Here is a 208,201-nt window from a genome sequence, read left to right on the forward strand (position 1 = left end):
GTTTTGAGAGTTCTCCGGCGAATGACATTCGCTTTTGTGCGGTGGGTTTATAAGATCATATCTTTAACCTTTCCTTTTCCGAGGAGCCGCAGTTTGTTGCTCTTGGTCGAATTTAATCGTCTTGTACAAGTTTCATGATTGTTCTTCATGACTCTTCATGATTTTTCTCATGATCGAATTAAATCGACTTGTACATTTTTCTCCCACTTGTTCTTGTAATAATTAGTGCTAATTATTAGAAGAATACTATCATGAGCAACAAACACTTTGTTCTCTTGATTGGTTATGGAAGAAGTCCAAATTTCTTTCAAAGAAATTACGTCAGATATTAGCTAGTTTTTGTAACGCTGTTACAAGTTTTAGCCTTTAAACGGACTTTGGTAAGTATGAAAACGATCGTTTCTAGAATATGTCCAAAAATATTTGGAAGACTGGCTTAAACCCATCTTTGATCGAATTATGCATAGCAATGTTCGATTTCTCCCACTGAATCCACCATCCCTCAGATGTGTTCCATGGAGCGAGTTGGGAAACGGTTTCTCAACTCCTTTGATGGTTATCAAGTATTTGACTCAAGTTTTTACCACTCCAATCTAATCGGATGACTTAAACTCTCTTGTCAAAATGATTCTTTTACTTCGGTTTGTACTTTGTTTGAACCTTACAAACATTCCGACTTATACTTTATGATTTGTACGTTTCCATACTTCATGAAGTTGTCAGAGTACGTATTTGAAGTTTCTCTCGTTAGCTTCTGCAAGTAAACTTATAGGTCTGCATAACACTGTATGAGTCCTAATAGATTACTAGTCTCTATGCCTTTTGAAAAGGGTGACTTTGTCAATTAGTCCTTAAGACCCAATTGACAATGCTGAAGTTTAATGAGTTTGAATCTCTTGATTTTAGCCATTATCAATGTTAACCTTCAGTTAATTTTACCACTGGTTTAAAACATCATATGTTTCTAGAAGAACAAAATAATCACTATTAAGTTCTAAGCTAGATCAGTGTCTAAAAGAAGACTTTGATCCCTTTCAGCATCCCTAGCATTACTGCTTCTGCTCCCTCTTGGATCTTTACTTCTTTTAGTCAAGTATGTAATTCCCTTAAGCTCCACGGAGCCGCACATCCGGTTTAAAATACCTGATGAAGGAATTTTACGATACTTGTTTTTAACTTTGTTAACAAGGATACGGAACCGGAATTCATAATTCCATTCCATTTGTCCTCCAGGTGCTAAAGGTAGTTTCCTTTTAAATGGTCTAGCCATTGTTTGGAAACATTCACAGTAATGAGGAATACTCTTGATCATGTACTCGGCAACTGCTTTTCTTTGATCAAATGTTTGCCTCACTTGACTGACCCTTTGCCCTTTTGAATCCCAAGAGCTCTTTCTTAGATTCTTTGTACCAAATCTCAAGAACCTTTCTTAGATTGGATATTCCCGTATGTTCTGCTCAGTTTGACCGTAACAACCTGAGTGACTCATCTAAGGTCTTATCTATCTTTGTTCAATCGATATTGAATTGGGTGATAGATGTATTCTGTTGTCTTCCCTTAGGATGACTTTCAGATTGCCTTGGAGGTCTCGTACCTCCCCATTTATGACTTCTGTAGGAATTTCTTCCTTAGTTTGTCTTAATGGTTATGCTAGCATCCATTACTCTTCCAAAGAGAATGTTATACGATTGCTTGCAAAAGGCTTTTGACCTTCTCTTGTATGAGTCAACATTAGGATTGGGTATTCTAGTGACCTTCCTTTTGAATCTGAGAACTATTCTCGGATTCATTCTTCCATTCTAGGAAGTGGATCAACACCTCCCATAGGTGTGATTCAATTGTTGAAACCGTTTCTATGTGTCATCTTAAAAACTACATAAAGAAATGACAAAGTTTTAAAACTCGTTATCGTTTTTGAAAAACTTAGTTTTCCCACATTATTCAATAAAAATCGTCCCCGATTGAATAAGTGATTCCAAGACCCCAGTTCTTCGGAGTAAAGCGGACGAAGGCCCTACCCTTTGACTCCGTCGTTCCGGGTGAGTGAACTACTTCACTGATCATACCTTATGACTCTTGGTTGATAGATTTCATTAATGAATGACTAATCTATCCTTTTGCCTCGAGTATCCAAGACTCTCTTGCTGATCTCGTTGAGTAGAACCATTTAGACGTGTAGGCCTCTTCTATAGACCTACCCGCATTGTCCCAAGGTAGAGGAGGTACTCTGCGAAGGCCGACCCACCTTCCTCGAACAAGGGCGCAACGAGTGTCTTAATCTGGATAGGCGATTACTCAAGATTACTTTTGGGGACTTTTACGCTAGTCTGGCGTTTGTTATAGTGAACTATTTAGCCTAACTAACATCCACGACATAAAGCGTAAATAAGTAAGTAAATGCGCGCGAGAAAGTAAATCAAGCAGACATGGATCCTAGTATGGCCCCTAACCTAGAAGATCTAATCTCCTTTGGTTTTCTTCTTGTTTCGCCTTTTGGTTCGTCTAGATCTCCATCCTTGAACCTCCATTGATTTCTCCCACTCGCCTTTGGATTCCATCCTTGAGTTTTCTTCAATGGACTCATTGACCCTAAACTCTAATTACAAGACTCTAACGATTCGCAGATCGTATAAACTTGAAATTAAAATTAATTACAAAGCATGCACCCATCCGTGCTTAAAACAAGAATAAAGATATAAATCTATGGCCATACTAGTTTCCCGCATTCACATCACATGCAATCATATAATATATCAAGGCTAAGAATTATATATGCATGATTATCTTGGGAGATACTTTTGTTGACATCACATGTCACATTACGGACCTTAAGTCTAAATTCGAAGAATTCAACTAGTGGTGCGTTCCGGTTTTATCTTTTATGATTTCTAAAATCATCTTTAAGAAAAACTCCGTTTCGGGTTTTGAAAGCCCGGGTCAATTTCGGAAAAACATTGGTTCGATTCTTAATGATTTCATAAATCAATTTAAAGAGAAATCCGTTTTGGCCTTCTGGATGGCCCGGATTGATTTTGGAATTATTTGGTTGGAATCGGAAGAAATTTTGGCAAAAACTCCCACTCGAATGATGGTTCCTTTTTGTGGTCCGAAAAGCCTCGAAAAAGCCCGGGACAAGTCCTAGACAAGTCCCGGCCCAAGCCCAGAAAAGGGCTCGGACAAGGTCCGGACATAGCACGGCCCATAGGCCGGCATGTCCTGGCCGAAGCCTATCAAGGCCTGGTCTCGTCCTGGCCGGAGCCAGGACGCTAGTCCATGTACCAGACGCGTCCTAGACGTGTCTGGTGCTGGACCGGACCAGCACTAGGTGTCTCGGACTAGTCCGAGACACCCAGAACCTCCCAGACGCGTCTCCAAGACGCGTCTGGTCGAGTGCTCTGGACGCGTCCTAGACGCGTCCAGGAAGCTCCCTCCGCAGCTGCTGGTCGCGTCTCCAAGACGCGTCCCAACAGCTGCTCTGGACGCGTCTTCAAGACGCGTCCAGAAGCTTCTGTCGCAGCTGCTGGTCGCGTCCTAGACGCGTCTCAGCAGCTGCTCTGGATGCGTCCAGAGGACGCATCCAGGAGCTCCCGGTCCGGCCAGGAAGCTTCCTGGCCGGACACTAGGGTTTTTCAAAACCCTAGTTTCCAAAAATTTTTTTTTTTTTTTTTTTTCTTTTGCAACTCTAAGTTGCTATTTTCCAAATTTAAAACTTTTCTTAAAATTTTGAAATCTTTTAGAACACTTCTAAAATTTTTACAAAACTTGTAGAAACTTTTAAAATTTCCAAATTTTGTTTTGAGAGTTTCCCAAAACTCAAAACACTTCTTTTTAGAACACTTCTAAAATTCCAAAAATCTTTGTTTTTCAAAAGTTTCCAAAACTTGAAAACAACTCTTAATCAAACCAATTTTGGATCAAAGTCTAGGTTTTTGAAAACTTTTTCAAAGAACAATTTTGAAATCTATTTGAAAAATTCTTGAATCCCATTCAAAATCAATCAATTTCTTATGTTTAAAACTCTTTTAAACATAACTATCAACTTAATCAAGCATGGATTAGTCCGAAATTCAATCTAATTGAGTTTTAAAACACTTTTAATCATCAATTTGATTCTTAATTTGAAATTCATTGAATCCCATTCAATATTATCAAATTGTGAGTTTAAATAGTTTTAAAACACTTTTAAAATATTTTTATAAACTCAATTTATCAAACTATCAATTATATCTAATATGAACTAGTTCGATTCTTAGCAAAAACTAGTTAATAGCAAGAGGCTCTGACGCCACTGTAGGGTTTTATACCCTTCTACTAGTGTTTATAGCGGAAATATGACATCTAATGTCTACACTAGTATTCCCAGGATCACATGCAAAACTAGTAATTAATCTAATGGAGATAGTGGATTACCTTAATCGCTTTTCCCTCAAACTAGTTGAATTGATTGAAGAAGACCAAGAGCTTCAAGTGTAGCTCCTCTACTTGGGACACGAGCAATCAATTTGATCTCCCACCTTGTTGTATAGCTAGCACACCAATGGTGGTTGGATAATAAGAAGACCTTCTTCTTGCTTGACTAGATAGATAGTTAATGGGAATTAGCTCACTTTCTCCTCTCTACTTGATGTGGTAGAGTAAGAAAGCTTAGAGAGAAATTCCACACCTTATTCTCTGCCCTAAGAGTGTTTATATAGAACCCTAATAAGAATCCACCTCCTTTTAGGTTTCCCAAAACACCCTTTAGAATAAGATTTAGGGAAATAGTCGAAAATAGCAACTATTGGTATTTTCTCAATTCCCTAAGGAGATGACGTCCAAACCCAGCCAAAATTGGCAGATTTAATGTTCATAACATAAGGAAACGTCCCTCCAAAAATCAGCCCAATCCGAGCCCTAAAAGTGCCCGAATCGGCCTAGGCCCAAAAACCCTGCTTTTGGCCTTTTTGTACTATCTTTGCCTAATTCCTTTTTAGGCCTATGAGATATGTTTATGGGACACTCCCATGATTATATCTCACTCCCACTAGTCATATCCTAGATCAATTTGTCACTCTTATGTGTAACCCGTTGTAGGATCCGATCGAAGTTAGCCGCGAATTACTTCGTAATTCGACGATCGTAGTTGGTCTCTAGCTACAACTCTACGATCCCTAAATCAATCGGACTTGATGATCTTCCACATCAATTGTCCTATCCGACAAATTGTTCGCATTGTCACCTTGGTCGAAGGACATCTCCTTCAACTCCTTCAATGGGATCCAGTCGATAAGAAGATTATTAGAAGTAGAGATGTGGTCTTTCTTGAAAATCAAACTATTGAGGACTTCGAGAAAGTTGAGAAGCATGAGAATCATAGTAATGATCTCATTGATCTAGTTCCACATATCTCTTCTAAGGTTATGCATGATAATTCAGGTGAAGAACAAAATCATGAAGATGAATCTCATGAAGATGTTCCTATGGGTGATGATGTTGAGCAAGGAATGGAAGTTCAACATGAACCACCAGCTGAATTGAGAAGATCGACTAGAGAGAAAGCACCATCTACCAAGTATCCTCCACACGAGTATGTGATGGTTAAAGATAGTGGAGAACCACAGTTTTATGAAGAAGCCCTAGATGATGAACACAAGAAGGAGTGGTTGAAAGCTATGCAAGATGAGATTGAATCATTGCATAAGAACAACACTTTTAAGTTGGTTGAAAAACCTAAGAATAAGAAAATTCTTAAAAATAAGTGGGTGTTCAAAATCAAGACCGAAGAAAGAAATTCACAACCACGGTATAAGGCACGCCTAGTGGTGCAAGGATTTGGGCAAAAGAAGGGTATTGATTTGATGAGATTTTCTCCCCGGTGGTGAAGATGTCCTCTATACGGTTAGTATTGGGATTGGCTGCAAGTATGAACCGAGAAATTGAACAACTAGATGTCAAGACCGCTTTCCTTCATGGTGACTTGGAGGAAGATGTGTATATGGAACAACCGACAGGGTTTGAAGTTAAAGGTAAGGAACACTTGGTTTGTAAGTTAGAGAAGAGTTTATATGGGCTGAAACAAGCACCAAGACAGTGGTACAAAAAGTTTGAATCATTCATGAAAGATCAAGGGTATCACAGGACGGCTTCAGATCATTGTGTTTTCGTTCATAAATTTCCAGATGAAGATTTGATTATACTTCTACTTTATGTTCATGATATGTTGATTGTTGGTCAGGATGCTAATAAAATTAGCAGGTTAAAGAAGGAACTAAACAAGTATTTCGATATGAAAGACTTGGGTCCAGCAAAACAAATTCTTGGCATGCATATCTCTCGTGATAGGAAAGCTGGAAAACTTTGGCTATCACAAGAAAGATACATTGAGAAGGTTCTTGAAAGGTTCAATATGGACAAGACAAAACCAGTGAGTTGTCCATTAGCCAGTCACTTCAAGTTGACTCGTGATCAGTGTCCATCAACTAGAAGTGAGCAAGAAGAAATGGAGAAAATTCCTTATGCTTCAGCTGTAGGAAGCTTGATGTATGCAATAGTGTGTACGAGACCGAACATTGCATTTGCAGTTGGAGTAGTAAGCAGATTCTGAAGTATCTTAGAGGTACGTCTAAAGCTCGTATATGTTTTGGTAATGATAAGCCAGTATTAGTCGGTTACACAGATGCAGACATGGCAGGAGATGTAGACTCTAAAAGGTCCACATCAGGCTACTTATTTACATTTTCAGGGGGAGCAGTGTCATGGCAATCTAAATTACAAAAGTGTGTAGCTTTATCTACTACAGAGGCAGAATATATTGCCATTACAGAATGTTGCAAGGAGATGTTATGGATGAAGAGACTGTTAGAAGAACTTGGTATGAAACAGGATAATTATGTTATTCATTGCGACAGTCAGAGTGCCATCCACCTCAGTAAGAATTCTAGTTTCCATTCCAAGTCCAAGCATATAAATGTGAGATACCAGTGGATCCAAGATGTTCTTGAAGAAAAGGTGTTGAAGATCGAGAAAATCCATAATGACGACAATGGTTCAGATATGATGACAAAACCATTACCCAAAGGCAAACATGAGCTATATAGCAGTGTTGCAGGTTTGGGGATGGTAGGTCTCTCTTCATAAGTCGGGAGGGGGAGTTTGTTGGGGTCCCTCCTTATAATAAAAGGACTCCTAGTTGGAATAGGATTTCCCTTATTCCTTGTTTGGGGAAAAAATAGAAGTTTCTATTTTTTTCAAACCTAAAAAGGAATTCCTATTTCTATTGGTAAACCTCTCTATCTATCATTATAAAAGGGAATGAAAGTGAAGAGATTATACACAACAACTTCCAAAACAAAGAGAAGTCAGAGAAAGAGAGATTTCTGAAGTGGTTCTTTCAGGAGAGATTGAAAGAGAAGAATATTGGTTTGAAGAAAAGAAGATTATTAATCTTGTGAAGCAATTTAGTTTGTGGTTATCTTCTTCAACCTTTAGGAATCTAGGATTTGTTCAAATCCTAAAGAGTAAGAGATTTCTATTTCTTTGTTTCTTTGTTCAGTTTATCCACCATAGTTTTGGTGAAGAGTTGTTATTCAAGAGTGTTTCCACACATCTTGAAGAGTTGGTTAATCCTCTATTTGTTTAGGGAAGAATTGTTGTCCAAGAGTGTTTCTACACATCTTGAACAATTGGTTTATCCACCATAGGTTTGGTGAAGAATTGTGTAACCCATTATTTAATTATAGTGGAAGATTTCTGGACTAGGTCCCGTGGTTTTTTACCTTCTATCTTGGAGGGGTTTTTTTGCCACGTTAAATAATCTTGGTGTCTCTACTTTTACTTTCGCATCGTTTATCTTCGTATTCCCGGACAAGTTCATTAGGTTATTTTTCCTAACAATACGTTCATCTCATTGCATATGCCAATTTTATTTTTAAAGAATGGTAACTATTTTAAAGCACACATATTTGATTTCTTATTGTGCTTGCTGCTATGTAGAATCTGCCCTCAATAATCCCAAGCATATTAGAAACAAAAACATATGATCAACTAAATATATCACAAACACTATCATTTATTTGATTAGAAATTACGAGATCTGTTACTACAACTCTTCAACTTCCTTCTTCTCTCTCTAGTCTCTCTCTCTTCAACTTCCTTCTTCTTCGTTTTCGTCGCAGTGTAGTGTAACCCTCGCCAGATCCGGCGAGGGTTACATCTCTCTGATAAGAACCTTCAAGTTCTTCTCTAGGCCAGCCAAAGATAAACGTAATACTAATATAAAACTTTATTAATAACTTCAATATTCATATTCATATCTAACTACTATGAACTCAACCATATATATAGGCTACAACTAGACAAATTAGACTCTAACTAGGACTCAATATTTAGAAATATAGAAACTCCTAAATTACTTGGAAACTTTAAAATATAGAAACTCCTAAATTACTTAGAAACTTTAAAATATGGAAACTCCTAATATTAGATAACTATAGAATATCTTCTAAAATATAGAAACTCCTAATATTAAATAGCTATAGAATATCTTCTAAAATATATCCTAATATTAAATATAGAGAATATCTTTCTCTATCATTCCTCTTCCCTTGACAGCATCCTTGCCCTCAAGGATGTTTTCGGTCATAGTTAACACCGGGTCTCCCTCATCTTCGACAATTGGTATTTCATCATCAATCACAATATAGAGGATAAGTGCCTTCTTCAAAACAGAAACATGAAAAACAAGATGAATTTTAGTTCCCTCTGGTAATTCCAAACGATACACTATTGGACCGATTTTTTCCAGTATTTTGTATGGACCATAGTACTTTGGAGATAACTTTAGAGACACCCTTCTTACTGTAGAACTTCTCTTCTCAGAGCAGTTACTCTTATTAGATGATACTTGTTTGGAATATCCTCCATATATGATCAGTTTTGTTTCCTTCAGTAGATTGATATTCATCGAACAGTTTGATCGAGGAGAAGGTCTAAGAACATTTTCTTCAATGTGAATTTCCTTCTTTTTGGATTCTTCTTTTTGTATATTCATGAGGATGGCATCAATGTCGTCTTCCTCTGAGATTTTTGTGTTCTCTCTGTGAGCTTCCTTCTCCTCTACTTTGGTTGTTTTTCTCTCTGTCTTCTCCTTATCTTTTTCGGGCTCCTTAACCATATTTGAAAGACAATCAAATTTTTCTTGATATTCATAGTAAAGGTTTGTTTGTCGTAATTTTGCTAGTGCATCCCCTGCATCTTCATACGTCAATCTCCCGAAGCGATCGACAACCGCTTCGACAAACTCTTCCCATGAACGAATACCTCTTTTAGCCCAACGACACCATTGCAATGCTTTTCCATCCAAGTAATTGATTGCAAACTGAATCTTTTGGTCTTGTGCAGTGTCATAGATCTCAAAATATTGTTCAGCTTGAAAAATCCATCCTTCCACATCTGATCCGTTAAACCGTTTAAAATATAACCTTTCACCTTTAAAACGATCACGTCTTTGAGACACAATCTCTCTATTGTCGACCAATCGATCAATCTTCTCAATCAATAATGATTGATTTACCGTCATCTCAGTCATCTTCTCCGCCAATTTACCTAATTGCTTCTCCATTTTTTTTTTTTTGAGTTTATACCAAAAACGAGATTCTCTAACGAAGAAAAAAAATAGTGCGAAAGCGAATGATAGGAGCGTCCGCTCTGATACCAATTGATAAGAACTTTCAAGTTCTTCTCTAGGCCAGCCAAAGATAAACATAATACTAATATAAAACTTTATTAATAACTTCAATAGTCATATTCATATCTAACTACTATGAACTCAGCCATATATATAGACTACAACTAGACAAATTAGACTCTGACTAGGACTCAATATTTAGAAATATAGAAATATAGAAACTCCTAAATTACTTGGAAATTTTAAAATATAGAAACTCCTAAATTACTTAGAAACTCTAAAATATGGAAACTCCTAATATAAGATAACTATGAATTATCTTCTAAAATATAGAAACTCCTAATTAAATAGCTATAGAAATAGAATATCTTCTAAAATATATCCTAATATTAAATATAGAGAATATCTTTCTCTATCACTCTCTTCCCCTCTATTCCTCTCTCTCTTTTACAGTTTTATGTCCGTTCGTAATGGTGATTTTTGCCCTAGGAAAGATCTGGATGTGGTAGTGTAGTAATGGTGGCATCGAACTCAGATTTGGTGGTGATTGGGGTGCGATTGAATGCTGCGTATAGATCTGGTGGTCTGGTGGAGGGTTCCGTGGTAATGTTTAGTGTTGGTGGTGGTGGAGTGGTGGTTGTGGTGACGGTGGTCTCTGGGATTCAGGGGTGGTACGATGATGTTGTGTTATGTAACAAATGGTTGTACTCTGATGATGGTGGTGGTGATGTGGTGACGGTCGGTACTGGGTTCAGTGATGGCGGCTTTTTTCTATCGTGATGGCGGTTTTCCGATGATGAAGGCAGTTTTCCGGCGAAGGTTTTCCGGCGAATGTGACGGGGCTGTAAATTAGTATATTCTTAATTTGTATTTTCAGTTATTTTGGTGACCTTTAGGGTCTTTTCATCCGTGATATTTTCGACCTTTAGGGTCATTTTCTTGAGTCGTGTCTAGTCCAATTTCTTTCTCATTATGAGGCACTTTGCATTTAAAGGTATGCAACTCTCATGATGTTTGAAGAGATAAATAATTATGATCTTCCATGTAACAATTGTGATTCAATCACGTATGAATGAATATGGTTCGCTTGGTTGTAAGAAAAAAACTAAATAAATCACAAGTTTCAACTAAAAAAAAAGAAACTAAATAAATCACATAAATAAACCAAAGCAGTTAAAACCTTATAATAAACAAAATTGACTTTCAACTAAAAAAAATTGAGCACAAAAAACTATAACTATATTAAAAACAAATTTATATTCTTCATTATCTTTCTGAGATGAGATAGAAAACCAGAAACTAAAAGACAGCAATATTGGTTGCACGTAAACTATTGGGTCATGTTTGGTTTGATCAGGAATGGGAATTTGATTCCTGACATATTTCTAATAAGGTGTTTGGTTCGCGTAGGAATAGGAATGTAATTATTTGTAAAAGTTCACTTTTACTTTTACTTAAACTACATAAAATACACAAACTTTATTATATATTAAAATCAGTATTATTTATTCAAATTCGTAGATATAAAATAATAACATGATACACTAAAGGGTTAGAATTTGAAGACAATAAATAAATGTCTTAATAATAATTTCTCTAAAATAAATTTTGTTCGTAAACTTAAATAGAATTTTATCTAAAACTAAATTAACATAAATAGTACTTATTAATATCAAATCCCACAAAAAAGTAAAATTGGTAATTCAATATTTTGTTAAGGATATATTTGTCAATAAATATTAATATATGTGATTCCGGGTAAATGGCAATCACAAATCCATCTCCTTCCTGGGTTTGCTATTGGGAGATTTGTTGTTTGGACCCCCTTTCGCATAATTGACTTGCTGTTTGGACTCCCTTTTTCCAGAGTTGCACTTTGGACTCCCTTTTTCAAAAAAATAGTTAAATATAACAGTTTAAAAATACTTTAGAGATGAAAATACTATATTACCCTCAGCAATACGAAAATACTATTTTACCCTCTCCGTAACCTAACTGAACCTATTTTTTAACCCATGAGTTAACTAAACCTAAACATACGACCCGCGAGCTGACCCTGGGAGAAAGAACCCGCTATCCATGATCCATCTACGGTCAGAATCCAATCTTCATCTTCTCCGTCGATGATCAACAATATCTCATTAGCAACAACCTCATGGAAGCAATCAACTCACTCCACTCCAATGCTCACTTGAAACATTCTACCTACGTCCAACTCGTCTCTTTCTATCTTAATTTGATTCAATTAATTTCAACTACCCATCCTTCATTTCTCTTTTGTTTTAGAGATTTAAGTATCATATTTGGGTTTTATGGTTTTCAGACAACAATTGGATCTAATGGCAGACCTGCTAATAGTACAGTTGTTTTCAGGTCTCTCTCTACTTTCTCTCTCTAAAAGGGTTTTCTAAATTACCCATCATATAGTTGATTCTTAATTGAGAAACATGCTCCAATTTTAGAGGTTTTGAAGAGGGTTCTAACAGAATACAGATCAACACAGGTTGTGATTTGATGATGAATTGATAAAGCTCTGGCTATCTTCCTTTTTGAAAAATTTCAGGTTGAAAAAATAAAGAGGTATCCATGTGCAGATGCAATATACCTACTTAGTTTCTGTGAATTTGCAATATGTTATCAATTCAGAACCTCTTCAGTCAAAGCTTTTATATTTGGGCATTTTGGATTTGTTTGATTAAGGTGGTGTTTGTTTTTTTTATAGGTCTGAATCTGAAATCTGAATTGGCTGAATTTGAAGTGGCTGAACTGAATTGGCTGAATTATTTTGTAAATCTAATGTTTGTTTTTTAAATCTGAAATTTTAAGTCTGAATTAGCAATTTTATATCTCTACCCCTATTTAATTATACCTGTATTTAATGAGTAGTTTTCAATAAAAACCTAATTTGAGAAAACCCAATGCTTTCTCTCTCTAATAAAAAGAAAGTAAAACCCTAATCCCAACAATCTCTCTTTCTCCATCTCGTATCTTTCTCCCCCTGTCTCTCTCTCTCTTTCCCGACGAACTTTCTCTCCTTCCCGGCGAACTCTCTCTCTCCAGGTGAGATCTATGTGTCTCCGAGGTAAAGTCAATATCTCATCCTCTTTGAGGAAGCTTGGATTTCAATTAACGAAAATTCAGACAATTTCAAAAAATTCTCCAGATCTATTGTTAGAGGGTTTCTTCACATCTATTATTGGAGGGTTTAGAGGAAGCTTGGATTTCAATTAAGATTTCAGAAATAGTTTTTTTATATCTCCATTACCATTATTAATTACAGAAGAAGTTGGGGTTTTGATGATAAAAGAAGACGGAGGGAGAGAGTGGTTGGTGGTTAGGTCGGCGGTGATTCGGTGATGGTACAGTCAGTGGTGGTGATCTGGTGGTGATGGTTTGGTGAAGAGGGTGGAGATGGAAGTAATTTTCTAGATTTTACAGGGTTAAAGAAGTCATTTTGCATATTTTAGTTTCCTCCCTCATTTTCAGACTTGTTTTAAAGTCTGAAAAAAATGGTCTTTATTCAGCCAGTTTCAGACCTCAACCCCATTCAGCAAAATTTTCAGATTTTGGTAAAGAAAAAAAACAAACATCTGAAATCTGAATTGGACCCCAATTCAGATTTCAGATCTGAAATTTAAAAAAACAAACATCACCCAAGTTTGAATACTTTTGCATCTGAAATTTAATGGGTTTGTACATACGTAGGGGTGGGAATCGGGCCGGGCTCGGGCGCCCATGGGCACCTCTAGCTCGGGTTCGGGCGTTCCGGGTAACCTATGTGAAAGCCCATCTAGCTTGGCGGGCGGACTCGGGCCGGGCAAAAGTAGAATTCTTATGTCCAAACCCCGCCATGGGTACTAGCCCGCGACGGGCTGAATGGGTTCCGGGCATGCCGGGCTTCGGGCCATTCATTAAAAAATATGGAAGGTAAAGTTGATACCAAAATAGAGAGAAACCCAGTCAAAATCTAAAACAATCATCATACCATTAATCATAGATACAGAGATATGAATCTCAAAGGGTCACCATCTTCATCTTATATGAATTTTTTGTTTTTTTTACAGATCTAAAAAACCGGATTAAAAATTTTAAAACGTTATAAATCTAGGAGTATCGTCATCATCATTGTTTTTTTTTTTGTTGAACGTCATCATCATCGCTTGTTGAAAGAAATAAAAGTTTTAGATCTTGTATCACCATCATCATAAACATCGAATGCACAATCGATTTCTAGAAAAGATAAACGCCATTAGTTTTGTTAATGTTGTGAGTCATGAACGGATCTATAACCCTTTCTTTTGAGACAAATTTAAAGAACGATAGGGAGGGATAGAGTTGAGTTGCAAAACCTAAGATGAACCCTAAAATGAAGAGTGAAGAAGGTTAGAAAATGTGAAAAATCTAGCTCTTATTTTTGCCTCTTGATCTATGTTTATCCTTTTGTCCTTCCCTCTCTCTGTAACCAAGGAGACAATGTGCATCTCTTCCTTTCCATCTCTAACCAGGCGGCAAGTGAAAAGAGAATAAAGAGGTTAGAATTAGATTAGGGTTTTGGGTGAAAGGAAATGTTTATTTTTATATGTTAGACTTAGCCTAACTTTATGAAACGGGCTTACTAGACGGGCTTAGTACACGGGTAAGAGTTTTTAAGATAGAGCCCAAGCCCGCCCACTATCTATAGGCGGGCCGGGCGGGCACTACCCGTGTCGGGTTCCGGGCTAAACGTTTTCTCGCCGGGTTCGGGCGGTCCGGGCCGGGTTTCGGGTTCTCGGGCAAAATTCCCACCCCTATACATACGTTTGTACTTCACTGAGTCTTGGGAGCAATTCAGAATAAATGGAACAAATGATTTGATCTACAATCTTCAGCAATGTATGGTGAAAATGGAGAAGAAGAAGGGGAACTCACGGTGGAAGAAGTAAATAAAGTCTTCAATTTTAACTAGGCTCAGAGTCGGGTTTTGACGGGTCACCCCTTTCATATGGACTGAATTTTTTTACCCCCATCTCCTTACACGTGGCAGACATTAGCTTGCCTAGTTAAAGCAACTAGGGGGTCATAAGTGCAATATTAATTATATAAGAGTATAACTTCATAGACAGAATATTCCCTTTTGATTCCGTCAAAAGGGAGTCCAAAGTGCAACTCTGGAAAAAGGGAGTCCAAACAGCAAGTCAATTATACGAAAGGGGGTCCAAATAGCAAATCTCCCGTTTGCTATTACCCTTTTTTTTTTAGGGAATCACATTCCCGGACCCACACTATTCCTACAAGGCAAACAATGATATGAAATGTGATTCCCGAAAATTACATTCCATAAATGCAACTCTGGAAAAAAGGAGTCCAAACAGCAAGTCAATTATACGAAAGGGGGTCCAAATAGCAAATCTCTCGTTTGCTATTACCCTTTTTTTTAGGGAATCACATTCCCGGACCCACGCTATTCCTACAAGGCAAACAATGATATGAAATGTGATTCTCGAAAATTACATTCCATTCTCACGCGATTCCCGCACGCCAAACATGGCCTTGGTGTGTTTTGAAGACGGATTCATGAATCCCTACATTAACAAGTGTAAGTAATTTTTTTAACTAATAAGAATTCTAGGATTTTTTATTATTTGAGTTTTATAAACGCTTCTTAAACTTCTTTTTTTAAGAAACCCTTTTGTCGAAACTGTTTTTTTTTTCGAAATACCGTTTTCTTTGAAAACTTTTCGTTTTCTTCATAAACTTTTTTTTTTCGAAAACTATTTTTTCCTAGGAATTGTTCTTTTCTCAAAAACCATTTTACCCGAAAACCGTTTTCTAATAACCGAAATTTACAAAACTTTTTTTCTTCGCGAAAATCATTATTCCTCGCAAACGTTTTTTCCTTAGAAAACGGTTTTCGGGGAAAAAAGGTTTGCGAGAAAAACATTCTCAGGTAAAATAGGCTTTTAGTAAAAAGACGATTTTAGGGGAAAACGGTTTTTGAAAAAAAAACAACTTTCAGGAAAAACGGTTTTGGCGGAAAATTCGGCTTTCAGAAAAAAGAAAAAGAAAAGATTAATATTTGGGGAAAACATGGGTTTCGAGAAAAAAACAGTTGTCGGGAAAATCGGGTTTCCGGGGGAAAAAAAATAATTTTCGGGAAAATAAGATTTCTGGAAAAAAACTATATTCGAAAATCAGTTCTCTTAGGATTTTTTTTGGAAAAAAAACAAGTTTTTGGAAAAAATATGTTTAAAGGGAAATACTTTTTTGTTGATTTTAAGTTTGAAATTTGGTTTTATTATTCTAAAATATTAGCAAATATTAGGGGGTAAGATGAGATTTTGTTCTAATACAAATTTTGTGTTTAGGAATTCTTAGGATTCAAGAGTCCTATGATTTTTTGTAGCAAAACAGACCTAAGAATCTTGATTCATACCAAATTCTATTTTTTATACGTATCCTACTTACGAATCCTGCAACCAAACGTATCATATATTCATTCTATATCTCCGCTGTGATAAGATGACAATAAAAGACAATGTCAAATGACAAATTTTAAATTAACGAAGGGGCTTCATCCGATCCCGTCGCTACAAGAGCCTCCATCATTTAGAAAGAAGAACGTCAAATAGATGAAGGGGAAAATGTGTTAGTTTTGATTTTAACTTTGAAGAGTTCTATATACCAATGTTTAGATTTTGACGATAGCTAGGGGTGAGATTTTAGCCCGAAGGGTCCGTGACCGTCCGGTGTCCGAATCTGTTCGTACCCGCCCGACCAAAAGAGTTTAAGCGGACGGACGCGGACATAGGTCCTTACTTGGTGGTCCGACTGAGTCTACCCCTTATATAGTCCGCCTGTCAGAATCTTATCTTCGCCTCTCTACTTCTTTAGTCTCTCTCTTCCAAGATCTCAATACCTCATTAGCAACCCTAGAAACAACAATACACCGATCATAATCCATGAGAAGAAGAATATAACCGATCATAATCCATGATAAATCTCAATGCTTATTTTTAATTTTTTATTCATTTACTTTTTAGAATTGTAACGTGAGAGTTTAGAAAGTTGTATCTAGCTACTAAACAGTTTTGATTTCGAATAAACATTTCTCTATTTGTTCAGTAATGACCGGTGCCCGCCCGACCAATACCCGGTTTGTCCGACTATCAAAACGGTCACGGACGGACACTTTGTTGGAAAAATCTGAAATGGCCGCCCGTTTTGTCCGGATGTCCGAGTGGACACGTAGGATTTGTGCCCGTTCCGCCCAGACCGATTGAGTTAGTAACAATTTCCCGCCCGTCGGGATGTTTCCCACCCCTACCATAGACCCCTCCATCTTTCGGAGAGAGTATCATCAAAGAGATGAAGGGGGGAAGTTTTTCATTTTAATTTTAGAGGGTTTTATATATCAATTTTTTGGTTGGGACCATGGATCGCCTTCATATTTTGGAGAGAGGAAAGGGAAAAGTGTTCCCGCTACCATTTTGATTTTAGAGAATATGAACTTTTAGAGCGACTCCAACGTGCATGGGGCTGGGGCTCCCAATTTGAATTTGGGAGCCCCAGCCCCCAGCCTGGGAGCTCCAACCCGGGAGCCCAGGGGCTGGGCTCCCGGTGGGGCTGGGAGCCCCAAGCTCCCAGGCTCCCAAATGGGAGCCCGGGCTGGGGGCTCCCAGCCCCAATAATCTTCCCGTTGGGAACTCCCAACGGCTAGTTGGGAGCTCCCAACGGGAATATTGGGGTGGATCCCCTTTAAAAGGGGATCCACCCCAATTTTTTTTCATATTCTCCTTCTCTCTCTATATTTTATCTCTCTCTCTATCTATTTCATATTTTCATCTCCTCTCTCTCTATCAATTTCTCCTCCATTAATTTTTTTTTTCAATGGATCCAAATGCCAATTTACATAATTTAGGCTATGTGGAAATGTTGAACTCCGATTTCAATTATGTCGATGAAGTTAATTTATCCAATGATGGGTTCGAAGAAAGGGTCGAAGAAAGTCTTGATTGTAATGAAACACCAATGTCGTCGGTTTCTAGTAAGCGTTATACTAATGATGATGATATTTTGCTCGTTCATGCTTATTTGCATATTGCCACCGATGCGATTATTGGTAATGATCAAAGAGGGGGTACTTTTTGGAGCAAAATTACCGAACACTTCAACGAACGTACAAATCAAAATCGTGTACCAAAAGGTCTTAAATGTCGTTGGGGCGAAATTAACAAGCAATGCGCGAAGTTTTGTGGGTATTTGGCATTGTTGCAAAGGAACCCAAAAAGCGGAGAAAATGATAATGATCGGGTAATTACTCTTATTTTACATTTTGACAACATTATGATTTATTTTTGACACATATTTGAAATTTTAAAATTTTATTTTTGTAGATAAATTCCGCAAAGGCGATGTTTAAACAAAACGGCAACAAAGATTTTAGGTTCGAACATTGTTATAAAATTTTGAAAGACCATCCCAAATGGTCATTAAATATATCTCAATCTTCGTCACACAAAAGAAAAAATTCTTTTGACCAAGACGAAGGATCTCCCTCAATAACCCAACAAAGACCACTTGGAAGAAAAGCAAGCAAGGAGGCTAGAGATAAATCCAAAGGTAGTGAAATTTCCGCGGTGCTTGAATTGTGGAAAGAGAAAATGGAGAAACAAGATAGTAGAGATATACTTATCAATGAAGCCATTATTTCGCAAAAAGAAAATCGACTACTTCAAAACAAACAATTAGAAATGAAAGAAAAAGAATTAGCCATTGAAGAAAAAAAAGTAGACGCTAAAGTGTGGCAAATGGGGATAGACTTGGCGGGCAAAGATACTTCGAACATGACTCCCGAACAACTTGCTCTTCATAGGATGTTGATCTCAAATTGGCAAAAGAAAAATCTATGAATTTTAGTTGATTTGATTATGTATGACTTTGTTTTTTGTTTTGATTATGTTTGAATTTTAGTTGTTTTGGTTATGTATGAATTTTAGTTGTTTTTTATTAAACCCGGAATTTATGTATTTTTTTTAAATAGCACTTCATTGATTGAAAACCAAATACATAATCGAAATACATAATAACTCCCTACAAACACATAATCGAAATACATAATAACTCCCTACAAACACATAATCGAAATACATAATAACTCCCTACAAACACATAATCGAAATACATAATAACGGAAATAGTTCCGTTTAGTCGTTGCGATCTTTAGTATTCCACACGTGTTGTACAAGATCTGCCCTTAATCGTGTATGCAAATCTTTGCTTGTCACTCGACCAAGACGATTAAACATTTCTTCATTTCCCCCAACAACCACTTCTTCTGGAATACTTCCGTCAAAATCATTAGTCGCATTAGGTCCTTCATCTTCGATTATCATGTTATGCAATATAATACATGCCTTCATGATATCACCTAGTGTTTCTACATCCCAAACACGTGCCGGTTCTCGGATGATAGCAAATCGAGCTTGCAATACACCTAAGGCTCGTTCAACATCTTTTCTTACCGATTCTTGACGTCTCGTAAAATATTGTTCTTGTGGAGTAAACGGATTTTGTATGCTTTTAACAAAACAACCCCATTGTGGATATATCCCATCAGCGAGATAATAACCCGTATCATAATGTTTACCATTAATCTCAAAATTAACAGTTGGAGCCTTACCTGTGGCAATTGCATCGAACACCGGAGAACGCTCCAACACATTGATGTCATTCAATGATCCAGGCAACCCAAAAAATGCATGCCAAATCCAAAGATCCGACGATGCAACAGCTTCTAGTATGACTGTTGGATTATGGCAATGGCCAGTATACTGTCCGTGCCATGAGGTCGGACAATTTTTCCATCGCCAATGCATACAATCTATACTACCGAGCATTCCAGGAAATCCTTGTTTTTCACCAAGTGTTAAAAGCCTACAAATATCAGATTCATTAGGAGACCTTAAGTAACGAGGACCAAACACATTGACGATCGTTGATACAAATTGTCGTAGTGAATCGATTGTAGTCGTCTTTCCAAGTCGAAGGTATTCGTCAATTGCATCTGCTGGTGTCGCATAAGCAAGCATTCTCATAGCCGCAGTTATCTTTTGATGTGGCGATAAACCCATTTTGCCGAAGGCGTCTGCCTCTTGTGCAAAATAGTGATTATGAGCAACCAACGTATTGAGGATGTGAAGAAATAAATCACGACTCATGCAATATCGATTTCGGAATGTAGCAGCATCATAAATTGGATTCTCAACAAAATAGTCACGCATCAGTCGTTCATGACCATCTTTCCTGTTACGATTTATCGTACGATGACCCGGAACAGAACCAACATGACGGGAACGTGGTCGTTGATCCCTTTCCCTTTCCTGTAACTCTGATAGATACAATCCAAATAAAAATTCATCTTCTTCCCTATCTTCTAACTCTTGTTGAATGATCATATTTGTTAACTCAAAATTATCATCCATTGAAGGGAGAGAGAAGATGGAAAGAATGTAGAAGGAAAATGTAGAGAATATAGAAACAAGATGTAGAAAACTTAATGGATAAGTGATTGTATTTATAGGTGAACAAAAAGTAAAAAAAATCGAAATTCAAATTCCCCCCAAATTTTTTGGAAAATTCGAAATTCAAATTCCCCCCAAAATTTTAAAATTTGAAATTCAAATTCCCCCCATTTTTTTAAAAATTTGAAATTTAATATATTAGAGCCAAAATTTAAAACAAAACCCTCACACACATACACCACACATGTGCATATTTTGGATTTGAGAGCCCCTCTTGGGAGCCCAACGTTGGAGTTGCTCTAAGCCCCGGGGCTCCCAAAATTCAGGGGCTCCCAAAATTGGGAGCCCGAGCCCCACGTTGGAGTTGCTCTTAGGCTGGGTGGCTGGGACCAAGGTCACATTTTAGTGCCCTCAAATCAATCTTAAAAGCTCAGCCCCTCATTTTGGATAGGTCGCGGCTTTGGGGAATCAAGAAAATTCTCCGGGGAATAAATTCTCGAGGGAATCCGGATTTTTTTGAAAGTTCTCCGGGGAATAAATTTTTATGGGGAATACTAAATACATTTTTTTGAAAGTTCTCCTCCGTCTAATCTGTTCTCTCTGCCACTTCATCTTCTCGCCACCTCATCATCTTCTCCGACGAAGGTCGCCGGCCGACCAATTTTCCGGCCGGCGACCTTCAAACATAAAAAAAAAATTAAAATAAAATTCTTTTTTCCTCTCTCCTATCTCTCTCTCTCTCTCTCCAATTTTTTCTTTTCTTTCCTCTGTCTCTAGAACAGATCAAGAGAGAGAGGTTTCACGAACAGAGAAGATCTAAAGAAAACAGAGGAAATTAAAATCAAACTAACAAACCCAAGAAGAAAATTTAAGAATTCAATTGAAACCTCAATTGAGAAAACTTGAACCCATCAAAATTATTGATCAAATTAAGAAACCATGAAACAGAACTCAAGATTTGAAATTTCTGAATAAAATCTAAGAATTCAATGAAGAAAATTCAAAAAACACTTGAACCCATCAAAATTAAAGATCAATTAAAGAAACCCAGAAACAGAATATAAGATTTGAACTCAAAATTCAATCATGAAATTGAATTAGTTGTTTTTTTTGTGTACTTACATGTCATCCATGAATTTAGCAGCAACCATGACACTAGTGATAAGTAATCGATGAACATTGAAGGTATTGATTGGCAACGAGGGTTGCTTCTGAGCAAATCGATCAAGATAAACATAAGCAATTACAAAACAACAAGGACTACAATTTGCATACTTGAAGATCCTTTCAAGATAACTTTGAATTGTAATTGTTGGTTTTGTTAATCCATGAAAAACTGAAATCTTCTGTGATTCAAATGAACGATTTAGATCGTTTGATTCAGCTACTCTTTCTAATAAAGATGATAAAAAATTTATCACCTTTGGCATCACTTCTGGGTTTTCAAGCTCAGCCATTTTACTGATCTGAAATTTCTTCTTTTCTATTCTTGTGTGTTGTTTTGTAGGTGAGAGAAGTAGTAAATCAAGTAAAGTTGGGAGGTATTATTGTTTCTACTTTCTCTCTCTAGATCTGTTCTAGAGAGAGAGGAAAAAAGAATTTGGAGAGAGAGAGGAGAGAGAAAAAAATTTTAATTTTAATTTTTTTTTTTTATGTTTGAAGGTCGCCGGCCGGAAAATTGGCCGGCCGGCGACCTTCGCCGGAGAAGATGATGAGATGGCGTGAAGATGAGGTGGTAGAGAGAGGTGATGAGATGGAGGAGCCTTTTTTTTATAGCATCTTTTAAAATTAGAAGCCCCTTAGCAATAAAAAGAAACATAAAAGTCAATCTTATTTGACTAGTTTTAGGAAAAGTTTTTATTCCCCGGAGAATTTTCTTTATTCCCCAAAGCCGCGACCTTTTGGATATGATATGTATTAATGGTCAAAGAAGTCAAAGAATTTTGGGACATGAATGAGACCAACCGAACAAGGATATTTAGAGTTTAGACCCGCGGGTGAACTACGGAGACAAACCGATTTTAACCCTAATTTAAATTGGGGCGAAGAAGCTAGAAGAACACCCGAAATAACGGGCTATCCGTTTTTAAGGGTTACCGTAACGTTTTCCAAGTCATATAAAAGATTTGTTCGTAACCCAAATCGCCTCTTCATCTCCGTCATTAGTATTCGAGTGAACCCTTCGAATCCCCTATCACTTCTCTCTCTCTCTCTCCACCACCACCACAATCGAAGCAAAACCCTAATTTATAATCGGAGAGAAGGGTGAAACCAGTCGACAATCGGAGCACAACAATGGCGGGATCGACAGTTTCAGAAGCCACAGACGGACCCGTTCTTAGCTTAATGAGCAAGCGTCTTCGTGCTCTTAGAAAAAAGCACACTCGGATCCTTCAAATGGAAGAAAGTATCGCTCAGGGTAAAACCCTAAACAAAGAACAAGAAGAAGTTCTTCGTTCAAAACCTGGCGTTATCGCTTTAATCGATGAATACGAAAAGCTTCGTCAACCTCTCTCTGTTGCTGTTCAAGAAGAAATCAACCTCGCTCATCAACAACTTCAAACTACTGTTACTGAAATCAGTAGCAAGGAAGAAGAAGAAACAAAGAAAGATGATGACTCTCCCAAAATTGAAGATGATGATTCGAGGAATGGGGGTGATTTTGTTGTTGAAGATCTTCTTAATCTGATTTACTTTGGTAGTTTGTTTGATGTTAAGCCTCAAAGTGATTTTACTTCAATGATGCTTACTAAAACTCATGAGAGAGGTTGTTGTTTAACTTATGATTATGTTACTGATGATGCTACTGATCTTCTTGGAGAAAGAGATTTAGATATGATTTCAATGTTGGGTAGTCTTTTAATTTCAAGACCAGTTCATTCTGGTTTATCTCATAAGAATGCTTTACAGAGTTGTGTTAATCATGCTAAGCTTTGGCTTGCTAACGCCGATCAGCCCATCGACTCTGGGTCAACCTTAACTTGTAATTTTCTAACTTGCTTGTGTGTTTTTTTTGTGGTTTGATGGAAAATTTAGGTTTTTGTTTTAATTATATAAGTGGGTTTTTTCTTTTACCAGATGCTGGATTGAGGGAGAGGTTGAACAAGATTTTGGGGTCTGATTACTTAACTACTACCCCAGAAATGAAAGCTCCAGTCGAAGTGGTTGCCGCTGCCGGAAAATACAATGTGCCTCTACAGCATTCGTCTGCGCCAGTGGAAGTTCCTGTTCAGAATGAAGTAGCATTTGCTAATGATGATCAGAAGGTATTATTACTTCACTACTTATCCTAAATAGATTAGACCAACCTAATTTTTTCTATTTGTTTGTTACCTAAGGGTAAATCTTAATATTGTGATTTGGAAAGCTAGTAATTAGAATGTGAAGAAAGGGGTTATTTATTTTTCTTGTTTCAGTATTCCTCACTAATCATGTAGCTTCTAGCTTATTAATGTCACGCCTTTGATAGTTACTTCAATGATAAGGTGCAATATCAAGTACTAAACCAAGCCTTAGAAATATTTGGCCTCCATTGTTTCAAAAAGCATCTGTCCTGAATAAAGCAAAACCTTTCTGCAATGTGGTGTTGGTGTTCACCTATAAATATTAAGTGAATGGTTGCTAGTTTAGTCGTAGATGGGCACAATTATGAATTTATTCTGTATCAATGTGCATCGTCTCAAAGTTTCTTGAACAATAACTCTCTTCGTCCATTGCATAATTTTTCTTTCATTTTCATTTGCTTGAAAATTAAGTACACCACCAATCTATCACATGTTGTAGGGCAACCCTGTTTTTCTTGTAAAGTTTTGCTTCAGTTACAGCATAGCATCCTGTTATTATGAGAAATCTTAATGCTTGGTAGGAATTCTAGAAATCGTATATTTCTTGGAAAGCAACACTGAAATAGGTACAATATGATTTATAATAATATAAGATTTTGCCCAAAGTTAACAATGTAAGAACTTGATTGAGAATTTGAGATGATATGGGAGTGCCAAAATGATAGCATATTGGTAACAAACCTGAGAAGTTATCTGCTGGTACATGGATAGAACAGAATCAAGGAGAAAGTTGGAAGACACTGGTTGAGGTCATCCTAAAAGAAATAGAGCCTAGCCCCCAAGTTCACTCTTTAAGTAAATGAACAGAAAATTGAAGTGAACTTGTATTGCGAAACAACTTTAATGTTGCGATTCTTAGATACACGATGATTTATGAATGTCTGGCACATCCTTTTTGTGAATGGAGTTTCATTTTTTCTTTTCTTATAAGATCTCACCTACTATTTTTGGTTCAAAAAGTTGTGTTCCATGTAAATAGGTCGGCACTTGTTTGATTTTATTGGGGTCTCGTTTCAAGTGGAAGTATGATCTATGTTTATTGTCAGTTGCAAGTTCTTTATTTACTAATCTCAGGTGAATAAAAGCAATCCGAGAGCTATCCAAATAGCTTGGATTGATTTTGAATTATTTGATGTCTTAGCTGTCCCTCTTGACTGCATATCTGCTTCTATTGTGCGAATCAAACTTCTTTGCATATAACTAGCACACATAGACAAAGTACAGTTTTCAATTTTTCATATTATTCTGCGTAACCAGTATGTGTCCAGCAGAATGTGTTCAATTCATGTTACTTCCGTTTTATCTTGTTTAATTTGTTACTATATGCAGTCTTCCAATTTGGTTTTGAAGGGCGGATTCTGTTTTATATCCATATTTCAGAGACCTGTAGATCTCATACATTAGGAATATCTAGTTAATCTTCAATTCAAATATTTATTATTTGTTCGGAAACCTATCATTTATAAATACTTTATGTGGTAAATTTCAATTGAGTTGTGAAGTTTCTGAGATGTTGATGGTAAGGATCGAAAAGCATGACCGGAAAGTTCTTGGTAGAAGTGGATAAAGTTTCACGTGTCTACTAAAGGAAATATTTTCGTAGTGCACAACCTTGCAGAGTTATAATAAGTTCCATGTGAGTTTTTCTATGGACAAGGTATTATCTATTGAAGGAAATAATCCATCAGTATTCTTGATAAATAAGTGGTTAACTTACGGCATAAGTTTGCTTCCTAGATGTAGTTTACCTTGTCCTGGTCTTAATATAGTGTTAGTATTGTGTTAGTATTGCATCTTTTTCAAATTGTGGATTAGGGTCATAATACTTGTTCTTTCGAAGGAATTAGCTGTTAACTGCAACTACCAGCTGTACTAAATTCTTAATGATTTGCAAATGTTAACCCTAGCCACCTCTTGTACCTTTTAATATGGATAATGCTGTCAAGAGGAACATTATGGTGTTTAGGGCATCTTAGCTGTCATATCTAAGCTTGAAAGTTTGGGTAACTCCTACTTTGCGAGTTATCGTAGTAGCCTGTTAATTCTCAAAGCCTGAGTTTATCTAGTCTTTGTGTGGTTAACGTTGTCTCAACTTGTTCCAATAGGATGAAGAAATTGCATTTCAAGAGCAGGAAACTGGTGCTGATCAATCTAGTCATCTCGAAGAACCTGCTCAGGTGATTGGTTATTAGGTTAAGCATAGCAGTGATTTGTGCTCTCTCTCTCTCTCTCTACCTATATACGATGAATTGAAGATGTTAACTGTGACTTTTCAGGATGGATCTCAGTTAACCAATCAAGTGGATGTAACTCTAGCTCATCCCGACCAAAACAAATCGCAAGTTGTGGATGATCAGAATCAGGGAGAAATCGATTACAGGGAGCAACAGTACGCTCCAAGGAGAAACTATCAGAACCAGAGAGGTGGTGGTCGTGGCTACGGTGGTGGTCGAAGGGGCTCAGGTGGTCGTGGCGGTCGAAACAACAGAGGTGGTGGTGGTGGTGGAAGCTACTATCAAAATGGACGAAGCCAATATTACGACCAATCGGGAGATTACTATCCCAAAACCTACTATAACCCAAGAGGAAGAGGTGATCGAGGTGCAGGCAGGCATGGTTACGGAAATCATGGATCAGCAGGTCATAGCGGCTACGCAACCAATGAAGCTGAGATGGGTTCGTAAACTATAATTTCTCGAATTCCTTTATCACCTAATTTATATATAATTCTGAAACTCTGCAGTTAGAAAGGTTTGAATCGAAAACAAAACTTAGGTACTTAGATTGTTGTTGAAAAGAAAACAGCCCTTGTTGATGCTTTTGTAGCTTAATCAATCAAAGACTAGGGCTGGCAAAAGGAGTAGCTGAAACTTTTAAATTAAGTACTAGGTCAAAACTTATGATTAAATTTTGTTTTTGCAGAGTTCTTCTGCATTAATGGTAAACTAGACTGGTTTTGGTGACAATTTTATGTGCACATATCTTAGCTACTATTATGCCATTGTTGTTTAGATAATAGATCAATTCTCATACAACTTTGATACTCTGCTTGTTCTTGGGCCTGGTTTTACGCCAACAGACGGCTGGATCTCCAGCCAGGATTTAGAGAAATAATTGAATTTCTCTCTCTAGTTTATTGTGTTGCACATCGGCCGACAGTGGGTTCGGCAAAGTATTATTTTTCATTCTGAAAGGATCTTTGACTGGTTATATTTGGTAGACATATGCCTCAAGGTGGGAATGGTATTAGGTCTAGTGGGATGCTATGTACTCAAACACCTAGCACAAGATGGTGGGGTTTGATAAGATGGTGGGGTTTGAGAGATGTACATGTACAGTCAGATCAATCGTTTTCGTATGATTACTTTTTTCTAGCGGGGTTTCAAAATGACTAGTCAGTTGACTACCTTGTGAGGGTTGTAGATAGGGTTTGGGAAAAGTCTGTCAACTCCAAACGTGTAGTTCTGTCAACTATAAACCATGGAAAACTAAAACCCGAAGGCCCATCCAACCTGTCTGGCTTGCTTAGGTAAGTTCAAACTCGCTCAATTAGGTTAGTGGGTCAAGCTCGGTTTTTGAAGTGCTATCCGACCCCTTGCCTGGGTTTTATTTGTTAGTATTTGTCCAACGTCCCTAGTACACGTTCAAGAGCGCAGAGAATAAAAGTGGTTTGACGAACTTCATTAATTGTGGGAGTTGAGTTTCACAAAATATTATAAACTCAAGTGGTCTACTTAGAGTCTTAGAGCATCTCCAATGCAACACTTAACTTACAAAACTCAATTTGACCCAGAGGACTACTTGAGTTTTTAACAAAAAACACTCTTCAATGCAACACTCAACTAGAGTCTCAATATGATTTGGTAACAATAAATATTGAGATACTCAAAAGAAAACTCAATAGAATTATGTCGTAACGTTCAGTGGGACAAGATCGAATTAACATCTCCAAAATTACGCACTTACCTCGCCCTTCCAATCCTATAGGCTACTACATAATTCTCCCATTTCTTGAGAAGGCTTTGGTAAGTTGTGTTTCTTGGGATATAGTCGATAGGACCTAGTGGCACCTTCTTAAATGTACCCACTGCTATATAACCCCTGTTTTCATTAGTTGGGGCGGGGGGGTCATGTTTATGCTCAAAAGTAAAGAAAAAAAAATGAAAAAATCACATAATTACCTATGGCTGATAAGGCAAAACTGATTTTTTGTATTCTTGACCAATACACCCGTGTCAGAAACAGTTAAGGAATTTGACATAAGCGCAGTGATTAGGACTCCAATAACCTCACTTAGTTTTTGGAGTTCAAATCGGTGACCTCATATCGGAATCCCCACTAACTTCGAAACGAGGTCACCGCTTTGAACTCCAATAACTAAATGAGGTTAAGGGAATTAGAATTGGTGGTCTTATGTCGAATTCCATAATCATTGTTGACACGAGCCCACGGTGTAGAACTCTAATAACCTGGCGAGGTTATTGGATTTAGATTTGATGGCTCATGTTAAATGCCTTAAATATTTTCGACACGTTACAACCTACTTGAGCTCGAACGAACTCATTAACTTACTGGAGCTCAAATCGGTGTGGAAATGTTGGGATTTCTTAGAAATACCGGCTTGGTTTGACCTAATGGAACATTTAAAAATTAAACCTGAAATCACTCAAAATTAACCCAAACAACCTATTCAAGGCTACAAGACATGCATAAAACTAATACAAACGTCAAATTGACTCTTCTTCCTCTTTGTTCTAAAGAGCTCCTCACCGAATTAAAATGACTAATAAGTTTTTTCAAATGAAATTTTAAACGTCCTTAAGCAGTAGATCTGTGTGTTTGAAACAAATGAAATTTGACTTTTGAAAATCTAAGGTGCTCTATTTTTATCTTCTCAATCCGAGTCATGAAATTAAGGAGAAAGACGAAAAGAAAAAGACGAAGGAGAAGGAAGATTTTGGTCAAGTCATTAACTATAGACCCAAGGGCGTCAACTTTGTCCTTAAGTCAAATTAACAAAGGAGGCGGGACTTTTTAACAAAACAGCCCCTATAAAACTCCCCAACAGGAAATTGGCCCTCTCATCTTTGATCTTTCACTATCTCTCTCTTACCCGACCTGCCCGTATTTTGTGATTGTAAACTGGTTTCCCTGCCCGAAGTGCCTATTGTCTACCCCCTTTTTTCTCTATTTTCTTCCAAGTTCATCTCTTTTTCTGTTTCTATCAACCTCTCTCTATCTCTCACTACTTTTCAATTTTTCCATTATTGTAATGCTTAAGAATTACTTGGTAGATCGTTTTCTTTATGGGTTTTCGGGCAGGTAAAACTATCTACTTTGTTCTCTGGGTAGCTTTGATTCTCATTTTTCTATGTTTCTAATTTTTCATGTGTAGACAAAAACATATAATTTCATTTTTCAGTTCTGAACTGTTCAAACCCTTGAACTAATTATGGGTTTTCTTAGAAGAATTTGGATGAAGTTCCTTCTTTTGATTCTTTTGCTATAACAAGCTATTTTAGAACATGGGTTTGTTCTTTTTTTGTTTTTTCAGAAAGTGTTGGGGGAGTTTGGGTTTTTTCTGTCTGATTTCTGATAATTGATTTGAGTGATTTTGTTCTTATTCAGGGGATTTTTTTTGGTGTGAAAGAGGAACTTGATGGGTAGAATTTGGCTCTTGAATTTTGATTGTATGGTTGTTTGTTTTTTAGTTCAGTAATTTAAGATGATTAATCACATCAGAAAGAGGGATTTTGTTGGTTGATTTGTAGAGTTTTTGGAGATATGGGTATATAATGTTAGGGTTTTAGAGATGGGACTAGGTCCTGATGCTGTTCATGTGGAAGCATGGGATTTAAGAAAATCAAATGGGGGGAAAAAGAAGAAAAAAGATGAAGAAGAGGAGACTGGTTGTTGGATCAATTTTAGGTTTATGGGTAGCTGTCTTTCCTCAAGATCAAAGGTTAATAGCTCCATAAGTGGAGTTAGTACTCATTATGGTAATTTCTTGTTTCCCTAAACCTCATAACTTTACTTCATTTTGCTTTATCTTCTTAGATTGTATTTGCATTATTTTATATGTTTGTTTAAGTGGCCAGTTCATCACTTAATATTAATGGAGTTTGGAACGTTTTTTTGATGATCGATATTTGGTCCAATTGAACTTTTGCATTACTATAGTTTCCTTGTAAATTTCAATCTTTTAGTTAGTTTTGTTTAGGGATCCCTTTGAAAGATCAAAATGATTTTATCAAATGTTTCCTATTTTGCCATCTTGAAACAGAGTAGTGATTAATACAGTTTCTCGCAACAATTAGACTCTAGTGATTACCTAATTGAGTATTGATGTAGATTTCATAATATAATGATGAAAAACAGCACGTGTTGATTTTTTTTCGTGAATCAGCGGAAAGCAAATCTACAAGTGATACCAGCAAAGGCCAACGAGTTCTTCCAATGATTGGATCTTCGTCTTCGACTAGTAATGCAGAAAGTTACCCGTCTACTCCTAAATTGTGCGAGGAACTAAAAATTGCTTCACAACTTAGAAAGTTCTCCTTTGTTGAGCTTAAGTCAGCAACGAGAAATTTTAGACCCGAGACTCTTCTTGGAGAGGGTGGATTTGGTTGTGTTTTTAAAGGATGGATCGAGGAGAATGGAACTGCTCCAGTGAAACCTGGCACAGGACTTACAGTCGCCGTTAAAACCCTAAACCATGACGGACTTCAAGGTCATAAAGAGTGGCTGGTATGAGACTTTTCTAGTTCACTTTTGCTTCTTAAACTTAGACACTTGTTGTTCGGTTCACATTTCATATTCGTGATATTAACATTTTGTTGGCAGGCTGAAGTTAAGTTTCTTGGTGATCTCCACCATCCGAATTTGGTTAAACTGATTGGTTACTGCATAGAAGATAATCAAAGACTGCTCGTATATGAGTTTATGCCTCGAGGAAGCTTGGAAAACCACCTCTTTAGGAGTATGTATTCATCTCCATGTTGCACTTGGCAATTATTTTTTTGTAGCTTAGATACTAAATGATTAGTTTCCGAAGTTTCTATATTTGAAAACTGAGGTAATTGAATGTGAAGGAGTCGAGACCAGATTATTTTCTGTAATAGACCTGCAAGCATCTTCTGCCTGTGCAATTTATGCATGAAAGCGAAATCGGAGAATGTAGATCACAGTAATGAACTTGCCTTCTACGTGGCGACTGTTAATGTTTTCTGCTCAAATTCGTATTTATACAGAAGGGTCTGTTCCTCTCCCATGGGCCATCAGAATGAAGATAGCTCTTGGTGCTGCTAAAGGCCTTGCTTTTCTTCACGAGGAAGCTGAAAGGGCAGTTATATATCGTGATTTTAAAACATCTAACATACTGTTAGAGGCAGTGAGGCTCTAAACCTACAGTTCGCTTACTCATTCACTCTCTCTCCCTCCCTCATTCTCTCTACTATTTTTGTTTTCTGAAAACCGGTTTTCCAGGATTACAATTCAAAGCTCTCTGATTTTGGGCTTGCCAAAGATGGTCCTGAAGGGGACAAGACTCATGTATCGACTAGAGTGATGGGAACTTACGGTTATGCTGCGCCAGAATATGTGATGACAGGTGTTGTACTATAAAACCTTAAACCTTTAACATTTGAAGAACAAACCGCATATCTTTACCAATTTCAAAACTTCAAAGTGAAACTTCACTTCACCGCCGAGTCGTTGACATTTTATTATTCCTTTTAAATGATAATATGGAAACCTTGCTCACATATCGTTATGATTCTTTCTTGCCTAATCACAGTCGGTTTTAACCCTTTTAAGTTCTTTCAGGACATCTAACATCAAAAAGTGATGTTTATAGTTTCGGGGTTGTCTTACTGGAGATGATGACTGGTAGAAGATCCATGGATAAAAATCGGCCAAACGGAGAGCAAAACCTAGTCGAATGGGCAAAGCCGCATCTGGCAGAGAGGCGACAGTTTTATCGTCTATTAGATCCTCGTCTTGAAGGTCAATTTTCCATTAGCGGTGCACAAAAGGCAGCCCAATTAGCCCAAAGCTGTCTCAGCCGAGACCCAAAATCCCGTCCCCTCATGAGCGAAGTAGTCGAAGCTTTGAACCCTCTCTTGAATCTCAAGGACATGGCTAGCTCTTCCTATTACTTCCAAAACGTTCAACCAGAGCGAACAGCAGCAAACATATTGAATAAATCAGGTACTAGATATGGCATAGGAACACATGGAGGAGGATTTATAACAAGAAATGGGCAACCAGCTAGAAGTTTCTCGAGTTCAAATGGTTCTCGCGCCTCTCCGTATCACCAACATCAACTTTCATCACCGAAGCCTAGCGGGAAAAAGACATGACTCTGGTTTGTCGTTCATCATCAGTTTCTTCCTCCCATTATTTCCAGTGATCAATTTTTCTTCTTTCTCTGTTTGGTTCTCATATATGAAACTATATTGATCTTTTGGGGGAGGGGGGGGATTTAGAGCCTTGAGGAAACTGCTGTGGGATGATGTGGTTTAATAACCTTTAGGGGCTGCTGAAAGTGTAGAATAGAATTGTAATGCCACCTTTATACCGTTCTGTATGTAATTTATATGGTAATATGAAATGGTGTCTTTCGGGGGAAACAAATATATTTTTCAGGGAACAAAGTTTTTGGGTGGAAATATATGATTTTCCCCAAGTCTTCACCACCCTTCTTTCTCTTCACACTGGTAAAGGTAACTTCCTCCCACCACCACAATCACCCTACTACTGAGAAAGAGGGGGCGAGGAAGGAGAGAGAGAGAGGGGCAAAGAAAAGGAGAGGTGGTTGCCTTAATGGTGATGGGTAGGGACGAGGAAGAAGAAGAATATAAAAAATTGAAGGGTTGCCGACAATGATAGTTTGTTGGTGGAAAACAGGGGAGAAACAAAAAAATTTACACCCGAAGTTTTTGTGCTCGAGCTCTTTTCCTTCGAATCTTCGGATAAAACATTAGGTTAATCATGATATTTTCTTTTCAAGCACTCTTATTCCTATTTGGCTTGTAATTTGAGACAAATTGGAAACTTTAGTCGTCGTCATACTTGTCCAGTGCTCCAAAATAGCCTGCAAATCCATACTCTATTAGGCTATTATACGATGAATTTCATTTTCTTCACCTTATCTTTCTCAAGTATTTTCCGTTATTATTATTTTTTTGAACAAGGAGTCAGCCAATTCCTGACGTCGACGACTCTTTACGAAAAAAAAAAGAAAGAAAAAAAATAGTCATTTCTCAATCTCCCCCTCTCTTGACCCCATCATCACATCATCCTCACCAACCATGAGCCCATAAAACTAAAAAACTTCAGGGTACAATTCTGTAAGCTAGTTTTAAAGGAGTTTTGCTGAAATAACCACACTGATATTATCATCGAAAAAAACAGTATTATCTGCTCATGCTTGGAGTAAGAAACTGAATTTTATTTTACCAAGTTGGTTAGCATCATCCGATTTCATGACACATACATTATACATTACTTTTCTAAAAAAAAAACTCGATCGTTACCCAAAAGGGCCAAAAAATAAAAGCTACCCGGTTACCCCCATTATATAAGGAATACAAGACAAATAGTCTCAGAAGAAGAAGAAAAAGAAATTGAAATTTTCGGAGAACCAATACCATCCTCTTACAGGTAGGTGATTCTCTTCTGAATTAAGAAATGAGTTTTTGTTTGATATATCTTGAATTTTCTTGATTTTAGAATACTTGATGAGGAAGGAATTCAAAAGAGATATTGATTAATCACCATGGAAATTTTTTTCTGCTCATGGAGTGATTTTAAATTCTTGCTAAAACCCATTTTAAGTTTTAGAACAAACTTCTCTAAAAACCCTCAATGATGCATTTAATGGGGTGGATAATAATTAACATAAATAGTAGTACATTATTAATGACATTGTTCAAAAATAGAATTTGTCCTGACATTTGAAGTTTGAACATGGAAAACCATGCAATTTTAGTAAGTTGTCAGTAATTATTATACCTGCAATTTGCAAAAGCTTCAAATGTGGTTTAGACCTGCAGTATACTTCAAATAGCACCTTGATTTTTGCCCTAAACCACAACTACACCATGTGATGCACTTATATAATTGCTTGAGTTATTGGTTTTTCCTTTCATCCTCACTCTTCCATTTTCTTGTTTGTTATTCACTCTGAAGTTTCAGGTTCTTTTTCTTGCTTTTGGTTATGAGTTTAGATTTCTCATGTTGGTTGATATTTGTTTTGATGTCCAAACTCTTATAATACATGTTTGATTTTCTTTCGTTACGATTTTTGCAAAACTAACTCTTGTTTCCTTTATAAATCATGGGTAATCTTCTATTGTTTTTTTTCCTGTTTGATTCAATGCTTATATGGTTTATTTTATTGTTCTTGTTTTTAAGGATATAACAAGTTAGTAGAATGGGTAATCTTGTGTGCTGTGTTCAAGTTGATCAATCGAAAGTAGCTATTAGAGAACAATTCGGCAAATTTGATGAAGTACTAGAACCAGGATGCCATTGTCTGCCATGGTTTATTGGTAGCCGAGTAGCCGGTCATCTCTCACTTCGTCTGCAGCAACTCGATGTCAAATGTGAAACCAAAACTAAGGTATGTAAATCGGTTTCTTGATGACTTCTCCAGTTCTTTCTTGTTAATTTCCTATCGGTTTAGAGTTCTTTAACCGACAAAAGATCGATCTAGAGTTGATTTTTGTGTTTTTCTTCATTTTATCTTGCAGGATAATGTGTTTGTCAACGTTGTTGCATCAATTCAATATCGTGCTCTATCTGAGAAGGCGTACGCTGCTTTTTATAAGCTGACCAACACAAGGGATCAAATCAAGGCTTATGTTTTTGATGGTACGAACACGAAGTTTAAAACTAACATTTATTACTACTTCCCTTTCAAAATTGCATATAAATCTTTAAACTAATCAGTTCAACTTGATATTCAAATCTTTCAGTGATTCGAGCTAGTGTTCCTATGCTTAATCTTGACGATGCTTTTGTGCAAAAGAATGAAATTGCAAAAGCTGTTGAGGAAGAACTTGAGAAAGCTATGTCTGCTTATGGATATGAGATTGTACAAACACTCATTGTCGATATAGAACCCGATGAACATGTAAAAAAGGCTATGAATGAAATCAATGCTGGTAAGATATTCTTCTATTTCCAAGTCAAAAACCTACATTCATGGTAATTTCATCCATTTCATGCCTCATGGTTTGATGGTAACCCTGGTGTGGGAATAAAGCTCGATACGTGTAATTATCACTCGAGTCCGTTATAGACAAGGAAGGCTGATTCCCACCTTCACCTATATCAGGTTCATCTACATAGGTTTCATATTGTAAATATCTGAAATTTGATTTTTCAGCTGCAAGAATGAGAGTGGCAGCGAACGAGAAGGCAGAAGCGGACAAGATAATTCAGATAAAGAGAGCTGAAGGAGAAGCGGAATCGAAGTACCTCTCTGGTTTAGGTATCGCTCGCCAGCGTCAAGCTATTGTTGATGGGTTAAGAGACAGTGTCCTTGGTTTCTCTGTCAATGTGCCAGGGACTACAGCAAAGGATGTTATGGATATGGTTTTAGTTACTCAATACTTCGACACCATGAAAGAGATCGGAGCTTCCTCGAAATCCTCTGCTGTGTTCATTCCTCACGGGCCTGGCGCTGTTCGTGATGTCGCTACTCAGATTCGTGATGGGCTTCTTCAAGGATCCATTACCAGTCAGCAGTAAATGTGTTTCTAGGTAGGCAGGGCTTTCTTATGAATAATAGGTTTATGTTTGTGTTTGGATATTAGTGTGTTTTTTTTTCCTGTTTTGGTTTCGATTAGGTTGGACTCTGGGTGTGCTTCCTGGGTCATCTGCAAACATCATATGAAATATTAAGTTGTAGAGCTTATTTGACAAGGATGAGCTTTGTTATTTGACATATTCGATTTTAGGTGTTTGCTTTTGCTCTAAGTGAGATTTACACAATATCTATTTATGTACACCTCATGTGAGGAGTGACAACCGCGTGTTGAACCAAAACTAGATGACCGGATGGACCAAACCCAGTCATCTTAACCCCCACCTATACTTGTTAGGAGTGAATATAGCGCCACTGGACCAAACAAGATGGGCAAAAACTGGTAGCCGTAACCCCAACCTACACTTCCATGTGATGTAGGTGCAAGTGAACAGATGCGTTCATGTTTGTTTGCCCTTCACGACCCGCTATCTACACCTCAAATGGGTCACACTGTCACACTTGGCTTGAACCCCATCCAACCTAAAAAGATAGGTGAAATGCAACAAATTTTAGCCTTACTAGTTTGTTGAGAGGTCTAACAAAATTCCAAGCCTAGCTACAAATGTGGAAAAGAGTCATGGTGGGAGTCACATCAGTAGTACTATAATAGCATTTCTAGTAGTTCAACAAAAAAAAAAAATAACAGCATTCCTAGGTATTCATTTCTGTATACATAAACTGTTTATAAAACTATCTAAAATTAGGGGGTCTAACAAGTTTTACCACCTAAAACATGAGAAAGTCTTTTTCACATCATTTATTTTCACGCGTATCAAAACGGACCCTAGAAGTGTTCCTGGGATATGAAAAACGACAGAAACCCAAATACCCCACATCACTTTGAGGGTCACCTGAAGACTTGGCTCTAAGGCTAAAAGATAAGCTCAAGCTTAATTCCTAAGTGCATAGGCCTCTTGAGTGGGCTCATGGAGCATTTGCCAAGAACAAACACCTATACTCGTGGGGCTTGGACGTGAGGGGTGAAAGTTTGTAACATCGGTCACTATTGGGGCTTAGGCCGTTACGTACTGAAAGGAATAAATGGAACAAGACTAGTCAAGAAGGTGTTTATACTTCATACCTGAATTGATTTGTATAGGGAGGCTTGGAGTTGATGGAATTGTTTGTAAATAGCCGGTTGGATTAATCGTCTTTTTCTTGTTGCAGCAACAATAACTTGAATTATGCTTGTAACGGGACTCCCCTCTGGTTTTACTTTTACATATATTTTAGAACCCAAACGATCGCAAATTATATCAACGCACACATAGGAAAAGCTCATTTTGCTGCAGCGGGCTGAATACATAATTCAGTGCTTCTCATAATGAGCATAATTAGATACTGGCTTGGCATTCTAAAATATTAAGGTTATTCGCGACGTATATTTTGCATAACTTTCAATTTCATTACTAGATAAAGAAAAAAATAATCTCTAAATGGTTTTAGAACGAAGCTTAATGCGGACCTAAACATGACACCAGTCAAGCTCTTCTTCAACTGTTGTTGTGGTCCTTGTGCAGTTAGGTACAATCCAGGTACAGTTTAATAGCGCCTTTGAGTCGGGAAAACCCTTAGTAGACCTTCGACCCCCAACAGAGTGACAATTACCCGTCTCAAGAGAATAACATAAAATGCGTTCACCATCTAATCTAGGTAAGTAGATTTTGTTCTCCATGCTACTATTAGGAGCAACTGCTGACATACAAGAAGCATTGCTGACGAACAACATATGCTTTCCCAAATTTTCAACTATAACCCAACTCTCACTAGAAAAATCGAATCTAAATACCCGGATCGACATCCCAAGATACCTTATATCTACTAATAAAAGCTTCCCTTCATGCTCAACCAAGAACTTTTGGTAGTCAGAATTAAAGCACTGTTTGTTACCGGGAACAATTTCCTTGAACGAGTGACCATCAGTCTCAAAAACACCTAAACTTCCGTTATGATCCAGGGAAAAGAAGGCTCCATTGCAGAAAACTGGACTGAATAAACTCGGCGTAAACACATCTGACTTCGGGTAGATTCCCAGCCACCATTGCTTCTTTCCCCTAGTAATGAACCAGACGAGAATTTTTTCTTTCCAATCATCAGGGTCAAAAAATTCGGTGATGGCGAAAACTACACAGTCTGAAGAAGTAGGTGAAGACACAAATGAGAGACGCAAGTACATATAATTTTGTTCTAGTGGTAAGCCAGGAAGTTGGATTACTGCTTTTGTAAATGGGTTGTAAAAGAACATTTCTTGCCATCCTTTTGACATTAGTAACCACTCCTTATTCGAGTAACAGATAGTTGCGTCTGATAGAATTGTATGACTATCTGCGAAGTACTTCTCATTATTATGCACCGGGTCAACAAAATTGTAGATGGCACCATTACTTTCAGAGAAAGCCAGCAATGGAAATAAAGATGTGATCTCCTTACCAGTTTTTCTGAACAAAAATCTCCAGTTTGCTGAAGGTAGTAGTGATTGACTCCCTTTACTCATGGCACGGAAATGTAAATAATCTGATGGAGGAAGATAGCTTGCTATGAGCTCGAAGATGTCCTCGTTAAGACTACCCCATTGAGTTGCTTCTTCAAGTTGTACTTCACTTTTAGTTTGTCCCTCAACCTCCTTCAAACCATTATTTGTATTGGTATTCTTTTCTTGTGCATCTGGAGTGTTATCTTCCTCTTCACCGTTCTCAAATATATTTTTTGTTCTTCCATCGCAAGCCCTAAAATGTAAGCACGGTAAATATTAGTTTAGCAAAACAAACAAACAAAAACAAGAATTATACATATACCACAGAGTATGTGTAGTTATTTGAAGTTACCTGACAGGTGGAGGCATCATCACCCAACCCGAAGACAAATGCGGCGTTATTGGCTTTAGAAACGGCAATGAAACTGAAACACTTTGGCCTTCTAGGTCATACTTATACAAACTTTGGTCTCCTCTCAATGTGTAATACACACAACCTCTTGTAAGACTCAGCTTGGCCGCTGAGCAATAAGCTGTGGTGTTTTGTCCTACAAAGAGCACATGATCGCCCAAGCTTTGTAATTTCTCCCACGCCATTAAAGAGGAATTCAATCTGAACACTTCTATTGAGATAACCGACTTATAAGAGCAATGCCCCAACCCTCTCGAATCGTAATTCATAATAACCTTGAATAGTTCATCAGAAGACACCAAATAATGTACTAGTAAACAAGTTGTTAATGCTTGAATTGAGAAAAATGGTGGGGGAGTGATGGAAAAAGGTCTCATGGAGAGGGGTTCATCAACATAAGCCCCAATTTGGTTCTCTATTTTGATCTCAAGATGCCAAAAGTTATCGAAAAGTATATATAGATTGCCTTTAAAACAAACCAAGGATCCACCAATTGGTTCATCTCCATTAATATTTCCAGAAAACAACTTTTGTGATTTCCATCCTTTGTCTCCAGGACGACAATATCCAAGTAGGACTTCAGATTCGTCCGAACCAAACAAGAAGAAGACCATGCTGTTGTTTTTATAATTACTAGAGGGAGGCGAGGTCAAAACACATTCGGAAATATAATACTTATCAAGATCATCAAACCATTTGAGTAAATTAGGTAACATGATTTTCTCTAACGTTACGGGATTCCAAAGAAAACAATCCCATTCATCAGATAGGATAACTAACCAACCTTCATGAGAGTATGATTGCCAATATATTTTTCCACTCAGCTCTGGTATTCTCTTTGTGCAGTTTCTCTTACTAGGTTCAAGGAGATTGTAGAACGTCTGATCTTCCCCATTCTTTTTAAAAGAAGGTGAAACGAGCCACGGCACTTCGCGTGGAAGTGGTGGGCGAGTAACCAAACTTATCTTCTTCTTGTCCTCTTTCATAGATGATGAGTATAAAGTGGTGGGCTACTAGGCAAAATATATTGAGATGAAAATGTGAAAATATTGTTGGAAATTAAAAATACTTTAATTTCCGAATGATAAAGGAAACTAATTTCACACAGACAAAAAAGAATGAAGAAGGAATAAACTGAATTGAATTACTTGACTTGATTTTGAACTGATTGGATTACAAAGACTGGTGTATTTAAAGACTCAAATTCTACCCGCTAACAATGACCACAACTCACATGATCCCACTAACTCATCCATTAATCCACAATAGTACATTAACTCCACTAACTAGTACATTAACCCCACGAAAATTAACTCTCTAATTACTTAACCAATAAAATATATCATACTCATTAAAATTGAGTTTAAATAAATTTAACAAATACCAATATTAAATCCTAGGTAGATGATTAAATCTCACTCATTCTAAAACTCATAACACAAATTTTCTAGAAAACAACTCAAAAAAAAAACAAACTTTAAGCTTTAACCAAAACAACCCCACACAAAAAGTAATCAAATCACAGAGGATAAATAAACAAAAAAGAAAAGTAAGAGGAAGTGAAATTTACCTTGAAGAAACGGAGGTATGGCAGGCGAACAAAAAAAAGGGAAAACTCTGCTACTTAGGAGGTTATGATTTGTTCTCAAAAGAAAATCGAGTTCCAATAGAATAGAGAGAGAATTTTGAAGTATATATATATAGGAGGTATGTAGTTGCTAAAAGAAAATCTATATGATTTCCAAAATTGCATCTTTTACTATTACGATTTCCCGGCCCCAGACCCACCTTGCAAAGAGAGATACGGCCCAAGAGAAAGGAAAACAAATGAGAGAGTTTTGATAAAGGCCAGCGCTTTCGGGAAAGCTAAATAGTTTCCGGGGTTTGAAATTTTAAAGGGAATATGCAAAATTTTGAAAAATTTCCGGGGAAACATATTTTATGGGGAATATGGCTCAAAATAAGAAACTCTCCCCCTCACCTCCCTCCACCTCACCTCACCTCCCTCCACCTCATCTTCTCTCTCTCTTCTCCGATAGGTCGCCGGCCGGGAAATTTTCCGGCCGGCGACCATGAAATTTTTTTATTTTTTTTCTCTCTCATCTCTCTCTCTCTCTAAACTCCGGCGAAGGGGGTTTCCCTTCGCCGGAGTTCCGGTCTGTTGAAGAACAGACCGATCTGGTCTGTTCTTCAACAGACCAGATCCGGTCTGTTGAAGAACAGACCAGTTCCGGTCTGTTCTTCAACAGACCGGAACTCCGGCGAAGGGAAACCCCCTTCGCCGGAGTTTAGAGAGAGAGAGAGATGAGAGATTTTTTTTTTTTTCATGGTCGCCGGCCGGAAAATTTTCCGGCCGGCGACCTATCGGAGAAGAGAGAGAGAAGATGAGGTGGAGAGAGAAGCTGAGGTGGAGGGAGAGAAGTGAGGTGGAGAGAGAGAGCTGAGGTGGAGAAGCTATCTTGCTTTCCCCCTAAATAAAATTGTCAAACAAAATTGACCAATTTTTGACCAAGTCTTTACACCCCGGAAACTATTTAGCTTTCCCCAAAGCGCTGGCCTTGATAAATAAAGTTTTGATCTTTCTTACTTCTGCTATCTTCATGGGGATATTTAAAGTTTTTTATTTGCCAAAGATGGTCATGAAGGAGACAAGATTCATGTATCGACTAGAGTGATGGGAACTTACGGTTATGCTGCGCCAGAATTTGTGATGACATGTGTTTTTTTTTTTTTCGGAAGACGACTACAATCTACGTACGTCATGATATTTGACATTTGATACATCATAGATGTGATGAACCGGCATATCCTTACCAATTTTGAAACTTCAAAGTGCAACTTAACTTCACCATAGACATTTTATTATCCCTATTTAGATGATAATATGGAAATTGTGCTCACATATCCTTATGATTCTTTCTTACCTAACATCAAAAAGTGATGTTTATAGTTTCGGGGTTGTCTTGCTGGAGATGATGACTGGTAGAAGATCCATGGAGTAACTTAAGAAATTAAGACTTGATCTTGGATGAAGCCATATGGTCGGTGAGCATATATGCCGTTAGATCTTCATGGGGAGTAACTAGGGATTAGTACATGATGCACCAGATCAAGTCCTACTGACAATCCTGAATGTGGTCCCGCAGATCCCGAATGTATACCACACGCAAATATCTACTGTCCATCATTTGTTCTGGCACCCGCCACATGGCATTGCGAACTCAATGTTGACCTTATGTTGACCCAAACTTTGACCGGCTATAATTCTTCATCTGAACTCCGATTGGGCTCCCGTTTTCGTCGTTGGATTTGTTTTCGACTCTGCTTTTATTTCGAGTATCATTGCCAAAATTACCAGAACACCTTTATCACTAAATGCCCTTTGTGTGTCTTTCTCCTGATTTTATCTGTTTTTCGCATTAAACTTCGTAAAAGACATCTGAGGAAGAGAAACAAGCAATTTATCAGAGTAACAGCTCGAAATAGACTAACTAGCCCAAGTTAAGAGATCCAGATGGGACATTTTCATGTCACATCAATTACGATCTATCAAAAAATAAAACTGTGTGACATGGGTCAATTATTTTTCATTGGTATTATCTTAGCAAATGCATACAAGTTACAACTTCTTAAAGATGGAGATCTCTGAACTTGAGTCTGCTGCTTGTAGGTATTGTTTCCATGGCAAACTCTAGACAGGATTCAGATGGATCACAATTTTTCAGCAAAGTTGTTTATAATGAGCTTTTAGCCATGTTATGTTGTAGGTATTAAGAGAGGCCGATCATTGCTACTGTGTACTTCTCAATGCACATGATGGAGCAGCATTTTCAAATACAAAACAGCGCAGAGTGGCAGTTGTAGTGACAGTGCCCCATTGAGAATTGACACTGATTCCAAAAGATCCAAGAGTTCAAAGGTCTGAGTTTGTCATCTGGAACTGGACTTACTCATTTCTCCTAACTTCAAATGGGATATTTATCTGTTTTTTCCTTCTCTTTTGATCATGTATCCTTCGTTATACTGTTAATCAATTTTGAAATTGGTGTACCTTAATGGCAGACAGCTCCTACAATGAACTTAGGTCTGCTCCTAATGGTGACTATGGGTATACTGTTTCCGGATGTTCTTCACTCTACACACACTGAGCTCCACGACGGGAAATCAGAGTTAGCCGTTTCAAGGTTTAGCAGCTGCGTTATTTGTGTTTGATGTTATTGCTTATACTCTTATATACATGTTTGATTTTCTTTCGGTTACGAGTTTTGCAAAACTAACTCTTGTTTCCTTTATAAATCATGGGTAATCTTCTATTGTTTTTTTCCTGTTTGATTCAATGCTTATATGGTTTCTTTTCTTGTTCTTGTTTTTAAGGATATAACAAGTTAGTAGAATGGGTAATCTTGTGTGTTGTGTTCAAGTTGATCAATCGAAAGTAGCTATTAGAGAACAATTCGGCAAATTTGATAAAGTACTAGAACCAGGATGCCATTGTCTGCCATGGTTTCTTGGTAGCCGAGTAGCCGGTCATCTCTTACTTCGTCTGCAGCAACTCGATGTTAAATGCGAAACCAAAACAAAGGTACATAAAATAGGTTTCTTGATGACTTTTCCAGTTCTTTCTTGTTAGTTTTCTATCAGTTTAGAGTTCTTGTAACGGCAAAAGATCGATCTAGAGTTGATTTTTGTGTTTTCCTTCATTTTCTTTTGCAGGATAATGTGTTTGTCAACGTTGTTGCATCAATTCAATATCGTGCTCTATCTGAGAAGGCGTATGCTGCTTTTTATAAGCTGACCAACACAAGGGCTCAAATTAAGGCTTATGTTTTTGATGGTACAAACCCAAAGTTTGAAACTACTAACATTTATTACTACTTCCTTTCCAGAATTGCATAAAAATCTTTAAACTAATCAGTTCAACTTGATATTCAAACCTTTCAGTGATTCGAGCTAGTGTTCCGAAGCTTAATCTTGACGATGCTTTTGTGCAAGAGAATGAAATTGCAAAAGCTGTTGAGGAAGAACTTGAGAAAGCTATGTCTGCCTATGGATATGAGATTGTACAAACACTCGTTGTCGATATAGAACCTGATGAACATGTAAAAAAGGCGATGAATGAAATCAATGCTGGTAAGATATTCCTCCATTTCTAAGTCGAAAAATTAAATTCATGGTAACTTCATTCAAATTCATGAATGAAATCAATGAGATTTACATAATGTCAGTTTATGTACACCTCATGCGAGGAGTGACAACCGTGTGTTGGACCAAAACTAGATGACCTGATGGACCAAACCCAGTCACCCTAACCCCCACCTATACTTGTTAGGAGTGAATATAGCGCCACTGGACCAAACAAGATGACTAGATGGACAAAAAACCAGTAGCCGTAACCCCAACCTACACTTCCATGTGATGTAGGAGCAAGTGAACAGATGGGTTCATGTTTGTTTGGCCTCCACGCTCCGCTATCTACACCTCTCAAATGGGTCACAATGGCACACTTGGCTTAAACCCCATTTCAAGCTAAAAAGAAAGGGGAAATGCTAAAAATTCTAGCCCTACTAGTTTGTTGAGAGGTCTAACAAAATTCGAAGCCTAGCTACAAATGTGGAAAAGAATCATGGTGGGAGACACTTTAGTAGAGCTATAATAGCATTTCTAGGTATTCATTTCTGTACACATAAACTGTTTATAAAACCATCTAAAATTAGGGGGTCTAACAAGTTTTACCTCCTAAAACATGAGAAAGTCGTTTTCACATCAAATATTTTCACACGTATCAAACGGACCCTAGAAGTGTTCCTGGGATACGAAAAATGACAGAAACCCAAATACCCCACATCACTTTGAGGGTCACCTGAAGACTTGGTTCTAAGGCTAAAAGATAAGCTCAAGCTTAATTCCTAAGTGCATAGGCCATTAGGCCTCTTGAGTGGGCTCACGGAGCATTTGCCAAGAAATAACACCTATACTCGTGGGGCTTGGACATGAGGGGCGAAAGCAGGTAACATCGGTAACTGTTGGGGCTTAGACCGTTACATACTGAAATGAATAAATGGACCAAGACTAGTCAAGAAGGTGTTCATACCTGAATTGATTTGTGTGGTGAAGCTGGGATTAATGGACTTGGTTGGCAAATGGTCAAAGAAAGAGATTTGTAGGTTACCGCTCGCATTAACCGTCGTTTGTTGTTCCAGAAACAAGAACTTGAATTATGCTTCTGATAGGACTCCCCTCTGGTTTTACTTTTACTTATACTTTAGAACCCAAACGATCACAAATTATATCAATGCACACATAGGAAAAGCTCATTTTGCTGCAGCAGGCTGAATAAATAATTCATTTCAAAAATCATTCATAATGAGCATAATTAGATACTGGCTTGGCATTCTAAAATATTAAGGTTATTCACAGCGTATATTTTGCATAACATTGACATTCGCAGAATGAATAATTCATAAAAAGAAGATTGAAACTATCACAAAAACAAGTTCGACTTGTAATGATCTAAAAACTTATGAGCATACGACGTGATATAAATCATCTGTAAGATCCATCCTAACTTATGAGCAAACCGATCTTCACCATCACCTTCACCATTGGATTGATGAGATAGATTTCTGGCTATACCCATTATCTGGTAATAAATAAGAATAAAGAACCCCATCTATCGGCGACAAAATTCAACAACAAAGAGAAGCAAACTTAGGTGTAAACAACTAAACAACCAAAGAAATGTCGCAAAGAAAAACGATATCGAGAGATTTATTGTTTCACATAATTAAACTTCAAAAGGTCAATTTTATCAACAAAAAGAATCTTGCTACATTTCAATTTCAATAATAGATAAAGCAAAAAATAATCTCTAATCGGGTTCTAAATGACGCTTAATGCGGACCTAAACATGACACCAACCAAGCTCTTCTTCAACTGTTGTTGTGGTCCTTGTGCAGTTAGGTAGAATCCAAGTAGAGTTTAATAGCGCCTTTGAGTCAGAAAAACCCTTAGTAGACCTTCGACCCCCAACAGAGTGACAGTTACCCGTCTCAAGAGAATAACATAAAATGCCTTCACCATCTAATCTAGGCAAGTAAATTTTGTTCTCCATGCTACTATTGGGAGCAATAGCGGACGTAGAAGAAGCATTGCTGACAAACATCATATGCTTTCCCAAATTTTCAACTTTAACCCAACTCTCACTAGAAAAATCAAATCTAAATACCCGAATCGACATCCCAAGATACCTTATATCTACTAATAAAAGCTTCCCTTCATGCTCAACCAAGAACTTTTGGTAGTCAGAATTAAAGCACTGTTTGTTACCGGGAACAATTTCCTTGAACGAGTGACCATCAGCCTCAAAAACACCTAAACTTCCGTTATGATCCAGGGAAAAGAAGGCTCCATTGCAGAAAACTGGACTGAATAAACTCGGCGTAAACACATCTGACTTCGGGTAGATTCCCAGCCACCATTGCTTCTTTCCCCTAGTAATGAACCAGACGAGAATTTTTTCTTTCCAATCTTCAGGGTCAAAAAATTCGGTGATGGCGAAAACTACACAGTCTGAAGAAGTAGGTGAAGACACAAATGAGAGACGCAAGTACATATAATTTTGTTCTAGTGGTAAGCCAGGAAGTTGGATTACTGCTTTTGTAAATGGGTTGTAAAAGAACATTTCTTGCCGTCCTTTTGACATTAGTAACCACTCCTTATTCGAGTAACAGATAGTTGCGTCTGATATAATTGTATGACTATCTGCGAAGTACTTCTCATTATTATGCACCGGGTCAACAAAATTGTAGATGGCACCATTACTTTCAGAGAAAGCCAGCAATGGAAATAAAGATGTGATCTCCTTACCAGTTTTTCTGAACAAAAATCTCCAGTTTGCTGAAGGTAGTAGTGATTGACTCCCTTTACTCATGGCACGGAAATGTAAATAATCTGATGGAGGAAGATAGCTTGCTATGAGCTCGAAGATGTCCTCGTTAAGACTACCCCATTGAGTTGCTTCTTCAAGTTGTACTTCACTTTCAGTTTGTCCCTCAACCTCCTTCAAACCATTATTTGTATTGGTATTCTTTTCTTGTGCATCTCGAGTGTTATCTTCCTCTTCACCGTTCTCAAATATATTTTCTGTTCTTCCATCGCAAGCCCTAAAATGTAAGCACGGTAAATATTAGTTTAGCAAAACAAACAAACAAAAACAAGAATTATACATATACCACAGAGTATGTGTAGTTATTTGAAGTTACCTGACAGGTGGAGGCATCATCACCCAACCTGAAGACAAATGCGGCGTTATTGGCTTTAGAAATGGCAATGAAACTGAAACACTTTGGCCTTCTAGGTCATACTTATACAAACTTTGGTCTCCTCTCAATGTGTAATATACACAACCTCTTGTAAGACTCAGCTTGGCCGCTGAGCAATAAGCTGTGGTGTTTTGTCCTACAAAGAGCACATGATCGCCCAAGCTTTGTAATTTCTCCCACGCCATTAAAGAGGAATTCAATCTCGACACTTCTATTGAGATAACCGACTTATAAGAGCAATGCCCCCACCCTCTTGAATCGTAATTCATAATAACCTTGAAGAGTTCATCAGAAGACACCACATAAAGTGCTCGTAAAGAAGTTGTAAATGCTTTCTTTGAGAAAGATGGGGGGCGAGTGATGGAAAAAGGTCTCATGGAGAGGGATTCATCAGCATAAGCCCCAAGTTGTTTCTCTATTTTGATCTCAAGATGCCAACAGTTATCGAAAAGTATATATAGATTGCTCTTAAAACAAACCAAGGATCCACCAATTGGTTCATCTCCATTAATATTTCCAGACAACAACTTTTGTGATTTCCATCCTTTGTCTCCAGGACGACAGTAGACAAGTAAGACCTCAGATTCGTCCGAACCAAACAAGAAGAAGACCATGGTGCTGTTTTTATAATTACTAGAGGGAGGCGAGGTCAAAACACAGTCGGAGATATAATTCTTATTAGGATCAAACCATTTGAGTAAATTAGGTAACATGATTTTCTCTAATGTTACCGGATTCCAAAGAAAACAATCCCATTCATCATGAGATAGGATAACTAACCAACCTTCATGAGAGTGGGATTGCCAATATGTATTTCCACTCAGTTCTGGTATTCTCTTTATGCAGTTTCTCTTACAAGGTTCAAGGAGATTGTAGAATGTCTGATCTTCCCCATCCTTTCTAGAAGAAGGTAAAACGAGCCACGGCACTTCAGAAGGAAGTGGTGGGCGACTACGCAAACTTATCTTCTTCTTGTCCTCCATAGATGATGATTATTATAAAGTGGTGGGCGGCTACGCAAACTATATTGAGATGAAAATGTGAAAATATCAATATCAAATCTTAGGTAGATGATTAAATCTCAATGACTCTAAGGCTCATAACACGCAAATTCTCTATAAAACAACTTAAAAAACCAAACTTAAAGCTTTAACCAAAACAACCCCACACAAAAAAGTAATCAAATCACAGAGGAGAGGATAAATAAAACTAAAAAGGAAAAGTAAGAAGAAGTGAGATTTACCTTGAAGAAACAGAGTGATGGTAGGTGATTTCTTCTTAAAAGAAAATTGAGAATTTTGATATAGGATATATATATATATATATATATATATATAAATTGATTGTCAATTGCATTGTTTTTAATTGCTACTCGAGCCTGCTCAATCGTTGGCCAAGTCTGACCAATATACAAGTCATTTCCAATTTGGCCTCCACTTCCATTTTGGCCCCCAATTCCATTTTGGCCCCCTTCTTCATCTGTATTGTACAAGTCATCTTCTGCATAAAATGATCCAGACTCTTCAAATCTTGGATCATAATGATCCTCTTGTTCACCATCTTCACCATCACTGGAGTATAAACCCTCTCCCTCATCCGACTCTTCCCCATTCGAATGATCTCTTTCTTCTGGGTTTACATCATCACCAAAGTCTTGACATTCGTTTTCTTCTACAGTTGTGGAAGGGGTCGTTTGTGATCGACCCTGTGAACTGCCTTCAAATACCTCTGAATGTAAAGAACTGAGTAAGGCATCACTTACTCCCACCATATCTCTGAGAGTAGCCCTCCACTAATCAGAATCAGACATCATAAAATCATCCCAATCAAGTGATGCCCAGTCAAAATCATTCCCAGATTGGCGCCAGTTTGAGTACCATGTTCCATCTGATCCCCTTCAACATTTTCAGACTCATTTTGGACTTCCATCTGATCAACTCTTTCAAAATTCATCTCCTCATCACTTGGATCCAACACGATCACTGGTGGTTCAGACATGCAAGGATGATCGATCACTGGACGATTTCTAACAACAACTTGTTTAGGATATGTGATTGGTTTACCACCCCAGTGACTATTTTTCCTCGTCAAACACCTTGATTTAGTCCTAGGTTGTGTTGGTGATGGAGGGATTTCAGGCCAGTCGATGTGAACATACATATGACAAATATTTTCGTAATCCTTAGGAATCCCAACTTCAACAAAAGTATTCAGACTTGTATCATCCATAATCTGAAGAAGTTGTGTTTCGAATAGACCAACCCGATTCTCAATCTCTACAAGAGACCAGACTTCCATGGTAACACCTCCTTCTAGCCCTAACTTCTTACCAATGATATCCATCAGACGAAGCAACGTCAGTCTGTTTGAAAAGGGAACTTGCATGTCTGGCATCAGGAATATATCCCCCCAATGTAATCAGACGGACTCACATCAAGCATGTTTACGTTTTTAATCCACTCGCCAGCATAATGAACGATGATGTTGATAATCTTCGACATTTTTTACTGAGATTTTCAGAGGTTTTGATAGAAAAGAAAACTGATGAAAGAGAAGATGAGAAGAACAGTAATGAAAGAGAAGATAAGAAGAAGAAAGGGTAATGAAAGAGAAGATGAGTGTTAAAAGAGAATAAGAGAGGTGATTTCTCTGTAACTGCCTAGGGAAGGGAAAGTTTAGTTGGGAAGGTAAGGGCGGCATTAAATAGCCGAAGGGATATTTGATAGGGATGTGACGGCTCAAGATTTACCTGGGAAAGGGAGGGATTTGGTCAGAGGGGTATTTTGGGTATAGGAATTTATTGCTTATGCAACGATGATATCAGCACTGCCCGAAAAATTGGTTTTGGGGCCAAAACGAACTGCCGGACACTTATTGGGGCCAAAACGGTGAGTTGGTCACAAATCTGGGGCCAAAACGGAATTAACCCATATATTTTCTGTTTCTCTGTCTTTAGAAACTCTATTTAATCAAGAGTTCGTTTGTAAATGAAACTAACAATTTGATGAATGGAATAAAATCATTTTCTCTCTTCTTCTTCTATTCAAACGTGGTATCTGAGCCTTCAACTTTTTGGTTTCTTCAATCAAGTTTGATTTTCTGATTTTTCTTTCTCTTCTTCTTTCTTTTTCTAGTTGCTTTTCTTCTTGTGATCTTCGAATTTCTTTTCTTCTTTCTCCATTAATGGCTACTGGTTCTTCTTCTTCTTCTCCACATTACTCTTCTTCTTCTTCTTCTTTAGTGAATCTTCCTTCTTCATCTACTGTTAATCAGTATGTATCCAACAAGTTATCTTCTACAAATTACATATTTTAGAAATCTCAATTTCTTCCTTTATTGCGTTCTTATGATGTTCTTGGTATTGTGGATGGTACTTCTCCTTGTCCAGACAAATTCATTCGTATTCATGATACTAATCTTCCTTCTTTTAATCCTGAATATACTAATTGGATCAAGCAAGATCAAATGATTCTTAGTTGGCTTCTTGCATTTCTCACTGAAGAAACTTACAATCAAGTTCTTGATCTAAGAGCATCTCCAATGCAAAACTATAAAAAAAACTCTATTTGGTTTATGTGTCAAGTCCCAATTGAGATTCTCTCTCTTATGTGGCCTATTTGAGTGTCTCTAATTAAAAGTCTTCTCTAATGCAAAACTCTAAAAGAACTCTAATTGATGAGGTGGAATTTACTATCAGATTTATAAAATTAGAAAAACTAAAAAAATTGTCCCGCCAAAATCCGAGTCTCCCTCTCTACCGTGAAATCACTTTCCCTCCATTCTTTCTTTAACAAAGTCTTTCCCTCCATTTTTATTTCCCTCACCAAAGAAGTTAGGGTTCTCACTTTTCTACACCCATATGCTTCGACTCAAACCAAAAGTCTGAAGGCATAAAACTGATTCAACCCAAAAATCTGAAGACATAAGCACTCCAGGTATATCATTAAGATTGTATTTTTTTTATATTCCATTAATTTTGTTCTTAAACAAATGGACAGATTCTTTTTATTTTTTTTTGAAACAGTACATTGAGAAAGGGCTCAGACCAAATTAAATAAGAATAAAAGAGACTACTTAATTCTTAAATACAATTTTCCTTCTTTATCCTCACGAAGGATATCGTGTAACTCCTCGGTGAAACTCGTCTGGTGGAGTTCTTCGTATGTGTTTGTCGTGTTCCAATTAGCTAACATATCTGCAGCTCTATTCGACTCTGGGTATATGTGTTCGACCTCCAGTTCTTGTAATCCCGTAGTGAGGCGCAAAATTCTTCTCCAAATGTTCCAACAATGCCACGGTGGTTTAGGGCCATGTGTGGTAAAGAAAGACTTGACTGTCATCGAGTCAGTATTGAGTTGCACCCGACTTAAATGAAGGGCATTAGCCAATTTAAGTCCTGCCTCAATGCCTTGGAGCTCATGGTATGTAATAGTTGAAGGAGTTGTTATGCCTACTGCTGCACCTATAGTATTTCCTTGTTCATCTCGAATGATAGCACCATAACCGCCTCTATCTATACGAAGTGAGCCATCAGTATTAATCATAACATAATTTGGTTTTGGAGCCTTCCATTTGCAAATAATTCTTCTCGGGTATTCAAAAGTAGCATTTATACCCAATTTTGCTATAAATTGTTTGTTGTAGGGGTTGTCAACAACCTTAATTTCTGCACCTGCTACCTTCAGTCTCACCTCGTTGAAGATTTTCCAAAACACACTCTCGGCTGGCAATGACTTAGCTTTAAACATCCTTCGATTCCTTTCACCCCATATATGATATAAGAAGGCGATGACTAATAATTTTTTCAAATTATTTGACGAGGACTCACCTTTAAAGAAATTAATGATCCACCCTATATACTCCTCCCAGCCCGAAAACACACGAGCATGGCATCCAATCAATTGGGTAATCCTTACCCAAACTTCCCTTGCATAAGAACACTGTGTGAAAAGGTGAAGCTCATCCTCCATCCCATTTTGGCATAAACAACACTTAGGGTCTATATCCAAACCCCAATTGAGGAGTTTTACTTTAGTTTTTAGCCTCTGTTGGATCACCAACCACCCTATAAACGAATGACGAGGTATCATATCCTTGAACCAAATAATAGATGCCCAACCTACCTTTTCCTTTGTTGGCCTCAGGAAATTGTAAGTGTCTTTCATAGAGTATACTCCATCCTTATTGCATTTCCATACTACGGTATCCACCTCTGAGTTATCTATGAGTACCTGTTCAATTCGATTTGCAATGTCTCCCAACATAACTCTAAGATGAGCAGGGATAACCCAATTTCCATCCATAATACACGAGGTCACCTTCGAGTTTCTATGCAAGGTGGAATCATACATGAATGAAGTATTGAATCTGCTTGATAGACATCCTAACGGGTGCCATGGATCATCCCTAAATTTAGTGTCCTCGCCATTTCCAATGATATGGTGTACCATATTTTTTGCATCAATTCTTTCCATTAGTATACTCCTCCAACACCACGATGAATCACTTGGAGCCTTGATTTCCCAGAAATTTCTCCCTTTCACAAGATTCTTTTGCACCCATTCGACCCATAGAGTTTTTTTGCCTGAGATTATATCCCATACATGCCTCATATTTGCTGCTTTATTCATGTGATAAACGCTTCTAATTAAGAGGCCTCCTTCTTCGACATGAAAGCATATATTAGGCCATGCTACATTCGACTTTTTGGAAGAGAGATCAGTACCTGTCCAAAGGAATTTATTCAACGTACTTTCATTTTCTTTGTGAACCCGTCTAGGTAGAGTGAAGCAAGCAGTCCAGTATACTATCATGCCGAGAAGAACTGCTTTGATAAGTAAGATCCGACCTGCATAGGATAGAAAACGAGCTTTCCAGGACTGGATTCTTCTAGTAAGATGGTTCAACAAAGGCACACAATCTGAATAAGACAATCTCGAAGAAATTAGTGGTAACCCAAGGTATTTGATAGGCAACTTTCCGACTGAGAAATTTAAAGTTTGTATAATTTCACCCCTAGCCTCCTCTGTCATACCAGCACAATACACCTCACTTTTACTATAATTCACTTGTAAGCCTGTACAAGCCGAGAACGTTGATAGAACTTCACGAAGCCCTTCTGCCGATTTTTTATCGCCTCTTATAAACACCAACATATCGTCAGCAAAACATAGATGTGAGATCACTAGGTTTTTGCATCGTGGATGAAGTGCTATGTCTCCTGATGTTATTCGGGAGGTTATTAAGTTGTTGAAGAGTTCCATCACTATAACAAAAAGGTAGGGGGACATTGGGCAACCTTGTCTAATCCCTCTTTTACCTGCAAAATAACCTTCAGGGTAACCGTTAATCATAATGGAGAACTGGGACGAGGTAACACAGAGTCTCACCCAATTAATGAATTTATCCGGGAAATTCATTTTTTTCATCATATCCCATAAGGCTTCCCACCTGATCATATCATAAGCCTTTTGTAAGTCGATCTTAATAGTACATCTAGCTGGTCCTTGGTCCCGATGATAATTCCTTACTAGTTCATGAGCTAATAAGATGTTGTCTTGTATCGTCCTACCTGAGATAAAAGCTGATTGAGCCGGACTTATTAGCTTCTTACAGACTTGTTTCAATCTCATAGTAATAATTTTTGTAATGCATTTATAAATGACATTCATGCATGAGATTGGTCTATACTCACTGAAAGAAGAAGCATTAGGAACTTTTGGGATCAACGTTACCAGCGTAGAATTAAGTTCTTTAAGAAGCTTATTTCTGTTAAAAAAATTGCTAATAGCCGCGACAAACTCTTCACTTATGATCGACCAATAAGTTTTGAAGAAGTGCGCCGAGAACCCATCCGGACCTGGAGATTTATCCGAGCCAATAGATGCCAGAGCTAAAGTGATCTCATCTCTAGATATAGGTTGAGTGAGTTGACGCCCTTCATCTTCTGTGAGTACACTTTGTATCACTGTATTTTGAATGGTCAGAGCGTTATACTCTGATTCATGTGAAGTTCCAAATATCTGCGTGAAAAAACGCACACTCTCTTCTGCTATTTCATCTTCTTCTTCTAAATGTTCCCCTTCAGCATTGATGATTGAACCTATTGTGTTTCTTGCTCTTCGTTCTTTAATTGAGTGGTGGAAGAACGTTGTGTTTTTATCACCTTTATTAAGCCACTTAATTTTCGCCTTTTGGTGCAACATATTCTCTTCAGCTCGTACTAGTCTTGCATAAATTTCAACTGCTTCTTTTTCTTGAATGTCAACATTCGGATGGTGAGGGAAAGCCGAAGCTGCTGTTTGTATATTCTCCATAGTGGTTTTTGCATCTTCTATGAGCACCGGTAAATCTATGTTGCGGGAGGATTTCCATTGAAGTATAGCGTGTTTCACATTTTTCAGTTTCCGAGTTAGTATGAACATAGGTTCCCACTGACTTGGATTTCCCAAGCTTCTCTAATCACGTTCTCAAAACCTGGTTCCGTTGTCCACCAATTGAAAAATTTAAACGGTCGAGGGCCTCTTCTAGGCGTATTAGTGATTGATAGAATACAAGGGGAGTGATCTGACACGCCAGTTAAGGGGAAGAAAGTAGTAGATCTTTCAAATGAATCTAACCATTCATTATTGATCATAACTCTATCTAACTTCTCTGCAATTCTAGCATTTCCTTCTTGTTTATTGGACCATGTAAGATAACAACCTGTGAATGGGCAGTCCATAAGGTTAGCATCACGCACACAATGTAGAAAATCGCTGAAGTGATGTGGCCTAACTTCTTCACCCCCAACCTTTTCTTGAGAGTCGAGAATAGAATTAAAGTCGCCCAAAATTGTTCACGGAAGAATGTTATTGGTACTGAAGTGGGTGATCGTGTTCCATAAAGACAACCTTTCCTCTTGACAGTTTCTACCATACACAACAAAGATTATAAATGGTGATTCCCTTGGAATTGATATTTGCAAGAAGATTGCTTGATCTGTTTTGCACACTAACTGTACATTAATGAGGATGGGGTTCCACGCTATCCAAATTCTGCCTCCCGTATCCTGATCATAATTATCAATCCACGCCCATTCTCTTTTTATGCGAGCTCGTACGTAACTACTGTTCAAACATTGTACTCTTGTTTCTAATAGTCCGACTAAACAAAGGTTATACTTACTGATAAGTGAACGGACAGCCGAATGTTTTGCAGGATCAGTAAGACCCCTAACGTTCCAACACCCAATTTTAATTATCATTATCTTGGCGGTAATTGGGTTTCCTAGCTCGTGCGGAGCGTTTGAGATCATTTGGTTTGATTGATAGGTTTTTATGGATGAGTTCTTTCTTATTGTGCTTGGTTGAGGGTGGTTTCTTCTCTAAATACACCATTAAATTACCGCTCGTCGTATTTCGTTGTTGTCCTTCTTCTTCTGTCGTGTTTACTGAGTTATTAGTTCCTTCTTGCTCTTTGCTCATTTTTTGTTCCTCTTCCGTAGTCGTAACAGTCATCTTAGTGATTTCTTCGATGGAGCTCCTCTTATCTTGGTCCATTTTGGTGTGATCAATTTGTTCATCTCTTATCATCATTGGAGCCAACGTCTCCATTATGTCTTCTTCAACATCTAGTATTTGAAACGGGTTACTACTCGTAATATTATTTGAAGGACTCTGATTCAATCTCTGTTTTTTAGTTGCAACCTTCTCTTTATCCATTATTTCCATACCTGAACTGTTATTCATGATATTAATTGGAGGTGATTTCTCTCTATAAGGCTCAGGTTGAGATGGTCTAGTTCCTGTCTTCTTCGTCTCTTGCCAAGTTTGTGTGGATGGTGGCTTTTGTGGTAAGTATTTTGGGCACCTAGCACTTGAATGGCCAAAAGTATTGCATGTAGAGCATTTTATAGGTGTCCAATTATACTCCACTTTAATATCCACTGATTTCCCTTCATCCATTTGAATATTTACGACGTCCGGTAATGAGTCTTTGACATCAATCTCTACACATACTCTCGCATACGAGAGTCGTGTCCCTTTCGCAGTCGTTGAATCCATAAGGATAGGTTTACCCACCACACTTGCTATCATTCCTATCCCTTTTGTATTCCATAAATGCAAGGGAACTTTATGGAGATGAATCCATATAGGGATAGTTGTGAGATCGATAACTTCATTTTCTATAAATGGTTTCCATGGACGAACTATGAACAATTTTTTTGCTATGTAAATAGGCCCTGCTTCTAGAGCTGCAGCTTTGTCTTCTTCATTAGCAAACTTGAATACAAAAGTGGAATCACCATGAATTAGGATAGTATAATTTGCTTTTGTTTTCCAAACTTGAGCAAGTTTTTCCTTGACCAAACCATATGGAAGCTTCCTGCCGACAAAATTTCCTATGAGGAAGGATTGGCATTCCTGTATATTATGTCCGAAATCCTCAGCTTTACATCGAACACACTTTTTGCCATCAACAATGGTGGGTGGAACAAACTCCAAAAGAGTGGACTGATACTTTCCAACATTTTTGGAGAATAAAGAAGACCATGAAGATTTGGTTGATGTTGGGATTTGTGTAGGGTTTGCAGAAACTTGTTCTTGTCGGGGAGATGTTGGTCTGAAGGGTGGGAGGGAGGGAACAATAACCTGATGGTGGAGATTTTGGTTGTTTGTAGGGCGACATAGAACACTAAATTCTGGGCTGTTCATGTTGCCCGGAGGCATGATTTGGAGCCAGTAATACCGGCAACACTTGATCGGCGGCGAGCAAAACCCAAAATTAGGACAGATTCTTTATACATTTGCCCAGTTTAGTTTCATGAGTATTCGGTTGTTTCATTGACGCCTATAAGTTGTTCGATGAAATTTCTAATTGGAATTTTGTCCCATTATAGTACTAACATCAAGTATTTTGTATTAGAAGTCATTAAAAGCATGAGTTTTGTTAGATTTCCATATGAGTTGCCTTTTAGTGGTTATAAAGTTTTCCTCTTGTGTATAATAAGCGAGATTCACAAGTAACGGTTTAGTTATCAGAACTATATATGATAATCAATGGCATTTTATTTCGTTTTTTGTTTACATGTTCTTCGGGATTCAAAAGACTACGTCTCATGGAGTGTCAACAACTTGACCAGCAAAATGAGAGTGTTATGGTTAGTGATACTCTCCATACGGAAAGTCGGATTAACTATACAAATGAGCAACTACAATCACAAATTGCCTATTCCAATCAGCATCCAAACCAACTAAACATGTCACAACATCAATATCAACCTGCTTTTGGTTTTAGTCAAGTGACTCCATATCCTCATATGAATGAGCAACTATATGGTAATGGAGGCTCTTTTCAAATCAAATCAAAAGTAAACCAGATATAAAACTAAGAGAATCTTTCAACTATATTGTTCCATCTCCATACATTTCCCACAAGTGATCAATGAGATCGTTTTTTAATTGTTTGTGAACAGCTTTGTCTCGAACTTGATTCATTCGACTGGCGATATTTGATACAAGAAAGACATAATCACGCTCCACCTCAACATGGTGAACATTTTCATTTGTAGGTTGCTCCCAATGTTCAGGATCCATTCCTTGATTATGTTCACTCTTAATGATCATATTGTGCAATATGATGCATGTTTTCATAATCTTCCCAAGATCTTCAGCCTTCCACATACGTGATGGGCCCTTAATAATATGCCATCTGCTTTGCAACACTCCAAATATCCGTTCTACATCTTTTCTTACAGCTTCTTGTCGTTTAGCGAATAATTTCTCTTTCATGCTAGATGGCTGAGAAATTGTTTGAATGAGAGTAGCATATTCTGGATAAATCCCGTCAGTTAAGAAGTATCCCATATTGTAATTATGTCCTTGTAATACGAAATTATATGTCGGAGCTACTCCGTACAAGATCATCAAATAAAGGAGATCTATCAAGAACATTAATGTCATTGTGCGTACCCGCCATACCAAAGAATGCATGCCAAATCCATAAGTTTTGTGATGCAACAACCTCCAAAATCAAAGTAGGAACCCTTTTAAAACCATTTGTATGTGTACCATGCCATGCCGTAGGACAATTTTTCCAATGCCAATGCATACAATCAAGACTACCAAGCATACCCGGAAATCCTCGTTTTCTCCTTGTTCTAATAACATTTTGATGTCATCCTTATTAGGCTTCTCAAATATTGTTCTTAGAATATCTCTATCACAGAATCACAAAATCTATAAGGCTTTCAATTGCAGTGCTTTCACCTATTTGAACATATTCATCGAGAAGATCAGTTGAACACCCATATGCTAGCATTCGAACTGCCGCAGTCGTTTTTTGTAGCGGACTCAATCCTTCCTTTCCGATGGCATCAAATTTTTGACTAAAATACTCATTTTTCTCGTTGATTGCATGTAGAATTCGATTAAAGAGGTTAATATCCATCCGAAAGCGACGACGGAAAAGCTCAGGCGTATACTTCGAATCCTCACCTTGGAAGTAGTCATTAGTTATCATATCATGGCGACGCTTTCTATCACAGTGAATGTAACGTCTTCCATAAACTGATCCACCGTGGGGGCGTTTAGTTTTCATCAATGCAACGCCCACAATAGGTTGAATACAAATCCCAATATTTTCTATCAAACTCTGTGTCACTTCATTAGATTTTGAGTATTCACTTGATATCTCATCTAATAACTCATGTGTGGAAGAAAAAGATTCATTACTACTACTGCTCGAACAATCCGATGTCGATGTCGAACTGGATATCGACATTAGATACACTGCAATTTATAGAAAACAACAAATGAGATGAAAAACATATTTTCTCATATAAAAAAACACAAAGAGCACAAATTCTAAGAAGAAATATACAAGAAACCAGCAACTTAGTTATGACTAGTGATAGTCTCCTATGGTCTATGTCAATGTTTTTCTAGCAATGGACATGTCAACTTATTTTTCTACATAGAACCCGAGGAGGCTAAGAAACAAGAATATGGTGAAACTCACATCATGAATTAAAGGATTATCACCAACTTCCCAACGGAACTCAACTATGAACAACAGTTCAGTCAAATTCACTAGTGAACTCATAATTTCATCTTCAATTGCCAAAATAATTGTTAAATCGTGAACTACTTGCACATAAACCAACTCTATCTACTAAATTCTTTCCATTCACCTATTTGGCTAGCAATTTAGTAAAATGCTACTGTTTATTGATTTCAGTAAACTTTATGACTGATTATACATTGAAGAGTGAAACTCACATCATGAATTAGGATCAATCAACACCTAACAGAAGAAACCTAAAATCCATAAAGAAATTGTACATAGCTTCAAACATCACCAAAGGAAGACAAAACAGAACATATGCAATCAATTTTGTAATTTAACAAATAGAATCATTAAAGAGAGAAATTTTATGATCTTCTCATTCACAAAAATAGAATTCATACCTTTTTATAAAAGATTAAATTTTTAATGAAAGAAAATTTGTAAGGAAAGAAAATGGGGAAGAGATGAAGATGTCTAGTTGAAGAGAATATGATTCATACCTTTTTATGAAAGAAGAAACTTCTAATTAAAGAGAAAGGGGAGAGATGAAGATGTTTGTTCAAGAAAAGAGGGGATGAGTTGAACGGATGATGAAGAAGTCGGTCGGTTATTAAGTTGTTTCAAAAAAGAGAAAAAAAAGGCAGTTTGGTGTTTACTGAGAAAGTGGGATTTTTTTTTATAAAAATGCTGAGATGGACAATAGAGATGTCTCAAAAGACATCTCAAAAATAGAGTTTCTTTTTGAGATTTCTTAAAACTTAAGTTGCCACATCATTTTAAGATCTTAATAGAGTTTTGCATTGGAGAGGTTTTTTTTTAATAAAACTCTAAACTCCTAGTTGGCACTTAAGATGTTAAGATTGAGTCTTGCATTGGAGATGCTCTAACTACTTCATATGAAGTATGGACTGAATTTGAAAAATCATACTCTTCTCACTCTAAAGCTCTAGTTTCAAATCTGAAACATGATCTTCAAAATTTGAAGAAAGGTTCTGATTCTATTCAAATCTATTTCAATAAAGCAAAATCACTTGCTTTACAATTACGACAGGCTTCAAAACCAATTTCAGATGATGATTTATGTGATACAATTCTCAAAGGCTTAACATCTGATTATGGATCTTTTCGAGCTGCCTTCTCTCTTCTGTCACAAAATTACTCTATTAATGGTTTACTTTGTTTGCTTCTTATTGAAGAGAATCATCTACAACATGAAACCTCTTTTCATGTTGCGAATTCTTCTATTAATTTCACTCAAAATTCTTCTTCTAAAGGTTTTCATCGTGTTGCTGCTTATTTTAAAGGAAGAGGTAGGTCTGATATGCGTTTTCATGGCCGACATTTGAACAGAGGTTGATCACCTTCTTCTTCTTCTCCAGTTATATGTCAAATTTGCGACAAATCTAGTCATTCAACCTATTACTGTTATAATAAAAATAATGTAACATTTCAACCAAAATCTTCATCTTCCTCTTCTGAACATCAATCTTTTCTAACTGAATTTGAGGATTCTAACTCATTTTTTCCTGATTACTGATCAGCATATTATCATTCTTATCCATATTCTAATGCTGATCACTCATATGTACCTCCACACTTTGATTCTCCTTCTTCTACTGATTATGAAACTTATTTTCCTGAAATTCATAACACCTATTTTTCTGCTCCACCACTATCATCATCCTCTTCCTCCACCACATGGAATCCTAATTCTGGTGCTACTCATCATGTCACTTCTGATTTATCAAATTTGGGCATTCAAATGTCAAGATCAGGTGAAAATTGAAAATGGTTCAGGTTTGTTTAATTCTCATACTTGTTCTTCTTATGCAACATATGATTCTAATTCTTTTTTGCTTCATAATATACTTCATGTTCCTTCCATTACTAAGAATTTTTATCTGTTCATAAGTTTGCTAAAGACAATAACTATTATTTTCAATTCTTTTTTCATTATTTTAACATCAAGGATCTTCAAACTGATAAGGAGTTTGTCAATGGGCTATGTGAAGATGGTCTATACACAGTTCAACTTCAATCTCTCTCATCTGATGTTAAAGGTTCTATCTATACTTCTTCATTGGCTCCTGATTGGCACTCTCGACTTGGTCATCCTGCCTTTAAAACAATGAAACATGTAATTCAAACACATAACCTTTCTTTTACTTCTCTTGTTCCTTTTATTTGTAACTCTTTTCAAATGGCCAAAATCCATTCTCTTTTTCATCCATCAAGTGTATCTTCTGTTACTGCTCCATTAGATTTAATACACTCTGATGTTTGGGGACCTTCCTCTTCTTCCTCTATTAATGGCTATTAGTACTATGTTACCTTTTTAGATACATATACCAGATACACATGGATTTTCCCTCTTCTTAATAAGTCTGATGTCTTTTCTACTTTCCTTCTCTTCAAATCTCATGTTGAAAAACTTTTTTCACTCAAAATTAAATATGTTCAATCTGATTGGGGTGGTGAATTTCGAAATGTTTCTAAGTATCTTGAGGCAAATGGTATTGGGCATCGAGTTTCCTGTCCTCATAACCATGCTCAAAATGGTATGGTGGAAAGAAAGCATAAACATATAGTGGAAACTGGTTTAGCTTTGTTAGCTTCATGCTAACTTACCTATACATTTTTGGGATTTTGCTTTTGAGACTGTTGTTTATCTAATCAATAGACTTCCAACTTCTGTGCTTCATGACATATCTTATCTTGAGGCTTTATTTCACATTAAACCTGATTATGACTATCTCAAGATCTTTGGGTGTGGGTATTATCCCTGTCTTCGACCTTTCAAGAGTTATTGTCATATCTTTCTTGGCTATAATCCTAAGCATAAAGGTTACAGATGTCTTAATACTCTAACTCATCAAATAATCATCTCTTCTAATGTTGTTTTTGATGAATCTCTTTTTCTTTATGCTTCTCTCTCCACTCCTTCTGTTTCTTCTTCTTCTGCTTCTATACCTCTTTATCCTCCTCCTTTTCCTGTTATGTCTTCTATTCCCGTTTCCACTGCCTCTTCTCCTCATTCTTCTTCTATTCCTAATCCTTCTATTCTTCTTTCCCCAATTCCCCCTTCTCCCATTTCTTCTCCTCTAATTCCCACTTCATCTTCTATTCCATCTTCTATTGCTATTCCTTTTGTTCCCCCTATCCTTAATATTCACCCCATGACAACCAGAGCCAAAGTTGGCATTCGAAAACCCAAGGCCTATATTGTCTCTCTGCCAAACATTGACATTACTCCCACTACATATATTCAAGCTTCTAAGGATCAGAAGTGGAGGCTTGCTATGTCTGAGGAAATCAATGCTCTTATTCAAAATGGTACTTGGATTTTAACCCCTTCTTCTCCTAATCAGAATGTTATTGGTTGTAAATGGGTCTTTCGAATTAAAAAGAATGTTGATGGGTCTGTTTCTAGATACAAGGCACGACTAGTGGCTAAGGGCTTTAATCAAGTTGAGGGTCTTGATTATGAAGAGACCTTTAGTCCAGTGATCAAGCCTGTTTCGATAAGAATTATCTTGTCTATTGCTGTCTCTAAAGGCTGGATTCTTCGACAGCTTGACATTAAAAATGCATTTCTTAGTGGTTTTCTCAAAGAAGGAGTTTACATGAGCCAACCTCCTGGCTTTATTGATTCAGTAATCTCACTCATGTGTGTAAGCTTCAAAGGTCTCTTTATGGTCTCAAGCAAGCTCCTCGAGCTTGGTTTGAGAGATTGAGTAATTTTCTCTTAAGCAAAGGTTTTATGGCTTCTCAAACTGATACATCATTGTTTAATACCATCTCTTCTTCTTCCATCATCTATATTCTTATATATGTGGATGATATAATCATCACATGCTGTGATCCTTCTTTAGTTCAGTCCACCATTACCACTCTCTCTCTCTCTGGAATTTGCTATTTCTGATCTGGGTCCTCTCAATTATTTTCTTGGTATTGAGGTTATCCCTAATTCAGATGGTTTGCTCCTCTCTCAGAAGCAATATATCTCTAAATCTTCTTCTCAAGACAAAGATGCATGAAGCTAAGCCAATTTCTAATCCTATGATAACCTCTTCTGTTTTCAAGAGAGATGAGGGTGAACCTTTGAGTGATTCTGATGTCACATTATTCGGAAATACTGTTGGAGCTCTACAATATGCCACCATTACAAGACCAGACATCTCATTTGCTGTCAACAAGGTGTGCTAATTTCTTTAGCAGCCAACTGATGATCATTGGTGTGTTGTTAAACGCATACTCAGATATCTCAAGCAAACTCTTGATTTTTCCTTCAGTATATCTTCACTCTAAATGGTTTCCCTGATTGCAATCTTCAAGCTTATTCTGATGTTGATTGGGTTGGTTGCCCCGATGATAGGAAATCTACTGGTGGTCTTTTGATTTTTATGGGTGCTAATCCCATCTCTTGGTGCTCTAAGAAGCAAGGTACACCGACACGCTCTAGCACAAAGGCAGAGTATAGGGCACTAACAGATGCAACTTCTGAGCTCCTTTGGATTCAATCTCTCTTCACTGAGTTGCAAGTTCACTCTAGTTCTTCCCCAATTCTCTGTTGTGACAATTTGGGTGCCACTTATTTGACTGCTAATCCCATCTTTCATTGTCGAATGAAACATGTCGAAATTGCTTATCATTTTGTTCGAGATATGGTCAAGCAACAGAAGCTTCATGTTCGACACATTTCGACTCATGATCAAGTGGTTGATATTCTCACTAAACCTCTCTCTATCTCTCGGTTTTCTGTTCTTCGATCCAAACTCAACATCTCTCCACCCATGTTGAGTTTGCAGGGGATGTTAAGGATAAGTGATTCTCCTCTAATCTGAATTGTAATTTAATTAGATTAGATTCATCAAGTGTGAGTTTGTTAAGAATGGGTTGTTAGTTAAGAAAGCAATGTTAGTTACTCAACAACTAACAAACTCTCTCTCTATATATATTTTCTATTTCTCTCTCTAGAAACTCTATTTAATCAAGAGTTCATTTGTAAATGAAACTAACAATTTGATGAATGAAATAAAATCATTTTCTCTCTTCTTCTTCAATTCAAACATGGAGAATGCCACGAAAAGAATGACATTTTGATAAATGAATCATAATAACTTTTAAGTGTTCTGGCACATAAATGTCTAAAACTTTAAAGGTTCAGAAACTTTAAAGTTTGAAACTTTTAAAGGTCTAGGACATTAAAGTCGTTGATCATTAAGTTCGGAACCTTTTATTGAAACTTTCAAAATCCAGAATTTTTTGTTGAAATCAAACTTATATTATTTTAAATCTAAGTCGTCCAAACTAATGTTTGAGATTACAACGAACGTTATATTATTTTAAGAGTTAAACTTTAAAGTATTATTTTAAAATGAACGCTTGGGACGTTTCTATATTGTTGGCGTATAATTTTCCAATAAATAATATTTAATTTCTATGTACAAAGTATCATTTTAGAATTTAAAAAGAAAATAAAAAGGTAGACTCCCAAAATAAATACTAAACACATACACTTATTCGACTCGCGTAAAAAGAATTACAAGGAAAAAATCGATTATTTATATGAAAAAAATATATTTTTTTTATAAGAGGTGGATGCTACGGAGATAGACAAATTAGATTAGGAGTTCGAGGGGGAAAAAGGAGAGATTTGAGATAAGGAGAAATTAACACCACTGAAGAGATAAGAAGAAAAAAAATATTTATGTGAAGCGAGAATTCGGTTACACTAACAAGAAAGCCCCGCACCCCCAACAAACGGGTTCGACAATAATTTTTAGGTACACCCAACGTAGGAATTTCAAAGATCCACCTGTTTAGGTGGATCTTTGAATTTGACTAATTTATAAGTAAATTTGTCTTGAAAAGTCCCTGGGCCAGATCTTTGATTAAAAGTTCTTAATTTTTAATAAAAAATGAATAACACGTTCTTTTAAAGTTCTTAAAAAAAGATCTGAACCAATAACACGAAACTTTAAAATTCTTAAATCAAGGTCTGAACCAATAACACCAAACTTCAAAGGTCGAAACCAATAACGCCAAACTTCTAAGCTCTTAAAAAAAGGTCGAAACCAATAACGCCAAACTTCAAAGGTCTTAAGACCTTTGAAGATCTGATAAAAGTTCTAAACGAATAACCCCCACTAAACTTATATGGCCGGGTTGTGCCTGTTTGTAATGAAATGCATGCAAAATGTTAGAAACTCATTGTTTATTGAGATAAAATCCAGCATGAACTAGCATACTAATACTATACATTCACGTGTGACTTGTATGTTGTTACCTTGGGATTTTGTAAATTTTCTTCTGTAATCTGATTTGCGCAAATATTAGTTCTAAATTCAAGAGATTGATGATAAAAATGTCTCGATACGTAAATCTAATCCATTAGATGGACGGGATGGAGCTCTTTTTTCACATTTAACACTTTACAGAAAAATTTATTGAGAAATGAATGAAATGTTTGTTGTACTGGTACTCTGGTAGTGTTTGTATTCATAGAATCATCATAAAGGAATTGGTACAATACTTAGAGTCTACTAAATGCATTGGTGCGACAATCTAAACCTCGAATTTCAAATTGAGATCTTCTAAAATGAGGTTTAAGGGAGAGAAGCATTTCTTTTGTAGTATCTCACAATGACTTATCGATGTGGTTGCAATCCACAAGTATGACCGTCAATAGAAAATATGAAGAGTTGTAGGGACTTTTATATATTTATACAAATTGAAGTTTAGACAAGTTCTGCAGTAGTATTTCTGCATTTCAGTTCAGTTCAGTTGGAAGTTGAATCAGTTAAGGAAGAATCTTGTTGTGTAGACCAAGGATATTTCATTGTTGGATCTCTTGGAAGTTGTCTGAAGTTTACAAATGGTGCCCATAGTAGAATTCTGTAAAATTAAACAACCCTCAAAAGTTTAAACAAAATTCAGTAACAAAAAACAAATTTGATATCTTTGTAGATGTTTTAAACTCCTAATTATACATTCACCAGTGTTTCTTTCTCTTAAAGTCTTACTCCGAAGCGTACTTTGTATCCTATTGACCACATAAAGAAAGTCAATAATTTTTCGAATATCTTAATGTGAGTTAAAATCAAACATTCAAATTGTATCATCAATGCAATGAGTTAGACTTCGGGTCATACTCTCAAAGTGATCATTCTATCCATATCCTTGGTCATTGTTCCCGTTTGTCTTTTCCTTTTGGTTTCTATATTGGGTTCTCAAAAAGAATTCACAAATCAAGATTTTGACCAATAGAGGAGGTAGATTGTTTTATATTTGACCTAAGATTTCTTCCTATTTCATTACAAAAATTTAGGAGAAGGAAGATCAACTTACCCAGGGAAGAACATGAACATAAACATAAACTGAAAATACATCTCCAGGAATTTCCTTTTATACCATCTTGTCCTAAGCCAGTTCAATATTATTGGCTGCAAAATTTAACTTCAAAATTATATCTTTCAAATTTAGAAAAAAACATACTCAACTAATTATAGTCAAATATAAAGATCGAACATCCTTACCGGCATGACAAGGAAATACCATACTGCAATAATTCCTAGTTGTATCAATTTCCATGAGAGTTCTTCTTCATTATTTACACCTGTTATTGCAAGTGCTGGTTGCTCAACCTGTACTTACATATTATCATCATCATTTTACCACTACCACTACCTTCATTTTATTAATGAAAGAAAATATTCAGAATGAATGAATTATGTACTTACTATAGTTAAAAGAGCTCCAATTTGAACTGCTAAAGTATTTGAATCCACAGGCCATGAAGATTTGGTATTGGACTTTGAATCGGCTCGGATAATTAACTAACTGTTCATAGTAGAAGATGGGTTAGTAAGTTTTGTATGATCGTCTATGTTAGATATTGTTTTTTCCTTCACGAGAAGTACGTTAGCTCAGATGCGAACTAAACAATTTTAAGATGAGTTATTTTTTTATTTAATGAATGATAATGTAATTAGCAAGAGAAGGAACAATTAAACTAACCTTATTATGCTTGTCATTTGGTTGTTGTTTTTGTTGTGTAAATTTGGAAGTAATAAAAATGTGATGATGAAGTCTTGATTTGTAAGGGATGGAGGAAGGGAAGGCCCTGGTAGATGTGAAACTCAGTGCACAGTTCATATTTTCTTCCAACTATCTCTATGTAAGGATCTCTTTGGACTATGTATTGTGTTGCCTTATCTTCATGTTTGTTTGGATGGACAGAAAGGAAAGTTCTAAAGGCTCCCTATAGGATTGCTTTTGGGGCCCTAATTACACATGAAGGCCCCATAATTTTTTGTTGGAGTGGCTATAGAACCACCTACTACATTAGTGGTGATGGGTATCACACTATGGCTAAATTTTAAGCAATTTTAAGCTCAAATTTCTTTGAAGTCATCCTCTAGATACCGCCACCTAATAGTGATCCATGTATAAATCTCATCCTTCAACACAAACACACCGCATATGTAAACACAATTCATGTCTCATATAGCTATTTGTGCAAGTATACACGATTAAGAAACAACGGTCTCTTGTGTGATCGTGTATTAATCGAATACAACTATAGGATACCCTATTCTTACGAATTTATACGAGTGATCCACAAACGACAAATATCTCTCTTTTACACGTCCCTTAAAAGGTTGATACAAATAAAGGAATTTTTGTTCCATGTTTCCGAGCTCTATAGCCTTGTTTGATTCCAGTCTTTCTTGGTGGGTGGGCGTAGAGAGAAAGTTAAGCACTCACACCAAACCCATGCATAGGATTAAACCACGATAAGAAGGTCTAGTATAATTTTCTTTTTTGCCCTTAAATGGCGCGATTATTTGGGAGTCTTTCCGAATTCATGCACTTTTTCTTTGTTGCATTTATAGTCGACCCTTCTAGTTACTCTAAGGCCTCCTCTATCTTAGCCTCCCATGGATTAGACTTGAACAACACGGATTAGGTCCAGTCTGAGTACCCTCAAACTATCCTTATCTGTGGCCTCTGGGCTCTGGCTACTCAATCCTAGGGAAAATGCCAACAGAGGGATGGCCTAAGAGCAAAAGGACTGGTCGCCTTTAGAGGCATCCCTTTTTCTTTTCCAACGCACCGTACTTCAACCAATAAGCAGTTCCCAGCCGTCGATTTCACTCCAAACCTTGTCTTATTTTTCCTCGATTAGACAGACTTCAAACCCCCCCTTCTAAATCCTCCCCAAACCACCATAATCTTCTCCCAACAGTTCTCTGGTTCTCCCCATCCCACTCACTCTTCCTACTAATGTTGTTGTATTTGTTTGTATAATTTTCTTATTCTCTCTCTCTCTCACTTCAATGGCTACTGAAGAAGTTAACAAGTCTCCTCAGACTTCAATACCTACTGACTGATGAAGTCGATGGGTCTCCTCTGACACTACCACCATTCCCAGAGGTAATTAACTAAGCAACTTCATTTCTTGATCATGTAATTTAAATCATACCCAACTAAAATTTCTAACTCATTTATTACTAATTTCTTGTTATATTTTGTTTTGGGTGATTTTCAGTTGATAGTTGCAGCAATTTCTGGTATGGGTGAAAAATATGGATCAACCAAAGTTTCAATCTCTAAACACATGGAAACCCAGTATGGAGTTCTACCAGCCAGCTGGTCATATAGTACTTCTCAATTATCACTTATCAAAGATGATAGATACTGGAGAAATATTAATGGTCAAGAAAAACAATTACATGCTCCCAAATACAGATCCTTTACCAAAACGAAACCGAGGTCGTCCCCGGAAACCTAAAAATCCACCACCGGGAGATGATCCGGAGACTGATCCACAGGAACCCAGAGATATTCCAACTAAAGATCCATCTTTGGTAGCTGAAAAAAGGAAGGTTTTTGAATCTAATGGAAAACTCAGTGGACGACCCAAGAAGAAAAAGGTTAGGGTTAATAATGAAGTTGAAACTTCTATTGAGGGGAAGGTTGTAGTTGATGTTCAAGGTCATGTTAATCCTTCGGTGGCAACTGTTGGAGAAGGTATTGAAGGTGATATTAAGCCATTGGTGCCACCGAAGGTTGGAGTTGACGTTGAAGGTAATGCTGAGCCTTTGGTAGTGGTAGGCAGAGGTGATAATGAAGGTGCTGTTGAACCTTTGGCTGCGCCAAAGGTTCAAACTGGTCTAACACCAAAACCTCGGGGTAGACCACCGAAGGTTGTGGGCGGTCCATCAAAACCTCGTGCACGACCAAAGAAGGTTAGGGTTAATAGTGAAGGTGAAGTTAAAGCTTCGGAAACAGTGAAGGTTATTGTTGACAATGAAGGTGATGTTAAGCCTTTGGTGCCACCGAAGGTTGGAGTTGACATTGAAGGTAATGCTGAACCCTTGGTGGTAATAGATAGAGTTGATAATGAATGTGATGTTGAACCTTTGGTATCACCAAATGGTGTAACTAGTCTAGTACCAAAGCCTCGTGGTAGACCAACAAAGGTTGTGGGTGGTCCACCAAAACCCCGTAAACGGACGAAGAAGGTTAGGGTTAATAGTGACGGTGAAGTTAGCGCTACTGCAGCGGTGGAAGTTGGAGTTGTCAATGAAGATGATGTTAAGCCGGCGGTGCCACCGAAGGTTGGAGTTGACACTGAAGGTAATGCTGAACCTTTGGTGGTAATAAATAGAGTTGATAATGAATGTGTCCTTGAACCGTTGTTGTCACCAAATGGCGTGACTGGTCTACTACCAAAACCTCGTGGTAGACCACCAAAGGTTGTGGGTGATCCACCAAAACCCCGTAGACGGCCCAAGAAGGGTAGGGTTAATAGTGAAGTTAACGCTACGGCAGCAGTGGAAGTTGGAGTTGGCAATGAAGGTTATCTTAAGCCGTTGGTGCCACCGAAGGTTGGAGTTGACACTGAAGGTAATGCTGAACCTTTAATGGTACTAGATAGAGTTGATAATGAATGTGTTGTTGAACTGTTGCTGTCACCAAATGGTGTGACTGGTCTACTACCAAAACCTCGTGGTAGACCACCAAAGGTTGTGGGCGGTCCACCAAAACCCCATAGACGGCCCAAGAAGGTTAGGGTTAATAGTGAAGGTGAAGTTAACGCTACGGCAGCGGTGGAAGTTGGAGTTGGCAATGAAGGTGATCTTAAGCCGTTGGTGCCACTGAAGGTTGGAGTTGAAACTGAAGGTAATGCTGAACCTTTGGTGGTAATAGATAGAGTTGATAATGAATGTGTTGTTGAAACGTTGCTGTCACCAAATGGTGTGACTGGTCTAGTACCAAAACCTCATGGTAGACCACCAAAGGTTATGAGTGGTCCACCAAAACCCCGTAGACGGCCAAAGAAGGTTATGGTTACTAATGAAAGTGAATGTGAAGCTTTGGCAGCGGTGGAAGTTGGAGTTGACAATGGTTTTGATGTTAAACCTTTGGTGCCACCAAAGGTTGGAGTTGATAGTGAAAGTAGTTTTGAGTCTTTGGTAGTGAAAACTAGAGTTGATAATGAATGTGATGTTGAGCCTTCGGTGCCAGCGAATGTTGTAACTGGTCCAGGATCAAAACCTCGTGGCAGACCACGGATAATTGTGAAGGGTCCAGTAAAACCCTGTGCACCGCCAAAGAAGGTTAGGGTTCTTAATGAAGGTGAAGTTGAAACTTTGACGGCGACAACGGTTGGAATTGATAATGGAGGTAATGTTAACTCTTTGGAGCAACCAAAGTTTGGAGTTGGTAGTGAAGGTGATGTTGGGACTTGTCTGCAACTGCCCCAAGTGGTTGGAGTTAATGGTGAAGGTGACTTTGAGCTACTGGTAGTGCTGAAAGATAGAACTGGTAATGACGGTGATCTTAAACCTTATGTGGCACCGAAGGTTGTGACCGGTGCACCAAAACCTCGTGGTAGACCACCAAAGCCAAAGGTTGTGACTGGTCCACGAAAACCCCGTGCACGGCCCAAGAAGGTTAGGGTTCTTAATGAGGGTGAAGTTGAAAATTCAACAGCGACAAAGGTTGGAATTGATAACGGAGCTAATGTTAAATGTTTGGTGCAACCGAAGGTTGGAGTTGGTAGTGAAGGTGGTATGGAGAGCTGTATGCCACTGCCACCAGTGGTCGGAGTTAGTCGTGAAGGTGACAGTGAGCTATTGGTAGTGCTGAAAGATAGAATTAATAATGAAGGTGATCTTAAACCTTCAAAGCCACCGATGGTTGTGATGGGTGCACCAAAACCTCGTGGTAGACCACCAAAGCTAAAGGTTGTGACTGGTCCACGAAAACCCCGTTCACGGCCCAAGAAGGTTAGGGTTCTTAATGAAGGTGAAGTTGAAACTTCAACGGAAACAAAGGTTGGAACTGATAATGGAGAAAATGTTAAATCTTTGGTGCAACCGAAGGTTGGAGTTGGTAGTGATGGCCATGTTGAGACTTGTGTGCCATTGCCACCATCTGATGGAGTTAACAGTGGAGGTGACATCGAGCTATTGGTAGTGCTGGAAGATAGAATTGATTACGAAGGTGGTCTTAAACCTTCAGTGCAACCAATGGTTCTGACCGATGCACCAAATCCGAAGGTTGTGACTGGTCCACGAAAACCCCGTGGTAGACCACCAAAAAAGGACCAAGCTCCAATTGGTGCTGTTTGAGAGACTGATCTTCAAAATGTTATTTCTAAAATGTTGGTCTGTGCTCAAAAGTTTAGTTCAAACCATAGGTTATAAAGTGAATCTTGGTGTATTTGTAAATTATGCACATTAGGTAGCAACTTGATCTTGAACTCCCTTTCAACAAAAAAAAAAAACTTGATCTTGAACTCAATCGACGTTAATTTTAATCAAATGAAGTAAAATTCATAAGAATGTTATAATATATTTTTAAAGTTGAAAAATAAAAAATAATCGAAGTTAATTTCGAATCAAATCCCTAAGCTGGCTTTTTGGACTGATTTTTGGAAAAAAATTGACATGAACTTATTTCACATTGGGGGTGTTTGTTTGGACTAATTTTTTTCTTTTTAAAGTATGAAAGTTTTCTCATTTGGCGCCAAACAAGGTTTGAAGATTTGTCATGCTCTCACTTCCTTTCATTTTCTTTTCTCGTCTCCATACTTCCACAACTATACCACTACTACTCGATTCTTCATTCAGTCAACTAGAAGGATTCCTTCAATCTTCCATTGATCGAAAATGTCTAAAACTCACTCAACAATCTCATACTCAACTTCTTACTCTTGGGTACTCTCAAAACTCTTTTCTTTCTACCAAACTCATATCTGCCTACTCCATCTCTGGCTTTCCAACTCAAGCTAACCTTGTATTCAACTCAATTACCCACAAAAATATCTTTCTTTGGAACAATTTGATTAGTGGGTATGTGAGAAATCGACTCTATCAAGATGCATTCAACCTGTTCGACCAAATGTGTGTCAATTCAGATGGTGGGGAGAGAATACTTCCTGATAATTTTACTTTTTCTACACTTTTGAAGTTATCTGGTGAGCTTGGAGATTCTAAAACTGGTGAAATGATTCATTGTCGAATTATACGAAGTGGGTTTGTTTCAGATATAGTTCTTTCAAATTCTTTAATGTGTATGTATTTTAAATGTGAGAGTTATTGTAATCTTCAGATGATGTTTGATGAAATGCCTCATAGAAATTCTGCTTCTTGGAATGTGTTAATATCTGGGTATGCAGTTTTGGGTGACTTTACCTTTACTAAAGAGATATGGAAACTTGTGAAGCAGATGCAACTTGAAGGAGTTAAATTGGATGTATATACTGTCTCTACTCTTCTTCCTTTGTGTGGTGACACCACTGAAACTACTAGTAAGTGGGACTACGGAAAGGAGATTCATTGTTTTGCTCTGAAAAATGAGATGTGTTTGGGTTCAGATGTTCATATTGGGTGTTGTCTGATCGATATGTACGCGAAGAATAAAAAATTAACCTCGGGTCGACGGGTTTTTGATGGAATGAATTGTAGAAACATAGTTGCTTGGACTGCTATGATCACGGGTTACATTCAAAATGGTTTTTTTGAAGAAGGTCTGACGCTTTTTCGTGCAATGAAGTTAAGAGCTGGAATAGATCCCAATAGAGTTTCTCTTTTGAGTATCCTTCCTGCTTGTAGCTCACTTGCTAGTTTAAGAGGAGGGAAACAAATTCATGGGTTTGCAATTCGAAACGAATTTAATCATGAAATTTCTATTAATAATGCACTAATTGATATGTATTCGAAATGTGGGAAAATGGATTATGCTAGATGTATTTTTGATGAAACAGGACATAATAGAGATGCTATATCATGGAGTTGTATGATTGCAGCATATGGCTTGCATGGAAATGGTAATGAGGCTATTTCTTTGTATAATAAGATGCTCGAGCATGGGATCAAGCCAGATAAAATTACACTAGTAGGTGTACTTTCTGCTTGTTGTAGATCTGGAATGGTGATAGAAGGGTTAAAGATTTACAATTCAGCCGTTACAGATTACGAAATTGCACTGACAGTGGAGATTTGTGCATGTATGGTTGATATGTTGGGTCGAGCAGGACTACTTGATAAAGCATTGAACTTTATCAACTCCATGCCTATGAAACCCAGCGCTAGTGTTTGGGGTGCTCTTTTTGGTGCTTGTGTAATTCATGAGAACTTAGAAATGCAGGGTTTGGCTTCAAGGAACCTTATTCAACTTGAACCGGAGAATCCATCAAACTATGTCTCACTCTCAAATTTACATGCTTCTTTAGGGAGGTGGGATAGTGCTGCAGATTTAAGAAGAGGAATGAAAGAGAAAGGGTTGAAGAAGCTGCCCGGGTGTAGTTGGATTACTATCAGTGATTGCATTCATTCTTTCTACATATCAGACAAATCACACCCTTGTCATGATAGGATTTATGAGATGTTAGATGACCTAATAGCTATGATGAAAGATTCTCATTATTTTCCTGATATGGAAAATCTTACATAATTTAGGAGTTGGTTTTATTGGTCCGGTCAGCCAAAAGTTCGTAGGCGTCCTTCTTGACAATGATTTCCTTACCAAATTTTCAGAATGCTCGCTTTTAACTGATCGGCTCGGGAACCCTTACTTTTGAGGGAAAGGATTATGTCATTGAAGAGATGAAGCATAACTGCATAAGAGCTTTGATGGTGTGGATTTGCACTTTTCTTTGTTGGAGGGTAAAAAAATCACGCATTCAGGTGGACTGCTGCGAGTTCTGGTTCAACGGGTATAAAGCTCTAGAAATTGGAAGAATTAAATTGCCCAGTCGTTATTCCAGAAGTTAGTCCAGATGCTATTGTCTACTTCGATCAGGAAAACAAGCAATTAAGCTTTAATTGCTAATCGGAATTGTTCTATGATTGTCTGGTTGGTGGCAGCATTCAGTCCTCCATCGGCAAGCCAAGGTGTAAACCAGATCATATTAATCTTAATCTTCGTTTTATGGTTTCTTGCTTTTGTTATAAATAATACGCCAAGCTTTTGAATATGCGAGAGTCTGAACTTGATATGTTCCTTTCATGTCCATAAAAATCTTGCATGGTTCTTACTTTTTTAATGCTAAACTTAATATATGCAACTTATCAGTAATCTATTTTATCTTGTTGCTTAGTGATCCAAGTAAATTTTGATAGTAATTATCATGTTGTGGATGAACTATTCAGTATTCAGGACTTTGTTTGTATAAAGATCATGCGGGGAAGGGCACCATATGATTGATGGTAGCTCTCTGATTCTTTTTGCTCTGCTGAGAAATCTCCCGTTACATTAGATTCTCTTCTTATATATAAGTAAATTTCATCAAATCGCAAAACCATGTTTCATCAAAATATAAGAATTAAAGTCGTTGGACAGGAAATACTCTTGGCAAGTTTTACAAAAATTGGAAACTTACTAAGTTCTATGTTCTTTTTCTTGCAGCCAGTGGGTGATACATATCATTGATTATTAGCACGTATCAAGCAGCTTGTGGTGCTGCTGCAGTCGAAGAACCTGAACTACAGACTCATTCTCTCAAGTGGGGTATAGTAAGGAAACGTCTCTAGTGAAGGAGATAAGAAAATCTGGGTACAGGATAAAAATGATTATTATACCTTTTTCTATATGATCAAGAATCAACCAAATAATTTATTCTAGCTTTGATGTTTCTCTTCGTACCGAAAAAAAAAAAGTTCCTAACTTCAGAATCACAAGATATGAAGTTGGCAGCCACTGCGTATGAGTTTCCTGGTGTTCTTGCACATGTTGAAGACCCAGTTTGAGACGCTACTTGACGAGGTATAATATTTGCAAAAATGTTTTTTTTTTTGAATTGTTCAGCGTGTGCCTCGAACTCTTGACCTCTAAGGTGGAAGATTATACCTCTTACCACTCCAACCAAGGGTTGTTGGCTATTTGCAAAAATGTTGATATGGTTTACTACTTTCTTGTAAATGATTTCTGAGTATAAATTATTGTTAAAATTCATTTGGTTAGTGATACAGTAGACAATGTTACTCTAGAACTACGCAAATAATCCCTCTTTACAGCTCTTACAACAACACTAGTTCAATTTAGATTTTTAACATTCCGATACTCATAGATCAGAGAGAACAGGAGATAACATACTATCAAGGAAAACGTTTACATTAGAAGGAAATTAGGTGATTATATCTGGATACTACCTATGAGACTCTCACTAACTGCCAAGCTAATAAATGAGATTGTTTTTGGTGATAACTGATAACCCCTGTTTTTTTTTCTTTTTATTTATCATTTTTAATACTTGAACTGGGAAGAACTCAGCCCTCAACTCTCTCTTAAATTCTTCCCATGTGTCAATCGTGCAACGTCCCCTAGCAATGTCAATCGTCTTCACTTGCCACCATACTAGAGCATCATCGATTAGGTACATTGTTGCAGTTTCCACCATCGCTTCTTCTTCAAGTTTAATGGCCTTGAAGTATCTCTCCATACGCCAAAGGAAATTCTCTACTTCCGATGCAGCTCGGGCGCCAGTGAAGCATTTTGGCTCAGGTACCTTCCTCCGCGTAGATTCACTATATTACTACCATTGACCACAACTCGCTCCAGCAACACGATCCTAGTCTTATATTCCTCAAGGTTTCAAGAGCTCAACTTCACTAGTGATCTTTGCCCTTCCTTCTCGATAACAGTGGTCCTGTCGCCCTTTAGCACATCAAAGGTGACAGACGGGGACCTCTCCAAGTCTTCCTATTCTTCCTTCAGACTGGTTTTACCTTGTCAGCCTTCTCTACTAGGGCATCCAACTTTATGCCCATAATTCTCATCTTTGTCTCTATTGCCTCCACGCGAGCTTCTAAAGAAGCATCCCGTTTAGATTCATTACGCCTGTCTCTCTCGAATTGCGACCTTTTGCGTTGGTTCCACCCTCCTTATCTCGACCAGTCCGTAGTTCCGTACCTTACACTTGCCTGGCATTCTTCCTACTAGCTCTTGCAAGCACTTAGAATTTACAACTTTCACGGACAAGGCTCTCCTACCATTTGTCATAGCACTTGGGATTACGACACTATTACTTTGCTTAGTCTTGATTGTTCTTACTTTGTTTTTCATCTACCTTTGCTTTGTCAATTTGTGTACAAGAAATGGAAAGGCAAAAGAGGGGCACCTTCAAGACAAGAAGAAAGAGACCAAAGATTACCAATAAAATGAGCACTCCCTATTGTTCTGTTTGCTTATTAATCAATTTAAAAAACTAGACATGTCTGTAGTGAAAAAACAAGAGAGGACCTAAACATCCATTAATGGGATCTTAGTTTTCTATTCAACCACGTCGACGAGTCAAATATTTGCGTAATATTTTACTCCGTATAGGTTTTAAATTTTTGAAAAAAAATAATTTTGCTTGCTAGTTACTATTAGTGTGAAGACAACTTTTAATCCTTTAGTCAATTGATACCCAAACAAACCACTAATATACTTCAGATGTCTACAAAATACCTTTTTCCTGTACAACAAAAGTTATAGATACTACCACACTTTTGATTGAGTGAGGTCAGAGTCAGACTATCAAGCTTCTTACAAACTCATAAATACACTAATACCTTATCAGAAGACTCTTCGAAAAGAGAGAAGGCTGCCACAAAAGAATGATTTAGAGCTCAAGAATCTATCACATTTTTGCCTCCCAGCGACATCTAATTTGTTCCTTATCTCCAAACCATTGACTTGTAGCAAGAAACCCAAAAATACTAGCACCGAGTTACTGAAGAAGTAACACTAAACTTAACTGACATGCTACATTTCCTCTACCTGCACTGAGAACCCACACGGGCATCGCTTGGTTCGAACTGAACTCTCTTCGTCAAAACTCTGATTCTCAATTGGGAATATATGTTCATGATCCTCAGGAAGGCCAGCTTCTGAAGAAAGATTTGACCTTGAGTTACGAACATAACCTTGTTTTTGCTCTTGCGACATCATGATATCCTCATTTTTACCACTATTTCCTTCCTTCTGGTTTGGTACATTGGGAAGTTGAGAAGATGAGTCGTCCCCGTAGGTTTCGTTCAACCTTTGACGAGTTATGATAGATGAAAGAAGCTGATACCACCTAGAAAGTGCTTGGACTTCATCTCGTTTCTTCTCTGCGGCTTCTCTTCTTTCCTCTTCTTCAACATATGCCTGGAGACAATGAACACAAACTATCTAAATCATGATTCACTTAAAACAAAGAACTAGGAAATTGTTTTTTTTTTTCACCAAGAATCTTGTGCCTTCGGTGTTCTCTGATGACTCGTACTTGTAGTCGAGTGATTGTGGGGTGAGATAGGTCCAAGACCACTTTGGGGCAAGTAAGGCCCATGGACCACACCCACAATAACTTCTCAAGCACTCGAATAAGAAAACTAATAATTAGTTACCTCCATGATTGCTTCTCTGAATTCACTGCAAACGACGATGCCTTCGAACACAGGAATTGAGCGACCATTGCGAAATTCAAACCCAACCATGGCAGGGGCATAATCAACTCCCAGTCTCTTTGCAACATTAAAGATTCTGGGAAACCTTAGGTGCACAGTTCCATGTGGTAGACACTTTTCAGACCACACATCCACTTGACCACGGTCATTCTGAAGAATCATAAAACCCAAAACTTGACATTTAAGATACACAGTAGATACCCAGAAATCCACATCTGGTAAATAAAATACTGCTCTTCAAGAAAGATATGATTTTCTGAGACCAGAAATAATACTACGTTGCTAACTGTAAACAGTTTCTATAGCCGAAAAATATTTTGATATGCAGTTATAGCCACAAGAAACTCTCACCTTTGGTACAATCCCATTTGTGGCATGAGGAAGAACCAGAGGTTCCATTTGCCACCTCCCATAAAGTTGAATAGTTCCTTCCCTTGCATCTTCTTCTTCATCAACTGGTTCAGAAGACTGCACCTTGCCAGGCTTTAAAGAACCCTTAACCACCTAACAAGAAATGACAAGATTTATCCATATATACTACATCAACTGAATAGTTAACAATTGATATCTAAACCTAAATTTATGAAAAGTATAAACTTGCCACACCTTTGCAGGACTTTCGCTTGCTTTTACTTGCAATCCCTCCCTTAGCCATCTTTGTTTTGTATACAGCGTTTTAACACAATTTCGAGGGTAAACTGGATGACCAGAACAATAACCAAGTATAGGACCCTTAGGATGAAGTATCTGATACTTGGTAAGCCATCTTTCAATAGCGTAAAGGTGGTGACTTTTATAGGCCTGGAGTTCAAAAGCAAGTTTTCGGACAAGCTAAGTCAGTGAAAAAATCACAAGTAACTGATTGTATCGGACAAATGACTTAGAATGGTCAATACATACCTGTTGATTAGTTGGAAGTGGTTCTGTTAAGGCCCTAGTTTCGAGCTCCATATCCTCAAGAGATTTCCTCGTCTCTAACCCACTACTATGTCCCTCAGCAGAATTATACCTTTCAGATTTCCTGTTATCTAGTTCAGTTGAAGTATTATTTTCTTTTGTCTCGAACTGGACCAGCCCTGCTGTAGCTGCTGATTCCAACTCTTTTAATGGTGTCAATACTCCATCCCACCAAGCTGAATTGATCCGCTTCGAAGATATCTTATACCACTTCATACAATACCTGAAATAGAACTTATGATTCATTGATGGTGATGTATATTAGAGAACGGTAGATTTACAATATAAGTCTTCACAACTGTTTTTGCGAAAAATGGTTTACTGTAATTGATGACATTTAACCTTCAGTTAGTAAGAGGGAAGGGTTTTAGATAGAAACACGACCATCTTCATATGTCCAAAAGGCCATAATACAACTGTCAACCTGAGACTCAAGGTAAGTCCTAATCAATTACATACAACTGCTTAACGTAGATATGGATACACTTTTCTCATGCAAAACTGAGAAATAGTTTCAGAGTGCTAATTCATCTAAATATGTAAAACTCAGAAATATACAGATAATGTACATGCATACTTGCACATGTACGCAGTAAAACTGCAAAAAATGGAAAGAACAAACTCTTCCTCAAGAATGTGTATAACACAAATTACGTCATGAAATCAGAGATAGATGAGATGGAATAACAGTATATCCCATAAAACTGCAAACTAGCATAATTACTTTTTCTCGTCTCTTACTTAAAGTTTTTTCAGTACTAAGCATGTTATGCAAATGCCAAATGATGATATAGTATGGTTCAAATGTATCTATAGCATGACATTCTTTTTATCTCTAATGGGACTAGGATTTTACACGTATAAAGCCTACACTAACTTGCTTAAACATTACCATGGTTTACAAAAGCAGTGAGAATTTTAGATTTATGGAGTGATAACCCTACGAGCTTTAAGAGTCAAACCTGCGAGTTACGTCTTTAGCCCCATTCCCTGCAAAAGCAACAACATATCTCAAAGACCTCCTGCAGGCAGAGGCTGCAGCTTCTACTTTATCCTCACCATCAATAATAGCATTCACAGCATCAACATGCACCCACTTCCCTGTCAAGTTTTCTCCACTACAAAAGACTTCTGCCCAATACAAAGGAGCCCCAACTTTTTTTGATCCAATTGCAGTTGAGATTCCCTGAGGAGAATCCGAAGATTCTACAGTTTTAATTCTTTTTGATCTATTAAATGGAGAAGAAAGATGCGATGAACTATTAGGTGAGTCTTTGGGTTCTGAGTGTAACTTGTTGTCACGAGCACCTGCTGCAGTTGCAGCAAGAGCCATTTCCAACTGCAATTCAAACTCAAGATCCCCTCTCCTCTTCGATCCTTCAGGCTTCTTGGGGTCACGTGCTTCAGAGATGTCACTGCTCGAACCCGGAGCCGTTGGATCGTGCTTGCTATCATTAAACAATTTAGTGACATGAAAACTTTTTGTCTTATCTGTCTTGGGCACTGAAATGTTTTTCTTGGTTCCACGTACACCTCTATGACAAGTTCCACCTATAACGTCATCAGAGGACCCTTCTTTCCGCGATGATGACTTGGCAGGAGATAGAGAAACTTGATGTGACTTGGCCACCATTAATGTAGAAGAATTAAATACCCTGCCATCTCCCCTTGTTGCATCTTGGGTTGAACAACCAGATGTATCTGTATCTGGTTTAAGGGATGCCACATCCAAAATTGCCACAAACCTGAGAATATGTCATACTCAGTTGTAAGCATTCATTGTAAATTTGACAAATCATTTATTCAGCAATAAAAAGAAAATTAAATTTTGATAGACCAGAATCCCGGTTCCCAAGGATATCGTTTGTGATGATAGGAATATTTGTAAGAGAAGAAATCATCATAGGGTTATTCTCTCTTTCTGGGACCAAGGGTTTCACATTTACTTGGTAAAGCATTAGATCATTTCCACCAGTTCATAAATATACGTGTATATACATGTGTGTGTGTGTGTGTGTGCGTGTTTTGTGTGTGTATGTGTGTATGTGTGTGTGGAGTTGTGTTTCTCAAATTTACCGAGTTGTAAGATTGAGAGACCTGAATAACGCCACAGATAATGCAGCAACCTGCAAAGCAAACAATTATTTATTTCACCCGACAATATGTGGTATAACATGTAAATCCATATTGAATTTGATAATCTACAATAAATTTCTAATTTTTTTACTTCAACTCTTTCTGCTGTGATAAAAACGAGAACAGTCAAGCAATATTTGGACACCTAACATCTGTTACTCTTCTACATAGAATTGTAATATTACAGGTTAGGAAGTTGAAAGTATAAGTTATAGATATAATATATGCAAGCCCTCTTGATACTTCCATTATTTCCATATTAAATACCGAAATACATTAACTGCCCTACTTCTCTCTCAACCAGACCTCATATCGCTTCAGATGCATTAAAATTTGATTTCCCTGTGTTCCTAGCTGGTAATATTCTTCCAACATTTGTCTCATTAGAAATTACACTAGCCACTGGAAAAACGAAATTCGAAAAGAAACAATTTTTACCATATATACTCGTGTCTTGACTTTCTTGCTTCTATATTACACATCTTGGGATGTTATTACTTGATACCTCTCATAGGCAGAAGGTCATAGTTTCGCACTTCATCTGTACAATGAATAATAGATTAAACGATAAATACCTCTTCTGCAGTTCCTTCATGCTTTTCAAGAGCAGTGGCCAAACCCAACCTTAATGGTCTCTCTGTATTGTTTGGGCTTCTAACATGAAAGTTATCACGGAACTGCATACAAAACATACTCAAACGGAATACCAAATGAGCTAGAAAAAGGTAACACATCAAAAAAAGAAGGAAAAGAAGACGCCCGATAGCTTAAATTTGAAGAAAATATGCATACCCAATTGGCAATAGGACGCAAATCATTAGCAGTAAACTTTGCCCCTTCTGCTACCTTCAGCAAGTGTGTCGGTACAAGTGAAAGTAAGGCTGCCTGTAAATAGACATCGCTAGGATAAACTAGCACAATGGAAAAGGATACTATATAATTTAAAACAAGATATTGATTCTAAGATATACAAAAAACCATGTCAGCAAGAAAAAAAAAATTCTATTTAAAAGCATATGCTGGATCAACTTAATATTCATGTGGAGAATAGATGATCGACATAAAGCACAGTGCTTAAACTGTTAATCTAGTTGTACAACAAACACATGAGGGAATAAAGTGCAGTCTGTCCTAGATGGCATGTCTTGCACTTGGACTGTTGAAAGCAAATGCTAAATTAAGAGCAACTGCATGAAAACCAGCTAGCTGAAAGAAGTATGGTGATATATGGAGTCCATTTAGAGTAGGGAACATAAAGTAAAAGCTACAAACGGAAGTAAGCACCTGAATAAGAGGATCCCTGCAAGCACTGTCAACTAACCTTCCTCGTGCAAGTAAACATAGCAAGTGAGCCTTATGAACCAGCTCAGCCATTTCCTGAATTGAAACCATGTTAAATTTGTAAAAATAAGCACAACACAATCAGTAAGGTACAACGTAACCATGTTACTAATAATCGTAGTATTCAAGTTCACCTTGTCTTCAGCTGAAGCTCTTCGAACAGGTTTTCGCTTACTGGAACATGGAGAATCATTGAATTCAACAATCACATCCCTTGTAACACTTTGAGGTTGGTGGTTTTGAGAATCAGAGATGGTTATATCGCCATCCTCCCAATCAGATTCCTCTGCATCTTCTTCATTGTTAGGAAAATGACAATGAGTACTCCCCTCATCGGCATTATTTTCGGGTAGAAGATTTTTAGATACCAGTGTATTACATGCAACCATTGGCTTTACCTTTTGTTCGTCATTTCCTGTTAAGGCGATCTCTGGCTGGAAAGGAGTAAACACATGAAAGTTTTTAGTTGGTCTGCATTTATGACAATATTTGAGATAGTAAGTGATCTTTACAGTTAGCCTGATTTATATTGTCAACTTGTAACAGCATAGAGTAGTGTGTATAGGGTCAATATGCGGGTCTGACTGTTGATGTACAAGCCAGTCGACCGCGCAGTTAATCTAATGTTTGAATCCAATAACAAGTTTGAAAGTTGGTAATCAAGTTAAAGTTTTGAAACCACTCTTGTGCCATTACTCCAAAAAAAATAATTGTACGACAAATGTTTCTTCGGGTTTTAAACTTTGAAGAAAAGGAAATCGATAAAATGTATACGACGCCCTAACAATGGCTGTCATGAGGAATTGCTGCTACAACGATGGTAGTCTATATCAGTAAGATATGGTCTTAGAAAGAAAAATAAAATATAACTGATGGTCATTGAGACAAACCGCTGCATCAGAATCAATAGAATTGAGGTGACTATCCATTTTTTTCTTTGACCTTGTCGAACCACGAGAATTAGCACGTTTTAGAGGTCTCCCAACACCCTTCCTCGACTTATCATGAAGGGGATCTGAGATAAATAACAATTTTATTTGAATGTGAAATGTAAGCACTGAAACCAACAATAACTTAGAAGAAGAAATACGAACCATGGTCGACCTGTGATGTTGAACAACCGTTTTCACTCTGTACGCTTTTGGTTGTATCCTCTTTCCCTGGCATAATGTGAACAAGGAAAAATAAACAATTTGATTTTACTTCAAAAAACCAGTTCGACAACTTGCATTGATTGTTTTTACCAAGAACACATGGTCCATCAAAGTGCATGCTTCGTGACGAAGCTCTATCATCTCTTGCTCTTTTTTCTTATATACTCTCACTCTATCAATTTTCATTGACTTTTTAGTTTGTTTATTTCCTCCCATTGGTTGGTTAATAATACAACTCATATAGAGATGCCAGGAAAAGACAACTACTTCAATTTTATTGTCCAAGTAGAAGATCGAAAATAAGCCACAAAACTTGAACTATTCAATTATGTTACTACCCAATATAATTGAAGTCTTGGTACCAGAAAGGACCGTCCTCGCCAAGACTCTAGGTACAATGGTACCAGAATAGACCATCCTCGCCAAGTCTTGGGCAATGGATAGCTAGCTACTTTGATTTCTTACTTTGTCTTATCGAGATCAATTCACTGACTTCCTAGTTACTTTTAGCTATTCTTGTCATAATCTTATGATGATTCAATTTGGGCGTTTACAAGCAATGACACATTCCCAGAACAGTCACGCAAGGAACATTCAAGCCCATGCCCTTTCAACCGGATAAAGGTAGAATATTTGAGTTAAATCAGACTAATTTTTTTCCTTTCCTTCTTCTTTCTGCTCGATTAGCTAATAATTTAATACCCTATTCCATAATAACTACAATATCATCACTCAATTCTAGTATATTCTTATGAACATTATATCTTTACCTACAAGAAAATTGATTAATTTTTATACAGTTAGGGTTTTAGAAACCAAAAAGACGCTTGAAGTTTGGGAGATTCTAAAACACAAAAAGTGACTCTATGATTTGTAGATAAAACCCTCAAACTGGACTAAATTTCGAATTTAGAAGATGAATAATGAAGATTGGAAAAAAAAAAAAAAACAAATAGAGTTACGTACTTTTAGACGAACCTTCATCAAGACACTTGGATTGGTTTCTTGTTCGCATTTTAGGTCGTTCAATTTGTCACTGGAGAAAAGGGAGCTATCTTGGATTGAATTGAAGAACTCGGAAGGTCGCACAAGGGTTCTTTTTTCTTTTGCTTCCGGGAAAGTAACGTTTGAAAATCAAAGTCTGATGAAATTGGGAGTTTTTCGCGCTTTAACCTGTTTGTTTCGTTTTATATCTTTTTTTTTCAAGAGCATTTCACGAAAAAAAAGAAATTATAAGATCATTTTTTTCATCAATGTGTGTGAGTTTTGATTGAGATTGTTATTTCTACTTGCAGAAAATAGAATTCCTCATTTCTTTTGTACATTTAATGCAAATTTATTTTATTTATCACTTAGATTATTTTTTAACTAAATATTTAATTATTTTAACAATTATGAAGATTTGATTTTTATTAGTTCTTACTCAAATAATGATCACTTCAGATAGAGTGTCTCTTGAGATATCTCCATTTAGAGCATCTCCAATGCAAATTTATATCTTTAATGCAATTTTATTTTATTTATTTATGTGATCAGATTATATTTTTAAATAATTTTTTAATTATTTTAAGAATATATGAATTGATTTCTATTGTTGAATTCTCAACAATCAAGACTTCATTTCTAAACAGAAATTACTCCATTCGAAGAACCCTAGTTCGAGTTCCTTATATACTTCGAACGGAGTACAAGAGAGAGAGAGAGAGGGAAAACGAATGGGAGTTCCTTAAACCCGTGGGTTTTAGTAATCCTCCCTTTGATTAAACGGAAGTAATCATTTCAAGGACTAATATTTTCTCAAATTTTAAGTAGATGTTTAAATTGATGGATAAATAGAAACTCATATAGATAGATAAAGAAAGATTACCTTCTAATTGTTCTGAACTTGGACTAAGAAGAAATATCAAACACCAAAAGACAACGTCGGTGTCTAAGTGGTGGCGTTTCCCGGCGTCTACAGCTACAGAGAGACAAGGAGAGTAATAGTTAGCTAGTGTAGGTAGATTATCACGGCGGCTCAAGTGGTGGCGCTGCCGTGCTCGGTTGAGAGGAAGGCTGAATGAGTTTTGAGAAGAGAAGGGTTTTGGTGTACAAAAAAAAAATGAGATTGACCCGATTAGGAATAGGGTTATGAAAGTGACCCGTTTTAATTGAGTTTCGTGGGTAATATGCGGTCCCACCGTATTACAAGTTGTGATGGTCTATGGCCGTGTTACAGGAGTTAGTGTATCGACCACAGTTTTCTGGTGGGCCAAATATCTCTAGTGTGATGCGCCTCCTGACAGCAAACACATTAAGATTATGATGGCTTATCAAAATTGTGGCAATGATCTGAATCTCTGAAAATGCGCAACCATGTCCATGGGATCGTGCCAAGTGATGATTTTGCAGCTTTTTGTTATTTTTTTCAATGTTATACAATCTGTCTATGTTTGTTTTATTTTTGTACAATCTATATCTAAGTTTGGAAGTTGGTTTTATGGTCAGTAGGTTGGTATCTAATATTTCTTTGAAAATTAAAAAAAATGACAATTTATTTTCAATTTCCAAATCGGGCAAACCGACCGAACCCGCCCGTTGGCCCGATTTACCCGACTGTTTTAGCGGGCTCGGACGGGTAATGGCGATTTGAAATTTATATTTTACCCGCCCGGACAGTCCGAATACCCTAATGGTCACCAGACCTAGTTACCCGCACCCGCCCGGACCGTCAACTGTTCTACCCGCGGGTGACCCGCCCGTACCGTTTCCCAGCCCAAGTTGTAATACGGTGGGACCGCATATTACCCACGAAACTCAATTAAAACGGGTCACTTTCATAACCCTATTCCTAATCGGGTCAATCTCATTTTTTTTTGTACACCAAAACCCTTCTCTTCTCAAAACTCATTCAGCCTTCCTCTCAACCGAGCACGGCAGCGCCACCACTTGAGCCGCTGTGATAATCTACCTACACTAGCTAACTATTACTCTCCTTGTCTCTCTGTAGTTGTAGACGCCGGGAAACGCCACCACTTAGACACCGACGTTGTCTTTTGTTGTTTGATATTTCTTCTTAGTCCAAGTTCAGAACAATTAGAAGGTAATCTTTCTTTATCTATCTATATGAGTTTCTATTTATCCATCAATTTAAACATCCACTTAAAATTTGAGAAAATATTAGTCCTTGAAATGATTACTTCCGTTTAATCAAAGGGAGGATTACTAAAACCCACGGGTTTAAGGAACTCCCATTCGTTTTCCCTCTCTCTCTCTCTCTCTCTCTTGTACTCCGTTCGAAGTATATAAGGAACTCGAACTAGGGTTATTCGAATGGAGTAATTTCTGTTTAGAAATGAAGTCTTGATTGTTGAATATTCAATTCATGAAGTTTCTAGGATCTCTTAACATTTGTTCATTCCTTCTGTAGTCAATTCATATTTTTTTCTTTGGAGGGGCTTTGGTTGTTGCATTTGCTACAACTGGACTAGCAGTAGCAGCAACAAAATCATGTCCTTGTGTTGGAGAATCAATACCTTCTCCTGCTTCCAGCGAAACAGGATCGGTACATGAAACAGAAACTGGTCTACTGGACTCCTATAGGTACAAATATTAGACCTGGAAGAAATCATCCACTTACTAGATGACTGAATGCGACGGCTAAAAAGACCACTTACTAACCAAACTTGAGCTTATCCTGAATGCATGCTTCAATTCATACAGAAGATGTCTACTGGACTCCTATAGGTACAAATATTAGACCTGGAAGAAATCATCCACGACACACCAACCAAACTATCACTCGACTCGAGACCCAACCCAAACTAAGCCAGCAGATAAACAAATATGTAGAGTTGGAGTTTGGGGATTTCCAGATATGCCCAAAAAAGATAAACTTTATGTGATTGTTTGTTTTTTCCTTCTGTTATACAAAGGTTTACACTTCTTAATTTAGAGAAACAAAATATTCAAACTTTTCCGCAATCACAAATGTTGTACAAAGCTTAAAACTGGTTACAGGATAAAAGAATCTAAAACTTACCAATCCAAACTAGATGATTAGAACATAAGCCTCAAATTATACCATAAATCTGACTAGGGTTATTTGGGCTGGGGAAGATGACCCGCAAAATAAACAGATTAGGTTTAGGAAATGGAGATCACCATCATAACCCGCTAACAAATAGCCCTAATTAATTGTAAGATCTGAACAAACTCTGGAAATAATTTCGAAATTCTTAGCCCTGACTCTAGCTAGCCCAGCCCTGATTTTGCAATATAATTTTGGCGGTTGAAGAACAATACCAGAATACAAACCAATCAGGATATGAATACTAGAAAAAAATTCCATAACCAACACTATTATAAAGGGTTTAGAAACCAGCAAATCCAAAAATTGAAGCATCAAAACTTCAAATTTAATCACTAGAACTGAAATGAACTAAAATCAAAGAGATCTAAGGAAAGAAAAGATTAGAGCGAGAGAGATAGAGATTCAACGAAGAATCATAATTCATGTAAATCTGAAAAGAAGAAGAAATACGTTAAATTGAAGATCACCTTGAGTTATCCAACGAAATTAAAGATGAAGAACCATCTGATGGTTAGAAGAAAATTATAGTTCTGCTGATACAGATAATTGTTATGTCTCAAAACCCTAAAAAGGGAACAGATTTGACTGTAAACCCTAATTTCGAGCTACCAAGTTCTTTTTTTTTTGTGAGGGAGCTTCTGATGATGAGAAGAGTCAAGAGAAGAAGAAGAGGAGGAGATTACGATGCTTTCTCTCGTCAGTAAAGTCAATGACTATAATACCCCTATACGTTAAGTGAAATTACCGTGTAAGTTTTGATGTTCGTTAAGCTAGTAGGGTTACTTAGGGTTGTAAATTGTAATACGGTGGGACCGCATATTACCCACGAAACTCAATTAAAACGGGTCACTTTCATAACCCTATTCCTAATCGGGTCAATCTCATTTTTTTTTTGTACACCAAAACCCTTCTCTTCTCAAAACTCATTCAGCCTTCCTCTCAACCGAGCACGGCAGCGCCACCACTTGAGCCGCCGTGATAATCTACCTACACTAGCTAACTATTACTCTCCTTGTCTCTCTGTAGTTGTAGACGTCGGGAAACGCCACCACTTAGACACCGACGTTGTCTTTTGTTGTTTGATATTTCTTCTTAGTCCAAGTTCAGAACAATTAGAAGGTAATCTTTCTTTATCTATCTATATGAGTTTCTATTTATCCATCAATTTAAACATCTACTTAAAATTTGAGAAAATATTAGTCCTTGAAATGATTACTTCCGTTTAATCAAAGGGAGGATTACTAAAACCCACGGGTTTAAGGAACTCCCATTCGTTTTCCCTCTCTCTCTCTCTCTCTTGTACTCCGTTCGAAGTATATAAGGAACTCGAACTAGGGTTCTTCGAATGGAGTAATTTCTGTTTAGAAATGAAGTCTTGATTGTTGAGAATTCAATTCATGAAGTTTCTAGGATCTCTTAACATTTGTTCATTCCTTCTGTAGTCAATTCATATTTTTTTCTTTAGAGGGGCTTTGGTTGTTGCATTTGCTACAACTGGACTAGCAGTAGCAGCAACAAAATCATGTCCTTGTGTTGGAGAATCAATACCTTCTCCTGCTTCCAGCGAAACAGGATCGGTACATGAAACAGAAACTGGTCTAGCTGCTGAATCCATTTAAGAAACTACAACAAACGACATAAACTGACCTAATATCAGTTTGATTTCCTATTGAAACAATATCATATATATACAAGCTGAAAGACATACAAAGTGAGCTCTTTTTTCTAGCAGTTTAACCATCATTTGGTCTACCGTCATCACAAGTTGCTGATTCAAAGGCCCACCATCTTGAAGACAGATCCAAGGGCGAAGGGTCAGTGTTAATGAAGATCATTCAAGTTGCCGATCCAAGGGTCCACCCTCATGAAGATCTTTGAAGTTGAACATTCAAGGTCAACCATAATGAAAAATCATTCATGATGCAGACCCTGGACTAACAAAGCATGAAGACCTTACAAGTTGCGGACCCCAAATCAACATACATTAAGACCATTTATGCCACATGGCATAAAACTCCTTAGGAACCGTTGGTTAGACCATTTATGCCACATGGCATAAAACTCCAAGAGACCCTCACATGGGCAGACAAAAGAGAAAGTTAGAGAGAGAAAATTAAATTTTCTCTCTCTAACGTGGACAAATAAATTGGGATGTCCGTTTGATTACGGCGTGAGAGACTTTACGGGATCCTTTACCTTTCAATCTTGGCCTTTAATATTTCAAGGGCTGAGATTGAAATACTCAAAAGCAAATTAAACCCAATTTCTACAATCAACAGTCATCCTTTTCAATCACTTGAAGCACAAAAACGAACCCTAGCTTTGGAGTTAACCATTTTTCATCATCGTCATCCACCAACCGAGTTCTAGTTTGAAGACCACTGTTGTTGTTTCTCTACTCATCTCTTTCTTCCAAAGTAAGGTAATTTTAGTCATCTTTGCATCACCATTTTTTGATTAAAGTGCACATACTAACATAGTTCAAAGTGATTTCTTATTTCAATGTAATTTTAGTCATCTTTGCATCACCATTTTAGGTTAATGTGCACATACTAACATAGTTCAAAGTGATTTCTTATTTCAAGGTAATTTTAGTCATCTTTGCATCACCATTTTAGGTTAATGTGCACATACTAAGTTCAAAGTGATTTCTTATTTCTCTCTAACTTTCTGATCTTGGTACATAAAGTATTCTTGTTTTTGGTTGTTTTATTCAAGGCATCTATGGAAGGAATACCTATAGACTATAATGTAGATTATAGGGATGGTATTGGTGATGAGAATTTTGGGGAAGGAGATGATAGTGGATCCGAAGATGATAGTGGACCCGAAGATGATTGTGGACCCGAAGAAGAATGTGTAAAGAGTGAAAAAAAAATTGATTGTTCGAAATACAGTAAATTGGAACTATTGGATTTACTAAAGATTGGAACAATACACGATAATCTTGAGTTTGTTTTTGAACTTTTTAAGAAATATGCGTTTTTGTTGGATTTCCTGCGAAGAAAAGAACTAGTAAAAGAGATTATAGTGGTTTGCTTCGATGGGTTACATTTTCGTGTGCTAGAGAAGGAAAACCTAGAATTACTTCTGCGAATTGCTTAAACCCAAAACCCTCATCCAAGACAGGTTGTTTAGTTAAGATTAGAATAACGCTTGAAGGAGATGAAAGATGGAAAATAACGTCAACCTATCTTGATCATAATCATCCTCTAAGTCCTAGCAAGTCAAGATTTTATAAATGCAATAGAAACATCAAACCATCCGTAAAAAGGGCTTTAGAATTGCATGATAGAGCAGGAATTCGAGTATGTAAGAATTTTGGTACCATTGTTGAAGATGCACATGGTTATGAAAACTTAACTGTGAACAAAAAAGACTGTCAGAATTACCTAGCAAAAGTTAGGCGATTGCGCCTTGGTGAAGGCGATGTAGTTGCAGTTCAACGTTATTTCATGAAGATGCAATCTCAAAATAAAGATTTTTTCTATTGTATGGACCACGATGGAGAAGGTAGACTGAAAAATGTATTTTGGGCCGATGGAAAGAGTAGAAAATCTTATAAAGAATTTGGCGATGTGATTGCATTTGATACAACTTACTTGACTAACAAATACGAAATGCCATTTGCTCCATTTGTCGGAGTAAATCATCATGGACATACAATCTTGCTCGGGTGTGGTCTCATTTCAAATGAAGACACAGATACATTTGTTTGGTTGTTTCAAGCATGGCTCGCTTGCATGGATAATTGCCCTCCTCAAGGAATAATTACAGATCAATGTAAGGCAATGCAGAATGCCATTGAGATAGTCTTTCCTCACAGTAGGCATAGATGGTGTTTATGGCATATTTTGAAGAAGTTTCCTGCAAAGTTTGGTAGCAATAAACAAAAAGATCAAATCAGCTCGACATTGAACCATTTAGTATATGATTCACAAGAACCCGGAGAGTTTGAAGAAGGTTGGTTAAACATGCTTAACAAATATGATTTACATCAACATAAATGGTTAACTAAACTATACACGGATAGGTATCGTTGGGTTCCAATTTACCTTAACAATAGTTTTTGGGCTGGCATGTCAAGTACACAACGAAGTGAAAGTGTGAATGTTTTTTTTGATGGTTATGTTCATTCTAAAACAATTTGTTGAACAATATGGTCGTGCATTGAGAGATAAAGCCCAAAAGGAGGCAGAGGCGGACTTTAGGTCATATGCACACAAGATACCATGTGTAACTAGATTTGAGATGGAGAAACAAGCTCAACAAGTGTACACCACAGAGAAATTCAAAGTATTTCAAACTGAGTTGGTTGAATTGTTATATTGCAAAGAAATAAATAGGTACCAAAATGACATGTTTACCGTACATGACGTACGGGCTGATATTGTCATTGGAGAGGGAATGAAGAAAAGGATGGTTTATAAAGTTTATTGTGACCATGCGAGTAGTAGTATACATTGTAGTTGTTTTATGTTTGAGTCTAAGGGATTATTGTGTAGACATGCTATAGTGGTGTTGCTTGAATTTGGTATTGACTTTATTCCAGAGAAATACATTCTTCGTAGATGGAGAAATGATGTCACGAGAGCACACACAAAGTTGTCAATTGGATATGATGATTGGGCATTAAGTGAGAATCTTCGTACCTATGATCGGTTATGTCGTGCATTTACGGAACTTGCAGACTTGTCGTGTGACGATGAAGGTCGTTGTGAACGATATATTGAGTGGGTTGAGAATGAGAAAAAAACTATACCCTTATTTAAAGCGAGTGTTGATGCAACTCCGATCTCAAGAACTAAGGTAGGTAGTAGTTCCAACGGTAATGATAATGAAGAAATATTGCTTGACCCATATTGTGTGAAGCGTAAGGGGCGACCTCGTACAAAAAGATTAGTGTCTACACTTTTCGCCAAATCGAAGAAAAAAGAAGTGTCAAGTAACAAGAGAAACAAAGTTAGTTATTGTATACTCATGATTGTTTTTATTTGTTTAAATATTTGTAAAAAAATACAAGTATAATGAAGTCTTTTATTTTTCAGGAACATGATCATCTAAAAGATGTGGGATTCAATGCTACTCAAGAAAGTGATTATTGCGGTCCACAATATGCAACATTCAATGCTACTCAAGAAAGTCATCAAAATGTGCGTATTTTTTTCTCATTTTTAATTTTAATCTTATATTTACTTTGTCATGGTATAATCTAAAATGTCTCTATATAAATTGTTACAGGACAGTGACAGACCGAGATAGAAGTTGTTGAGAACCAAAACGTTAGAAGGATCACCATGAGTGGACTGAAATAGGAGTTGTTGAGAACCAAAGCGTTAGAAGGATCACCATGAGCTAAGAGTTGTTGTCAAAGGATTATTCTTTCTCGTCATTTAGTATGATGTCTAAATTTTTTGTTTGAGGTACAGAAAGTTATTAACTAAAAACACCATGACATTTGAGATACAATGACATATTAACTAAATTTGAGGTTTGGAAATCCTATGATTGGTTTTTGTCCATATTTGTTCCAAGATCAGAAATTAGAAGGTGGACATTCGTCCTTCCAAATATGAGACTATATCATCCAACAATAATCGCGATGAAAAAAACTAAAATAACTTTACTTTGAAAGAAGGAGATGAGTAGAGAAACAACAACAATGGTCTTCGAGCTAGAACTCGGTTGGTGGATGAGGATGATGAAAAATGGTTAACTCCAAAGCTGGGGTTCGTTTTTGTTCTTCAAGTGGTTGAAAAGGATGACTGGTGATTAAAGAAATTGGGTTTAATTTGCTTTTGAGTATTTCAATCTCAGCCCTTAAAATATTAAAGGCCAAGATTGAAAGGTAAAGGATCCGGTAAAGTCTCTCACGCCGTAATCAAACGGACATCCCAATTTATTTGTTCACGTTAGAGAGAGAAAATTTAATTTTCTCTCTCTAACTTTCTCTTTTGTCAGCCCATGTGAGGGTCTTTTGGAGTTTTATGCCATGTGGCATAAACGGTCTAACCAACGGTTCCTAAGGAGGGTCGTCTAGGCTTTTTGTATCAAATAACATAAACTGAATCACTAAAAGTTTCCCTTCAACAATCAAAAACACATAATTACTTAACTATCACCGTATTATCTTACGAGAGAGAGAGAGAGAGATGAAGAAGAGAAGAAAGGAACACTTTTTAATGGCGGTTCTCTGCTTATAAGTTCAAGAATACAACTTAAGCGAATCAAACAACAAAACAGTTATGAGTAGTGGCAAAACACAAACTATAACCGTAAATACTCTGAAAACCCTAAAAATTGGTCAGAAATAGAAATCGAGTCTAGAGATCTGAAAATACTAAAAGGACAAGAGAACACGTACCTGAACAAGATAGCAGATTTCTTCACGGATCGAAAAACGGGTTTCTCACACGAAGTTTAAAGACGATAACTTTCAAGATCAAAGCTAAGTGAGAAGGCTGAGAGACTTCTAGGGTTTCGAAGATACAGATTGAGGAGGTAAGGAAGAGGATAAAATTTGAAGGGTTTGGGGTCGTTTGTGAGCAAGAGGTTTAAGACGGGGTCGAAGGAGGAGCTTCAGAACTCCATAAATTTTTTAGGGGATGTAGAGTGAAAAACGTCAGGGAGATCCAAGAAAGACAAGTGACTGGAGGTAGTGGTCGGATGAGGAAGAGAGGAGAGAGATTTTACCGTTGTTGTTGACTCTTACCGGCGTCAAGAAAATGACGGTAATGGATTTGAGGAAACAAAAATTAAACAAAAAAATTTTGTCCAAAATTTTCATCCGAAGATTTTATACCCCCAAAAATTTTTTGTGTCCCCGGTGGCTTTTATTTATTTTACGTTAACTTAGTCGTATCTTAAAGCATTTCCAACGTAATACTCAAACTCTAAAACTTAGAGTGTCACATAAGATTTCTTAGAGTTTTTCTTTAAAATCCATTTTCAGTGCAAAGTCACACATGAAAATTCTAAAATGACGTGACATCATTTGTTTTGAGTATCCTCAAGAGGACACTCCAAATTTAGAGTGTTCTTTGAAGGATCTCTAAGTGCCACTTATTCATTTAATTATATAGTCACAATATAAGTTTTAAAGTTTTTCTTGAATGGCGCATTAGAGAAGTATTCCGAGTAGAGTATTTATGAATGGGTAAGTAAGCATCTCCAATGCAACACCAAATCTAAAAGCTTTGAGTTCCACATAAGATCTTTAGAGTTTTTTCTTAAAAACTTTCTCAAATGGAAACTTAATTTAGATTTCTAACATGATGTGGAGGTAATTAAGAGCATCTCCAATGAGACACTCAAACTCTAATCTTAGAGTGCCACATATGACTTTTTTTTGTTTTTGTTAAAAAATCTTCTCCAATTAGACACATTGTCAGACACTCAAACTCTTTGTTTCTTAACTACTTTTTTTTCTATCGAATTTAAAAGTGACATGTGTATTAAATATAGACATTTTAGAGATCTCTATTGGAGATAAGAAAAGTTTAGAGTTCTCTATTTTGACATTTAGGAAAGAGGATCTTAATTCACACTTAACAACTAGGGTTTTTAGAGTTTTTTTTAGAATCTTCCGTTCGAGCAGGGGACTGGGTGAGGGGGTGCGACAACACCCAACCCCCTTTCCCTGAGGGCCCCTTTTCTGAAAAATTTTATACAAAAATAATACTTGTAACGTAAAAGCCACTCTAAAACATACATAGAAGATAACTCGACCCGTGTGATACTCGCTAAGACCACAAATATCGCGAGTTCAAATTCAACAAAAGACTTCAAATTTTTTTTCTTTCTTTTTTTCGTTTTTTTAGCATGAAGACCTGATGTAATTTTCTTTGTAGGCACTCTAAGGCTCAATGTTTTTTTTAGGCTAAATCATTGACAGTCCAATGTTATTTTTTTATAGGCTGTCAGGAGAGACTTCTAAGTAAGGGGTCCTGATTAAAAAATTTCGCACTGGATCTCTAAATGCTTAGCCACGCAACTGCGTTGGAGATGCTTTAAATGGAGATATCTCGAGAGGATACTCTATCTAGAGTGTTCTCTCAAGATATCTATATTTTTTTTTGTTGAACAAAATTTCTATACTTGTTTTTTTTTTTTTTTTGTTGAAAATCTATACTTGTTAAGTTCATCATTGTTTGAGTTAGAACCAATAGAAATCAATTCATATATTCTTAAAATAATTAAAAAATTATTTAAAAATATAATCTGATCACATAAATAAATAAAATAAAATTGCATTAAAGATATAAATTTGCATTGGAGATGCTCTAAATGGAGATATCTCAAGAGACACTCTATCTGAAGTGATCATTATTTGAGTAAGAACTAATAAAAATCAAATCTTCATAATTGTTAAAATAATTAAATATTTAGTTAAAAAATAATCTAAGTGATAAATAAAATAAATTTGCATTAAATGTACAAAAGAAATGAGGAATTCTATTTTCTGCAAGTAGAAATAACAATCTCAATCAAAACTCACACACATTGATGAAAAAAATGATCTTATAATTTCTTTTTTTTCGTGAAATGCTCTTGAAAAAAAAAGATATAAAACGAAACAAACAGGTTAAAGCGCGAAAAACTCCCAATTTCATCAGACTTTGATTTTCAAACGTTACTTTCCCGGAAGCAAAAGAAAAAAGAACCCTTGTGCGACCTTCCGAGTTCTTCAATTCAATCCAAGATAGCTCCCTTTTCTCCAGTGACAAATTGAACGACCTAAAATGCGAACAAGAAACCAATCCAAGTGTCTTGATGAAGGTTCGTCTAAAAGTACGTAACTCTATTTGTTTTTTTTTTTTTTCCAATCTTCATTATTCATCTTCTAAATTCGAAATTTAGTCCAGTTTGAGGGTTTTATCTACAAATCATAGAGTCACTTTTTGTGTTTTAGAATCTCCCAAACTTCAAGCGTCTTTTTGGTTTCTAAAACCCTAACTGTATAAAAATTAATCAATTTTCTTGTAGGTAAAGATATAATGTTCATAAGAATATACTAGAATTGAGTGATGATATTGTAGTTATTATGGAATAGGGTATTAAATTATTAGCTAATCGAGCAGAAAGAAGAAGGAAAGGAAAAAAATTAGTCTGATTTAACTCAAATATTCTACCTTTATCCGGTTGAAAGGGCATGGGCTTGAATGTTCCTTGCGTGACTGTTCTGGGAATGTGTCATTGCTTGTAAACGCCCAAATTGAATCATCATAAGATTATGACAAGAATAGCTAAAAGTAACTAGGAAGTCAGTGAATTGATCTCGATAAGACAAAGTAAGAAATCAAAGTAGCTAGCTATCCATTGCCCAAGACTTGGCGAGGATGGTCTATTCTGGTACCATTGTACCTAGAGTCTTGGCGAGGACGGTCCTTTCTGGTACCAAGACTTCAATTATATTGGGTAGTAACATAATTGAATAGTTCAAGTTTTGTGGCTTATTTTCGATCTTCTACTTGGACAATAAAATTGAAGTAGTTGTCTTTTCCTGGCATCTCTATATGAGTTGTATTATTAACCAACCAATGGGAGGAAATAAACAAACTAAAAAGTCAATGAAAATTGATAGAGTGAGAGTATATAAGAAAAAAGAGCAAGAGATGATAGAGCTTCGTCACGAAGCATGCACTTTGATGGACCATGTGTTCTTGGTAAAAACAATCAATGCAAGTTGTCGAACTGGTTTTTTGAAGTAAAATCAAATTGTTTATTTTTCCTTGTTCACATTATGCCAGGGAAAGAGGATACAACCAAAAGCGTACAGAGTGAAAACGGTTGTTCAACATCACAGGTCGACCATGGTTCGTATTTCTTCTTCTAAGTTATTGTTGGTTTCAGTGCTTACATTTCACATTCAAATAAAATTGTTATTTATCTCAGATCCCCTTCATGATAAGTCGAGGAAGGGTGTTGGGAGACCTCTAAAACGTGCTAATTCTCGTGGTTCGACAAGGTCAAAGAAAAAAATGGATAGTCACCTCAATTCTATTGATTCTGATGCAGCGGTTTGTCTCAATGACCATCAGTTATATTTTATTTTTCTTTCTAAGACCATATCTTACTGATATAGACTACCATCGTTGTAGCAGCAATTCCTCATGACAGCCATTGTTAGGGCGTCGTATACATTTTATCGATTTCCTTTTCTTCAAAGTTTAAAACCCGAAGAAGCATTTGTCGTACAATTTTTTTTTTTTGGAGTAATGGCACAAGAGTGGTTTCAAAACTTTAACTTGATTACCAACTTTCAAACTTGTTATTGGATTCAAACATTAGATTAACTGCGCGGTCGACTGGCTTGTACATCAACAGTCAGACCCGCATATTGACCCTATACACACTACTCTATGCTGTTACAAGTTGACAATATAAATCAGGCTAACTGTAAAGATCACTTACTATCTCAAATATTGTCATAAATGCAGACCAACTAAAAACTTTCATGTGTTTACTCCTTTCCAGCCAGAGATCGCCTTAACAGGAAATGACGAACAAAAGGTAAAGCCAATGGTTGCATGTAATACACTGGTATCTGAAAATCTTCTACCCGAAAATAATGCCGATGAGGGGAGTACTCATTGTCATTTTCCTAACAATGAAGAAGATGCAGAGGAATCTGATTGGGAGGATGGCGATATAACCATCTCTGATTCTCAAAACCACCAACCTCAAAGTGTTACAAGGGATGTGATTGTTGAATTCAATGATTCTCCATGTTCCAGTAAGCGAAAACCTGTTCGAAGAGCTTCAGCTGAAGACAAGGTGAACTTGAATACTACGATTATTAGTAACATGGTTACGTTGTACCTTACTGATTGTGTTGTGCTTATTTTTACAAATTTAACATGGTTTCAATTCAGGAAATGGCTGAGCTGGTTCATAAGGCTCACTTGCTATGTTTACTTGCACGAGGAAGGTTAGTTGACAGTGCTTGCAGGGATCCTCTTATTCAGGTGCTTACTTCCGTTTGTAGCTTTTACTTTATGTTCCCTACTCTAAATGGACTCCATATATCACCATACTGCTTTCAGCTAGCTGGTTTTCATGCAGTTGCTCTTAATTTAGCATTTGCTTTCAACAGTCCAAGTGCAAGACATGCCATCTAGGACAGACTGCACTTTATTCCCTCATGTGTTTGTTGTACAACTAGATTAACAGTTTAAGCATTGTGCTTTATGTCGATCATCTATTCTCCACATGAATATTAAGTTGATCCAGCATATGCTTTTAAATAGAATTTTTTTTTCTTGCTGACATGGTTTTTTGTATATCTTAGAATCAATATCTTGTTTTAAATTATATAGTATCCTTTTCCATTGTGCTAGTTTATCCTAGCGATGTCTATTTACAGGCAGCCTTACTTTCACTTGTACCGACACACTTGCTGAAGGTAGCAGAATGGGCAAAGTTTACTGCTAATGATTTGCGTCCTATTGCCAATTGGGTATGCATATTTTCTTCAAATTTAAGCTATCGGGCGTCTTCTTTTCCTTCTTTTTTTGATGTGTTACCTTTTTCTAGCTCATTTGGTATTCCGTTTGAGTATGTTTTGTATGCAGTTCCGTGATAACTTTCATGTTAGAAGCCCAAACAATACAGAGAGACCATTTAGGTTGGGTTTGGCCACTGCTCTTGAAAAGCATGAAGGAACTGCAGGAGAGGTATTTATCGTTTGTTCTATTATTCATTGTACAGATGAAGTGCGAAACTATGACCTTCTGCCTATGAGAGGTATCAAGTAATAACATCCCAAGATGTGTAATATAGAAGCAAGAAAACTTACTTGTCAAGACACGAGTATATATGGTAAAAATTGTTTCTTTTCGAATTTCGTTTTTCCAGTGGCTAGTGTAATTTCTAATGAGACAAATGTTGGAAGAATATTACCAGCTAGGAACACAGGGAAATCAAATTTTAATGCATCTGAAGCGATATGAGGTCTGGTTGAGAGAGAAGTAGGGCAGTTAATGTATTTCGGTATTTAATATGGAAATAATGGAAGTATCAAGAGGGCTTGCATATATTATATCTATAACTTGTACTTTCAACTTCCTAACCTGTAATATTACAATTCTATGTAGAAGAGTAACAGATGTTAGGTGTCCAGATATTGCTTGACTGTTCTCGTTTTTATCACAGCAGAAAGAGTTGAAGTAAAAAAATTAGAAATTTATGGTAGATTATCAAATTCAATATGGATTTACATGTTATACCACATATTGTCGGGTGAAATAAATAATTGTTTGCTTTGCAGGTTGCTGCATTATCTGTGGCGTTATTCAGATCTCTCAATCTTACAACTCGGTAAATTTGAGAAACACAACTCCACACACACATACACACACAAAACACGCACACACACACACACACACACACACATGTATATACACGTATATTTATGAACTGGTGGAAATGATCTAATGCTTTACCAAGTAAATGTGAAACCCTTGGTCCCAGAAAGAGAGAATAACCCTATGATGATTTATTCTCTTACAAATATTCCTATCATCACAAACGATATCCTTGGGAACCGGGATTCTGGTCTATCAAAATTTAATTTTCTTTTTATTGCTGAATAAATGATTTGTCAAATTTACAATGAATGCTTACAACTGAGTATGACATATTCTCAGGTTTGTGGCAATTTTGGATGTGGCATCCCTTAAACCAGATACAGATACAGATACATCTGGTTGTTCAACCCAAGATGCAACAAGGGGAGATGGCAGGGTATTTAATTCTTCTACATTAATGGTGGCCAAGTCACATCAAGTTTCTCTATCTCCTGCCAAGTCATCATCGCGGAAAGAAGGGTCCTCTGATGACGTTATAGGTGGAACTTGTCATAGAGGTGTACGTGGAACCAAGAAAAACATTTCAGTGCCCAAGACAGATAAGACAAAAAGTTTTCATGTCACTAAATTGTTTAATGATAGCAAGCACGATCCAACGACTCCGGGTTCGAGCAGTGACATCTCTGAAGCACGTCACCCCAAGAAGCCCGAAGGATCGAAGAGGAGAGGGGATCTTGAGTTTGAATTGCAGTTGGAAATGGCTCTTGCTGCAACTGCAGCAGGTGCTCGTGACAGCAAGTTACACTCAGAACCCAAAGACTCACCTAATAGTTCATCGCATCTTTCTTCTCCATTTAATAGATCAAAAAGAATTAAAACTGTAGAATCTTCGGATTCTCCTCAGGGAATCTCAACTGCAATTGGATCAAAAAAAGTTGGGGCTCCTTTGTATTGGGCAGAAGTCTTTTGTAGTGGAGAAAACTTGACAGGGAAGTGGGTGCATGTTGATGCTGTGAATGCTATTATTGATGGTGAGGATAAAGTAGAAGCTGCAGCCTCTGCCTGCAGGAGGTCTTTGAGATATGTTGTTGCTTTTGCAGGGAATGGGGCTAAAGACGTAACTCGCAGGTTTGACTCTTAAAGCTCGTAGGGTTGTCACTCCATAAATCTAAGATTCTCACTGCTTTTGTAAACCATGGTAATGTTTAAGCAAGTTAGTGTAGGCTTTATACGTGTAAAATCCTAGTCCCATTAGAGATAAAAAGAATGTCATGCTATAGATACATTTGAACCATACTATATCATCATTTGGCATTTGCATAACATGCTTAGTACTGAAAAAACTTTAAGTAAGAGACGAGTAAAAGTAATTATGCTAGTTTGCAGTTTTATGGGATATACTGTTATTCCATCTCATCTATCTCTGATTTCATGACGTAATTTGTGTTATACACATTCTTGAGGAAGAGTTTGTTCTTTCCATTTTTTGCAGTTTTACTGCGTACGTGTGCAATTATGCATGTACATTATCTGTATATTTCTGAGTTTTACATATTTAGATGAATTAGCACTCTGAAACTATTTCTCAGTTTTGCATGAGAAAAGTGTATCCATATCTACGTTAAGCAGTTGTATGTAATTGATTAGGACTTACCTTGAGTCTCAGGTTGACAGTTGTATTATGGCCTTTTGGACATATGAAGATGGTCGTGTTTCTATCTAAAACCCTTCCCTCTTACTAACTGAAGGTTAAATGTCATCAATTACAGTAAACCATTTTTCGCAAAAACAGTTGTGAAGACTTATATTGTAAATCTACCGTTCTCTAATTTACATCACCATCAATGAATCATAAGTTCTATTTCAGGTATTGTATGAAGTAGTATAAGATATCTTCGAAGCGGATCAATTCAGCTTGGTGGGATGGAGTATTGACACCATTAAAAGAGTTGATGTCCCACTTCTTTTGCTATCATAAATATACTCGACATGACAATGTTTACACTTCACGCCCGCCAAGCTTATGCCACTTATGAAAATGACGTTGTAAAGTTGATGTCCCACTTCTTTTGCTATCATAAATATACTCGACATGACAATGTTTACACTTCGCCTTTTCTCTTCCACTTTTTTTAATCAAATCAAATTCATTCCAAACGGAAGACTTCAGAGCTCTTTTTCTTTTTACAGGAATTTGATCCTCAGTCTTCAATTCTTCAATTTCTACTTTTCCAGTCGCGTTATTATTAGAATCACTCCCACCCGTATGAGATAATAGTAGCATGCTACCATCATTTGCCCTAATCCTAGCACACTTTTGAACATGACGTTGTAGAGTTGATGTTCCACCCTTTCTACTATCATAGTTATATTCAATTCCACAATGTCTGCACTTGGCCTTCTCTCGATCATCTCTTTTAATCAAATCAAATTCACTCCAAACTGAAGATTTGAAATTCCTTTTGCGTTTTGGTCCAAGGCTGGAATCTTCAGTATTGGATTCTTCCATTTCTGCCTTTTCAACGGAGTATACTTCACAATCAAGGATTCGAGATTGGCATCATTAGATCATGATAGCATGCCCTGAATTTTGCACACTGACACAAAAAGTTTAAATCACGAATAAATCGGTTAACAATGTGAACCAAGTTTATTCTAAGTTCTAACAAGCATAAAGCATCCAATTCATAACCTCATAGAGCAACGACAACAGATGAATTAACTCGCTAATGCAAGAGAATATAGAATGTAATTCACAACAATGAGTGCTTATGAACATATCAACTAATTTGAATTAGTATTATTTAGAAAGTTTGGAACTATTATCAAGAAAACAATTCAAATTTTGACGAAGTTTACATTGATAGCCCTATTAAGTAGGGCCTGATTGTATATGCCTAATCAAAATATAACTGCTTGTGAGAATGATTGGTCTCGGCCGCCTCAGCCGAGAATCTTGGGTCTCGGCCCTCCCCCAAGACGAGACTCAGCCGAGACACCGAGTTAGGGTTTGGACGAGAATCTCGGGTGTCTTGGCCGAGACAGGCCGAGACAGAGCATCTTTTAGTTTTTTGGAACTTTATCTTTTGAAACTTTAAATCCTAATTGTATATTACTATTTATTACCTTCTTAACTACTTATTATATTCCCAATCAATCTAAGATAAGTAGCAATAATATTCTATGTATATTTTAGGTCGTTTGCCTTGTAGAAACTTTAAAAATTCTACAGAAACTTTGAATTAATTAATGGAATCTTGAATAAACAAAGTTAGCTTTACTTACTCCATTATCTTCGTCGCTGGAAGATTCCGAGCTTTCATTGTTCTTGTCCAGTGTGTCTTTTAACAATCTCTTGCCTTGATTACCTCCGGCTTCGGATGGAACTGTCCTATCCAGTTCGGAAGAGCTCATCTTCTTTGTGGAAGTGGATGCAAATAGATTGGTAGTACGACCAAATGAGGAAAAGGTAGGAGGTTGACGATGTCTTGAAGGTTTACGGGTCATTACTTCTTAAAGAGATTGCAATTCGAGAAAAATCTAAAACCCAATGTTAAGAACATTATAATCCAGTATTATTTAGTTGGCAGCAAAATTATGCACATCATAGAAATGATTGACAGTATAATATCATGGAGAAGTGGAAACTGGAACAAAAATCACAGACAAGAGAACCAAACCCTATTTCATTCATGTTCATTTGATTAAGGGAGAATTACTAAAACCCCCGGGTTTTAATAAGCTGATAACTAAAACCCCCGCCTTTAATTAGTAATTACAAAAACCCCCACCTTTCGTTAGATTTAACTTTTATATTTTCAATATTACTTTCTTGCCCCCTTACGTTTTACACCACCTTTACTAATTGATTTACATTTTACACCACCTTTACTAACAGACTTGCCCCCTGACGTTTTACACCACCTTACTAATTGATTTACATTTTACACCACCTTTACTAACAGATTTACGTTTTACACCAGGTATTCGAAATGAAGGGACAAGATCAAAATGAAGGGCCAAGATGACACCAAATTATGGCCGTTTTTTACCGTTTTTTGCTCCTTTTTCAGCCTTATTTTTTCTATTTAAACCCATGAAACCACCCTAAAAACTTCACCCCTACCATCAACAACTACTACTTGCCATATATTTCACAAACATGTACCTTCCTGACTTTCATTGTTTTTGTACCAAAAACTTGAGACGCATACATATGCCATGGACAAGGTTTTACATCATGAACTTCATGATTAGGTTTGGGTTTTCCGACACATCTTGGTTCATTCCTCTTGTCATCTTCACCTTATATACCAACATATTAGGACAGGAATGACCTTTGAAGATTATATCTTTTTTTTTGAACAATTTGAATTTGAAGATTAGTTCTTTGATATCATGAACTCTCTCCACTTCATAATGAAAATAAGAACACCCAAAGTAGTTATATGGAAATCAGGCAACCATGTTACCACTTCCCTGCTTTCTCCAAGCACTAGAACGCACATATTTCATGAAGGGGCATCAGGAAATGTTGATTAGAGTTCGATAAAACTTGCAATAACAGTAGTAAAATTAACCAACCTAGTCATAGTACTACTAGAGTCTAAAGAAACTAATAGTTCAGTAACAATCTCACAATATTTCATCAACTATAATAATACCCACCCAAAATGGTAAATCAAGTACTTACTGAGTTAGATTCATAGAAAACTTTGAATACTTATAAAGTATGAACTTCATTATTAACTTATGATGGTTAGAAGAAAATTATAGTTCTGCTGATACAGATAATTGTTATGTCTCAAAACCCTAAAAAGGGAACAGATTTGACTGTAAACCCTAATTTCGAGCTACCAAGTTCTTTTTTTTTTTTTGTGAGGGAGCTTTTGATGATGAGAAGAGTCAAGAGAAGAAGAAGAGGAGGAGATTACGATGCTTTCTCTCGTCAGTAAAGTCAATGACTATAATACCCCTATACGTTAGGTGAAATTACCGTGTAAGTTTTGATGTTCGTTAAGCTAGTAGGGTTACTTAGGGTTGTAATTAGGGGTGGGATAAAAGCCCACGGACCCGAGACCCGGATCGGGTACCCGCTGCCCGCAGGGTTAAACGGCGCCCGATAACCGGTACGGGTAGAACCCGACCGGACCGAATGATTAAAATGGGCGGCCTCGGGTTGCAAGCTCTGCCCGCCTGACCGCCCGAGCCCGGACCGTTATATACCCGCGCGGTACCCGGAACAAGTACCCGCCCGTCTGAGAAACCCGCCCGACCAAACATTAAGGCTTTTGGCCTTGACCGTCGGATGAATAAATCTCATCCGTTCGATCTAGGGTCTTCTTATCCAGCCAAGTACCTTCCTCCCCCTATATAAACTTCTCATCAAGTCTCAGCCGACCTTTCTCTTTCTCTATTGTCACTCTCCAGTCTCTACCAAATATGTGAATCTCAACATTTCACATTTGAAAACCCTAAGATTTCTAAAAAACCCTAGTGCCACCATTACCAACACGAGATCCTAGCGCCACCATTACCAGGAAACAACGAGATCCTAGCACCACTATTACCAACACCAAGATCTCAACAGTAACTCGAGCCACCTTTAATCCCCATCTTCTTCAATCCTTAGTTTCTTTCGTTTTAGCGATCGAACCATGGTGATGTAACGAGGGGCAAGGAAATTGTTGTTGTTGTCTTCAACTTGAGCTTTATGTAATACTTCAACCTTGCAAGTCACCAAGTGAATCAGTCTCTACAAAAGTTTCTTCAAGCAAGTTTGGGTAAAATCTGCTCTATCAAACTCTTATATTTTTGTTTTGATTTGATGAATCTTGCTCTTTCATGTTTTATGATCTTATTTGTTATGATAAATGATAAATCTTGGTATATCCAAGTCTGCTATATCATGTTCTCTGTAATTATGTTATTATTTCTTTCGATTTGTTAAAATCTTGCTTTGTCATGTTTTGTGTAACTCTATTATGCAATGCTTTGTATAACTCTGTTACTTTTCTTTTGGGTTTTAACGAATAAAATTCTGAAGAAATAACCTTTGTGGTCTTCAGATTTGTAAAATTTTCATTTTTCTAGCTCTGATGGTCTTAATGTATGTTGATTTGGGGTCCGCAACTTGTAAGGTCTTCATGCTTTCTTAGTCCAGGGTCTGCATCATAAATGATTTTTCATTATGGTTGACCTTGAATGTTCAACTTCAAAGATCTTCATGAGGGTGGACCCTTGGATCGGCAACTTGAATGATCTTCATTAACACTGACCCTTCGCCCTTGGATCTGTCTTCAAGATGGTGGGCCTTTGAATCAGCAACTTGTGATGACGGTAGACCAAATGATGGTTAAACTGCTAGAAAAAAGAGCTCACTTTGTATGTCTTTCAGCTTGTATATATATGATATTGTTTCAATAGGAAATCAAACTGATATTAGGTCAGTTTATGTCGTTTGTTGTAGTTTCTTAAATGGATTCAGCAGCTAGACCAGTTTCTGTTTCATGTACCGATCCTGTTTCGCTGGAAGCAGGAGAAGGTATTGATTCTCCAACACAAGGACATGATTTTGTTGCTGCTACTGCTAGTCCAGTTGTAGCAAATGCAACAACCAAAGCCCCTCCAAAGAAAAAAATATGAATTGACTACAGAAGGAATGAACAAATGTTAAGAGATCCTAGAAACTTCATGAATTGAATTCTCAACAATCAAGACTTCATTTCTAAACAGAAATTACTCCATTCGAAGAACCCTAGTTCGAGTTCCTTATATACTTCGAACGGAGTACAAGAGAGAGAGAGAGAGAGGGAAAACGAATGGGAGTTCCTTAAACCCGTGGGTTTTAGTAATCCTCCCTTTGATTAAACGGAAGTAATCATTTCAAGGACTAATATTTTCTCAAATTTTAAGTAGATGTTTAAATTGATGGATAAATAGAAACTCATATAGATAGATAAAGAAAGATTACCTTCTAATTGTTCTGAACTTGGACTAAGAAGAAATATCAAACAACAAAAGACAACGTCGGTGTCTAAGTGGTGGCGTTTCCCGGCGTCTACAGCTACAGAGAGACAAGGAGAGTAATAGTTAACTAGTGTAGGTAGATTATCACGGCGGCTCAAGTGGTGGCGCTGCCGTGCTCGGTTGAGAGGAAGGCTGAATGAGTTTTGAGAAGAGAAGGGTTTTGGTGTACAAAAAAAAAATGAGATTGACCCGATTAGGAATAGGGTTATGAAAGTGACCCGTTTTAATTGAGTTTCGTGGGTAATATGCGGTCCCACCGTATTACAATTTACAACCCTAAGTAACCCTACTAGCTTAACGAACATCAAAACTTACACGGTAATTTCACCTAACGTATAGGGGTATTATAGTCATTGACTTTACTGACGAGAGAAAGCATCGTAATCTCCTCCTCTTCTTCTTCTCTTGACTCTTCTCATCATCAGAAGCTCCCTCACAAAAAAAAAAGAACTTGGTAGCTCGAAATTAGGGTTTACAGTCAAATCTGTTCCCTTTTTAGGGTTTTGAGACATAACAATTATCTGTATCAGCAGAACTATAATTTTCTTCTAACCATCAGATGGTTCTTCATCTTTAATTTCGTTGGATAACTCAAGGTGATCTTCAATTTAACGTATTTCTTCTTCTTTTCAGATTTACATGAATTATGATTCTTCGTTGAATCTCTATCTCTCTCGCTCTAATCTTTTCTTTCCTTAGATCTCTTTGATTTTAGTTCATTTCAGTTCTAGTGATTAAATTTGAAGTTTTGATGCTTCAATTTTTGGATTTGCTGGTTTCTAAACCCTTTATAATAGTGTTGGTTATGAAATTTTTTTCTAGTATTCATATCCTGATTGGTTTGTATTCTGGTATTGTTCTTCAACCGCCAAAATTATATTGCAAAATCAGGGTTGGGCTAGCTAGAGTTAGGGCTAAGAATTTCGAAATTATTTCCAGAGTTTGTTCAGATCTTACAATTAATTAGGGCTATTTGTTAGCGGGTTATGATGGTGATCTCCATTTCCTAAACCTAATCTGTTTATTTTGCGGGTCATCTTCCCCAGCCCAAATAACCCTAGTCAGATTTATGGTATAATTTGAGGCTTATGTTCTAATCATCTAGTTTGGATTGGTAAGTTTTAGATTCTTTTATCCTGTAACCAGTTTTAAGCTTTGTACAGCATTTGTGATTGCGGAAAAGTTTGAATATTTTGTTTCTCTAAATTAAGAAGTGTAAACCTTTGTATAACAGAAGGAAAAAAACAAACAATCACATAAAGTTTATCTTTTTTGGGCATATCTGGAAATCCCCAAACTCCAACTCTACATATTTGTTTATCTGCTGGCTTAGTTAGGGTTGGGTCTCGAGTCGAGTGATAGTTTGGTTGGTGTGTCGTGGATGATTTCTTCAAGGTCTAATATTTGTACCTATAGGAGTCCAGTAGACATCTTCTGTATGAATTGAAGCATGCATTCAGGATAAGCTCAAGTTTGGTTAGTAAGTGGTCTTTTTAGCCGTCGCATTCAGTCATCTAGTTTGGACGTCGGTGCATTTTTCCTTACTTTTATAAGGGTGATTTCTTTTGCACTTCCTGGCCAGTTAGTTATTGTTATTTACCTAAATCACTGGAGAGTTTCGTTTTTAAGATCATGGCAGACTATTATAATGAAAAATGTGATTGGGATTTGGGAAGGTTTACTACACATCAACGTTCTCGCTTAGCATCATATTTTCATATTGCGTGCTTTCTACAACTTTCTTAATTAATGGAAGCTATTAGTGTGAATCCGCTGACATGATCTAGTGGTGTAATACTTGGAAGAGATAGTAAGCCTATGGTAATTCTTAGAACTGCACCTGTTTGTTAGGTTTGTGACTTGTGAATAAAATGTTAATATCTCTTTCAATGAGCTTAGTTTTTCTTTCTTTTTATATGGACAAAATGGCTTCAACTTCACACATTTTCCTCCTGGTTGAAGTCATTCTCCATTCCAGTTGTTTTTCTAGGCATAACTGGATCCTACAATTAGACCATTAGCCATTAGGTCACTTTTCTACTTGTAACTTTTCATTTCACTGATCTTCCTTCCTTAGACTTGAACTATACGGGTGTCCATGTTGAAAGATGTTTTCACTTGCATTAAAAATAGGCCGGTCTTACAGCTGCTTTGGTTCAGCTCCATGGTAGCAAAGTGATGCAAACTATCATCAGGTGTTATGAATCCAGACGAGACGATTCTTTGTTACTTGGAAGAATTTCCAACTCCCTTTTAGCTTCTATTTTAAGTTTCTAACATCTAATCCTTCAAGTTGTGTAAAGAAGATATGTTTCAAGGAGCTTTGTTTTGAATGGACAAAAATGCGTTAAACATGTCTTTCTTCTGGTCAGTAACCAGTTTCCTATAGACTTGAATGTATCAGTATCTGTGTAGTTGGTCTCGGTATCGGTTTGGCCGAAGGCCGAGACCGAGATGGACCGAGAAACTCGCCTGAGACAAACATGAATAGCTATTAAGTACTAAGTAATAAGCTTAATTACCTGACTCTTCATTATCTCAAAATTCTCGGACTTGAAACATAAAATTACTTCAATCATTGATAATTTACAAAATCTTATCATAGTTCACTTCAATGAAATAAGTTAATAATGAAGTTCATACTTTATAAGTATTCAAAGTTTCTGTAGAATTTTTAAAGTTTCTACAAGGCAAACGACCTAAAATATACATAGAATATTATTGCTACTTATCTTAGATTGATTGGGAATATAATAAGTAGTTAAGAAGGTAATAAATAGTAATATACAATTAGGATTTAAAGTTTCAAAAGATAAAGTTCCAAAAAACTAAAAGATGCTCGGTCTCGGCCTGTCTCGGCCTGTCTCGGCCAAGACACCCGAGATTCTCGTCCAAACCCTAACTCGGTGTCTCGGCTGAGTCTCGTCTTGGAGGAGGGCCGAGACCCAAGATTCTCGGCTGAGGCGGCCGAGACCAATCATTCTCACAAGCAGTTATATTTTGATTAGGCATATACAATCAGGCCCTACTTAATAGGGCTATCAATGTAAACTTCGTCAAAATTTGAATTGTTTTCTTGATAATAGTTCCAAACTTTCTAAATAATACTAATTCAAATTAGTTGATATGTTCATAAGCACTCATTGTTGTGAATTACATTCTATATTCTCTTGCATTAGCGAGTTAATTCATCTGTTGTCGTTGCTCTATGAGGTTATGAATTGGATGCTTTATGCTTGTTAGAACTTAGAATAAACTTGGTTCACATTGTTAACCGATTTATTCGTGATTTAAACTTTTTGTGTCAGTGTGCAAAATTCAGGGCATGCTATCATGATCTAAAGATGCCAATCTCGAATCCTTGATTGTGAAGTATACTCCGTTGAAAAGGCAGAAATGGAAGAATCCAATACTGAAGATTCCAGCCTTGGACCAAAACGCAAAAGGAATTTCAAATCTTCAGTTTGGAGTGAATTTGATTTGATTAAAAGAGATGATCGAGAGAAGGCCAAGTGCAGACATTGTGGAATTGAATATAGCTATGATAGTAGAAAGGGTGGAACATCAACTCTACAACGTCATGTTCAAAAGTGTGCTAGGATTAGGGCAAATGATGGTAGCATGCTACTATTATCTCATACGGGTGGGAGTGATTCTAATAATAACGCGACTGGAAAAGTAGAAATTGAAGAATTGAAGACTGAGGATCAAATTCCTGTAAAAAGAAAAAGAGCTCTGAAGTCTTCCGTTTGGAATGAATTTGATTTGATTAAAAAAAGTGGAAGAGAAAAGGTGAAGTGTAAACATTGTCATGTCGAGTATATTTATGATAGCAAAAGAAGTGGGACATCAACTTTACAACGTCATTTTCATAAGTGGCATAAGCTTGGCGGGCGTGAAGTGTAAACATTGTCATGTCGAGTATATTTATGATAGCAAAAGAAGTGGGACATCAACTCTTTTAATGGTGTCAATACTCCATCCCACCAAGCTGAATTGATCCGCTTCGAAGATATCTTATACTACTTCATACAATACCTGAAATAGAACTTATGATTCATTGATGGTGATGTAAATTAGAGAACGGTAGATTTACAATATAAGTCTTCACAACTGTTTTTGCGAAAAATGGTTTACTGTAATTGATGACATTTAACCTTCAGTTAGTAAGAGGGAAGGGTTTTAGATAGAAACACGACCATCTTCATATGTCCAAAAGGCCATAATACAACTGTCAACCTGAGACTCAAGGTAAGTCCTAATCAATTACATACAACTGCTTAACGTAGATATGGATACACTTTTCTCATGCAAAACTGAGAAATAGTTTCAGAGTGCTAATTCATCTAAATATGTAAAACTCAGAAATATACAGATAATGTACATGCATAATTGCACACGTACGCAGTAAAACTGCAAAAAATGGAAAGAACAAACTCTTCCTCAAGAATGTGTATAACACAAATTACGTCATGAAATCAGAGATAGATGAGATGGAATAACAGTATATCCCATAAAACTGCAAACTAGCATAATTACTTTTACTCGTCTCTTACTTAAAGTTTTTTCAGTACTAAGCATGTTATGCAAATGCCAAATGATGATATAGTATGGTTCAAATGTATCTATAGCATGACATTCTTTTTATCTCTAATGGGACTAGGATTTTACACGTATAAAGCCTACACTAACTTGCTTAAACATTACCATGGTTTACAAAAGCAGTGAGAATCTTAGATTTATGGAGTGACAACCCTACGAGCTTTAAGAGTCAAACCTGCGAGTTACGTCTTTAGCCCCATTCCCTGCAAAAGCAACAACATATCTCAAAGACCTCCTGCAGGCAGAGGCTGCAGCTTCTACTTTATCCTCACCATCAATAATAGCATTCACAGCATCAACATGCACCCACTTCCCTGTCAAGTTTTCTCCACTACAAAAGACTTCTGCCCAATACAAAGGAGCCCCAACTTTTTTTGATCCAATTGCAGTTGAGATTCCCTGAGGAGAATCCGAAGATTCTACAGTTTTAATTCTTTTTGATCTATTAAATGGAGAAGAAAGATGCGATGAACTATTAGGTGAGTCTTTGGGTTCTGAGTGTAACTTGCTGTCACGAGCACCTGCTGCAGTTGCAGCAAGAGCCATTTCCAACTGCAATTCAAACTCAAGATCCCCTCTCCTCTTCGATCCTTCGGGCTTCTTGGGGTGACGTGCTTCAGAGATGTCACTGCTCGAACCCGGAGTCGTTGGATCGTGCTTGCTATCATTAAACAATTTAGTGACATGAAAACTTTTTGTCTTATCTGTCTTGGGCACTGAAATGTTTTTCTTGGTTCCACGTACACCTCTATGACAAGTTCCACCTATAACGTCATCAGAGGACCCTTCTTTCCGCGATGATGACTTGGCAGGAGATAGAGAAACTTGATGTGACTTGGCCACCATTAATGTAGAAGAATTAAATACCCTGCCATCTCCCCTTGTTGCATCTTGGGTTGAACAACCAGATGTATCTGTATCTGTATCTGGTTTAAGGGATGCCACATCCAAAATTGCCACAAACCTGAGAATATGTCATACTCAGTTGTAAGCATTCATTGTAAATTTGACAAATCATTTATTCAGCAATAAAAAGAAAATTAAATTTTGATAGACCAGAATCCCGGTTCCCAAGGATATCGTTTGTGATGATAGGAATATTTGTAAGAGAAGAAATCATCATAGGGTTATTCTCTCTTTCTGGGACCAAGGGTTTCACATTTACTTGGTAAAGCATTAGATCATTTCCACCAGTTCATAAATATACGTGTATATACATGTGTGTGTGTGTGTGTGTGTGTGTGTGTGTGTGTGTGTGCGTGTTTTGTGTGTGTATGTGTGTATGTGTGTGTGGAGTTGTGTTTCTCAAATTTACCGAGTTGTAAGATTGAGAGATCTGAATAACGCCACAGATAATGCAGCAACCTGCAAAGCAAACAATTATTTATTTCACCCGACAATATGTGGTATAACATGTAAATCCATATTGAATTTGATAATCTACAATAAATTTCTAATTTTTTTACTTCAACTCTTTCTGCTGTGATAAAAACGAGAACAGTCAAGCAATATCTGGACACCTAACATCTGTTACTCTTCTACATAGAATTGTAATATTACAGGTTAGAAAGTTGAAAGTACAAGTTATAGATATAATATATGCAAGCCCTCTTGATACTTCCATTATTTCCATATTAAATACCGAAATACATTAACTGCCCTACTTCTCTCTCAACCAGACCTCATATCGCTTCAGATGCATTAAAATTTGATTTCCCTGTGTTCCTAGCTGGTAATATTCTTCCCACATTTGTCTCATTAGAAATTACACTAGCCACTGGAAAAACAAAATTCGAAAAGAAACAATTTTTACCATATATACTCGTGTCTTGACTTTCTTGCTTCTATATTACACATCTTGGGATGTTATTACTTGATACCTCTCATAGGCAGAAGGTCATAGTTTCGCACTTCATCTGTACAATGAATAATAGAACAAACGATAAATACCTCTTCTGCAGTTCCTTCATGCTTTTCAAGAGCAGTGGCCAAACCCAACCTAAATGGTCTCTCTGTATTGTTTGGGCTTCTAACATGAAAGTTATCACGGAACTGCATACAAAACATACTCAAACGGAATACCAAATGAGCTAGAAAAAGGTAACACATCAAAAAAAGAAGGAAAAGAAGACGCCCAATAGCTTAAATTTGAAGAAAATATGCATACCCAATTGGCAATAGGACGCAAATCATTAGCAGTAAACTTTGCCCCTTCTGCTACCTTCAGCAAGTGTGTCGGTACAAGTGAAAGTAAGGCTGCCTGTAAATAGACATCGCTAGGATAAACTAGCACAATGGAAAAGGATACTATATAATTTAAAATAAGATATTGATTCTAAGATATACAAAAAACCATGTCAGCAAGAAAAAAAAATTCTATTTAAAAGCATATGCTGGATCAACTTAATATTCATGTGGAGAATAGATGATCGACATAAAGTACAGTGCTTAAACTGTTAATCTAGTTGTACAACAAACACATGAGGGAATAAAGTGCAGTCTGTCCTAGATGGCATGTCTTGCACTTGGACTGTTGAAAGCAAATGCTAAATTAAGAGCAACTGCATGAAAACCAGCTAGCTGAAAGCAGTATGGTGATATATGGAGTCCATTTAGAGTAGGGAACATAAAGTAAAAGCTACAAACGGAAGTAAGCACCTGAATAAGAGGATCCCTGCAAGCACTGTCAACTAACCTTCCTCGTGCAAGTAAACATAGCAAGTGAGCCTTATGAACCAGCTCAGCCATTTCCTGAATTGAAACCATGTTAAATTTGTAAAAATAAGCACAACACAATCAGTAAGGTACAACGTAACCATGTTACTAATAATCGTAGTATTCAAGTTCACCTTGTCTTCAGCTGAAGCTCTTCGAACAGGTTTTCGCTTACTGGAACATGGAGAATCATTGAATTCAACAATCACATCCCTTGTAACACTTTGAGGTTGGTGGTTTTGAGAATCAGAGATGGTTATATCGCCATCCTCCCAATCAGATTCCTCTGCATCTTCTTCATTGTTAGGAAAATGACAATGAGTACTCCCCTCATCGGCATTATTTTTGGGTAGAAGATTTTCAGCTACCAGTGTATTACATGCAACCATTGGCTTTACCTTTTGTTCGTCATTTCCTGTTAAGGCGATCTCTGGCTGGAAAGGAGTAAACACATGAAAGTTTTTAGTTGGTCTGCATTTATGACAATATTTGAGATAGTAAGTGATCTTTACAGTTAGCCTGATTTATATTGTCAACTTGTAACAACATAGAGTAGTGTGTATAGGGTCAATATGCGGGTCTGACTGTTGATGTACAAGCCAGTCGACCGCGCAGTTAATCTAATGTTTGAATCCAATAACAAGTTTGAAAGTTGGTAATCAAGTTAAAGTTTTGAAACCACTCTTGTGCCATTACTCCAAAAAAAAAAATTGTACGACAAATGCTTCTTCGGGTTTTAAACTTTGAAGAAAAGGAAATCGAGAAAATGTATACGACGCCCTAACAATGGCTGTCATGAGGAATTGCTGCTACAACGATGGTAGTCTATATCAGTAAGATATGGTCTTAGAAAGAAAAATAAAATATAACTGATGGTCATTGAGACAAACCGCTGCATCAGAATCAATAGAATTGAGGTGACTATCCATTTTTTTCTTTGACCTTGTCGAACCACGAGAATTAGCACGTTTTAGAGGTCTCCCAACACCCTTCCTCGACTTATCATGAAGGGGATCTGAGATAAATAACAATTTTATTTGAATGTGAAATGTAAGCACTGAAACCAACAATAACTTAGAAGAAGAAATACGAACCATGGTCGACCTGTGATGTTGAACAACCGTTTTCACTCTGTACGCTTTTGGTTGTATCCTCTTTCCCTGGCATAATGTGAACAAGGAAAAATAAACAATTTGATTTTACTTCAAAAAACCAGTTCGACAACTTGCATTGATTGTTTTTACCAAGAACACATGGTCCATCAAAGTGCATGCTTCGTGACGAAGCTCTATCATCTCTTGCTCTTTTTTCTTATATACTCTCACTCTATCAATTTTCATTGACTTTTTAGTTTGTTTATTTCCTCCCATTGGTTGGTTAATAATACAACTCATATAGAGATGCCAGGAAAAGACAACTACTTCAATTTTATTGTCCAAGTAGAAGATCGAAAATAAGCCACAAAACTTGAACTATTCAATTATGTTACTACCCAATATAATTGAAGTCTTGGTACCAGAAAGGACCGTCCTCGCCAAGACTCTAGGTACAATGGTACCAGAATAGACCATCCTCGCCAAGTCTTGGGCAATGGATAGCTAGCTACTTTGATTTTTTACTTTGTCTTATCGAGATCAATTCACTGACTTCCTAGTTACTTTTAGCTATTCTTGTCATAATCTTATGATGATTCAATTTGGGCGTTTATAAGCAATGACACATTCCCAGAACAGTCACGCAAGGAACATTCAAGCCCATGCCCTTTCAACCGGATAAAGGTAGAATATTTGAGTTAAATCAGACTAATTTTTTTCCTTTCCTTCTTCTTTCTGCTCGATTAGCTAATAATTTAATACCCTATTCCATAATAACTACAATATCATCACTCAATTCTAGTATATTCTTATGAACATTATATCTTTACCTGAAAATTGATTAATTTTTATACAGTTAGGGTTTTAGAAACCAAAAAGACGCTTGAAGTTTGGGAGATTCTAAAACACAAAAAGTGACTCTATGATTTGTAGATAAAACCCTCAAACTGGACTAAATTTCGAATTTAGAAGATGAATAATGAAGATTGGAAAAAAAAAACAAATAGAGTTACGTACTTTTAGACGAACCTTCATCAAGACACTTGGATTGGTTTCTTGTTCGCATTTTAGGTCGTTCAATTTGTCACTGGAGAAAAGGGAGCTATCTTGGATTGAATTGAAGAACTCGGAAGGTCGCACAGGGGTTCTTTTTTCTTTTGCTTCCGGGAAAGTAACGTTTGAAAATCAAAGTCTGATGAAATTGGGAGTTTTTCGCGCTTTAACCTGTTGTTTCGTTTTATATCTTTTTTTTCAAGAGCATTTCACGAAAAAAAAAGAAATTATAAGATCATTTTTTTCATCAATGTGTGTGAGTTTTGATTGAGATTGTTATTTCTACTTGCAGAAAATAGAATTCCTCATTTCTTTTGTACATTTAATGCAAATTTATTTTATTTATCACTTAGATTATTTTTTAACTAAATATTTAATTATTTTAACAATTATGAAGATTTGATTTTTATTAGTTCTTACTCAAATAATGATCACTTCAGATAGAGTGTCTCTTGAGATATCTCCATTTAGAGCATCTCCAATGCAAATTTATATCATTAATGCAATTTTATTTTATTTATTTATGTGATCAGATTATATTTTTAAATAATTTTTTAATTATTTTAAGAATATATGAATTGATTTCTATTGGTTCTAACTCAAACAATGATGAACTTAACAAGTATAGATTTTCAACAAAAAAAAAAAAACAAGTATAGATATCTTGTTCAACAAAAAAAAATATAGATATCTTGAGAGAACACTCTAGATAGAGTATCCTCTCGAGATATCTCCATTTAAAGCATCTCCAACGCAGTTGCGTGGCTAAGCATTTAGAGATCCAGTGCGAAATTTTTTAATCAGGACCCCTTACTTAGAAGTCTCTCCTGACAGCCTATAAAAAAATAACATTGGACTGTCAACGATTTAGCCTAAAAAGAACATTGAGCCTTAGAGTGCCTACAAAGAAAATTACATCAGGTCTTCATGCTAAAAAAAAACGAAAAAAAGAAAGAAAAAAAATTTGAAGTCTTTTGTTGAATTTGAACTCGCGATATTTGTGGTCTTAGCGAGTATCACACGGGTCGAGTTATCTTCTATGTATGTTTTAGAGTGGCTTTTACGTTACAAGTATTATTTTTGTATAAAATTTTTCAGAAAAGGGGCCCTCAGGGAAAGGGGGTTGGGTGTTGTCGCACCCCCTCACCCAGTCCCCTGCTCGAACGGAAGATTCTAAAAAAAAACTCTAAAAACCCTAGTTGTTAAGTGTGAATTAAGATCCTCTTTCCTAAATGTCAAAATAGAGAACTCTAAACTTTTCTTATCTCCAATAGAGATCTCTAAAATGTCTATATTTAATACACATGTCACTTTTAAATTCGATAGAAAAAAAAGTAGTTAAGAAACAAAGAGTTTGAGTGTCTGACAATGTGTCTAATTGGAGAAGATTTTTTAACAAAAACAAAAAAAAGTCATATGTGGCACTCTAAGATTAGAGTTTGAGTGTCTCATTGGAGATGCTCTTAATTACCTCCACATCATGTTAGAAATCTAAATTAAGTTTCCATTTGAGAAAGTTTTTAAGAAAAAACTCTAAAGATCTTATGTGGAACTCAAAGCTTTTAGATTTGGTGTTGCATTGGAGATGCTTACTTACCCATTCATAAATACTCTACTCGGAATACTTCTCTAATGCGCCATTCAAGAAAAACTTTAAAACTTATATTGTGACTATATAATTAAATGAATAAGTGGCACATAGAGATCCTTCAAAGAACACTCTAAATTTGGAGTGTCCTCTTGAGGATACTCAAAACAAATGATGTCACGTCATTTTAGAATTTTCATGTGTGACTTTGCACTGAAAATGGATTTTAAAGAAAAACTCTAAGAAATCTTATGTGACACTCTAAGTTTTAGAGTTTGAGTATTACGTTGGAAATGCTTTAAGATACGACTAAGTTAACGTAAAATAAATAAAAGCCACCGGGGACACAAAAAATTTTTGGGGGTATAAAATCTTCGGATGAAAATTTTGGACAAAATTTTTTTGTTTAATTTTTGTTTCCTCAAATCCATTACCGTCATTTTCTTGACGCCGGTAAGAGTCAACAACAACGGTAAAATCTCTCTCCTCTCTTCCTCATCCGACCACTACCTCCAGTCACTTGTCTTTCTTGGATCTCCCTGACGTTTTTCACTCTACATCCCCTAAAAAATTTATGGAGTTCTGAAGCTCCTCCTTCGACCCCGTCTTAAACCTCTTGCTCACAAACGACCCCAAACCCTTCAAATTTTATCCTCTTCCTTACCTCCTCAATCTGTATCTTCGAAACCCTAGAAGTCTCTCAGCCTTCTCACTTAGCTTTGATCTTGAAAGTTATCGTCTTTAAACTTCGTGTGAGAAACCCGTTTTTCGATCCGTGAAGAAATCTGCTATCTTGTTCAGGTACGTGTTCTCTTGTCCTTTTAGTATTTTCAGATCTCTAGACTCGATTTCTATTTCTGACCAATTTTTAGGGTTTTCAGAGTATTTACGGTTATAGTTTGTGTTTTGCCACTACTCATAACTGTTTTGTTGTTTGATTCGCTTAAGTTGTATTCTTGAACTTATAAGCAGAGAACCGCCATTAAAAAGTGTTCCTTTCTTCTCTTCTTCATCTCTCTCTCTCTCTCTCTCTCTCTCGTAAGATAATACGGTGATAGTTAAGTAATTATGTGTTTTTGATTGTTGAAGGGAAACTTTTAGTGATTCAGTTTATGTTATTTGATAGCTCTGCTTTGGGCTGGGAAACGGTACGGGCGGGTCACCCGCGGGTAGAACAGTTGACGGTCCGGGCGGGTGCGGGTAACTAGGTCTGGTGACCATTAGGGTATTCGGACGGTCCGGGCAGGTAAAATATAAATTTCAAATCGCCATTACCTGTCCGAGCCCGCTAAAACAGTCGGGTTAATCGGGCCAACGGGCGGGTTCGGTCGGTTTGCCCGATTTGGAAATTGAAAATAAATTGTCATTTTTTTAATTTTCAAAGAAATATTAGATACCAACCTACTGACCATAAAACCAACTTCCAAACTTAGATATAGATTGTACAAAAATAAAACAAACATAGACAGATTGTATAACATTGAAAAAAATAACAAAAAGCTGCAAAATCATAACTTGGCACGATCCCATGGACATGGTTGCGCATTTTCAGAGATTCAGATCATTGCCACAATTTTGATAAGCCATCATAATCTTAATGTGTTTGCTGTCAGGAGGCGCATCACACTAGAGATATTTGGCCCACCAGAAAACTGTGGTCGATACACTAACTCCTGTAACACGGCCATAGACCATCACAACTTGTAATACGGTGGGACCGCATATTACCCACGAAACTCAATTAAAACGGGTCACTTTCATAACCCTATTCCTAATCGGGTCAATCTAATTTTTTTTTTTGTACACCAAAACCCTTCTCTTCTCAAAACTCATTCAGCCTTCCTCTCAACCGAGCACGGCAGCGCCACCACTTGAGCCGCCGTGATAATCTACCTACACTAGCTAACTATTACTCTCCTTGTCTCTCTGTAGCTGTAGACGCCGGGAAACGCCACCACTTAGACACCGACGTTGTCTTTTGTTGTTTGATATTTCTTCTTAGTCCAAGTTCAGAACAATTAGAAGGTAATCATTCTTTATCTATCTATATGAGTTTCTATTTATCCATCAATTTAAACATCTACTTAAAATTTGAGAAAATATTAGTCCTTGAAATGATTACTTCCGTTTAATCAAAGGGAGGATTACTAAAACCCACGGGTTTAAGGAACTCCCTTTCCCTCTCTCTCTCTCTCTCTTGTACTCCGTTCGAAGTATATAAGGAACTCGAACTAGGGTTCTTCGAATGGAGTAATTTCTGTTTAGAAATGAAGTCTTGATTGTTGAGAATTCAATTCATGAAGTTTCTAGGATCTCTTAACATTTGTTCATTCCTTCTGTAGTCAATTCATATTTTTTTCTTTGGAGGGGCTTTGGTTGTTGCATTTGCTACAACTGGACTAGCAGTAGCAGCAACAAAATCATGTCCTTGTGTTGGAGAATCAATACCTTCTCCTGCTTCCAGCGAAACAGGATCGGTACATGAAACAGAAACTGGTCTAGCTGCTGAATCCATTTAAGAAACTACAACAAACGACATAAACTGACCTAATATCAGTTTGATTTCCTATTGAAACAATATCATATATATACAAGCTGAAAGACATACAAAGTGAGCTCTTTTTTCTAGCAGTTTAACCATCATTTGGTCTACCGTCATCACAAGTTGCTGATTCAAAGGCCCACCATCTTGAAGACAGATCCAAGGGCGAAGGGTCAGTGTTAATGAAGATCATTCAAGTTGCCGATCCAAGGGTCCACCCTCATGAAGATCTTTGAAGTTGAACATTCAAGGTCAACCATAATGAAAAATCATTCATGATGCAGACCCTGGACTAACAAAGCATGAAGACCTTACAAGTTGCGGACCCCAAATCAACATACATTAAGACCATCAGAGCTAGAAAAATGAAAATTTTACAAATCTGAAGATCACAAAGGTTGTTTCTTCAGAATTGTATTCGTTAAAACCCAAAAAAAAGTAACAGAGTTATACAAAGCATTGCATAATAGAGTTACACAAAACATGACAAAGCAAGATTTTAACAAATCGAAAGAAATAATAACATAATTACAGAGAACATGATATAGCAGACTTGGATATACCAAGATTTATCATTTATCATAACAAATAAGATCATAAAACATGATAGAGCAAGATTCATCAAATCAAAACAAAAATATAAGAGTTTGATAGAGCAGATTTTACCCAAACTTGCTTGAAGAAACTTTTGTAGAGACTGATTCACTTGGTGACTTGCAAGGTTGAAGTATTACATAAAGCTCAAGTTGAAGACAACAACAACAATTTCCTTGCCCCTCGTTACATCACCATGGTTCGATCGCTAAAACGAAAGAAACTAAGGATTGAAGAAGATGGGGATTAAAGGTGGCTCGAGTTACTGTTGAGATCTTGGTGTTGGTAATAGTGGTGCTAGGATCTCGTTGTTTCCTGGTAATGGTGGCGCTAGGATCTCGTGTTGGTAATGGTGGCACTAGGGTTTTTTAGAAATCTTAGGGTTTTCAAATGTGAAATGTTGAGATTCACATATTTGGTAGAGACTGGAGAGTGACAATAGAGAAAGAGAAAGGTCGGCTGAGACTTGATGAGAAGTTTATATAGGGGGAGGAAGGTACTTGGCTGGATAAGAAGACCCTAGATCGAACGGATGAGATTTATTCATCCGACGGTCAAGGCCAAAAGCCTTAATGTTTGGTCGGGCGGGTTTCTCAGACGGGCGGGTACTTGTTCCGGGTACCGCGCGGGTATATAACGGTCCGGGCTCGGGCGGTCAGGCGGGCAGAGCTTGCAACCCGAGGCCGCCCATTTTAATCATTCGGTCCGGTCGGGTTCTACCCGTACCGGTTATCGGGCGCCGTTTAACCCTGCGGGCAGCGGGTACCCGATCCGGGTCTCGGGTCCGTGGGCTTTTATCCCACCCCTAATTACAACCCTAAGTAACCCTACTAGCTTAACGAACATCAAAACTTACACGGTAATTTCACCTAACGTATAGGGGTATTATAGTCATTGACTTTACTGACGAGAGAAAGCATCGTAATCTCCTCCTCTTCTTCTTCTCTTGACTCTTCTCATCATCAGAAGCTCCCTCACAAAAAAAAAAAGAACTTGGTAGCTCGAAATTAGGGTTTACAGTCAAATCTGTTCCCTTTTTAGGGTTTTGAGACATAACAATTATCTGTATCAGCAGAACTATAATTTTCTTCTAACCATCATAAGTTAATAATGAAGTTCATACTTTATAAGTATTCAAAGTTTTCTATGAATCTAACTCAGTAAGTACTTGATTTACCATTTTGGGTGGGTATTATTATAGTTGATGAAATATTGTGAGATTGTTACTGAACTATTAGTTTCTTTAGACTCTAGTAGTACTATGACTAGGTTGGTTAATTTTACTACTGTTATTGCAAGTTTTATCGAACTCTAATCAACATTTCCTGATGCCCCTTCATGAAATATGTGCGTTCTAGTGCTTGGAGAAAGCAGGGAAGTGGTAACATGGTTGCCTGATTTCCATATAACTACTTTGGGTGTTCTTATTTTCATTATGAAGTGGAGAGAGTTCATGATATCAAAGAACTAATCTTCAAATTCAAATTGTTCAAAAAAAAAAGATATAATCTTCAAAGGTCATTCCTGTCCTAATATGTTGGTATATAAGGTGAAGATGACTAGAGGAATGAACCAAGATGTGTTGGAAAACCCAAACCTAATCATGAAGTTCATGATGTAAAACCTTGTCCATGGCATATGTATGCGTCTCAAGTTTTTGGTACAAAAACAATGAAAGTCAGGAAGGTACATGTTTGTGAAATATATGGCAAGTAGTAGTTGTTGATGGTAGGGGTGAAGTTTTTAGGGTGGTTTCATGGGTTTAAATAGAAAAAATAAGGCTGAAAAAGGAGCAAAAAACGGTAAAAAACGGCCATAATTTGGTGTCATCTTGGCCCTTCATTTTGATCTTGTCCCTTCATTTCGAATACCTGGTGTAAAACGTAAATCTGTTAGTAAAGGTGGTGTAAAATGTAAATCAATTAGTAAGGTGGTGTAAAACGTCAGGGGGCAAGTCTGTTAGTAAAGGTGGTGTAAAATGTAAATCAATTAGTAAAGGTGGTGTAAAACGTAAGGGGGCAAGAAAGTAATATTGAAAATATAAAAGTTAAATCTAACGAAAGGTGGGGGTTTTTGTAATTACTAATTAAAGGCGGGGGTTTTAGTTATCAGCTTATTAAAACCCGGGGGTTTTAGTAATTCTCCCTTAATCAAATGAACATGAATGAAATAGGGTTTGGTTCTCTTGTCTGTGATTTTTGTTCCAGTTTCCACTTCTCCATGATATTATACTGTCAATCATTTCTATGATGTGCATAATTTTGCTGCCAACTAAATAATACTGGATTATAATGTTCTTAACATTGGGTTTTAGATTTTTCTCGAATTGCAATCTCTTTAAGAAGTAATGACCCGTAAACCTTCAAGACATCGTCAACCTCCTACCTTTTCCTCATTTGGTCGTACTACCAATCTATTTGCATCCACTTCCACAAAGAAGATGAGCTCTTCCGAACTGGATAGGACAGTTCCATCCGAATCCGGAGGTAATCTAGGCAAGAGATTGTTAAAAGACACACTGGACAAGAACAATGAAAGCTCGGAATCTTCCAGCGACGAAGATAATGGAGTAAGTAAAGCTAACTTTGTTTATTCAAGATTCCATTAATTAATTCAAAGTTTTTCTTATGTGATATGTTCATATTGAAGGGAACCGTCCAATTAGATTTTGACTTCTTTAGTCCAAAACCTGATGACTTCCACGGAGTGAAGGTCTTGCTGCAAACTTACCTTGATGACAAGAAGTGGGATTTGAGTGGTTTTGTAGACTTGATACTGGAACAGGCCACAGTAGGTACTGTGGTCAAAATAGAAGACGAGGAGGACGAAAATGATGACTGTCTCTACTCCATTGTTACAGCCCTTAACTTGAGTCGGTATAAGGCAAGCATCACTCCTTTACTTTTCCATTGAGAAAAATTAGAATCAGTACATTCAATAGTGCTATTTATATATGACTACTTTCTTTTGTTAAAATAAATCTTTTCTAGTTCCATTTCTAGTGCTATATGCTAATTTCTACCTTTAGATTGGGGAATTCCGTCTATAGTTGCCTAGATTATGAGTTTGTTTTTCTGTCGACAGGGAAATAAATGCTTTAAGGAGCTCAATGATTATTTACTTAGAGTATGTGATGATAAGGATGTTATAGGGGACTTGCAAATACTTTTAGGTGAGCAAGCACAGGATGTGGGTCTCTTGGTCTCAAAGCATGTAATCAATTTTCCTCCCGAGCTCTTGCCTCCACTGTATAGTACTCTCTTTGATGAAGTGGCACAGGCAGCAAAGAAAGAGGTAACCAAAATGTTGACTTGGGAAATATTTTCTTTCTGTTGGATGAATATGACTCAAAACACTTGCTCCTTATTTGATTTCTTATAGCGGAAGAATTTCAGCTTTAAGGTTTATCTACTGATAACTCGAATATACAGGGTATGAATTTCAACGTTATTCTTCATTTGTCCTCGCTTCACAATTAAGTTAGTAATAAGATTTTAATTTGAAATAGCTGAAAAGTACTTGATTTTGTCGTGTTATTTTTTTGGGGACTTTTCTGTGTTTTGGGTATAACAATGTAGCATAAGAACGCTGATCATCAAAAAAAGACATCAAAAGTTCGCAATGATGAACCCGTAATATATGTGTGGCCTGAGGATGAAATTTTTCATAAGGTATGTGCAAGTTCCGTACTTATTGATCTCCAAAGTTTTTTTTTTCCAAACTTCTAATTAATTGTCCGAACTAATTTCAGCTTAGCTTATGGTCCTTTACCTTTCCTTTACGCTCTCGACCAGCTGATGAGGTATGCGTTTTTCTTTGTCAACGTTTTTGGGTATCCTCTATTTTATTGATGAAATAAGAAAACGCAGTGCCTGAAGCTTTCCAGTGGCTTTAAAGTCTAGATCATGTAGGCAACTGCATTTTGGTAGGATGCTAGATTCTAATAAGAACCATGACTTAAAATTGTTATTTATAATCACCCCATGTATAGAAACTTTATCTCTGGTACTTTATTTCACCTCTGAGTCCTTGCAAATTCCAGGCACTGAAACTTGTGTGTTAGTTTCTCTGATAATCATGGATCTACTTCACTATTGGATGTTAAAGAACGATATTGTCTATCTTTAAGACAATGACTGATCTCATTCAAATATTGAACTAGAGTCAATTCTTAAGAAATATAACTATCATATAGTCGATAATGAACATATAGATATCGTTCCCAGAATCAGGAAAAAGATATCAGTTGTTACTTCTCATTTATCTTGGCCTTTCCGGTTTTGTGATTTGACTACCAAATCACTTTTTGGTCTTCAAACTCTTCCACCTTCAACCAGCTATGAACCTATGGCTGATCTATGCCAGGGCAGTCATGTACTTGTATCAGTAAATGGAGTAGTTTTTTCCCTTAATCGATATGCATTCTAATGCAATCGTACTCGAAAAATCACATACCTTAATAACAAATTGGTCATACATAATATATACTATTCTTTTCCTTCAAATTCTGTCTTCTCAAAATCTAGCATAAAGCGTTCTTATTATTGCCAAGTTATGTTCTTATTTTAGATGAAGAATTACAAACCCATGGGATTAGTCATGGCTATTGAAGCAAACAAAATTCCCACATTTCAACAAGAACTGCAATCTCTAATAACCTAATCTTGAGGTCACCTTCCAGATGGTAAGCAATTCCTCTCCTAGATTTGTTATGTCTTTTTTATTTATGTATTCCATTCACTTCCACTTATATGAATTTTCTTTTCAGGGCCTGGGGCGCTCTTCCTATTCCCATCATTCTACTTGCATTATCCTAAAGATGAGGATTCTTCTGTTGCTTAATCTGTTTGATTTCTTCCAGAGTTTGTGTAATTTGGGTGATGGTAATTAAAAATTCAGTTTTTTATTTTGTTAAAGATTATAGTGGCGAAGAATTTGAAGATTCACTTTTGTTGTTTTTTAAGTTAAGGTAAAGGTACACCATATTCCATGTACTTCTGGTAACACTCGTTTTTATTAAAAAGATTTAGGGTTAAAATGTGACAATTGTTACGAGGAGATCACTTAGTATAAAGGGTGTTCAAAAAAAAATTGTGAGAATTCACAAACAATTTTTTTGCTTTGGTGAAAAATGATGACCCCAAGTGGTTCCAAGGTGTTGACATATACTCCAGAAAGCCCTGGAGGTCCCAAGTTCAAATTCCAGAAAAGGTGGAATCTTTGGTTTATTTGAATTGGGATTATTAGGGTGTAAATAATGTAGTTGGGCTTAGGCCATTGTTTTGTTGGGTGATAGGCCTGGTTCTGTTAGAATTTTAGTGGGCGGTTATCGAGCTTATCACATCTTTGATGTATGGGTTATTTCCCGCGTGGCCCCCTACTTTGTGACCAGCTTCCCACGTGGCCCCCTACTTTACAAGAAATACCCATATGGCCCCCTTCCGTTATAACACCGTCACTCTCTCTCCTCCATCATATTTTCTCTCTCTGCCAACTCACGCCACATCACCTATTACGCCACCTCATCACCTTCTCCGGCAAAAGTCGCCGGCCGGCGACCTTCAAACTAAAAAAAAAAATTTTTTTTTTTTTTCTCTCTCTCTTCCTCTCTCTCTCTCTAAAATTACTCCGGCGAAGGGAGACCTTCGCCGGAGTGGTCTGTTCTTGAAGAACAGACCGAGATCTGTTCGTGAAGAACAGATCTCGGTCTGTTCTTCAAGGAACAGACCGAGTCTGTTCTTGAAGAACAGACGGGTCTGTTCTTCAAGGAACAGACCAAGGTCTGTTCTTCAAAGAACAGATCGGTCTGTTTCTTTGAAGAACAGACCTTGGTCTGTTCCTTGAAGAACAGACCCGGGTCTGTTCTTCAAGAACAGACTCGGTCTGTTCAGTGAAGAACAGACCGAGATCTGTTCAGTGAAGAACAGACCGAGATCTGTTCTTCACTGAACAGACTCGGTCTGTTCCTTGAAGAACAGACCGAGATCTGTTCCTTGAAGAACAGACCACTCCGGCGAAGGTCTCCCTTCGCCGGAGTAATTTTAGAGAGAGAGAGAGAAAAAAAAAAAAATTTTTTTTTTTTTAGTTTGAAGGTCGCCGGCCGGAAAATTGGCCGGCCGGCGACCTTTGCCGGAGAAGGTGATGAGGTGGCGTAATAGGTGATGTGGCGTGAGTTGGCAGAGAGAGAAAATATGATGGAGGAGAGAGAGTGACGGTGTTATAACGGAAGGGGGCCATATGGGTATTTCTTGTAAAGTAGGGGGCCACGCGGGAAGCTGGTCACAAAGTAGGGGGCCATTTGGGAAATAACCCTTGATGTATCAATGCCAAATAAGTCGACTATGATCAACGTTAGTCGTTACATTTGGTACTGATACACCAAATCAATAACTGCCCACTCAAACTGAAAGAAGACCGGACTTATAGTCCAACAAGACATTGGTCTAAAGTCCAACTACATTATTTATACCCTAATAATCCAAATCAATACAATTCCCTAAAGCCAACCACATTATTTATACCCCTCATTCTTTTCGTAATTAACAACAGGTTGCAATATAGTTCAACAAAAAAAAAAAAAAAAAAACAGGTTGCAATATGCTTCCCACTAAAAAATTTGCATTAGTTCCCTTGAAAAAACTTGGAATTGGGTCGAAGGCCAAATTGAAACCACATTTCTTTGCAAGTCCAAATTATTTTTAGATAACAACTTTTTAGATAACAACACTTCAACAATGTTTCAAAAAGACTAATTTCTTTCGAAAGCTCCAATTAGATGATGAACTTTCCTTAGGTTACTTGTGAAATTCATGTTGGCAGGAACCTGCAAAAAAAACAAAGAAGACACTACGACGCACAAGTCAATGAAGGTGTTTCTTGTAGTTGAAGGAAATAATTCAGAATCTGAACGTAAACGATGACCTTCTATTCCGTATTAAGGCAAACTTAATACGTTTATATAGGTTTGGATGACACAGGTTCTAATGATAGTGATATGCATATGGCCGTTTGGAAACTAATATTTGATGAGTGTGTATTTCCTGACACTTGCAGATTTTCTGACACACAGAGGTTTGTGTACAAAATGTGGTTGACTCTGCCTGGCCTTCTACGTCATTGTTTTTCTATTCAGGATGATCTACGCTCCGGGTACGCGAGTTGATTTCTACCAAGCTCCCTAATTCGTTTCGAGACTTGAGCAGGTTCAATGGCAGAGCTGACTCGGACCGACCGCTTTGCGTGCCTCTAGACCAGTGCACGGTCAAGATGCATACGAGACTCGTGTCGACCTCCCAAGCCACGACTCATGTGGTAGAGCTTTCCGGGTCCACCTCCCTGATGCCTTCGACGAGGATCTTATCGCATACAATCTTGGTTAATCCGTTCGTTTTTTTAAGTTGGTCAAAACTGACTAATACTTAGCTCAACAATAAGCATCCAACCAAGTCATGGGGTTCAATGGAAGGTCTTTAGCATATGGACCCGACTAAATGATATCAAGACATGGACAAAATATCATCTTTTTAGATTATATTTCTTCTACCAATTGCAAAAGAAATGTCGTTTTTAACGATTGAAATTAAATACGAGTATTTTTTTATTGAGATAAAACTAAAATTTAAAATAATATAGGTATATAAATTTTACTGTTACTTTCATATTTTCCTTCCTTATACAATGAACAACAATATAAATTTCCACCGCCAATCGTTTTTTTTTGTTGTTGTTGAGAGGAACTAACCAAAACAAAGACTAAGAAGAAAGACAATTGAAGAGGTCTTGAATGGAGTGCCAAGTACGCCTGCTAACGTTCTTCTTTCCCCATCTCGCCAGTTTATCTGTCTGTCCATTGGTTTGCCTAGGAGTGTGAGTAAAGACGATGCTTTCGAACTTGTCTCTGAGAATAGAAATATTGTCCAAGTGTTTCCCGGATTGCCATTGAATTGAGGTGTTGTCGTTGTGGAGGTAACGAATTAAGTTCTGGTTATCGCTCTCATTGTGGATGTGGCTGATTTGTAACTCTGCTGCCCATAGCGCACATTATTGCTTGGCTTTCACATGCTTCTGCATTTTGTCCCCTGATGGTGTCAGCTAAAGCTGCTTTGAAAACTGCTTTGTGTTCGTGCATGATACACCCAATTTCCACCACAAATTGCAAAAGAAATGTTGTTTTTAGACCCACAAGTTCTAGCACAAATCTATCTTTTACCCTCTTATCCAATGAACAGCAATATACTATTATTATTATTTATCAAGACATAAATGATGCTTCTTTAAATTTTTTTTGATGAACAATGATGCTTCTTTAATGACAAATAATTCTTTACAGCGATGCAACTTAATACCATTTCTAATAAGCTGGGAAAAATTTGTTCCAAAAAATAGAAAATTTCAGTCACCGTAATTATCTTCTCCTTTTGCCATCTAATTTCGGACACTTTTCATTGGTGGAGATGAAATATTTGGATCATTGGAGATGAAACATTTCGATCATTGGTCAAAATATCAGATAAATTTTTAATATAACATTCGAAATTGGCCATTTTGACCGTAGTGGTCAAAAGTCGCATATTTTTATTGCGCTGCTCAAAATTCTAATTGAGTTTTTAGAGAGACAAAATCTCACACTCTGTTATAGAATGGTGCGGACCAGTCTTCTGGGTTGCTGCTTCTCTTAAGAGGTTAAACACCCTTCCCTAGTGAGGCCTTTTTAAACCGTGAGACCCAGGTATGCTAAAGCGGACAATATCACTAGCAGCTCAGAAGGCTGGTCCACCCCCTCCTATTAACATACTCATTGATTTTAGATAGCCAAAGAGATCTTCAACAATTTAAGATCTTTTTATTTAAATAATAAATATTTTAAGGTCTTGTAAATGAATACACAGGTTGATTGACTTTTCTCAAAAAGGTGTCATTTTTACTAATCGGGTCCAAATACATACAAGTTCCTACACCTAAGACCCAATGAAATGGTTCTCAATCATTGTCAATTATGGAGTAAGTTTGAGACATAAATGATGCCAACAATCTTAACCAGAGAACGAAAGTAGACTTCAAAAACTGTTGTCTTTTAATATAATAAAATTAACAGAACTTCCCACCTTTCTAAAAGGCAGGATGAACCAATATATAAATATAACAGAACAAATATTACCCTAACCCTGAAATACTAGCCAACCTAAAGTCTTACTCAGTATCCACCTTCTGCTTCTTTGGTTCCTGAGAGTTCTGATCCTTCTTCATCTTACTTTCACGTCTTTCCCTCTTCAATCCCTTAGCATTGTTTGATAGTTCGATATTACCAACCTAAACCACACGACAAAAACTGAAACTTAAAACCACAAAGAGCAATTCGCATGGCAGAGAACAAACAACCACCCATTTTAAATGGCAAAATAAAATAAAAGAAAAATGATCTCTCTACCTGCTGATCTGGCATGTAAACTTTCCCGATTGTTCCCATTATTACGTCACCCTTAACATTTTTAACCTGCACGTAGATAAGACATAGATAAGCATATGCAATATTAACCAACTAAAATGGACCAGAGCAGTTTATGTTGTACTAGTCGGGTTTTGACCTTCTTTTTAGGACGCTCACTAGATGACTTCATAGCCTCTTTCCTTAGACCATCATTAGGAAGGCGATGCCTGCGAACCACCAAATCCATGGATGGGCCAACCTCGACCAGCTCCATTCTTGGGACAACAGTACCTGATCTTTTAAGTCTCAGAGCACAATGTGTAAAGAAAACTGTTTTCGAAGACACAGCCGTACATACATACACTCGGTCTACACCAGCAAGATTCAAAGTCTCAACAACCTACAAAAACATATCTTTGCTCCTCAATAAATTAACTCGTACTAAGTAAAACAAATGAGGATGCCATACTGTACAAATCTTACCTCTCCTCTAAACAAGTCTAGCAACACCTCCTTCAGATGTTTAAGCTCTTCAACACTCTCAAAACCCTCTCCAATAAAAGCAAAGAGAGGTTTCGACCCAATTCGAGGCGCCAATTTCTTGTCAAAAGAAAAGGATTCCAATGTTTTGAAGTTTTCTACTCCAACCTCAACAAGATCATAGATGTGGTGATCATAAGTCCTTCCAATTACTAGATTGTTGGGTCGTTTCTTTGAGTGAGAACCATACTGAAAAAGGGCAACAATCACTCATAAAAAATAGGTTATTTTAAACTGTACTAAACAAGTGCCCCGAAACCAAATTAAAAGATCGAGAAAACCTCGTACTTACCTATCTTTTCTGCTATTTTACTTTCACTTAATAAAGCAATAAACAGTTTGGTTCGTTGTTCAAGAACTAAAATACCTATTACAGTATAGTATGGGAAAAACCTCTCCTGACAGGCTGACACATCTCAGTCAAATAGTGTTTGATAGAGACACCTACAACTCTAAAAAAAGTTGCTTGGGGAAAAGAAAACTGGTCGTGGATAAGCCATCTTAGATGCATGCAGCCTCCTCGTTTATTAAAAGACCCTATTTCATAGGATCTCTATAGCAGTTTGGGATCTTAGAGAGGTTGTTAAAATCCTCAGTTCAATATTATCCAGCTTCTTACACATTAGAAGAATTATAAAAAATATCGTTTTTGTACAAACTTGTTTGCATAATCTAGGAGAAGTTTTGAATACATAAACTCCTCTCATTGGTGCTCCGTGCTTGATTAAGTTTTCCTTTGATCTTACAATCATAAATCTGGAATAAGCTTAGTCCCAAAATAACTTCTTCTTTAGGACTGATAAATTGAATTACGGTATGCAGTAAGAACACTGAGAAGGTGGTAACTCTTTTCATACAATCTAAAGAAAACTAATGTGAACTTCTTCAAAGTGCTATAATACAAAAATAAATAAAAAAAATTAAAATGAGAATGCTCGTATCCAACTAGGATAATTTCTTTATCACCTACCCATAAATTTTATTTACTTACTACTAAAAGACGATTCCGAAACATATATCTTCAATTTGGCAAACTAACAATAAAAAAATAGCGACATAATTTTGTGAACATCCAACTGAAATGAACTACGATAAATTCACTTACCACAAAAAGACTGCAATCGGTTTTGAGCGAGAAGAACTCTAAAGACGTTTCACCTCCACTTTCAAATGGTCTAATGTTATCATTCTTTCGAGTATATCGTATAGCATTACCCCTTTTGAGGTGATAAATATTGGTCAAAATATCATTCAAAACATTGCTGGTCTTGGTACCTTGAAGGATAAGTGTTTTCTTTCCATTTTCAACCTACATAAATAGACCAGAAACTTAAACTACTAAAGATCAATACTCATAAACAGAACAGAAAATGCACTATAAAACTTGAACATAAATCAAGGAAAACAAATTATGGGTATACTCACAAGCTTGGGAGCACGCTTTTCCACCTCTCTTTTAGCCCTAGCTGTTTTCGGGGTTTTGATTTTCAACATTCTGCAAAAATGGGTAGTTCTAAATTGTTTAGTTTAACATGGATTTGTTCTGTATCATCGTTCTAGGGTTTAAGTGGTGGAAGAGGGGTTTTGCTTCTATATCAATATAAGCCAAACACCAAACTGAGTTGTAAAAACGAAGAATTTGGGGAGAAATTTGATGTGATTTACTATAAAATCGAGGTTGTGACAACAGGAGAGTGAATAGGGAAAGGGATCAACATACCTGGTGAGAAGACGTTGGAGCCAGAGAAAGAAGAGGAGAGGGTTATAAAACCCTAAAAACGTTTTAGGGTTTAAAGACAATTATTTGAAGAAGTTACAACTCAACTAGTGTCTAGTAATGGACCTGTAGCGGATCAGGTCATGGGCAAAAGACCCATTTAGCCAAAAGAAGCACCTCCAAACTCGGAAGGGTCTTAACAAAAGCTCTAAACTAAGATGTTGTTCGGCAATCAAAAGTATAACTCCTCTTGCTTGTAGTTGAAGTTTTTTTTGCTTTAAAAAGTAAAAAAATCAAAAAAATATTTGACAAAAATGTTACTTACAACAAAAAAGTCAAAAAATTAGTTTGACAATCAAATTTAATTTTGATAATTTTATTTTTCTTTTATTCAAAGAGATACATGATTTTCATTCGAATTTATTTATGATTTCCATGATCACTCTTGTATACGAAATGGTGGTGATATTGGTGGAAGTGGTGGTGGTGGTGCCTTGAAAGTATGGTTATGGGGTTTGATGGTAGCAAAGCTATGATGGTGTTGCTGGTGGAGGTATAGGGATGGTGGTGGTGGTAGAGGTATGATGATGGTGATGGAAGTGTCGTGGTAGTGGAAGTATGGTGGTGGTAATGGTGGAAGTACGGTGGTGGTGTGGTGGTTGCGATATGGTGGTGGAGGTATGGTAGCGGTGGCGGACAAAGTATGTGAGTGGTAGTCATGGAGGTATGGTGGTGGTGGTAGAGATACTGGTGGATAAGATATGTATGTGGTAATGATGGAGCTATGGCGGTGGTGGTAGAGGTACGGTGGCGGACTGGCGGTATAGTGGTGGTGATGGTGGATAAGATTTGTGGGTGGTGGTGGTGAAGGTACGGGAGTGGTGGTGGTGAAGGTACGGGGGTGGTGGTGGAGGTACGAGGTGATTGTAGTTGATGTGCGGTGGAAGTGTATGGTGGTGGTGTTAATGATTGTGGTGGTGGTGGTGGTGGAGGTACGAAGGTGGTGGTTAAGGTGTGGTTGTGTGGTTGATGTATGGTGGTGGAGGGAGATAGACGAAGAAATAAATTTCGTCATGTAAAGTTCATGCATATGTTGAACATAAGTTAATTTACTTTAAAGTTTTTTTTTTTTGTTAAGGGTTAATTTACTTTAAAGTTAAAAGCTAAAAATTTTAACTTTAAATAAAAGTCGAATTTTGACTTAAGTGAAGTCGGTAATTTTGCCTTACCAAATTAATTTCTTTACTTTTCTACTTAAATAAGTAAAAAAATAACTTATTTTAGCTTTGCCAAACGCCACCTAAAAAGTAGTAATATAAGTGTGTGTAATGATACATAGAGTATAAATATAACCTGGATAATTATCAATTAGATCATTTTCTAATATTTTGTTTCCTAAATAACCTCACTTACTAAAATCCATTTTCTTTCAAAAAAAATGTTTAGGTCTTCTTCTTCATTCCTATTCTTCTCAACAACAAACAAAACCCTAACAACCAACGTAACATCAAGCCCACTGGTCGTCATGCTCCATCTAACGAGTTATCATGTCACCACCGCTCTCGGAACCAAGAAAGAGAACGAGCATGCGAGAGGAAACAAAGCAAGGCTGAGATATATTCAGATCTCTTTCGATTAGGAGAACAGGTAGCTACGATTTTCTTCAATCGTTATTGATCTTCTGTCATGGTAACTCGTCTCTCCATTGATGACACTTTCTCTCTCTCTGACTTTATCTCTCTCTAAAATCACGCCTTGAAGTCTCGAAGAAGAGTGTTCCTGGATTAATTTTGTCATGACATTACCCACCTTGTCACGTTTTTGTTCATGGATGTTCTTATGAAACTTACTTGTTCCTGGCAATGAAAGAATATGAGTGTAATATGAAGAAATTTATGGTGTGTTTGGTTGCAGATTCCTATCAAAAGTGGGGTTTGGTTCCCAATCAAGAAGGGGTTTTAAACTCCTAAAAAAAAGGGGTTTTAACTGTATAGATCAAAATAGTATAGAAAATAAGTTAAGGAGTAGTTTCTAGAAAGGTCAAAATAATATTGAAAATTAGTAGAAAAACACAACATTTGAAAATTATTATTCAGGTCAAAAAGTGTGCAAATACACCCCTTTTTGTCATTTTGTGTAACTTAATTCTTTTATTTTTCTTTAAACTTTAAATCGATATAACTTTTGTTTGAGATGTCGGATTTCTATAAAAATTATATATTTAGAAATGATTTTTCATTAGCTTGCTAAGAAGATCCACTTTCAATATTTTTTTTTCAAAAAAAAAACCTAGAAAAAAACGGCGTTTCATTCCTTTACGTTTTTCTGCAAACGTGTTTGCAACAATCCATTATGCAAACGTGTTTGCAGCAATCCGTTCTGCAAACGTGTTTGCAACAATCCGTTATGCAAACGTGTTTGCAACAATCCGTTCTGTAAACATGTGTTTGCAACAATCCGTTCTGCAAACATGTGTTTGGAACAATCCGTTCTGCAAACATGTGTTCGCAACCGTTGCAGAATATAAGCTTGAGTTGCATATCTTGCAGATTCGATTTGCAAATCGAGCATATAAACTAAGAGTGTGTCTACAAAATCTTGATTTTGAAATTGATTTCATAATTCATCATATAAAACGTAAATGTTTTTTAAATTCAACAAGAAAACATCTGAATACATCATTCGAACCTAAATCTTGATACACCCCTTACTTAATTCCAACCCCAGATACACCCACAACCAGTAGATTGTACCAAACAGAACCAATAATAGAGTAAAAACAATGGATTTTCTCTTGTCAACAACTTCCTTATCCTCTTGAATTAGCAAATCCTTCTTCAAATCATAATCTAAAGACGCACCAACGGAGATGCTTTATTTTCAACCTTTATAATCAAGTGATAAAAGATCCCCAAGGATACAAGTAAGAAACCCTAACAACAACCTTTACATCATCAAAATCATCTTTTGTTTTCAGTCTTCTTTTCTTTATTCTGCTCAACTGCAACTAATGTTGCACCACCACCACCATAGACGGCAACAATTGTTATCAATTCTTGAAGTTCCTTCAAAGACCTGGCAAAAACAATATCGCATGACAAAGCCAAAACATTAAGAACATGTTGGTATCCAAAGTCCAAAGAAGTACATGTAAAAAGTATAAGAAACATATGTTCATACAACCAATCAACCATTTAGTTTGGAGGCAAACACGTATAGATTTAAACGAGGATATGCGGTATATTATACAGGAAGCCTGCTTAATGGAAAATGAATGATATAAGTAACTCAAAAGGATCATTATAGAACAACGGTGTAGGACTCTCTCTAGGCAACAACGGTTGTGAACATGAGAAGTTACAAACGCGATATGCAAGCAAAGATACCGTGAAGGACTCCAAAGTCAAACATGTCAACTTCAAAGTATAAAGGACAACTAAAAACCCCTTAAATATGAGGTATTGATGACGAATCAGGGATAGTTTGACAAGCTGCACAACTGCTTTCTCTCCATCAACTTCTAGGACTTGACCACGGCTGGTAGTTCCATCTCCCAAACGAATATTGACAATCTCCTGATATTTGGGACCCTGAAACGATTAAAAAGTAACGTCAATGACACTGCACACCACATCACTGCAGCATAAGTAACAATAAAACAAAATAACCAAAAGGAAAATGCAAATAGTATACCTTAACTTTTTCTAAGATAACCAGCGGTCTTGCAACTCCAGAAACAACTCTGTATTATGAAATTCACAAAGAAAATGATGATTTCATCATCAGTGATCCATGTTATATCAACTCAAATATATGAAGTGAGATAAAACACACAAGTAGCATACAGAATATAGTCAAGGTAGTAGGTTAATCCACCTCCTTAAGTGATGAATAACCAGTTGAATAAAAAGTAATATTACATAAGAGCATCTCGAATGCAACACTCAATTTACAAAACTTAACTTGACACATAGGATTACTTGAGTTTTTGACAAAAAACACTCTCCAATGCAACACTCAACTAGAGTCTCAATATGATGTGGCAACAATAAATATTGAGATACTCAAAAGAAAACTCAATTGTTGAGTTTTTCCTTGAGTATCTCAACATTTATTGTTGTATCTCTATTGGTCCACATCAACATTTTATATATTAAAATAATAACTAAAAGTAAATCTTAAGTAAATGTTGAGTTTTTTTGAGTGTTGCATTGGAGATGAATTTTGAATTGAGTATCTCAATAGTGCAACCTAGGAAAGAGAAACTCAATTCACACTTGACACATTGGATTAATTGAGTTTTTGTTGAGTGTTGCATTGGAGATGCTCTTAGACAATATAACATACTTATATTAAAAGGTTCACCGACAGTTTTATAATCATCACATGTAATTCATGGTTTACTTTTTTAACTAAGAATTATTAAGAATTGGGTTATCTTAGTTAGCCTACTCAGCTCCACATGTTTAACTGAGGTTACTCCTTAAACAAACCAAGAGTGATTTTACCTTCACTACATCGATACGGCATGAATATATAACATGTAGATGGATGATTATGCATCCGTACATCATGAATATATATATACATCATTATGTAAATAAGCTTTATAACTGTCATCATTAAAGACATAAGAGTCTTAAAAGCCATGTGAAGACTCTGCATTTCTAGTGAGACACTCTAAGAAAGACTCTAAAAGTCATAGTTGTCAATTATCGATTATGATTTTTTTTTTCTAAGGGACAATATAGCGACACTCTAAATTTGGTTCTCTCCAATGGAAATCTTTGTAATACCTTTACTTAATACACATGTCACTCTTAAACTCAATAGAAAATAAGTAGGGAACGATTGGAGACAACCAAATTTGAAGTGTCTTTATACAGAGACGTAAATTTAAAGTGTCGCTATACATGAACGTACTTACAACCAGGCCAAGGGGGGCCATGGTCCCTCCTGAACTGGATGCAAGTTCCATTAAGAGTCATTAATTGTTCGGTAGGTGTCTTTCATAATCAATTTAAAGTGAAATTAAACAGATGAATGACATGATTGGGACGACAGAGATAGGTAGTGTTGTAGTGAGCACCAAAGAGGACCTGGGTTCATATACCTGGGTCATCATTTTATAACTTTTTGTAAAAGTTTAGGTTTATTTTTCTCATCAACCCCCCAACAGAAGTAATTCTGGTAATAATTGTTTTCTACAAATTCTTTTGTTAATACCTTATTAATCGATGAAATTAATCAATTTTATATCATAAATCAATCTTTATTTGTTGACAGCATATCATAAATCAATCTAATACTTTTTTTTTTTCTAATTTTCCTTGTTACTCGATGGCATTAGTTAATTTTATCTTTTGAATCAATTAAAAAATAAATGTAAAATTCATATAAAGACACAAATTTTTAATATTTCAATTATGTATTAGTCTATTCAAGTTAAAATGTAGACTCAAAATTTTCTTTTTTAAGTTTTGTGAAAAGACAATTTAAATGAAACAAGAAAATTACTCGTTTTAGTTCATTATAATGATCACGCTTCTTTTTCTTTTTGATGAAATATGATCACGCTTCTTAACACCAACAAGTTGTAAATATGAATTAAACTGCTTACAATTTGAGTTGTCAATGTTATCATATAAGTCCATAAATATTAGAAGATATTGTTAAATATCTACCCCTCGATTCTTAATCCTGGTTCCGGTCCCTATCGCTATATTGAGTTATCCTTAACAGAATCATTGAATGATTGTCTATTTTCACACGTTTGTCCATCCGCTTAAGAAATGACATGTTTTGGCCTATTTCAACCTCAACATCTCTCTAATTACCTTCTCTCTTTGGTGCGAATAAAAAGCATAAGGGATTTTTTGTCGAGAAAAGAGAGATGCAAAAAAGTTACCCTTCACCTTTCCCCTTTCCTAAATCCTACCAAAGAACCTCTTCTTCGCTTAAAGGAGAAAAGAAAAACCCTTCCTTATCCACTTTTTGTGAGAATAGTCTCACATGGGAGAAGGGGTAACTAGCAACAAGAATATAATGTATAGGTCATATCCACTTATTGCCAATTGGTTTTGAGTTGGATGACCACAAACTTAACATGGTATCAGAGCTAGGTCCACACGTGATAGAGTTAAAAGTCACAAAAAAGAAACACGTGTTAGGCTAACCACGCCACACGTGAAGGGGTGGAATGCTAACCACGCCACACGTGAGGGGGCGTGTGAGAATAATTCCACATGGGAGAAGGGGACACTAGCAACCAAGGCTAGAATGTATAGCTCCTCTCTGCTTATTGCCAATTGATTTTGAGTTGGATGACTAGAAATTTAACACTCTTCTTATTTCTCTTCATTTGTTACCATCTTCATCTTTCTCCATCTTCACGATAACTACTTTCACCTTCATCTTCTTTTTTTATTTTTGTCTACTTGGTATAACTTGTATTTTCTCTGAATTGATTTAATCTTCATTTGTGGCTCCCAATTGTCATGTAAGTTTCACAATTATTTTGTACTTTTTTCAATTTTTTACATTTCATTTGGTGAACCAATTAGGTGTTAAGATCATTGAGCTTGGATTCCTCTCTTTCTGTTTTTCAACAATGAGAATTATATTGTTTATTTATAAATGTGAAATGACCAACACAGATATTGATGGCTGGGAGCTTGGATTACTCTATTACAACCATCAATTTCAACCATTCTCATAATGGGGACACCCTCATTTGGACTCCCATTGAATCTGGTAGGTTCTCTACAAAATCATACTATCAACTCATAAGAGATAACCCATTCTACATGATAGAGTTAAAGAATTTCCTTGGAACAAACTTTGGAAGATAAAAAATATGAGTCCTAAAATACAACTCTTCATATGGAAGCTACTGCTTAATGGTATCGCTACTTTAGATAACTTAGGTAAATATAATACTATTGTATGTTTAATGTGCAATACAGGAGCAGAGGAAACAATCGATCACCTATTCGGAAATTGCCCAAAATTCAAAGATTTACTTGATAGTACCAACAGTATTATGCTCAAAAACACCACAAATGACCCCATCAAAAATTTATCAGATCTACTAAATAGATCACACTATAACATATGACTGGAAGATCTATACTTATCTTTTATGGTGGTGGTGGAAAACCAAGAATGAAAAGGTGTTTAGCTCCAAAGAACCAAATCTTCAGAGGTGTTGGTGGTTGACCCAACAGGAGGTAAGCTTTACACACCCCTCGATTTCTAACAATGAAGTTATCTCCGACATGCAGGTATCGGTATGGCTCCCTCCCCCATCTCCCAAAATCAAAATCAATGTAGATGGAGCATTTAAACCTCCATTAACATCTGCAGGAGCTATAGCAAGAAATGAAGATGGTGTAATCGTAGGAAGCAAAGCCATTATATTTTCAGCTGAATCCCCTCTTCACAGCGAAATGAGGGGTTTTGTATTAGAGCAGCTCCAATGGTTGTTCTCCAAATGCCCCTCCAAATGAGCATCTTCTCCAAATTTGGGGCCCGCTTTTGGAAGGGCTCTCCAATGGTTCCATCTCTATCCACTCCTCCAAAACATTTACTACATTATTTTAATCTAACATTTAAACAAAAACTCATTTACTACATATATAGTAAATTAAAAAAGACATAATAATTATATTGAAAATCACTAATATAATAGAAATAACAAATAAAAAAAAGATTGCAGGAAAAGAAAATTAAACTAAAAATAGATAAAAAAAAATACATTGCACTACTTAAACTTAAACTTCTTCATTAATATGGAGGTAAGAATTTATATGGAACATCTCCTCACAATGTGAATATCCCTGAGAATGAGACTCAACGTTTTCAATAATTTTTATCTCGACACAAGAAGATTAGAGATAATCAGGCTAATTATGCGTTACGAGATGCTTTGATTGACCATTTGTGGGCAAGAAAAGGTGAGGCTTCACATACTGATTAATCTTTAAATTGTTAAAGATGTTCGGAAGAATTATCGTAGTTTTCAGTTTAATTTGTCTTAGTTTCGAGTTGTACTATCTATTTCTATTAATGAAAATTCAGTTATGTTAATCTTTATAAAACAAAATTACAATATATTTTATTTTTATTAATCAAAATATATGTTGAAATGAAACTTAATTAATACAAAAAAAAATTAAAGTAGGGACTTAAAATGAATAAGTAAGAACTTATACAATAAATTAGGACTAAAAAAATAATTTAAAGGACTTAAACTAAACACATAAAAACAAAAGGAGCAAATAAAAAGTCCCATCTCATATGGAGAAGTTTAATAGTGCCCCTTCATGTATGAAGTACTATTCATGGTTCTTCAAATCTTTAGAGATTTGGAGAACCATTGGAGAAGGTTTGGAGCTCAATCCCTCCAAAAGTTGTACTTTTTGGAGGGATAGAGCTCCCATTGGAGATGCTCTTAGGGCTTGAGCTTAGCAAAGAGTTGGGGATAGGATTATATATCATAGAAAGTGATTCTAAATCAATGGTGGATATACTCTCTGATGAAGATAGCATCACACCGTGGCGGTTATCAAGGGAGCTAAGTACCCTTCGCAGCGACATCTGGAGTAGTAATGTGGAGTTACAATATTGCCCTCGTAGTTGCAATATCGAGGCACATCAGTTGGCGAAATCTGCATTAGCCCCTCTGACTTAAGCAACTCGCTTCTTAGTCCTTTCAGTTAAATTTTAGTACTCATGTATCCGTCTTTATGCATTTTAAGCCGGTGGAAAGAAGCAGTCGGCATCTTCCACGACATGATTGATCTTGGGATCTCCCCGGATGTGGTAACCTTCAGCACTCCTATTGATGCTTTTTGCAAAGAAGGAATGGTGGAAGAAGCACATGAACTTTCAGAAGCAATGATCCGAATAAGGGTCAGAACTAACTGTCAGACACTTAGTAGGGTCAAAACGGTCAGTTGGTCACAAATTGGGGGTCAAAATAACATTAACCCGACATTTTATCATTTTTTTTTAACAAATCCACTACGATCCACGTTAAAATCGCTATAAGGCATTGTTACATCATGAATATGTGATAAGTACGATAACCGTCTAAGTTACACCATTAACGAATGAATATGTGATAAGTACGATAACGGTCTAAGTTACACCATTAACAAAAGAGACCTAAAGTCCAAAAACATGAAAGAGGTCTAAAGCTCGACAAATTTATTACATTATTTATACCTTTAATAACCCAGGTTCAATAAACCACGGATTTCACCTCCTCTAGGGATCGAACCTGAGACCTCTAGGCTTTTGGAGTTTATGTCAACACTTTCAACCACTCGGGCAAGAAAGTTTTGCCGATATTTTATCATTATAATACTCAATCGGGACGAAAGAAAAATGACATCAACAATTTCATAATGATGATTATTTACGCTTTTATTCGTACTCATGACTCGATAATCTTGGTGTAGGAATAGCAACAAGTGGTGTTGATTTCTTCAAAACAATCCCAAATTTCTCGGCAAGATCGAGTTTTGTTCCTTTGGGCAATTGCCATTCAAATGAATGCAAGAGAGAAGCTAAAACATATTTTGTCATTCTTTCAGCAAGTGGAATTCCAATACATACTCTTCTCCCAGACCCAAAGGGAAGATAATTGAAATTGTTACCTCTATAATCAAACTTTTGGTGAAGATCGTTACTTAAAAATCTTTCAGGTCGAAACTCTAATGGATTCTCCCACACGTCTGGGTCTCGATGCATTGCCCACACATTGAACAACACTCTAGCTTCCTTGGGAATAATGTAGCTACCAATTTTGCAAGATGAAATGGCTAAATGAGGCAACAATAGTGGTGCTGCTGGATGCAATCTAAAGGTTTCTTTGATTACTGCATCTAAATATTGTAACTTTGACAAATGAAACTCTTCTATAATGGTGTCTTTTCCTACCACTTCATCTAATTCCTCTTGGACCTTCTTCATAATATTTGGGTTGTTCATCATCTCTGTCATCGCCCATTCTAACGTCGTTGATGTCGTATCAGTTCCAGCAACAACCATGTCCTATTAAAAAAATCATTAGAAAAAGATTAGAACTTAACTCATAAATAAAAAATAAACAACTAAGATTAGATGGTGTTTGTTTTTTTTTCTTGTTGACTTTTCTGAATCTATATCGTCCTACTCAATTAGACCCAAAATCAACTCAAATCAGTCATTCAGACATCAAGTGTTGGATAAAAACAAACTAAATTCTATCCCCGAGTCAATGAAGAAACCCCGAATAAGATTTCAGATCAGACTTATAGAAAACAAACACAACCAAAGAAGGGCAGAAAATACCATTAGCAAAGCCTTAAGTTGGATCATTGTTATTGGTGTTTTAGCATCCTGTTGTTCCACAAGCTCCAAAAGGAACTGCAAAAAATCCTTGCTCCCTTTGATGGTCTCGTTCGCCTTATCCATTTTCTTATGTTGTTCTATAACGGAATCAAATATACGATCTATCCAAGATAAAAGTGACTTGCAACGACCTTGAATTCCTTGTATATCTCACCATCTAAGAGCTGGAAAGAGATCAGAGATATTAGGTTTGCTGGCAAGCTCAATCATATCATTGAATGCTTGTCGAAATTCAACTGCAACACTAGTCCTCTTCTCCCCTTCTAGTGTACTACCCCACACCATGCCCATAATTACATTAAGAGTCGTTACAAATACTTGTTCACCGATGTCTATCGGTGTCCCAATTTTACCATACAGATCTTTAACAGTTTGTCGAACTTCTTTTCGTCGAAGATGATAACAAGAATCAAGATTTTGGTGACTCAACAATTCATGAACACATACTTTTCGAAGCGTTTTCCATCCTACGTTACAAGAATTCCAAATGATATCGATAGAACCATAGGTCAAAATTGAAGCTGCAACTGGTGTTGCACGGCTAGAAAGTTCAACATCATGATCTTTGAAAGCTTCCTTTGCTAAAGAAGATGAATTCACTACAACAGTATATGAGCTACCCAATTTAAGCTTTAGAATAGGCCCATAAACTTGAGCCAATTTTGCAAAGTATATATGGAGATCAGGTTCTAAGGAGAAGAGGCTTCCTACCAGTGGCAGCCTAAAGGCCCAGGAAGTGATTTCGCTTCCTCGTTCCTCATCGATCTCCTGATAACATACCAAGATATAGCTAGAACTGCGACGAGCAGGGAGACTGCTAGACAGGAGACTTGGTACCCACCGTCGTGGTCGTGGTCGTAGTCGTGGCCGTGGGGGCACCCCCATGGCCAGCCAAATAGTTGTGGAGACATGGTTATCAAATTTGGCACCAAATTTTGAAGAAGAGAATAGCAATTACAGATTAAGGCCAGAGTCTAATCTTATACAGAAGAAAGGGGAATCTTGAGATCTAAACAGGGGTATTGAGTATTGACTAGTTGAGAAAGGAGATGAGGTTGGTTCCCCGAAAAGGCATTGATTAAATAATCCATAAACAGCCAAATCACATGTTATATACCCGTTTCAAACAATAACATTAAAAAATTATACCTTCACTTTAATAATTATGACGGATATTGTTTTTTTTTTTGTTGAAAGCATGACCGATATTGTTGGGGTTAGGTTTTGGGATGAGATACGTCCAAGACCATTTTGGAGCAAGTAAAGCCATAGATAGAGTCGTGGAGTGACAATTTAGAGGTTCGGTACAACACTTCAATCAAAGTCATATTGTATGAAAATATGAGAGTTGAAAAAAGAATTTTACGTGAAAAATAAATAACTTTTTTTGAAACGATTTAACTATAAAAGAAATATCTAAATCATTTAAGAATATAAGCTCAACAAATTATTAACAAAAGAAAGATTACATTTTGAGAATAAAGAATTCACAGCTACTCTGTTGGTTTTCTTTTCCACAAGTACAAAACAATTTTTTTTTTTAAATAATAAAATGTCGGTGTGTCTGATAATATTCTAGAAAGACTGAACTATCATATTTTAATGATCCAAATTAAGATTTTGACTTTGAACGGATTATATTATATATATATATATATATATATATTAGTCATTCAATTGGGATATTCTTACTTCTTGGGTGCTCTAATTATCGAGATTGTTAGACCTAAACATCATTTAAACCCAGATTTGTAAAAAAGGGAAAAACGCACCCTCAAATATGAACAATATTAACTACTCAAATCTGTAAAAGAAATGGGAAATTTTTCTGACAAGGATAGAAGAGATGGTGGTGGTTGTGGATGAAGATGAAGATTGTTAGGGAAAGAATAGAGAAAAACAGAGGTTATAGAATAAAATAAAAGAGGGAATTACAAAAATAAGAAAAGAAAGGAAAAGAAACTACATGAATGGTATAAGGGAAAAATGGGTAACTTTGCCAAAATTTGGGGAGCAAAACAATCTATCGCACACAATTGGAGGACAAAACTAACTGTCATGCACCTATAGGGGTCGAAACGGTTAGTTGGTCACAAATTGGGGGTCAAAATAGCATTAGCCTGATATTTTATCATTCTTTTTGACAAATCAACTACGATCTACGTTAAAGTTGTTACAAGGCATTGTTACATCATGAATATGTGATAAGTACGATAACCGTCTAAGTTACACCATTAACGAAATAGACCTAAAGCCCAACAACATGAAAGAGGCCTAAAGTCTGACAAATTTATTAGGAGTATATTATTTATACTTTTAATAACCCTAACCCAGGTTCATCAAATTTATTACATTATTTATAGTTTTAATAACCCAGGTTCAATAAACCATGGATTCTACCTCTTCTAGAGATCGAACCTGGGACCTTCAGGCATTTGGAGTTTATGTCAACACTTTCAACCACTCGGCAAGAAAGTGTTGCCGATATTTTATCATTATAATACTCAATCGGGACGAAAGAAAAATGACATCAACAATTTCACAATGATGATTATTTACTCTTTTATTCGTTATAAAGCTCATGACTCGATAATCTTGGTGTAGGAATAGCAACAAGTGGTGTCGATTTCTTCAAAACTATACCAAATTTCTCTGAAAGATCGAGTTTTGTTCCTTGAGGCAATTGCCATTCAAATGAATGCAACAGAGAAGCTAAAACATATTTTGTCATTCTTTCAGCAAGCGGGATTCCAATGCATACTCTTCTCCCAGACCCAAAAGGAAGAAAATTGAAATTGTTACCTCTATAATCAAGCTTTTGGTGAAGATCATTACTTAAAAATCTTTCGGGTCGAAACTCTAATGGATTCTCCCACGCTTCTGGGTCTAGATGCATTGCTCGCGCATTGAACACCACTCTAGCTCCCTTGGGAATAACGTAACCACCAATTTTAAACGACGAAACGGCTAAATAAGGCAACAATAGTGGTCCTGGTGAGTGCAATCTGAAGGTTTCTTTGATTACCGCATCCAAATATTGTAACTTTAACAAATGAGTCTCTTCTACAATGGTGTTCTTCCCTACCACTTCATCTAATTCCTCTTGGACCTTCTTCATAATATTTGGGTTGTTCATCATCTCTGTCATCACCCATTCTAACGTTGTTGATGTCGTATCAGTTCCAGCCACAACCATATCCTATTAAAAAAAATCATGAGAAAAAGATTAGAACTCAACTCCTAAATAAACTACTAAGATGAGAAGATAAAGATGGTGTTTGCTTCTTCTTTTTTTCTTGTTGATTTGTCTGCTTCATCTGAATCTAAATCTTCTTACTCAAATGAACCCAAATTCAACTCAAATCGGTTATTTTGACGAATCAGACATCAAGAGTTAGACAGAAACAAACTAAATTGTAGTTCTAGTCGAGGAAGACCTCGAATAAGATTTCAGATCATAATTAATAAAACAAACACAACCAAGAAGAGCAGAAAATACCAAGAGCAAAGCCTTAAGTTGGATCATTGTTATTGGTGTTTTAGAATCCTTTTGTTCCACAAGCTCCAAGAGGAACTGCAAAAAATCCTTGCTCCCTTTGATGGTTTCATTCGCCTTATCCATTTTCTTGTGTTGTTCTATAAAGGAATCAAATATCCGATCTATCCAAGATGAAAGTGACTTGCATCGACCTTGAATTCCTTGTATATCTAGCCATCTAAGAACCCGAAAGAGATCAGAGATATTAGTTTTGCCGGCAAGTTCGATCATATCACTGAATGCTTGTCGAAATTCAACTGCAACACTAGTCTTTTTCTCCCCTTCTAGTGTACTACCCCACACCATACCCATAATTACATTAAGAGTTGTTGCGAATACTTGTTCACCTATGTCTATGGGTGTCCCAATTTTACCATACAGATCTTTAACAGTTTGTCGAACTTCTTTTCGTCGGAGATGATAACAAGAATCCATATTTTGGTGACTCAACAATCCATGAACACATGCTTTTCGAAGCATTTTCCATCCTACGTTACAAGAACTCCAAATGATATCGATAGAACCGTAGGACATAATTGAAGCTGCAACTGGTGTTGCACGGCTAGAAAGTTCAACATTATGGTCTTTGAAAGCTTCTTTTGCTAAAGAAGATGAACTCACTACAACTGTGTATGAGCTACCCAGTTTAAGCTTTAGAATAGGCCCATAAACTTGAGCCAATTTTGCAAAGTATATATGGAGATCAGGTTCTAAGGAGAAGAGGCTTCCTACCAATGGCAGTCCTAGAGGCCCAGGAAGTGATTTCGCATCCTCGTTCCTCATCGATCTCCTCATAACATACCAAGATATAGCTAGAACTGCGACGAGCACGGAGACTGCTAGACAGGAGACTCGGTACCCACCGTCTTGGTCGTCCCGGCACCACCTTGCCCAGCCAAGTAGTTGTGGAGACATGGTTGTTTATTTGGCAACCAAATATTGAAGAAGAGAATAATTGCAATTAAAACACCAAAGATTAATTTCATAGAGAAGGAAGGAGCTAGAGATTTTGGATATCTCGACCAGGCATTTACTTCTTCAGAAAGGAGATGAGCTCGGTCCCTTGACAAGTCAGCATTAATTAAAAATAGTCCAAAAACAGCACATTCACATCTTACCCTTTTCAAACAAAAATATTACTACAAAAATACATATATCTTCGAGTGAGATGGGCCCTAGACCATTTTGAGGCAAGTAAGGCCATAAACCAAGGCCACCTGTTTATAATCCTAAAGATGTGAAGCTACTCGGATAACATTTATTGAGACGTACAAGTACGCACGAACAATCTTTCAACAAAAAGAAAAGAGTACGTACGCGTCCTAAATCATTAGCTTTATCGATCCCTTCAACATACCAAATCTATCCCTACATGAACCCAAAACCCCAACCGTTTGTTCTACAACATTGCACATAATGACATCAAGATCACCAATGTCTATCAGTGTCTCCATCTTGCCATAGATCTTTTAGGCCTCTGGTATAGGAAGAGCAATGTTTAGTAACGACAATGCGTTAGAAAGGCAAATTTACGCATTTGCTCTTCCTTTACCAAAGTAGTTTAAGTAGAGCGTTATAAAGATCAATTAATAAATAGTGCTAAAATATAAGGACTTTAATAAAAATTAATAATAAATCTATTATTCTATTCACTTGTAGTTTTCTCTCACATAAACAATTCAACCCTAATATCGTCACTACTAACAACATCACCATGAGTATTAAAAAACTTGCAAAGTTTACCATCACTGTAGTTTTAGTTTCAAGCTTTTAATGATGCCTCGAGATCTCATGGATGATGAGGAACCACCATTAATGAAGAAGGAGGTCACCTACATCAAGAAAGAAGAGTCATTTGACTTAATCGAAAACATCGACTTAAATGAAACCATCGACTTAAACGAAGATATCGACTTAAATGAAAATATCGACTTAAACAAAGACATATATAATGAAGATAATATGTCTCAGGTAAAGAAAAATCATTTCTTGTCTTCCTCTATGGTTGAACAAACGTTTTAGGTCGTTTTTGTTTCGTAAAGGATTTTCGGTTGGGTCGACTGAAAAAGACAACAAATTCCAAGCGGGATGGCTGAAAAAGACAACAAATTTCGGCGGGTCCGCTGAAAAAAACAATAAATTTCGGCCTAGGCGGCTGAAATTGTTCTGTTTTTTCATCCGCTCTGGGCGAAATTTGTTTAAATTTTTAGTTGTTCTAGATGAAAATTTTCATTATTTTCATGCATGACTTTTTATTTATGCTAAGAGAAATTTATTTTATGAATCTTCAAAAGTTACTTTAATCAGTGTTAAAACCTTAAAAATCAATGGAGAAACCAAGCAATAACAAAAATTACAAACCCCTCTTTGGAGATGAATGTTGTGTTAGACGGCTAGAAAGTTTGGCACCATGATATCTGAAAGCTTCCAAAGAAGATGAACTCAGTAGAACTGTATGTCCACAAAATTTAAGATTTATAATTTAAGATTTATAATTGGACCAAGAACATGGCCCAGGAGATTTTACTTCATAATTTTGAGTTCCGAGCGACTAAAGATCTTATGAAACTGAGACAGAAAGCTCCCTCTCCAATTACCAACACAAAAGGCAGATAGAAGTATATAGGATATATTGAATATCAAGAGTCCAAACCGATGATATCAAAAGCAAAATTTTCAGAACCCACAATAACAATGAAAAACAGTATAAAATGCGGCATATACAAATAGATTTAGTAGGCGATTTTTCACCTTCTTCAAGATAACACGACTTAATAGTTTGAATAAAAGTGTTATCGAGAACTTACTCATTCCGATCTCCAGAGATCCCGCCTCCAAGTTGAAGGAGTTGAAGGAGATGTCCTTCGACCAAGGTGACAATGCGAACAATTTGTCGGATAGGACAATTGATGTGGAAGATCATCAAGTCCGATTGATTTAGGGATCGTAGAGTTGTAGCTAGAGACCAACTACGATCGTCGAATTACGAAGTAATTCACGGCTAACTTCGATCGGATCCTACAACGGGTTACACATAAGAGTGACAAATTGATCTAGGATATGACTAGTGGGAGTGAGATATAATCATGGGAGTGTCCCATAAACATATCTCATAGGCCTAAAAAGGAATTAGGCAAAGATAGTACAAAAAGGCCAAAAACAGGGTTTTTGGGCCTAGACCGGTTCGGGTACTTCTAGGACTCGGATTGGGCTGAATTTTGGAGGGTTAGTTGCTGATATAATAAACATTATATCTGCCAATTTTCGTGGTGTTTGGGCACCTCCTCCTTAGGGAATTGAGAAAATACCAATAGTTGCTATTTTCGACTATTTCCCTAAATCTTATTCTAAAGGGTGTTTTAGGAAACCTAAAAGGAGGTGGATTCTTATTAGGGTTCTATATAAACACTCTTAGGGCAGAGAATAAGGTGTGGAATTTCTCTCTAAGCTTTCTTACTCTACCACATCAAGTAGAGAGGAGAAAGTGAGCTAATTCCCATTAACTATCTATCTAGTCAAGAAGAAAGGAGTTCTTCTTTTCCAACCACCATTGGTGTGCTAGCTATACAACAAGGTGGGAGATCAAATTGATTGCTCGTGTCCCAAGTAGAGGAGCTACACTTGAAGCTCTTGGTCTTCTTCAATCAATTCAACTAGTTCGAAGGAAAGGCGATTAAGGTAATCTACTATCTCCATTAGATTAATTACTAGTTTTGCATGTGATCCTGGGAATACTAGTGTAGACATTAGATGTCATATTTCCGCTATAAACACTAGTAGAAGGGTATAAATCCCTACAGTGGCGTCAGAGCCTCTTGCTATTAACTAGTTTTTGCTAAGAATCGAACCAATTCATATGCTTAATAGTTTGAAAATTGAGTTTATAAAAGTATTTTAAAAGATGTTTTTAAAAGTATTTTAAACTCATAATTTGATGGGATTCAATAAATTTTCAAATTGAGAATCAAATTGATGATTAAAAGTGTTTTAAAAGACTCAATTTCATTGAATTTCAAACTAATCCATGCTTGATTATGTTGATAGTTATATTTAAAAAGGTTTTAAACATAAAATTTGATTAATTATGAATTGGATTCAAAGATTTTTCAAATTGATTTCAAAATTGTTCTTTGAAAACTTTCAAAAACCTAGATTTTGATCCAAAATTGGTTTGATTAAGAGTTGTTTTTTAAATTTTGGAAACTTTTGAAAAACAAAGATTTGGAATTTTAGAAGTGTTCTAAAAAGAGTAGTTTTGAGTTTGGGAAACTCTCAAAACAAATTTGGAAAAATTTAAAAAGTTTCTAAAAGTTTTGAAAAATTTTAGAAGTGTTCTAAAAGGAATTTCAAAAATTTAAGAAAAGTTTTAAAATTGGAAAATAGCAACTTAAAGTTGCATAAGAAAAAAAAAAAAAAAATTTCTTTTTGGAAACTAGGGTTTTGAAAAACCCTAGTGTCCGGCCAGGAAGCTTCCTGGCCGGACCAGAAGCTCCTGGATGCATCCTCTGGACGCGTCCAGAGCAGCTGCTGAGACGCGTCTTGAAGACGCGACCAGCAGCTGCGACAGAAGCTTCTGGACGCGTCTTGAAGACGCGTCCAGGTCGCGTCTAAGACGCGACCAGCAGCTGCGAAGGAGCTTCCTGGACGCGTCCAGAGCACTCGACCAGACGCGTCTTGAAGACGCGTCTGGGAGGTTCTGGGTGTCTCGGACTAGTCCGAGACACCTAGTGCTGGTCCGGTCCAGTACCAGACACGTCTAGAACGCGTCTGGTACATGGACTAGCGTCCTGGCTCCGGGCAGGACGAGACCAGGCCTTGATAGGCCTCGGCCAGGACATGCCGGCCCTATGGGCCGTGCTATGTCCGGACCTTGTCCGAGCCCTTTTTGGGCTTGGGCCGGGACTTGTCTAGGACTTGTCCCGAGCTTTTTCGAGGCTTTTCGGACCACGAAAAGGGACCATCATTCGAGTGGGAGTTTTTGCCAAAAATTATTTTCCGATTCCAACCAAATAATTCCAAAATCAATCCGGGCCATCCAAGAGCCCAAAACGGATTTCTCTTTAAATTGATTTATGAAATCATTAAGAATCGAACCAATATTTTTTCCGAAATTGACCCGGGCTTTTTCGAGCCCAAAACGGAGTTTTTCTAAAAGATGATTTTAATCATAAAACATAAAACCGGAAAGCACCATTAGTTGAATTCTTCGAATTTAGACTTAAGGTCCGCAATGTGACATGTGATGTCAACAAAAGTATCTCCCAAGATAATCATGCATATATAATTCTTAGCCTTGATATATTATATGATTGCATGTGATGTGAATGCGGGAAACTAGTATGGCCATAGATTTATTTCCTTATTCTTGTTTTAAGCACGGATGGGTGCATGCTTTGTAATTAATTTTAATTTCAAGTTTATACGATCTGCGAATCGTTAGAGTCTTGTAATTAGAGTTTAGGGTCTATGAGTCCATTGAAGAAACTCGAGGATGAAATCCAAAGGCGAGTGGGAGAAATCAATGGAGGTTCAAAGATGGCGATCCAAGACGAACCAAAAGGCGAAACAAGAAGAAAACCAAGGGAGATTAGATCTTCTAGGTTAGGGGCCATACTAGGATCCATGTCTGCTTGATTTACTTTCTCGTGCGCATTTACTTACTTATTTACGCTTTATGTCGTGGATGTTAGTTAGGCTAAATAGTTCACTATAACAAACGCCAGACTAGCGTAAAAGTCCCCAAAAGTAATCTTGAGTAATCGCCTATCCAGATTAAGACACTCGTTGCGCCCTTGTTCGAGGAAGGTGGGTCGGCCTTCGCAGAGTACCTCCTCTACCTTGGGACAATGCGGGTAGGCCTATAGAAGAGGCCTACACGTCTAAATGGTTCTACTCAACGAGATCAGCAAGAGAGTCTTGGATACTCGAGGCAAAAGGATAGATTAGTCATTCATTAATGAAATCTATCAACCAAGAGTCATAAGGTATGATCAGTGAAGTAGTTCACTCACCCGGAATGACGGAGTCAAAGGGTAGGGCCTTCGTCCGCTTTACTTCGAAGAACTGGGGTCTTGGAATCACTTATTCAATCGGGGACGATTTTTATTGAATAATGTGGGAAAATTAATGTTTTTCAAAAACGATAACGAGTTTTAAAACTTTGCCATTTCTTTTATGTAGTTTAAAGATGACAAAAGATATTTTCAACTTCCGCTCACTTCTCGACAAGGAGAAGCTGAATGAGCACAACTTCCTTGACTGGGAAAGGAACCTAGGAATAGTTCTCAGGATGGAAGGAAAGCAACATGTACTAGAAACTCCAATTCCTGTATTGGATGATAATTCGACTAAAGAAGAGATAGATGAAGAAAGGAGTGTGCGGAAAAAGGCAGAGCCCGTAACTTGCTTAATGCTAGCAACCATGGAACCGACTCTGCAAGAGCAGTTCATAGACATGGATGCTTACTCCATGATGCGACAACTTCGGGAAATGTTCCAGAAACAGTCGAGATTGGAGAGGTTTGAAACCTCTAAAGCAATTATGGACATGCGCCTTGAAAAGGGAAAACCAGTTGGGCCTCATGTTCGCCAAATGATCAGGCTCATAGGCAAGCTGGCTAAACTAGGTTTCCCTTATAGCCAACAAACGGCTACCGACACTATCCTTCACTCCCTCCATAGTGGTTTTAATCAGTTTAAGATGAACTACAACATGAATGGATGGGATAAAACGTTGGAGGAACTTCATTCTATGCTTCTAACAGCCGAAAAGGACGTCGCTATAGTGGAGACTAAGAAGGACGTTCTTATGGTACAAAAGGACAAAGGGTTCAAGAAAGGTGGAAAACAGAAGAAGAAAACCGCGTCAAAAGGTAAAAGCAAACGAATTGCCAAACCTAAAGACAAAGGTCCTCCTCCTGACACCAAATGTTTCTACTGTGATGGCAAGGGCCACTGGAAAAGAAACTGCCCTAAGTTCTTGGAGGACAAAAAGAATGGAACAGTAGCTTCCAATTCAGGTATAAACAGTTAACTTATCAAATACTGTAAAATTCTCAAATTATGGTATGTAATACCTAAAATTGCCCTTTCATTGTGAATGTACAGGCGCAGCTGGGAACTGAATATTTGGCTAAGGAAGACAAGATCCAAGAGGGAGCAGAAGCCTCGACTGCTAAGGATGCTGAAAGGGATCGAAGTCTACTTTAGGCACTATTCTAGATTAATCGTTTTTCTAGTTTTTTAACATCATCTCTGTACTAAGTATTATGGAGAATCAATAAAGAATTTTATTTCTAAATTGAGATGTTAATAAGTGCTAAGTTTAACAAACTATACCAAAAGATTCTAAACTTGGTAAAAAACCTATAAGATAGGTTCATCCCAATCGAAAGGGATGAGGACAACAAGTCCACTATAACCAAAACATGAATCAAACTGACAAGAAAGAAAGCCTTGAGTCAAAAACAGAGATTGATCTTCAAACGTAGTTCTAACCTATCCATATTTGGAGTGTCCAAAAGGATTAAGATGAAGAACACGAATCAAACTCTATCCTCCAAAATCCATTTAGTCTAGACATAGCTTCTCACAAAACTACCAAAATTCCGTCTAACAGCTAAGCTTGTAAAAGCATTACAAAACTAGCAATATCTGACGCAATTTCTTTTAAAAGAAATTTGGGCTTCTTCCATAACTAATCAAGAGAACAAAGTGTTTGTTGCTCATGATAGTATTCTTCTAATAATTAGCACACCTAGTAGTCTGGGAGAAAACACTAATTATTAAAAGAATAAGTGGGAGAAAAGTACAAGTCGATTTAATTCGATCATGAGAAAAATCATGGAGGGTCATGAAGAACAATCATGAAACTTGTACAAGTCGATTAAATTCGACCAAGAGCAACAAACTGCGGCTCCTCGGAAAAGGAAAGGTTAAAGACATGATCTAATAAACCCACCGCACAAAAGCGAATGTCATTCGCCGGAGAACTCTCAAAACAAGTGAAAGTGTCTCTAAAGGAATATCTCAAAGTAGTTGAGAAAATTCCAAATTGTTGTTCAAAAGCCCTAAAAGGTCAAATCTCAAAGACACAGAAAATAAAGGTTATTTCTGAAGAGATAAAAGACCTGCGCAGAAACGGAAACTGACTCTAGATTTTGGCTAGAAGCCAAAATCATCGTGGAATCCATATCTCGTCAAGACATGAAGCTTGATAATTTAAGTCAACAAAAGACCTAAATTGGTTTTCCAAAATAGAAAACTGAGAAGGATGGAAACATTCGTGTTTCCCGAAACGAGACAAGAAGAATAAAGATTCTTCCAATCAAGTTATGTCCACAAGCATGCTTCAGAAATCTATCGACAGATTAAAAGCACGCAAGAGTTAGAATCTTCGATTCAAAAGGCAATCAGAGAAATTTGATTCCTGGAGAATGAAGAAAATCTTGAATCACGAGTTTCAAGAAGGTAAGTGGGAGTAAACAAACCTTCCGGGTCCGTATGCAGAGTACATACAAAAGATTGAGTACGACATAAGGTGTTGTATAACAGTAACGAACTGACTCAATAAAGGACCACACACAAAAGGATAAAATGCCATTTTGGGCATCTGAAGATCTATAAGCATAGATCAAAAGGATGATAGGATTAGAGAGACTCAGTACGCTGAGATGCTTGAGATCCGAAATAGAAAATCTAAGACTCGGAAAGTCTAAAAGAATTTCGACCAAAAAACTCATGACAGAGGGCGTTGCAAAACTCGGAGTCTAAAAGACACCGATGAGCTAGCACGTATGAGAGAGACATTTATGTTCGAAAACATAAAGTCAATCATGTTGGACATGATTAGCATTTAAACATCCGAATTCGGATTGGAAAACCGAAACACTACTTAGTACATCCTAGAAGGCTAAAGGACGAAGTAGTACAAAGTTGAACATGTCATCGTAGCAAACTTCCAGACATGGAAGGAAAGTAGGCTAAAAGTGTTTTAAGCCGGGAACTGTTGCAAATACTACACAAAGAATTAAAGGCCTTAACTCTAGTAAAGATTACTAGATATTATCAAGGTTGAAGATAGTAATCTTCAAATTAATTGATAATAAGCAAAGTTTAAAACCGACTACCACGGTAGTCAAACTAAACTGTCACCTAAGGCATAGTATGAGATTCATACACAGTCTAAGGCATGAGGTATAATTTTAAACCTCGACAAGTAAAACTGAGTGGGTAAAAGGAGTTTTACGGAAGAGGCTCAGATTTACAACTCTCGTTATCAGAAATAATAAGAATTATTTCACCAGTCGTCTAAACTTGGTTTAGTGTTTAAACGACAGTCCATCGATAATAAAACGTTCCGAATAGGTTTGTCAGATACGTGATCTGATGAATGAAACCCTATTAAGTGAACTTGGAATAATTATTATAAAAAATTCCTGGTCCAGGTCATTGCATGGACAACAATGACTCACGAAGACTACACTACAAAACAACCGGGCTTTAGCTACGCCTTTTTTGTTACGGACTACAAATACCGTAGCTATTAGTCAACATTTGCTATGGACATTTTTAAGTCGTAGTAAATGCTAACCAATAGCTACAAACGTTGTGTTCACTTGCTACACATTTGTCCATATCAAGTGCATCACGCACATACATTTTTGAAAAATACGAAAAATATCTTTTTGTTACGAGACGTTAGGCGTAGCAACTGATGAGCATTTGCTATGAGCTTTCCGTAGTTAGTGGGTCTAAATGACAGCAAATGGTGATGAAATTACGGGGGGAAAGTTTTGGCTGAAAATAAAAGGTTAAAGCCAAAAAGGGCGCCAAAGTTTTAGGATGTGCGCATTAAAAATAGCCAAAATTTTGTACTTTTAGAGTGCCCGCTCTAAAATTGACCAAAATTTAGGGTTTCCCAATTCAGTCGACTAGGGTAAAAACGAGTTCAAGTAGAACGAGAGAAAGAGAAATAGAGAAAGCGAGACAAACAAAGCTAGTTCATCTCCAAATCAGTTTACAAATAAATGTCTCTCTCATGCGTGCTAGCTCATCGGTGTCTTTTAGACTCCGAGTTTTGCAACGCCCTCTGTCATGAGTTTTTGGGTCGAAATTCTTTGTAAACTGATTTGGAGATGAACTAGCTTTGTTTGTCTCGCTTTCTCTATTTCTCTTTCTCTCGTTCTACTTGAACTCGTTTTTACCCTAGTCGACTGAATTGGGAAACCCTAAATTTTGGTCAATTTTAGAGCGGGCACTCTAAAAGTACAAAATTTTGGCTATTTTTAATGCGCACATCCTAAAACTTTGGCGCCCTTTTTGGCTTTAACCTTTTATTTTCAGCCAAAACTTTCCCCCCGTAATTTCATCACCATTTGCTGTCATTTAGACCCACTAACTACGGAAAGCTCATAGCAAATGCTCATCAGTTGCTACGCCTAACGTCTCGTAACAAAAAGATATTTTTCGTATTTTTCAAAAATGTATGTGCGTGATGCACTTGATATGGACAAATGTGTAGCAAGTGAACACAACGTTTGTAGCTATTGGTTAGCATTTACTACGACTTAAAAATGTCCATAGCAAATGTTGACTAATAGCTACGGTATTTGTAGTCCGTAACAAAAAAGGCGTAGCTAAAGCCCGGTTGTTTTGTAGTGGGCTGAATGTTGGAGGGTTAGTTGCTGATATAATAAAAATTATATCTGCCAATTTTCGTGGTGTTTGGGCACCTCCTCCTTAGGGAATTGAGAAAATACCAATAGTTGCTATTTTCGACTATTTCCCTAAATCTTATTCTAAAGGGTGTTTTAGGAAACCTAAAAGGAGGTGGATTCTTATTAGGGTTCTATATAAACACTCTTAGGGCAGAGAATAAGGTGTGAAATTTCTCTCTAAGCTTTCTTACTCTACCACATCAAGTAGAGAGGAGAAAGTGAGCTAATTCCCATTAACTATCTATCTAGTCAAGAAGAAAGGAGTTCTTCTTTTCCAACCACCATTGGTGTGCTAGCTATACAACAAGGTGGGAGATCAAATTGATTGCTCGTGTCCCAAGTAGAGGAGCTACACTTGAAGCTCTTGGTCTTCTTCAATCAATTCAACTAGTTCGAAGGAAAGGCGATTAAGGTAATCTACTATCTCCATTAGATTAATTACTAGTTTTGCATGTGATCCTGGGAATACTAGTGTAGACATTAGATGTCATATTTCCGCTATAAACACTAGTAGAAGGGTATAAATCCCTACACAAGTCATTTTGTAACCCACCCATCTTCAAGTCGATAACCTAAAGAAATTTCAAAGAGAAGATTTCAACAAAAGACTCTGCCTTGTATCATCTCAAATTAGGTCTCAATTCCATAAAGAGATTCTTCCCAGCAATGGCACATTGAACGTTTTGGAGCCGCGCAAATATGTTAGATTTGTATTATCAACCAAGAATTTAATCGAAAGTAAGATTAGTTATTCATAAGGTGTAATTTTTTGTTAAATACCCAAAGATTCCTAAGATATAAAAGGCATAATCAAAACGACAAAATTATCGCTTTGTTCTTCAACTTGATCGAACATGTGTTCTCAAACAAAAATGAAGAATACAAAAACAAACATTTCTACAATTAGGTCATGAACTAAAAAAAATAATCAAATTTTTTGCTTAATCATTTGAAAATCTCATTAAATTTTATGGTTACAAATGTAAACTTGATAAAAACATGTAGAACCCCATTACGGGTTTCATTAAAAACAACGAATAATCAATGAAACTATCAAATTCAGATAATATAGAAAAGGTAAAATTTAAAAAAATTACTTGTTGAAAACAACATCTAAGAGCATGTCCAACCCCAGCCGGGCTGAGGCCATAAATTCAAATTTATGGCCTCAGCCCCCCGCTCCAAGCCCAGCCGCTTGGAGCGGAGGCTGGGGCTCGGTGTTCAGTCGCCCCTAACATTAGGGGCGACTGAACACCGGCCCCAAGTGACCGTTGGGGCCCCAACGGTCACTTGGGGGGCATCCCTTAGCCGTTGGAGCAAATCCAACGGCAAGAAATGGATCCAACCCCTATAAATAGGGGTTGGATCCATTTTCATCTCTCACCCTCTTTTCATCACTTTATTTCTCTCATTCTTGCAACTTCCTCTCCATTTCTATCTCTTTTTCTTTCAATATTTTTTTTGATCTTTTCATTTGTTCACCCATGGATCCATTAGACATCAATGAATTCGATAACCAAAGTTATATGAAAATGTTGTCCCCTAATTCTACTTACCCGTCGGCTCAATTAGGAGTTGATGATTATGAAGTATGTGAGGATTCTTGTGTGCAAGGAGGGACGTCTTCGACAAAGATAACTAAACGGGAACCGTATAAGCCGGATGAAGATATTTTACTTACTAATTGTTATTTGAAAATCACATTTGATGCGGTTGTCGGAAATAGCCAAAAATATAAAGTATTTTGGAAAAAAATATCGGATGAATATAATGCGAGTGCAAAGTTTCAACGCACACTTAGAAGTTGTAAATCTCGTTTCAGTGAGATAAGCTCGGAATGTCAAAGTTTTATATCAACTTTGAGGATAATAAATAAAGTTCCAAAAAGCGGAGAAAACGATTATGACCGGGTAATTGTTTCTAACTTTTTAATTTATTTTTTCTATCTTTTCACTTCATTCATATAATATACTTATATATGTATTTTGTTTATTTTAGTTACAAAGAACTATCGAATTGTATAAAAAAAATCATCAAGGTAAAGGGTTTAGGTTCCTACATGTTTACAAAATTTTGATGACACACAACAAGTGGATGGCAGACATGAAGGATTTATCCGTTCGGTCTGAAGGAGATGTCCTTCCGAAGGAGTGCCCTTCGACCAAGGTGGCAATGCGATCAATTTGTCAGTTAGGATAACGATGACCACACGTAAAGATCATCCAGTCCGGTCCAATTAGGGGTCGTAATGCTTTGCTAGAAGCCAACTACGATCATCGGATCAAGGAGTTGATTCGAGGCTAACATAGACCGGATCCTACAACGGGTTACACATAAGAGTGGTAACTTGATCGGAGAGATTTGACTAGACGGGAACTGGCTTAAGTTGGATGGGATTCAACCGGGAAGGCCGAAAGGGTCCGAATGGAGATTCGGGACAAGATAGAAAGGAGGCTCTTTGGGCCGGCCATGAGATGGCCGACCAGAGTAAGTGGGCCGGCCATATAAGGCCCATAGTGGGCTGCCCTGGCCGGCCACACTTAAGGGGATTATCAAAATACCCCCAAAAGGGTATTTTGGTAATTATCTTTTCTGTGACCCAGAAAATAGAAAACCTAATCTGAATGAGATTCTAATTAGGGTTTGTCTATATATTGGGTCAGTTGAGAACAGAAAAGGTGTGGATTTTTCTCTAAGGAAAATTATACAGCTCTCTCTCTATCTGAATATACAGCTATTGGAGAGAGAGGAATATAGAGAAAAAGTTCCCATTCTATCAATCTAGTCAAGAAGAAGAGTTCTTCTCAACCTTCTACTAAGTCCTAGCAGTCTGAAAGGAAGGGAGATCAAGTCTATTCACTCGGTGTCTCAAGTAGAGGAGCTACAGTTGGAGCTCTCGATCTTTGCATGCGATTGGAATGGTTCGAGGGAAAAACGCGTTAAGGTATTTATCCCTCTCTAGTTCATTGATTAGTTTATGCATAATTGATCCTGGGCAATCTAGTGTTAAACATGAGATGTTTGAGATTCCGCTTACAACACTAGGTAGTGTATGGGATACACAAAACCATACAAGACATGCCAGGAGAGTCAACATCCGGTAAAAGAGATTCTAATACCAATCCATCGGAAGAAAGACCAATTGGCCGTAAACAAGCCAAAGCAAATGCAAGAGTTGGTGAACCATCCACACATTCTACCGCTTCAAAAACTCCCAGTGAGGGATATTGGGAAAAAAGAGACGAAGATTCCCAACAAAGATCAGTAACTTTGAGTGAAGCAGTACGGGTTCAACAAGAGACCCTAAAGGTGCAACAAGATTTTCTACGGGTGCAAACGGAGGTGGCGAACCGACAATATGCGATGGACTTAATGAAGATTGATATTAGGTCTCTCGACGAACATGCTCAACAAATGCTTTTAGCGGCGCGAGAGGCTTGGTTCAACGGTGCACGACGAGACCCAAGAAACCCCTTCTAGTTATTTTTAATTAATTTTTCTAGTGTTGTTTAGTCGTATTTAAGTAGTTTTAAATTTTTAATCAATTATTAGTTGTAATCGATGTTTTTTTAATTGAATTTTATTAGTAAATTGGGAAATTCCAAATTCAAATTTTCGGCCTCAAGAGAGGCTGGGGCTGGAGCTGAATTTTAGAGGCTGTGCTGAGGCCAATAATTTTAGGTGAAAAAGTGGTTTTTTCGGCCTAAGACAGGCTGGGATTGGACTTGCTCTAAGGTATCAAAATTCTCTGGATCTTTCATGAGGAACTTCTATTCAGCAACTCTTTTTACTGTTCCAAATCTCACAACCGGTGCTCTTGTCATTCCATCTCTCAACAAAATACTCGTTGTTCCTCTGAAAGATTAAAACTTTATTGATTGTTCAGCCTAGAGAGAGAAAGAAGAAATCTAGAGAGAGATGATTGATTACCTGAAGCATAGAAACAGAATATTCAACAATAATAGTTCGACTCGATGAAATAGAAATTAGGTTTGCCATAGATCAGAAAAATTAGAGAGAGAATGATGGGGAAGAAGGAGATTAGTACCTAGAAAAAGAGGGATTGGAGAAGGAAGAGAAAAAAACCTTAAAGCTTCTTGGGAGAGAAAGTGATTTATAATATTGATGCACCCGAAAAGGTTGCACAACCAAGCGGAGGTATCAAGTAATAACCGGTAAAACCGGAGTCGATCCAAGGATAGGAAGGTGATTCGGATAACGAAGGAGTCTCGTTCGCCGATCTAGGTATCACTAGCTAACTTAGACTAAAACGGAAAGAAACAAAGATAATGGGGTTTTTATAATGAAATAAGCAACAAAGAGAAGAAAACAAGTAAAGCTAACTAAACAATATAAGTAAAACGGCGCGAGAGAGATTCGAGAGAAGAGTTCGGAGGAACAAGAGTCGAGACGGGTAAGAATCGATTCGGACAAAGGTTGATTGAGACGGATACTTCGATCCACATGATCGATAATGACAAATACTAAGTATCTACTCGCATGAAAATGTAATTAACTTCACCCACATTGACAATCCTAAGCATCATGTGTCAAACTAAGTATAATCGATCAAAGGTTAGTAAGTATCGATTATCAAACTAAGTACGCATTATCAAACTTTGTGCCAATAAACGATTAAGATCAAGGCTTCTAATTTATGAAACTAGACGAAGTCAATTAAACTCACATGTAAACAAATAATAAGTCATTCATCACGTTCAAATCATGCTTTAAGAGTATCCGAGTACAAGAGTAAATGTGTCGAAGTCTGGGAATCCATAATGATAAATCAACAACTATGTATGGTCCGATCTAATATTCCAAAGTATAATCGATGTTCGACTCCTAAGGTGATGTCTATAAGCACTATGTATATCCGGGGATCATACTTAGTCAAACAAACGTCATAATCGGTTTTATCCCGAGTAAACGAAAGTATTGTCTAGTCGCCTAACTATGTGAAGTGCGTGACAAGACACATGAAATTATGACTTAGACTACGATCGACATCGAATACTTCGTTTCGTCTATTAACTATGCGAAGTGCTTGACAAGACACATGAAAATACGATCAAAACGATAATCAAAATAAATGAACATCAATTTATAATCAAAACATCAAATCATATTAAACATAATCACGTATTCATCACATTTCATCTCATATAATCGACACACTAAAGCTAGTTAAACATAGTGATTGAATAAGAAATGTAAAGAAAATGATGAGAGAATCCCCCTTTTTCGATGTGGTTCGAGGCTAAGATCGTCGAAAAATATGAGTCTTTAAGGTGCAACCGATCTCCCCTTAGAAAATTCTGGGTTCCCCATAGCGACCATCATCATCTTCTCCATTTAGAACTCAACCTCGATTAAAGCTAAACCCTAGTTTTCTTTCTCTAGCAATCTTCAACCAAAATCAAATCAAACCACATGGGAAGCTAGCCAAGGACATGGGGTGTAAAAGCCCTAAGGTTTCCGGCCAAGAAAGTGACCGGAAACCCCAGAAATCCGGCAAAGAAAAACATGAAATCCGCCCAAAAACCATGAAATCCGGCCAAAACACTTAGATCCGGGCCAAAGGAGCTACTGGGCCTTGTTGGGCGTCCCGTGCACGCGTCCCGAGCTAGGAACACTCCTTAGCTGCTCCAAAGCAGCTCGGGTTGCTGCTGTTCGGAGATGTTGTGCACGCCCGAGCTGCTGTTCCGGTCCAAGCCGGCCATCCCGTGAAAGCTGCTCATGCTTGCAGCTGCTGTCCGAGTGCCTCCTTGTGCTGTCCCGTGCTCTAGTAGCAAGCGGCTTGGCCGACTAAGCTTTGGCTGGCCTTGGTGATGGACGGCCTAGCTTGACCGGCTCCTTCTCTCTCCTTCCCTCTCTTCAAGCTCAAACCCTAGAAGCTTAGAGCTCAAGAACACCCAAAAACCCTAACCTCTTTTTTTCTCTCTCCTCCTTAGTTCCTTGGTTGATTGGTGAAGAAGATGAATGAATAGTAACCATTTACTACTAAAACCTTAGGTTAAGACTTTGACTTTGACTCAGATGTACCGGGAATGCAATTTTTTCCTTTTTCTTTTTCTTTCTGTTATACCCCTGCACGGTACACAAGCCTGTTGTCTTCACCTTTTCTTGACTGGGATGACATATTACATTAAATTTAGGTCCCATCCTTTAAAAAAAAGTTGTTCAAAATCGATTTACCATTTAGTTCCTGCCTCTTATGACCAACTTCTAATATCTCTCTTTAAAAAAATTTGGATATGAAGTTGTTCCTCTCTTTTGAGCGAAGATCAAGGATTTATTATCTTAAGTCTACTATTTGTGAACAATAAATGAACTATAGAAGAAAAAATAGATCTGAGATTTTCTAATATGGTGAATATGGTGAAGAATGGAGATTTGATAAAAAATTTAATGTTGAAGAAATCAGATCTGGGTTATTGATTCTAGAAGGGTGATTTTTCTTTCTAAAATTTCAGATTTGAAGCCATCAACAACAAGACTCCATTAATTTTTCTTTTCTCTTTCTAGTTTTCTTCATCTTACAGATCTTCATTATTAAACCTAGATTTTTCTGTACTAGATCGATCCTAAAAATTGTATAGTTGAAAATTTGAAGGTGTAATAAATCGTGAATGAAATCAGATCTATTTCACTATGTTTTATGAAATTTTTTGAATCTGGTTTATCATATTTGGTTTCCCTGAATTTGTGAATGAAATTTTTATTAAAAAATGTAATTTAAAATACTGAACATTGGATTATATACTGTACATAACAAAATTTCTTATACTTTCTATTCAAAAAGCGTCCAGTACATAACAAAATAGCCAGTACATAAAAAAAATGTCCAGTAAAAAGTGTCCACTACATGACAAAATACCTAAGACATAAATAAATGCCTACTACATAAAAAAATGTCCAGTACATAACAAAACGTCTTACGAATTTTCAGTGAAATAGTTTACATTTGGAAAGAATGTATAGGAAATTTTGTTGTTCACGATAAATAACAAAATGTCTTATAAATCTTCATTGGAAATAATTTACGTTTTCGAAGGAATGTCCTATAATTGTCCATCATATAAGGAGATAATGTTTGAGACAAGGAAAATAGTTAAGGTTAAAGATTCTGGTAAGTTGATTGTAGTTCCTGCTCTGGTTCCTTGCTCCTGCTCACTGTTCCTACTCCTTCGTTCCTGGGGAAAACTTACAAAGGGTTGGAAAACCGCTCGGACGCTCAAGACAGGCAGGTTGTTTTTTGCAATAAAAAAATGAATAACCCTTAAAAAATTTCAAATAAGTATCCTGATCTCTTTAAACTTATCTATTAGGCTGGGATTTTGGGACATCCTAAACATAAGACTTTAGTTAAGAGGATCCGACTTTGAGGCGATCTTGTTTTGAGTCTGAAATAATCAATTTATTTGTTTTTACTTTCCAACTCCGAGCACCACCCATAATCTCTGCCAACCACTTATAACCTCCGTCTACCACCATCTCTTTTCGGTGAAATCCCCAAATCAGATTGTGCCACGGTGGAAGAATCTTTCAAACCCGATCGATTTTTCCCGTAGAAATAGAGAAAAATAGTGGTGATGGGAGAGGTGAGGTTGAGGATTAAGATTAAGAGAAAATAAAATTGCTTTTTAGATTCAATATAAAATTGTCCAACTCAATTTCTAAACCTTTCAGCAACAAAAAAACTCAATTTCTAAACTATATTCTACATAGAGAATTGGGCCATAGGTAAAAACAAATGGCTAATAGGGGAGGAGTTTTTTTTTGTTGAGGATAATAGGGGAGGAGTTGATGAATGAAAATAGCAAATCTAGATGCTAATAACTCCTTACAAACTTAGTGGATGTTGAAGATTTGGAAAAACAAGATAAAATTTCTGGAGTTAAAATGGAAATGATGGACTTTATCAAAATTTATGGGACAATCATGACGTCTCCGTTTTCATCTCCCACCACCCGGGCTTGTCCAAACATCTAAGAAGCCCCGAATCGAATTAAGAAATCAAGTGTCTCTATAATTTATGTTAAAAATAATAAATAAATTCTTAATAATGTTCAGAAGATTTTAAATCCTTCAATCTCTTGCACATGATCTAAATTTTTAACCACTATTTTACAACTTAAATCATGTTACATTATTTGAAAAGTGATATGCAGAATCCAAACCGCGAAACCGCTTTGGGCCCAAGCCTTCCCGGACTATCAACTCCGGTCACCACCTCCAACCACCACAACCATTGTTGTCTCTCCCCCTCTCTCTGCTTTTTCCCTCATTCTCAGAGACTCGGACTGAAACCAACGGGATCTTAGTCGGCTAAAATAAGATTTTAGAGCATCTCCAATGAAAGACTCAGTCTTAAAATCTTAAATACCACATGAGACAAATTTTTTTAAAAAAAAATCCTCTCTAACGCAAACTCAATTGAGATCTTAAGATGATGTGGAAACATTTAACTTTAGGGAAATGATAGAGTGCCCAGCAATTTTGCCCATTAAATTGCCCAACTTTCCTTATTTAGAAATAAAAGCGGTCCCCACCGTAGTCAAACTTTGAAAAACCCTTGTCTTTTAGTGATTCCACATCAGCTGGGCAATTTAATGGGCTAAAAACTGGGCACTCTAGCATCTCCCCACCGTAGTCAAACTTTGAAAAACCCTAAAGTTAACTTTAAGATACCTTAAATACAGATTCTATTTTTGAGATATCTTTTGAGTATCTTAAGAGAAATAGTCATAAAATTTAATTTTAGAACAAATGAAAAATCTCTCTCCACTATATTTTTCATATTAATTATATGTGTGACATTGTAACTATTAGAGTTTTTCTGAGTGTTGCATCGAAAGACTTGAATTATAGAGTCAATTTAGCCATATAGAACATAAAATCTCAATCGAAACTTGACATGTAACACAATTAGAGATTTTTTTTTAAAGTTTTGCGTTGGAGATGGTCTTGGTCGGAGAGAGAAGAGAGAGGATAAAAGATAGGACATAAATGATGGTAGTGGACGGAGGAGAGAAAAATCTGGAAAAATATTAAAGGTTATCTGCCATGGTAGTTTACCTTATCATAGAGAAGAATTGGTGGTGGGAAAGCAAAAGAGTTGCAAAAACATTTGATTTTTAACCAAACAAATTACAAATTATAAATAGTAAAGGTTGTCTGCAATGGTAGTTTACCTTATCGTAGAGAAGAATTGGTGGTGGGAAAGCAAAAGAGTTACAAAAACATTTGATTTTTAACCAAACAAATTATAAATATATGAATTATTTACCGAACTAAAATACTAAGGTTGAATTTTAACCAAACAAAATATAACTTATCTTTTTTAACTTAAACCCCGAAAAAATAAATATATTTAACATGTGTCAGTTGAAAAAAAAATCACCATCAAATCATCTCCATGCACGCTTGCTACTTTAGAAATACCAACTGAAATAAGCTATTTTGGGTTTATGAGAAACAATTCCTAAACAATATGTGAAACATTACACATAGATGACATAGTTTCTACTATACAAAATATCTTTTAAGCTTAGATAAAATGTGCTGTCCATCTTCAATAAATTATCATAAGACAGGAATAATAAAATCAACTACTTACACGGCTAACAACAGCAAACTCTACTTTTCATCGTCAGCATCCTTCCTCACAGAGCTGCTGACGTTGTATCAATAACATAGAACTCCAGCCGAGGAAGAAATCAGTAGACACCCGAGTTCTGAATAATCAAGACAGCAAACTCTTACGATCAGAAACCAAAATACTAACAACAGAAATACAGAACCATCATATGTCCATCTTTCATTACCTTATACAAGTTTGCTTGACTGCTCTTTCTGCTCTGAGTTTTGAAAAAAAAAACAGCTGCTCATGTTAGAGAAGGCAACATAAACAAAACAACACTATTTTGTTATTCTTATTTCTTGTAATGCTTGGAAAGTTGTGTAAAACGGATACTGCAGTCACTTCAATTGGTGAAATGTGAGCTTCTTATGTATGTACGTTGGTACTTGTAACACAATCATGTTGGAACAATTACCACTCTAGGTTAACGTGATAAATTGCACGTAAGAACAAGGCCTCATGTTTCATGAGCCCTGTCAAAGTTACTACTCCAACAAGGACTCAACCCATAACCCCAACTCATCTTAACTTTCATGGCACGATACGACCACATTCACCGTTCTGATTATCTCCTATCTATTCATTCTTTGTAGGAATTTTTGAATCAAAACAAAAATAGATAATACAAGGGCCTAAGAATAACTATAGTGAGTGTGATCAACATCTCCTATTGGACATTGGTGTCAGATACTGATCGCAGTACTAATGTCCATGTTACATAGATTTGAACCTTAACACATGATGCAATAACAATGAAATACAACTTGCCAAAATCGGAGGAACCATACAATGATAGGAAAACTTGCTAATGATGTGATTGAGCATTGAGCTATATTAGGTATTATAAATTTCTATAAACAAAGTTGAAAGGAAGTGCATAGGTTTCGACCTGAAAAACCTTTAGTTGTCAGCAGCTATATTGAAGGTACTGCAATCTGAAGACAGATTTTCAACTGCTAAAATATCTACGAAAAATTCATCAGTCCGTGCCTCCAAATAATCGACTCCTGTAAAGGAAAATACAAGAAAAGTTACATCAAAAGAGTAGCACAAAGTTGCACCAAGGAAAGACAAAATAGGAAATAAGAAGTTAAATCTTTCATTTAGCATAACTCGAACAATAATCCAATTCTCTAGGTTCTCCACAACTGCTTTTCTTCTCATTCTTTTTTTGATTGCAAGCAATCTCTTTGCTACTTTCAGATATACATTTATCAGTTCATGAAATTCCTCCAAACTGCTCACTTATCTTAAAAAAGGATCAATCTCCTGATCGCCATAACCAAGTGAAGATTTCTAAAGGGTTGTTTTACCTTTCCAGGGTCCATCTAAGACTTGTAAAACTAATTTTAGGAAAAGATAAAACTTCAAATGAAGTTCTCAATGGTAACTGGCATCGTCTTTGGAACTAATTATTTATTCAGAGAAGGGAAAGAAAGAAAACTCCCATAATTTCGAGCTTGAAGCTTTACTTGAGTTAGAAAATTGAGCACCAACTAAGAACTTTTGTGTCGAAAAGGCATTACTGTCAATCATAATCGAACTAAAAATATTACAAATGCACTGTCATTAAGCTTCAAAAGAACAGATTGTTTATTGTGACATAAACAAGTCACATTAGATTGCATTCACTAGGGTATCTTAACCGTTTTACAAAGCCAGCCTTTACTCGTCAAAGCAGAGATGAGATTCTCTACATTAGCTATTAGCATTAAATCAATATTCTATGTAGCATGATACTAGCTTTCTTCTAATTTAAATAATACTTACCTACTCCGTAGAGCCAATCACGAGTTGTTACCAATGCTTCAGCAGTTTCAGGTGTCAAGGAACTGCGATATTGATCGAGTATTCTTCCTCCAAGATTAAATGCAGACTCCGATGAAACAGTTGATATGGGGATTGTCAAAATATCACGTGCCATTCGAGCAAGGTTTGGATAACGATATTCTTGGGCTCTCCAAAACTGTAAGATGTCCAACTCCTGATGTAGCGGAAGTTGTGGCTCTAGCATATAGAAATCTAATTCTGACATATGAGATTGCCGATCCGTGCTTTGAAATGATGCGAACTCCTACAAAAATAAGTAAGTTTAATAATGCATGTAAAGACAAACAACCACAATATAAATTATAATCATTTGCAACTACTTACCTGCAACTCCTCCCCGATTGCATCTTCATCAAATGTAGAAGTATTTACTTCACCCAATGACCCTGTATTAGTGCTTGTGTTACTTGTATGGTTTTTGGACGTAGATGACGAGTATTCGCCATAGAGTAAATCCATCCTTTTACGAACATTTTCAACCTCTAGGCCATATGCCTCAGGGTACAACTTTTGGTAACAAAACTCCACGAATGACAGTTTCTTCCTTGGATCCAAAACAACTGCAATACCCAGTAGTATACTGAAACGAGACCAGTACTTGCGAAACTTTAGCTGCATCCTCTCAGCAATAAGTCCAACGAAGTCGTTTGTATTATTACATTCCTTCTTCAAAATCATTTGAATCTTCCATACGCCTTGAAAATACACATCAGAAGTTGTATACTTGCTTTTAGCAAATGAATGTGTGACTTCACAAAAAGTTTTGAGGAACTTAGTGATCATCGCAATTTGTTCCCATTCTCCTGGAGTAGGGCAATCATGATAGTTCTCATCAACAAAGTTTAGATGTTCAAAAGCCTTTTGATATAGAAGACAGCTATCAAGCATGATAAAAGTGGAATTCCACCTCTTGGGATCATCTTGATGAAGAGCCCTCTTCTCTGTCAACCCTAATTCCGTAACAATGTCAAAGAACTTCTCTTTTCTCGATTGGGAACCTTTAAGATAATTGATTGAATGCCGTATCTTTTCCACTGCCACATTAACTGTTTCTAACCCTTCTTTCACAATAAGATTCAAAATATGTGCACAGCAATGAACATGAAAATATTCACCTCCATTATAAAGAGCACCCTTCAAAGAAAGTTCGTCCTTCATTGCTTGAACACACGTATCATTCACTATTGCATCATCCAAGGTGATAGAAAATATCTTCTCTTCAATTCCCCAATCACTTAATGCAGAAAGAACCTTAGTAGCAACAACGTGATCTGAGTGCTGACGCGGCATATGAGAAAATTCTAAGACCAACTTTTGTAGTGCCCAATCTTGATTAATGAACTGGGCTGTCAGACATAAATAACTATCCGTAGTTACGGATGTCCATACGTCCAATGTAAGACAAATTTTTCCCGAAGCCGACAATAATCTCTTTCTTGCGAGCCCCTTTTCTCTGCTATGCAGTTGCAGTATATCTGCTTGTGCAATATCTTGTGAGATGTGTTGAACTTCCGTATTTAAGTAGTTGAAAATGTCTCTAAAACCCTCATCTTCCACAATAGTGAATGGATAATTGTGTTTGACAATTGCCATGGCTACTTTCTCACGAAATACCGATTGGTCTAATTTTTGCCCGTTTGTAACTAGCTGCTCTACACTTGTATTACCATTCCAAGTCACAGGTGACAGTAATTTTTGAGCACTTTCACGCCCGCCAAGCTTATGCCACTTCTGAAAATGACGTTGTAAAGTTGATGTCCCACTTCTTTTGCTATCATAAATATACTCGACATGACAATGTTTACACTTCGCCTTTTCTCTTCCACTTTTTTTAATCAAATCAAATTCATTCCAAACGGAAGACTTCAGAGCTCTTTTTCTTTTTACAGGAATTTGATCCTCAGTCTTCAATTCTTCAATTTCTACTTTTCCAGTCGCGTTATTATTAGAATCACTCCCACCCGTATGAGATAATAGTAGCATGCTACCATCATTTGCCCTAATCCTAGCACACTTTTGAACATGACGTTGTAGAGTTGATGTTCCACCCTTTCTACTATCATAGCTATATTCAATTCCACAATGTCTGCACTTGGCCTTCTCTCGATCATCTCTTTTAATCAAATCAAATTCACTCCAAACTGAAGATTTGAAATTCCTTTTGCGTTTTGGTCCAAGGCTGGAATCTTCAGTATTGGATTCTTCCATTTCTGCCTTTTCCACGGAGTATACTTCACAATCAAGGATTCGAGATTGGCATCATTAGATCATGATAGCATGCTCTGAATTTTGCACACTGACACAAAAAGTTTAAATCACGAATAAATCGGTTAACAATGTGAACCAAGTTTATTCTAAGTTCTAACAAGCATAAAGCATCCAATTCATAACCTCATAGAGCAACGACAACAGATGAATTAACTCGCTAATGCAAGAGAATATAGAATGTAATTCACAACAATGAGTGCTTATGAACATATCAACTAATTTGAATTAGTATTATTTAGAAAGTTTGGAACTATTATCAAGAAAACAATTCAAATTTTGACGAAGTTTACATTGATAGCCCTATTAAGTAGGGCCTGATTGTATATGCCTAATCAAAATATAACTGCTTGTGAGAATGATTGGTCTCGGCCGCCTCAGCCGAGAATCTTGGGTCTCGGCCCTCCTCCAAGACGAGACTCAGCCGAGACACCGAGTTAGGGTTTGGACGAGAATCTCGGGTGTCTTGGCCGAGACAGGCCGAGACAGGCCGAGACCGAGCATCTTTTAGTTTTTTGGAACTTTATCTTTTGAAACTTTAAATCCTAATTGTATATTACTATTTATTACCTTCTTAACTACTTATTATATTCCCAATCAATCTAAGATAAGTAGCAATAATATTCTATGTATATTTTAGGTCGTTTGCCTTGTAGAAACTTTAAAAATTCTACAGAAACTTTGAATACTTATAAAGTATGAACTTCATTATTAACTTATGATGGTTAGAAGAAAATTATAGTTCTGCTGATACAGATAATTGTTATGTCTCAAAACCCTAAAAAGGGAACAGATTTGACTGTAAACCCTAATTTCGAGCTACCAAGTTCTTTTTTTTTTTGTGAGGGAGCTTCTGATGATGAGAAGAGTCAAGAGAAGAAGAAGAGGAGGAGATTACGATGCTTTCTCTCGTCAGTAAAGTCAATGACTATAATACCCCTATACGTTAGGTGAAATTACCGTGTAAGTTTTGATGTTCGTTAAGCTAGTAGGGTTACTTAGGGTTGTAATTAGGGGTGGGATAAAAGCCCACGGACCCGAGACCCGGATCGGGTACCCGCTGCCCGCAGGGTTAAACGGCGCCCGATAACCGGTACAGGTAGAACCCGACCAGACCGAATGATTAAAATGGGCGGCCTCGGGTTGCAAGCTCTGCCCGCCTGACCGCCCGAGCCCGGACCGTTATATACCCGCGCGGTACCCAGAACAAGTACCCGCCCGTCTGAGAAACCCGCCCGACCAAACATTAAGGCTTTTGGCCTTGACCATCGGATGAATAAATCTCATCCGTTCGATCTAGGGTCTTCTAATATTTCTTTGAAAATTAAAAAAATGACAATTTATTTTCAATTTCCAAATCGGGCAAACCGACCGAACCCGCCCCCGATTAACCCGACTGTTTTAGCGGGCTCGGACGGGTAATGGCGATTTGAAATTTATATTTTACCCGCCCGGACCGTCCGAATACCCTAATGGTCACCAGACCTAGTTACCCGCACCCGCCCGGACCGTCAACTGTTCTACCCGCGGGTGACCCGCCCGTACCGTTTCCCAGCCCAAAGCAGAGCTATCAAATAACATAAACTGAATCACTAAAAGTTTCCCTTCAACAATCAAAAACACATAATTACTTAACTATCACCGTATTATCTTACGAGAGAGAGAGAGAGATGAAGAAGAGAAGAAAGGAACACTTTTTAATGGCGGTTCTCTGCTTATAAGTTCAAGAATACAACTTAAGCGAATCAAACAACAAAACAGTTATGAGTAGTGGCAAAACACAAACTATAACCGTAAATACTCTGAAAACCCTAAAAATTGGTCAGAAATAGAAATCGAGTCTAGAGATCTGAAAATACTAAAAGGACAAGAGAACACGTACCTGAACAAGATAGCAGATTTCTTCACGGATCGAAAAACGGGTTTCTCACACGAAGTTTAAAGACGATAACTTTCAAGATCAAAGCTAAGTGAGAAGGCTGAGAGACTTCTAGGGTTTCGAAGATACAGATTGAGGAGGTAAGGAAGAGGATAAAATTTGAAGGGTTTGGGGTCGTTTGTGAGCAAGAGGTTTAAGACGGGGTCGAAGGAGGAGCTTCAGAACTCCATAAATTTTTTAGGGGATGTAGAGTGAAAAACGTCAGGGAGATCCAAGAAAGACAAGTGACTGGAGGTAGTGGTCGGATGAGGAAGAGAGGAGAGAGATTTTACCGTTGTTGTTGACTCTTACCGGCGTCAAGAAAATGACGGTAATGGATTTGAGGAAACAAAAATTAAACAAAAAAATTTTGTCCAAAATTTTCATCCGAAGATTTTATACCCCCAAAAATTTTTTGTGTCCCCGGTGGCTTTTATTTATTTTACGTTAACTTAGTCGTATCTTAAAGCATTTCCAACGTAATACTCAAACTCTAAAACTTAGAGTGTCACATAAGATTTCTTAGAGTTTTTCTTTAAAATCCATTTTCAGTGCAAAGTCACACATGAAAATTCTAAAATGACGTGACATCATTTGTTTTGAGTATCCTCAAGAGGACACTCCAAATTTAGAGTGTTCTTTGAAGGATCTCTAAGTGCCACTTATTCATTTAATTATATAGTCACAATATAAGTTTTAAAGTTTTTCTTGAATGGCGCATTAGAGAAGTATTCCGAGTAGAGTATTTATGAATGGGTAAGTAAGCATCTCCAATGCAACACCAAATCTAAAAGCTTTGAGTTCCACATAAGATCTTTAGAGTTTTTTCTTAAAAACTTTCTCAAATGGAAACTTAATTTAGATTTCTAACATGATGTGGAGGTAATTAAGAGCATCTCCAATGAGACACTCAAACTCTAATCTTAGAGTGCCACATATGACTTTTTTTTGTTTTTGTTAAAAAATCTTCTCCAATTAGACACATTGTCAGACACTCAAACTCTTTGTTTCTTAACTACTTTTTTTTCTATCGAATTTAAAAGTGACATTTGTATTAAATATAGACATTTTAGAGATCTCTATTGGAGATAAGAAAAGTTTAGAGTTCTCTATTTTGACATTTAGGAAAGAGGATCTTAATTCACACTTAACAACTAGGGTTTTTAGAGTTTTTTTTTAGAATCTTCCGTTCGAGCAGGGGACTGGGTGAGGGGGTGCGACAACACCCAACCCCCTTTCCCTGAGGGCCCCTTTTCTGAAAAATTTTATACAAAAATAATACTTGTAACGTAAAAGCCACTCTAAAACATACATAGAAGATAACTCGACCCGTGTGATACTCGCTAAGACCACAAATATCGCGAGTTCAAATTCAACAAAAGACTTCAAATTTTTTTTCTTTCTTTTTTTCGTTTTTTTTTTAGCATGAAGACCTGATGTAATTTTCTTTGTAGGCACTCTAAGGCTCAATGTTTTTTTTAGGCTAAATCGTTGACAGTCCAATGTTATTTTTTTATAGGCTGTCAGGAGAGACTTCTAAGTAAGGGGTCCTGATTAAAAAATTTCGCACTGGATCTCTAAATGCTTAGCCACGCAACTGCGTTGGAGATGCTTTAAATGGAGATATCTCGAGAGGATACTCTATCTAGAGTGTTCTCTCAAGATATCTATATTTTTTTTTGTTGAACAAGATATCTATACTTGTTTTTTTTTTTTTTTGTTGAAAATCTATACTTGTTAAGTTCATCATTGTTTGAGTTAGAACCAATAGAAATCAGTTCATATATTCTTAAAATAATTAAAAAATTATTTAAAAATATAATCTGATCACATAAATAAATAAAATAAAATTGCATTAATGATATAAATTTGCATTGGAGATGCTCTAAATGGAGATATCTCAAGAGACACTCTATCTGAAGTGATCATTATTTGAGTAAGAACTAATAAAAATCAAATCTTCATAATTGTTAAAATAATTAAATATTTAGTTAAAAAATAATCTAAGTGATAAATAAAATAAATTTGCATTAAATGTACAAAAGAAATGAGGAATTCTATTTTCTGCAAGTAGAAATAACAATCTCAATCAAAACTCACACACATTGATGAAAAAAATGATCTTATAATTTCTTTTTTTTCGTGAAATGCTCTTGAAAAAAAAGATATAAAACGAAACAACAGGTTAAAGCGCGAAAAACTCCCAATTTCATCAGACTTTGATTTTCAAACGTTACTTTCCCGGAAGCAAAAGAAAAAAGAACCCCTGTGCGACCTTCCGAGTTCTTCAATTCAATCCAAGATAGCTCCCTTTTCTCCAGTGACAAATTGAACGACCTAAAATGCGAACAAGAAACCAATCCAAGTGTCTTGATGAAGGTTCGTCTAAAAGTACGTAACTCTATTTGTTTTTTTTTTTTTTCCAATCTTCATTATTCATCTTCTAAATTCGAAATTTAGTCCAGTTTGAGGGTTTTATCTACAAATCATAGAGTCACTTTTTGTGTTTTAGAATCTCCCAAACTTCAAGCGTCTTTTTGGTTTCTAAAACCCTAACTGTATAAAAATTAATCAATTTTCAGGTAAAGATATAATGTTCATAAGAATATACTAGAATTGAGTGATGATATTGTAGTTATTATGGAATAGGGTATTAAATTATTAGCTAATCGAGCAGAAAGAAGAAGGAAAGGAAAAAAATTAGTCTGATTTAACTCAAATATTCTACCTTTATCCGGTTGAAAGGGCATGGGCTTGAATGTTCCTTGCGTGACTGTTCTGGGAATGTGTCATTGCTTATAAACGCCCAAATTGAATCATCATAAGATTATGACAAGAATAGCTAAAAGTAACTAGGAAGTCAGTGAATTGATCTCGATAAGACAAAGTAAAAAATCAAAGTAGCTAGCTATCCATTGCCCAAGACTTGGCGAGGATGGTCTATTCTGGTACCATTGTACCTAGAGTCTTGGCGAGGACGGTCCTTTCTGGTACCAAGACTTCAATTATATTGGGTAGTAACATAATTGAATAGTTTAAGTTTTGTGGCTTATTTTCGATCTTCTACTTGGACAATAAAATTGAAGTAGTTGTCTTTTCCTGGCATCTCTATATGAGTTGTATTATTAACCAACCAATGGGAGGAAATAAACAAACTAAAAAGTCAATGAAAATTGATAGAGTGAGAGTATATAAGAAAAAAGAGCAAGAGATGATAGAGCTTCGTCACGAAGCATGCACTTTGATGGACCATGTGTTCTTGGTAAAAACAATCAATGCAAGTTGTCGAACTGGTTTTTTGAAGTAAAATCAAATTGTTTATTTTTCCTTGTTCACATTATGCCAGGGAAAGAGGATACAACCAAAAGCGTACAGAGTGAAAACGGTTGTTCAACATCACAGGTCGACCATGGTTCGTATTTCTTCTTCTAAGTTATTGTTGGTTTCAGTGCTTACATTTCACATTCAAATAAAATTGTTATTTATCTCAGATCCCCTTCATGATAAGTCGAGGAAGGGTGTTGGGAGACCTCTAAAACGTGCTAATTCTCCTGGTTCGACAAGGTCAAAGAAAAAAATGGATAGTCACCTCAATTCTATTGATTCTGATGCAGCGGTTTGTCTCAATGACCATCAGTTATATTTTATTTTTCTTTCTAAGACCATATCTTACTGATATAGACTACCATCGTTGTAGCAGCAATTCCTCATGACAGCCATTGTTAGGGCGTCGTATACATTTTATCGATTTCCTTTTCTTCAAAGTTTAAAACCCGAAGAAGCATTTGTCGTACAATTATTTTTTTTGGAGTAATGGCACAAGAGTGGTTTCAAAACTTTAACTTGATTACCAACTTTCAAACTTGTTATTGGATTCAAACATTAGATTAACTGCGCGGTCGACTGGCTTGTACATCAACAGTCAGACCCGCATATTGACCCTATACACACTACTCTATGCTGTTACAAATTGACAATATAAATCAGGCTAACTGTAAAGATCACTTACTATCTCAAATATTGTCATAAATGCAGACCAACTAAAAACTTTCATGTGTTTACTCCTTTCCAGCCAGAGATCGCCTTAACAGGAAATGACGAACAAAAGGTAAAGCCAATGGTTGCATGTAATACACTGGTATCTAAAAATCTTCTACCCGAAAATAATGCCGATGAGGGGAGTACTCATTGTCATTTTCCTAACAATGAAGAAGATGCAGAGGAATCTGATTGGGAGGATGGCGATATAACCATCTCTGATTCTCAAAACCACCAACCTCAAAGTGTTACAAGGGATGTGATTGTTGAATTCAATGATTCTCCATGTTCCAGTAAGCGAAAACATGTTCGAAGAGCTTCAGCTGAAGACAAGGTGAACTTGAATATTACGATTATTAGTAACATGGTTACGTTGTACCTTACTGATTGTGTTGTGCTTATTTTTACAAATTTAACATGGTTTCAATTCAGGAAATGGCTGAGCTGGTTCATAAGGCTCACTTGCTATGTTTACTTGCACGAGGAAGGTTAGTTGACAGTGCTTGCAGGGATCCTCTTATTCAGGTGCTTACTTCCGTTTGTAGCTTTTACTTTATGTTCCCTACTCTAAATGGACTCCATATATCACCATACTTCTTTCAGCTAGCTGGTTTTCATGCAGTTGCTCTTAATTTAGCATTTGCTTGCAAGACATGCCATCTAGGACAGACTGCACTTTATTCCCTCATGTGTTTGTTGTACAACTAGATTAACAGTTTAAGCACTGTGCTTTATGTCGATCATCTATTCTCCACATGAATATTAAGTTGATCCAGCATATGCTTTTAAATAGAATTTTTTTTTTCTTGCTGACATGGTTTTTTGTATATCTTAGAATCAATATCTTGTTTTAAATTATATAATATCCTTTTCCATTGTGCTAGTTTATCCTAGCGATGTCTATTTACAGGCAGCCTTACTTTCACTTGTACCGACACACTTGCTGAAGGTAGCAGAAGGGGCAAAGTTTACTGCTAATGATTTGTGTCCTATTGCCAATTGGGTATGCATATTTTCTTCAAATTTAAGCTATCGGGCGTCTTCTTTTCCTTCTTTTTTTGATGTGTTACCTTTTTCTAGCTCATTTGGTATTCCGTTTGAGTATGTTTTGTATGCAGTTCCGTGATAACTTTCATGTTAGAAGCCCAAACAATACAGAGAGACCATTTAGGTTGGGTTTGGCCACTGCTCTTGAAAAGCATGAAGGAACTGCAGAAGAGGTATTTATCGTTTAATCTATTATTCATTGTACAGATGAAGTGCGAAACTATGACCTTCTGCCTATGAGAGGTATCAAGTAATAACATCCCAAGATGTGTAATATAGAAGCAAGAAAGTCAAGACACGAGTATATATGGTAAAAATTGTTTCTTTTCGAATTTCGTTTTTCCAGTGGCTAGTGTAATTTCTAATGAGACAAATGTTGGAAGAATATTACCAGCTAGGAACACAGGGAAATCAAATTTTAATGCATCTGAAGCGATATGAGGTCTGGTTGAGAGAGAAGTAGGGCAGTTAATGTATTTCGGTATTTAATATGGAAATAATGGAAGTATCAAGAGGGCTTGCATATATTATATCTATAACTTGTACTTTCAACTTCCTAACCTGTAATATTACAATTCTATGTAGAAGAGTAACAGATGTTAGGTGTCCAAATATTGCTTGACTGTTCTCGTTTTTATCACAGCAGAAAGAGTTGAAGTAAAAAAATTAGAAATTTATTGTAGATTATCAAATTCAATATGGATTTACATGTTATACCACATATTGTCGGGTGAAATAAATAATTGTTTGCTTTGCAGGTTGCTGCATTATCTGTGGCGTTATTCAGATCTCTCAATCTTACAACTCGGTAAATTTGAGAAACACAACTCCACACACACATACACACATACACACACAAAACACGCACACACACACACACACACACATGTATATACACGTATATTTATGAACTGGTGGAAATGATCTAATGCTTTACCAAGTAAATGTGAAACCCTTGGTCCCAGAAAGAGAGAATAACCCTATGATGATTTCTTCTCTTACAAATATTCCTATCATCACAAACGATATCCTTGGGAACCGGGATTCTGGTCTATCAAAATTTAATTTTCTTTTTATTGCTGAATAAATGATTTGTCAAATTTACAATGAATGCTTACAACTGAGTATGACATATTCTCAGGTTTGTGGCAATTTTGGATGTGGCATCCCTTAAACCAGATACAGATACATCTGGTTGTTCAACCCAAGATGCAACAAGGGGAGATGGCAGGGTATTTAATTCTTCTACATTAATGGTGGCCAAGTCACATCAAGTTTCTCTATCTCCTGCCAAGTCATCATCGCGGAAAGAAGGGTCCTCTGATGACGTTATAGGTGCAACTTGTCATAGAGGTGTACGTGGAACCAAGAAAAACATTTCAGTGCCCAAGACAGATAAGACAAAAAGTTTTCATGTCACTAAATTGTTTAATGATAGCAAGCACGATCCAACGGCTCCGGGTTCGAGCAGTGACATCTCTGAAGCACGTGACCCCAAGAAGCCTGAAGGATCGAAGAGGAGAGGGGATCTTGAGTTTGAATTGCAGTTGGAAATGGCTCTTGCTGCAACTGCAGCAGGTGCTCGTGACAGCAAGTTACACTCAGAACCCAAAGACTCACCTAATAGTTCATCGCATCTTTCTTCTCCATTTAATAGATCAAAAAGAATTAAAACTGTAGAATCTTCGGATTCTCCTCAGGGAATCTCAACTGCAATTGGATCAAAAAAAGTTGGGGCTCCTTTGTATTGGGCAGAAGTCTTTTGTAGTGGAGAAAACTTGACAGGGAAGTGGGTGCATGTTGATGCTGTGAATGCTATTATTGATGGTGAGGATAAAGTAGAAGCTGCAGCCTCTGCCTGCAGGAGGTCTTTGAGATATGTTGTTGCTTTTGCAGGGAATGGGGCTAAAGACGTAACTCGCAGGTTTGACTCTTAAAGCTCGTAGGGTTGTCACTCCATAAATCTAAAATTCTCACTGCTTTTGTAAACCATGGTAATGTTTAAGCAAGTTAGTGTAGGCTTTATACGTGTAAAATCCTAGTCCCATTAGAGATAAAAAGAATGTCATGCTATAGATACATTTGAACCATACTATATCATCATTTGGCATTTGCATAACATGCTTAGTACTGAAAAAACTTTAAGTAAGAGACGAGAAAAAGTAATTATGCTAGTTTGCAGTTTTATGGGATATACTGTTATTCCATCTCATCTATCTCTGATTTCATGACGTAATTTGTGTTATACACATTCTTGAGGAAGAGTTTGTTCTTTCCATTTTTTGCAGTTTTACTACGTACGTGTGCAAGTATGCATGTACATTATCTGTATATTTCTGAGTTTTACATATTTAGATGAATTAGCACTCTGAAACTATTTCTCAGTTTTGCATGAGAAAAGTGTATCCATATCTACGTTAAGCAGTTGTATGTAATTGATTAGGACTTACCTTGAGTCTCAGGTTGACAGTTGTATTATGGCCTTTTGGACATATGAAGATGGTCGTGTTTCTATCTAAAACCCTTCCCTCTTACTAACTGAAGGTTAAATGTCATCAATTACAGTAAACCATTTTTCGCAAAAACAGTTGTGAAGACTTATATTGTAAATCTACCGTTCTCTAATATACATCACCATCAATGAATCATAAGTTCTATTTCAGGTATTGTATGAAGTGGTATAAGATATCTTCGAAGCGGATCAATTCAGCTTGGTGGGATGGAGTATTGACACCATTAAAAGAGTTGGAATCAGCAGCTACAGCAGGGCTGGTCCAGTTCGAGACAAAAGAAAATAATACTTCAACTGAACTAGATAACAGGAAATCTGAAAGGTATAATTCTGCTGAGGGACATAGTAGTGGGTTAGAGACGAGGAAATCTCTTGAGGATATGGAGCTCGAAACTAGGGCCTTAACAGAACCACTTCCAACTAATCAACAGGTATGTATTGACCATTCTAAGTCATTTGTCCGATACAATCAGTTACTTGTGATTTTTTCACTGACTTAGCTTGTCCGAAAACTTGCTTTTGAACTCCAGGCCTATAAAAGTCACCACCTTTACGCTATTGAAAGATGGCTTACCAAGTATCAGATACTTCATCCTAAGGGTCCTATACTTGGTTATTGTTCTGGTCATCCAGTTTACCCTCGAAATTGTGTTAAAACGCTGTATACAAAACAAAGATGGCTAAGGGAGGGATTGCAAGTAAAAGCAAGCGAAAGTCCTGCAAAGGTGTGGCAAGTTTATACTTTTCATTTTAGGTTTAGATATCAATTGTTAACTATTCAGTTGATGTAGTATATATGGATAAATCTTGTCATTTCTTGTTAGGTGGTTAAGGGTTCTTTAAAGCCTGGCAAGGTGCAGTCTTCTGAACCAGTTGATGAAGAAGAAGATGCAAGGGAAGGAACTATTCAACTTTATGGGAGGTGGCAAATGGAACCTCTGGTTCTTCCTCATGCCACAAATGGGATTGTACCAAAGGTGAGAGTTTCTTGTGGCTATAACTGCATATCAAAATATTTTTCGGCTATAGAAACTGTTTACAGTTAGCAACGTAGTATTATTTCTGGTCTCAGAAAATCATATCTTTCTTGAAGAGCAGTATTTTATTTACCAGATGTGGATTTCTGGGTATCTACTGTGTATCTTAAATGTCAAGTTTTGGGTTTTATGATTCTTCAGAATGACCGTGGTCAAGTGGATGTGTGGTCTGAAAAGTGTCTACCACATGGAACTGTGCACCTAAGGTTTCCCAGAATCTTTAATGTTGCAAAGAGACTGGGAGTTGATTATGCCCCTGCCATGGTTGGGTTTGAATTTCGCAATGGTCGCTCAATTCCTGTGTTCGAAGGCATCGTCGTTTGCAGTGAATTCAGAGAAGCAATCATGGAGGTAACTAATTATTAGTTTTCTTATTCGAGTGCTTGAGAAGTTATTGTGGGTGTGGTCCATGGGCCTTACTTGCCCCAAAGTGGTCTTGCACCTATCTCACCCCACAATCACTCGACTACAAGTACGAGTCATCAGAGAACACCGAAGGCACAAGATTCTTGGTGAAAAAAAAAAAACAATTTCCTAGTTCTTTGTTTTAAGTGAATCATGATTTAGATAGTTTGTGTTCATTGTCTCCAGGCATATGTTGAAGAAGAGGAAAGAAGAGAAGCCGCAGAGAAGAAACGAGATGAAGTCCAAGCACTTTCTAGGTGGTATCAGCTTCTTTCATCTATCATAACTCGTCAAAGGTTGAACGAAACCTACGGGGACGACTCATCTTCTCAACTTCCCAATGTACCAAACCAGAAGGAAGGAAATAGTGGTAAAAATGAGGATATCATGATGTCGCAAGAGCAAAAACAAGGTTATGTTCGTAACTCAAGGTCAAATCTTTCTTCAGAAGCTGGCCTTCCTGAGGATCATGAACATATATTCCCAATTGAGAATCAGAGTTTTGACGAAGAGAGTTCAGTTCGAACCAAGCGATGCCCGTGTGGGTTCTCAGTGCAGGTAGAGGAAATGTAGCATGTCAGTTAAGTTTAGTGTTACTTCTTCAGTAACTCGGTGCTAGTATTTTTGGGTTTCTTGCTACAAGTCAATGGTTTGGAGATAAGGAACAAATTAGATGTCGCTGGGAGGCAAAAATGTGATAGATTCTTGAGCTCTAAATCATTCTTTTGTGGCAGCCTTCTCTCTTTTCGAAGAGTCTTCTGATAAGGTATTAGTGTATTTATGAGTTTGTAAGAAGCTTGATAGTCTGACTCTGACCTCACTCAATCAAAAGTGTGGTAGTATCTATAACTTTTGTTGTACAGGAAAAAGGTATTTTGTAGACATCTGAAGTATATTAGTGGTTTGTTTGGGTATCAATTGACTAAAGGATTAAAAGTTGTCTTCACACTAATAGTAACTAGCAAGCAAAATTATTTTTTTTCAAAAATTTAAAACCTATACGGAGTAAAATATTACGCAAATATTTGACTCGTCGACGTGGTTGAATAGAAAACTAAGATCCCATTAATGGATGTTTAGGTCCTCTCTTGTTTTTTCACTACAGACATGTCTAGTTTTTTAAATTGATTAATAAGCAAACAGAACAATAGGGAGTGCTCATTTTATTGGTAATCTTTGGTCTCTTTCTTCTTGTCTTGAAGGTGCCCCTCTTTTGCCTTTCCATTTCTTGTACACAAATTGACAAAGCAAAGGTAGATGAAAAACAAAGTAAGAACAATCAAGACTAAGCAAAGTAATAGTGTCGTAATCCCAAGTGCTATGACAAATGGTAGGAGAGCCTTGTCCGTGAAAGTTGTAAATTCTAAGTGCTTGCAAGAGCTAGTAGGAAGAATGCCAGGCAAGTGTAAGGTACGGAACTACGGACTGGTCGAGATAAGGAGGGTGGAACCAACGCAAAAGGTCGCAATTCGAGAGAGACAGGCGTAATGAATCTAAACGGGATGCTTCTTTAGAAGCTCGCGTGGAGGCAATAGAGACAAAGATGAGAATTATGGGCATAAAGTTGGATGCCCTAGTAGAGAAGGCTGACAAGGTAAAACCAGTCTGAAGGAAGAATAGGAAGACTTGGAGAGGTCCCCGTCTGTCACCTTTGATGTGCTAAAGGGCGACAGGACCACTGTTATCGAGAAGGAAGGGCAAAGATCACTAGTGAAGTTGAGCTCTTGAAACCTTGAGGAATATAAGACTAGGATCGTGTTGCTGGAGCGAGTTGTGGTCAATGGTAGTAATATAGTGAATCTACGCGGAGGAAGGTACCTGAGCCAAAATGCTTCACTGGCGCCCGAGCTGCATCGGAAGTAGAGAATTTCCTTTGGCGTATGGAGAGATACTTCAAGGCCATTAAACTTGAAGAAGAAGCGATGGTGGAAACTGCAACAATGTACCTAATCGATGATGCTCTAGTATGGTGGCAAGTGAAGACGATTGACATTGCTAGGGGACGTTGCACGATTGACACATGGGAAGAATTTAAGAGAGAGTTGAGGGCTGAGTTCTTCCCAGTTCAAGTATTAAAAATGATAAATAAAAAGAAAAAAAAACAGGGGTTATCAGTTATCACCAAAAACAATCTCATTTATTAGCTTGGCAGTTAGTGAGAGTCTCATAGGTAGTATCCAGATATAATCACCTAATTTCCTTCTAATGTAAACGTTTTCCTTGATAGTATGTTATCTCCTGTTCTCTCTGATCTATGAGTATCGGAATGTTAAAAATCTAAATTGAACTAGTGTTGTTGTAAGAGCTGTAAAGAGGGATTATTTGCGTAGTTCTAGAGTAACATTGTCTACTGTATCACTAACCAAATGAATTTTAACAATAATTTATACTCAGAAATCATTTACAAGAAAGTAGTAAACCATATCAACATTTTTGCAAATAGCCAACAACCCTTGGTTGGAGTGGTAAGAGGTATAATCTTCCACCTTAGAGGTCAAGAGTTCGAGGCACACGCTGAACAATTCAAAAAAAAAAACATTTTTGCAAATATTATACCTCGTCAAGTAGCGTCTCAAACTGGATCTTCAACATGTGCAAGAACACCAGGAAACTCATACGCAGTGGCTGCCAACTTCATATCTTGTGATTCTGAAGTTAGGAACTTTTTTTTTTTCGGTACGAAGAGAAACATCAAAGCTAGAATAAATTATTTGGTTGATTCTTGATCATATAGAAAAAGGTATAATAATCATATTTATCCTGTACCCAGATTTTCTTATCTCCTTCACTAGAGACGTTTCCTTACTATACCCCACTTGAGAGAATGAGTCTGTAGTTCAGGTTCTTCGACTGCAGCAGCACCACAAGCTGCTTGATACGTGCTAATAATCAATGATATGTATCACCCACTGGCTGCAAGAAAAAGAACATAGAACTTAGTAAGTTTCCAATTTTTGTAAAACTTGCCAAGAGTATTTCCTGTCCAACGACTTTAATTCTTATATTTTGATGAAACATGGTTTTGCGATTTGATGAAATTTACTTATATATAAGAAGAGAATCTAATGTAACGGGAGATTTCTCAGCAGAGCAAAAAGAATCAGAGAGCTACCATCAATCATATGGTGCCCTTCCCCGCATGATCTTTATACAAACAAAGTCCTGAATACTGAATAGTTCATCCACAACATGATAATTACTATCAAAATTTACTTGGATCACTAAGCAACAAGATAAAATAGATTACTGATAAGTTGCATATATTAAGTTTAGCATTAAAAAAGTAAGAACCATGCAAGATTTTTATGGACATGAAAGGAACATATCAAGTTCAGACTCTCGCATATTCAAAAGCTTGGCGTATTATTTAAAACAAAAGCAAGAAACCATAAAACGAAGATTAAGATATAATATGATCTGGTTTACACCTTGGCTTGCCGATGGAGGACTGAATGCTGCCACCAACCAGACAATCATAGAACAATTCCGATTAGCAATTAAAGCTTAATTGCTTGTTTTCCTGATCGAAGTAGACAATAGCATCTGGACTAACTTCTGGAATAACGACTGGGCAATTTAATTCTTCCAATTTCTAGAGCTTTATACCCGTTGAACCAGAACTCGCAGCAGTCCACCTGAATGCGTGATTTTTTTACCCTCCAACAAAGAAAAGTGCAAATCCACACCATCAAAGCTCTTATGCAGTTATGCTTCATCTCTTCAATGACATAATCCTTTCCCTCAAAAGTAAGGGTTCCCGAGCCGATCAGTTAAAAGCGAGCATTCTGAAAATTTGGTAAGGAAATCATTGTCAAGAAGGACGCCTACGAACTTTTGGCTGACCGGACCAATAAAACCAACTCCTAAATTATGTAAGATTTTCCATATCAGGAAAATAATGAGAATCTTTCATCATAGCTATTAGGTCATCTAACATCTCATAAATCCTATCATGACAAGGGTGTGATTTGTCTGATATGTAGAAAGAATGAATGCAATCACTGATAGTAATCCAACTACACCCGGGCAGCTTCTTCAACCCTTTCTCTTTCATTCCTCTTCTTAAATCTGCAGCACTATCCCACCTCCCTAAAGAAGCATGTAAATTTGAGAGTGAGACATAGTTTGATGGATTCTCCGGTTCAAGTTGAATAAGGTTCCTTGAAGCCAAACCCTGCATTTCTAAGTTCTCATGAATTACACAAGCACCAAAAAGAGCACCCCAAACACTAGCGCTGGGTTTCATAGGCATGGAGTTGATAAAGTTCAATGCTTTATCAAGTAGTCCTGCTCGACCCAACATATCAACCATACATGCACAAATCTCCACTGTCAGTGCAATTTCGTAATCTGTAACGGCTGAATTGTAAATCTTTAACCCTTCTATCACCATTCCAGATCTACAACAAGCAGAAAGTACACCTACTAGTGTAATTTTATCTGGCTTGATCCCATGCTCGAGCATCTTATTATACAAAGAAATAGCCTCATTACCATTTCCATGCAAGCCATATGCTGCAATCATACAACTCCATGATATAGCATCTCTATTATGTCCTGTTTCATCAAAAATACATCTAGCATAATCCATTTTCCCACATTTCGAATACATATCAATTAGTGCATTATTAATAGAAATTTCATGATTAAATTCGTTTCGAATTGCAAACCCATGAATTTGTTTCCCTCCTCTTAAACTAGCAAGTGAGCTACAAGCAGGAAGGATACTCAAAAGAGAAACTCTATTGGGATCTATTCCAGCTCTTAACTTCATTGCACGAAAAAGCGTCAGACCTTCTTCAAAAAAACCATTTTGAATGTAACCCGTGATCATAGCAGTCCAAGCAACTATGTTTCTACAATTCATTCCATCAAAAACCCGTCGACCCGAGGTTAATTTTTTATTCTTCGTGTACATATCGATCAGACAACACCCAATATGAACATCTGAACCCAAACACATCTCATTTTTCAGAGCAAAACAATGAATCTCCTTTCCGTAGTCCCACTTACTAGTAGTTTCAGTGGTGTCATGTAACGCCCCAAGCCTTAGCAGTTGCCGATATTGTCCCCGCTTTAACCACCCAGGCCCAAGCCCACACGGGTACGGGGTTTTGTCCTTGGCGAAGGCACCACAAGCCTACCCAAAAGGCCTCGGTACTTACTAAGCTTGAGCTTACACATATAGCCCAGTCTCTGGACACTCTTGTGAGCAATGTGGGACTATTACAATCCCCCACCCTCAGCGAAGAGCCGTCCTCGGCTCTGATACCACTTTGTAACGCCCCAAGCCTTAGCAGTTGCCGATATTGTCCCCGCTTTAACCACCCAATTTGGTATATCAAGAAAATAGGGGTGTTACATGTCACCACACAAAGGAAGAAGAGTAGAAAATTGTCCATATAAAAGAAAGAAAAACTGAGCTCATTGAAAGAGATATTAACATTTTATTCACAAGTCACAAACCTAACAAACAGGTGCAGTTCTAAGAATTACCATAGGCTTACTATCTCTTCCAAGTATTACACCACTAGATCATGTCAGCGGATTCACACTAATAGCTTCCATTAATTAAGAAAGTTGTAGAAAGCACGCAATATGAAAATATGATGCTAAGCGAGAACGTTGATGTGTAGTAAACCTTCCCAAATCCCAATCACATTTTTCATTATAATAGTCTGCCATGATCTTAAAAACGAAACTCTGCAGTGATTTAGGTAAATAACAATAACTAACTGGACCAGGAAGTGCAAAAGAAATCACCCTTATAAAAGTAAGGAAAAATGCACCGACGTCCAAACTAGATGACTGAATGCGACGGCTAAAAAGACCACTTACTAACCAAACTTGAGCTTATCCTGAATGCATGCTTCAATTCATACAGAAGATGTCTACTGGACTCCTATAGGTACAAATATTAGACCTGGAAGAAATCATCCACGACACACCAACCAAACTATCACTCGACTCGAGACCCAATCCTAACTAAGCCAGCAGATAAACAAATATGTAGAGTTGGAGTTTGGGGATTTCCAGATATGCCCAAAAAAGATAAACTTTATGTGATTGTTTGTTTTTTCCTTCTGTTATACAAAGGTTTAAACTTCTTAATTTAGAGAAACAAAATATTCAAACTTTTCCGCAATCACAAATGCTGTACAAAGCTTAAAACTGGTTACAGGATAAAAGAATGTAAAACTTACCAATCCAAACTAGATGATTAGAACATAAGCCTCAAATTATACCATAAATCTGACTAGGGTTATTTGGGCTGGAGAAGATGACCCGCAAAATAAACAGATTAGGTTTAGGAAATGGAGATCACCATCATAACCCGCTAACAAATAGCCCTAATTAATTGTAAGATCTGAACAAACTCTGGAAATAATTTCGAAATTCTTAGCCCTAACTCTAGCTAGCCCAACCCTGATTTTGCAATATAATTTTGGCGGTTGAAGAACAATACCAGAATACAAACCAATCAGGATATGAATACTAGAAAAAAATTCCATAACCAACACTAACTTCAAATTTAATCACTAGAACTGAAATGAACTAAAATCAAAGAGATCTAAGGAAAGAAAAGATTAGAGCGAGAGAGATAGAGATTCAACGAAGAATCATAATTCATGTAAATCTGAAAAGAAGAAGAAATACGTTAAATTGAAGATCACCTTGAGTTATCCAACGAAATTAAAGATGAAGAACCATCTGATGGTTAGAAGAAAATTATAGTTCTGCTGATACAGATAATTGTTATGTCTCAAAACCCTAAAAAGGGAACAAATTTGACTGTAAACCCTAATTTCGAGCTACCAAGTTCTTTTTTTTTTGTGAGGGAGCTTCTGATGATGAGAAGAGTCAAGAGAAGAAGAAGAGGAGGAGATTACGATGCTTTCTCCCGTCAGTAAAGTCAATGACTATAATACCCCTATACGTTAGGTGAAATTACCGTGTAAGTTTTGATGTTCGTTAAGCTAGTAGGGTTACTTAGGGTTGTAAATTGTAATACGGTGGGACCGCATATTACCCACGAAACTCAATTAAAACGGGTCACTTTCATAACCCTATTCCTAATCGGGTCAATCTCATTTTTTTTTTGTACACCAAAACCCTTCTCTTCTCAAAACTCATTCAGCCTTCCTCTCAACCGAGCACGGCAGCGCCACCACTTGAGCCGCCGTGATAATCTACCTACACTAGCTAACTATTACTCTCCTTGTCTCTCTGTAGCTGTAGACGCCGGGAAACGCCACCACTTAGACACCGACGTTGTCTTTTGTTGTTTGATATTTTTTCTTAGTCCAAGTTCAGAACAATTAGAAGGTAATCTTTCTTTATCTATATATATGAGTTTCTATTTATCCATCAATTTAAACATCTACTTAAAATTTGAGAAAATATTAGTCCTTGAAATGATTACTTCCGTTTAATCAAAGGGAGGATTACTAAAACCCACGGGTTTAAGGAACTCCCATTCGTTTTCCCTCTCTCTCTCTCTCTCTCTTGTACTCCGTTCGAAGTATATAAAGAACTCGAACTAGGGTTCTTCGAATGGAGTAATTTCTGTTTAGAAATGAAGTCTTGATTGTTGAGAATTCAATTCATGAAGTTTCTAGGATCTCTAACATTTGTTCATTCCTTCTGTAGTCAATTCATATTTTTTTCTTTGGAGGGGCTTTGGTTGTTGCATTTGCTACAACTGGACTAGCAGTAGCAGCAACAAAATCATGTCCTTGTCTTGGAGAATCAATACCTTCTCCTGCTTCCAGCGAAACAGGATCGGTACATGAAACAGAAACTGGTCTAGCTGCTGAATCCATTTAAGAAACTACAACAAACGACATAAACTGACCTAATATCAGTTTGATTTCCTATTGAAACAATATCATATATATACAAGCTGAAAGACATACAAAGTGAGCTCTTTTTTCTAGCAGTTTAACCATCATTTGGTCTACCGTCATCACAAGTTGCTGATTCAAAGGCCCACCATCTTGAAGACAGATCCAAGGGCGAAGGGTCAGTGTTAATGAAGATCATTCAAATTGCCGATCCAAGGGTCCACCTTCATGAAGATCTTTGAAGTTGAACATTCAAGGTCAACCATAATGAAAAATCATTCATGATGCCGACCCTGGACTAACAAAGCATGAAGACCTTACAAGTTGCGGACCCCAAATCAACATACATTAAGACCATCAGAGCTAGAAAAATGAAAATTTTACAAATCTGAAGATCACAAAGGTTATTTCTTCAGAATTTTATTCGTTAAAACCCAAAAAAAAGTAACAGAGTTATACAAAGCATTGCATAATAGAGTTACACAAAACATGACAAAGCAAGATTTTAACAAATCGAAAGAAATAATAACATAATTACAGAGAACATGATATAACAGACTTGGATATACCAAGATTTATCATTTATCATAACAAATAAGATCATAAAACATGATAGAGCAAGATTCATCAAATCAAAACAAAAATATAAGAGTTTGATAGAGCATATTTTACCCAAACTTGCTTGAAGAAACTTTTGTAGAGACTGATTCACTTGGTGACTTGCAAGGTTGAAGTATTACATAAAGCTAAAGTTGAAGACAACAACAACAATTTCCTTGCCCCTCGTTACATCACCATGGTTCGATCGCTAAAACGAAAGAAACTAGGGATTGAAGAAGATGGGGATTAAAGGTGGCTCGAGTTACTGTTGAGATCTTGGTGTTGGTAATAGTGGTGCTAGGATCTCGTTGTTTCCTGGTAATGGTGGCGCTAGGATCTCGTGTTGGTAATGGTGGCACTAGGGTTTTTTAGAAATCTTAGGGTTTTCAAATGTGAAATGTTGAGATTCACATATTTGGTAGAGACTGGAGAGTGACAATAGAGAAAGAGAAAGGTCGGCTGAGACTTGATGAGAAGTTTATATAGGGGGAGGAAGGTACTTGGCTGGATAAGAAGACCCTAGATCGAACGGATGAGATTTATTCATCCGACGGTCAAGGCCAAAAGCCTTAATGTTTGGTCGGGCGGGTTTCTCAGACGGGCGGGTACTTGTTCCGGGTACCGCGCGGGTATATAACGGTCCGGGCTCGGGCGGTCAGGCGGGCAGAGCTTGCAACCCGAGGCCGCCCATTTTAATCATTCGGTCCGGTCGGGTTCTACCCGTACCGGTTATCGGGCGCCGTTTAACCCTGCGGGCAGCGGGTACCCGATTCGGGTCTCGGGTCCGTGGGCTTTTATCCCACCCCTAATTACAACCCTAAGTAACCCTACTAGCTTAACGAACATCAAAACTTACACGGTAATTTCACCTAACGTATAGGGGTATTATAGTCATTGACTTTACGGACGAGAGAAAGCATCGTAATCTCCTCCTCTTCTTCTTCTCTTGACTCTTCTCATCATCAGAAGCTCCCTCACAAAAAAAAAAAAAGAACTTGGTAGCTCGAAATTAGGGTTTACAGTCAAATCTGTTCCCTTTTTAGGGTTTTGAGACATAACAATTATCTGTATCAGCAGAACTATAATTTTCTTCTAACCATCATAAGTTAATAATGAAGTTCATACTTTATAAGTATTCAAAGTTTCTGTAGAATTTTTAAAGTTTCTACAAGGCAAACGACCTAAAATATACATAGAATATTATTGCTACTTATCTTAGATTGATTGGGAATATAATAAGTAGTTAAGAAGGTAATAAATAGTAATATACAATTAGGATTTAAAGTTTCAAAAGATAAAGTTCCAAAAAACTAAAAGATGCTCGGTCTCGGCCTGTCTCGGCCTGTCTCGGCCAAGACACCCGAGATTCTCGTCCAAACCCTAACTCGGTGTCTCGGCTGAGTCTCGTCTTGGAGGAGGGTCGAGACCCAAGATTCTCGGCTGAGGCGGCCGAGACCAATCATTCTCACAAGCAGTTATATTTTGATTAGGCTTATACAATCAGGCCCTACTTAATAGGGCTATCAATGTAAACTTCGTCAAAATTTGAATTGTTTTCTTGATAATAGTTCCAAACTTTCTAAATAATACTAATTCAAATTAGTTGATATGTTCATAAGCACTCATTGTTGTGAATTACATTCTATATTCTCTTGCATTAGCGAGTTAATTCATCTGTTGTCGTTGCTCTATGAGGTTATGAATTGGATGCTTTATGCTTGTTAGAACTTAGAATAAACTTGGTTCACATTGTTAACCGATTTATTCGTGATTTAAACTTTTTGTGTCAGTGTGCAAAATTCAGAGCATGCTATCATGATCTAATGATGCCAATCTCGAATCCTTGATTGTGAAGTATACTTCGTTGAAAAGGCAGAAATGGAAGAATCCAATACTGAAGATTCCAGCCTTGGACCAAAACGCAAAAGGAATTTCAAATCTTCAGTTTGGAGTGAATTTGATTTGATTAAAAGAGATGATCGAGAGAAGGCCAAGTGCAGACATTGTGGAATTGAATATAGCTATGATAGTAGAAAGGGTGGAACATCAACTCTACAACGTCATGTTCAAAAGTGTGCTAGGATTAGGGCAAATGATGGTAGCATGCTACTATTATCTCATACGGGTGGGAGTGATTCTAATAATAACGCGACTGGAAAAGTAGAAATTGAAGAATTGAAGACTGAGGATCAAATCCCTGTAAAAAGAAAAAGAGCTCTGAAGTCTTCCGTTTGGAATGAATTTGATTTGATTAAAAAAAGTGGAAGAGAAAAGGCGAAGTGTAAACATTGTCATGTCGAGTATATTTATGATAGCAAAAGAAGTGGGACATCAACTTTACAACGTCATTTTCAGAAGTGGCATAAGCTTGGCGGGCGTGAAAGTGCTCAAAAATTACTGTCACCTGTGACTTGGAATGGTAATACAAGTGTAGAGCAGCTAGTTACAAACGGGCAAAAATTAGACCAATCGGTATTTCGTGAGAAAGTAGCCATGGCAATTGTCAAACACAATTATCCATTCACTATTGTGGAAGATGAGGGTTTTAGAGACATTTTCAACTACTTAAATACGGAAGTTCAACACATCTCACAAGATATTGCACAAGCAGATATACTGCAACTGCATAGCAGAGAAAAGGAGCTCGCAAGAAAGAGATTATTGTCGGCTTCGGGAAAAATTTGTCTTACATTGGACGTATGGACATCCGTAACTACGGATAGTTATTTATGTCTGACAGCCCAGTTCATTAATCAAGATTGGGCACTACAAAAGTTGGTCTTAGAATTTTCTCATATGCCGCGTCAGCACTCAGATCACGTTGTTGCTACTAAGGTTCTTTCTGCATTAAGTGATTGGGGAATTGAAGAGAAGATATTTTCTATCACCTTGGATGATGCAATAGTGAATGATACGTGTGTTCAAGCAATGAAGGACGAACTTTCTTTGAAGGGTGCTCTTTATAGTGGAGGTGAATATTTTCATGTTCATTGCTGTGCACATATTTTGAATCTTATTGTGAAAGAAGGGTTAGAAACAGTTAATGTGGCAGTGGAAAAGATACGGCATTCAATCAATTATCTTAAAGGTTCCCAATCGAGAAAAGAGAAGTTCTTTGACATTGTTACGGAATTAGGGTTGACAGAGAAGAGGGCTCTTCATCAAGATGATCCCAAGAGGTGGAATTCCACTTTTATCATGCTTGATAGCTGTCTTCTATATCAAAAGGCTTTTGAACATCTAAACTTTGTTGATGAGAACTATCATGATTGCCCTACTCCAGGAGAATGGGAACAAATTGCGATGATCACTAAGTTCCTCAAAACTTTTTGTGAAGTCACACATTCATTTGCTAAAAGCAAGTATACAACTTCTGATGTGTATTTTCAAGGCGTATGGAAGATTCAAATGATTTTGAAGAAGGAATGTAATAATACAAACGACTTCGTTGGACTTATTGCTGAGAGGATGCAGCTAAAGTTTCGCAAGTACTGGTCTCGTTTCAGTATACTACTGGGTATTGCAGTTGTTTTGGATCCAAGGAAGAAACTGTCATTCGTGGAGTTTTGTTACCAAAAGTTGTACCCTGAGGCATATGGCCTAGAGGTTGAAAATGTTCGTAAAAGGATGGATTTACTCTATGGCGAATACTCGTCATCTACGTCCAAAAACCATACAAGTAACACAAGCACTAATACAGGGTCATTGGGTGAAGTAAATACTTCTACATTTGATGAAGATGCAATCGGGGAGGAGTTGCAGGTAAGTAGTTGCAAATGATTATAATTTATATTGTGGTTGTTTGTCTTTACATGCATTATTAAACTTACTTATTTTTGTAGGAGTTCGCATCATTTCAAAGCACGGATCGGCAATCTCATATGTCAGAATTAGATTTCTATATGCTAGAGCCACAACTTCCGCTACATCAGGAGTTGGACATCTTACAGTTTTGGAGAGCCCAAGAATATCGTTATCCAAACCTTGCTCGAATGGCACGTGATATTTTGACAATCCCCATATCAACTGTTTCATCGGAGTCTGCATTTAATCTTGGAGGAAGAATACTCGATCAATATCGCAGTTCCTTGACACCTGAAACTGCTGAAGCATTGGTAACAACTCGTGATTGGCTCTACGGAGTAGGTAAGTATTATTTAAATTAGAAGAAAGCTAGTATCATGCTACATAGAATATTGATTTAATGCTAATAGCTAATGTAGAGAATCTCATCTCTGCTTTGACGAGTAAAGGCTGGCTTTGTAAAACGGTTAAGATACCCTAGTGAATGCAATCTAATGTGACTTGTTTATGTCACAATAAACAATCTGTTCTTTTGAAGCTTAATGACAGTGCATTTGTAATATTTTTAGTTCGATTATGATTGACAGTAATGCCTTTTCGACACAAAAGTTCTTAGTTGGTGCTCAATTTTCTAACTCAAGTAAAGCTTCAAGCTCGAAATTATGGGAGTTTTCTTTCTTTCCCTTCTCTGAATAAATAATTAGTTCCAAAGACGATGCCAGTTACCATTGAGAACTTCATTTGAAGTTTTATCTTTTCCTAAAATTAGTTTTACAAGTCTTAGATGGACCCTGGAAAGGTAAAACAACCCTTTAGAAATCTTCACTTGGTTATGGCGATCAGGAGATTGATCCTTTTTTAAGATAAGTGAGCAGTTTGGAGGAATTTCATGAACTGATAAATGTATATCTGAAAGTAGCAAAGAGATTGCTTGCAATCAAAAAAAGAATGAGAAGAAAAGCAGTTGTGGAGAACCTAGAGAATTGGATTATTGTTCGAGTTATGCTAAATGAAAGATTTAACTTCTTATTTCCTATTTTGTCTTTCCTTGGTGCAACTTTGTGCTACTCTTTTGATGTAACTTTTCTTGTATTTTCCTTTACAGGAGTCGATTATTTGGAGGCACGGACTGATGAATTTTTCGTAGATATTTTAGCAGTTGAAAATCTGTCTTCAGATTGCAGTACCTTCAATATAGCTGCTGACAACTAAAGGTTTTTCAGGTCGAAACCTATGCACTTCCTTTCAACTTTGTTTATAGAAATTTATAATACCTAATATAGCTCAATGCTCAATCACATCATTAGCAAGTTTTCCTATCATTGTATGGTTCCTCCGATTTTGGCAAGTTGTATTTCATTGTTATTGCATCATGTGTTAAGGTTCAAATCTATGTAACATGGACATTAGTACTGCGATCAGTATCTGACACCAATGTCCAATAGGAGATGTTGATCACACTCACTATAGTTATTCTTAGGCCCTTGTATTATCTATTTTTGTTTTGATTCAAAAATTCCTACAAAGAATGAATAGATAGGAGATAATCAGAACGGTGAATGTGGTCGTATCGTGCCATGAAAGTTAAGATGAGTTGGGGTTATGGGTTGAGTCCTTGTTGGAGTAGTAACTTTGACAGGGCTCATGAAACATGAGGCCTTGTTCTTACGTGCAATTTATCACGTTAACCTAGAGTGGTAATTGTTCCAACATGATTGTGTTACAAGTACCAACGTACATACATAAGAAGCTCACATTTCACCAATTGAAGTGACTGCAGTATCCGTTTTACACAACTTTCCAAGCATTACAAGAAATAAGAATAACAAAATAGTGTTGTTTTGTTTATGTTGCCTTCTCTAACATGAGCAGCTGTTTTTTTTTTCAAAACTCAGAGCAGAAAGAGCAGTCAAGCAAACTTGTATAAGGTAATGAAAGATGGACATATGATGGTTCTGTATTTCTGTTGTTAGTATTTTGGTTTCTGATCGTAAGAGTTTGCTGTCTTGATTATTCAGAACTCGGGTGTCTACTGATTTCTTCCTCGGCTGGAGTTCTATGTTATTGATACAACGTCAGCAGCTCTGTGAGGAAGGATGCTGACGATGAAAAGTAGAGTTTGCTGTTGTTAGCCGTGTAAGTAGTTGATTTTATTATTCCTGTCTTATGATAATTTATTGAAGATGGACAGCACATTTTATCTAAGCTTAAAAGATATTTTGTATAGTAGAAACTATGTCATCTATGTGTAATGTTTCACATATTGTTTAGGAATTGTTTCTCATAAACCCAAAATAGCTTATTTCAGTTGGTATTTCTAAAGTAGCAAGCGTGCATGGAGATGATTTGATGGTGATTTTTTTTTCAACTGACACATGTTAAATATATTTATTTTTTCGGGGTTTAAGTTAAAAAAGATAAGTTATATTTTGTTTGGTTAAAATTCAACCTTAGTATTTTAGTTCGGTAAATAATTCATATATTTATAATTTGTTTGGTTAAAAATCAAATGTTTTTGTAACTCTTTTGCTTTCCCACCACCAATTCTTCTCTACGATAAGGTAAACTACCATTGCAGACAACCTTTAATATTTATAATTTGTAATCTGTTTGGTTAAAAATCAAATGTTTTTGCAACTCTTTTGCTTTCCCACCACCAATTCTTCTCTATGATAAGGTAAATTACCATGGCAGAAAACCTTTAATATTTTTCCAGATTTTTCTCTCCTCCGTCCACTACCATCATTTATGTCCTATCTTTTATCCTCTCTCTTCTCTCTCCGACCAAGACCATCTCCAACGCAAAACTTTAAAAAAAAATCTCTAATTGTGTTACATGTCAAGTTTCGATTGAGATTTTATGTTCTATATGGCTAAATTGACTCTATAATTCAAGTCTTTCGATGCAACACTCAGAAAAACTCTAATAGTTACAATGTCACACATATAATTAATATGAAAAATATAGTGGAGAGAGATTTTTCATTTGTTCTAAAATTAAATTTTATGACTATTTCTCTTAAGATACTCAAAAGATATCTCAAAAATAGAATCTGTATTTAAGGTATCTTAAAGTTAAATGTTTCCACATCATCTTAAGATCTCAATTGAGTTTGCGTTAGAGAGGATTTTTTTTAAAAAAAATTCGTCTCATGTGGTATTTAAGATTTTAAGACTGAGTCTTTCATTGGAGATGCTCTAAAATCTTATTTTAGCCGACTAAGATCCCGTTGGTTTCAGTCCGAGTCTCTGAGAATGAGGGAAAAAGCAGAGAGAGGGGGAGAGACAACAATGGTTGTGGTGGTTGGAGGTGGTGACCGGAGTTGATAGTCCGGGAAGGCTTGGGCCCAAAGCGGTTTCGCGGTTTGGATTCTGCATATCACTTTTCAAATAATGTAACATGATTTAAGTTGTAAAATAGTGGTTAAAAATTTAGATCATGTGCAAGAGATTGAAGGATTTAAAATCTTCTGAACATTATTAAGAATTTATTTATTATTTTTAACATAAATTATAGAGACACTTGATTTCTTAATTCGATTCGGGGCTTCTTAGATGTTTGGACAAGCCCGGGTGGTGGGAGATGAAAACGGAGACGTCATGATTGTCCCATAAATTTTGATAAAGTCCATCATTTCCATTTTAACTCCAGAAATTTTATCTTGTTTTTCCAAATCTTCAACATCCACTAAGTTTGTAAGGAGTTATTAGCATCTAGATTTGCTATTTTCATTCATCAACTCCTCCCCTATTATCCTCAACAAAAAAAAACTCCTCCCCTATTAGCCATTTGTTTTTACCTATGGCCCAATTCTCTATGTAGAATATAGTTTAGAAATTCAGTTTTTTTTGTTGACGAAAGGTTTAGAAATTGAGTTGGACAATTTTATATTGAATCTAAAAAGCAATTTTATTTTCTCTTAATCTTAATCCTCAACCTCACCTCTCCCATCACCACTATTTTTCTCTATTTCTACGGGAAAAATCGATCGGGTTTGAAAGATTCTTCCACCGTGGCACAATCTGATTTGGGGATTTCACCGAAAAGAGATGGTGGTAGACGGAGGTTATAAGTGGTTGGCAGAGATTATGGGTGGTGCTCGGAGTTGGAAAGTAAAAACAAATAAATTGATTATTTCAGACTCAAAACAAGATCGCCTCAAAGTCGGATCCTCTTAACTAAAGTCTTATGTTTAGGATGTCCCAAAATCCCAGCCTAATAGATAAGTTTAAAGAGATCAGGATACTTATTTGAAATTTTTTAAGGGTTATTCATTTTTTTATTGCAAAAAACAACCTGCCTGTCTTGAGCGTCCGAGCGGTTTTCCAACCCTTCGTAAGTTTTCCCCAGGAACGAAGGAGTAGGAGCAGTGAGCAGGAGCAAGGAACCAGAGCAGGAACTACAATCAACTTACCAGAATCTTTAACCTTAACTATTTTCCTTGTCTCAAACATTATCTCCTTATATGATGGACAATTATAGGACATTCCTTCGAAAACGTAAATTATTTCCAATGAAGATTTATAAGACATTTTGTTATTTATCGTGAACAACAAAATTTCCTATACATTCTTTCCAAATGTAAACTATTTCACTGAAAATTCGTAAGACGTTTTGTTATGTACTGGACATTTTTTTATGTAGTAGGCATTTATTTATGTCTTAGGTATTTTGTCATGTAGTGGACACTTTTTACTGGACATTTTTTTATGTACTGGCTATTTTGTTATGTACTGGACGCTTTTTGAATAGAAAGTATAAGAAATTTTGTTATGTACAGTATATAATCCAATGTTCAGTACTTTAAATTACATTTTTTAATAAAAATTTCATTCACAAATTCAGGGAAACCAAATATGATAAACCAGATTCAAAAAATTTCATAAAACATAGTGAAATAGATCTGATTTCATTCACGATTTATTACACCTTCAAATTTTCAACTATACAATTTTTAGGATCGATCTAGTACAGAAAAATCTAGGTTTAATAATGAAGATCTGTAAGATGAAGAAAACTAGAAAGAGAAAAGAAAAATTAATGGAGTCTTGTTGTTGATGGCTTCAAATCTGAAATTTTAGAAAGAAAAATCACCCTTCTAGAATCAATAACCCAGATCTGATTTCTTCAACATTAAATTTTTTATCAAATCTCCATTCTTCACCATATTCACTATATTAGAAAATCTCAGATCTATTTTTTCTTCTATAGTTCATTTATTGTTCACAAATAGTAGACTTAAGATAATAAATCCTTGATCTTCGCTCAAAAGAGAGGAACAACTTCATATCCAAATTTTTTTAAAGAGAGATATTAGAAGTTGATCATAAGAGGCAGGAACTAAATGGTAAATCGATTTTGAACAACTTTTTTTTAAAGGATGGGACCTAAATTTAATGTAATATGTCATCCCAGTCAAGAAAAGGTGAAGACAACAGGCTTGTGTACCGTGCAGGGGTATAACAGAAAGAAAAAGAAAAAGGAAAAAATTGCATTCCCGGTACATCTCTGACATTTTGGACCTGCTTCAAATTTCTGGTTAAGGTTGAGGGCATCCAGATTATGGGAGGTGTTTTTGGATCTCTTACTCATTTATCCTATATTTTTTTGAGTTAATTCCTATATGGCCCCCTACTTTGTGACCAGCTTCCTTTATGGCCCCCTTTTTTCGTAAATTCAAATATGGCCCCCTTTTTTGATGTAATTGTCCTAACTACCCTTCCTTTAAATCTTTTTTCAAAATTAAAAATAAAAATAAAATTATAATTCCACCTCATTTCCTCTCCACCACACATCTCTCTCCATGTCAACTCTCTCTCTCCACATCACCTCTCTTTTCAACTCACCTCTCTCTCTCTCCAACTCACCCCTCTCTCTCTCCAACTCACCTTTATCTTCTCCGATTGAAGTCGCCGGTCAGAGATTTTTCCGGCCGGCGACTTCCCAAAAAAAAAAAAAAATTTTCTCATCTCTCTCTCTCTCTAAAAATCCGGCGAACGGGGTTTCCCTTCACCGGAGCCGTGAACAGACCGATCTGGTCTGTTCACGACAGACCTTTGAAGGTCTGGTCGTGAACAGACCAGCCCCCTTCGCCGGATTTTTAGAGAGAGAGAGAGAGAGATGAGAGAAATTATTTTTTTTTGGGAAGTCGCCGGCCGGAAAAATCTCCGGCCGGCGACTTCAATCGGAGAAGATGAAAGTGAGTTGGAGAGAGAGAGGGGTGAGTTGGAGAGAGAGAGAGAGGTGAGTTGGAAAGAGAGGTGATGTGGAGAGAGAGAGAGAGAGAGAGGTGAGTTGGAAAGAGAGGTGATGCGGAAAAATCTTATTTGCTAACTTCCAATTTTAAAAACTCTTTCTAAATTTTGAAATCTTTTAGAACACTTCTAAAATTTTACAAAACTTGTAGAAACTTTTAAAATTTCCAAATTTTTTTTTTTTTTTTGGGAGTTTCCTAAAATTCAAAATACTTCTTTTAGAACACTTCTAAATTCCAAATTTTGTTTTTGAGAGTTTCCTAAAACTCAAAAACAACTTTTTTAATCAACCAATTTTGGATCAAAATTCTCGGTTTTGAAACTTTTTCAAGAACAATTTTGAAAACCAATTCAAAATCAATAAAATTCAATGTTTTGAAAACACTTTCAATCATCAATTTTGATTTTTAATTTGAAAACTAGTTGAACCATATTCATCATAATCAAATTATGAGTTTATAATTCCTTTTAAAACACTTTTAAAATCTTAATAAACTCAAACTATCAAACTATCAAGCATATCAAATATCAATTAGTTCGATTATTAGCAAAAACTAGTTAATTGCAAGAGGCTCTGATACCACTGAAGGGATTTAAACCCTTATACTAGTGTTTAAAGCGGAGATAAGACATCTAATGTCTACAATAGTATCCCCAGGATCACATGCAAAACTAGTAATTAATCTAATGGAGATAGTAGATTACCTTAATCGCTTTTCCCCCAAACTAGTTGAATTGATTGAAGAAGACCAAGAGCTTCAAGTGTAGCTCCTCTACTTGGGACACGAGCAATCAATTTGATCTCCCACCTTGTTGTATAGCTAGCACACCAATGGTGGTTGGAAAGAAGAACATCTTCTTCTTTGACTAGATAGATAGTTAATGGGAATTAGCTCACTTTCTCCTCTCTACTTGATGTGGTAGAGTAAGAAAGCTTAGAGAGAAATTCCACACCTTATTCTCTGCCCTAAGAGTGTTTATATAGAACCCTAATAAGAATCCACCTCCTTTTAGGTTTCCCAAAACACCCTTTAGAATAAGATTTAGGGAAATAGTCGAAAATAGCAACTATTGGTATTTTCTCAATTCCCTAAGGAGGAGGTGTCCAAACACCACGAAAATTGGCAGATATAATGTTTATTATATCAGCAACTAACCCTCCAAAATTCAGCCCAATCCGAGCCCTAGAAGTGCCCGAATCGGCTAAGGCCCAAAAACCCTGTTTTTGACCTTTTTGTACTATCTTTGCCTAATTCCTTTTTAGGCCTATGAGATATGTTTATGGGACACTCCCATGATTATATCTCACTCCCACTAGTCATATCCTAGATCAATTTGACACTCTTATGTGTAACCCGTTGTAGGATCCGATCGAAGTTAGCCGCGAATTACTTCGTAATTCGACGATCGTAGTTGGTCTCTAGCTACAACTCTACGATCCCTAAATCAATCGGACTTGATGATCTTCCACATCAATTATCCTATCCGACAAATTGTTCGCATTGTCACCTTGGTCGAAGGACATCTCCTTCAACTCCTTCACTTCGTACCACCACCACCACCACTTCATAGCTCCACCATTACCACCGTCACCGTACCTTCACCACCACCACCTTACCTTCACCGCCACCACCACTACCGTACCTTCACCGCCACCACTACTACCACCACCGTACCTTAACTGCCACCACTACTACCACCACCGTACCTTCACCGCCACCACCATCACCAACATACCTTCACCACCACAGTGCCTTCACCACCACCATCGTTACCAGCTACATATCTTATCCACCACCTCCACCACAGTATCCCAGCCACCACCGTATTTCCACCATCACCACCACCGTACTTCCACTACCATCGCCACCATCATACCTCCACCACCACCGCTGCCACCATCATACCTCTCTACTCCCACCACCACCATCAAATCTCAACCACCAGCACACCCCATAACCATACCTTCATGGCACCACCAATATCACCACTACTTCGCATACAAGAGTAATCGTGGAAATCATAAATAAATTCAATTAAAATCAACTATCTTTATGAAAAAGAAAAAAAATATCAAAAGTAAATTGAGTAACCAAACTAACTTTTTGACTTTTTTTACTTAGAAGTAACATTTTTGCCAAATATATTTTTGAAACTGTTTTACTTTTTTAAAGCAAAAGAACTTCTACTACAAGCAAAAGTGCTTCTACTTTTGGTTACCAAACGACACCTAAGGTGTCCTTTGGCAACACTAAAATAAGTTATTCTTTTTGCTATTTAAATAGAAAAATAAAAAAGTTAGTTTGATAACGTGAAAATTTCCCAACTTCACTTAAGTTAAAATTTGACTAGTCTTTTGAAGTTCAGATTTTTAGCTTCTTAAAGTAACTTTTTGTTCAATAGATGCATATATTTTATTTTACCAAATTCTTTTCTTTGTTTATCTCCGCTCCACCACCACAACTAAACATCCACCACACTGTTGTACTGTCACCACCACACTTCCACAACCACCATACCTAAACCACCACCATACGTCCACCACCACCACCATACCTCCACCACCACCATTATACATCCACCACCATTATCCCATACCTCCATTCCTCAAACCCGTTTTGAATTATTTGGTTTTGAATCATTTGGTTTTGAATTATTCAAAAAGTCTATCACTTGTTCTAGTTAGCCCTGTTGGTTGAAACTAGCTTCCTGCACCTTTGAGAACACGGGTTTGAAATCACCCAAATGTTGGTTTTTTTGGCTCAAATCTTGGAAAGTAATAATTTTTTTTTTTTGGCCCCCAATTGATTACAGAGTTCTGATTTGGCCCTTAACTCGTATCTAACTGTCATTTTGACACTCAATTGTGTCAAAACTTCTTTTGGCCCCCTTTTCTTTTTGTGTTTTTCTTTTATATTTTAATTTTTTTTCTTCTTTCATTTTTATTTTCTTTATCTTTCTTTCTCTTGTATACTTTATATTTCTCTCTCGTATACTTCGTTTTTCTCTCTTCTTCGTCTTTCTTCACTTCCCTTTTTCCTCTTTGTTGATGTGGCGAAAGAGAAGGTCTATTTTTTTCGGAAATTTTTCTCTTTGTACATGGGTAGCTTAATATGTTTACCATTTGTTTCATTTACTTGGTAAGACAAAATATTTTATGTCCTATTCTTTTTGTTTATCTCGAATCTAATCTCAAAAAAAAAATCCGCTTCTCAAATCCTCGGTGTATTTATTAGTACAAAAAAAAATCATCATAAAATGAATAAATATATAAAGCAATTGTAACTGATAAAAAAAACGTCGTTATATTTTGCAAGCCTAATGCCTTTTAATACAAATTTTATATGAAAATTTTACTCGAGTTAGCCCTACCTAAAGCACAATCCTGGCTCCGCCCATGTTCACCACAACAACCACCGCCGCCACCATACCTCTGCCATTGAACTCCACCACTACCACATCTCAATCACATCACAACCACCACCACGCTTCTATCACCATACCTCTAAGGCTCCACCATAACCACCATCACCACCACCAATATTGCCGCCACCTTTTCTAAAAGAATAATCATGAAAATTCCAAATAAAATCAAGTATCTCTATGAGAAAAGGAAAAATAAAATAGAAAAGTAAATTACATTACCAAACTAACTTTTTGACTTTTTTTACTTATAAGTAACATTTTTGCCAAATACTCTTTTGATAATTTTTTACTTTTTTAAAGCAAAAGAACTTCTACTACAAGCAAACGTACTTATACTTTTGGTTGGCAATAATGTTGCCTCCAAAATTTGTGAAAATATTTGTTTGATCATCTCAATTGTTTTTTTGGTTTTTTTTGTTTTTTACTGTTATTTTATTGGTTTTTGTTTTTTACTGTTTTTTATATTTTTTTTTTTGTTTCTCACCAATTGTTCACCATTCTTTTTATGGTTTTTTCGATGATTTATTTTGCAGAGATCTTTTTTTAATGTTTGTTATTTATAATATATTCATGTACATTTTTTCGTTGATTTATTTTCTAATGTTGTTTGTCTTGAACAAACTGTTGTTTGTCTTGAACAAACTGATAATTGTCTTGAGAAAGTTGTTGCTTGTTTATTTTATTTCTTTGGTTTTCCCTTTCATTCTTTTCCAGGTAAACTGTTTATACAATTGACCCAACATATCGAACAAACATCACTGAAATCAAGCAAACAACAGTTTGTCGAGAGACTACTGTTTGTATCGAGCAAACAACTGCTTGAAAAACAACAGGTATGATTTACAATGTATCAAAAACATTAAAAATATATATCAAAACCGATCAAACACAATGAAAAGCGTCATCAAGCATAGATCAAAATGGATATGAAAATAGAAGAGGTGTTATAGGCAATGCCCAGAGATGTCATAGGCAGTCCCTAGTTTTGTTAAAGGCAATGTTGTTTAAAAAGCAATGTCTCAACCAATGTTTGACAATTTCGTTAGGTCGTTGCCGACACCGTTCGACGACTCTGATTGAATTTTTTTTCTTTCTCTCTCTTCTTCCTTCCTTCTCCTTCTCCTTCTTCTTCTTCTTCTCCATCCTCCTTCTCCTTCCCTCTCATCTCTCTGTTCTCTTTATTGTCGGCGTAGGCACGGGGTATGGTTAGTAGATCAAAATGAATATAATTAAAAAGTAAAGTTTCATCAAAACTTTGAACAGATCGAAAAGCTTCACTAAAATTTAGAATATATATGATTTTCAAGAACATACAACAATTTGTGGATTGCAAACAACTGTTTGTAGTATGTAAATAACTAGGGTATGGCGTAAATAATTGTCTGTATAAAGAAGGGGAGTTTTGTCATTGTTATAAAATGTGAACATCACCTGCGTAGGATGAACAAAAATGGGTGCTTCTAAAGGCACCAAGCCAAAAGGCTGTTAGCATCCATCTCTATTAGCACCAGGCTCAACTGCTCATTTCTCTGTTAGCACCGTTCAACTATGTAGGCACCAGTCAAAGCCAACTTAACCCTAACACCTCCATCCGTTTATCACAAAATCAAACAAAATCTATCGGACGGACTGAACCAATCCGAGCCTTAAGAGGACCAAACGGATCAGTTAATCCGGGACTTAAGAGGACCAAACGGATCAGTTAATCCGGGACTTAAGAGGACCAAACGGATCAGCTGATCCGGGACCTAGAAGGACCAAACAGATCAGCTGATCCGGAACCTAAGAGGGCCAAAAGGATCAGCTGATCCGGGGCTTGAAAAACATCCCAATCCTCATTCTCTTTCTCGTGAACTCGACCATGACCAGCTCCTCTGCTACTTCTCGCAAGATTTTCTTCATCTTTCTCTCTCTAAAAACTCTTATTCTCATCTCTCTCTCTCTCTACCTTTCTGAATCTTGCAATCTTTCTTCTACATTTACAAAGGGGATATAGAAGGGATGAAGATGAACATGAGAAGGAAGAGGAGAGAAAATGAGTTTATTTTGTGGATGAAATTTGGTGAAGAAGGAAGAAGAGAGTGGACCCATTCTTTTCAATTTTGTGTATTTAGTAACAGGAATAGAAAGTAAATAAGAAAAAATGAAATTTTTTTACTTACACTATCTAGATGAGCACACATGATTTTTGTTTTGGAAAAAAATGAATTGGTATTCTTTTTATTTTGGAAGAAGAAGATGGAAGAAGCAAATGAAGGTGAATGTCACCCACATTAAAACCTGGTGCTTATAGAGAACTCGGGTCAATGGCTAGGGGTGGGAATCGGGCGGGCGCGGACGGGCTCGGGCTACAAATTGTCGGGCTCGGGCGGATCGGGCTCGGATAAGCCGAGCCCGAAGTAGGGAGTCGGACGGATCGGGTCGGACGAAACACGCCATCTAAGTGCATGTAGCCCGTCCGAGCCCGGCTGCCCGAGCGGGTTCCTACGGGCTCGGGCCGGACAGGCTCGGGTTATTTACTTCAGAAAAATAAAAATTAATAATTACCCATATTTTATGAAACATTATGGTAGGGTCTAAATGAAACCCTAAAACATCATCATCTTCAAATTGATACACAATCAAATTTCTAAATCAACCAGTCTAATGTTTATGAAACCCTAGATTATGCTAGGGACTATGAGACGATTCACTCTCTCGGCTTTTTTTACTCAGTAACTACTTGAGTGTATGCATATACTCTTTCAAAAAAATCTTACCCTTACCAAAAAAGGTAATTTCAAGTACTGTTACTCTTTCAAAAAAAAAGAAAAAAGTGCAGTTATACCATACATGTTTTTATGTACCCAAAGAAATGGTTGATCATAACAATGTACCATGTAACAAGGCAGATGATCTTCGGTTTGATCCAGAGTGATAGTTCTTGATGTTCTTGTTTCAATATCAATATCATAATGATGATAGAACACCACTGTCCATATTAGACTTATAAAACATATAAAGAACATATAAACAAAATTACAACATCACTATTAAATCACAAGAAAAAAGATTACAGTAAATCTAACAACAAATGATCATAACATCAAACCATAAATACAAATCAACAAATAAGATTAGTTTTACAACCTTAAACCCTATCTAAGAAGATAAAATGAAAAAGGCTTAACCGCGTCATGTGATCCGTAGATCATCGGCGCATACGAAACATCATCTTATGATTCTTCAATCTTAACCCCTATGTAGATCGAAGAAGATAATGAAAAGGGCTACGATTTAGGGGTAGAGAGAAAGAGAGGTTTAGGGTTAGTTCATGGTTGATTCTAGGTTAGTGTTTGAGAAAGAGAGGATTTAAGGTTAGTTCATGGTTGATTCTAGGTTGGTGTTTAGGTTAGAGAGAAAGAGGCGGCGACTTAGAGAGAAAGAGGCGGAAGATAGGAGAGAAAGAGGCGGAAGAGAGGAGAGAGAGGCAGAAGAGTTTTAGCCTAGGTTTCTGGTTGTGATTGCTTTTATAATAGGTTTAGATGTTAGGGTTACTATCACACGCGGGCTCGGGTAGCGGGCGTAATCGGGCTCGGGTATCGGGCGGACTTATCGGGTCGGGACTCGGATTGGAGTCCCTGTCCGAGCCCGGCCCTATAAGCCTGAGCCATCGGGTCGGGTAAGCCCGGCTCAGGTTGGCTACGGGTAGTGGTCTCTAACGGTCCGGGCCGAACGGGCCGAATCCCGGGGTCTCGGACCGTTTTCCCAGCCCTATCAATGGCTATTGACCCGAGTCAATAAAATTTCCGGATGCCAACAGCCTTTTGGCCCGATGCCTTTAGAAGCACCCAACAAAAATTATCCTGGAAACTGCCATTTAATGACTTAAACTACCATTTAGTAGCCTAAACTGCCATTATACTATATTATTTTGGTTCTTCACCATATTGATAATCCGAGGGCTTTTTTGCCATTAGATGGAATTATTTTGACCCAAATGGCTATTTCTTCCAATCAAATGATATGCAAAGACAATTAATTTCTACCACAATTACAATTGTTCAACAAAATAGGTGTTTCGATTACTGTGGGATAACATTTTACTGGATTGTCATTCAGGTAGTTGGACTCTTTTCCTACGCTCCAAAAACAGCGTGAGTGAAGTCTTCTACACGAAAGTGGAAATTAAAAAGTTTAATCTTAGGTTCAATTATTGTAAGGTGTTAAGGATAAGTGATTCTCTTCTAATCTGAGTTGTAGTTTAATAAAGTGTTAAGGATAAGTGATTCTCTTCTAATCTGAGTTGTAGTTTAACTAGGCATAACCCCCGCACGTAGGCAATGCCCCTTATGAAATTCAAATATTGGGGAAATGAAATTGAGATACGTAGAACTGGTTACAATTTTTATTTATCTAACACATTGTATGTAACTATGGATACAATACATTATATCATAAATGAGTTGAGAACTATTCGTTTTTGTGTTCCAACAATAAAAATATCATCTTGTCGAAACAAAGTTGTATATGTGATGTACATGAT

The 208,201-nt window shown here is 36.9% G+C and overlaps 19 protein-coding genes and 4 pseudogenes across 81 annotated transcripts; 11 read left to right on the plus strand and 12 right to left on the minus strand.

Annotated features, from left to right (window-relative positions):
• Positions 1-21,281: 21,281 nt before the first annotated feature.
• LOC147547782 (cyclin-U4-1-like) lies at positions 21,282-21,620 on the minus strand. Its single transcript, XM_086667951.1, has one exon. It carries the CDS (start codon positions 21,618-21,620, stop codon positions 21,282-21,284), a length of 339 nt encoding a protein of 112 aa, XP_086524077.1.
• A 493-nt stretch (positions 21,621-22,113) lies between these two features.
• On the plus strand, positions 22,114-26,473 carry LOC147547783 (glycine-rich protein). The gene is made up of 4 exons (XM_086664857.1): positions 22,114-23,146; positions 23,242-23,429; positions 25,613-25,684; positions 25,784-26,473. Exons 1-4 carry the CDS (start codon positions 22,459-22,461, stop codon positions 26,189-26,191), a joined length of 1,356 nt encoding a protein of 451 aa, XP_086520983.1. The 5' UTR covers positions 22,114-22,458; the 3' UTR covers positions 26,192-26,473.
• A 2,117-nt stretch (positions 26,474-28,590) lies between these two features.
• Positions 28,591-32,141, plus strand: LOC147547784 (serine/threonine-protein kinase PBL34-like). Of its 2 annotated transcripts, XM_086664855.1 has the most exons (7): positions 28,591-28,829; positions 29,136-29,506; positions 29,914-30,254; positions 30,351-30,486; positions 30,758-30,897; positions 30,993-31,116; positions 31,332-32,141. In XM_086664855.1, exons 2-7 carry the CDS (start codon positions 29,320-29,322, stop codon positions 31,865-31,867), a joined length of 1,464 nt encoding a protein of 487 aa, XP_086520981.1. In that variant the 5' UTR covers positions 28,591-28,829; positions 29,136-29,319; the 3' UTR covers positions 31,868-32,141. The 2 variants fall into 2 exon arrangements, with proteins under 2 accessions (XP_086520981.1, XP_086520982.1); XM_086664856.1 differs by lacking the exon at positions 28,591-28,829 and having other exon boundaries at positions 28,870-29,506.
• Positions 32,142-32,895: 754 nt separating this feature from the next.
• Positions 32,896-35,492, plus strand: LOC147547785 (hypersensitive-induced response protein-like protein 1). 2 transcript variants are annotated; one of them, XM_086664858.1, is made up of 5 exons: positions 32,896-33,170; positions 33,924-34,131; positions 34,262-34,382; positions 34,487-34,675; positions 34,900-35,492. In XM_086664858.1, exons 2-5 carry the CDS (start codon positions 33,943-33,945, stop codon positions 35,262-35,264), a joined length of 864 nt encoding a protein of 287 aa, XP_086520984.1. In that variant the 5' UTR covers positions 32,896-33,170; positions 33,924-33,942; the 3' UTR covers positions 35,265-35,492. The 2 variants fall into 2 exon arrangements, with proteins under 2 accessions (XP_086520984.1, XP_086520985.1); XM_086664859.1 differs by lacking the exon at positions 32,896-33,170 and adding an exon at positions 33,542-33,704.
• A 1,214-nt stretch (positions 35,493-36,706) lies between these two features.
• Positions 36,707-40,032, minus strand: LOC147547786 (uncharacterized). 5 transcript variants are annotated; one of them, XM_086664853.1, is made up of 4 exons: positions 39,778-40,017; positions 38,148-39,217; positions 37,753-38,048; positions 36,707-37,647 (listed from the first exon to the last, which is right to left on the minus strand). In XM_086664853.1, exons 2-4 carry the CDS (start codon positions 39,191-39,193, stop codon positions 36,788-36,790), a joined length of 2,202 nt encoding a protein of 733 aa, XP_086520979.1. In that variant the 5' UTR covers positions 39,194-39,217; positions 39,778-40,017; the 3' UTR covers positions 36,707-36,787. The 5 variants fall into 5 exon arrangements, with proteins under 5 accessions (XP_086520979.1, XP_086520980.1, XP_086520976.1 ...); XM_086664854.1 differs by having other exon boundaries at positions 38,148-39,220; positions 39,832-39,924; XM_086664850.1 differs by having other exon boundaries at positions 36,707-38,048; positions 39,778-40,032.
• Positions 40,033-42,596: 2,564 nt separating this feature from the next.
• Positions 42,597-43,360, plus strand: LOC147547787 (hypersensitive-induced response protein-like protein 1). The gene is made up of 3 exons (XM_086667952.1): positions 42,597-42,789; positions 42,921-43,041; positions 43,149-43,360. Exons 1-3 carry the CDS (start codon positions 42,601-42,603, stop codon positions 43,358-43,360), a joined length of 522 nt encoding a protein of 173 aa, XP_086524078.1. The 5' UTR covers positions 42,597-42,600.
• Positions 43,361-44,968: 1,608 nt separating this feature from the next.
• Positions 44,969-47,846, minus strand: LOC147547788 (uncharacterized). Of its 2 annotated transcripts, XM_086664861.1 has the most exons (3): positions 47,772-47,846; positions 46,469-47,550; positions 44,969-46,369 (listed from the first exon to the last, which is right to left on the minus strand). In XM_086664861.1, exons 2-3 carry the CDS (start codon positions 47,509-47,511, stop codon positions 45,109-45,111), a joined length of 2,304 nt encoding a protein of 767 aa, XP_086520987.1. In that variant the 5' UTR covers positions 47,512-47,550; positions 47,772-47,846; the 3' UTR covers positions 44,969-45,108. The 2 variants fall into 2 exon arrangements, with proteins under 2 accessions (XP_086520987.1, XP_086520986.1); XM_086664860.1 differs by having other exon boundaries at positions 46,469-47,797.
• An 8,733-nt stretch (positions 47,847-56,579) lies between these two features.
• LOC147547789 (uncharacterized) lies at positions 56,580-59,209 on the minus strand (annotated as a pseudogene). The gene is made up of 2 exons (XR_015237720.1): positions 59,077-59,209; positions 56,580-58,299 (listed from the first exon to the last, which is right to left on the minus strand). The product of XR_015237720.1 is annotated as an uncharacterized LOC147547789 (transcript).
• On the plus strand, positions 58,725-60,362 carry LOC147547790 (uncharacterized). Its single transcript, XM_086667953.1, has 3 exons — positions 58,725-58,746; positions 59,428-59,886; positions 60,118-60,362. Exons 1-3 carry the CDS (start codon positions 58,725-58,727, stop codon positions 60,360-60,362), a joined length of 726 nt encoding a protein of 241 aa, XP_086524079.1.
• Positions 60,363-65,044: 4,682 nt separating this feature from the next.
• Positions 65,045-66,811, minus strand: LOC147547791 (NAD(P)H-quinone oxidoreductase subunit L, chloroplastic-like). Of its 8 annotated transcripts, XR_015237721.1 has the most exons (7): positions 66,596-66,811; positions 66,319-66,414; positions 66,115-66,222; positions 65,927-66,021; positions 65,731-65,795; positions 65,575-65,621; positions 65,281-65,473 (listed from the first exon to the last, which is right to left on the minus strand). XR_015237721.1 is itself a non-coding variant. In XM_086669587.1 (6 exons), the coding sequence occupies exons 1-6, from the start codon at positions 66,731-66,733 to the stop codon at positions 65,448-65,450; spliced, it is 510 nt and encodes a 169-aa protein (XP_086525713.1). In that variant the 5' UTR covers positions 66,734-66,811; the 3' UTR covers positions 65,045-65,447. The 8 variants fall into 8 exon arrangements, 7 of the variants coding, with proteins under 7 accessions (XP_086525713.1, XP_086525714.1, XP_086525712.1 ...); XM_086669587.1 differs by lacking the exon at positions 65,731-65,795 and having other exon boundaries at positions 65,045-65,473; XM_086669588.1 differs by lacking the exon at positions 65,731-65,795 and having other exon boundaries at positions 65,045-65,473; positions 65,569-65,621.
• A 922-nt stretch (positions 66,812-67,733) lies between these two features.
• LOC147547792 (uncharacterized) lies at positions 67,734-75,046 on the plus strand. Its single transcript, XM_086667368.1, has 3 exons — positions 67,734-68,014; positions 68,130-73,986; positions 74,501-75,046. The coding sequence occupies exon 2, from the start codon at positions 68,167-68,169 to the stop codon at positions 71,218-71,220; it is 3,054 nt and encodes a 1,017-aa protein (XP_086523494.1). The 5' UTR covers positions 67,734-68,014; positions 68,130-68,166; the 3' UTR covers positions 71,221-73,986; positions 74,501-75,046.
• Positions 71,642-74,170, plus strand: LOC147547793 (pentatricopeptide repeat-containing protein At3g12770-like). The gene has a single exon (XM_086667425.1). The coding sequence runs from the start codon at positions 71,642-71,644 to the stop codon at positions 73,544-73,546; it is 1,905 nt and encodes a 634-aa protein (XP_086523551.1). The 3' UTR covers positions 73,547-74,170.
• Positions 75,047-76,467: 1,421 nt separating the features above from the next.
• On the minus strand, positions 76,468-94,098 carry LOC147547794 (DNA repair protein RAD4-like). Of its 40 annotated transcripts, none has more exons than XM_086667406.1 (17): positions 93,551-93,962; positions 91,949-92,092; positions 90,789-91,053; positions 84,982-85,074; positions 83,055-83,120; positions 82,851-82,975; positions 82,095-82,394; positions 81,904-81,996; positions 81,412-81,504; positions 81,195-81,296; positions 80,581-80,609; positions 79,446-80,228; positions 78,427-78,706; positions 78,133-78,327; positions 77,878-78,030; positions 77,467-77,676; positions 76,468-77,227 (listed from the first exon to the last, which is right to left on the minus strand). In XM_086667406.1, exons 6-17 carry the CDS (start codon positions 82,887-82,889, stop codon positions 76,841-76,843), a joined length of 2,664 nt encoding a protein of 887 aa, XP_086523532.1. In that variant the 5' UTR covers positions 82,890-82,975; positions 83,055-83,120; positions 84,982-85,074; positions 90,789-91,053; positions 91,949-92,092; positions 93,551-93,962; the 3' UTR covers positions 76,468-76,840. The 40 variants fall into 40 exon arrangements, with proteins under 40 accessions (XP_086523532.1, XP_086523511.1, XP_086523515.1 ...); XM_086667385.1 differs by having other exon boundaries at positions 80,560-80,609; XM_086667389.1 differs by having other exon boundaries at positions 80,560-80,609; positions 83,065-83,120; positions 91,839-92,092.
• LOC147547795 (DNA repair protein RAD4-like) lies at positions 87,914-101,436 on the plus strand. Its single transcript, XM_086667423.1, has 10 exons — positions 87,914-88,305; positions 96,936-97,001; positions 97,081-97,205; positions 97,663-97,962; positions 98,061-98,153; positions 98,552-98,644; positions 98,760-98,861; positions 99,455-99,504; positions 99,834-100,622; positions 101,362-101,436. The coding sequence occupies exons 1-10, from the start codon at positions 87,945-87,947 to the stop codon at positions 101,375-101,377; spliced, it is 1,995 nt and encodes a 664-aa protein (XP_086523549.1). The 5' UTR covers positions 87,914-87,944; the 3' UTR covers positions 101,378-101,436.
• LOC147547796 (protein FAR1-RELATED SEQUENCE 5-like) lies at positions 89,911-92,242 on the plus strand (annotated as a pseudogene).
• Positions 101,437-110,487: 9,051 nt separating the features above from the next.
• LOC147547797 (DNA repair protein RAD4-like) lies at positions 110,488-116,052 on the minus strand. Its single transcript, XM_086667424.1, has 10 exons — positions 115,952-116,052; positions 114,935-115,000; positions 114,731-114,855; positions 113,975-114,274; positions 113,784-113,876; positions 113,293-113,385; positions 113,076-113,177; positions 112,441-112,490; positions 111,301-112,089; positions 110,488-110,561 (listed from the first exon to the last, which is right to left on the minus strand). The coding sequence occupies exons 1-10, from the start codon at positions 115,998-116,000 to the stop codon at positions 110,546-110,548; spliced, it is 1,683 nt and encodes a 560-aa protein (XP_086523550.1). The 5' UTR covers positions 116,001-116,052; the 3' UTR covers positions 110,488-110,545.
• A 1,828-nt stretch (positions 116,053-117,880) lies between these two features.
• On the plus strand, positions 117,881-196,317 carry LOC147547798 (zinc finger BED domain-containing protein RICESLEEPER 2-like). Of its 6 annotated transcripts, none has more exons than XM_086667416.1 (7): positions 117,881-118,376; positions 118,702-118,821; positions 191,982-193,953; positions 194,034-194,337; positions 195,101-195,218; positions 195,891-195,923; positions 196,014-196,317. In XM_086667416.1, exons 3-5 carry the CDS (start codon positions 192,070-192,072, stop codon positions 195,205-195,207), a joined length of 2,295 nt encoding a protein of 764 aa, XP_086523542.1. In that variant the 5' UTR covers positions 117,881-118,376; positions 118,702-118,821; positions 191,982-192,069; the 3' UTR covers positions 195,208-195,218; positions 195,891-195,923; positions 196,014-196,317. The 6 variants fall into 6 exon arrangements, with proteins under 6 accessions (XP_086523542.1, XP_086523545.1, XP_086523543.1 ...); XM_086667419.1 differs by having other exon boundaries at positions 195,896-195,923; XM_086667417.1 differs by lacking the exon at positions 118,702-118,821 and having other exon boundaries at positions 117,933-118,376.
• Positions 119,508-182,693, plus strand: LOC147547799 (DNA repair protein RAD4-like). Its single transcript, XM_086667412.1, has 14 exons — positions 119,508-119,600; positions 176,055-176,120; positions 176,200-176,324; positions 176,781-177,080; positions 177,179-177,271; positions 177,657-177,749; positions 177,865-177,966; positions 178,552-178,601; positions 178,935-179,717; positions 180,457-180,736; positions 180,836-181,030; positions 181,130-181,282; positions 181,484-181,693; positions 181,934-182,693. The coding sequence occupies exons 3-14, from the start codon at positions 176,286-176,288 to the stop codon at positions 182,318-182,320; spliced, it is 2,685 nt and encodes an 894-aa protein (XP_086523538.1). The 5' UTR covers positions 119,508-119,600; positions 176,055-176,120; positions 176,200-176,285; the 3' UTR covers positions 182,321-182,693.
• Positions 129,767-132,697, minus strand: LOC147547800 (ribosome production factor 2 homolog). Its single transcript, XM_086670673.1, has 7 exons — positions 132,399-132,697; positions 132,104-132,173; positions 131,784-131,987; positions 130,622-130,867; positions 130,296-130,538; positions 130,139-130,204; positions 129,767-130,020 (listed from the first exon to the last, which is right to left on the minus strand). Exons 2-7 carry the CDS (start codon positions 132,170-132,172, stop codon positions 129,901-129,903), a joined length of 948 nt encoding a protein of 315 aa, XP_086526799.1. The 5' UTR covers position 132,173; positions 132,399-132,697; the 3' UTR covers positions 129,767-129,900.
• Positions 141,587-143,704, minus strand: LOC147547801 (flavonoid 3'-monooxygenase pseudogene; annotated as a pseudogene). The gene is made up of 2 exons (XR_015236726.1): positions 142,734-143,704; positions 141,587-142,454 (listed from the first exon to the last, which is right to left on the minus strand). The product of XR_015236726.1 is annotated as a flavonoid 3'-monooxygenase pseudogene (transcript).
• Positions 145,331-147,456, minus strand: LOC147547802 (flavonoid 3'-monooxygenase-like). The gene is made up of 2 exons (XM_086672575.1): positions 146,293-147,456; positions 145,331-145,992 (listed from the first exon to the last, which is right to left on the minus strand). Exons 1-2 carry the CDS (start codon positions 147,244-147,246, stop codon positions 145,357-145,359), a joined length of 1,590 nt encoding a protein of 529 aa, XP_086528701.1. The 5' UTR covers positions 147,247-147,456; the 3' UTR covers positions 145,331-145,356.
• LOC147547803 (zinc finger BED domain-containing protein RICESLEEPER 2-like) lies at positions 166,486-173,275 on the minus strand. Of its 2 annotated transcripts, none has more exons than XM_086667414.1 (6): positions 172,673-173,275; positions 168,850-170,821; positions 168,466-168,769; positions 167,585-167,702; positions 166,880-166,912; positions 166,486-166,789 (listed from the first exon to the last, which is right to left on the minus strand). In XM_086667414.1, exons 2-4 carry the CDS (start codon positions 170,731-170,733, stop codon positions 167,596-167,598), a joined length of 2,295 nt encoding a protein of 764 aa, XP_086523540.1. In that variant the 5' UTR covers positions 170,734-170,821; positions 172,673-173,275; the 3' UTR covers positions 166,486-166,789; positions 166,880-166,912; positions 167,585-167,595. The 2 variants fall into 2 exon arrangements, with proteins under 2 accessions (XP_086523540.1, XP_086523541.1); XM_086667415.1 differs by having other exon boundaries at positions 166,880-166,907; positions 172,673-173,114.
• LOC147547804 (putative pentatricopeptide repeat-containing protein At3g23330 pseudogene) lies at positions 184,944-186,760 on the minus strand (annotated as a pseudogene). Its single transcript, XR_015237218.1, has one exon. The product of XR_015237218.1 is annotated as a putative pentatricopeptide repeat-containing protein At3g23330 pseudogene (transcript).
• Positions 196,318-208,201: the final 11,884 nt, after the last annotated feature.

This window comes from Eschscholzia californica, unplaced genomic scaffold (genome assembly GCF_041429995.1).
Source record: "Eschscholzia californica isolate CP2 unplaced genomic scaffold, dmEscCali1.0.p SCAF_3, whole genome shotgun sequence".
Lineage (NCBI taxonomy): Eukaryota > Viridiplantae > Streptophyta > Magnoliopsida > Ranunculales > Papaveraceae > Eschscholzia > Eschscholzia californica.

Coding starts and splice junctions, on each gene's coding strand:
- LOC147547782 (XM_086667951.1), bottom strand. CDS start 21,620: ATGGCTGAGCTTGAAAACCCAGAAGTGATGCCAAAGGTGATAAATTTT.
- LOC147547794 (XM_086667369.1), bottom strand. CDS start 84,129: ATGCGAACAAGAAACCAATCCAAGTGTCTTGATGAAGGTTCGTCTAAA. Junction 82,976..83,054: donor AACATCACAGGTCGACCATG/GTTCGTATTTCT, acceptor TATTTATCTCAG/ATCCCCTTCATGATAAGTCG. Junction 81,505..81,903: donor GCAGGGATCCTCTTATTCAG/GTGCTTACTTCC, acceptor GTCTATTTACAG/GCAGCCTTACTTTCACTTGT.
- LOC147547802 (XM_086672575.1), bottom strand. CDS start 147,246: ATGTCTCCACAACTACTTGGCTGGGCAAGGTGGTGCCGGGACGACCAA. Junction 145,993..146,292: donor AACTTAAGGCTTTGCTCTTG/GTATTTTCTGCT, acceptor TTTTTTTAATAG/GATATGGTTGTGGCTGGAAC.
- LOC147547790 (XM_086667953.1), top strand. CDS start 58,725: ATGCTACTGTTTATTGATTTCA. Junction 58,747..59,427: donor GCTACTGTTTATTGATTTCA/GTAAACTTTATG, acceptor TTGGCACTTAAG/ATGTTAAGATTGAGTCTTGC. Junction 59,887..60,117: donor TGCTTATTTTAAAGGAAGAG/GTAGGTCTGATA, acceptor ATTACTGATCAG/CATATTATCATTCTTATCCA.
- LOC147547798 (XM_086667416.1), top strand. CDS start 192,070: ATGGAAGAATCCAATACTGAAGATTCCAGCCTTGGACCAAAACGCAAA. Junction 193,954..194,033: donor CAATCGGGGAGGAGTTGCAG/GTAAGTAGTTGC, acceptor TTATTTTTGTAG/GAGTTCGCATCATTTCAAAG. Junction 194,338..195,100: donor TGATTGGCTCTACGGAGTAG/GTAAGTATTATT, acceptor TTTCCTTTACAG/GAGTCGATTATTTGGAGGCA.
- LOC147547800 (XM_086670673.1), bottom strand. CDS start 132,172: ATGTTGAAAATCAAAACCCCGAAAACAGCTAGGGCTAAAAGAGAGGTG. Junction 130,539..130,621: donor TAGACTTGTTTAGAGGAGAG/GTAAGATTTGTA, acceptor ATGTTTTTGTAG/GTTGTTGAGACTTTGAATCT. Junction 130,021..130,138: donor TTTACATGCCAGATCAGCAG/GTAGAGAGATCA, acceptor CGTGTGGTTTAG/GTTGGTAATATCGAACTATC.
- LOC147547791 (XM_086669585.1), bottom strand. CDS start 66,733: ATGAACTGTGCACTGAGTTTCACATCTACCAGGGCCTTCCCTTCCTCC. Junction 66,415..66,595: donor CAAATGACAAGCATAATAAG/GTTAGTTTAATT, acceptor ATGAACAGTTAG/TTAATTATCCGAGCCGATTC. Junction 66,022..66,114: donor GGTATTTCCTTGTCATGCCG/GTAAGGATGTTC, acceptor TAAATTTTGCAG/CCAATAATATTGAACTGGCT.
- LOC147547795 (XM_086667423.1), top strand. CDS start 87,945: ATGTTCGTTAAGCTAGTAGGGTTACTTAGGGTTGTAAATTGTAATACG. Junction 98,645..98,759: donor TGCGTCCTATTGCCAATTGG/GTATGCATATTT, acceptor TTTTGTATGCAG/TTCCGTGATAACTTTCATGT. Junction 98,862..99,454: donor ATGAAGGAACTGCAGGAGAG/GTATTTATCGTT, acceptor TTTGCTTTGCAG/GTTGCTGCATTATCTGTGGC.
- LOC147547803 (XM_086667414.1), bottom strand. CDS start 170,733: ATGGAAGAATCCAATACTGAAGATTCCAGCCTTGGACCAAAACGCAAA. Junction 168,770..168,849: donor CAATCGGGGAGGAGTTGCAG/GTAAGTAGTTGC, acceptor TTATTTTTGTAG/GAGTTCGCATCATTTCAAAG. Junction 167,703..168,465: donor TGATTGGCTCTACGGAGTAG/GTAAGTATTATT, acceptor TTTCCTTTACAG/GAGTCGATTATTTGGAGGCA.
- LOC147547784 (XM_086664855.1), top strand. CDS start 29,320: ATGGGACTAGGTCCTGATGCTGTTCATGTGGAAGCATGGGATTTAAGA. Junction 30,487..30,757: donor GGAAAACCACCTCTTTAGGA/GTATGTATTCAT, acceptor GTATTTATACAG/AAGGGTCTGTTCCTCTCCCA. Junction 31,117..31,331: donor GCCAGAATATGTGATGACAG/GTGTTGTACTAT, acceptor AAGTTCTTTCAG/GACATCTAACATCAAAAAGT.
- LOC147547787 (XM_086667952.1), top strand. CDS start 42,601: ATGGGTAATCTTGTGTGTTGTGTTCAAGTTGATCAATCGAAAGTAGCT. Junction 42,790..42,920: donor AATGCGAAACCAAAACAAAG/GTACATAAAATA, acceptor TTTCTTTTGCAG/GATAATGTGTTTGTCAACGT. Junction 43,042..43,148: donor TAAGGCTTATGTTTTTGATG/GTACAAACCCAA, acceptor CAAACCTTTCAG/TGATTCGAGCTAGTGTTCCG.
- LOC147547786 (XM_086664850.1), bottom strand. CDS start 39,193: ATGAAAGAGGACAAGAAGAAGATAAGTTTGGTTACTCGCCCACCACTT. Junction 38,049..38,147: donor ATGATGCCTCCACCTGTCAG/GTAACTTCAAAT, acceptor CTTACATTTTAG/GGCTTGCGATGGAAGAACAA.
- LOC147547792 (XM_086667368.1), top strand. CDS start 68,167: ATGGATCAACCAAAGTTTCAATCTCTAAACACATGGAAACCCAGTATG.
- LOC147547788 (XM_086664861.1), bottom strand. CDS start 47,511: ATGGAGGACAAGAAGAAGATAAGTTTGCGTAGTCGCCCACCACTTCCT. Junction 46,370..46,468: donor ATGATGCCTCCACCTGTCAG/GTAACTTCAAAT, acceptor CTTACATTTTAG/GGCTTGCGATGGAAGAACAG.
- LOC147547799 (XM_086667412.1), top strand. CDS start 176,286: ATGGATAGTCACCTCAATTCTATTGATTCTGATGCAGCG. Junction 177,750..177,864: donor TGTGTCCTATTGCCAATTGG/GTATGCATATTT, acceptor TTTTGTATGCAG/TTCCGTGATAACTTTCATGT. Junction 180,737..180,835: donor CACTTCCAACTAATCAACAG/GTATGTATTGAC, acceptor TTTGAACTCCAG/GCCTATAAAAGTCACCACCT.
- LOC147547785 (XM_086664858.1), top strand. CDS start 33,943: ATGGGTAATCTTGTGTGCTGTGTTCAAGTTGATCAATCGAAAGTAGCT. Junction 34,383..34,486: donor CAAGGCTTATGTTTTTGATG/GTACGAACACGA, acceptor CAAATCTTTCAG/TGATTCGAGCTAGTGTTCCT. Junction 34,676..34,899: donor TATGAATGAAATCAATGCTG/GTAAGATATTCT, acceptor TTGATTTTTCAG/CTGCAAGAATGAGAGTGGCA.
- LOC147547797 (XM_086667424.1), bottom strand. CDS start 116,000: ATGCGAACAAGAAACCAATCCAAGTGTCTTGATGAAGGTTCGTCTAAA. Junction 114,275..114,730: donor CTATTGATTCTGATGCAGCG/GTTTGTCTCAAT, acceptor ACTCCTTTCCAG/CCAGAGATCGCCTTAACAGG. Junction 112,491..113,075: donor ATGAAGGAACTGCAGAAGAG/GTATTTATCGTT, acceptor TTTGCTTTGCAG/GTTGCTGCATTATCTGTGGC.
- LOC147547783 (XM_086664857.1), top strand. CDS start 22,459: ATGGCGGGATCGACAGTTTCAGAAGCCACAGACGGACCCGTTCTTAGC. Junction 23,430..25,612: donor TTGCTAATGATGATCAGAAG/GTATTATTACTT, acceptor TTGTTCCAATAG/GATGAAGAAATTGCATTTCA. Junction 25,685..25,783: donor ATCTCGAAGAACCTGCTCAG/GTGATTGGTTAT, acceptor GTGACTTTTCAG/GATGGATCTCAGTTAACCAA.
- LOC147547793 (XM_086667425.1), top strand. CDS start 71,642: ATGCTCTCACTTCCTTTCATTTTCTTTTCTCGTCTCCATACTTCCACA.